This window comes from Lithobates pipiens, unplaced genomic scaffold (genome assembly GCF_037356315.1).
Source record: "Lithobates pipiens isolate NorthernLeopardFrog02 unplaced genomic scaffold, aLitPip1_a1.2 Scaffold_13, whole genome shotgun sequence".
Taxonomy (NCBI): domain Eukaryota; kingdom Metazoa; phylum Chordata; class Amphibia; order Anura; family Ranidae; genus Lithobates; species Lithobates pipiens.
The window spans coordinates 101779391-102067748 of NW_027507718.1; the positions used below are offsets into that span (position 1 = coordinate 101779391).

The 288358-nt window shown below is 44.4% G+C and overlaps 1 protein-coding gene across 1 annotated transcript; it reads left to right on the forward strand.

Annotated features, from left to right (window-relative positions):
* Positions 1 to 31738: 31738 nt before the first annotated feature.
* On the forward strand, positions 31739 to 188486 carry LOC143975859 (protein shortage in chiasmata 1 ortholog-like). Its single transcript, XM_077478416.1, has 15 exons — positions 31739 to 31816; positions 33166 to 33240; positions 44052 to 44181; positions 47074 to 47158; positions 78127 to 78275; positions 82997 to 83156; positions 85145 to 85223; positions 88337 to 88460; positions 112850 to 112945; positions 126668 to 126797; positions 146488 to 146567; positions 149430 to 149666; positions 184689 to 185144; positions 186736 to 186864; positions 188260 to 188486. Exons 1-15 carry the CDS (start codon positions 31739 to 31741, stop codon positions 188469 to 188471), a joined length of 2220 nt encoding a protein of 739 aa, XP_077334542.1. The 3' UTR covers positions 188472 to 188486.
* The last annotated feature ends 99872 nt before the right edge of the window (positions 188487 to 288358 follow it).

Below are 288358 nucleotides of genomic sequence, written 5' to 3' on the forward strand. Positions count from 1 at the left end.
TAGCAGCTAGACTCAAAATCGGTTTACTGTATCAGATCAGGCAGCGATTGCAATTCGTTGCCAGAGGTTACAGCATATCATTACGGCTCACTGATTAGTTGCTAGAGGTTACAGCACATGATTTCTGCTTGTTGATTGGTTGCTTGAGAATACTGTACAGTAATACCGTTTACTGATTGGTTGCTAGAGGTTACAGCACATCATCTCCTCACTGTCTGCACACCATGGACTGGAGAAGACCCATCAAAAGACAGAAAACTCCTAGGGATCCTAGAACTCCTGGGATCAGTGGCAGTGCTGGCGGAAGGGGGGGGGGGGGGGGTGTGATCAATGGCAATGCTGATTTTTTTTTACCGACTACTAATATAAAGAGTAGTTTCAACACTGGCCACCAATGTAATAAGGATTTACACTGACCACTAATGTAAGGGGAACATTCACACTGGCCACTACACCAAGCCCCAATGTAATAAGAAGATGTACACTGACCACCAATGTAACTGAGACATTTAACCTGCGTTCACATTTGTGTGTCGGGAACGCATGCAAAACCGCTTTCCTTACACCACAGAAATGTACTGTCCTTTAGCAGATACACAGCAGTGCCATCAAATGTTAATGACACCCTCAAACATCTGCTGATATGTGCTGTGGCACAGTGTGACTTTGAAAAAGGGTTAGGGACTTTCTTCCACATATCTAGTGCATAGAGCAGCCCGTTGAAATGAATGGGCTGCCCTACACGCTACCTACATCTTTATCCACCCTGTCAGTACACCTTTGCATCCTAAAACCCCTACTACCCTCTGCACCCTAAACCTCCCTCATCCTCTCCACTCCAACCCTCCACCCCTTTAACTCTACCTGCCTTTTCTGTTCATCTTTGCACCCACCTTCCTTACCTCCTATACACCCCCTCCTTGCTCACCTGCGCACCCCAAACTGTAATTCCTTCTCTGCCAATCTCTGCACACCCCACAATGTCCTGCCCCCCCCAAATTTTCTTACCTTTGCAGAACAGGCGGATGTTAGACTTAATGACCATATTTGCATGCAGGACTTTCAAGCATGCCTCTTTACCTCCCCAGTGGGCAGCATTCAATATAGGTGATGGTGGATATGACTTCAGGGGGGCAAGATATACATATGAATGTCGCCTTTATTTACATATGAATTCCGACGGATGCCGCTATTTACATATAAATTATGGTTATTTCCACATTATTAAACACAGGGCCTGCAGTCATTTGTACACAATAGGGCAGAGCTGGGCAGCAATTAATGTTCTTTAAAAAAAAGAACATACATTCCACGTTAATAATTATGCTACCAAAATTAGCGTGTGCTGTAAATTGCCTCCAGCATTGCTCCTGTTTCTGGGTCTAAGTTTCTGGGAGGTGGAGCAGCTCCAGGACTATTTACCTCCCGCTATGCAGTGTGAACAGGAGAGAGAGTATCATTGGTTGCTAGGACAGCAACCAATGAACGCAAAGGAGATCATCATGACGTCGGTGGCGGGAGGGGGGTGCTAGAAGCGCCAGGTAAGGAAAAATTGAAGGCAGAGAGAGGCGAAGCCGAAAGTAATCCTCACTGGGTTGAGGATAGCCCACTGAGTGGCACGCAGTACTGGAACTTGGTCCGGTGTTCTGCCGTATAGTGTCCGGCCATCAAATAGTGTCCGGACCGTACTGCGCATGCGCAGTACGGAGCAGACGAAGCTTTGGAAAATCTCCGAAGCTGAACGGCGCCTGCGCCGTGAGTGGAGGTGGTAGCCCCACCATCCAAGCGGACATAGGGTTGTGAATAATAGAGGGCCCCTCGCGGGCGAGCTTCGCTCGCCACGCTTCGGGCTCGGCCTCGCTGCGCTCGGCTCTTTTTTATTCCTACTCTATGTCCACTTGGATAGTGGGGATAGAACCTGGACTCACGGCGCAGGCACCGTTCATTCTCTGCAATTTTCGGAATCTGTGTTGCTGTGTACTGCGCATGCGCAGTACGCAGCGGACACTATCGGATGGAGGACGTTATTTGACAAGACACCGGCACTAGCTCCATCCCCAGGAGTCAGGACAGATTTACTGGATGGATGGATCCAATCTGGGACAAAACCGGGGACCGTGTCCTCAGTCCGGGGACTGTCCACGGAAACCAGGGATGTCTGGTCATCCTAGTGTATAGTCGTGATTTAAGCCTTCTAAGCCATGACGGAGCTAGCATATAAATATCTGTGATAAATAAATGATTGTGTTGCCCAAAGCAACATTCATATAATAGCTGTCATGGTAGATTATGGTTAGAAGTTGCTGTTGGAACCTTGCTGGCTTCCTCTGGCCTTATTTATAAAGATCTTTTCTTTTTAAAGTGGAACTTCACGCCTAGCCTGCGTCCTGTGTTGCTATCTTGGTTCTGTTCAACCAGCTGCTTCTTCTGGTTTCTTACAGACTAGCCCCCAATAATGTGATGTAGCTCCACCAGGGGCGGACTGACAACTCATGGGGCCCCCGGGCAATAGGAGATTATGGGGCCCCTGGGCAATAGTAGAAGATTATGGGGCCCCCAGGCAATAGAATATGGGGCCACACAGTATACACACATACAGTATATATACACACACATACACACACACACACACAGTATACACACACCGTATACACACAGAATACACAAACACACACTGAAAGGTACTGGAGAGGTGGTGCAGCTATAATCTTGGGATTTAAAAAAAAACACAGATTTTTACATACTGTCCCTGGTTTTATTGAGGCTGGCAACCCTGATGGGGCCCCTTAGAATGGTCAGTCCGCCCCTGAGCTCCAACCTTCAGTCACTTTTTGAATGGCCTTCGCAGCCTCCTGGGATATGTGATTGGATATCACAGCGGGCTGCGGGAGCAGGACACGCCATTCTCACAAATGATTGCATTCTTCCAGCGGTGCACTGTCCCTCAGTGTCCTCATGTCCAGTGCAGGGCTTTGGAACTTGCACTGGTCTTAAAGATATCAGGCCCTTAGACCAATGGACTCAAGGGAAAAAGACACTGTGGTGACCAGTCTAGCAGCTGGGAGGTAAGGTAAGTAAATCTGCTTTTCTGTCGCCCTTAAACCTAAATGAGCAATTAGCTTAGACTAATGTAAGTATGTACAGTGCATTTGTAAAGTATTCACAGTGCTTCACTTTTTCCATATTTTGTCATGTTACAGCCTTTTCTAAAATGGATTAAATTCATAATTTTCCTCAAAATTCTACAACTAATATCCCATAATAACAGCGTGAAAAAAATAGTTTGAAGTCTTTTCAAATTTACTAAAAATAAAAAACAAAAAATTCTCATGTACCTAAGTATTCACAGCCTTTGCCATGACACTCAAAATTGAGGTCAAGTGCATCCTGTTTCCACTGATCATCTTTGAGATATTTCTACAACTTGATTGGACTCCACCTGTGGTAAATTCAGTTAAATGGACATGATTTAGAAAGGCACACACCTGTCTATATAAGGTCCCACAGTTAAAGAGGGATTCTACCTGCAAAAAAAATATTAAAAGCCAGCAGCTATAAATACTACAGCTGCTGACTTTTAATAAATAGACACTCACCTGTCCCAGGGTCCAGCGATGTTGGCAGCCGAGACCGATCGATCGCTCGGTCTCGGCTGCTGCCCCCGCCATTCTAGGTGAGGGAATCAGGAAGTGAAGCTTTGCGGCTTCACTTCCCAGTTCCCTACTGCGCATGAGCGAGTCAGGCAGCGCACTAGGAGTGGTCCGCTCTGTCTCTGGGACCCGTGTGTATCCCAGCAGACAGCGCGGTGGGACAGGAAGAAGCATAGACTCCCACGGGAGTCTATGACCGGAAGTGGGTGCAAATACCTGTCTTAGACAGGTATCTGCACCCCCCTCCCCCCCCCCCGAAAGGTGCCAAATGTGACACCATAGGGGGGGGAGGGTTCCGATGAGCGGAAGTTACACCTTAGAGTTGAACCCCGCTTTAACAGTGCATATCAGAGCACAAACCTAGCCATGAAGTCCAAGGAATTGTCTGTAGACATCCGAGACAGTACTGTATCGAGGCACAGATCTGGGGAAGGGTACAGAAAAATATCCACAGCACTGAAGGTCTTCATGAGCACAGTGACCGCCATAATCTGTAAATGGAAGAAGTTTGGTACCACCAGGACTCTTCCAAAAGTGGGCCGTCCCCTCAAACAGCAACCGGGGAGAAGGGCCCTAGTCAGGGAGGTGGCTAAGAACCTGGTGGTCACTCTGACAGAGCTCCAGTGTTTCTCTGTGGAGAGAGAAGAACCTTCCAGAAGAACAACCATCTCTGCAGCACTCCACCAATCAGGCCTGTATAGTAGAGTGGCCAGACGGAAGCCACTCCTCAGTAAAAGGCACATGACAGCCTGCCTGGAGTTTGCCAAAAAGAACCTGGAGGACTCTCAGACCATGAGAAACTAAATTCTCTTGTCCTCCAGTCACTACCCTACAGTTAGAAACACCTCCCTAGGGAACACTTAACCCCTTGATCACCCCCTAGTGTTAACCCTTTCCCTGCCAGGGACATTTATACAGTAATCAGTAGCTATTTTTAGCTCTGATCGCTGTATAAATGTCACTGGTCCCAAAAAAATGTCCGATCTGTCCGCCGCAATGTTGCAGTCCTGCTAAAAATCGATGCTCACCGCAATTACCAGTAAAACTAAAAAAAAAATTATAATAAAAATGCCATAAATCTATCCCCTATTTTGTAGACACTATAACTTTTGTGCAAACCAATCCATATATGCTTATTGCGATTTTTTTTTTTAATTTTTACCAAAAATATGTAGAAGAATATATATCGGCCTAAACTGATGAAGAAATTAGTTTTTTTACATTTTTTGGGGGATATTTATTATAGCAAAAAGTAAAAAATATAGATTTTTTTTTCAAAATTGTCAGTCACAGAGGTGATCAAATACCACCAATTGAAAGCTCTATTTTTTGGGAAAAAAAGGACATACATTTTGTGTGGCTACGGCATTGCACAACCGCGCAATCGTCAGTTAAAGCGACCCAGTGCCGTATTGCAAAAAACTGCCCGGTCATTAAGGGGGCAAATCCTTCCGGTCCTTAAGTGGTTAATGTAACTATGCAAAACCATCTCTAGAAATCATCTCTAGAATTCAGCTTTAAGGCTCCATTCGCACTTGTGCGACTTCAAAAGCATACGTTTTCTATTGCAACTTTTATGCAATTTTGATGCAACTTTGGCTTTGACCATGTGATTTTGCGTGCTTTACAAAGTTGCACACAGGTCTCATGCATATCATTCAGGTGCAACTTTCGAGGGTTTACATTGAAGTCTATGGCCCTCGTGGAGCATGTTTGTCAGACCAAAGTAGTGCAGGAACTTCTTTAATTAAAGTCGACATTAAGTTGCTCAGATATGAATGGTATTTGCTGGAAAACATGGAGTGCGACTTGTCATGCGACTGTGGTCCAAAGTCGCTCTAATGTGTGAATGGGTCTATCCTGCTTCGTGTTTTTGTGGTTGTCTATCTTTTTCATATCTGTTCCAAAGTTTTTCAAACTGCACCAAAAGCAATTCATTTGATTAAAAACAACATGTATCGTATATACACGTTTTTGAAGCAAGTGAAACATTATGGATTCTATATGAAGTCCAAAGGAACACAGAGCTGTGAGTGACCAGCCAGCCACACCCACCACAGGGACTGGTGGTTACTCTTTATCAGACGTTACCTAATACAATGCATTCTGGGATGTGTAGTTTGAGTTTGCTGCTAAGCGCTGGTCATGAGGCAAAGACAGAACAACATTTCCCAGAATTCCTCAGTGTCTACCATTCCTTTACCTCACACTTCTTCTTGCGATCCCTCAGGTATCTATCCTGGCCTTTCAGTAAGTGACAAAATGTACAACATGTGTTATTCCTCATGTAGTAACAAGTAGTCACTGGGCTCCAGAATGATTTTTGCTGACTGTCTTGACTGAGAATATAAAAACTGGATTTGGTGTGAGTTTATATATAAGTGGTTAGTTTGTGACCACTCTGTGGAAATAAAGGTCACTGTCTAGATGTGTTATTATAGTTCTAGCAATGGTACCTGTTGGTTTCTACCAACAGGTAGCCGCTGACAGTGCCGGCCCCCCCAGCCCCCCTGTGTTACTTACCTGACCCCTCGAAAGTCCCGCGCTCGCCTCAGACATCCTCTTCGCTGGCACTGTCAGATGTTTTTTCACCTTAATGCATAGAATGCATTAAGGTGAAAAAATGCTTACCTTTACAACCCCTTTAATGTATTTGACCACTTCAGCCCCGGGAGGATTTACCCACTTCCTGACCAGGCCATTTTTTGCAATACAGGACTGCGTCTCTTTAACTGACAATTGTGCGGTAGTGCGACATTGTGCACAAACAAAATTTGTGTCCTTTTTTTTCCCCACAAATAGAGCTTTCTTTTGGGGTATTTGATCACCTCTCAGGTTTTTATTTTTAACACTATAAACAAAAAAATAGTGATAATTAAAAAAAAATATATATATTTTTTACTTTTTGCTATAATAAATATCCCAAAAAACAAAAAATTTCTTCATCAGTTTAGGTCAATATGTTTTCTTCTACATATCTTTGCTAAAAAAAAATCACAATAAGCGCATATATTGATTGGTTTACACAAAATGTATAGCTTCTACAAAATAGGGGATATATTTATGGCATTTTTATTATTATTTTTTTTTTTACTAGTAAGGACAGTGATCAGCTATTTTTAGCGGGACTGCGACATTCAGACAGATTGGACACTTTTGACACTTTTTTGGGACCAGTGACATTTATACAGCGATCAGAGCTAAAAATATCCACTGATTACTGTATGAATGTCACTGGCAGGGAAGGAGTTAACACTAGGGGGTGATTAAGGGGTTAAGTGTTCCCTAGGGAGGTGTTTCTACCTGTGGGGGGGAGTGGGCTGACTGGGAGCAGAGAGAGAAAACTGTTCCTGATCACTAGGAACAGCAGATCTCTCTACTTCTCTGACAGAACGAAGATCTGTCTGTTTACATTGTGAGATCCCTGTTATGACTCTATGATGATCGATTACGGGTCGCCGGTAGACGTTGCTGCCAGCGCATCGGCTCTGGCATTGCGCCGCCTATAGCTCTTAAAGCGCCCACCGTACACCTACGGCTATGCAGGCAGCTGTGCCAGCCTGCCGCCAGTAGAATGATGGTGGCTGTTCAGCAAGCAGTTAAAGTTTGGCTTTAAATTGTTAGTGTATTTAAATCTGCTAGTATATCTTATAATTCCCCTCCCCTTAGGTAACAATACTGCTGTCCAAAGGTGCCCTCTGTGCTCTTTCATCCAGAGTGGGGACACTCTAATACAGGAGGTGTGTTTCTGGCCAGACCACCAGGTGAAAACAGAGGGAGAAAAGATTAAAAAAAGAAAACTGATGTGGCCATCACATATAATGATGGGTAAGCTGCAATATAATAAATAGAGACCCACAAAGGGGGAAATTGGGGCTTTCCAATACCAGAGAGAATATATTGAGAATATGAAATCTAGCTGAAACCACAATATTTTATTAGAGCAACATTAAAGCGGAGTTCATGTACCACGTTTTGGCACAGAGCCAGGCGCATTTGGTGTTGTGATTTTTGTTGCTCGACAATCATGGCAAAGTCGCACCATATTTGGGATGCATTAAGAAATAATGACATCGCAAATGCGTCCCGTGTTTTGCCATGATTTTGGAATCTATTCCAGTACGCTCAGGTGTGAATGGAGCCTCAGTTTAAAAGGATCTCTGCAGCACATGTAAATGTCAGTAAAAAAAAAAAAATCACAAATTTGAAAAAAAATCACAGTATTATATTCACCTAGAGATATGATATCAGAATTGCAAAACATAACATTCCAATTATAGCAAGTACAAAAAGCCATAAATTCAAAATATGTTAGGATGTTGCCAAGGGGGGAGGCACGTGTTCTTCCAATTGTTCAAGAGAGGCACGGTGGATAAAAATATGCATGCATGTATATCATGTATAGCTTTTAACACGTGACAAGACATCCTAACATATTTTTAATTTATGGCTTTTTGTACTTGCTATAATTGGAATGTAAGTTTTGCCATTCTGATATCATATCTCTAGGTGAATATAATACTGTGTTTTTTTTTCAGATTTGTGGTCATGTATACTGACATTTATATGTGTTGCAGAGATTCTTTTAAATAACTAGCGGATGCTAAGTCCCTGAGGAAGACTTAAAAAGTTGAAACGTGTCGTGACTCCTCTCTTTGTGCATCTGTTATTATCATTGCTATTTGTACTTTTATTACAAGTTTGCACTATACACAATCTTAGCCACCATACGTTTTGTATCAAATTATTTTATGATGTATTACTATGTCCCCGTTGTTTCAGGGGCTTTTTTAACTGGTTGCTGACCGCCGGCAGTCAATTGAGGGCCAGGCAGCGCACCTATTGTGGCGGGAGGCTGTCATATGACGGCCTCCCGTTTAAACAGGGAATGCGCGCGATCGTGCGCGCGCATCCCTGTTTCTTCGGTGGTGGCGTGTCACGGAGACACCGCTCGCCACCGAAGGGGGTGAACAGCCATTGGTTATGGCTGTTTACCACGTGATCAGCCGTGATGAAGTCACGGCCGATCACAGATGGTCACACCCCGGCTGTGCACAGCGCATGTGCGCAATCGGGTGCACATCGGTGGCGGCGTGTTCCCCGGGAACACTGCTTGTCACTGACGCTGATAAACAGCCATTGGTCGGCTGTTTACCCACGTGATCGGCTGTGATCCTTTCACAGCCGATCACTAAAATGTAAACAAACCGCGGTAACGAGATACCGGGTTGTTCTCCTCCTCACACACTGGTCGTGTGTGAGGAGGAGATTGCGGTAACATCTCGTTACTGCCTAGTGTACACCAATCACACTGATTGCCCCCCCTCCCCAATAAAGAGGACCTGTCACCACCCCTCATAGTACCTGTCAATCACAGTCCATCAGAGTACCTGTCACAGTCCATCAGAGTATTTGAGTACCTGTCACAGCCAATCAGAGTACCCGAGTACCTGTCCCAGCCCATCAGAGTACCCGAGTACCTGTCCCAGCCCATCAGAGTACCCGAGTACCTGTCCCAGCCCATCAGAGTACCCGAGTACCTGTCACGGCCCATCAGAGTACCCGAGTACCTGTCACGGCCCATCAGAGTACCCGAGTACCTGTCACGGCCCATCAGAGTATCCGAGTGCCTGTCCCGGCACATCAGAGTACCCGAGTACCTGTCCCGGCACATCAGAGTACCCGAGTACCTCTCATGGCACATCAGAGTACCCGAGTACCTGTCCCGGCACATCAGAGTACCCGAGTACTTCTCACGGCACATCAGAGTACCCGAGTACCTGTCCCAGTCCATCTGAGTACCCGAGTACCTGTCACAGTTCATCTGAGTACCTGTCACAGTCCATCTGAGTACCCGAGTACATGTCACAGTTCATCTGAGTACCTGAGTACCTGTCACAGTTCATCTGAGTACCTGTCACTGTACATCTGAGTACCCGAGTACCTGTCACAGTCCATCTGAATACCCGAGTACCTGTCACAGTTCATCTGAGTACCTGTCACAGTTCATCTGAGTACCTGAGTACCTGTCACAGTTCATCTCAGTACCCGAGTACCTGTCACAGTCCATATGAGTACCTGTCACCGCCCTTCAGAGTACCCAAATACCAGTCACCAAGCCATCAGGGTACCTGTCACCAGGCCATCAGAGTACCTGAGTACCTGTCACAAGGCCATCAGAGTACCCGAGTACCTGTCACCAGGCCATCAGAGTACCCGAGTACCTGTCGCCAGGCCATCAGTGTACCCGTGTACCTGTCACCAGGCCATCAGAGTAACCGTGTACCTGTCATCAGGCCATCAGAGTACCCGAGTACCTGTCACCAGGCCATCAGAGTACCAGAGTACCTATCTCCAGCCCATCAGAGTACCCGAGTACCTATTTGCAGCCCATGTCTCATAGAATATACGTTGGGGTGTTTGCTTTCCAAAATGGGGTAATTTTGTGGGTAATTTCACTGTCCTGGTGGTCCAGGACCTTCAAAAGTGTGATAGGTAGGAATGAAATGAGATGTGTCATTTATGCTCCTAGAACGCCTGAACGTACTACTTCAATGTTCAGCCTCTCTATGTGACCAGGCTGTGTAAAAGTCCTACACATGTGGTATCGCCATACTCGGGAAGAGTAGCAGAATGTATTTTGGGGTATAATTTTTGCTAAAGTATTCGGCCCCCTTGAACTTTTCAACCTTTTGCCACATTTCAGGCTTCAAACATAAAGATATAAAATTTTAATTTTTTGTGAAGAATCACCAACAAGTGGGACACAATTGTGAAGTGGAACGAAATCTATTAGATATTTTAAACTTTTTTAGCAAATTAAAAACTGAAAAGTGGTGCGTGCAAAATTATTCGGCCCCTTTACTTTCAGTGCAGCAAACTCACTCCAGAAGTTCAGCGAGGATCTCTGAATGATCCAATGTTGTCCTAAATGACTGATGGTGATAAATAGAATCCACCTGTGTGTAATCAAGTCTCTGTATAAATGCACCTGCTCTGTGATAGTCTCAGGGTTCTGTTGAAAGCGCAGAGAGCATCATGAAGACCAAGGAACACGCCAGGCAGGTCCGTAATACTGTTGTGGAGAAGTTTAAAGCCGGATTTGGATACAAAAAGATTTCCCAAGCTTTAAACATCCCAAGGAGCACTGTGAAAGCGATCATTTTGAAATGGAAGGAGTATCAGACCACTGCAAATCTACCAAGACCTGGCCGTCCCTCTAAACTTTCAGCTCAGACAAGGAGAAGACTGATCAGAGATGCAGCCAAGAGGCCCATGATCACTCTGGATGAACTGCAGAGAACTACAGCTGAGGTGGGAGAGTCTGTCAATAGGACAACAATCAGTTGTACACTGCACAAATCTGGCCTTTATGGAAGAGTGGCAAGAAGAAAGCCATTTCTCAAAGATATCCATAAAAAGTCTTGTCTAAAGTTTGCCACAAGCCACCTGGGAGACACACCAAACATGTGGAAGAAGGTGCTCTGGTCAGATGAAACCAAAATCAAACTTTTTGCCCACAATGCAAAACGATATGTTTGGCGTAAAAGCAACACAGCTCATCACCCTCAACACACCATCCCCACTGTCAAACATGGCGGTGGCAGCATCATGGTTTGGACCTGCTTTTCTTCAGCAGGGACAGGGAAGATGGTTAAAATTGAGGGGAAGATGGATGCAGCCAAATTCAGGACCATTCTGGATGAAAACCTGTTGGAGTCTGCAAAAGACCTGAAACTGGGACAGAGATTTATCTTCCAACAAGACAATGATCCCAAACATACAGCAAAATCTACAAAGGAATGGTTGACAAATAAACGTATCCAGGTGTTAGAATGGCCAAGTCAAAGTGCAGACCTGAATCCAATCGAGAATCTGTGGAAAGAGCTGAAAACTGCTGTTCACAAACGCTCTCCATCCAACCTCACTGAGCTCGAGCTGTTTTGCAAGGAAGAATGGGCAAGAATTTCAGTCTCTCGATGTGCAAAACTGATAGAGACATACCCCAAGCGACTTGCAGCTGTAATCGCAGCAAAAGGTGGCTCTACAAAGTATTAACGCAAGGGGGCCGAATAATTTTGCACGCCCCACTTTTCATTTTTTTATTAGTTAAAAAAGTTTAAAAAATCCAATAGATTTCGTTCCACTTCACAATTGTGTCCCACTTATTGGTGATTCTTCACAAGAAATTAAAATTTTATATCTTTATGTTTGAAGCCTGAAATGTGGCAAAAGGTTGAAAAGTTCAAGGGGGCCGAATACTTTCGCAAGGCACTGTACATGCTATGTGTTAGAAATATCTTATAAATTGCCAATTTTGTGTAAAAAAAAATGCGTTTTAATTTTTTTCCCACATATTCCAAAAACTTCTGGAAAAAAATTAGCCATTCAAAAGACTCATTATGCCTCACAGATTATACGTTGGGGTGTTTGCTTTCCAAAAGGGGTCATTTTATGGGAAATTCCATTGTCCTGGTACTCCAGGGCCTTCAAAAATGTAATAGGTGGTTGAGAAATGAGATGCGCCATTTTTGCTCGTAGAACGTCTGAAGGTACTACATCAATGTTGGTCCTCTGTATGTGGCCAGGCTGTGTAAAAGTCTCACACATGTGGTATCGCCGTACTCGGGAAGAGTAACAGAATGTATTTTGGGGTGTAATTTGTTGTATGCATATGCTGTGTGTGAGAAATAACCTGATAATATGACAATTTTGTAAAAAAAAATCTTCATTTTGCATAGAATTGTGGGAAAAAATGACAACTTAAAAAAACTCTGCATGCTACTTACTTAATACCTTGGAATGTCTACTTTGTAAAAAGGGGTCATTTGGGGGGTATTTGTACTTTCCTGACTTGTTAGTGTCTCAAGAAATGAGGTACACCTGATGTACTGAAGGCCTGATCAGATGTGATCAATTTTCAGTGATTGGCACCATAGTTTGTAGACTCTATAACTTTCACAAAGACCAAATAATATACACTAATGTGGGTTATTTTTACCAAAGATATGTAGCAGTATACATTTTGGCCAAAATGTATGAAGAAAAATGACTAATTAGCAAAAATTTATGACAGAAACAAAGAAAAAGGCATTTTTTTCACAAAATTTACGTTTTATTTATAGCACAAAAAATAAAAAAACTCACTAGTGATTAAATACCACTAAAAGAAAGCTCTATTTGTGTGGAAAAAAGGACGCAAGTTTCATATGGGTACAGTGTAGGATGACTGAGTAATGCCGCGTACACACGGTCGAAATGTTTGACGTACTTAGTCCGTTGAAACACATTTCAGCGGATAATCCGCTCGTGTGTGGGCTTCAGCGGACTTTTTCAGCGTGCAGTCCGGAGTACTAAGATTTTCGGTTTTTCCAAAAATCTGTCCGTCGTACTTTGGTTTCAGCGGACAATACGGTCGTCAGTATGCTAGTCCGACGGACTAAGAATGGCGCATGCCCAGAAAGGATTTACAGGGCGGAAGCGCTCTGTCTTGTAAAACTAGTGTTCGTATTGAAGCTAGCATATTCGTCATGCTGCTAATTTTGTGTTTTTTTAATATAGCACATTCTTTTCTTCTTCATAATGCAAGAAAAGTGAAGTTGCTTTGCTGCTTATATTCACACCGAGTTATACCAAATGTTTTTATTCATCCTCATCCTATGATTAATATTCCAATTTGAGAATAATATATATATATATATATATATATATATATATATATATATATATATATATATATATATATATATATATATATATATATATATATAATTTTATAATTTATCTATTACTATATATTTTTGGAACGACTATTGTTAGTTTAAAATTATTTATTTATTTTGCTTTTTTTTTGGGGGGGGGGGGGTTAAACTAGATGGACTTGTGTTTTTTTTGTCCAAGCAGACTATGTAAGTAGAGATAGATAGATAGATAGATAGATAGATAGATAGATAGATAGATAGATAGATAGATACCCAAACCAGCATTTTAGCTTACACATGATTGAATGTTCAAAATCAGCAGAGCTTCCCCTCATTTCAAATGTTAGCCTCAAATTTACAGCGACTGCACTTCCAAGTGCACTTGCAGTGCTTTAAAAATTGCACTTGAAGTTAGCATATTTATATTTAGGCCCCTTTCACACATGCGGATGGTATGTCCGTATTTCATCCATCCGTTTGCGGATGAAATACGGACATCCATTCATCCCTATGGGATAGCGGGTGTCTGCGGATGAGCATCCGCAGACACCCGCTATTGTCCGCCTCCGCAAATGTCCGATTCTGCAGACGGAGGAAAATCCTATTTTTCTGTCCGTCTGCAGAGCGGATCGGATGAACACGGACACACGGTCCGTGCTCGTCCGATCCCCATAGAGGAGAGCGGAGAGCTGACAGGGCGGTCCCCGCACAGTGTGCGGAGACCGCCCTGTCCGCAGCCGGCTCAGCGGGGACAACGGAGCGATCCCCGCTGAGCGAGCGGATCATCACGGGGCGGATCATTACTGATCCGCCCCGTGTGAAAGAGGCCTAACATGAACGTGTGTTTTGTAAATAACCCCCATAGTCTTTTGACATGTACCTGCCTACTCACAAATAAACTCTGTTTTTTTAATCCAAAATAAAAAAAATTACAATATTTTTGGAAAAAATAAATCTTTATTTTTAGTCTGTACAAAACAAAATCAAGAGGGAGGCAACACTGGAGACACTTTTGAAGTTTGTGAAGCCTTTTGTCCCCCAGGCACACATCAAGTCAGTGGCCACCAAAATTCAGATCCTGTGTAAACATGAAAATAGGGAGCACAACATGGTCCTAGAATCCCACAGACCAGGAACAGCAGCAGATGACATATATGTCCCCAGACTGTGGTACTACAACAGCCTGCGTCTTCTGTCAGAGCAGACTGAAGCCAGGCAGTCACTTCCGACTTTTCCGTCTAGCCTTCCCTCCACGCTTCGCTGGAGGCTGTGCCTCTGGTGGTGGACTTGTGGTAGGAGGAGGAGGAGGAGGAGGAGCAGTAGGGTCTGTGTTGTAGAGTCTGGTGGTTGGTGTTAGCTCACCCTTCAGACCCCGCTGAATACTATCGAAGAAAATAGCCTCGCACAAGTTGCGCTGTCCCTTCTCCATTTCAAGCAACTTGCTGGCCAAATAAGTAGCGTAGGCCTCTTCAGGATTGGGGGGTCTACTAAGCAATTGGCTGGCTTGACGTATAAGCGCCAATGACTCCTCCTCTGTCTGTGTCATCCTCCTGGGCCTTTTGCTGGCTAGGCGGAGGGGAGGGACCTGACTTTCGGTCCGACTCCTGCTGGGCCCAGCTAGCTCCTGCGTGTGGCTGGTCCCGGCCTCCTCCTCCTCCATGCCACTGGTCCCGGCCTCCTCCTGGGTGAGCTCATCCTGTGTAAAAAATAAAGAAAGAAATAAATAAAATATGTATATATTTTGAAATCATCAATCACTGACAATTTTACAGTTCTCACTTGCAAATACATTTGTCTTGAAATACAAAAGGCTATCATTTTGACACCATCATTTTTCCATCAGTTCACCAAGATTTTAGCCACATTTGTGGAAACTACTGTATCCTTATATCTAATTTAATTTGTGATGAAATCCTAGATTTGGAAGCAATTCAAACATTGAACTTTACATCATTAATATTTGAGCAATCCTAACTTTATAAACTAAAATATACCTGGCTCCAGCTGGGCGCATCAACTTCGTCCAGGAAGGAAGGGTCTGGATCTTCCTGGGGTGGCTCACCTGAGGTGGAGGGAAGGGTGGAGGGAAGGGTAGACGGAAGAGTGGAAAGTGACTGCCTGGCTTCTGACGGGTGTTAGAAAAGTTTTAAATGTTTATTGTGTGACTATTAGAAAAACAATAGTCCTGAGACTGATTTGTTAAAAAGCTTACTTCTGAGCACATTATTGTATTAACTCATTGTATTGTTTTGTCCTAATTAACTCCATAGTAAGTAGGATGATTAGATTTAACTAAATATGATAGCCTAAGAATGTACGGAACATGGATAGCTAATAAAGGTACTAGTTCGTACCATGACAACGTTATTTATGTTCCCTCAGCCAATAGAAGCATAGAGATGTTATTCTTGTGGGGTATGTGAAGGCGGCACACCTTTTTTTTGTTGAGACTTTTTTCCTGCAGCTTGTCCTGTAAGCATGTCTCCCTGTTGTGGGCCACATCAGAAATAAATTGTTTGCTTCTCAAGAACACCTGGAGTTTTTACTGATCACAAGGGAAGTTCCTAACATTTTTGGTCTTTCGAGCCGGAAGCAACACGCTGGTTTTCAGATCAGACTGCCCCGACAAAACTTCGGTGAGTATTGGACTTTGAAGCTCACCGAACGCTTAAAAGTCCCCCCAATCAATGTTATTTGGTGAAAAAGGGGCGGGGTGCAAAAAGATCTGGATTCCACTGTCTGTTTCCGAACCTTGTGTGATCCAGTCCAGGTGTTTGAGAGGTAAGATAATTTAAATTATTCGTAATTCTTTCTAAGAGTCTTTTCATCTCTTTGCTTCTGGTTTAATGTGTTGTAATTGCCGACATTGGTATTGATCGTATAATATCTAGATGATCCAGTGCTCGTAGACAGAGACACTTGGGGACGTTGTCTAAGGTAAAAAATTACGCCGCCCGCTGTCCGGACAGATAACAAAAAGATTTGAGGTATACCGAATGTCAGAGGTTGAATGCCTGACTATTTAAGCGCTGTTTAGTTAAGTGATCTACAAAGATCGCAAGGCTAACTTTCTTCTGTGTGTGTTTACTTTATCTTTGTTCATGTTTAACCCTTTTGATTCTCTCGATAGTGTGGGGAGTGCTGATGTTTTTTCTCTTGTATTGCTTTGTTCGTTTACATGTTTTTTGTGCTGGTATTTCTCAGAAGATAAGAAGCCTAGGCACTGAACTCTCTCTCTCCCCCTCCCCCTCCCCTCATGTAAGGATTGCTCCTGCTCCTGCAAGAAGTTGTAAAAGTTAACCCTTGATTAGCTATGACAATACAGAAGGGTTATATTGTAAATATTGAAACTTAGCATAAAAGAAAAAGAAGGTAGATTGCACTTTGGAGTAAATAGAATGTGTAGAATTATTATCAGGTGGCTTGATGAATGTGAAAAGAAAAGAAAAAAAAAAAGGCTGAGAATGTTTTCATTGCTATGATGGTCAAGAAGCTGTTTCTCGGAAACAAGAAAATGCAGATTGCCTGACAGAGGTTAATTTGTGCATCTGTGAAAATATTAGGACTTTTGGTGGGAAAGAGTCTGAATAATAGTCTTAAAGTAAATATTTATATTGGATTGGAGTTGATGATGCAATGCTGTTTATATTTGGGTACATTTATAAAGTCAAAAGGCTAAGTTCAAAAAAGGTATGGGTTGGAAATGGCGGAGTATTGGCTTCAGCATGCTAGAATTAGGGTAGAAGGAAGAACAAAGGAAAAATTCCAAGCCCAATTGCCCCTAGTGGACAAAGAGGATGATCTCATCTGCTATACCCAGAGACCACCTCCCTATAATGGTCCTCCCCCTCAGGTGCAAGTAACTGCCCAGAGTAACACCTTCCCTGTGACATCCACCCCTGTCAAAGGAACCGCCTCTGAACAAAACCCCAACTCCACTTCCTTAATTTCTCCAGACAGTAGTTCAGTCCTGGAGATGAACAGATCGATCCTTGAAACATTAACTGACGCCATAACTCATGCACTAGGTGCCCCAGCAGGAGCCAAGAGACTAAGTAAACCTCCTATTAGGTATGGTGTGGAGGACGGTGAGGAACACCCCTGCGCCCCAGCAAATGCACATGGACGGGGGGATCCATTGCCTCCAGAAAGCCCAGACTTAGGAAACAGGTTGACTGCCCTACTGAACAGATGCCAGCTTAGATGGGTACAACGGACTGATTGGCAAAAAATAAATATGACAGTACAAGAAGACAAAGAAAGTGTCAGTGACTACCTAAATAAATTACGAGAGATTTTTAGAGTGTTCTCCGGGCTCCCCGAAGCTGAGGATGTGAATAGTGCATATCAGCAACCGCTAAAGATTGCTTTTTTTAAATGGATTGAAACAGGATCATAAGGATTACATTGTTAAAAACATGGTTACTTACCGAACTGCATCAGTTTTAGATGTTTTACAATATGCTAAGCATTCTGAGAAGTATTTGAAAGCAAAAGCAAAAAAGAATGTGAAAGTAAAGGTTTTTATGCAAAGGTGATGAAGGAGAGGAGGATGCAGAAGAGTACACTGCTGAGGCAGAACAAGAGGGGTCTCATAGAGGGAGAGGCACAGGTGGTTTTAGAGGAAGGATTACTTTACAGAAATAGACAGTGCAACGAGAGTACTTCCACCCTGTGTACAAGCACTGGTAGCATCAGCGGTGTAGTGGTTAGCACTCTCACCTAGCAGTGAAGGGGGTCACTGGTTCGAATCCCAATCATGACGCTGCCTGCCTGGAGTTTGCATGTACTTCCTGTGCCTGCGTGGATTTCCTCCGGGTGCTCTGGTTTCCTCCCGCACTCCGGGGACATGCAGGTGGGTTGATTGGCTTCTGTCCCGGTTTGGCCCTGGTATATGAATGGGGACGTTAGATCCTTGGGGGTGGAGAACGATGTGGGTGTACAGGGGTAGGGGCTAGACACTCACTCAGGCCGAACCGGATGGACTGGTGTCTTTATTCAACTTTACTAACTGAAAAGGTACCACATGCAGTGTTTGTTATCCTGTTACAGCAAAAGATATCACATTTGAGCCCAGCACGACACCTTTCCTGTATGACAATACTCTTGACACAACCTCACTTAACAATACAGAGGTGTACTACATTAAACCCATCCACGCTACTACCACTTCCTACTGACGGGTATAAACATGACTGCACTGTTGCCATCGCTGAAAAGGTACTGCCACGAAGTGATCTGAAAGATGTACCATTATCTAACCCTGACATGATACTTTTTGTTGATGGTTCTAGTAAGAAAAATCCAGATGGCACAAATGCAACAGGATATGCAGTAGTGACACAGGATGAGATTTCGGAAGCGGGGCCACTACCAAAACATTATTCAGCACAAGTTGCAGAACTTGTAGAACTGACAAGAGCATGTATACTGTCAGAAGGAAAATCTGTAACCATATACACTGACAGTCAATATGCCTTTTCAACAGTGCATGTTTTTGCACAACAATGGAAAAACAGGGGGATGGTCACCTCCAGTGGTAAACCAATTTCACATACGGACTTCATTTTAGAACTCCTAGATGCAATACAGTTACCAAAAAAGCTTGCAATCTGTAAATGTCAAGCACACACAAAATATACGGACCCCATCTCAAAGGGAAATAAAAGGGCAGATGAAGCTGCACATAAAATAATGACGAGAAATCATAGTGATAGATCATACAGTCCTTACTGATATGCAGCAAAATGCCCCCCTGGGAAAAACAATATTGGAAAACAAAGGGTTGCACAATAATTGATGACATTTACACATCACCTGAAGGGAAACCGGTATTACCAAAATCTTTATTTAGGTATGCAGCAGTATTGACACATGGAGTAACACATGTGTCAAACAGGGGGGTGACTGAGATGTTAAATAAAGTATGTACAGCCTATGGATTCACAAATTACTCAAAAACTTTTTGCTCTCAATGTCTTATATGTGCAAGACACAATGCTCAGGGAGGTATAATACCTCAGAAAGGGAAGTTCCCTACACCACAATATCCATTCCAACACATTTGCATGGATTTTATTGAATTAGACAAATGTGAAAGGAAGGAATATTGTTTGGTACCCAGGCACCCTGACCAAATGGGTGGAGATATTCCCGACAGGAAGTGCAGATGCACAGACTGTAGCCAAAGCATTACTAAGAGATATTATTCTTAGATTTGGAATCCCTGAAAGGATTTACAGTGATAATGGACCCCATTTTGTAATTAACAAATATACAACATTTGACAGAAGTGATGAGAATTAAAGGGAAATACCATTGTGCCTATCATCCCCAATCAGCTGGATTGGTAGAAAGACATAATGGCATTCTAAAAAGCAAACTGAGAAAAGCTATGGAAGAAATAGGTAAAAATAATTGGATGTATTGCCTACTAGTAGCTGTGACTAGTATGCATATTACACCCACAAAAGAAGGTTTGAGCCCATTTGAAATAATATATGGCTATAAGGATAGCAGAGAGGTCTACCTGGATTCACCAGTCCCATTGTAAGAAGGTTTTACAGGCAGAGTAGGGCCAGTTGGCTACAAGAGGTCCAGAAAATCCGGCTACAAAGGGAGGTCTCACACAAGGTGGGACTTGTCTCAAACCGGTGAAGTCTCCCTCCCCTTCCAACTCCCCTATCCTATCCGCTGGAACTCTGTAGCTGGTTAGGATGAAAGGGACAGTAATTATCCTTGGGTTACTGGTGACTCTAGGAGAGGCATCCATAAGAGGGGGTAGGCGCTATGGAAGAGTAGAGGAACCTTTGAATTAGGAAAGAACAGGAAAAGCATTAAATCTAAAACTTTATAGAGGGAATAACTAGCACTATACTGGTAGACTTCTGTCAGATTGCAGATTGTGGGGATACAACTGGGGCTAGAGGACTTCTATGGGCAGATAAATATATCTGCTGGCTCTGGAATAAGGCAGGATGTCAAGCATGGGATCAGGCCCTGTGGACTACAGTGCATCAAGATTGGGGGTATAATCAACCAGGGGCTAAAAAGAGTGGTATAAAGGAGAGACTCATAATCACAAAAGCGGCCAACTCCCCCTGCACAAATAGTAAGAACTGTAACCAACTATTAATAACATTAAAGGAGCCGAGGAAGGAAGATCAGCGGTTGTATTCCATGGGAGCATGGGTGTCAGGAACTGATCCCTCAGGAACATTTTTCCTTGAGGTATTACCACCTAATAAAATTAAACAACAGGAAAAAGTAGACTCAGAAGGGAAAGAAGAAGGCCATACTAAAATAGAAGTTCTGAGTATAACTATAAGATTCACTAACGTAACAATAGAAGATGCCATAGCTTTGGAGACGGGCTACCAAGAAAAAAATGAGTGGTTAGAATGGTTGAGGTACACGGTTAGAATTCTGAAAAAGGAAAACTGTTTAGTTTGTGCCGGAGCCAGACCACATTTAGCAACAGTTCCTTTTCCTCTAGATCACAATACAGATCCAGAAGGTTTAAAATGTATGTTGCAATTGTATAATAAGAGCTATAAACCTGAAACAAATTCTACTTGTCACACATTGAGTTTGTTGTTTCCCCCAGTACAGAGACCTCAGATACCTCCAGCGGTTACCGCTTATCCGGGCAACTTTACTTGTTTTGCACTCCCAGGGACCCGTAGCGCGGTGGATCTTGGGTCACTACCTGATGACTACTGTGTGGAGAGGATTAACATGGACAATGGTGACTGGGTTGAACATGACATTCAGAGAGCTGATGTCTGGTGGATGTGTGGGGATAAGAAACTGCGAGCTGGACTACCAGCCAATGCCCAAGGTCCAGCTGGCTATGCCCCTGAGAATCCTGTCAGAATCCCCGTGGACTAAGAGTCACCGACAGTATCGTAGGGACACCTCTCCCTTGGGGTCATTTGACTCTCAGATCTACATAGATGAGATTGGGGTTCCTCGCGGGGTGCCGGACGAGTTTAAAGCCAGGAATTAGGTGACAGCTGGGTTTGAGTCTCTTCTCTGGTGGGTGACTATAGATAAAAATGTTGACTGGATTAATTATATATATATATTATAACCAACAACGATTTGTAAACTATACTAGGGATGCTGTGAAGGGCCTAGCAGAACAGTTGGCCCCCACATCTCTAATGGCCTGGCAGAACCGAATGGCTTTAGATATGGTCTTAGCTGAAAGAGGAGGGGTATGCAAAATATTTGGTAGCATGTGTTGTACTTTTATCCCCAACAATACAGCTCCTGGAGGGAAAGGGACCAGAGCCTTGGAAGGACTGACTGCGCTATCGAATGAATTGGCGGAAAACTCAGGTATTAATGATCCATTCACAACTTGGCTTGAAGGATGGTTCGGTAAATGGACTGGATTTATCACATCATGTTTGATCTCAATCGCTGTGGCTTTGGCTGTTTTGGTCACTTGCGGATGCTGCTGCATTCCCTGTATTCGAGGACTTTCACAAAAACTCATTGAAACTGCAGTCTCAAGAACAATGTATCAAACCCTCTCTACCTCTGAGGATACCTATGTGGACATTGAAGCTCAACTTAATGACATACAGTCCGAAAGTGTATAACACAGGGACTTTCATCGAAATGTGTTGAGATAAAATAGTCACACAAAGAGGAGGGAATGTTAGAAAAGTTTTAAATGTTTATTGTGTGACTATTAGAAAAACAATAGTCCTGAGACTGAGTTGTTACAAAGCTTACTTCTGAGCACATTATTGTATTAACTCATTGTATTGTTTTGTCCTAATTAACTCCATAGTAAGTAGGATGATTAGATTTAACTAAATATGATAGCCTAAGAATGTACGGAACATGGATAGCTAATAAAGGTACTAGTTCGTACCATGACAACGTTATTTATGTTCCCTCAGCCAATAGAAGCATAGAGATGTTATTCTTGTGGGGTATGTGAAGGCGGGACACCTTTTTTTTGTTGAGACTTTTTTCCTGCAGCTTGTCCTGTAAGCATGTCTCCCTGTTGTGGGCCACATCAGAAATAAATTGTTTGCTTCTCAAGAACACCTGGAGTTTTTACTGATCACAAGGGAAGTTCCTAACAACGGGTCATCCAGAAAACGCAGCCTGTCGTAATACCACAGCCTAGGTACATATATCTCATCTGCTGCTGCTCCTGATGTTTGGGACTCTAGGATCTTGTTGCGCTCCCGCCTATACATGTTACGCAGGACCTGAATTTTGGAGCTCACAAACTTAAGGTCTGCCTGGGGGAGTCGGGTTTTCACAAACTTCAAAAGTGTCCCCAGTGTTTTCCTCTGGCCAGGACGGCTTGAATATAGTGGGTGCTTGGCATCCCACAGGTTCCTTTGCATCTCAAACATCTCTATGAATTTTGCCAGGAATGCCTCCTCCTTAAAGGGGTCCGGACTGTACTTTTGCATTTTTAGTTCTGAAAAAAAAATAAAAAAAAAATTACATAAATACTAATGTCAGACCAAACGCACAGTATTTATATTGTGACAATGTAGGCGAGACACACACTACACCCACACTACACCCACCCACACTACCCCCACATACACCCACCCCCCCATACACCCACCCCCACACACACACTACCCCCTCACACACCCACCCCCCCATACACCCACCCCCACACACACACTACCCCCCCACACACACACTACCACACACACTACCCCCCCCCCCACACACCCACCCCCACACACACCCACACAAAACACCAACCCCACTCAATCACCAACCCACATTAAAATCAACTAACCATCCACAAGGTAAAATCCCACTATATACATTCCTAACGCAGGCCTAAAACCCTAAAAAGAAAAAGATCACCATCTTACCGTCGCGTGTATCACTCGCTGCTTCCGTTTGGACAAACGTACGGCCTCGCGGTAACGCTTTATATACAGCGCATGCGTCAAGCTCCGCCTGCGTCGCCCACGTTGCCCGCCCCTGACGTTCCTTGTGACCGTATTTCCCCACCCCTTTTACCCTCGTTCCGCTGTGGGAGAGTAGCTAGATAAAGATGGCGGACGTATTTTCTGAGAGCAGCGCGGAGGAAAGCCCTGAACCCAATACTTCCAGAGCTAGGAAGAGGTTTAAGGCCACAAACATGTCTTTCGAAGAGATGGTGGAGATGGTGGACATCTTAAGAAAAGAAGATTATGATGGGAAAAATGGCCCCTATCCCAAACCCAATATCCGGAAGGACAGAATAATGAGTACAGTAGTGAGCACTTTGGAGAACACATTTGGTGTCCGAAGAGCTAAAGATCAACTCCGCAAACGCTGGTCGGATATAAAATCCAGGGAGCCAGATCAATACAGGAGAATAAAAAAGGCGCTCAAAAAAAGTGAGTACTTTTCGCTTATCTTGACGTTCGTACCTGCCCGTGGTAAATCTGGCGTATTAAACTGTCGTCTGCTTGATCGTTCGTATGACTGTACGTAAATGGCGCATATCAGTATATGGTATTGGTTTAGGTTTTTTAGTTCTTATTTCTTTTATTGTTGTTAATGATACCTTGAATTGTGACATTCAATTTAGGATCTCCTTGTGTACATATCTTTATAGCTACAACTGTTTCATCACTTTATTCAGTGTAATGTATTGTAATTAAGATATATAAGTTCCACATCTCAACTGGGGATAATTTCGTGTAGTTTGGGACATCATAGAACATTATTTGAGATCATCACACACAGGGACTCACGGGGATGATTCTGGTGTGTCCATCTATGAAACTTGGCTAAATGATGTAAAGTATCACAGTTTGTTTAAAGGCTAGGTTCACACTGCTGCTATGTATGAGATCGGATGTGGTTCGCACGCACTGTAGTGCAAATCACATGTGATCTCTGTGCGATGTGATTTCAGCCATACAGGTAGTATGGCAGAATTTGCATGGCATCCGGCACAAACTTGTACAGGACCCTTTTTTTAAGCCACAGCAGAATCGGATCGCATGGGTGTTCACACCATGCGATCCGATTCCTGTCTGAGTTTGCAGATCGCACTGCAATATGCGAACTGATCTGGGGGTGTCATTAAAGGTTTCGCTGACACTCCCAGCAGTTTGCATAGGGTCGTGTGAACTGCCTCCGGGAGGCATGCGATGTGGGAACCCACAGTAGATTTGCAGCTTTCACGCATCACAGCAGTGTGAACCCAGCCTAAAAGGGAATTTAAATGATGTATTCAACTAGGATTTTGTAACAACTAGCTAATAATTGTACACCACTTCGAACCAATGTTTAATATTCAGATTTCTTGATTCAAATATCACTGGGCTTAAAAGTCTACCTTTTTTGGTTTGTTTCATTCTCATAGGGGAACAAAGACTCAGACATGAGTTGGAGCAGCCCAGGACCCCTCGACCTCACCAGCCTGATTGGGCAGTTAGCCCAAGCCCAGTGCCAGAGGACCCCAGCCCAGTGCCAGAGGACCCCAGCCCAGTGCCAGAGGACCCCAGCCCAATGCCAGAGGTGGAGGTAGAAGAAGAGGTGGTGGAGGTACTCACCCCACAAAGTGAGTGTCTGACAACGCAGCTTAAGGTAAACCATTAATGCCTGCATATGTTAACACTATTTTTTTTTTTATAAACCTTTTTTAGGTGATGATCTGGTTGTAGAAGGACAAGCCGCAGAGCCATTCACAACTGACAGATCATGGTCTGGAATGGCGAGATCGATTGCATGCGGAACCAGATCCGCAACATGCACAGGCAGTTGGACACCATTCAGCAGCAAATGAAGAACATGATCGATGTTTTGGGGAGAATCTAAGCCCCTTTTCCCTAAAATGCAAGATCATGTTCTTCATTTGCTTGCAAAAATAATTTTATGTTTTTTGAAATTTTAATTATGTTTTTTAGAGTCCAAATTTAGAAGATGCACACAGTGTGTCAACATGTGCTATGTGCCATCAGAGGATCTTAATGTACGTATTTTGTGTTTGCAACCCCTTCCTCATTCTAGTATGTGAGAGGAAGGGATTGCACCCACAAAACGCATCCATTGATCACTCATAATGGGAGATAGCACATGTTGACATTACCAATTTTTGGTGCACATCTTCTAAATTTGGCTTTTACCCTTGTTTTATGTAAATAGTTCAACTTTTAACATCCAACAAATATGTATGTGTGTATATATCTAGATTTTTTATTCTTAAAAAAAAAAAAAAATAATTATATTTATATATATATATATATATATATATATATATATATATATATATATATATATATATATATATATATATATATATATATATATATATATATATATATATATATATATTGTTTACTACAAAAAATCTATATTGTTTACCAAAAAATTAGCAAAATAAGATATTGTTTACTACAAAAAATCTATATTGTTTACCAAAAAAACAAAACAAAAAAAAAAAGCACTTGTTTCAATGTGCACTATTACAACTTTTCTAAAAAGATATGTGTGTGTGTGTGTGTCTCCTCCTTTCAATACTCAATACCTTTTTGGGAAGTAATTTTGTGTTTTCTGTGACAAAGGACCTTATTTCCTATTGGGAAAAAAAAAAAAAAACACTTTGCAATACAAATGCACTATGACAGGAATATGCAATTAGTGGAAATCCAGCTGTTAAATAACTAAAAGTCCCATGAAGCATAGCAAGACTGACAGCTACAAGCATGAGACCCAGAGGCATGATGGACTTGTAGTTTTGCACCAGCTGCAGGTCTGCCAATTGCATATCCCTGAATTAGGAGAATGTAGGAGACAACCACCTTGAAAAGCAAACAAGAACCAAACTTAAAAATTTGATCAGACAATAGATATTTGAAGAAAAGGAAATCTTTATTGCTCAGCTGGCATTGGAATAGCCCCCCTACCATTAAAATAGGTGACATACTGGTCACGCACCTCACGTGCTTTTTGGGGGGCTAAGCCAGGATGGGCATGATCCAGCCCTGTGAGTTCTGGCCTTAGTCCGGCCTCAGGCCCAATTGGCTGCAGGTAATGGGTTCCAGAATGTTTTCTTAAAAAGTTGTGTAAAATGCAGCAGCAGAGAATGACATAGTTCAGTTTGTACTCTGCCAAGTTTATTGCTGTCAAAAACAGACGGAACCGGCTGGCCATAATACTAAAGGCATTCTCCACAACCCTTCTTGCTCTGGCCAGCCGGTAATTAAAAACCCTCCTCTCCGGGGTGAGGGTCCTTTGGGGGAAGGGCTTCATCAAATGGTCACTCAGACCGAACGCTTCATCAGCGATAAAAACAAAAGGTAGACCCTCCACATTATCAGCATCTGGTGGCAAGTCCAGGCCACCAGTGATGAGACGATGGCAGAACTCAGTCTGCCTAAACACTCCTCCGTCAGACATCCGGCCGTTCTTCCCCACATCCACATAGAGAAAGTCATATTGTGCTGACACCACCCCCATTAACACCACACTATGGAACCCCTTATAATTCCAGTAGTAGGACCCCGAATGGGGTGGGGGCACAATCCGCACATGTTTCCCGTCAATCGCCCCTCCACAGTTGGGAAAGTCCCAACGGGCAGCGAACTGGGAAGCCACAGTCTGCCATTCCTGTGGCGTGGAAGGAAACTGGGGAGTCAAACACAGGTAAAAAAAAAAAAATTTGTCATTAAATAAAAACAATTCATAACAAATAAAAAACTCAAAAACATTTTGGAACAGCAGTTAAACATAAATATTGAAAATGTTTTGCAGCAAAAAAAAAAAAAATAGACGGCCCAATTCCCAGATTACTCAGCCCTCTGATGGACCAGGGGACATAAGTTATGTGGGTGAGTGGGGTGGGGGCCTAATTAAAGCGGGAGTCCACCGGGACTCCGCGTTTTTTTTTTTTTAAAAGCCAGCAGCTACAAATACTGCAGCTGCTGACTTTTAAAATAGTGACACTTACCTGTCCAGCGCGCCCGCGATGTTGGCACCCGAAGCCGATCTCTAGGTCGTCTGTCGGGTCCTGCCGCCGCCATCTTGGGTATGGGAATCAGGAAATGGAGCCTTTCGGCTTCATTTCCCGGTTCCCTACTGCGCATGCGCGAATCGCGCTGCGCAATAAGGACACTCCCCGCTGCCTCTGGGATCTGTGTGTTTCCCAGCAGGCAGCGGGGCACTTGTGGGAAGGGGCGGGCACTTGCGGAAAGGGGCGTAAGTTACGCCCCTTTCCGCAGAGAGCTATCCCGGAAGTGGGTGCAGTTACCTGGATTATCCAGGTAACTGCACCCCCCTCCCCCCTGAAAGGTGCCGATTGTGGCACCGGAGGGGGGGAGGGTTCCGATGAGCGGAAGGTCCACTTTAGGGTGGACCTCCGCTTTAATGAGTATACAATCCCTGAAAACAATTTGAGTGGGGTGGGGGCCTAATTAATGAGTATACAATCCCTGAAACCAATTTGAGTGGGGTGGGGGCCTAATTAATGACTATACAATCCCTGAAACCAATTTGAGTGGGGTGGGGGCCTAATTAATGAGTATACAATCCCTGAAACCAATTTGAGTGGGGTGGGGGCCTAATTAATGAGTATACAATCCCTAAAACCAATTTGAGTGGGGTGGGGGCCTAATTAATGAGTATACAATCCCTGAAACCAATTTGAGTGGGGTGGGGGCCTAATTAATGAGTATACAATCCCTGAAACCAATTTGAGTGGGGTGGGGGCCTAATTAATGAGTATACAATCCCTGAAACCAATTTGAGTGGGGTGGGGGCCTAATTAATGAGTATACAATCCCTGAAACCAATTCCAAAAGGGTGGGGGGGCAGTAAAACAGTACAATGGAGCTGATAATATGAATTAGAGAAAAACAGTCTCGGCTGTGGGTGTATAGGGGCCTAGGATTGCATGCCGGGGACGTTATTGAAAGCAAATATGCACGTGGGACACAAAAAGGTAAAAGCTATAAAAAAAATGACACAAAAAAAAAAAAAATACATCAAAAAAACAATTGCATGTATTCATATAAAGGGGACATTCACAGCATATTCCTGTCATGGATATTAAAAGTCATGATGAAATTAATACAAACATACAATGCATATAATGCAATATTAAAAGAACAAACTTACCTTCATATATTCCTTCTGCAGGACCCGAATAATGGCAGAACAGGTCTCTGGAATAATGATCCCCAGAGCCTGGGGGGAGATGCCTGTAGAGAACTTGAGGTCCTGAAGGCTTCTCCCTGTCGCCAAGTAGCGCAACGTGGCGACGAGCCTCTGCTCCGGAGTGATGGCTTGCCGCATGCAGGTATCCTGCCTGCTGATATAAGGGGTCAGCAAAGCCAGCAGACGGTGAAAAACGGGGTCCGTCATCCTGAGATAATTCCTGAAATCATCAGGATTATTCTCACGGATCTCACGGAGTAAAGGCATATGCGAGAATTGGTCGCGCTGGCGCAACCAATTCTTTGTCCATGAACTCCTCCTCGCCCTGTTCACAGACTGGGCTCGGGTCAAAGTATTAACCCCAACATCAAGCCCCCATATAGCACGAACTCGCGAACGAGTACGTCCACTCTCCATGGCTTTGAAACGGTCGGCTGGACAAACAAGCTTAACTGAACGCACTGAAGAACAGCCAGACCTATGAAGAACGATCTGAAACCCAGAAACGAGCGGACCAGAAGCGCCTAACAACAGGTACCAACTGATCCACGCGTACCGAAAGACAGATACAAACCTCACAGGCAGACTGCGCCGCAGAAAACGGACAAATTAAGCTGAAGTCTGAAAAGCGCGAATCGTCTCTAACCAAACTTCTACTAACGCAAAGTCAGCAGAAGGAGCCCAAAGAGTGCTTTGCTGTGTCTTGGACTTCCTATTTCTAGTCCCGTCGTACGTGCTGTACGTCATCGCGCAAGCTTTCGTCGGACTGTTTGGGTATCCGTGTGTGGTCAAGTCCATTCAGTGGAAAGTACGCCGGATTGTCCGTCGGATTGTATGACGGACTAAGTACGTCAAACAGTTCGACCGTGTGTACGCGGCATAATTGTCACTCAAACTGTGAGAGCGCTGAAAGCTGAAAATTGGTCTGGTCAGGAAGGGGTGTAACTGCTCTGTATTGAGGTGGTTAATGTTGCTCTTCCCCTTTTCTTTCCCCTTTGCAGTTCCCATTAGTGGAATTTGATACTATTTCACATTTGGGTAGAGGAACATGTCAATTCTCTGCAATATAATACGTTTTTGGTTTTGGGTTTAATACCGCTTTAGGGTTTAAAACAGCAATGTGGCATTTCTCTGCCACATTGAAGTTAAATTACGTCCAATTTCAGCAGTAGACGCTGTTAGGTGTTCTCTGCAGGACTTCTCCCTACAGCCTAAGCCGCGTACACACGTAGCCGTCTGTCCGACGTACTTAGTCTGGCGGACGTCCACCAGACTGTCCATCGGAATTTCCGAACGGGCTACTTGCCCACATACGGCACTTTTTCAGCGGACTAATACGGCGTACTAAGTCCGCCGTACTAAGTCCGCCGTACTTTCGAAATGAACGGACTCGCCCACACACGCGGAGGAAAGTCCGCTCATTTCGAGCGGGTCTCCAGGTAGGCGGGGCCCGCGAAGGAGACATCGCTGGCCCCGCCGCCTGGTATGGACTTAAAGGGGAACCCCCAACGCCGAAAAAAATCAGCGTGGGGTCCCCCCCCAAGTCCACAACAGACCCTTGTCCGAGCACGCTACCCGGCCGGCCAGGAAAGGGGGGGCGAGCGAGCGCCCCCCCTCCTGAGCCGTACCAGGCCGCGTGCCCTCAACATGGGGGTTGCCTTGGGGAAGGGGGCCGCGCGGCCCCCCGCCACCGCGCCTTCTTATAGCTCTTTTACAGGCGGTGGCCCGGTCTTCTGTCGCCGCCGCCTTCCATTCTATGTAGTCCATATCCTGAGCTAGCATAGTAAACAGTATGCTCCCCACCCCACCGTATGACCACACTACTTAGAAGGAGCACTTGTTTCCAGGAGCAGGCAGGTGCCAAGATGAACGCTGTAATTTCTCATGCAAGGGAATGACAGGAGGAGGAGAACGAGGTTTGCAGGGGGAGAGGCAAGGGGATTAAATACAGATGAGGGGCAGGGAAGAAGGAGGAGAATGGGCTTGCCAGTGGGGGGTGGGGAATGACTTCAGGGGACTAAAGCCGGCCATAGACAGTTTTAATCTCGGACGGTTCAGCAGGGACCAGTCGAGATTCAAACAATGTATGGACAGGCTGAATGTACCCAGCTTGATCGATCAATCAACTTGGGTACAACCAGCCTGTCAGATTTTATATAAAATTATTTCTAGCTACTATTCTAGCTGCTATCAGTAATAACTGTGTTCTCCCAGTGAGGATGGACACAATAACTGCACTGTTGATGAGGAGATTAAGCAGTTTTCATCGATGAGGAGATTGCATGGGTTGCAGGAAAGAAAATCGATCCATGGGTGGCTTAAGAGATTTTATACAGGTGCAAGAAGAGGAGAGGAAGGGAGAAAGGAATGCGTGTGAGAGGGAATAGCTGAGAAGACCCCCCCCCCCCCCCCACAGGAACACGAATGTGAATCAATGAATGGGCAGGGGTGTTTTTTTTAAGCATGTGATTAGAGCCAGAGGCTTCAAAAAAGGGTAGACTCTGGGCACAGAGAGTGCACCCTGATCCCACCCAATTGTGTGACAATAGCAAATGAATTTTCACTATTTTTACACTACAGTGCCTCCCCGCCAATCAGGAGTCAGGTCAGTGAGACCTGTTTCCCGATTGGCCAAAGCGCCAGGTGATTCTATTGGATGCCCAGCGCTTTGGCGGAAGAGAAGACACAGAGCTGAGGAAGCATGAGGGGCAGACACGCCACCCCTGCTCAGGCATGTACTGGCCATCGGGACTACCGGGAGTTTCCCGGTGGGCCGATGGCTCAGTGGGCCGGTTTCAATGTCAGCCTGTCAAATTAATGGCTGCGCGAATCGCGCAGCTATTAATTTGAGCACCGCTGTATTGCCCACGGCTAGGTATTGAGCTTCTGAATCTAGCGCGGCGTACTTCGGCTCTTTCCGCCCCCGTTTGGCTCTTTCCGGACATGGCACACATCTTCGGCCACCTCCGGCCCATGCTCGTCCTTTTCCACCCCCGCTCGGCCACCTCCGGTCCACGCTCGTCCTTTTCCGCCCTGTTCGGCTCTTTACAGATACAGCATACATCTCCGGCCCGCGCTCGTCCTTTTCCGCCCCCGCTCGGCTCTTTCCGGACACGGCTTCCCCCGCCCCCCCCTCCTCTCTGACAGCTCTTCGGCTTCATCCAGCAAAACTCGGCTATCTCCGGCGGCCGCCGCGGTAACGGTCGCTGTGAATTGAAATGAGCCAGGGCCACCCGTGCGATGTCCGGAGAGCAGCAAACAGGCAGAGAGGCGGACGAGGGAGGCCGGAGGATGACGGTGCTGCAGGAACCTGTCCAGGTAAAAGTGTCAAAAAATATTGAAATGTGCCAAAAATAAGTGCATAAAAATATTTTCAGCATGCTTATAATTAACACCATTATATCCAAACTATGTCCATGGTATGAAAGTGCAAAAGAATGTGCAAATTGGTCTCTTCGAATGTGCAGAGCAAAAAAAAACTGAGCAAAAAATGCAATAAGAGGAAAGTGTCCCAGTGCAATAAAAAACTCTGGGTAGTGTGATAACACTTGTGCAAGGTGGAAGAAAGTGGGATCACACTGTTTTCTTGCACTGGGACACTTTACTCTTAGGCTACCTTCACACTGGGGTGGTGCGCCGTCGCTATTCGGGTGCTTTTTAACCCCCGCTAGCGACCAAAAAAGGGTTACAACCACCCGCAAAGTGGCGCTGCAGTGGCACTTTGCCGGCGTTTCCCTTTGATTATTGTCACATGACAAACTTACCTTTGAAGCAAAGCCCTCCAGCAGCATGCTGTCACTTTGCATGCTTTTGCTGTGTGGATAGCTGGGCCATGATGACGTCACTCTCATGCAAGTGCACAGCATATTGTTTTTGTGCGTGTTTGCAAAATTAGAGTGGGCCGGTCTGGATGAAGTCCAGGGCCAAATTTTTGTCCCAGTCCAGCCATGCCCCTGTTGCCCACACTGGAGGAGAGGATGGGCAGTGCTGTCAGTCCTATATACCCTATGTGTGATGCTGACCTATATACCCTGATCTGTGAGGCTGTGCTGTATACTCTGTCCTGTGATGCTGAGCTGTATACTCTGTCCTGTGATTATGGTGCTGTATACTTTGTCCTGTGATGCTGAACTGTATAATCCTGACACTATGGGTGAAAGCAAGTGGAATATAGGGGACAGAGTGGATTCTATAAGGGATGGGACTAAAAGTGGGAGGGGTCAAAACGGAATGGCGGGGTCTGACACCCCCCCATCCTAAAACGTCACCAGCCGCCACTGGTGGGACCACAGGGAATGAACGTAGCCACCCTTTAACAGGAAGTTGGATCACAGCAGGAATTTGGAAATTTTGAGGAGGCTAAAAGCTCTAGTGGGTACTTTTGAGTGAAGAATACATACTAGTTTTTTGTTTTGTTTTTAAACAGAGTTTAGTTCCACTTCATATCCTTGTTGGCAGCTAGTGAGTGTGAATCTGTTGCTGTTTTGAAACTGATGCTCCTTGCTGGCCTTATTTATTCTGACAATGCTTGAAAAAGCTAAACTGAGTTATTTTCATTATTTATGACTGATTTTACAATACAGTTATAAGACTAAAAATGCACATGAAAAAATAGCTGTTGCAGAAAGATACTATGTTTAGCTAATAAACCTCTTTGTAACTCCTAGGCAACAAAATCTTCAAAAATGAACAAAGCAATTTTCCCAGCGTTTAATTTTCTTTCTCTGGACTACGCTTTTGAGGTATGGTTACTTTGCTAGTTCCTACATTGGAGCTTATGTTTGGAATTGTACCGAAATGTGACTGAGCTCCATAATAAGGCCGGGTTCTCACTTACATACTACGTTCTGGCCACAGCGTGGGTGTATGCACAGTTTAGGTTTGTTTTACGCGTGTTTTAGCCACGGTCCCATTGACTTCTGTTAGGGTTATGCGCTTTTGGTAGGTTTTCTGAAAGTGGTGCGCTTTCAGAAAACTCTGTAAAAATTAGTGACCTTATAGATGTTAATGGGACCGTTTCTAAAAATGCATGTAAACGCACGAAAATCGCATGTAAACCTGTGCTGTGGCCAAAACGCAGCACACCAGTGTGAACCTAGCCTTATGCCATGTACACACGACTGGACTTTCCGGCAGACTAGGTCCAATGGTCTTCCCGACAGACTTCTCAGCACAGTTCCGACAGACTTTCCAAATGAACGGCCTTGGACACACACTATCACATGGATTGAAACATGATGACGTACGACTAGAATAAGGAAGTTCATAGCTAGTAGCCAATAGCTGCCCTAGCGTCGGTTGCCGTCTGTCGGGCTAGCATACAGACGAGCAGATTTTTTGACCAGACTCGAGTCCGTCAGAAAGATTTGAAACATGTTCTAAATCTAAAGTCCATCTGATTTTTCAACAGCAAAGGTCCGATGAAGCCCACACACGATCGAATTGTCCGGCGGATTCGTTCCCTCAGACCTTTGCTGTCGAAAAGTCTGCTCGTGTGTACATAGCATAATGCCGCGTACACACGATCAAGCTTTCTGGCAGACTTGGTTCAGTGGACCGGAATCCGTCGGACAATTAGATCGTGTGTGGACTCCAGCGGACTTTTTTTCCCCAAAAGTCCAAAGGACCTAGAAATAAAACATGTTTCAAATCTATCCGACAGATTCAAGTCCGATGAACTAAAAATCGGGAAACCATGCGTCTGCGTGCTAGTCCAACAGACCAAATGCGACGCAAGGGCAGCTATTGGCTACTGGCTATTGAACTTCCTTGTTTAGTCCCGTTTACCTCATCACGTTCAAAACGAACGGACTTTTGAAAGGACTTAGTCCGGTCGTGTGTGGCCAAGTCCGTTTCATCCAGAAAGTCCGTTGGACCTCCGCCGAACGTCCGTCAAGAAGACCGTCGGAACTAGTCCATCGAAAAGTCCGTTCGTGTGTATGCGGCATAAGACTTCAACGATCAACTTGTTTGGCCATCTTTTTGCTCATACATTGCTATATATCAACTGATGAGGCTGTATAACAGTTTAGTCACTGTTGGGTAAATTCCAGGAAATAATACATTTTCATTAAATTTTCATTATTCTTTATGAACCATATGTATCATGCATTATACTTAATGCAGCATTTTTCAAATACTGTACATCCTGGAATTGCTTTCAGTATGAACCTAATTCACCACTAAAATAAAATAAAAGGGGTCACATATGCAGTATATGGGTAATACATTTTTTTAAATCATAATGTTAAAATAACTTTGTCTTGGCCTACCTGCTTTTCTTACTTTTCAAGTTCCTCATGGTAACCAAAGGAAATGTAACGAACCCTTCTTATTCATACAGTACAGGACACAGGTTCTTATGTAGACCCTTGTTTATATGCAGCCACCTTCAGGTAACTGGGCACAAGGAAAGAGATTTGTAAAGGCAGCCCATATAACCTCTCCCACTCCAAGCAATCCCCAGTTTTATTCTAGTGTCCTTAAAGCTGTTACATATACGCTAGTGATTGGCTTTAATTGATACACATAAATTAAGCAAATCATCCTACATAAGTTGTACTTGTTTATCTGCAGTCTTCTCTTCTCTACATCCATTCGAAGTGCTAAATTGTAAAGCTTGTCTGAGAGTTCAGAAAAAAGGGGGCGGAAAGCTGAGGCTGTCAATCCTGCTGGAGCTCTCTCATCTGTCACCATTTTTCTCTTGGTGTCAGGAAAACTTGTTAGAAGAGATTCATGCTAATAACAGAGGAACAAAACAGCAGACAGAAGTGACCCTTATGCCACGTACACATGACCGGCAGAAAAGATCCAACAGTCTTCCCGACGGACTTTCGACAGAGTTACGACGGACTTCCGAATGAACAGACTTGCCCACACACGAACGGAATAAAGTCTGTTCGAAAGTCCGTTTGTTTTGAACGTGATGACGTAGGACTGGACTAGAAAAGGAAGTTCAAAAGCAAGTAGCCAATAGCTGCCCTTGCGTCGTATTTGGTCCATCTGACCAGCATACAGATGAACGATTTTCCCGATAGGAATTTAGTCGGTCGCACAGATTTGGAACATGTTCTATTTCTAGGTCCATCTGATTTTTTTAAAGAAAAACAATCGGACTATCCCACACACGATCGGACTATCCGACGGAATGATTCTGTCGACCCTGTCTGCTGGAAAGTCCAGTCGTGTGTACGTGGCATTAGTCTTAATTGAGACAAGTACACACTATAGAGAGATATGATTTGTTCATATTTCATGCCTGAGGTTTTCAACCACTTTAAGTGAAGGACAACCTCCCTCTGAGAGCAGGGTTATGGCTTGTGATTCTTATTTTTACTTGGAGAATTAAGATGATTTTTCGCTGAACTTTATAAAGAGACGTTCCTTGCTCACCCCAACTACACCTACAGCCACTGCAGCTACCTTCTGCAGCTTCCAGATCAGTTCCCCCACAGCAGTAGCTTTGGGGACTGTACTCAGACCCCACCATTAGGAAGATGCGGGGCCGCCCTGCAACACTGCCTTCAGTGCCAAACCACATGTTTGGCACTCACCCTTGGTATAGCAGTACAGAGCGGTGCAGTTAGTTGAAGGGTTTTTCTACAGTTACAGAGCGGTGGTGATCTTCACCAGTGTGCCCCAGACCTGAAGACCTTCCTAAAGCAGGGGGTTCCACCTGGTTAGTACTTCCCTTGGATGAGCCCATGAGGGGGAAGTCTGGGGATATGCTCCTTCCTACATGGGGCTCCCCAAAATGGCCCAACTATCCCATTCCATGAGGTAGTTCCTGGACTCTGGGCCCCTGCTTTCATAGCCCAGAAGGGTGGGTGTTTTGAGTCCTTAGGCTGAGAACAGTGTGTCACGGGGTGGCTGTGACACTGTAAATGATGTGTTGCCGCTATGTTGCTCCAAGTGGCACTTTCTTTTTCATACATCATGGGACACAGAGTTAGGCTAATATTCATTACCTACTGGGTTATACTTCATCTCCAGGTGAATGGACACTGGTAGACCAAAGGTCTTTAGACAGGAAGTGATACCCTATATAACCCCTTCCATACAGAAAGTACTTCCGTTTTTTAACAGTGTCTGCAAGGTGGATGGCACAGTTGTTTGAGTTCACTGAGCTCCAGGTCTCTAATCCCAATTAATGGTTCTTAAATAAATCAAGGGATTGACCGATCAGATCCATTTGACACAGGCTCTATATGCTTAGATAAATGGTACCCGAGCCTCGCAAAGAAGACTCAAGATCCTGCGAGGTTTTGCCTGTAATGTGGCCTCTGGGTGCTGGACCCTGCGTAGTGGAATCCTGAACACCACAGTGCTAAGGCATTCGTGCATGGGTGCTGTACAGGTCCAAGGGAGTGGACCCTAAACATGAAAGGGGCACCCAGTCCTTGAAGGACCTCAAGTGACAGGAACCCACCATGATGGGAGGTTGGGCTCTTAGTTTACTAAGCTGCCCTGCGCCTGGACAGGTAAGTGAAACCCGGTCAAGGTGCGGCAGCTTCCTGTTGCAGTAATGGCAGCAAGTGGCCAGGTGGGAACACTTCGGCCACCTTGCAGAACCACTTCAGGGGAGGCCATAATGTTGTGCTAGAATGGGAACCCAACACATATTGTTACTCGGGCCCCTATCACCCGGGGTCACCATTTCACAGTTGGGATGGTCTAAGGAGGGGCACTTCTCTTGTCTCTCTTCGATGAATAGAATGTGGATTCTACCAGGTGGAAAAACAAGCAACAGTGAGGTCAGTTTGGTCAGTTTTAAACTCAATGACGGTATGCTGATCATCAATGAATGTTGCACAGGGTGTGAGTCTGGGAGCAATAAAAGACACACGTAGGGTTTCTTGGTATTTCTTGGAAGGAGAGATCTTGTTGTTCCCTTGCAGATTGGAGAAGTCTCTCTTTAGTGCGGTAATAATGGAACTTAATGATGACATCTCGCGGGGGGGGGCCCTCTGATGACTTAGGGGCAAGAGATCTGTGGATGCGGTCAAATACCAGTTGTTCTAAAGATATCTTAGGTGCCAGTTCTTGAAAGAAAGCAGTTGCTGTATCTTGCAGATCCGTTATGGCTTCCGGTACTCTGCGAATGCAGAAATTATCCCTGGGGGCCCTATTTTCAGCACCTTTTAGCTTGTCTTCCACGGCCTCAAATTAAGCAGTCATTTTATCGACCTCTTCCTCATGGCCTTCAAGCACAGTGGTTGCTAAGTCCATTTGTTGTTCTAATTGATTTGTGCAGTGGCCTTTCTCTTTAAGAACTTTCACAAGGTCAGAGGAAAGTTTGCAGGAGGCCTGAGTGATCTTGTACCACACAATGGAACGAAATATGGTGCATCTAATTATATATTTAAGGGACTTACCAAGTCCATCAATCACTTCAGAATGGAATCAGTTAGCTCAGTAGTCGCTGCACTCCATCAAGGGGACTTCCTGGCGTCCTTAGACATCCAGGATCCGTACCTGCACATACCCATATGCCTCCGGCATCAAAAGTTTCTGCGGTTTGCAGTCGAGGAAACCCACTACTAGTTTGTCACTCTCCCTTTTGGTTTGGCATCAGCCCCCCCCCGAGTCTTTACCAAGGTATTGGCTCCAGTGTCGGCGTTGCTGCGGCAACGTGGGATCGCGTTCGTCGGATACCTAGACGATCTGCTCCTGAGAGCATCTTCCGCCTCCAGAGTTAGAGGAGGATATGGTGATCGCCATGCAGACCCTGCATGAGTTTGGGTGACTTTTAAACCTTAACAAGTCGGTGGTAGTACTAACCCAGCGTTTGGAGTACCTAGGCTTGCTGCTGGACTCCAGGGAAGCGAGAGTTTTTCTCCCTTCAGACAAGCTGCAGACTCTCAGAGCTGCGGTAAAGCTGCTGATGAACCGCAAGTAGTCGTCGCTTCTGCATGCGAGTCCTGGGTCTCATGGTGGCCTCCTTCGAGGCAGTACCGTATGCCCAGTTCCACACCAGAGTTCTGCAGAAGGAGATTTTGTCGAAATGGGACAAATCTCAGTTGACCCTGGATCGGCAGATCCAGGTGAGCCAGCTAGTCGGGGTTTCACTGATCTGGTGGCTGAGGTCCCCGGCGCTTCAGTCCGGGAAGTCGTTCCTTCCTCTAAAATGGACAGTGATCACAACGGATGCCAGCCTATCCGACTGGGCTGGAGTGATGGGGGTTCAGTCAGTTCAGGGCCTCTGGTCGACTGAGGAATTCAAACTGCTGATCAATCTGCTCGAGCTGAGAGCAATCAGGCTATGCCTCTCCACATGATCGATGAGACTACAAGGGTGTCTGATCAGGATCCAGTCAGACAACGCCACTGCGGTGGCGTATGTCAATCACCAAGGAGGGACAAGAAGCTCAGCCGCCGCACGGGAGGTCGCTCACATACTTCGGTGGGCAGAGCAACGTGTACCAGCCATGTTGGCCATTTACATCCCAGGAGTGGAGAACTGGCAGGCGGACTATCTGAGTCGCCAGATGCTGGACCCAGGAGAATGGGCATTGCATCTTGAGGTGTTCAGGCTACTGTGTCTGCGGTGGGGCACACCAGACGTGGATCTTCTGGCCTCCTGTCTCAAATGGAAGTTGTCGAGATTCATGTCCAGGACAAGAGATCCTTGGGCAGACGTGTCAGATGCGCTAGTAGATCCGTGGGGTCAGTATCAGCTGATCTGTGCCTTTCCTCCGTTGAAGCTACTACCACATCTGCTCTGCAGAGTGGAAATCGAAGAAGAGGAGCTGTGTTGGTCTGAGAATTACAGAGAAAAGGATTTTATGGTGAGTACAAAAAAAATCCTATTTTTCTTTTGCCTTTCCCTGAGGCTGGAGAAGATTTGGACTGCTAGCAGTGTTTCTGGCAGTTCTTAGCCAAGCGGTACATAACCGCCAGATGCCGCGGGGGGTAGATGGTGGATACCGGAGTGTAGGCTGTGCTTTAGTAGCCGAGGTTTATCGTTCTGACGGCACAGAGCAGGGAAATCAGGCGGCCATCTCCCTTGCTCTGGCCAACCCGGATGTTTCTACCTTGGGAAAGGATATTGACCCTTCATGCTCATTTTCAGACCCTTCACGCTAAGAAGCTTCCATCTGTCTATTGTTCGCAGTGGCGGCTGGTGAAGTTTTAGGATGGGGGGTCGCAAGACCCCACCCCTCCATGGCTGGCCCCTCCCACTTCGAACAAGCCACGCACCTTATATAATCCACATCATATACCAGGCTGCACATTATACACAGGGCTCTGCACATCATATACCAGGCTGCACATTATACACAGGGCTCTGCACATCATATATCAGGCTGCACATTATACACAGGGCTCTGCACATCATATACCAGGCTGTACATTATACACAGGGCTCTGCACATCATATACCAGGCTGCACATTATACACGGGGTTCTGCACATAATATAGCAGGCTGCACATTATACACGGGGGTCTGCACAGCATATACCAGGCTGCACATTATACACTGGGCTCTGCACATCATATACCAGGCTGCACATTATACACTGGGCTCTGCACATTCTTTGTAGTAGTATGAGATCATACTACAATCATGGGCCAGAGGTATGACATCATACTGCAAGCATCAGTCACAGGTATGAGATTATACTGTGATCATTGGTCACAAGTATAAGATCATACCACAATCATCAGTCACCGGTATGAATTCTCTGAGATCATACTGCCATCCAACCACCCAAAAAATGAATGAATTTCATAAGTGGGGGGGGGGGGGGGGTTGGATGTTGTGCTGCTGTCCAACCTCCAAAAAAAAGTGAATACATTTCATAAGCGGGGGCAAGTGTGCTGCCGTCCAACCGACTTATGGGTAATACCAGTCTGCAAACATTTTTTACTTTCCTTTTTTTCACCTTTTGCAAAGTGTTACAAGGTACAGGTGTGAATGGGCAGCAGGTGGGGACAATTTGGTCCGTCTTCAGTCACGTTGATAAGGGATAAATAACATGCATAAAATGTGTTTAATAAACTAATTCATATGGGAAGACAGATATTGAAATGTATCTTCTGATGCCAGGTTATCTCTAGAGCTTGTTAACAGCCATCACTCCCAGGATCTGTGTTTAACATTCCCAGACTGGAGCTGATGGATGCTTTAAAACAGAACACCAGCACTTAGTTCATGCCCACCTACCTGCCTCTCCCCTCCCCCCACCACCCCAGCACCCCCATGACATTTTTATTAAAACACCATATATCTAGCCTTTATCTAGCAGACCTCTAGCATGACCAGTGACATTATGGCAGCTTTCCCTCCTGCAGGGGGGCACGCATTCTTCCAGGACTAGCCAGCAATTATGTAATGATGTGTGAGCACCACTCATGGAGTATTGTGAGCCCAGCCTGTGTGATGACACACCACCTAGGGGGCATGAAAAACAGCAGGCTGTACACGCCTATCAGTCTGCAGACGCGGACTGCCAATAATGGAGCGTGGAAAGGGTGAGTATATTTGGCAATGGGTTTTTTTTGTTTTTTTTTTGATTGGGTGAGCTGAAGTAAGAAAAAAAAAATATATAAGTTTGACTTAAAAGGTTTTAAGATCACTGATCAAAGCTTCCTAAATGCTTTGTAAATTCCTACTGAAAATAAGGCCTTTTAAACATTAGATTCTTAAAAGGTAAAATTAAACTATGCCCATGTGTTTAGGTCCTTAGAAATGTTGCCCAGAGTACCAGCTTTCTTTTGTAATATATCTAATCTATGTCCATTTATTTTATAGCTGCCCATTTTCTGCTAAATGTAACTGCTTAAGTTAGGAATTATGAATTATGGGGGGGGGGGGGGTGCTGCCATCCTGCTGCTGTCCTGCCACCACCCCACCCCCCCCTTGATAAACCGATGAACATAATGCATCTAGTTGCAGCAGGGGGGGGGGGTCCTGCCGTCTGCTCACCGAATGTTGAGCAGTTGCTGTATGAGCTTCCGCCACTGGACTGAGCGGATGAGTGCCAACCTCACTTCCGTGAGTGACGTCGGAAGCGCTGCTCATTGGATATGAGTCTATGTGCTGCACTCACCCACCCAGCCTGGAAGCTGTGGCGCGCTCCACAGAGCAAGTTTTTTTTGGCCAAATGAAGCGCGTCGTCTGCAATCTCGTGATTACATTGATGTGGCGCTTCCCATATTGCACTGCGCCCGGCGCTGGGACGCAGTGCACATAAGGACATTTAAAAAAAAAAATTATTTAAAGGGACATGTTTAAATACATTTTCTTTTCTTTTTAACATTTTTTTTTCCTTTTTACTGCCTGGGGGTTGGGCGGCGCCCGGGCACTGTTGTTGCATGAGGGCACAGGGCCTAATGGTGATATTTGTCCAGTTTATCCAAAGGTCTTTGCAGCTCAATTTGCTGACTCTGTGTCTCCCAAGGCTAGGATATGATTGGTGGCTTACCAGCCCTAAACTGGAATTGTGGAAGTCCTTTCTCCTTTTATCCTGGACAGTTCTCACAATGGATGCCAGCCTGTTGGGCGGGGAAGGAGTAGGAACGTACAGTAGATGGTCCAAGAGATTTGGTTGTCAAATGAGTCCAGACTTCTAATCAAAATTCTAGAACTAGGAGTTGTTTGCCTAGTCCCTTTTGGCAGTGGACCAATCAGCTTCAGGGATCACAGATGAGAGTTTACGGCAGTCGCTTTGATCAACCAACAGGGCAGCACCAGAAGCACATGGCCCTTTTGAGAAGCAGACTTAATTCTGGCTTGGGCCAAAAGACACATCCCTAACCTTGTCCACTGTTCACATTCTTGAAGTGAACATTTGGCAAGCAGATTTCCTCAGCCATCAGTGTCTGGATGCGGGGGAGTGGTCTCTTCATCTCAAAGTGTTTTGGCATATATATCACCATTGGAGGATGCCAGATGTGGATCTTATGGCATCTCACTTACAGTGGTTATAAAGGCTGAAGGTTTTTTACCTTCATGCATTCTATCCATCAAGGTAAAAAAAACTTCTGTGTGCTGCTCCCCCACAGCCTCCCCAAATACTCATCTGACGGCTCTCTCGGTCCAGCATTAGGTATGAGAGACTCTGTTGCTCTGTGGAATGTGTTCTGAGATTTCTGAAGAGTGGACTGCAACAGTATTTTGACTTTATTAGGGTCAGGTTTTGGCCTTGATTATTTTGTACCAGTGACCTCTAGCTGCTCACACTCTGGTTAAGATCTTTGTTGAAGGGGAGGCTCAGATAGTTGCCCCTGTTTGATCCCTGTTGTAATGGAATTTTTATGTTTCCTTCTTGGCTCTTCAGAAGCCTCCCTTTTTGAGTCCACCTAGGAAATTCTCTTGACCGACCTTACTCTTATGCCACGTACACAGGATCAGACAATCCGGCGGACAAGAGTCCGCCGGAAAAGCCTCCCGTGTGTGGGCTCCGGCTGACTTTTTCTTTCCAAAATTCTGACGGACTTAGAAAGAAGTTTTGACTCAAAATTGCCGAGTCTGGCAGACAATCTGCCTGCCTGTGTGCTAGTCCGCTGGACTTTTGAAATGAACGGACTTGTTCACACACGGAGAAAAGTCCGTTCATCTTGAGCGTGGCTTCAGGTAGATGGGACTAGCGAAGGAAGTCAATGTCACCGCCTCCATAGGCGAGATTGACACCTCGCTGACCCCATCACCTGGTATGGATTTAAAGGGGAACCCCTACGCCGAAAAAACGGCGTGGGGGTCCCCCCAAAGTACATAGCAGACCCTTATCTGAGAATGCAGCCCGGCCAGTCAGGAAAGGGGGTGGGGACGAGCGAGCACCCCCCCTCCTGAGCCGTACCAGGCCACATGTTCTCAACATGGGGGGGTGCTTTGGGGAAGGGGGGGCCCTGCGGCCCCCCCAACCCAAAGCACCTTGTCCCCATGTTGATGAGAACAAGGGCCTCTTCCTGACAACCCTGGCCATTGGTTGTCGGGGTCTGCGGGCGGGCGGCTTATCGGAATCTGGGAGCCCCCTTTTAATAAGTCCAGTCATAGAGACACACATATGCTAGGGTCAAAAAGGAAGCTAGCAAATCTGTTTTATTATCATAGATTTTCTTTGTACAAGGAAACGCATACAAACACAGAGAGATAATACAAGCTCCATGCATATCATTTGTTGGTGGAAATTAACAGGACCCCAGCCCTGCAAAGTAAGAATGCTAACCACTAATCCTCTGGACTGATTGTATCCCATACGTTTTCTTCCTGCTAAAGCTGGCCATAGATTGGTCAGTCCCTTCTTAACTGGCTGGATTTTGATCCATGTACAGCTGGCTTAAGCTATTACAGATTGGTGTACCACCACTAACTTTAGTGTTGGACCTGCCATCACTGCCATCAGATTGCTAGCTGTGTTGTAAGTTAAAACAAAAAGTTAGGAGCACACTGGATTTTTGGCAGATCAACAGATATGTTTTTGTACTTGAATCATTGTTAAAGGGATAACACATGGAGACACACAGTAAGTATGTATTGCAGAGATGTGCTGCATGTGTTTATTTTGTCCAGATATTAATATATACTGTGTGTGTGTGTATTTTATTTAGAATGTCATGAAACAAAAACTTGCCATCGCTTGGATGCTTATTCCATTTCCCAATGAGATTCTACAGGACGAAGACTATTGCCATAACAAAATCTTTGTAAACGACACATACAGAAGGCCATGGAAAAGATGTATGTTGTATTTTTTTCCCCCAGTTTTATATTTGTATACTATTTCAGAAATAATTCATACTTAGCTAAGTTAAGATTGTGAATCTTGTGCCTATTCAGCACAGAAAAATGCAATATATGTTTAACAAATGTCAGCATGTGTCACATTTACACAGAGATTGCAAATGCATTAAAAAATGAGGTTGTAGATCACTGACAAAAACCAAAGTGAAATTTTAGGCCCCACAAATGCTGTCTTTTTATTATTTAAAGGTAAGGAAAGGGGTTGATAATGTTTTAAACATATTTATTCTGAACTTTTTTGTCTAATCACCTTTTAATTTTGAAACACCAGTTACAATAACCACTTCAGAATATTTTAAACAGACAGTGTAGCACTATAAATAATGATTAAAAATTATTCAAATTATTGAAAAATAATAAAATAAATATAAATGTCCAAATAACATATATGTAGAGTGATCCGCGTGAGATTCTTCAGTGATGAACAATCAGACCATGCGTAAAGTGACTTAGTGCTGGATAGAACCTCCACCAATGGTAAGAATGGCTGCTCACCTCACAGCATGGACTCTTGAGTTACAGAGGGTCAAACACTCTTTGTTACCAAGGATGCTTATCAGCTGTTCAATCCGATAATCAGTTCTGGCACGAGAAAGAAGAAGAGAGGGTGGAGCAGAGAGAGTGGAGCCCAGAGAGAGTGAAGCCCAGAAGCAAAGAAGGACATGGGACATGTGATCATTGCCATATACTATCCATTGTGAGTGTGTTCCATGGACTTGCCAACCATTATACCCTGAATAGGAGGAGGTTTGGTCATTTGGATATATGCTGCGAGGAGGAAACCATTGATTGAACAGCTGATAAGCATCCTTGGTAACAAAGCGTGTTTGACTCTCTGTAACTCAAGGGTCCACGCTGAGAGGTGAGCAGCCATTCTTATCATTGGTGGAGGTTCTATCCAAGTCATAACAAGTCACTTTATGCATGGTCTGATTGTTCATCACTGAAGATTCTCACGTGGATCACTCTACATATTTGTTATTTGGACACTTATAGTTTTATTTTATTATTTTTCAATAATTTTTTTATCATTATTTATAGCGCTGCACTGTCTGTTTGATATATTCTTATTTTGGGATTTGGTTATTGACCCTTGGTGTTCAGCAGCTTTTTCTTTAAAAGGGGTGTATTCTACTGCGCTGATTTTGTCTGTTTTAATAACCACTTCAGCCCTGGAAGATTTTACCCCCTTCCTGACCAGAGCACTTTTTTTTTCTTGGTTTAGGCCGATATGTAGTCTTCTACATATTTTTGGTAATAAAAATCGCAATAAGCGTATATATATATATATATATATATATATATATATATATATATATATATATATTGGTTAGCAAAGTTATAGCGCCTAAAAATAGGGCATAGATTTATAGCATTCTTCTTATTATTATTATTATTTTTTTTACTAGTAATGGCGGCGATCTGCGATTTTTATCGTGACTGCAACATTATGGCGGACACATCGGACAGTTTTGACACATTTGTGAGACCCTTTGCATTAATACAGCCATCAATGCTATAAAAATGCAATGATTACTGTAAAAATGTCACTGGCCGTGAAGGGGTTAACACTAGGGGTGATCAAGGGGTTAATTGTGTTCCCTGGTGTGTGTTCTAACTGAAGGGGGGAAGAGACTGACTAGGGGAGATGACAGATCGTCTGTTCATACTTTGTATGAACAGACGATCTGTGACTTCTCCCCTCAGTGTGTTTACAATGTGTTTACACCCAGATCCTGGTTCTTGCCATGTTACGAGCAATCGCGGGTGCCAAGCGCACTCGCTTTGGCTTCGGGGGCGAGCTGTGGGCACCTTAAGAAACGACGTAACATGACGGCAATTCGCCTGCCTGTGCTATTCTGCCGTGCCATTCAACTGCGGCGGCTGGTCGGGAACAGGTTAATATCACAGCAACGGGGATCTTACTTGATTTGTTACAGTAGATCTGAATTCAATAAGGCAGGATTTGCTATGCTATAGGGAACATTTAGAAATTCTAATTGTGCGTTAGGAGTACCCTGAACATTTCATCTTTTGTCTTAAATTACACCTGAAAAGTAACAGCGCAATTCCTGGTATGTGAGCGTGCCTAGGCATTCCTGTCTGGGGGAAAAAAAACACTGATCACTAACATTTAAGGGGGCAGACACCATTAAACACCAACAATAAAAGAGGTATTCAAAACCAATAAATGCCATAATAGGGCAGTATCTCTTCACCACTAAAATCTGCAAGTTGTTCTTTGCATTACAGTCCTGACCCCTGCACTTTGACTGCTGCACTGTAATTGCTATGTCTTAAATCATACTAAACAATTTGGGGGATTGCTCTGGTTTCTATTTATACAATAAAAAAAAATTAATTATTTTTGCACCCGTTTGTCCTAAAGATTTCATAGAAAAAATGTTTTTGCAAATTGATATTGGCTAAAGAAAACCTAGAACCCTCCTCCCAAAAATGTATCATTTTAATTATTTTAAGTATTAAGAAAGTTGTCACTAAATAAACAGGCTTATAGTGGAAATGTTAAAATTACCATTAAGGGTATACGGGTACAGGTGGAGGTAGTACCTGAGGTAGTTGAGATTGGGGGTATATGCATTATAGCAGCAGCAATAAGGAAATGATGAGTTTAATTGATAAGCCTACCCCCTTCCTGGAAACTCTTTAGAAACGAGGTTGGCCATATCATTTTGGCATTCTCTAATGCCACATTACAATGAACAGCATATAATGGAATAGACTATGAAATATTACTTTATATACTGTAATTTTTAATGGATTAAAAACCCTTTGATTTTGTGATCTGTAATTTGAATTTCCCCTCAGCTATTCCAACCTGCAAGGTACACGAAGAGGATACAATAATACATACATGGAAAACATACACCTCCTTTGATGACTTTCTGGAAAGGTATGCAATGAAATCCTCTGTATATCAATTTTTTCTTTATTAACATGCTATTAAATAGCCCATTTCATGTACATACAGGGAACATTTTGTGAGCCAACATGTATATTATAAGTGTAGCTTAATTTATATTCTTTGAAACTAATATTAAACTGGGATGTATTGCTTCATACCGCTGCTTAACACTATTGTGACCATTGTTTCTTATACCTTTTTGATAAGACCATTTACCACATATTTGCTTAAATCTTGATCTTTTTAAGAAATTGCACCCACTAAGTGAGTTTTAAAATGCTTCTGTAACTATTTGTATATAGTTTGTGCAGCCTTAAAGTAAACCTGTGGTATTGTATATTATTAAAAAGAACCTGTCACCAACTCAAAAAAAATTGCAGGTAAAAGCACAATCAAATGCTTACTTGCAGCATTTTCCCTTCCATAAGTTATTTTTTATTGGCTTGCAATGTGCTTCTGACCTTACTACTTCAGGAGTCCTTTCCCCGCTTGCAAATCATAGCGCTCTACTCTTCTGGGAGTGTCTGATTTCTCCTTGTGCTAGCCCAGCATCTCAACTTCTGTAACTATTTGTATATAGTTTATGCATCCTTAAAGTGAACCTGTTGTATTATATACTAATAAAGAAACCCTGTCACTAACTTAAAAAATTACAGAAAAGAGCACTATAAAATTATTACCGTACTTGCAGCATTTTCCTTCTTCATAAATTATTTTTATTGACTTGCAATGTGCCTCTGACCTTGCCACTCTGAAGTTCATTCCCTTCTTGCTCATCATAGCACTCTCCTCTGAGGGTGCCTAATTAGTCTATGTGCTAACTCAGCATCTCTATCCCTTCCCTCATCTCCCCAGGGGTATACTATACTTTTTTTTTTTTTTTAAAGATATGTTTTATTGAGTTTCATTTAAAGATGTACATGGAAAAACCTATACACAGAAAGGAAGGAAAATAAAAACAAACACGTGATGTCTCATGTCTCAAGAACTTTCAGGAGCCACAGAGAAATTACAAATGCAATGGGTTTCATAATGCGAGGATAGAAACAAGTCCACAGTGTGAAAAATTCTAATATCCTGCATCTACAGAGGTTAGCGTAAGTGGGCTGGAAATCCATTTATCCCATAGTTTATCGAATAGGTTCATTTTTTCTGAGGTTAAAGGTAAGCTTATATAGGGTAAGGCTAGCATTAATCAGTTTGAGCTAGGTGTTTAGCATTGGGGAAGTTGTCCCTTTCCAGGATAGTAGAATGTTGTTTTTTTAGCAAAGAAGTACAAAATAAAATATTCATAGAATAATATTCAGTTTAGTTGTTTCAGGCTTTTGTAGTAGTTTTTCAATGAGGGTAATTAAAAGAAGGTCAGTTAACCACCTGCATTGCCCCTGGATGGCATGATGGAGTTGATATTCGTAAAATAGAAACGTGGGGTTCTTCTTGTCAAGCCCCATACACATGATCGGAAATTCTGCCAGCAAAAGTCGGATGTGAGCTTTTGGTCAGAAATTCCGACCGTGTGTATGCTCCATCAGACTTTTGCTGGCAGAGTTCCAGCCAGCAAAAGATTGAGAGCAGGATCTCTATCTTTCGGTCGGAAAAAGTTCCGATCGGAAATTCTGATCGTCTGTCCAAATTCCGACGTGCAAAATTCCTACGCGTGCTCGGAAACAATTTGATGCATGCTCGGAAGCATTGAACCTAATTTTATCGGCTCATCATAGTGTTGTATGTCACTGCGTGATTGATGGCTGAAAGTTCAAAGAACTTTTGTGTGACCGTGTGTATGCAAGCCAAGCTTGAGCGGAATTCCGTCAGAAAAACCATCCAGCTTTTTTTCCGACAGAAAATCCGCTCATGTGTAAGGGGCATTATTGTGTAAAGGATTTAAAACTTTGTGCATTGTATAGCTGGCATAGGCATTTCATTACCGAGATGACCATCTCTGTGGGTCAGGAATGTTAAGTATTAGTAATTTATGTAGGGATAAGTTGGACCACAAGGAGTTGTTAGACAATGTAGACCAGGAGGTCATGGAGATGCATGCCAGTATTGTAAGGAAGAGGGAGGTTTTCAGCATAGTAGTACCTTTGCAGGAGGGTACATGGCATCTACAAAATAATGACATAAAGAGTTTCAAAAGACAAGGCTATGGCAACCTCAGTGGTAGTGCAGACTTTAGCTGAAGAAGGGTGGAGCCAATTGTGAATGGTAACCAGTTGGGACGCCAAATAGTAAAGGAAAACATTAGGGAAAGGCAGCCCCAAGACTTACAATGATATTTTGAGGGTCTGACGTTGCCATAGAAATGCCATACAGATAGTTTCAATCTGTCTGAAAATTGGTATCAGTATCTTACAAGGAGAGCTAGCCAGGACATACATCAACCTCAATAGATAAATCATTTTGAACATGTATATTCTACCCATGAGATCTAGCTTGGAGATTCATGCATTGCTTGATCTGCTGTTGCAATTTGGAGGCCAGAAGACACACATTATCCATTATATAGGAACATAGAGGCAATTGCATAGTAACCCCAAAATATTTAAAGGGGTGAGCTAGATGAAGCTTTGAATTCCAGTGAATTGCCTGTACAGCTACCTGGTCTAAAGGGAAGACACTGGACTTTTCCCAGTTGATTCAAAAGCCTGAATAGTCACCAAATTATACTATTTCCTGCAGCAGATGGTATAAGGATTCGTTAGGGTTAGCTAAATATAATACCATTTTATCTGTGTATAAGGAGATACGTTCTTCTATAGTGCCAATCATAAGGCTTCATATTTTTGGGGAGTTACTAATACCAATAGCCAGGGGCTAAATGGCCAAGGCAAATAAGAATGCAGATAACCCGCCACCCCTGGGTGTGCTGCAGTAAATCGGGAAGGTATCAGGGTGTTAACTCTTATTCTGGTAACTGGGTTTGTGTATAGAAGGTGGATCTAAGCCAGGGATATGCAATTAGCGGACCTCCAGCTGTTGCAGAACTACAAGTCCCATGATGTATAGCAAGACTCTGACAGCCACAAGCATGACAACCAGAGGCATGATGGGACTTGTAGTTTTGCAACATCTGGAGGTCCACTAATTGCATAACTGTAGAACTGTAATAAACTAAACAGATATGGCCACTCTACACTATCAAAGGCTTTACATGTGTCCAAGGATGATTACATGTGTGTGGGAGTGAAAATGGGGTATTGCAAATTTTGACAGTCTCCACATGTTCACTAAAAGTGAAACTACCCAATTTAAACAAAGGGGGGGGGGGAGGGGGGTAGTATCTCCCCCTTCAGAGTCACAGTGAAGGTCCTAAGGAGATCTGGATTTAGTACATGTTTAAATTTGTCTACCATTCAGCAAGAAAGCCGTCCAGGCCAGGCGTCTTGTGAAAAGGCAATTTTGAAATAGCTAAATCGATCTCATCAGTAGAGGTAGAAGCCTCCAGTTCCCTGCTCCATTGAGGGGATAAGGAAGGGAAGGAAGCATGCTCCAAAAAGGTAGACAATCGTTCATCAGTCTACTGTATAGTGGAGGTATACAAAATAGAGTGGAAGGACATGCAGTCATCCAGAACCTCATGAGAAGAGGTGGAAATTAATGGTTTGAATATGTGGAATGGAAATAGAGGTATACTCCAGTCTGGCCAAATATGCCAAGAGGCAACCAGCCTTGTTACTGTTCTAGGACATTTTTGTCAGTGTATAGCATCTTTTTTTGGTAAGGGCTAAAAGCCAAAGCTTGTATTCTCTGTGTTTGTGAAGCCAATCAGCATGATTAGCTGGGGAAGGGTCATTGACATGACAACTTTCAGCTTTTTTACATAGCTTACCTGTGACTGCCTTAAAATTTCCACGGATGGTGGCCGTTAAGGGAGAGGTGGTGTAAACATTTAGACACCATAAATTGGCTATGTCTTTAGTACATTCTCCCTGTACTACCTGATCTACCAGCCAGTGTTTAGCTGCCATGTGCCTGAGGCTTCGGGGGCTACGGGGGGAAGGAGGTGGAGATCTAGTGTAAGAGGCATGTGAACAGAGATGCCCCTGGGTAGGGACTAGGATGTGGTAATAAACTGGAGGGTCTTAGGTGTGGCAAAAGCTAGTTCTATGCTGGATACGGTTTGTAGGAGATCTTGTTAAAATGGGACAAATCTCAGCACGAGACAGCCTTCCCACTGCACGTCGGGCTCATCCGGCAGGTATGTAACACTATGTCTCCACACATGGTCAATGAGAATTCAAGGGCATCTGATCAGAATACAGTCAGACAACACCACGGCTGTGGCGTACGTAAATCACCAAGGAGGAACAAGAAGCTCAGCTGCTGCACGGGAGATCGCTCACATACTTCGGTGGGCAGAGCAACACGTACCCGCCCTGTCGGCCATTTACATCCCGGGAGTGGAGAACTGGCAGGCGGACTATCAGATGCTGGACCCAGTAGAATGGGCATTGCATCCGGAGATGTTCAGGCTGCTGTGCCTGAAGTGGGACCCACCAGATGTGGATCTACTGGCCTCCCATCTCAATCGGAAGGTGCCAAGATTCGTGTCCAGGACAAGAGATCCATGGGCAGACACATCAGACGTGCTGGTGGCTCCGTGGGATCAGTACCAGCTGATCTACACCTTTCCTCCACTGAAACTGTTGCCATGTCTGTTTCACAGAGTGGAAGCCGAGGGGATCCCGGTAATAATGGTTGCCCCAGATTGGCCTCAGCGTCCTTGGTACGCAGGCCTGGTGCGTCTGGTGGCAGACGCTCCCTGCCGACTGCCATTGCGAGAGGACCTCCTATCTCAAGGTCCAATTCTGAGGGGGCGTGGCCAAGATCGGCATGTGAGCGAACGTATCTCACAGAGCTCCCTGTAGATATCCTGTCAACGATCCTTCTCCCGACCGACCCGGGGCTTATACCGGGCACCGGAACACACTGACGCCTCCGGGAACCCAGCAGGTACCTTCCGGACCCTCCGCCCGCTACAGACTCGCCATGCTGGCCCGTAAGCAGCAGAAGGGAGAAGAGAGCCTCTCACAAGATAACCAAAATGGCACCGCGTTGCCCCAGCGTGCACGAGGGGACAGGAAAGATCAGGGTAAGAAGCTTCCTAAAACACCCAAAGGCCAGGGGAAGGATATGGTGTATTATGCACAAAAACTGAATGGCGTGGAGGGACCCTGGGCGGATGAAGTGCTGGATGCTACTCCTGCTATCTTTAACACACAGCAGACGGGAGAATCCTCTAGTCAGGCACAGCAATCGGTGGCAGAGCAACCTACCCCAGAGACAGATGTGGTGGAGGAAGGGGATGACGCTGAGCAACCCACTCTTGCTGACATACTAAGAGCTGTGCAAAATGTACCACCTCAGTGCAGACACTGCAGGAGCACTTTGGTGGCTTAAAGGAGGAGGTGGGACTGATCAGACATGACATGCAGAAAATCAGGGAGCGCACGACGGCGGTGGAGGGTCGGATCAGTGAGGTGGAGGATAGGATGGTGCTCATGGTCAGAGAACTGCAGATCACTGCCAGAACTGCAAACGCCAATGAACTTAAACATGAGGACATCGAGAATCACCTGAGAAGGAGCAACATCCGCATTGTAGGATTGCCAGAAAAGACGGAAGGCAGAGACCCTACTGAATTTGTGGAAAACTGGCTGTTGGAGGTGTTCGGCCGTGAGGCATTTACTCGTTTTTACTCAATTGAGAGGGCACACCGGGTCCCTCTCAGGCCCTTACCACCGGGCCATCCACCGCGCACCATGCTGGCTAAACTACTCAATTATAAGGACAAGGAAATCATACTGCGCTTGGCCAGGGAGAAGCGAAATATTCAGTATAATGGTGCGGGAGTCTCCTTCTACCCCGATTTCGCGGCGGAAGTTCAGAGGCGCAGAGCGAAATTTGGGGATGTGAAAAGAAGGCTGCAATGTCTGAGAGCCAACTACGCTATGCTATACCCTGCCAAACTCCGCGTGATAGTGGGGGGCTGGGCACAATTCTTTGAATCCTCTGCAGAAGCTTCTGCGTGGATGGAGGCGCATGAACATCTCCTTCGCCAAGAAGGAAGACATGAGGAGGAAGCAGACTGATCCTACGAAGCATTTGACTGTGACCCCTAAAGGAACCCTGTGGATTACAAATTTCCTACTTAAGGGCTCTCAGGACTATTGGCTGCTTTCAGGCCATAAGCATGTTCGGTCGGGAGACATATTTACCGTATTGGCAGAATATGATCACACACCAATTTTTCAATGCGATTAGCCCTACGGGTGGAGCACAACCTATGTGGTGAGACATTGGTCACTGTATGCCTGTTGCATCAGAGGCCGGTATGGGTTTTTGTTTACACCCAAAGGTTCAGTTACTGAAGATTCTTTTTTTCTCCTATACTGAAATTTTCGCTCCTGCAGGGAGCAAGGAGCAACCAAAACAGCATTATGGACAGATTACAAAGATGAGTGCAACGGGTCAAGCCTGGCAGAGGGAATACCACACAGTATTTGCGGGGGGAGGGCTCGGGTCCAGAGGTTATTTACAGTCAAGGGTACTCTCTGCTCTTTCAGACATTCCGGGACTGCACTTCATGGTATCCCCGAAAAGGGGACAGGAGGGGGTCCTGGGTGTGTAAGAACTGGGTATATCGAGCAATTTATAATATGTTTCTAAGGGATAGTGATCTATTCTGTAATACTTTTTCTGTTGATATGACATGATGGCGTGTACTCCCATAATCTCATGGAACGTGAGGGGCCTCAGGGATCCCCTCAAGCGCACTATGGTTTCCACAGCCATTAGAAAACATATTCCGGGTATTTGTGTGCTGCAGGAGACCCACCTAACGCCAGACACAGTGTCGGGTTTGGGGTTTGCGTGGGCAGGGTGAACGTACCATTCCACTCACACCTCATATTCTAGGGGGGTGAGTGTGTTGGTGCATCGTACCCTCAACTTTCAGATGATCGATTTTGTGGTTGATCAGGAGGGGAGATATGTATTTCTGTTGTGTAGAGTTTCACAGTTACAATTTATTCTGGCAGCAGTGTATATACCCCCTCCATTCAGTCCCTTGGTTTTACGTGCCCTGTTAACATTCCAATTGGAAAACCCAGGGACTCCCTTGGTGGTGGTGGGTGATTTTAATGGTATCATAGACCCTAGTTTGGATAAACACCCTCCCCCTCCAGGGGGCCGCAATAAGAACATGACGGACATGGCGAGGTTTATGGGGGAGGTGGGATGGACAGACTCGTGGAGACATAGGAACCCAACCGAAAGACAATTTTCATGCTTCTCTAAGACACATTTTTCTTTATCTAGAATTTACCTGTGCCTGTGCTCGGCCTCAACGTCTCAGTATGTAGAAAAGGTACAATACCTAACTAGAAGTATCTGATGACCCTTTGTTGGTTCATATAATGGTTAAACCAGCCTCCACTTTGCAGAGAGACACAAGGAAACTTAATGCCTTCTGGTTGAACCTTCTCCCTCCCACCAACACAATCGAAACAGACATTGTGGCTTACTGGCAGAGGCATGCAGAGTATCCTGATTCGAATGCTGCCTGGGACGCTTTTAAAGCTTTCCTGCGGGGGCTTTTCATAACTGAGGTCAATGCCATTAAGCACAATACGTCTGCCCTGAGGGAACAAGCTGACCGGTTAGTAAGACATCTGGAGGCGGAGTACATTGCTAACTCAGATGGGACCACCCGGGAAGCATGGATAGCGGCACAAGATGCCATTAATAGAATGGACGCCTCCAAAGCGAATCAAAAAAGGTTTTTTAACAAATTGGCTTTTTATGAGGAGGGTGAACAAGCTTTTGGCCACGATAGTGCACTCTCAATGGTCTTCCCCATCTATTGGGGCTTTCCACAAGTCAGGTAGGTTGGTTAATACCCCTGATCATGTGGTGCAGGAGTTGGTGGACTTCTACTCTGAGCTCTATGAATCCAAGTTGACATGTACTATAGAGGAGGTTCTGGATTTTCTACAGGGGATAGAGCTACCGTGCTTAACGGAGTCCCAGGTGGAATTTCTTGAAGCGCCCGTTACGGTAGAGGAGATGTTGATAGCTACTAACTCGTTCCCCAATTCCAAAGCCCCGGGGGATTACGGCATTCCGATCGAGGTGTATAAACAGTTTGGAGATGTCATACTGCCTCAATTACTCCGCACACTAAATTTAGCGAGGGAGTTGCATTGCCTCCCGGATTCTATGAGAAGAGCCAGCATTATATTGCTTCTCAAACCGGGGAAAGACCCGCTAGACCCCGGTTCGTACAGGCCGATATCGCTCTTACAGAACAATATCAAAATACTTGCCAAAGTGCTGGCCCGGAGACTTAATACTGTGATATCCTCTATCATCCATCCGGATCAATCGGGTTTTATACCCAAAAGGTCTACGGCAATTAACCTCCACCGGTTATTTCTTTTTTTTTTTTCAATTGTATTTTTATTGAAAATTTCAGAGAGAATATACAAAGGGAAGTATAACAACAAAACAATTGTCAGTGTCAACAATGTTACAGACCATAGGCCAAAAAGTAAGAAAAGAATAGTAAGCATAAAATAAACACAAGAGAAAAAGTAATATAATGGTCAGGCAATATCAAGTCACAGGCACAATTAAAGCAGTAATGCATCCATTAGCGGGGGGGGGCGGGGGAGGTGTAGGAAAGAGTCCAATGGGTGGGTAGGCCAGGTAGCCATGTGTCTGCAAGGAAAGCATAGCCAACCACTGGATCTGAGGTATGCTCATTTCCGGGAGGAGCCTATACCAGATTGAGGCATCCTCTGGGAAAGACATATACTGGCAGGGGGGTGGGGAAAAGCATCAGGTAATCCTTAAGGGGGGGCTATAGGGAATCCCGGGTTGAGCGGGGAATGGTCCCATAAGTCCCAGACTCGGGAAAACCTATGCAGAGTATCATGAATAACAGCGGTAAGGTACTCCATCCTACGGATCTGTTCCAGAGTTTGCAATATCTGCGGGAGCGTTGGCGGGGACTGCGACAGCCATCTAACTGGAATGGCCCGTCTTGCTGCCAGTAGAATATAGCCTAAAAGTTTCTGGACATTAGCAGGCAGGTCAGGAAAGGGTAAGCCTAACAAAAAGTGGATCGGGGTTAAAGGAAGGACAGTGTTGGAAAGGTTTTGCAAATATACATGGACCGAGGACCAAAAAGGTTGGATGACCGAACATTCCCAGAAGATGTGAAAAAGAGATCCAATAGCCTTCCGGCATCTCCAGCAGAGTGGGGAAGCCCGTGGATCGTATTTATGTAGGAGCTGCGGGGTCCTGTACCAGAACATTAGGATTTTGTAGATTGTCTCTTTCTGTTCTACGCATCGAGACGATTTAGAGGCAGTCTCCCAAATTTTCAGCCATTGGGGGGTGGTAATGGTCTGGCCAAGAAGCCGAGACCATTTGTGCATATAGAGATGACCTGGGCCAGAAAGAGAGGGAGAGGCCTGTAAGTACTTGTAAATCTCAGAGATAAGTTTGGATTGGTATGGACCTTGGAAGCAGAGAAGTTCAAAGGGGGTAGGGTTAGTCAAAGTAAGGGTGGGGCTTTTGGAGCTAAAGTAATGTCTGATTTGAAGATAGGAGTAAAACAAACCCTTGGGGACCTGAAATTTATGTTGAATATCAGCGAAGGACAGAAGCGAATGTGTAAGTGGATGCACCAGATTACGAAGTTGGAAAACGCCCGCACGTGTCCAAGGGAGCATGCGCGAGTAAGACAGGCTGTCCGGGATGTCAGGGTTGAACAACACGTTTAATAATGGCGAGCACGGAGAGGTCAGGGAGAAACGCTGGGCGCATTTCTTCCATATAGAAAGAGTAAAGAGCATGGGGCGCAGAGAAAGGTTCCTAAGTTGATGTACGGAGGTTTCCAACTCTGCCCAGATCATCGAGCAGGGGTGGACCGGAGTAGTAATGCTCATTTCAATGTCAGACCACACACTGGATGACATTCTATGTGACCATACTATGACCGGTTTCAAGTGTGTAGCATAATAATATTTAAGGAGGTCCGGGGCCCCCAGTCCACCCCTAGCTCTGGGAGTGAGCACTACAGAACTAGCTATCCTGTGGGCCTTATAGCGCCATATAAAATTAAGGAAGGACCTCTGAGTCGCTTTGAGTTGGGACATGGGAACGGGGATCGGTAATGTTTCAAACAGGTATAAAAGTCGTGGCATGATAGACATCTTCAGGACATTGATGCGACCCAAGAGGGAAATGGGATATGAGTCCCATTGTCGCAAGAGTCAGTCGATGTCCCGAAAGAGTGGTGGGAAATTAACATGGTATAGGCCAGAGTAGGAAGAGGTAAGGTTAACCCCTAGATACTTAAGGGAGTCTGTACACCAACGATAAGCGTAATTGCGCTGCAAAGGGGCAAGCTCTATGGGGGGAATGAGAACAGGTAGAGCTTCTGTCTTGTTAGTGTTGATTTTATATCCAGAGATCGAGCTAAATTGATGCAGGAGAGCATGTAGAGAGGGAAGGGAAGTGTGGGGTCTGGTTAAAGTCAGTAGGATATCGTCAGCATATAGAGACAATTTATACTCTGTTTGGCGTAGTCGTACTCCTCGAATGTCAGGGTGGTTACGGATAGCCGCAGCCAAGGGTTCCAAACAGAGAATAAATAGCAAAGGGGATAATGGACAGCCCTGCCTAGTGCCATTACTGAGGGAGAAGGATGGCGATAAGTAGCAGGATAGTTGAACTTGCGAAGAGGGTTTGGAATACAGTGCCCTCAGGGCGGCGACAAAGGGACCTGCAATGCCAAAGTGAGAAAGCGTGGCAAACATAAATGGCCAGCTGAGTCTATCGAACGCCTTTTGAGCGTCAAGGCTCAGTGTAAGGGCTGGGCGGTTCGTTTTGTTTAGTAAGTCAATCAAATCTACAGTTCGTCTAGTATTGTCTCCTGCATGCCTAGCCAGTACAAAACCAACTTGGTCCTTGTGGATGAGTTGCGGTAGTAAACGGGACAGCCTATTAGCCAATATCTTAGTGAAAATTTTGTAATCGGAATTTAGCAGCGTGATGGGCCTGTAGTTGTCTGGGAGGGAGGGGTCTTTATCTGGTTTCGGAATCACAGATACATGAGCATGGAGAAACTGGGGATCAGGAGTGGTGCCCTTCAATAAGGAAGAGAATAGGGAAAGGAGGTGTGGACTCAGCAACGGAAGGAAAATTTTGTAGTAGGAGTAAGGTAGGCCATCAGGGCCAGGAGCTTTTTGAGTGGGAAGATTCTCCACTACTGCAGCCAATTCCTCAGGGGAGATGGCGGAGTTTAAAGACGAGAGAGGGTCAGGGGAAAGCTGGGGGAGGGACAGTGATTCCACGAAGGAGTTGAATTTCTCCTGAGTGAAAGTGTATTGATTGTCAGTGAGTAAACAGTTATACAGCTTGGTAAAAGTTACCAAATGTTTTAGACATTGTGCGAGGGCAATAAGTGGGGGAACCGTCGGGTTGTTTAAGGGAGTCAGGATAGGCTTGGAAAGGTCGAGGTTTAAGTTTGTTTACTAGTATCCGGTGGGGTTTGTTAGAGTACTCGTAAAACTTCTGTTTGGACCATAGGGGGGATTTGTCTATCTTCTGCATATCAAGTGATCTAAGGAGGTTACGTAGGTAGACAACAGTCCTGAGCCCTGACACCGTGGGAGAAGAGAACAAACGGTCTTCGGCCTTACGAAGTCTGAGGAGAGCCGAGGCTCTTTGGTGTGCGGCATCTTTCTTAAGTCGGGAGCTGATTGCAATACAATGCCCCTGAATACAGGTTTATGTGCCTCCCACAGTGTCGAGGGCTCAGAGACGGAGCCGACGTTAAGCTCAAAATATTCAGTAAGGCATGTGGTCAGTTGGGCGTTAGTCTCAGGGTTACGTAGAAGAGTCTCATTGAGCCGCCAGTGACAGGAGCGGGGGAAGGCCGAGGATAGGGAGAGTTCTAAATGGACAGAGGAATGATCCGACCATGGGACAGGATTAATTTCCGAGGATACTGCAGCTGTCAATAGGGGTGTGGAGATGAAAAAATGGTCTAATCTAGAGAAGAGTTTGTGGGGGTGGGAGTAAAAAGTATAGTGTTTCTGAGTAGGATGTTTAATTCTCCATATGTCTAATAAACGTCGGGCTCTGATAAGTCTGCGGAACGACTTGGAGAGGGAGTCTACATTGGAGGGGGTCTTAGGGGAGAACAAAACATGTTTGTCTTTACCAGGGGACATGACCATATTGAAATCTCCACCAATCACTGTGAAGGGGTGCGCATATTTATCTAACACGTCAAAAACAGCACTAAGGAAGCGAACCTGACCAGAATTGGGAGCATATACATTTAGGATCGTGACAGGTTGAGACTGAAACATGCAATCCAGAATAATAAATCTGCCCTGGGGGTCCAGATAAGTAGATTGGATTCGTAACGGGCAGGAGCGGCTAATCAGAATTGCCACGCCCGCCTTGCCAGACGGATCCGAAGCCAGAAAGGAGGTCGGAAATGTTTTGCGGGCAAATTTGAGGGAACCCCCAGGACGGAAGTGCGTCTCCTGGACCAGTATCACATCCGCCTTAGAAGCTTTAAACTCTTTCAGAGCCAACCACCTCTTCCGAACAGAGTTTAAACCTTTCACATTACAGGTAAAAAATGTCAACGACATATCAAAGGAGACTGGTGAGAGAGCATAAAAAAAGGCAGAAAACAGTCAGTGGAGGTTGAGTCCCAAGCAGTAGGGAGGTAGAGGCGAGAGGAGAGGAAGAAACAAAGGGAGAGAAAAAGAGAGAGCCTGACATTTGGGTAAATAGTGGTGCGACAATAACATTGACAATGACATACATCTATAAAAATGTGGTTGTCGGTCACCAAGGAAAACAAAGGAGACCGGGGCCTGACTAAAAAGAACTTCCCTAGAAAAACTCGTGTGAAGGTGAGCGGTGTCACAAGGATATGTGAATCACCAAAAAAAGACTGTAGGCAGAAACCAAAAGCGTCAAAAAGAACAAAAAAAAAACAGCCTATGGGGAGACTGCATGGGCCGCAGCCAGAAAAAAGAACAAAAACAAAAAAAAAAAAAAAATAAAAATAAAAATGACATCCGAAGAGAAACCTGGAGGAGAATACCGTATATACTCGAGTATAAGCCGAGATTTTCAGCCTCTTTTTTGAGGCTGAAAGTGCCCCCTCGGCTTATACTCGAGTCACCGCTGTCTGACTGCTCGATCAGCGTATCGAGCAGACAGACGGCGGACATTAAAATTCAAAAGCCGCGCCTCCTTCTCCGCCTCCGCCTGTGATAGGCGGAACACTGAATTTCCCAGCAGTCAGTGTTCCGCCTATCACGGACATCCGTTCATTCTCATACTACGGACGAGTATGAGAGGATGTCCGTGATAGGCGGAACACAGGCTGCTGGGAAATTGAGTGTTCCGCCTATCACAGGCGGAGGACGGAGGCGCGGCTTTTGAATTGTAGAATGGCCGCCGAGAAGAGCGGCGATCCTGGAGCGGCGATCCATCGGCACGACACGGGACGGAGGAGGCACGGGACGGAGGAGGCACGGGACAGAGGAGGCACGGGACAGAGGAGGCACGGGACAGAGGAGGCACGGGACAGAGGAGGCTCGGGACGACGGCGGCTCGGGACGGAGGCTTGGGACACAGGTAGGCTGGACACACACACAAGGCTGCACGGACACACACACACACACACACACACACACACACACACACACACACACACACACACACACACAGGGATGGATGGATGGATGGATGGATACACACACACACACACACACACACAGGGATGGATGGATGGATGAATACACACACACACACACACACACACACACACAGGGATGGATGGATGGATGGATACACACACAGGGATGGATGGACGGACACACACACAGGGATGGATGGATGGATGGATGGATGGATGGATGGACACACACACAGGGATGGATGGACGGACACACACACAGGGATGGACGGACACACAGGGATGGACAGCCATGTCTCACCCTCGGCTTATACACGAGTCAATAAGTTTTCCAGTTTTTTGGGGGTAAATTGGGGGCCTCGGCTTATATTCGGGTCGGCCTATACTCGAGTATATACGGTAACCTCCAGGAAGCCCAGGTCCGAGCCCGGGACCAAAACAGGGGTCGCAAGGACCACCTAATGTGGGGGGGGGGAAGGAGCCCATAGGCCACCCCCCGCCTACCATAACTGGAAAAACGAATTCAGCCAATTTTCAAAAAGTGAACATAGCAACAGAATGAATGATAATATAACAGTCAAAAGGCAATATATTAAAGTTGCAAACATTGGAAAAAAGAGCAATGAACAATAAACAGTGCACCCCGTGGGTGTCGGGGGATAAGTGTGGGGGATCCACCATGGAGTAAGAACAGAAAACTGCATCATGGAAAATCCAGCAAGGCCCCATCTAGGGGGGTAAATAGGCTCAGTCTCGTCCCGATGCAGCGTCCCTCAGGTCGGGGGTCTGGAGGAAGGTCTCCGTTGAGGGGTGAGGTTGGATCTGGAAGGCTTTGGTCGAACTGGGGTCCAGATCCGGGCAGGAAGTGCAGACGGCCGAGGTGTAGAGGGAAGCGGAGCAGGTTCTTCATCTGGAAGAGGAGGGAGGCCAAGACTACGCAGGAAGGCGTCGCTTTCATGTAGATCACGAAGAGAGAATTGAGTGCCTTCTCGGGTCACCGAGAGGCGGAAAGGAAAGCCCCATCTGTATGGGACCTTGTGGGATTGGAGATGAAGCGTCAAGGGACGAAGGTTCCGTCGTCTTGTCAAGGTAATGGGCGAGAGATCATTAAATATTTGAATCTTGGCACCTTTAAAGTCCAGCTTGGATTGATTGCGAGTAGCGAGTGTAAGTGCTTCTTTACTGTCAAAGTAGTGGAACCGAACCACCACGTCCCTTGGGTTTGCACCTGCAGGGGGTTTAGGCGCCAGTGATCTATGGGCCCTGTCTAAACGCCAATCAATATCTGGAACTTGGGGGGCCACCACGTTAAACAAGCTTAGAAGATAGGAGCGGAGATCCCTGTCCTCCACTACTTCGGGGATGCCTCTGATCCGCAGGTTTTGCCTACGTTCACGATTCTCAAGGTCTTCTTGTTGCGTTTGAAGTTGAGAAACGGAGTGTTTAACAGCGGCGTTATCTTCCTCTAACACTTGAACATATTGGACCAGTTCATCAAATTTAGTCTCTAGGGTGTCTGTTCAGCCGCCTAGTTGGTCGATCTCACCCCTCAGCTCCTTGGCAAGTTTCCCAATTTCCTGAGTTATGGAGTGAGTGATAGCTTTGAGCAGGGATTGGAGCTTAGCGTCCAGGACATCTGCCGTCAGCAAAGTGGGGGATCCCTGGTCTAGGGTGGGTGAAGGAGCGTCCGGGTAGTTGAAATCTGGTTCACGGCGAATTTGAGGGTCTGATGCGGGGTCTCCCTCTGGTTGGGAGGAGGGGATGGCTTTTTGTAGATAACGGTCCATGGTGGATGAAGTATGGGGGAGAAGTACAGAAGCGTAGGACTTTCTTTGGTCTCCTATCTTCCCCATGGGGTGCACGGTTGGGCTGAGTGGGTGAGGATGTGACTCCCAGAGGTAGCAAAGCTGCAAAACGCTGTGAAGGAGCCTCAGGAAGGCGGGGGTGGTGACATGGCCCCAAAATCACATGGCAGTCATGGTAGAGGGGTCCTCACATGGTCTGGCGGTCAATAGGCCCGGACACGTGGGCACAGGAGTTGAAGAGGGGAGCAGGAGAGATACAGGGAAATCCGGGGGGGGGGGGTGGGGGCAAAACAATCAGCCCAGGTGGACATGGGGAGAAACAGGGGCACAGAGGGGGATGAAGGGGGGGTAATTGCAGAAAGGTACCTGTGGAGGTAGCAGGAACACTGCGCTGTGTATCGATGAGTCCAGATGGAGGTCACTCACAGTGGAGGAGGAGAGCAGTCCGGTGTCTACCAGGGACCTCCGGCAGATGAAGGGTGAGGATGGTTGCCGACCTCCACAGCAGCAGTTGCCAGCATCTCCGCTGGGTGGGTGAGTTGCGTAGGCCCGAGGCCTAAAGATGGCGGCCGGCCTCGCGTGGAAGGGGCTCTGCAGCAGGCCTCAGCGCGGATGGATCCTCCGGAGGCGTCTCAGGCCACCTCCGCTAGTGGGCTCTACCTCCGATGGCTGTGAGGGGAGGTCAACAGCGCCGTAGAAGGCCTCGAATGGTGCGGATGCCCGGGGATGTAGTAGGCCCCAAGATGGCCGCGGCGGTCCGGCGGGCAGGAGTAGGCCGCGAGCCTGGATGGGGCTCGAGCGGCCGGCAAAAACACAAAAAAAACCCCCCGGGATGGTGCGGGTTCCGGCATCCAGCGGGGAGAGTCTAGGGCTCTCTCCCCGCTCGGATCGTCTCGATGTCGGTGGATGAAGCGGCGGCTGTGTCGGAGCTCTGGCACAGCACGTCCGCTCCCGTCGGCTTCCGGTCATGCCAATCCGGTTATTTCTTAATATGCAGTCCCGCGCAGACAATGTGGGAGACAGGGCGCTGCTTACGCTAGATGCTCATAAGGCTTTTGATAGCATCGAATGGCGGTACCTATGGGTGACTCTTGAAAAATTTGGGTTTGGACCTGGCTTTTTATCAAGGGTACAACTGTTATATAACTCCCCCTCTGCAGTAATAAGGGAAGCTGGCAGGGTGTCCGCCCCTTTTCCTTTATATAGAGGGACTAGACAGGGTTGCCCCCTGTCCCCTCTACTTTTTGCCATTGCCATTGAGCCCATGGCAGCTCTGGTGAGATGCAACTCCTTAATAACGAGATTTTAAATATGGGCAGCTGCACGAAAAATTTATGTTATATGCTGACGATGCGATACTACTATTGGGGGATACGTCGGGGTCCCTGGATGAGGCCATGAAGGTGGTTCAGAACTTTGGGTCATTCTCAGGTCTAGTGATTAATTGGACCAAATCAAATATCATGTTATTAGACTCTACCTCTCCGCAAGACCCCACACTGCACGGCATCCCGGTAGCTAAAAAATTTAAGTACCTTGGGATATGGGTCACCCCACAGCCATGCGAATACATACCACTGAATCTCTCCCCGTTATTGAGTAGGATCAGAGATAAAACGAAAGTGTGGGCTAAATTAAAAATGTCGCTGATAGGCAGTAGTAAACCTTATCAAAATGATTTTTATGCCACAATTATTGTATATCTTACATAACACTCCAATGGTAATTCCACTTAAAATGTTTAGAATCATTAACTCCTTATTTAGAGCATTCATTTGGCTTAACAAACCTCCCAGAATAAGATTGGAACAGCTTCAGAAACCCAAGGAGGCGGGAGGGCTGGCCCTTCCCAACCTGTGGCTTTACTATTTAGCTGCACAGCTTCAACATATTGCCCATGCCACAGCAAACGGACGGGTGACTGGGGGAGGGGATGGAGAGCCCGCCACTGCTCTCCTGAAACACACCACGGGCTCAGGAGGGGTAGTGGCAGGCCTAGAAACATTATTGTTCGCCAAGTCTAACAGGCAGTTCCCAACGTATGCCCTGATTCAGAAAATTTGAAATAAAACACGTCAATTACAAAATGTGGAGGGCTTCACGGAGTACAGTCCAATATGGAATAATCGGTATTATGGGGAGCTGCTTGGTCTGACCTGTGCTGAACGTTGGAGACGGTACGGGGTGACTCTCCTGACTCACATTTTCACTGGGGGTAAATTGCTCTCTTTTGCAGAGTTGAGAGAAAGATATGGTGTCCCCCAGGGTATGTATTTTTATTATTTGCAACTGCGACATGCAGTTAAGGCGCAGGCAGGCAATAATCCCTGGATACAATCTCCCACCCCAATCTTTCGCTATGTGATAGAAGTCACCAGTTACAAGGGTTTTATATCCAGTTCATATATGTTACTTAATGCATTTGTACCTGGTTTCCCCGCAAGGGTAATTGCCTCATGGGAGAGAGATGTAGGAACATTTGAGGAGGACCAATGGGCTGAGGCCCTACAGGCAATACAGGGTTGCTCGCTGAATATGGCACAGAGATTGTCACAACTGTACATTGTAATGAGGGTGCACCGCACGCCGGCCAGACTGTATAAGATGGGGGATTGGGGGGGGGATCAATGCACCAGGTGCGCCAGGTACCGGGGAGACCTCATTCATTTACTATGGCGCTGCCCCAAATTGCATATATATTGGACGGGAGTCATTGATACTCTCAATGGGGCCTTCAGGGTGAAGGTGCCACTAGATCCAAAGGTGTGTCTCCTAGGTATACTGGACGACCTCCCATTGGAGGTGTTCCCAAAGGAGGCCATAGGTAGAGCCCTCTTTCAGGCACGTAAACTTATCCTTTAACACTGGAGACAGAGCGCCCCCCCGAGGTTGAAGGAATGGATATCTCAGATGGGAAACATGTTAAGCATGGAAAAGTACATTTATCAACACAGAGGTCGGGCGGGACAATTTGAACGGCTATGGGGTCCTTGGCTTGATGCCCCCGGGTTGTCCCCCCTGGAGCTGGTTATGGATAGACTGTTTATTTAGGAAGTGTAAGGAGAAATATACCGGGGAATATAGAGTTATAGAGAAATAACAACTGACGTGGTAAGGGCAGGCCCGGTTGCAAAGGGGCTGAGGCCCGAATGGACCATACTTTTTCTTTACATTGGTATGCTGTTTATATAGAAGATTATTTATACCATAGTGGTACATGACATTGACAAGTGAGAAGTACTTTTCTTTGTATGCTGCTTGAACATGTATGTTATGCTGATTCTGTGATTGTCATTTGTATTTTTGTATCAATAAAATCCGTTTTGAGTTAAAAAAAGGTCCAATTCTCGATCCTGCTTTAACATTGCTGGCTTTAACGGCATGGCTATTGAGAGCCAGGTCTTGAGGAACCGGGGTCTGTCGGACTCGGTGATTCCAAATATGTTGAGGGCACGGAAATCTTCTCCTCGGAAGATATACCATCGTACCTGGAAGGCCTACATCTGCATGTGTGAGGAGAAAGGATGGCATCCGCGCTCCTTTGCCATATACAGGATCCTGCTGTTTCTCCAGCAAGGAGTTGACCAGAGATTGGCATTAAGCCCCATCAAAGGACAAATTTCAGCCTTAGCTGTCTTTTTTCAACGACCCCTGGAATCGCACTCCTTAGTGAGTACCTTTGTCCAGGGGGTATGACATGTAGTCCCCCTGGGATTTGAACCTGGTGTTAGCGCTTCAAAGACCGCAGTTGACTCTTTCCCAGAAAGTGGTCTTCCTAGTGGCCATCACATCGGCCAGGAGGGTTTCGGAACTGTCGCCCTATCTGGTTATCCACAGGGATAAGGTGGTGTTGCATCCACAACCGTCATTTCTACCGAAATTGGTCTCGACTTTTCATATGAATGAGTACATTGTATTACCTTCTCTGTGTCCTAAGCCAAAGCACCCTAAGGAGATGGCCCTTCACACTCTAGATGTGGTTAGGGCTCTGAAGGTGTACTTGTCTGCCATGGCTCCCTTTCGGAAGTCAGACTCACTGTTTGTTTCGGTGGCTGGTCCAAACAAATGCATGGCGGTCTCGTCGGCCACCATTTCCAGGTGGATCAGACAGATTGTAGTATAAGCCTACGCCTTGAAGGGGCAGGTGCCCCCCTTTCCGGTCACGGCCCACTCCACAAGGGCAATAGGAATGTCTTGGGCTTTCCGACACCAAGCGTCTGTCGCTCAGGTGTGTAAAACAGCGACCTGGTCATCTGTCCATACATTTACCAAGTTCTACAAGGTAGACGTCAGTGCATCGGCTGATGCCTGTTTTGGGCGCAAAGATTTGCAGGCGGCCGTGTAGTTGCAATTGACTATGCGACCATGCTGTTTTACGTTAATGCACTGTTGGCATTACTTCCGCATTCGCTGCTGTCTTAGGGATCACTCCTTTTGAGGGTACCCTGTTGTGCTTGATGTTTTTTTTTACGCATTGCTGTTTTTTTTGTGTGAGTATAGTTTCACTAGTTCCCACTTGCCATGGTGGATGACGTTTTTATGCTGTTCTTTGCCACCCCTCGTTTGGCACTGCTTGGGGATGTCCCATTTTGTTACAGAGACGAGCTGTGTCGGTCGGTGAATATAAGAGAAAATAGGATTTTTTGTACTCACCGTAAATTCCTTTTCTCTGTAATTCACCGACAGACACAGCACCCGCCCCTCCTTTTTCTCTTTACGTTATACTGCTTGTTGACGTACTGAGGCTGCTAGTGCAGAGTGTGGGGGATTGTAGCCTGAGGGACCTCCCCCCCTGGGCGGAACTAAGAGTTATGAAGTGTTGTATTACAACTTTGCCTAGTATCTCTTAGTGATAGGGCTAACAACCCATTTTGTTACAGAGAGGAGCTGTGTCGGTCGGTGAATTACAGAGAAAAGGATTTTACGGTGAGTACAAAAAATCCTATTTTTCCACAAATGTGAGTAGGCGAGTGGGAAAATTTGAGGTAAGACTATAGATTTGTATACAATCAAGGAAAGTCCATGGTAGGAGCCGGTACTGCGTTGAACTCCCCAATATAAATCAGAGGGCCGCTCGGTAGATCCAGGATAGGGGGAGAGCCTATGTAGTAAATCAGGGGAGAAGGGGGTAGGATATAAATATTAACTACAGCCAAAGTATTATGGGCTATTTGCAAAGCTACATAACTCCCTATTAGGAAAAACTCTTTCACCCCCTGTTCGATCGCTTGGTTCTCAGGGTAGAGGCGGCGGGGGACAGATACAGCATCAACCCATGCTGCATCCACCTAGTTAAGTATAAGTTTAGAAAAAAAGTCCAAACCCATACTTCTCTTTTAACTGAACAAGCTGAAGTTAAAGTTGATTGGCTACTATGCACAGCTGTGCCAGATTTTGCACTCTCCAGCTTTAGTAAATCAACCAAGGATCACATTGCCAAATTTACTTGGTTAATACCGGAATTTCAAACTATATCCAATTTCAAACATGTCTTTCGAATGCCACCTTTATGTGACCACATAGGATTCTTTTTGATGCTACAATCTACTATTGCACAATATATTTGGAAGGGACATTGCACTAGAATATCTCGAGACACCTTACACTGCCCCAAAAAATTGGGAGGACTGTCCATAACAAATTTTTTATTTATATTACCAAATGATCGTATTGACACGTATGGTAGATTGGAAATATGCTAGAAAGAGTAAAGTTTGGGTTGAACTTGAAATGGCATTGGGAGACACCGACCTATCAGTAGTTCCATGTATACCACGATCACTGAGAAGGTTAGCACCCACAATATCTCCATGGACTAGATCTACCTTGGCACTATGGGACTCTTTACACAATCGATACGGCTGGGATTATATTACCCCAATAATGCCCATGCTGAGACATGAATATTTTATGCCGGGGGTTTTAGATAAAGATTTTGAATCATGGTTTCAATACCACTATTACATCAAGTGATAAAAGACTAAACCATTAAGGTTCATGCGCAGAGTAGTTCAACCAACATTTATGGATCAGTGACAATAGGTACAGCTGTCTCACTTTATTCAGAGTCTCCCTCAACCTATTCGTTCTCTCAAAGAACTGAACCCTATTGAAGCAATTTTGCATTATAAGGACTCATCACAGCATTGTATCTCACTTTTGTATAAAGCACTACTGACGTTGCAAAATCCAGACTATCCAGATTATATTGGCCGTTGGGAAGCAGACTTACAAATTCGATTTATAGATAAACAAAAAGATAAGATTATACAAGTTTCTTGTATGTTCGCCACTTCTTGCAGAATGGTGGAGGTACATTTTAAACTCCTCGATGGCATTATACACCATTAAATTTGCACGCAATGTTCTCGTCAAGTTCACCTCTGTATTGGAGGGACTACAGAGACTGAGTTACACACAGGCATATATGGTGGTTCTGCCCTAAGATACTCCCGTTTTGGGAGGAAGTGGCAAAGTTGATCTCTTTAATACAGGGGGGAGTAATTAGACCTGAACAACAGACATTTCTACTTCACTGTACAAATGAAACAATAAGTCAATATATAGGATGACAATGATTCCACACCTATTAAATGCCGGTAAATCTCTAATTTCATTTTACTGGTGAAAGCGATCTGTACCTACTATCCCGCAGTGGCTGCAAAGGGTCGATGAGCTCCATGAACTGGAAGAACTAACAGGTAGGAACAAATGGCTAACCAGAAAATATCTTAGATTCAATAGATTTTTATTAAATTTTAAGAGCACAGAGAAAGAAAAAAAAAAAAAAACAAGAACAGAATAACAATAACCACAGTTACAGTATGCAATGGTAGAGTATTACATAAACGGGAGAAGTTGTAGGGTTGAGAGCATACATCCTATTCACCTTGCGGACATTGTAGTCATATCAACAGAGCAGACAAAGAGTATGATGGAGGGATATCTCCCCTCCAGACACCCCAAACGGGATAACCAGAAAATATCTTAAAGGACGTAGGCAAAATGGTTCAAATTTAAGTCTACTATTAGGGATGTACCAAAATTTCGGCTGCCGAAACATATAGGCCGAAAATTGTGTATTTGGGATATTGTCCAAAGAAAAAAATTGCAGATAATGGTGCCGAAAATTGTGCATGCGCAGTAGTGGTGGGCTGACGTCACTTGCTGTGTGAACGGTGTGCACGATCCATGTGGTTAAGATGCTGGATTTGTGAGCACGTTCCGTGCAGTTGAGACGCTGGAGTTGGGAGCACTTTCCCCGCAGACGTTCCTCGTGGTTAAGGTGCAGTTGGGACTCGGGAGATGGAGGCATACAGGGCTCCATTGGAGAGTGGGCACTGTCCCTCCTGGATGGCTACTATTGTTACTATTCACTGGTGAGCATTGCCGCTTCCCTCTTATGCCTTGTACACACAGTCGGAAATTCCAACCGAAAAGGTCCGATCGGATTATATTGTCGGAAAATCCGATCGTGTGTGGGCTCTATCGGACTTTTTCCATCAGAAATTCAGGCTGAAAAAATTTGAGAGCAGGATCTCACATTTTTTCGACAAAAAAATCTGATCTGACTTTTTCTGATTGTTTGTAGAGAATTCCTATCGGACAAAGTGCCACGCATGCTCAGATCAAATTATGATACCAAAGCTATTGGCTACTAGCCTCAATGTAGTCCCGTCCTAACAACATCACGTTCTGAACGTTCGTATTTTCCAACAACTTTGTCCGACCGTGTGTATGTAACACCAGTTTAGGAATCAGGATTTTGTGGTTGGAATGTCCGACCGTGTGTACAGGACATAAAACCAACTGACAATCCAACTATTACAATAAACTAGTACTATAAATACAAAACTTTGATTGCATGCTATTTAGAAAGAGATTTTCAGTTGTATGTAGTATTTAGTTAGTTACACTGACAAGCGCATGAATTTTTTAAACATGACAGTATGCAATATACTACTGAATATCTCAAACAAATAGCATGCAATCAATCAATATATTCCTTGGTACAAGATGTACTGCAGTGCAGACATAACTATCTTGCATGGCAAGAGAGCTGCACTGTTAGAAAAAAGATTGGTTAGGTTTAGTTTTTTTAAATTTTATAACTGCCTGTGGTTTCGTTTTCTGATTGATTTTAGTCCTTTTTTTCCCTCCTCAGATTTCACTCCCACTACTATAAATTCTCATTCTATGCTATTCCCCAAATTTGCAATCTGCAGTCTTTGCTCTTTTCAAGAGGGGGTACAGTGCTAAGGCATTTTTCAACAACAGGTTTGATATACCACCTGAAAACACTTCATCCAGTTCAGCATAAAGAATGCAAGAAAACAGTACCGCTTCCAAAAAGTGCCTCAGGCTCAACACCATCTGTAGCCACAGTCTTCAAAAAGGTTAAAACATTTACAAGTGACAGTCCCAAAGCCCGTGGCATTACAGATAAAATTATGAAATGTATTGCTTTAGACGACCAGCCATTCTCTGTTGTGGAGGACTGGATTGGATTCCGTAGGCTCATGCAACATATTGAGCCGTGTTACACACAACCAAGCAGATGCTACTTTGCAAATATTTGTCTACCTGAATTATTTTGCAGGGGTAAGCCCCATATACACTATCAGATTTTCTGCTGATTTTTTCCTTCAAATTTACCAAAACCATATAATATGAGGTCAAACCTTAGGCGTTTCAATGTGTATGCAATCAGTCAGGCCCTTGCACGACATGGTTTTAGTAAATCTGAAGGCAAAAATCAGCAGAAAATCTCATAGTGTGTATGGGGCTTTAGAAAACACGTTCTTCAGCTCATGACTACTGACATCGTAGCAATCAGTTTTACTACCAACATTTGGAGTTCAGACATCAGTCCAACGAGAATCCTTAGCCTGACAGCGCAGTAGATAGATGCCAAATGTCAATTGCAAAACATCCTACTTAACACATGTACATTTGGTGGATCACATACTGCAGCAGCAATATCTGACGCTTTAAAAATCATTCTTGACACTTGGCACATTGAGAAGTCTGAAGTGCATTTTATTGCCCAAGATAATGCGCAGAACATGGCAAAGGCAATGGAGGACAGTGAACTTAAAAGCATATCGTGTATGGCACACATGGTACAATTGGCTATGAATGAGGGATTGCTGTCAGCGCACAATATCTGATATTGTGTTAAAAGGAAGAAAAATTGTGGGTCACTTTAAGCATTCTCCGCTTGCTTATTCCAGATTACAAGCTTTGCAGTTCCAGTTTGGAATGCCACTGAAATGACTGCAGCAAGATTTAGCTACTTGTTGGAATAGCGCCTACTATATGCTGCAAAGTCTTTTTGTACAAAAGCGTGTTTTAGCTGCGTACATTGCAGATTACGAGCTGCTGGCAACACTAAGGCCCCTTTCACACTGGGGTGGTGGGGGCGTCGGTGGTAAAGCGCCACTTTTACCCCCCTCTAGCGGCCGCAAAAGGGTTAAAACCACACGCAAAGTGCTGCCAGCGGTATAGCCACGCTGCCCATTGATTTCAATGGGCAGGAGCGGTGGAGGAGCGTTATACTCACTGCTCCAAAGATGCTACTAGCAGGACTTTTTTTAGCATCCTGCCAGCGCACTGCTCCAGTGTGAAAGTCCTCAGGGCTTTCACATTGGAGACACAGGAGAGGCTCTTTCAGGGCACTTTACAGGCGCTATTTTTAGCGTTTACGCGCCTGTGTGAAAGGGGTCTAAGCGCACATCAGTGGATGTTAGTTAAAAATAGTTTGTCTCTTCTATCTCCATTTGAACAGTTAACAAAAGAAATAAGCTCAGCTAATGATTCCATTGCTGAAGTTATTCCTCTGCTAGGAAAAGAGGTAGAAACAGACCATGGCATAAAATGACTAAAACCACTCTACTTCAGGCCATTAACTGATTTCAAGACACCGAGTTCAACCCTCTGTACTGCATTGCAACAGTTCTAGATTCTCGATTTAAAGAGTATTATTTTAATGTGGAGAAAAAGCAGTATGCACGTGAAATGATACAGGCACAAATGGAGGTGATGGAAGCATCTGGTCAAGGAGTTTTGAGTTGTAGCACAGAGGAAAGTATATCAGAGAAACGGTCATATACAAGTGAAGAGGAACACACTCCCTCGATGTTTGAAGAAAATTTACATGAATGCACTCCAGTTCATAGCAGTGCCACAACAACTGCAGCTATCCAACAGCCAGAAGCGACAATCCCCTTGAGTACTGGCACATCAACAAACAATGTTTTCCTTTGCTTGCACAGATTGCACACAGATATTTATCTGCCCCAAGCACCAGTACAGAGAGTGCGAGACTATTCAGTCTAGCATCTCATATTCTTGATGAGAAGAGGAACCGTCTCTCCTGTGAGAAAGATGAACAACATTTGTTTTTAAAGCGAAATCTGCCACGTTTTATTGAAATAGATCAGAAATCAGTAGCACAGTCCAATTAATTTGCTATGTTCCCATTGTGCCACTTTTGCACTAATCACCTACCAATTACAGTGGACAGTAAAGTTGAGACTTCAAAACTTCAAATAAGTTTAGTAGTTTTATAGTTTACTTCTTACATAACAGAATAGAAAGGGTAGGGCAGGCCCTTTGCTATTTTGTTGGTTGTTCATTGTAGTTCTTCTACAGTTTTTTTTTTTTTTTGCACTTTTTCAATTTAAAAGAGAACTCCAGCTTTTGAACTACATAGTTTGTTGTTGGGCCAAACTATGTCTCTCCCTAAGCTGTCAGCCCGCTGCATGTGTGAAACTGTTGGCTACATACATAAAGTATACCGCACTGTGTTCCGTGTATGGGTGGAGACTTCCAGGAACATAGACTAGTCTAGAGTCTGGTCTACAGCAGTGGCGCTCAGTCAATCACAGCAAGCAATGTATTCTTCTAATGAAATTGCTTGCTGTGATTGGCTGAGCGCTGTTGCTGTAGACTGTAGACTGTGCTACCAGACTGTGGACTGTGCTACCAGACTGTAGCCTAGTCTGTGTTCTGGGAAGTCTCTCCCCATACCCAGAACACAGTGTGATATACTGTTTGACTATGTATGTAACTGCAGCTACATACATACAGTTTTATCGCACATGCAGTGCGCTGACACCTTAGGGAGAGAACTTAGGGAAATTAGTTCTCATTTAAGTTGAAAATAAAATAATAAATAATAAAATAAAGCTTTGAACGAGCCGAAGAACTTCATAGATCATTGGCTAATATACTCAGCTGCGCTAAATTTTTCAGTCTTTCCAATTTTAGTAAATCAACTCCACAATCTCTGGTGCTTGGGAGTGGGCCTACATTTTTCCCTGCTGGCTTCACTGGACATGCCTCACCTTGATGCCCTCTTATGACTAGGGAAGTCAGTATATACACTGTCCTGAAATAAAACAAGACAGAGGGCAGACCGGCCTAGTGCATTATCTTAAGAAAGGCCTCTCTTTGTTAATATGGTAAGTAATATACAACAAACCAACAAGTGTACTCTATAAACCTTGTCATCAAAGTAAGCTTCCAGTCCACAATACATCATATCATATAACCTATAGGACAACTGGAAAACCCAACAGGCTAATGTGTTTTGAGGACTTGCCTCTCCTCAGAGATCTGGCTCTAAGGAAGAGGCAAGTCCTTGAAACACGTTAGCCTGTTGTTGGGTTTTGCATTTGTCCCACTCTCATTATGTGATGTGAATGATGATGTATCATGGACTGAAAGCTGATGTTTTACTTTGACAAAAAGCTTTGATACAACTGACCTGACGGCTTAGTAGTATTATGTGTATAATAGCCTGTGTGCCCTCTGTCTTGTTTTATGGTTATTCTATTTTTGAACAATAAACGGTGCAAAAACAGTATATCTACTCAAACATAATGGCTTTTAGTCTTTGGCATTTTATATTATGCCTTTTTTGTCTTTATTTTATTATTATTATTGTGCAGCATGTACTGTTACTGTAAGTTTATTTATTTTTGTATTTATTTTATTTTATGTGTGCAATTTATGTGGGTTACTGTTTATTAAATTGCTTATTTTACATTACTGGATTGTATTTTTTATTCATTAAATTCATGATAATTAAAAAGTTGAATAACGAATATAACACAATTTTATATATCAAAAGTTTATTATTTTAAAAACCTGTCATGTTCGGGTTTCGGTGTTTGGCCTAGTGTAGCCTTCATTTTTGGTTTCGGCACCAAAATTTCCATTCTGTGCACCCCTATCTACTGTGTTATACTATGAAATAATTTCAGACTCCAGTAAATAGTGTGTCAGAGTGCGACATATCAGTTAACCACTTGCCGACTGGCTCACGCAGAATGGCACGGCTGTGCAAAACGATGTACCCGTGCGAAGCTCATGCCCCCACGAAGGGGGCGCCCCTGCCGTGCCTCATAGCGATCAGATTCGTTGCATAACCGAACAGTCTTCAGGTCCAGGTCAATGATTTCTGGCCTGGACCTGCTGATCGGTTCTGACTGATGAAATGCCTCCTATGCCTGTGAAATGTAAACGCAGGCAGAGGAAGCGATGTCACCTCCCCTCGTGGAATCCTGTTCGGTTCCAGAGAGAGGAGAGAGGACATCTAAAAGTGAGTTGCACCAACACTACACTGACACAGTACATGTAGGCACAGATTTCACCCCCCCAGTTAACCCTTTCACTCACTGTGTCACCAACTGCATTGTTGTCACTTGTGACACTAATCAGCATTAGGGCAGCTAGTAGTAGGCCCAGGTAGCTTTAGGGTACCCTCCATTAACCCCCTAATAAACCCCTTGATCACCCCCAAGTTAACCCTTTCACCCCCTGTCACCAGTGTCACTAGTAGATCTATTTTATGATCGCCATATTAGTGTCACGGGGGACGCTAGTTAGCCAGTTAGTTGGTAAGTTTCACTGTCTGGTCTTTATAGCATTGGGGTACTCCCATATATTACCAAATAATGGGTTTAACCCCCTGATTGCCCCCGTTAACCCTTTTACCCCCTGTAACCAGTGATCGCCGCATTAGTTTCACGAGTGACGCTGGTTAGTTTGTTTTTATAGTGTCAGGGTACCTGCCGTACATTACCTAATAAAAGTTTAACCCCCTGATCCCCCAGCAGGTTACATCAGTTAGGTTTTAGCGTCAGTTAGGTTCAGCATCAGTCCCAGGTAGCGTCACATTAGTGCCAATAGTGCTAACACTAACGCACACACCATACACCTCCCTTACTAGTATAGTGTCTCAATGGATCAATATCTTTGATCTGATCAGATCTATACTTGCCTCCCCAGTAGTTTGGGGTTCCCAAAAACGCAGCGCTGGCGGGATCAGCCCAGATACCTGCTAGAACTTGCATTTAGCCCCTCCGCCCAGCCCAGCCCACCCAAGTGCAGTATCAATCGATCACTGTCACTTACAAAAAACAACACACATAACTGCATCGTTCGCAGAGTCAGGCCTGATCCCTGTGAATACTAACAGTTTTTAGAGGCCAAAATGTTCAGACAGAGGTACACTAGTGAAGAGTCCTAAGGGGAAGCCGCCTCACTAGCAGATTCAGGCTCAGTATATGAACCAGTAGAAAGCAGCGGCACCCTGACAGATAGATCTAAGGAGCTCTGAGGACAGAGTATTGCTAAGGTCAGACATACCCAACCCCATTCTTCTGTTGTTGAGGTGCAAGAAGCGCAGGGCTTTTGTATGGAGCAGAGAGCCAGTACTAGTGCCGCTCATCCTTCTGGTGAACTGGCATATAAGTGCAGTTCAAGCAGGTGCAGTGGCTAGCACAAGTAGTGTCCCGCAGCCACCAAGAAGACAGGCCCATCGAGCCCATAGTGCCCTCCCCTCAAAATATTCCAATCCTAATTGGGAGCCCACCACTTCTGCAGCACCCATTCACTGGCCAACCCAGAATTCATGGAAACTTGATTTTGATTTATGATTTGATTTTAAGTCACTTGATTTTTATTCTCTGTTTTTCATGGAAGATCTCTATTGATCTTTTGTGGACCAAAGCAATTTCTATGCTAGTTAATTAATCGCCGCTAATCCCCAGTTGACCCTTGCCAGAGATTGGAAACCTATTACGGTTTCCGAATTTAAGACCTTTCTGGGCCTATTCCTCCTCATGGGCATAACTAAAAAAAGTGAGTTGTCATATTGGTCCACGCATAGATTGCATTAAGATAAAAAAAACATCTGCCTTAACAACCACTTTAACCTTCTCTTAGACCTAATAATCTCCTTAATCATGTAGACCAGTGGTCATCAACCCTGTCCTCAGGGTCCACTGACAGGCCAGGTTTGCAAGATAACTGAAATACATCACAGGTGATATAATTTGCTGCTCTGTGATTGCAGTATTCTAGTCTGCATCTCCCCAAGGTAATACATAAAACCTGGTCTGTTGGTGGGCCCAGAGGACAGGGTTGATGACCACTGATGTAGACTCTTCATCCATATGTTTTTCTCAAAGTTTTATTGTGATAAATTTCCATTGATTTCAAATGAAAATGCATCTGGACTAATATGACATGGGTGGTTCTAGCCTAAATCACACTCTCCCTAACCCTTGTATCTGCAGACACTGTGGAGCAATGAATTCTCACAATTCACAGCAGAAGCACTGAGGTTGCTCAAGTTATTTACTCAGCAGCTCAGCCTCAGCCTCCTTTCCCAGATGTGATTTACAGTCACACAATACCTGCAGTACTCCAACATCCTGATTTGTAACGTAAAAACCGAACAGGAGCAGATAAGTGCAGTCCTATTTCAGTATTTATTGGCACTATAAAGGCTGTAATGCCGCATACACACAAGAGGAATGTCCAACAAAAAAAGTTGGACGGGAGATTTTCATCATATATCCCGATCGTGTGTATGACCCATCTGACTTTTTATGTAAAAAATTCTGATGGACCTAGAAATAGAACATGTTCTAAATATTCCTATCAGGAAAATCGCTCGTCTATATGCTGTTCCGACTTACCAAAAATGACGCATGCTCTGAAGCAAGTACGAGACGGAAGCTATTGGCTACTGGCTATTGAACTTCCCTTTTCTAGTCCCGTCGTACGTGTTGTACGTCACCACTTTCTTGACAGTGGGACTTTGGTGTGATCACGTGTACGCAAGACAGTTTCTGCGGAATTCCGTCGGAACAAGAGTTTATTCCAACTGGAAAACTGATCGTGTGTACAGGGCATAAGAACGATTGGAAAGTTGCAGTAATAGAACTCTGCAACATTGGGCATCTTTTAAAACTTGACTACAGCCTTCCAGAAGGTTCCTGTCTTTCTCTTGTTGATCTCTGTTATAGTCACAACTGAAGTGACCATTAATAAAAAGCTTAAAAAAAACAGGGTACAAAGAAAGGGTTGCAAATAAATGTCCACTTTTACAGGAAAGAAGAGGCGGTGGCTATAGTTCCCAGTTCAAACCCTTGTTCTCAGATAGACCTAGAGGATGTGTGCGATGTCAGTGAGAGTTGTGCCACTGAAGCATCATGTGCTGATGAATGCTGGAAAATCATCCCATTCACCTTTACCGAATGTAAGTTTGTCCACTGCATCTCAGCTAGCATATTTATATTTTCTGTTTTGTGTTTTGTCAAAAAATTAAGTCTTCTAGACAAAAATCCTAAAAAGAAAATGTTAACCTAATATAAATGTAGGTTTCTTGGTGAGGTTCTTGTACTGTGCACCTCGCAGCAGTAGAATGATATCATTATCATCCATGCCTGCAGCTTTACTTTTGTATTTTGCGTGTATTTTTCAAGGCTGTGCCAGAAAAAGTAGCTGGTGTGCATTTGTGTTCAGACACCATCTCCTAATTGATTAGTCTTCCATAATTTTGTCATATATGCAATCTACTTTGAATATGTCCCCATTTATTAAAAGATGGGAAAATATAATAGCAGCCCATTCAAATTGAATGAGTGGCTTCAACCCATCACATGTTAATGGATACTTGACAACACACTGGAGAGGTGTGGAGGGTCTTAATAATTGCACCCTGAATGCCCATATTTATTTTGTACGGCACGCAGTTTTCCTCATTGAGATTAAACTAAATAAGTACCTGAAATAAATTTAGGAATAAAACCCTCTACGCGTCTATTCGTTTTCCAGTTAGGGTAGCATTATTTTTTAAAGCCGAACTTCATTGTGACCTTGTGACGCCTCTGATAAAGGCGTTCTAATTCTGTTCAGCCAGTTCTGTAATTCACATACTTCTATCAGTGAGAAGATCTATGACATAGGAAGCTGTAAAGTTTAACCAAGAAATAGTTGTGGGATTTACTCACCTTTGCCACACTTTATAGGGAAGACGATCACTCTACTTTTTCTTAGGCTTTACAGCTTCCTATGCTCCATACTTCTCATTCAGCAAAGGCGATGATGCTGATCTATTGTTTTAAAATTATACTAAAAGTAAAGATTTAAAAAAATAAATAAAAATAAACATGTTATACTTACCTGCTCTGTGCAACGGTTTTGCACAGGGCAGCCAGATCCTCATTCTTGAATTCCCCGGCGCTCCTGCTACTCCCTTCTGCCGAGTGCCCCCATAGAAAGCTGCAGTGCTTACAACAGGGGCACTTGTGTGTGCTCTGCTCCTGAGCCCTGTTCTATGTGTCCATAACACACACAGAACAGGGCTCGGCCCCACCACCCACTCCATCTTCACTGACTGTGATTGACAGCAGCGGGAGCAGGACCGGCCCTACCATGGGTCCTGGTGGGTCCATGGGACCCAATCGGCATCTGAAGCAGGACCTCTATATGTCCCGACTTCCGCAGCTGCTGAAAATACACTGTGTTTGTGCACAATGCAGTGGCATCGCTGGACACCATCCTGAGTGTGGCGGAGTATCCTGGAGGCAGGGCTCTTCAGCCAGAACATGCCAGCGCCACGCTAGCCCTGCGTGAGACTCTCTCACTGTGGATGCGGCTGCCTTCTTCCACTAAACACAAGCTTGGCGTCCGGAGAGTGACAGTCTGAGCAAGCAACTCCACCGGGCGGCTGCACACTGAATCCTCCTCTGCCCACCACCCAGGTGCATGAGAGGAGGGAGGGGTCTGTGCTGATGGAGGCGGGTATCCTGAGGGGGGTCTGTACTGATGGAGGGGGGGGATTTATCCTAGGGGGTCTGTATTGATTGGGGGGATTTATCCTGGGGGGGTCTGTACTGATTGTGGGGGGATATCCTGAGGGGGGGTCTGTACTGATGGCGGAGGGGGGAATTTATAAGAGAGATATACACCACCGCTCAAAGGCAGGTCCTGGGAACTTAGAGATAATTGCTCCAGGTGAAGGGTGCGAGCCACAGCATGCAGATAATGTGGATAATGACAGAACTCTGGACGGCCACACTCCAATGCTAAAACAATGTCATTTGCTGTGTCCTAAATATTATTTGAATAAAGCATCGTTTTAGCATTGGAGTGCGACCGTCCAGAGTTCTGTCATTATCCACAGAGGGGAATTTATCCTGAAGGGGGTCTGTACTGATTGGGGGGGTATCCTGAGGGGGTCTGTACTGATGAGGGGGGACATTTTCCTGGGGGGTATTCATCCTGAAGAGGGATCTGTACTGATTAGGGGGGGGATTTATCCTGGTGGGGTCTGTTCTGATTGGGGGGTTATCCTGAGGGGGGTATGTACTGAAGGAGGGGGGATTTATCCTGAGGGGGGTCTGTACTGATTGGGGGGATTACCCTGAGGGGAGTCCGTACTGATTGGGGGGGTTATACTGAGGGGGGTCTGTACTGATGGAAGGGGGTTTATCCTGAGGGGGGTCTGTACTGATGGAGGGGGATTTATCCTGACGGGGGTCTGTACTGATGGAGGGGGATTTATGCTGAGGGGGGTCTGTTCTGATTGGGGGGTTATTCTGAGGGGGGCCTGTACTGATGGAGGAGGGGGTGGTTTGTCTTGAGGGGGGATCGGAACTGTTGGAGGAGGGGGGGTGGTTTGTCCTGAGGGGGGATTTGTACTGATGGAGGGGGGTGGGTGGTTTGTCCTGGGGAGGGTCTGTACTAATGGAGGAGAGGGTGGTTTTCCTGAGGGGGGTCTGTACTAATGGAGGAGGTGGTGGTTTGTCTTGAGGGGGGGTCTGTACTAATGAAGGAGGGGTGGTTTGTCCTGAGGGGGCTCTGTACTGATGGAGGGGGATCTATAATTAGCAAAGGAGGGTCTCTACTGCGGGGTTGGGAGTCTGTACTGAGGGGAGACTATAGTTTGTGGAGGGGGGGTGACACCATGTTTTACCACACCGGGTGACACCAACCCTAGTGACTCCACTGTGTTTGTGCAAGAAGAAGAGAAGTACCACTTACTGTGGTATTAGCTCTCAGCCTCAGTGTTGTGGCCGCCAGCCAGACGGGTACAACAAGCAGCCAGCATTAAAATACAACACCAGGACAGTACAGTCTCTGCCTCCAGTCTCCAGACCAGCATACAGTGTCTGTGTCAACTCCTCTCCTGCTGTGTACATTGCTCCTGGGAGCGGGACGTGCGGCATTAGTTTGGAGCGGCTTGGGGAGGGCATGGCTTGTGCGGCAAAGCTAGAGTGGGCACATGGGTTAGGGAGCGGAGCAGGTTTCCCAGCTGGAAGGCCCGAAGTACATCACATGACAGAAGAGCCCAGCACTAGTACCCGCTCATCACCGACTCCACCAGTGCTGCAAGACGGAATAAGAGGCTTAGGTACCACTTTGCCAGCTGGTGAGTTCTATGTTCATAGTAAATCTAATGCAGTGTATAATGTGAGTGGCAGGCTGGCTTAATTGGTAGCTCAATGTATGTTTACTCAGCTCAGGGAAAGTCCCTCCCACTTGCCGACCGTGCTATAGCCGATTGATGGCTACAGTGCGGCCGGCTAGTTTTGGGAGTCCTCCCAGTCTCGCACTTCTCTGAAGTATCCATGATGGCTGGGTAAAGGACCAGTGACAGCGGCCTATTTAACACTTGTTCACTCTGTCCAATGATGGAGCGATCACTTGTCATCCAACCAGCATCATTGCCAGTTCAGCTCACGCTGCTGCGGTGTGAGGAGAGGAGAGAGAAACACTGCAGCAACGTGAGCTGGCACGAGCCTGTGTGCCAGCAGTGCTCCATCAGTGCAATCACAGTGCCCCATCATATAGACAAGGCGCTGTTGCATGTAAATATGACTTCCTGATACATTTAATTTTAATTATTACAATTTAAAATAAAAGGTGTGGGGGCCTTTTGGAGGGCACAATTTTTTATATTTTTTTAGGGGGGCAGCATTTCATTCTTGGACCCAGGCAGCACAATGTCTTGGGCCAGACATTCAGCAGGCTATGGGCATTAGGTGATACTGGCTGCTGATGAGCTAATAAAGGAAACAGGTTTGATAGATGTGTGTGAATTACAGAATTGACTGAACAGAATTAGCAATCCTTTAACAACTAAAACTGTTAAAATCTGGTATCTATATCAATTACTTAGTGTCACTAAATCCACATAATAAAAACAATCAATAAATGCTGTATTCCATGCTGTTCATACTTACCCAGTCACTGTGGAAATAGTTTTTTTTTGTATTCTACAAAAAACCTTGTTGATCCTGCTGTTTTTGTCTGCCCCTTCTGTCTCCCCACTACAGTTGGGGATTTTGCAGAGCAGTGTTGGCAGCTAGTGTACATTCTCAGTTTTCAGTGAGTTTCTATGCTGAGCATTTCCTCCCATTTCCTCCCTATCACATCTGAGCAGCCCATGTGACTATAGAGTCACACATGTGGGCATATACAGAGTAGTAAATGACCGCCCACTCCCTCCCACCTCTTCCATGCCCACTAATCAGCTCAATGCAGTGAGGGAGGGATACTACATCTTGATTGATGGAGACTTCACCTGCCTCTCTTTTAAAAACACAGGCTGGAGGTGCGTGACACAATCTGCGACTGCCAGAAATCCTCCCACACCTATTGCCAAACAATACAGATTTGATTTCAAATATATATTTCTATGACAATTTAAAACAGTTTATTTGTAATTATTTATTTGTACTTTGCTCCCTAAAGACTGTTTGTTTTTGTTTTTGAACATGTGACCAGCAGCAGAGGACTAGAAGCTCCTCCTGCATTGTTTTTTTCTTTTTCAATTAAATATTTACAGTGCCATCAGCCACATAAAGAAAGAGAAGGGACAAAGTAAAGTGAACAGTCTGTGTTTAGTATCATTTTAAGCTAAAAGTTGTTTTTAAAATGTACATACATGCCATTTTACTAACTCTTTTTCAGATTTGTTGCCAGAAGAAGCTATGTTTGTAGCCTGTCTTTCGCAATTTAGGCAACATCTTCCTATCCTGTCTACTTTGCTTAACAGGCTCAAAACAATTCCTGTGCGGGACCCTCTACCAGACTGGAAAGAGACCCTTCCTACTAAGGAATTACTTTTCAGGTAGGTTTTCCATTACCCAAAATATTTCTGAGAGTATCTTCCAGATAGCACCTGCCACATAAGCGATTATTTTTTAATGTGCAAGTATGGAAACAGTTAGTCCATTCACATTTCTGTGGCGTAAAAATTGTGCAATTTTCTTTGTGACTTTACCCTGTGACTAGAAGCAACTTTGAGGCAACTTTGGATGAGTTCATCTTTATTACGACTTTGGCTTCGACCAATTTGATTGCTTTTCTTGTGCTCTAAAAAGCCGTTAGACGCGCAGAATGGAAAATGTGTTTAGTTTCATTGGTTTCTTTTTTTCAAACAAATTCCAAATTTTTAGAACAATTTGAATTTGAAACGGCCAAAGATTGATCGACCGATTTGGAATTCTGTGTGAAGAATAGCTGGTTGTTAAGGAGCCGCCATGTCCTTAACAACTGGTGACTTATCCACTGTCAGCTGACTTCCTTACTGACAGCTAAATGTAAACAAAAAATGTCAGTTAAAAATAAATGTAAAAAACAGTGTGGGGTCCCCCCAAAATTCACACCAGACCCTTATCTGAGTATGTAGCCTGGAAGGTCAGGAAGGGGGGGGACCAAACGAGTGCCCCCTCCTGTACCATACCAGCAGGGCACATGCCCTCAACATGGGGGGGGGGGTCCAAAGTCGTGAATGGACTCTTAGGCCCCTTTCACACTGGGTGGTGCGGGCATCAGTGGTAAAGCAGCGCTATTTTTAGTGCCGCTTTACCATCGTTTTACCGGCGGTATTTGGCCACTAGCGGGGTGGTTTTAACCCCCACTAACGGCCGAAAAAGGGTCAAAACCGCCTGCAAAGCGCCGCTGCAGCAGCGTTTTGCCAGCGGTATAGCCGTGCTGTCCCATTGATTTCAATGGGTAAGAGCGGTTTAGGAGCGGTGAATACACCGCTCCTTCACTGCTCCAACGATGCTGCAGGCAGTCCTGCCAGCGCACCGCTCCAGTGTGAAAGGCCTCCAGCTTTCACACTGGAGTGAAAGGAGACACTTTTTTCAGGCACTATACAGGCGCTATTATTAGCGCTGCAGTGCCTGAAAAACGCCTTAGTGTGAAAGGGGCCTTAGGGTTTCAGTAATTCATAACAGTTCATTACTTCAGTTATTCATCTGAAATTGTAAATTGTTTTGGGCAGAGTATAAAGAATTAATTTTACCTGGAATTGCTTACATTGCCCTGTATCATAGATAATTCATAGCAGTGCTAACCAGACAGAAGTAAAAAACTTTACTTCTGTCTGGTTAGGCAGGGGATTTAGGCAAGCCTATTGGACTATAAATGACTGTAGCACTGTCAAACAAGCATTTATTACTTACCACTACCCACACCTTGCTGAAGAATGTTTAGCATCCCCAACACTTCCAGATGTGATGAATTCCTAGTCCCCGTCTTTGCTCTGTTTTTTTTTTTTTTTGCAAGCCTCTTGATCACTACTGAATATTGCTGTGACATAGGGTCATCAGATGAAATCACAGAGCACACAGAGAGAAGCTGGCATTCAACACATTTGTAGTGATAAATCCCCAACATTTTTTAGCAAGCTTGGATTTTCAGTACAGTGGGACTAGTAAGTATTAAATGTTTACTTTGCAGGGGTGCTATTTTTTTTTAGTATATTATAGAAGAATCACTCCTCTTCCTCCTCTGTAACATCTTTGGTGATTGGTGCTCCCTATTGTGTAAATTACATAAGAAGCCTGAAGTAGAGATCAATCAAATGTAAGTGCAGAAATTTGCCACTGTGTATAATTCGACACTACTACATACTACTTGTGTAGCCTTCACCACAGTGGAGCTATTTGTTCAATCTTTTTTAGCAACAGATTGCTGCTCTTAGCCATTACTTGTCAGAGATTATAGTTACATGAATATTCATTGTTCGATTCTGCAACATAGGCCTTGTGTAGCTTACAAAAACAGTGGTCTTTACATATTGCCCCACTATTTCATGTCAATTTGTAGAATGGACAGAGCCTTAGAGAAAGACTTGGAGACCGATTTCTTGTTGGAAGAATTCCACTGTCTTCAGAACAGAGAAGAGGTACACTGCTGTGAAACCTTGCAAGTAAACATTACTGGAACTATGTTTATCCTTTAGCATTTTGGATATGACAGACTGTTATACAAACTTTCCCAGGTTAGGTAAACATCTGTACAGTTGCTTGTAAATCTGCACTGTCTCTGGTCTGTTGACAATTTTTTTCTCTCAATGGTTTTTATTGAGATTTTCAAGACAGACATTAAAGAAATTTAACAATGTTCCGTTCACACAGGGGCAACACGACTTTCAACACAACTTTTGGAGGCAACTTGGACACAACGATTTTAAGTCGCCCCAGGCCAGGCGACCTTTGCCGCGGCCAATCAGAAAATGAGCTCGCAAGGGGAAACTCCACGCCAAATGTATGAAAAAAAATTTGGCGTGGGTTCCCCCTCCGAGAGCATACCAGGCCCTTAGGTCTGGTATGGATTTTAAGGGGAACCCCCTACGCCAAAAAAACAGCGTGGGGGTCCCCCCCAGATCCATACCAGACCCTTATCCGAGCACGCTACCCGGCTGGCCAGAAAAGGGGGTGGGGACGAGTGAGCGCCCCCCCCCCTCCTGAGCCGTACCAGGCTGCGTGCCCTCAACATGGGGGGGTGCCTTATGGAAGAGGGGCCGCGTGGCCCCCCACCCCAAAGCACCTTGTCCCCATGTTGATGTAGTTTATTGCACAGCTCCGGGGGTCTTCCGTCTTCGGGGGTCTTCTCTCCGGACTCCTCCGCTACCTTCTGCTATCTTCTGCTAGCTCTTTTACTAGCGGAGGAGCCCGGCATTCTTCTTCTTCGACGCCACTCTCTTCTTCCGACTTCGGGGGTCTTGTCCCCCTCTTCGGTTCTTCTTGCCGGGCCACCGCGCCTTCTTCTAGCTCTTTTACAGGCGGTGGCCCGGTCTTCTGTCACCGCCGCCGCCTTCTTCTGTTCTTCTCTTCTGGAGAGAAGAACAGTGTTGTGTTTTTTTTGTACTTTTTTTTCACAGGTGAATGGATAGGGGTACATTGTACCCCATACTCATTCACATAGGGTGGGGGGCCGGTATCCGGGGGCCCCCTTATTAAAGGGGGCTCCCGGATTCCGATAAGCCCCCCGCCCGCAGACCCCGACAACCAACGGCCAGGGTTGTCGGGAAGAGGCCCTTGTCCTCATCAACATGCTTTGGGGTGGTGGGGGCCGCGTGGCACCCCCCCATGTTGAGGACGCGCGGCCTGGTACGGCTCAGGAGGGGGGGCCCGCTCGCTCGTCCCCACCCCCTTTCCTGGCCGGCCAGGTAGCGTGCTCGGATAAGGGTCTGGTATGGATCTGGGGGCGACCCCAGGCCGTTTTTTCCGCGTAGAGGGTTCCCCTTAAAATCCATACCAGAGCTAAGGGCCTGGTATGCTCTCGGAGGGGGAACCCACGCCAATTTTTTTTTCATAAATTTGCCGTGGAGTTCCCTCTTGAGAGCTGATAATTCTGTCAGAGTCGCCTCCGTATAGACGGAGATCCGACTTGGAGGCGACCTCCATTGAAATCAATGGGTACCGGTCGCCTACAAGTCGGATTGAAGTAGTACAGGAACCTTTTCTGAAGTCGGAGCGACTTCAGTAGCGTGCATTAAGACGGCTCTCATTCACTTACATTGGTTTGTAAATGTTGTCCGACCTGAGGCGACTAGGGGCGACCTGAAGTCGGATCTGAGTTGCCCCTGTGTGAACGGACCCTTAATCTGTATCGTGAGGTAAGAGCAAAATACAACCATAATCAGTGGTACTATAGAATATATCTGAGCTGAAAAAATGAACTTTAGTTATGAATCAGTGCGATATAAAGTAAGTCATCGCTCAAGTGCTGTTGGCTATTTTTAATGCCTGGTTATCACAAAATCGATTCTCTTTTTATACAGTTGTATGTCTTTTTACAAATAAACCATCTAACTGTTCCCTGAAATACCATGATTTAAAAAAAATCGGCACTAAATCATGTATATCTAAAGTATAATATATGGAGATAGAAGAGGCCAATAATTATGGAATACAAAAAGCTGATTGCTCTGAGCTTTTTACTTCATGCACTCTGAGGCTTTGTTATATTTGTGCTTTACATGCAGAGGAAACAAGTGTTAATTCGAAAATATGGTCCTTTTCACAGTAGGTTTTAATTGAAAATTTTCTTCTAAAGTAATTAACCAGGTATACTAGTTCTTAATAAGTGACTTTTGAAAATAATTATTATGTACTGTTACTGTATTTAATACACAGTGTGCCAGTGACACAGGATTTATGAAGCATTATGGCCTTTTCTCGTAACAGCACAGCAAAGTTGTTTCCTTTCCAACACATGGGTTGATTTGCAAAGAGAATTTTCACTTGGCTTACTAAATGAGATGGTGCAAAGTAAAATGCTTGGATGATTGGATGATTGAAGCCAGTACACCTGACTTCAGTCATCCAAGCTAAAAGAAAATTCACTTTGCAGTGTGGAAATTCAAAAACCAAAATGCTCTACTCCTTTAGTAAATCATTCTGTTCTTTAAATTAAACCATAGAAAGAGTGGAAGAGAGGGGAGTTTTTTGTGTTTTTTTTTCTGTATTTGGAATCCTAGCTCTGTAGAATAGTAAGCTGTTTCTGGAATTTTTTGTAGAAAGTGGCTGTTTGTAGGCCGTTTGTTACAATGCCATTAACTTATTTAGCATAACACCTGGTGATGTTGCTCAGTTATAGTTGTACTGCTAATGTAGTATGTGTCCCAATACACGTTTACCATTGGTTATGTTACAGTATTCTCAGTTTGCAAGAACTATAGTGGAAGTGTGACCCATTGCAATGCTTCATTTTTTTATATGAACTATAATAAGTGAAATCCCTCCAGCCTTTTTTACAAGAGGTCCCAAACTATCCATCCAGCATTATTTGCTGAAAATGACTGCTGATTCAATTGAGGTAAAAATTATTAAGAACTCCCTGAATTCCAAAGGAGTCAAAAGAGAATTGATGTGTCTCATAGAGTACTACCAACCCAGTAAGTCAGAGTTCACGTTTATTACATAATGTCAATGATGGTTTATGTGACCTTCATACATTATTATACTTTTTGATCTTTGCCTTATTAAATAATATATGTTTTCTTGTCTGCAGCATTTAAGTCTACCTTCTACAATAGAAGTGGATCATCATGCAACAGAATGGAGGTCATCTGTGTCAGATCTTATTGCAGTTCTGCAGCTTTCCCGTGAAGAAATGTTAGAGGCATACTCTGAAGGTGATTTATAGCTTATTCCTTATTTATTCTTATTATAATACAGGATGTATATAGCACCAACAGTTTCCAGAGTGCTTTAAAACATGAGGGCAGATGGTATAATTACAACACAATTCTATACAGGAGGAATCAAAGGACCCTGCTCGTTAGAGCTTATAATCTAAGAGGGAAAGTCTACTGATACAAAAGTTAATAGCTGTGGGGGATAAGCTGATAGAGAAAATAAAAGTACAGTTGTTAGGTGGATACAAGATAGGCTTCTCCGAAGAGAATGGTTTTCAGGGATCGTCTAAAAGCAGAGTAGGAGAACGTTGAATGAATTGGGATAGGGAGTTCCATAAGATGGGAGAGGCTAGGGAAAAGTCATGTAGCAAGCATGGGAGGAGGTGATCAGGGAATAGAGAGCAGGAGGTCTTGGGAGGATATGGTAGGATATTGGTATTTTTAGATTAGTTTAGTGATGTAGCTGGGGGGCCAAGTTGTGGGTGGCTTTGTAAGTTGTTGTAAGTATTTTGAATTGAATTCTTCAAGTGAGCAGAAGCCATTTGGGGAATTGGCAGAAAGGAGTATTATTTAAGAATGATAGCTGTGGAAATGTACATGCACAGTACATGATGTGATCTAAATCAGAGGGAATCAACATACAAACCATGTATGTCCTATAGCAAGCAGCAAACAACACTGCATATTACACCAATACCCAACATTCACACAATTAAGCAGAAATGCCATAACCTTGAGCTTCATGACTGCCCATTTACTAATTCTACCTACCATTACTGTGCACTTTAATTTTAATACTACTACTTCAAATATGTTAACATGTTAATGCATGCTTTTCAGTTAGGCTGTTTATGGCAAACTTGCCTTTCAAGGTACTTTGCACTGTGCAACTCCCAATTTGTGAACATCAACCTATGTCATTTTGATGTATTGTACATAAATCTTTTAATATCAACTTTTTAATACCCACTTTCCTGTGCATTAAACACAGGGAATGACTGAGAGAGCTGACTGGAGTGTTCTGGCGGGGGCAGGCCAGGCCACTGTCAGAACACAATAGAACAGCAGGGAAAATCACTGTAATGATATTGGATTGTTAGTACAGCTACTCTGACCTGAATTTTTGATCCATTTATGGGCAGGATAGCTTTACAGAGGTCGGTCTACCGGCAACACTGATCAGTGTATTCTGGCGATGGCAAGGCCTCCCCTCTGTCAGAATGCAAAAGCTCAGTGTGGAGGTTCCCTCCCCATCCACACATTTGATTAGGTTGGTTGAATGGGAAAAAAAACTCATCTATGGCCAGCCTAAGATGTAGCAGTAGAAGTCCTGGTTGGCAGAGATATGCAATATCAGGGTGCAGCGTGATACCCCGATGCTTGATTCTTCACAGCCCCTACTGATTGCCATATGGTATAGTGAAAGCTTCTGAACCTCATCATACATTGCAATAAGGTAAGTGCAAGGGGTTTAGTTACCGTGGAGAGGTGGGGTCATTAGGATTACGTTATTTGAAAGTGTACAGTTGTGCGCATAAGTTTACATACCCTGGCAGAATTTATGATTTCTTAGCCATTTTTCAGAGAATATGAATGCTAAAACTTTTCTTTCGCTTATGGTTAATGTTTGGCTGAAGCCATTTATTATCAATGAACTGTGTTTACTCTTTTTAAATCACAACATAATCACAACAGAATCTACTCAAATTACCCTGATCAAAGGTTTACATACCCTGGTGATTTTGGCCTGATAACATGCACACAAGTTGAGACAAAGGAATTTGAATGGTTATTAAAGGTAATCATCCTCACCTGTGATCTGTTTGCTTGTAATTAGTGTGTGTGTATAAAAGGTCAATGAGTTTCTGGACTCCTGACAGACCCTTGCATCTTTTATCCAGTGGTGCACTGACGTTTCTGGATTCTGAGTCATGAGGAAAGCAAAAGAATTGTCAAAGAATCTGCGGGAAAATGTAGTTGAACTGTATAAAACATGAAAGGTATATAAAAAGATATCCAAGGAATCGAGAATGCCAATCAGCTGTGTTCAAACTCTAATCAAGAAGTGGAAAATGAGGGGTTCTGTTGAAACCAAACCACGGTCAGGTAGACCATCTAAAATTTCAGCCACAACTGCCAGGAAAATAGTTTGGGATGCAAAGAAAAACCCACAAATAACTTGAGCTGAAATACAAGACTCTCTCAAAACGTGGTGTGGCTGTTTCAGGATGCACAATAAGGAGTCACTGCATGGTCCAGTCGCCAGAAGAAAGCCATTACTACGCAAATGCTACAAAGTATCCCGCTTACAATACGCCAGACAGCACAGAGACAAGCCTCAAACCTTCTGGCACAAAGTCATTTGGAGTGATGCAACCAAAATTGAGCTTTTTGGCCACAACCATAAACACTTCATTTGGAGAGGAGTCAAAAAGACCTATGATGAAAGGTACACCATTTCTACTGTGAAACACGGAGGTGGATCACTGATGTTTTGGGGATGTGTGAGCTACAAAGGCACAGGAAATTTGGTCAAAATTTATGGCAAGATGAATGCATTATGTCATCAAAAAATACTGGAGGAACATTTGCATTCATCAGCCAGGAAGCTGCACATGTGATTTACTTGGACATTCCAACATGACAATGATCCAAAACACAAGGCCAATTCGACCTGTCATTGGCTACAGCAGAATAAAGTGAAGGTTCTGGAGTGGCCATCTTAGTCTACTGACCTCAATATCATTGAGCCACTCTGGGGAGATCTCAAACGTGCAGTTCATGCAAGACAGCCCAAGAATTTACAGAAACTGGAGGCTTTTTGCCAGGAGGAATGGGCAGATTTACCATCTGAGAAGATAAAGAGCCTCATCCACAAATACCACAAAAGACTTCAAGCTGTCATTGATAAAGGGGGCAATACACAGTATTAAGAACTGGGGTTTGTAAACTTTTGATCAGGGTCATTTGGGTAGTTTCTGTTGTGGTTATGATTTACAAACACAGTTGATTGATAATAAATGGCTTCAGCCAAACACTAACCATGAGTGATAGAAAAGTTTTTGTGTTATCATTCATAAATTCTGCCAGGGTATGTAAATTTATGAGCACAACTGCAATTAGCCCTTAGGCCTTCTTCAGACTTATGTGTTGTGGTAATCTATGCTTTACTGCAGTGGTAACACAAGGTACTGCCATTCCTTTAGGGTAGGTAGGAGGGGGCTTCCCAGAATGGCAGGCAGTATATGTTTTTTAAGTGTTTTGCGAAGCTTCCACTTCAAGAAATATAAATATATGTTTGAGATCTTAACAAATATGTTTTAAAGCAGTGCAAAACTTGTACTGTTAAAATAGTCAAATAGAGAAAGGATTTGTTTTTGTGGAATGCAGTCAAATTCTCTTAATAAATGTGATATAGGGGTATCATCCCAGTAAAGTAGTTAACCACTTCAGCCCCGGACCATTTTGCTGGCCAAAGACCAGACCACTTTTTGCGATTCGGCACTGCGTCGCTTTAACTGACAATTGCGCGGTCATGCGACGTGGCTCCCAAACAAAATTGACATCCTTTTTTCCCACAAATAGAGCTTTCTTTTGGTGGTATTTGACCACCCCTGCGGTTTTTATTTTTTGCGCTATAAACAAAAATAGAGCGACAATTTAAAAAAAAAACGCATTATTTTTTACTTTTTGTTATAATAAATATCCCCCAAAAATATATAAAAAACATTTTTTCCCCTTAGTTTAGGCCGATACGTATTCATCTACATATTTTTGGTAAAAAAAATCGTAATAAGCGATTATTGATTGGTTTGCGCAAAAGTTATAGCGTTACAAAATAGGGGATAGTTTTATGGCATTTTTCTTAATAATTTTTTTTTTTACTAGTAATGGCGGTGATCAGCGATTTTTATTGCGACTGCGACATTATGGCGGACACATCAGACATTTTTGACACATTTTTGGGACCATTGTCATTTATACAGCAATCACTGCTATACAAATGCAGTGATTCCTGTGTAAATGACACTGGCAGTGAAGGGGTTAACCAGTGGGTGGCAGTGTAGGGGTTAAGTGTTCCTAGGGGTGTGTTACTAACTGTTGGGGGCTGGGCTTTCTTTTAGTGAACACGGATCTCTGCTCCTATCACATGGAGCAGAGATCAGCATCACTTGTTGCTAGGCAGAACAGGGAGATGCTGTTTACAACGGCATCTCCCAGTTCAGCCGCCCCGTGAGACGATCGCAGGTATGCCCACGACCGGACTCACAAGGGTCCCGACCAGCATGCGAGCACGCCGCTGCCGGCGGGCTCGCAATGGCAGGGTGACATTTAAGATTGGACGTACCTGCACTTGTAATATGCCTGCCCGTGCGATTCTGCCGACGTACATCAGCGTGCGCTGGTCGGGAAGTGGTTAAAGGGCAAGGGACATCTGGATTTTGTGACTTTAAGTATACCGCTATAATCACTTAACTTATAAGGGGACAGAAATAGAGAAGCTGTCTAAAAATAGCCTTATATTTTATACCATACACTATAAAAAACATGTGTTACTGTCTGGGTAGTACATTACAACAATAGGCGTATTAGATCTCTTTAACAATGTCAACGTGTTTCACGTGTTACTTACTTCTTCAGGACCAGCAAGATTTAATACATTGGAGAAGTCTAACCACAGGGTATTTGAAAGCAAGTGTACAAAAAGAAAACCGTATATTTTTTTTACACACATAATATATAAAGAGCATTATTACATATTAAATAGAGTATTGGTAAAGGTCACATTAACATAACATATCCGTTATGTAAGATACATTCCTCATGTGCAATATTATGAAAACAGGAAAAAAAAGGTAATTTACTTACTCTATTGAACAAGATAGAACATGCAGAATAATGTAGAGGGGGAGATCAGTGGGCCTAAAATAGAATGCTAAAAGGCACTTTTAAATGTGGCAAATGCAAATATTGCAGATTTATTAACAATGGTAAAGATATACTCTTCCCCAACTTAACCGCTTCCCGACCGCCTCACTCATATACTGCGGCAGAAGGGCACGTACAGGCAGTTTAACGTACCTGGCCCTTTAAGAGGAGGCTTGCGCTTGCGTGCATCTGCTGGGAGCTCCATGACCGTGATCACAGGTCCCGCGGACTCGATGTCCGTGGGGATACCCGCGATCGCCTCAAGGTGAGGAAAAATGAGGAGATGCTAATGTAAACAAGCATCTCCCCGTTCTGCCTAATGACACTGTCACTGATAACCGCTCCCTGTAATCAGGAGCGGTGATCAGTGACGTGTCACACACAGCCCCCCACAGTTAGGCTCATTACCTAGGACACACTTAACCCCTACAGCGCCACTAGTGGTTAACCCCTTCACTGCCAGTCACATTTACACAGTAATCAATGCATTTTTAATTGCACTGATAGCTGTACAAATGTGAATGGTCCCAAAATCATGCCAAAAGTGTCCGATGTGTGCGCCATAATTTTGCAGTCACAATAAAAATCTCTGATCGCTGCCATTACTAGTAAAAAAAAAAATTATCAATAAAAATGCCATAAAACTATACCCTATTTTGTAGACGCTATAACTTTTGCGCAAACCAATCAATAAACATTTATTGCGCTTTTTTTTTTTTTACCAAAAATATGTAGAAGAATACGTATCGGCCTAAACTGTGGAAAAAAAACATTTTATATATTTTTTGGGGATATTTATTATAGCAAAAAATAATGTGTTTTTTTTTTAAATTGTCGCTATTTTTTTGTTTATAGCGCAAAAAATAAAAACCGCAGGGGTGATCAAATACCACCAAAAGAAAGCTCTATTTGTGGGAAAAAAAGGACGTCAACTTTGTGTGGGAGCCACGTCGCATGACCACGCAATTGTCAGTTAAAGCGGTGCAGTGCCGAATTGCAAAAAGTGCTCTGGTCTTTGGCCAGCCAAATGCACTGGGGCTGAAGTGGTTAAAGAGGAACTACAGTGTGCTCACATAATTTGTAATAAAAACATCTTTGCTGATCTGAAGCTTTCCTCCAACCACTTTGCATATTATTTTATACATACTGTGATTCTGTACTTGCCAAATATGCTGCAGAAATCTCCCTCCACTGAGTCTGGCTGCAACTATTTTAACTGTGGGCAGCTGAAACTGCTGCCTGTTCACTTCCTGGATTTACACAGACACACAGAGGCACACCTCCAGCTCTGCAGCCCTGCAGTTCTCATTGGCCTTCTAATGACTCATTCCCTCTCCCTTCCTGATAAACTCTCACGAGTGGGAGAGAGAGCTGTGCATGATGTCACAAGACTGGGCTTTTTACCGGTCAAGAAACAGGAAGTGGGCTGTATAAGGTATTATACTGGCAGAAAAAAATGTTTTACTATCCAAAGTTAAAACAACAAGGGCAGAAGATTTAATACATGGAAATTCGAGAAAATGATGAAGGTCAGCTTTAACTGCTTTTATTCCAAGACATTTTGTAAATTGCAATACTATTGGTATTGTGTACCTCTTAGCCTGTAGTTACGGTTCTTTCTATGTTGGAAAGACAAAAGGAGAATTTTAGCAATGCATCAAAGATCATAATGATGCGATATTAGACATAGTGGAGAACCCCATAGCAAGGCATTTTGCTACCAAACATATACAGACCTGACAGCCTCAGATTTTTGGCCCTTGAACGTATCCATCCAGCCCCTAGAGGAGGTGATTTTGATCGTAAGATACTATGAATCAAAACAAGATGGATCTTTTCCTTTGAAGCTACAAAACCACTGGGCTTAAATGATTCCATTAGCTTTGCTCCTTTTTTTTAAAGCCCTGACAAGTTATCTATTTAGTTTCACCTTCACTAGTTTTTTTTTTTATCAGTGTGGATGTAGGAAGCATTGAACTCATTACCATGTGATAATACTATGTATTAATTGTTTTAATTAGAAAAAAGGAGGAAAAAGAGAAGAAAAAGAGAAAAGTAAGGAAAAGCAGATATGTCCACTAATAAAGGGTTAAGTCAAAAACTGCGTAGTGCCGTAACCCAATAACATATACAAACAAGAAAGACGCAGTTCGATTAGCACAAACTGCAAAAAGAGGTTACTTTTGACACCAAACAAAAATTCTTTACCTCCTACGAAAAGGTTAATTAGAAATATATAATTTATTTTAGATTTCAAATACCATATTTAACCATAATTTCATTAGTAAAAAACCCAAAGACCATTCATAAAAAATGTCCATTCCCAAAGTAAACCCAACATAAATCATATAAAACAAACTACAAACAAGACATAAATAACACACACCACAAACACAAGGAATGACTCTGGTCCGGACCAATTGCTACCGATTTTCAAAAAATAGTTGTTATAAACAAATTAAACCTGTAATAACACTTACAAAATCAGTCAATATGTTTATCTGGCAATCAGCAGCAAGCATGAAAAAGAGACTAGTTTTAAATTAAAACTATTGCTAACAGCCTAATTTCGTGAAGTAATTCTTCCCGGACCGAACAATTCGTTGTTTCACAGAGAAACAAACAATGGTATTATATGAGACATAACTTATGGCTTCTTGGAATTATCTGTTGACATATTGAGAAGTTGCAGCATTCACTGATCAAAAGGAAATGAACAGTTTTTAGCCATCAAGTAAACTAGTTGCCTCGTTTTATATTAGTTTTTTTGTGGCTTTTGTGAATAAACAGCTGTTTTCGAAAGAAAAAAACTCTGTACTATCGAATCGATTCGACAAATATAAACTGATAACATTCGAAATTGGTAATATTGAACATTGTCATTAATGAATGGACTATATATTTATAACCATCGAATGGACACTCAGTTACAAGGAATTTTGGTGAAATTAGGCTGTTAGCAATAGTTTTAATTTAAAACTAGTCTCTTTTTCATGCTTGCTGCTCATTGCCAGATAAACATATTGACTGATTTTGTAAGTGTTCTTACAGGTTTAATTTGTTTATAATAACTATTTTTTGGCAATCGGTAGCAATTGGTCCGGACCAGCGTCATTCCTTGTGTTTGTGGTGTGTGTTATTTATGTCTTGTTTGTGGTTTGTTTTATATGATTTATGTTGGGTTTACTTTGGGAATGGACATTTTTTACGAATGGTCTTTGGGTTTTTTACTAATGAAATTATGGTTAAATATGGTATTTGAGGCGCATGCGCGGCGCGAACCTGGACGGTCGCACTTGAGCGGAGCTCCGTCACAGCGGGGACACTAACTCACTCCCCGGGGCCGTTTAACACGCCGATCGAGCACCTAACGGGGAAAGATCGGTGCATGCCGTCCGCCAAGTCCTGCCGCGGGAAACCAGCACAGCGGTCCCTTACGAATTATCTCCTCAGAGCCCGGGAGATGGCGGGGAATTTCCAAGATGGCGCTGACCCGGGACGCACGCCGGAGCTCAGAGGCAGCCCTGCAGCCTCCCCTGCACATTCGATCAGGGATGGTGAGTACCCCTTACAACTCACTAAAGCGGACTTGGATGACAGCCTCACAGCCATGTATACAAAGCTGGCGGAGAAGTTTCAAACCAAACTCCATAAGTCCACCAGCACTTTACAACAGGAGCTCGCTGCATTAGGGGGCAGAACTGATTTATTGGAAACTAAGCATGATGAGCTGCAGCTTGCATACTCTGACCTCCGCAGAGATCATGAAACCCTCTCTGAGTCTGTCTCCCAGCTCCAGGGCCACTTGGAGGACCTTGACAATAGAAACAGACGTAAACAACCTGAGGCTCAGGGGGGTCCCGGAGGCCATTACTGACCTAGCACCTGCCGTGCTGAAGCTGTTTCAATCTCTACTGCCTGCTTCCCCTGTCACTGCATTTACATGTGACAGGCTGCATAGAGCTTTGAGGCCCAAGCCCCCGGAAGACAAACCTCCAAGAGACATTATTTTGTGCCTCAAAGATTATTTGGTGAAGGAGGAGATCCTGAGGGCTTCTCGAGCCACCCCTAACATTACCCTAGAGGGGGTGAAGATCCAAATCTACCCTGACATTTCCCCGGCGACCCTAAACAAGAGGCGTAAGTTTAAGGAAATCACAACTCCCCTGCAAGAAGCCTGAATACGGTACAGATGGGGATTTCCATTCAAACTTCAGGTTATACAGAACGGCACCACGTACACGGTCACCACCATTCAGGAGGGAAAGGAGCTCCTGGTCAAGCTGGGACTCATGGCGAAGGAAGACCTCCCCAGGATGCCTTCTACACCTCGCCCTTCGGCCATCTGGGCCACCCCTTCCCCGCACAGAGCGCATGTGGCAAAGGCAAAACCTCAGAGCCCACCTCATGTGAGGACTTGTTTTTACATTTTTCTAATAACCCGTAGGCCTTGCCCTTTACCCTGGACTGGGATTTGATTGGACTGGTGGATTGGTGTATCGGCTAGATGGGGGATTTTTTACCTTGACTACAGTGCCTTTACCACCCTTTCCCCCTCTGGCTTATTGCGCAACTCTTGATGCACCTTTAGCTCTACCTAGTCCCCGCTGTGTTGGGATACTGGTCCCGCGCTTGTCTGTCCCCCCGCTCTTACGTCCCCGCGGGAGAGTGGAGAGTTGGGGTGAGCGGAGGCGAGTTGGTCGCTGCTCCTCCCGCTCTCTATCTCCTCTTAGGAGGACGAGAGTGTTGGACCCTGAGGTCCTACTGTTCAGGAAGGTCACTCACCTGACAGATTATGGTCTATCTTTATGTCGGGATGGTCTATCCCCTCCCGACCCCAATGGTTTATTTGTTCACTATGTTCCTTATGGTTGTTTTTATTTTCAGGTACGGGACGCTTTTTTGTTATATTGCTCAGCTGACTAATGATATGATCCTCTTGAGACACTGTTTTGTATGCTTTTACTTGCCTTCTTCTGCAGTGTGGCCTATTAGTCTGGCCAATGTGTACATGTTTATTTTTCACCCCCCCCCCCTCGGGATCGGAGCTATAATCTTTTATAGGGTAATACTTGCCCCTCTATATAATCGATGGGGATTAAGATAGTCTCACATAATGTTAAGGGGTTTAACTCCCCTCAGAAACGAAAGAAAGCATTCAGAGCCTATAAGCAGTTAAATGCGGATGTGTTGCTTCTGCAGGAGACGCATTTCTCTACGGGCAACCACCCCTCATTTTTCGATAAGGCCTATTCTCGTGGAACCTCTGGCCCGGGCGATTAATCTCAACCCTAACATTAGGGGCTATGTTAAGGGGGATCAGGAGTTTAAGCTGAGTATGTATGCAGACGATGTGCTCCTGTTTCTGACGGACCCCATTGTCTCCATACCTAACCTAGTTTCCATCCTGCATGATTTCCGGGGCCTGTCTGGTCTGGGTGTCAACCTCTCGAAATGTTCGGCCCTACCGATTAATTTTCCCCAACAGACTGCAGCACAGATTCAAGCGAATTTCGGCTTTCCTATGGATGGTCAGCCCTTCTCCTATCTGGGGATTAAACTAGCCACTTCTAGCCATAAAATATACCTTGCTAATTACCCTGCTATGTTTTCCCGTGTTAGACAACCGTTACACACCTGGGACTCTTACCATATTTCATTTTTGGGCAGGGTTCAGGCAGTCAAGATGTCGATCCTCCCTAAACTTCTATTTCTATTCAGATCCCTACCCAACTATATTTCCCGCTTGACCCTGGAATCCTTGCAAAGTGATATTAATAAGTTTGTCTGGCACAACAAAAAGCCCCGTTTAGGCAAGCATATGGTATACAGGAGTAGAGACCGGGGGGGTCTGGGTCTGCCGAACATCTGGTTATATTACCTTTCAGCCAGATTCCTCCAACTAGCCCAATGGCACTATTCCCAGAGGACAATACCCTGGCTGCGCTTCGAGCGCTCCTCGGTGGCCCCCTATTACCTCCCCGGCCTTCTATGGAATAAATGCTTACATATAAAAGAGATCTCGGCCCTGAACTCAGTTGTGAGTCAGTCACTTCGCCTGTGGTCTCTGTACGGTGGGAAATTCTCACTAGGGCGTGGCCTATCGAATACACACTTCCAATACAGACGGCGTGGAAGACGAACGGAACGCTCCCAGCAGCTTCCATACCTTTCACATTGCACTTTTATACTGCATCTATTTAAGCCATTATTTCTACCAAAAGTGTGAGTAGTTTTAAGTATCTTCTTAATAAATTGATTTATACAGTATCACACTATGTATGGTCCTCTCTTTCAATATATATACACTGGGACATACTCCACCCGGAAATAACGAGGGATCCTCAGCAGCCTATTTGAAGCAAGCCAGAGAGCGACACGGTAGCTCATACTGTGAAGGCTGATCCACCCCGGACGGGGTTATTTTTTCTGGTGAGAGTACAACCTAGAAGTGTCCACAATGCATGAAGAATAGTTGTTTGGATCCATCACATCCCCTCCTTTACCCACGGGAAATCCCCCACTAATTGCACTGCACCAGAGACTGCTTGTTCTTTTTTCTCCTTTTTATACTTTTTTTACATTTTTTTACCGTTCATCTTCTCTTTGTATACATTTTTATATTTTTATATTTTCTGGGACAAATATCGAATATTGTCAATTTTATTTTTTCTGGGAATTTTTAATTCATCCTTATTTTTATTTTTATTTTTATTTTATTTTTATTTTTATTCTTATTTATATTTACTTTTATTTTTATTTATTTTTTCACTCTCAACATTTGGCATGTTTCACGTGAAGTATTGATATTCATCACAGATTTATTGTACATTTTAGCATTGCACGTATAGACTTTATTTGTCACATTTGTGCACTTTAAACCCAACAACTGTGTTAATTTTGTGGTTTATATTTTACATGTATAATTTTTACCTAATTCATCACCAATATATCAAGTAGTTCACATGTTTAAGGTATTTATATGATCTAGAGATTATAAGGTGACCACTTATTTAGGTTTTTATTGCACTTGAGTCAAATTTTACTTTTTAACCAGCACGCTGGCAATTATTTACTATGTGACAAACATTTTATATACACATATTTTTTGCTTATAGTTTATATTTTATTTCAACACTAATATATTTCACATTGGCACTCATACACCGGATTGATGTAACACTTGTAATTTTAGTTTTTGATATATAGGTATAGCGCCAGATCTATTCATAGCACTCTCTTATCTAAAATTCTCACTTCGCCCCCCCCAACCCGAGGATGGCCTCATTTATCGGGAATCCTGAGTTCCCGGCTGCCCTTCATGATCACAATGGTTTTGTATTATGGACTCGGGGGGATCTGGTCACCTATGGTTCCCTGCATGTCAGGGGGACTTTTCGGTCTTTCGGATCTCTCCGGACCTCCCACGCCCTTCCTAATTCAGAATTTTTCCGCTACCTGCAAATTAGACATTTTTATAATACCTACTTCCCAAAGGCCACCTGGGGGGCAGACACCTTTTTTGAGAGACTCTGTGGCCCGGAATCTAGGGATAGGGGTGGTATCTCCATTATATACTCATCCCTTGCAGGCGTGGGCCTCTTGGAGAAATCTGCGGCCATACTTAAGTGGGAGCTGGAGACGGGACAGGGGGTCTCCCCGGAAGAATGGACTCGCAGGATTTCTAATATGCATAAGTGCACCAGGTCTGAGGCGGTGAAGGAAACGGTGATGAAGTTACATACCAGGTGGTATTACACCCCTGCGAAAATACATACCTTCTTCCCCACCGTTTCTGGATCTTGTTTTCGGGGTTGCCCTGACTCGGGTACTCACCTCCATATATTTTGGAGCTGCCCGGCTCTCAGGACCCTCTGGCAAAAAGTACAGGATAGGGTATCGGGGATCATCGGCACCCCTATCACACTTACCTTTCAAATGTGCCTTTTCTTTGCTGATATCCCGGGTTCTACCCCCCCTGAACAAAAACTTTCCCATACCCTCTTTAGTGCAGTACACTGGTCGATTGCCTTATTCTGGCGATCACCTACGGTTGCATGGGATCAGGTGCTTAAGAGGATGGCTGCAATACAGTTAATGGAGAGGATTTCCCATACAATCTTGGACACCATGCAGATATACGATCTTAAGTGGAAGTCTTGGACCCCCTGAGGCCGTGGACCTGTGGGCTGGGACAGTCTGGGAGTCTGCTCGCACCTTAACGGGGTACCGACTTGGTTCAAGGATCTTTTAGTCCCGTACCTTCTGGAGCACTTATTTTGTTCTTACAGTTTAGTTTATGTTTTGTGCTATTTTTCTTGTCTTTCTTAGGTTTTCAATGGCATATCCATACTCGGATACTTATTTAGCATTACAGTTGCTACTGTAGTACTTGGTATAGTGGGGGATGCTCTGACCCTGATTGTTTCCTTGCTTTCCATACCCCCACAAGCAATGACTAATAGGTTGGGTTGCAGGTACTTTTCTGACAATCTTCTGTTATGCACTAGGAAGCCTGTAACTCCATTAATGCAATCAATGTACTGTTGTCGCTCTGTTAACTGTGATATGATGCTCATGTTCTGGAGCAATCAGTCACTTAATGTATGTGCCTATTCTTTCTTTTTGTCTCAATAAAAGTTCGTATTAAAAAAAAAAAAATATGGTATTTGAAATCTAAAATAAATGATATATTTCTAATTAACCTTTTCGTAGGAGGTAAATAATTTTTGTTTGGTGTCAAAAGTAACCTCTTTTTGCAGGTTGTGCTAATCGAACTGCGTCTTTCTTGTTTGTATATGTATTAATTGTGCACATTCCTCATGTCTCCATTTTATATATTGCATCTGGCCTTTATGATTTCTTTTTTTTTTTTGGCAATATTCATTTTTTGCTCATATTTAAGTTTTTAATATATGCTCAATGTGGCTGTGGCTCTAATATGCCTATTGTTGTAATTTACTACCCAGGCAGTAATACATATTTTTATATTGTATGAAATTAAAATATAAAGCTTTTTTTAGGCATTTTCTCTTTGTCTGTTCCCTTATAAGTTAAGTGATTATAGAGGCACTGTTAAAATAGTCATCACTCGATATACTGAAAAACATAAATATTTGCCTTGTATTTTATAATTTTTTTAAAAAGTGACACTCGACTTTTAAAATTGGTATGCATTCTTAACTCAGAAATCCCCAGATTAATCTTATTTATTTTTCATGCTGCTGTCAAGAGTGGCTACAATTATTCTCTAAGTTCCCACTGTACATTCTCACTCCAGACTATGAACTGTGGGGTTTAGAGTTGGCATAGAACAGTACACATCAGCACAACTAACATGCACTGCTCATTCCAAACAATTGGAATCGCTTATGAATATTTTGTGTCACTTTAACTTAAAGCGTGAGGAAACAAACCCTCTTGTTTGTCTGTTGTATACTGTTGTATACTGGCAATGTTCTGGCAATGAGTCCACCAGCGTTCTACCAGAATTTTTACTTGCGGCCAGTGCATCTTCTATTTACTGCTGCCTGTGTGTAACATGCAGGCTGTCATTGAGACATGCAGGACATCCATAAATTATAATGTAAGAGTATTAGTTATGCAATTTTTCCTTTTGGCCAGAAGATGGAGATATGTGGATGCTGACCTTTCCTTCCTGAACATTTAGACACAGAGCACACTGGGAAGTAATGTTTGTCAGCAGAATCAGGACATTGTATTTCCTAGAGTTGGACTGCATTTCCCAGAGGTCTTGGAGCACAGACAGAGTTACAGGGGACAGAGGGAGAAGAGGAGGGGGCTGGAGGTGGCCATCAGAGAGAGACAATTTTGTGGCTAACAGTCAGACCCCAGGGTTGGTGGGACACCTGGGTTATCATTAAGGAGGTGAACTGGATCTATTCCCTGCATGGGAAGAAGCTGTACATGAATACCCAGAACTGAAGTTTGAATTTCCCTCTCCTTGTTCTCCTGATGAAGCTGGATATGTGAAACGTGTTGAGAAAGGAGACATCTGTGAAAAAGTATTAAATGGAACCCCTGGACTAATTGACACATGTTGTATACAAATTTCTGCATGTAAGGAATCTGGAGAGACAGGAAGCCTCTGGAAAAAAATTCAGAAATTCGAAAAGAAAATTCTAATTTCGTAAATTCGAAAATTCAAAATTCTAGAAATTAGTAAATTCGAAAATAAGAATGAAAATCTTAAAATTCAAAAGAACGAAAATCCAAAAATTCGAAAACCCGAATATCTGAAATAATAACTAGTAATAACGCAACTATTACTAACTATTAAATGATAGGTATTGGAATTTCCTTTCAAATTTGTCTGTTAGTGAATGTAACGAATACGAATTTATCTGAAATAACAAATGCCATATCTAAACGCATGGAACGTAACATATATATATATATGTATATATATATATATATATATATATATATATATATATATATATATATATTCTTTCCTTCCATTACTTGTGTATAGTTTTCACCTTGTTTAGCAGACTCTGCACAAACTTTCCTGCTGTGTGTCCAATCCATGTCAGGTCACCTTGAGGCGAGGTGACAGATACACACCGTAGAGATCAGGAGTGCACCGCAAGGTTGTGGACCCTATGGCTGACTGCTGCGGAGGGGAGACAGGTCCCACCGAGGTTAGAGCGCAAGATTCCCTGGGGCGCGGAGTCTAAGAGCCAGCAGGTGTTCACCAGAGCCTCGAGTGGTGAGGATGGACTTGGCTACAACTGGCTCCAGGTCGCGATCCCCAGGGTCCCCCAGCTCACACCCACAGTAGGCAACAGGAGGATAGGGATGGTGAGGGACAAAGCCAAGGTCGGGGGCCACAAGCAGACAGGAATAGTCAGGGACACGCCAAAAGGTCAGGATCACAGGTAAACAGGGATAGTCAAAGACACACCAAAGTCGGTAACGGAACAACAGAAGAGCACACGGCAGGTAACAGGAAGCTAAAGACACAAAGGAATACACAATGGTTGATCAGCACTGTTGGCTTGCACTGCACAGGTTAATATCAGGTTCCCTGATAGGGCCTGGGGTGGAGCCATGCTTAGAGGAGAGGTTATAAAAACCACCAGGTGGAAGTGGCTGGCCTCTTAGTCTGAACACATGAGGGGAGGTAAGCAAACAGGAAGATCACTGCATAACCATGACAATCCAGTTCCAATTGCCATGTAAAGAGTCTGGTGGTTGACAGGAGGGACACAAAGTATACTGGGGCATGTAAGCACTGTATAGGTGTGGATACAGGCATTTAAAGGCAAGCCTGCTGGGCATTAGGCTGAGCAGTGATGGCGGCATTTATTTATTGCTGGACTACAGCTCAGCAGTGGATGCATACTGTGAGTACCTCTGCATTTTGTGCTTAGAACTATGTTTTCCCAAAAGAAAGGTGGGGGGAATACTGCAGGGAGGAGCGCAAGGGCGCTGCTATTGGGATTAGAGGATCCTAGTCACGCTTCCACAGTACTATCCTCCCCTGAAAGGCCAGAGGAGACTGGCCAGTCTGAGCCATTGAGACTATCAGGTATAAAGGCTACATCCAACATTTCAGCCTCTGCATATGTCACTAAGGACGATTTGGCTTCAGCATTAGCTGGGTTGGAGGGAAAAATAGCCAACACGATCGCGTCTGTCTCCCAGTCTGTGAAAAAACGTGAAAGGTCCCCTTCTCCCCCTCCTGACCTTCCAGTATTGGAACAGGAATGAGCAGATGACATTGTGGCACCATTGGGTGACCAGGAAGAAGGGCAGGCAGATGACTCCTTGTCTGAGGATTCAGTCTCAGAGGAAGCCTTCTCAGCTTCGCAATCCCGAAAACTACTAGTCCAATTCCTTACGGAATTGGTTTGTTCTGCATATAAGTTGCCCCCAGCGGAGGTGTCTGAGGCCCCTTTTTCTTCTTTGGGTTCTTTGAGGCCTTCACAGGGTCCACATGCTTTCCCTTTATACCCACTGCTGGAGCAACTAATATATGCAGACTGGGATCACCCAGATAGGTATGTTGTTCCTCCTGGGAGAATTTCTCTTCTTTATCCCATGGAGGAAAAGTTCACTAAAACAGTGGAGTTTGCCAGCAGTGGATGCTGCTATTTCTTCTCTCAGTCTAACTTGTCCAGTAGACAATGTCCAGGTTTTCAAAGATCCAGCCAACAAGAAGCTGGAATCTTTACTCAAAGCCCCCTTTCTATAGCTGGTTCAGCAGTACAGCCTGCAGTAGCAGCGATAGGGGTTTGTCAATCCTTAAAAGACCAGCTCAAGGAAGTCAATAAAGGTGTCACTGCTCAAAGGGAAGTGGCCTGTGAGTTAACGGAGCTACCAAGGGCCTTATGCTTTGCGGTGGACGCTTTTAAAGATTCTATTTAACAGGTGTCACACTTTTCCCTCTTATCTGTGCACATGCACAGAATTTTCTGGTTGAAGCATTGGTCAGTTGAATTGCTGTGCAAAAAGCTATTGGCAAGTTATACTTTTCATAGGGAATGTTTGTTCGGAGACGACTTGGATAAGTATATCCAAAAAATTTCAGGTGGTAAGAGTGCCCTTTTACCGGTTAAAAGAAGGAGTAGGCTTCCTTCATTTTAGCGTTCTTCACCCACACCAAGTGCTGCAGCCTCCAGGAAGTTTTGACGGCCTCCGCCATCGGGTTTAAGAGGTAAGCCTCAAGGCCAAGCACAAGGCCAGAAGAAGCCCTGGGTGCAGAAGTGTACAAAACAGAGTCCAAAGGCCTCCTGATGAAGGGGTGCCCCATTCGGTCAAGTGAGGAGAATGCTTTTGCAGTTTTCAGGAGCCTGCCGGGAAGAGATCCAAGACGGATGGGTCATCTTCACAGTATCTATAGGCTACAAGCTAGAGTTTCAGGCGTTTCCACCATTTCGTTTTCTAAGATCAAATGTTCCCAGAGACCCGTTAAAAGGTCTTTATTCCAAGCACTGGTCCGGTTGATGTCACAGGGTGTGATTACAGAAATTCCAACAGAGGAGCAGGGCATGGGTTTTTATTTGAATCTCTTCACGGTGCCAAAACCGAATGGAGATGTCAGACCCATTCTAAATCTCAAAGATCTAAATCAATTCCTAACCATTCGATCCTTTCGCATAGTCAATCTGGTCAGTCGTGTCCTTGCTGAGGGGAGGAGAATTTCTAGCATCAATAGACATCAAAGATGCATATCTGCATGTGCCAATCTGCCCAGCGCACCAGAAATTTCTGCGATTCGAAGTGGAACAGCACAATTTTTGTGGCCTTGCCCTTCGGGTTAGCCACCGCCCCCCGGGTGTTCACAAAAATTCTGGCCAAAGTATTAGCAGGATTAAGAGTCCAGGGTATATCAGTAACGGCATACCTAAACGACCTGCTGCTTATAGATCATTTGGTTACATGGCTAGACTTCAGTGTGTCCAGCATGGTCAAGTATTTGGAACGCCTGGATTGGATTCTCAACCTAGAGAAGTCCGCCTAAGAAAGTTAGAGTACTTGGGTCTGGTTATAGACACAGTCCAAGAAAGGGTCTTTTTGCCTCAGACAAAGGTCAGGGCTATAAGAGACCTGGTCCGTGTGGTCAAGGGAAAGAAGGATCCCTCCATTCGCCTTTGCATGTGGTTGCTAGGGAAAATGGTGGCTTCCTTTGGAAGCTATTCCCTATTCCCAATTTCATTCAAGACTGTTGCAAAAAAGTATTCTGTCTGCTTGTAACAAGAGGATCCAAGCCTTGGACTACCCAATGTATCTGTCCCCCAAAGTGCGCCAGAGTCTCAATTGGTAGTTGATGACCAGAAATTCGTAGAAGGGGAAATCCTTCATGTCAGTAGCCTGGAAGGTAGTAACGGTGGATGCCAGCCTCTTGGGCTGGGGTGCGATTATGGAGAAGGCCACTGTCCAGGGCAAAAAGCCTTTCCCATAAACATTTTAGAGATTCAGGCAGCGCGTCTGGCTATAATATCCTGGACTTTCAGGTTCCAGGGGTGTCCTGTCAGGATATAATCCGACAATGCCACAGCTGTGGATTACATCAACCACCAAGGGGGTACCAGGAGTCAGGCAGCCCAAAGGAAGGTGGACCGTATTCGGACATGGGCATAGAAGCATGTGACTTTTCTGTCAGCAGTCTTTATTCCGAGAGTGGAGAATTGTCAGGCGGACTTCTTGAGCTGCCAACAATTGAACCCGGGGGAATGGTATCTGCATCCCGAGATTTTTTTCAGCCATATGCCAAAAGTGGGGTGCCCGGACATAGATCTGTTGGCATCCAGGTTCAACAAGACGTTGAACAGCTTTGTGTCAAGGACAAGGGAATCGCTCGCATTCGGGACAGATGACCATTTGGGATCAGTTTTCACAGATTTATGCGTTCCCCCCAGTTCAGCTGCTACCGCGGCTTCTACGCGCGATCATGGAGGAAGGGAAGGCGGTGATACTGGTAGCCCCGGCGTGGCTCAGAAGATCCTGGTATGCAGAGATCATAAGGTTGGCAGTAGGGAAACCTACCATCCAGACCGGTGTTCCACCTTGCCTTACAATCGCTAAGTTTAGCGGTTTGGCTATTGAAGCCCAAATTTTAAAGGATCAGAGGCTTTCGGGCTCAGTGGTGACTACCCTGATTAATGCAAGGAAGCCAGCTTCTAGGACCATTTATTATAGGATCTGGAGGTCCTATATTTCCTGGTGTGAAGCCAAAAGATGGCATCCTCAAAAATATGTTATAGGAAGAATTCTTGCCTTCCTACTATTGGGGGTAGAAATGAAACTAGCCCCCCCACCCAGCAGTCAAAAAAAAGAAATAAATACATTTTTAAAAAGGCCTCTTTCAAAAAAAAAAAATTTTTTTTTCTTTAAGTGCACTGTGTTCAGGCGCACTATGGGAAGCGCCATGTCAATGCAATCATGAGATTGCAGACGAGGTGCTTAATTTTTAGGGTTTTGTAGGGTTTTGACCTGCTTTGTAGTACATTCCAAAGTGCCAGACAACTTCCACCCATAGTATTACTACGGACGAGTGCTTTGTTCTTCTAGTTAACTGGTTACTTCCGGTGTCTGTATGCTAGTGGTGAACCGGCAGCTCCGTGGAACACATGGCCTGAGCTGAGCTGCCTGTAAGGTAAGTATGAGACTCAGTCAGCAGTGTATTGTTCTACTCTAATCTATATACAAGTCAGCTGTTACATCATATATGCTGCTGCTGGATAAGGTCAGTGGGTTATTGCTGATGTGCTGCATCAGTGGGGAGTGAGGGAAGTTATAATGGGCACAGCAGGTGTACATGCCTGGCTGGAAACTCAGCACAGGAATGATGGTGGGAAGTGAACCCCTCATAATGGGTACAGTGAGGCTGCAATTTATGTCACAGTGGCTGCATTTAATGCTACAGTGACTGCATTTGATGGGCACAGTAGCTGCAATTGAAGGGTACAGTGGCTGCAATTGATGGGCACAGTGGTTGCAATTGATGGGGACAGTGGCTGCATTTGATGGGCACAGTAGCTGCATATGATGGCCACAGTGGCTTCATTTGATGGGCACAGTGGCTGTATTTGATGGCACAGTGGCTGCATATGATATGATGGGCACACTGGCTGCATATGATATGATGGCCACACTGGCTGCATATGATTGGCACAGTGGCTACATATGTTGAGCACAGTGGCTGCATATGATGAGCATAGTGGCTGCAATTGAAGGCCACAGTGGCTGCAATTGAAGGGCACAGTGGCTGCATATGATGAGCACAGTGGCTGCAATTGAAGGCCACAGTGGCTGCAATTGAAGGGCACAGTGGCTGCATTTGATGGGCACAGTGGCTGCAATTGATGGGCACAGTGGCTGCAATTGATGGCACAGTAGCTGCATTTGATGGCACAGTGGCTGCATATGATGAGCACAGTAACTGCAATTGAAGGGCACAGTGGCTGCAATTGAAGGACACAGTAGCTGCATTTGAGGGCACAGTGGCTGCATTTAATGGCACAATTGGCTGCATTTGATGGTACAGTGGCTGCATTTTATGGCACAGTGGCTGCATTTGATGTTTTTTTTGTATTTTTCAGAATTTCTCTGTTTATGCCCCCCCCCCAAAAAAATTTTGAGCACCAGCTGCCACTGAAGCTAGCCTTGAGTACCATCAAGGGTCAGATCTCGGCCTTGTCAGTATTTTTTCAAGGACCGCTTGCTTCACATTCATTGATCTGTGCCTTTATACAAGGGGTAACTGGTATAACTCTGCAAGTCGGACCACCATTGTGCCCATGGGATTTGAATCTAGTTTTAACTACCGGGGGAGTGAGTGCATCATGGGCAGTGCGTTACCAGGCCTCTATGGCTCAGATTTGCAAGGCCGTGACTTGGTCATCAGTACATACATTTACAAAATTTTACCAGATGGATGTAAGGCGGCAGGAGGATTCTGCTTTTGAGCACAGTTTACTGCAGGCAGCAGTATAGATCCTCACATCTGATGGTGGCCTACTTTGATATGTGTCTCCCTCCCCTCAGGGACATTGCTTTGGGACATTCCCACATAGTAATTAACTATAACTATGCTGCTCTGTGTCCCAAGATGTACGATAAAGAAAATAGGATTTTTACTACAGCTTACCTGTAAAATCCTTTTCTTGTAGTACATCACGGGACACAGTGGTCTCTCCCCTCTTGCTTGGATATACATTGCTTTGCTGTAAAACTGAGGTACTTCCTGTATGGGAGGGGTTATATAGAGGGGGACTTCCTGTCTTTGGGTGTGCCAGTGTCCATTCACCTATAGGTGGTGTATAACCCACATAGTAATTACTATGTCCCGTGATGTACTCCAAGAAATGGATCTTACAGGTAAGCTGTATTAAAAAGCCTATTATTTGTGGCTCTGTTTATTAGATCATGTGAACTGTAGGGGCCACTAATTAGGTATTAGTAACAGGATATGTCCTGTGCTGAGAGCTTTGGTTTTTATGCTGATCTCTACCACTCTCCATCCTGACACCTGCCGTAGAAGTCATTGGCACTGAGGAGGGACAGGTAAGCTGGGATACAAGGTAGGGAGGGGTCAGATGAGGTACCGCATTTATTCACATGTAGAAGTGATAACTACTATACAGCTGTAATAGTATGTCAACTGCAGGTAAATGGTTACATGACGATGCTGCCATACCTGCAATATTCTTACCATCCTATGACTATTGAATGTGTCGGTTGCTAGCACCATGTTTGGTTATCCCAAAGACTCTACACTACCCCCAAGTGGACCTGGTGTTTAGTGGCAGTACTGATAATCTCCCCTAACCTGCAGCATTCTTTGCAAATAGCTGCAGTCAGCCCCCAGCACAGGAAGTCTTCCATCACAAATAACTTATTTGTTGCTCCTGATCAACTGAAGGGAGATGCATATAACGTTATTAGTGATAGGGGGGTTCCAGTGCAGGGAGCTGATTGCTGGAAGTTAGAGGAAATTGGCAGCAGAACTCTTTGGATGCCATAATACACACTATGCTTGGAGGTCATATGGCACTGCACATCACCCCAAAAAAAACTCATACCAACAGTGAAGTTTGGAGGTGGGAACATCATGGCGTGGGGCTTTTTTCAGCATTTGGTACTGGCAATCTTCATGGGCATGGAAGGAAGGATGAACAGAAAAATGTACCAAGGCATTCTTAATAAAAATCTGCTTCCATCTACCAGGATGATGAATATTTTGCACCCTTTCTTATTACATAGGACTGCTTACTAAACCTCTTGCACTTACCCTGTATCAGTGGGCAATCCAGACCTGGAGCCTGTCCCATATTGGTAGACAGTTTTTGCATGTTTGGCTTATGAAGTCACTCTGCAACCAGATATTGCATCTCCCTGGCAACCATCACCTGTACTATTGCACACCTGACACTGAATCTACCTGCCTTCCAGCACCCTTGACACCGAATGTCAAAACCTTTGACACTGCACCTTTATGCCAGCTAGCAAATCTGACCCTGCATACTCCACTGCTCCCAATTGTCAGGCCGCGTACACACGCGCGGACTGTTCGCCCAACTTTGTCCGTCCAACAGTTTCGGCAAACAGTCCGCTCAAACTTAGCATGGACGGACATGGCCACACACGACGGACGAACAGTTTGCTGAAACCGTGCGCGATGACGTGAACGGCACGTACGACGGGACGAAAAATACGACGTCCTATACACTGCATTATAGCTTTCGGCGTGAAAATCCTTTCTGAGCATGCGCGCAACTTTGTTTGACGAACAAGCCTACACACGGGCGGACTGTTCGCTCAAACAAGGTTTCAGCGGACAGTTTTTCGGAATTTCCGAAAAACCTTGTCCGTCCAACTGTCCGCTGAAACTGTCCGCTGAAAGCCCACACACGAGCGGACTGTCCGCCCAAACACTGTTCAGCGGACAAAGTTGGGCGAACAGTCCGCCCGTGTGTACGCGGCCTTATCCTTGCAGAGACATTCACAGATGAGTAGAGGCTGAGCCTGAAGTTCCTAGGCTCTCCACTTCTTCTTCACTTTGATGTTATCACATCCTCTCAAGTGTAGCCTGTGGAGATCAGTCAGTCCTCCAGCCTCTGCGAGTGCTGTGCACCTTTGTGTGTTTCTAGGGGAATGGTGAGGATGTGCACACTTTCAGGCTAAAGGGTGGAGGGAAGACAAACACTAAACTCAGCCACAATCCCCATCACTATGAAACACTACAATATGGCAGCCATTTTTAAACATTCAGATTTATTTTTTATTTGAAAGTGAATGTTTGTATGTTTTTTTAACTACAACATCGCTACTTATCACTCCACCTTCCTAAAGTATTGAACCTTCTATATTATTCTTTGAACTCCATATGAGCCTGAAAATGAAGGAGAAAATTAACATTTTATTTTACTCTCTGCATTCTACTTTTACATAAGCAGAGAATAGGATTACTTCTCACTAAAGTTTACTTTTTTATTGTATGTTTGTTATGCCATTAAATACTTTAAGTATGTATTTATTGCATACAGCATTTCATGTTTGTTCTTCTTGCACAGAACTGCAGTCATATTATAAAACTGTTACGCTAGGCAATGTGTTTTCTGGCTGTTTCATGGTCTTCACTGTCATTGTTTATCATGTCTCCTAAATTTATTGTCTAAACAGTGTCCATATGCATTTGTCAATGTGCAATACAATGCACCTGCTTAAGTGAGACCTTCACATCTGTTATCTCACTCTTACAGAAGAAATGTGTTACCATTCAGGATGTCTGTGGATCTTGATTTTGATGGAGAGAGATGTCTGTAAATGTCCTTTCAAATCAATGTGAATTTGAAAGGAGAACAACAAACATGGATTTTATAGGTTACTTTGAAAAACAATAGCCAACCCGTTAAAATTTGTTCTTTTTTTAACCTGATTTAAGCCTTTTTTATATTTAATTGCTGGAATATATTATTTGTTTGCAGGTTTGCTAGCACAGAAAGAAAAACTTGAATTTATTGAGCAAAATTCAATTAGCAAAAACTTTGATCTAACTAAATGTGAAGACATTGTGAACAAAGGTAAAGTTTATTATTGTTTATTTATTATTGTCAATTATGTTCAAATAATCTATACTTAATATGGAATTAAGATAAGCAACTTGGGCATCTTTCAGCACAAAAGTATGTAGGAAAAGGACACAACCCCTGCCATGTCCCTAGTTAAATACAGTAGATCATAAACCATTCAAAAATGTTTGTTTTAAACTACAAGTGCCTTTTTTCAGCACTTTTTCCTTTTGGGGTTCATTCACAGCAGTGAACTAAATGTGCGTCCACTGGTGTGTTTGAAGTAAACACAGATAAACCTACACGTTACTTAACACTTTACTAAATCAGGCCCACATTCAGTTCACTTGACCATACTGCAGACTTTCATAAATCGGGTTCATTACATGTCAGGAAAACAGGCCTCCTGTGTCTCCAAAAACATACAAGAGAGTCGTCAGGTGCCTATTCTCTTCACTAGCGGTAGGTATGTGTTTTTTGCATGATACTTGAGGTTGCAGCTTTTAGATTAATCCAGTCAGGATCACAAACTTGCAGAGAGAAGAGTGAGTAGGCACTAAGTAGTCCACAAAACTAGTAGTAATGAGTTTAAGTAGTACTAGTAGAGGTTGGGCTTGCCCACAAATAGGTACTAGCACTAGGTAATCAGGACTGGCAGCAGAAAAAAATGTGGAATCCAGAAAAGTGGTTCAGATTAAAATATACAGTCATAGCCAAAAATATTGGCACCCCTGCCACTTTCTGTCAGATAATGCACCACTTTTCCCAAAAAATGGTTGCAACTACAAATGTTTAGGCATGTTATGTTTATTTCTTTTCTTTGTATGGGTATGGCACAAAAAAGTAGAGAAACAAAAAGCCAGATCTGAAACATTCCACACAAAACCGGGCTGGACAAAATTATTGGCACCTTCCCAAATATGTAAGAAATAATTGCATTCCAAGTTTTTGATGTTCCTGTAATTTGTAATTAAACTCACTTGTGTCAATTAGCAGGTGCTAACAATATAGAAATCACTCCGGCAACCAGTTAAAATGGTGACAAATTACGCAAACTTTCTGTTATGTGTCTCTATATGTCACATGGAGCATGGAGAGGAGAAAGAGCAGCAAAGAATTGTCTGAGTATTTGAGAACAAAAATTATGGAAAAGCGTGGACAATCTCAAGGTTACAAGTCCATTTCCAGAGGTCTTAATGTGTCCACTGTGCGCAACTTGTTAAGAAGTTTACAACCCATGGCCCTGTAGTTAATCTCCCTTGAAGTGGAAAAAGACAAAAATTGATCAAAGATTGGAACTAAGGATTGTATGAATAGTGGAAAGAACCTTGATCAACTTCCAGACAAATTCAGGCTGACCTTCAGGCACGGGGTACAACTGTGTCAGCTCACACTACACGTTGCCATCTGAATGAAAAGAAACGATATGGTAGGAGACCCAGAAGGACCCAACTGCTGACACAGAAACATAAAAAAGTCAGATAGGAGTTTGCCAAAACTTACATGAGGAAGCCAAAATCCTTTTGGGAGAATGTGCTAGGGACAGACAAAAAAAATACAGCTTTTTGGTAAAGCCCATCATTCTGTTTTCAGAAAAAGAAATGAGGCCTTTGACTGCTTCCCGCCCGCATCATTGTATATTTTGCGGAAGGATAGGAACCCTATTGTTCTGGGAAGGCATCATATGACACCCTCTCGAGTGTGAGCTGCGCTTTGGCGTGATCTGTCACCAGCTGCATTCACCGGACACAGCGGATGACTAATCAATATACCTGATCAATATACCTGATCACTATACCTGATCACCTGATCACTTTTTACTGAAATTCACTGCTACATAAGCAAATGTAGTCTGTAAAAAAAAAAAAAACCCGATCAACTCCCTAGAGTGGTACAGTTTTACTATGGTAACACTGTTATATCTCATTAATAAATTAATTAAATAAACTTATTTGAATAAGTTAAATTAATAAATGTATATAAATAGAGTGAGATGACTTATTAAACTAAATTAAAAAATTCATAATTCATATTCAATGTGCAAGAAAAAAAATAAGCAAAAAAAATATATTTTATAGTTCAAGCGAGTCCCAAAAGATGTAGCAGACCAAGGCTTATATAGAATCCAGTGTAGAGTGGAGAATATCGCCAACAGAAATGCATGTTTAAAGGGATCAAATGAAGCACCTCCACCAATAAGAAATTCTGGCCGCTTACCAGAGCGCAAGATCTCAGGTTTAAGTGAGATCAAAAATCGCATGTATGGATGGTCAAGGCAAACCGTCACAGGAAACCAAACAAGACCCCTCTCTTCGAGTACTCCAGATATTTAGACCGTAATGACCCAATCCATATGTAAAACAAGGGGACACTCGCATAGCCTAAAACCCTTTAACTTTTATTTATAAACAGATAGCAAGTAAACTCACATGTCCAACCAATGCAAAGAGCAGTTCAAATTTTTTAGCCGACTGGCCCTCGACTGCCGCCCGTAATTCCGGGTCTGGCGTAGAACGCGGTGACGTCAGCGCGCTCTTCCTCCCTACGCGTTTCGTCACTATACAGCCGTGATCACGGGACGGCGCCTTGACGCACCGCTTAAATAACAGAACATAAAACCCACCTCGGTCTGAGCTCCACCAGGCATGCAAATCCACCATATTGGTTATGGGAAAGCGAGGTGAATGCCAAACTCTCCCGACAAGCAATATAAGAACCTTTATTGGCAAAGGAATTTTATCTCTATATTGCAAATTCCATTACACCTCAATTACCATCGTGTTAACTGTGGAAAGGAATTAAACAAATCGCTATACTCAGAAATAGCAATATTAAAATAAATAGAAATAATTATAAAAAGTATAAAAAAATTAGATAACAATTTTAGACACATAAAAAACCCCCCAAAAAAACATAATTGTACTCCTATTAATCCCTTATAGGGGAAAGATAGGGAAAAACAGGGGGAGAAAAGAAGGGAAATAGAAGCCTCCCCTCACATTGCTAGTATTAACTCATTAGAAGATTATAAAACGGGAACATTAAAAAGGCTCATAATTTACTATTGGGTGGTCCTACCACAATGTTATATGGGGAGAACTCCAACCAAATAATTAAGATACCAAATTGGATTGGACCAGCCTGTGGAACCCAGATCAAGTTCACAACCGCTAACAAAAAATTAATACTTTAACTATATGGGGGAAATATATTCTTTTCTTATTGAGATTAGAAATTAAGCATTGTCGATAAAAGCATTCACATCCACCTCAATATTTAGGCCAAAAGGGGTAGAACACTTTAATTTATGTACCCAGAACATCTCTAATTTTGAAATGCTCCTAACAAGATGGGCACCCCTCCAATTGGGCTTGACTTTATCAATGCCCAAAAAAATCGTGTTGGAGAAGTCCCTATTGTGTGCCAGGAGATAATGTTTGGATATTGAGTGTTTAGTAAAACCCCTTTGGATATTCCCAATATGTTCACTGAGACGCACATGTAAAGGGCGTTTAGTCCGGCCCACATATTGGAGGCCGCAAGGGCACTCCAACAAGTACACCACCCCCTCTGTTGAGCAGGTAATAAACGGCTCTATATTGTAGACCTTTGATGTATTAGTGGACCTAAACATCATGCTCCTAGTTCTACATCCATTAATAATGCAAGCAGGGCATTTCCTACACTGGTAATAACCAGTGAGGTTTGAAAAGAAAGAAGGTCTAATCAAAGGGGGTTTTATAATATTGGGGGCCACTCTATCCTTTAAGGTTGGCACTCCTCTATATACTACTTGTGGCCTTTCAGGTAAAATGGTTTTGAGTACCGAATAGTTTTTCAATATATGCCAATGTTTATTGAGTATATGTTTTACTCTCGAGTATTGGCAAGAATAATTAGTAATAAATGGATAACGATGAAATTAGTTTCTATGACCTTCTCTCCTCTCCGTCAATAGGTCGGCTCTATTGAGACAACCTACCTGGTTTACCGTAAGGGCCAGGGATTCTGGTGAGTATCCCTTATCAATAAATCTTTGAGTCAGAACCTGAGCCTGCTTAAAAAACACCTCATGTTCCGTGCAATTACGCCTCAGTCTCAGGAACTGACTCTTAGGTACTGACCTCAACCAGGCCGGGTGATGGCAACTAGAAGTTGGAATAAAAGAATTCCTATAAGTGGCTTTGAAAAAAGTTGAGGTAACAAACCGTTCTCCACTGACAGATATCATAAGGTCTAGAAAATAAATTTTCTCAAGACTGGCTTCATATGTAAGATGTATGTCTCTGTTGTTACAGTTAAGCTCATCCATGAAGGTAGAGAGATCAGATTTGCTGCCATCCCACAGGAGGAGGATGTCGTCTATAGCGAGCCCACAAGGTCACCTGTGGACTATGTTGGGCATAGACGACATCCTCCTCCCATTTGGCCATAAAGAGGTTCGCTAAACTGGGGGCATATTTAGCCCCCATAGCTACACCTCTAGTTTGGCGGAAAAAACGACCGTCAAACCAGAAAAAGTTATGAGTAACTGCATACTCTAAAAGTCGCATAATGAAATCAATCTGTTCAAGGGGTAAGTTAGAAAAATGCTTCAATGAATCTAAAACAGCTTCCAAACCTAGATGGTGAGGTATGACTTTATAGAGTGAAGTGACATCTGCAGTCACAAGTAAAGTACCTTGTCTGGGTTGATGCCCTTCAAGGAGATTAATAACGTGCCTCGTATGTTTAATGTAGGATGGCATCCTGCGTACCAGTAGTTGCAAAAAGAAGTCTATGTGCCTGCCCACCCGGGAAGTGATGGAATCAATCCCACTAATAATGGGACGTCCCTGGGGGCACCTTAGCTAGGTAGTAAATTATGGGGATCCTGGGGGCTTTGGGGATCAGTAAGGCCCTCTCGTTTTTATTAAGAATGTGTGCATCAAAACCATCAGTAACTATGGTCTTGAGAATCCTTTTATATTTATCATTCAGATTGGAAGACAGAGAGGTATAAGTGGCATCCTCACTTAGAATACGGTTCATCTCTTGCATATAGTCATCCTTATCCAGGATAACTATACCACCGCCCTTATCTGCCAGACGGGTGACTATATTTTTATTATTGCATATAGCCTCAATCCCTGCATCTATCTCTTGTTTATTCCTTGCTTTTTTAATACGCAAGTCTTCCAAATCCTTGAGGGCTAGGTCCCTAAAGACCCTAAGGGATGGACAAAGATGTCCAGGTGGATTAAAGAGAGATGCGTTGGACAAACCTGAATGTTGGTAATCACCTGAGACTGTTCTGAGAAAATTTGTGGGATTAGAAGCCACATATCTCTGAATATTCAGCTTTCTTACATATTTGTGGATATCCATGTAAGTCTGGAATTTATTAATATTTTTCACTGGGGCAAACTTGAGGCCCTTATCAAGGACCCTAATTTTGCAATCATTAAGAGTCGTCGGGCTAAGATTAAAGATCCCTGTACCCACTAAGTTCTGGGTCTTTTTGGGCTGAGTAAGCCTCCTCCCTCGAGTTCCTCTCTTAGCTCGTTGACCCTTTTGATACCTTGGTTTGGTCTGGGAACGTCAGGGTGGCCCCCCTCCCAGGGATATGGTCAAGGCCAACAATCTCATTATATTCAGGGTACCCCACAAAACCACCACCATAAGGATAACAGTGTTGCCTTGGGAGTTGGGCAATTCCACAATGAAATCCATAGACAGGTGAGTCCAGGGCCTCTCTCCATTGGGTATGGGTTGTAGGAGGCCCACTGGAAGGTGTCGTGGAGTCTTACTCTGAGCACACACGGGACAGGCAGCTACGAAAGCAGTAACATCAGCCCATAGACTAGGCCACCAGAATTGTTGGGAGATGGCCCAAATGAGTTGATTCTTCCCAGGATGGCCAGCTGCCTTAGAAGAATGATAAGTCTGGAGTACTGCAATACGGAGACTCTCTGGGATAAAGCAGCGGTCACAATGTGTATCAGGAGGAGCATGGACCTGAGCAGCAAGAATCTTGTCACCCAAAAGAGAAGACTGGTGCGAATCGTAGCTAAGATACTATCAGGAGGAATCATAGGAACCGGTAAACGACTCCGACTTGGAAGTGGAGGAAAATTGTTGTGATAAGGCATCCGCCCTTACATTCTTAGTACCGGGTAAGAATGAGACAATGTAATTAAAGCTCGACAAGAAAAGAGCCCATCGCGCCCTTCTGGGAGAGAGTCGCTTAGCCTCAGACAAGAATGTAAGATTCTTATGGTCAGTAAGAATAAGAACGGGCACAGTGGTACCTTCGAGGAGATGTCTCCATTCTTTCAGGGCCAAAATGATCGCCAACAGCTCTCTGTCAACAATCTCATAATTGCACTCAGCAGGTGACAATTTCTTGGAAAAGTAGCCACACGGATGCAGAGCGCACTCAGAGTTAGGACGTTGAGACAGAAGGGCGCCAACTCCAGTCTCAGAAGCATCAACTTCTAGGATAAAAGGCAACGTAGGATCAGGATGTGCCAACACAGGAGCAGAAACAAAGGCAGCCTTGAGAGTCTCAAAGGCCTTAATGGACTCCAGAGACCAACTCTGTGGGTTACCGTTCTTTCTGGTCATATCAGTCAGAGGCTTGACCAGAGACAAGAGGTTACAAATAAACTTCCAATAGTAATTGGCAAAGTCCAGGAAACGCTGCAGAGGACGTAAACCCACGGGTCAAGGCCATTGTAGGACTGCTGAAAGTTTCTCTGGGTCCATTGAAAAACCAGCAGTGGAAATGACATAGCCCAGGAATGTAACCTGTTCACGATGGAACTCGCACTTCTCCAGTTTACAATAGAGATTGTTCTCTCTTAGTTTATGAAGTACACGACAGACATCTGTGTGGTGGCTCTCCAGGGACTTGGAAAATATGAGTATATCATTGAGATAGACCACCACACACAACTGCAACAAATCTCGGAGGACATTGTTAATAAATTCCTGGAAAACTGCCGGGGCGTTACAAAGGCCAAAAGGCATTACCAGGTATTCATAATAGCCTGTTCTGGTATTAAACGCAGTTTTCCACTCGTCGCCCTCCTTAATGTGCACGAGATTGTATGCCCCTCTCAGGTCAAGCTTCGTGAAAACCGTTGCTCCCTTGAGGCGGTCAAATAACTCAGTAATCAATGGAATCGGGTAGGCATTCTTAATCGTGACACGATTGAGACCCCTATAATCTATACAAGGTCTCAGTTCACCGCTCTTCTTTTTCACAAAGAAACCAGCACCAGCAGGAGATGAGGATTTGCGGATGAAACATCGAGAAAGTGCGTCAGCAACATACTCCTCCATGGCCTTATCCTCCAAGACCAACAAAGGGTAAACCCGGCCATGAGGAGGTATGGCACCAGGTTGAAGGTCAATTGCGCAATCATAAGGGCGGTGTGGAGGCAAACTACCGGCTTGACCTTTATCAAAGACATCGCCAAAATCACGGTACTCCTCCGGCAGGGAGGGGAGTGAAGCGGTGCACAGGACCTTGAAAACCTTCAGGAAGCATGCCTCACTGCATTGTGGTGACCAGGAGAGAACCTCAGCACGGAGCCAATCAAAAGAGGGGTTGTGCCTCTGTAACCAAGGATAACCAATAACCAGCAGAAATCTGGGTGAGGAAATAACTTGGAATTGGATTATCTCATGGTGAAGAGCCCCTACGGCCATGGACAACAGAACCGCCTCATGAGTCACATGGGCAGGCTGTAAAGGTCTCCCGTCAAGAGCCTCAATGGCAAGTGGAGTGTCACGCAACTGCAGCGGAATCGAGTGCTGCGAAACAAATGCAGCATCAATGAACAGGCCTGCAGCCCCAGAGTCATTTACCAGCCTGTCTCTCGATGGACGACTCAGCCCAAGAAAGAGTGACCAAAACCAGGGGCTTATCCTTCTGGATAACTGGGGACAAAACAATGCCACCTAAGGTCTGTCCATGACAGGACCCCAAGGTTCGGGCGTTCCCTGGACGTGTAGGACAAGACTTCAAAAAGTGACCTGCCTGGCCACAATAAAGGCACAATCTCTCTCTCCTTCTAAAGGCTCCCTTATCCGCAGAGAGACGCGTGAAGCCCAGGTGCATGGGTTCATCTTCACTGACCAACTCGATACCAGGAGGCATGGGAGGTGAGGGAGGCATGGGTGGGACTACAAAGCTCGGAGGCAAACGTACAGGAGGCTTCCGCAAGCGCTCCTTAAGAGAAAGTCTTTCTCTGAGTCTGGAGTCAATGAGGATGGCAAACGAGATCAAGCTCTCCAGCTCAGTGGGTATATCTCGGGCTGCTATCTCATCCTTGATGGAATCCGAGAGACCATGAGAAAAAGCAGCCACGAGGGCCTCATTGTTCCAAGCAACCTCTGCTGCTAGAGCACGGAATTCAATGGCGTAGTCGGCAACAGTTCTCGTACTCTGTTTGATGGACATGAGGCAGCAGAAGCGGAGCATGCGGGAACGTCAAAAACCCTTTTAAAAGAGGCCACAAACTGACGGTAACTCAAGACAACAGGTTTTTGCATCTCCCATAGAGGGTTAGCCCAGGCCAAGGCTCTCTCAGAAAGCAAAGATATCACGAAACCTACTTTGCTTCTGTCTGTGTTAAACGCCTGGGGCAGCATTTCAAAGTATATCTCAACCTGATTGAGAAACCCTCTGCATTGAACTGGATCGCCCCCAAATCGCTGGGGAAGCGGAGCAGAACCAGACATACCTCTTATAGAGGTAATACTTGAGGCGGGTGCCTGCACAGAGACTGGCGCAGCAGCAGGGACGGCCTGCGACTCAGGTTGTACCGGAGCAGCCACCGTGGGGGATTCCAGGTGAGCCGTGCGATTCAGGAGCGTTTGTAACACCAAGGCAAACTGATCCATGCAGTGATCTTGCTCATCCAATCTGGAAAAAATATTACCAACAAGTGGATTGACTGTATCTTCTGAATTCGTGGCCTTCACGCACTGGAGAAATGAGCTGGAAGACTTATATATAGGCAGGCCAGACGAGCATCTTCGGGAACAGCTGGTAACTGAAGAGAGAGAAGAGAGCTGGCAATTAGCCGACAGCTGAGTGGTCAGCCCAGAGGAGGAAGGGCTAAGCCAGCCCTGACAATAACATTGTGGTAGGACCACCCAATAGTAAATTTTGAGCCTTTTTAATGTTCCCATTTTATAATCTCCTAATGAGTTAATACTAGCGATGTGAGGGGAGGCTTCTATTCCCCTTCTTTTCTCCCCCTGTTTTTCCCTATCTTTCCCCTATAAGGGATTAATAGGAGTACAATTATGTTTTTTTTTTTTTTTATGTGTCTAAAATTGTTATCTAATTTTTTATACTTTTTATAATTATTTCTATTTATTTTAATATTGCTATTTCTGAGTATAGCGATTTGTTTAATTCCTTTCCACAGTTAACACGATGGTAATTGAGGTGTAATGGAATTTGCAATATAGAGATAAAATTCCTTTGCCAATAAAGGTTCTTATATTGCTTGTTGGGAGAGTTTGGCATTCACCTCGCTTTCCCATAACCAATATGGTGGATTTGCATGCCTGGTGGAGCTCAGACCGAGGCGCGGTTTTATGTTCTCTTATTTAAGCTGTGCGCCAAGGCGCCGCCCCGTATCCCCGTGATCACGTCCGTATAGTGACGAAATGCGTAGGGGGGAACAGCGTGCTGACGTCACCGCGTTCTACGCCAGACCCAGAATTACGGGCGGCAGTCGAGGGCCGGCTCAAATTTTTTAACTGCTCTTTGCATTGGTTGGACATGTGAGTTTACTTGTTATCTGTTTATAAATAGAAGTTACATTTTTTTATGCTGTGCGAGTGTCCCCTTGTTTTACATATGGATTGGGCCATTACGGTCTAAATATCTGGAGTACTCGGAGAGAGGGGTCCTGTTTGGTTTCCTGTGACGGTTTGCCTTGACCATCCATACATGCGATTTTTGATCTCACTTAAACCTGAGATCTTGTGCTCTGGTAAGCGGCCAGAATTTCTTATTGGTGGAGGTGCTTCATTTGATCCCTTTCAACACGCATCCCTGTGGGTGATATTCTCCACTCTACGCTGGATTCTATATAAGCCTTGGTCTGCTACATCTTTTGGGACTCGCTTGAACTTTAAAATATATTTTTTTTGCTTCTTTTTTTGCTTGCACATTGAATATGAATTATGAATTTTTTAATTTAGTTTAATAATTCATCTCACTCTATTTATATACATTTATGCATTTAACTTATTCAAATACGTTTATTTAATAAATTTATTAATGAGATATTATATATTTATTTATTGGTTTATTTATGTATTTACATCTTGAGTCTGTACACCTGAGGGTGTGATTTTATAATATTTGCCGTATGTGGCTTGGTTTATGAATTTTCTTTTTACACCCAAAAAAAAAAAGGTTTTGATTTAGTTCCTTTTTTTTGTTTTTGGGGCCACATTTATGTAACAATTTATTTATTTAATACATCCAGTCACTTATCTATTTTGTCTATATAATTAATTTGATATACACTTATTTATTGATTTATTTATTCACTAACACGTATTGGTAGCAGTATACAATATTTGTTATTTTTGGTTCGTCTTTTGAATTGATTGTCAAAATAATTTTCTCTGTATTTAGCGCTGCTCCCATTTTATATAGTTGAGTGTCGTAGTATAACGATTTGAGCTGCTGCTCACAGGGTGGTTTATTTGAGTAGCGCAGTTTCGCCTTATATTATGGTAACACTGTATTGCTTTGCTCTCACAGTATATATATAAAAAAAAAGAAAATAATGATTAAATATTTTTTTTAACATATTGTCACCAGTCAGTGTCCCTGATCAATGCCACACTGTTATATGATGACGCTGTACTGCACTGGTGACAGTATGTAAAAAATCTGAATTTTTTTTTTTTTCACTCATTTTCCAAAAAAGTGACAATTTTTTTTTAAAACACACCATGCCTCTTACTAAATACCTCAGACTGTCTACTTTCCAGAAGTCATTTGGGGGGGGGGGGGGTATTTGTACTGTCCCGTTTTTTTTTTTTGAGTCGTCAGTACATCAGGATTGATCAATTTTCAGATACAGTATATACCATTATATACCAATATGTAGACGCTATAACTTTCCTACAGACTTAATAGCATACACTAATTTGGGTTATTTTTCACCAAAGTAATGTTGCAGAATACAATTTGGCCTGAATATATGAAGAAAGATTATTTGTTTGTAAAATGTTATTACAGAAATGAAGAAAACCAAGTTTTTTGTTTTTCAATTTTTTTTGTTGAAACCTGAAAATTGGCCTGGGCAGGAAGTGGATAAAGGTGCCCTGTATTAAAGTGGTTAAAGAAAAGAATACATTGTTTACAATCAAACATGGTTGAGGTTCACTGATGTTTTAAGGTTGCTTTGCTGCTCCAGGCACTGGATGTCTTGACCGTGGGCATGGCATTATGAAATCTGAACACTTCCAAACATTCTGGGGTGCAGTGTAGGGCCCGATGTCAGAAAGTTGGGTCTACATCAGAGGTCATGTGTCTTACAGCAGGACAATGACCCAAAACACACATCAAAAAGCACCCAGAAATGGTTTATGACAAAGCGCTGGAGAGTACTGAACTGGCCGATCTAAATTCCATAGAGCACCTGTGGAGAGATCTCAAAACAGCAGTTGGGAAAGGGAACCCTTCCAATCTGGGAGACCTGGAGCAGCTGACGAAAGAAGAGTGGTCCAAAATTCCAGTAGAGAGGTGTAGGAAACAAAGTGATGATTACAGGAAAAGATTGATTTCAGTTATATTCTTTGCAAGGAGTGTGCTACCAAATATTATTTTTGAGGGTGCCAATTTTGTCCAGTCCATTTTTGGAGTTTTGCATGGAATTTGTCAGATTTGTCTTTTTGTTTCTCTGCATTTTTGTGTCATACCAATATAAACAAAATAAATAAACATGAGAATGCCTAAACATTTGTAATTGCAATAATTTTCTGGGTGAAGTGGTGCATTGTCTGACATATATGCAGGGGTGCCAGTATTTTTAGCCATGACTGTAGATCCGCAACAGAATGCCACAAAAATTGTTTTCCAAGTGTTCTCCCAGTGTCATAGCTGTTTTAGATACAGTTAAGACTAGATTTGTCTTTATCGCCATGGTGGAATATTTTCCATCACTTTCTGTTCCGGTGACAGGGATTCAGAAAGACAAGAAGTTGGGAAATCAGTCTGCTTGGAGTCTCAACAATGCCTTTGCTAGTCTGTGATCTTCATCCCCCTTCCCCACCTTCCTATTGCCTTTTTCCAACCCACTTAACCATCATTCATGCCTCATTTCCCACCTGCTCAACCATCAGTGATGCTGTGCTTTTCCATCCCACTACATCCTACCTAATCCTTATTACCTCCATTGACATCCTGATGCCCTAACCCTGACCGCTGATGCCATCCAAGGAGTGGAGCTAGCATGCTTACAGATTTCTCTAGGGCTGTTCTGCTGACATTCCCCATTCAAATTGTGAAGCATGCTCAGTGCATGCTCTCCTGTCTGCAGCAAGGCCCTAGAGAAGAAATCTGTGTGGACCCTGTCTTCTGGGTGACATCAGTGGTCTAGACCTCAGCTTTGCTGCTCTAGAGTTAGAGTGTCATACGCATGCACTGGAACTTGAATGAGTAATCCTTGATCCTGTGATGCTAGAGCTGAACATCCAGTGGCTGGCCTGTCCTGGCAATAAGGTGGGACACAGAGAAGTTTCCTGGAAGGCCTACAGATATGACACTTATAATAAACATAATTTTACCAAACAAAGTACTAATTTGTAAAATGCATATATTATATCTCCAGGAAAAACCTGCTTAGTGTCTGATAGAGAAGGGGACGTTTTTATTGTAGTATGTGTCCACATTAGGGAAATTCAGCTATTTTTATGTAATGGTGATTAATGTAACCAAGGAAGAAAGTGAGGGCAAAGCAAACATATTAAGGTTGTCCCAATACCTAGTGATTAGGGTAAATCGTATAATGGGGACACCTATTTAATGGCAAACTTTCTGAGAACTAAATTTCCATCACCTTAGGAGCCTTATGACCCCTACACATGACCGGAAATTCCGGCAGAAAAGATCCGATGGCCTTTCCAACGAACTTTCGACAGACTTCTAACGAATGGACTTGCCCACACACGAACGGACTAAAGTCCGTTCGTTTTGAACGTGATGACTTACGATGGGACTAGAAAAGGAAGTTAAATAGCCAGTAGCCAATAGCTGACCTTGCGTCGTATTTGGTCCGTCGGACCAGCATACAGACGAATGGTTTTCCCGATAGAAATTGATTCCGTCGGACAGATTTGAAACATGCTCTATTTCTAGGTCCGTCTGAATTTTTTAAGAAAAAAGTCTGATGAAGCCCACACACGATCGTAATATACGACGTAATGATTCAGTCTGACCTTTTCTGCCTGAAAGTTTGGTCGTGTGTATGCGGCATTAGTCTAACTTCCTGCTGCTTTTCTGGGACAGGGCAGGAATAGAAGAGAAAGTTCCTCAATGGCACACAAACAACAAACAAATACCCCAATCAGGGTTATATAATTTCCCTACTGAATTCAAAACTTATAAAAATGTTGTCTCCAGAGATACACTGATTATGTTATCTGTCTAACCTGTAATATAATATGTATCTTTATGCTGTTTGTTAATGTCTGTTTTGCTTTACTAAGTCTGTTTCAGTTCATACCATGACGCTGAGTTAGACGTCCCATTCTCTCCACAAAATAAGGCACTCAAAGATGCTCGAAAAGAACAATGCATTCATTTTGCTGAAGAAGTCCTGTCACCTATTAATTCTACGTATGTAACAAGTATTGCTGTATGTCACAGCTCCAGTTATCATCACTACTATTGTAGTTTCTTGGTGAACATAATGCATAACTGCAGATGACCTAGGATTTTTTCTAAATAAATAGTGAAAGTGTTTCATATTGCCCACAGTTCTATTTTGTACACAAGACCACTGTCACTGGGACCAAAAGTGGTTAATTAATTCAAAATTTTTAGTTGCCATCAAAAAAGGAATAGAGGGGAAATCTTCCAGTGGTGACACTTGTGAGCAACTCTCACAACTGGCAGTTGACAACTGGTTAAGAGTTGTCACTTTGGAGAGAATTCCTCTCACCTACCTATAAAATCTACAAGGCAGAAAGTGAAGGCAACTGACCCAATAGGGACAAGAATAGCAAAAAAAAAGGTTTTCATCCCTAAGGGTAAATTATTTGAACCCGCACCCGATTTATTAAAGTTGGAAGTGAGATGAAGTGAACCTGTACTAGCTTCAGCTATCCAATCATGTGAACCTTACAAATGGCTGAATGTAAGTATAGTTTCACTTCTCTTTACACCACAGAGATTTATGCCAAAATTACTGTACATGTCTTCACTCTGTATTAAAGTGGATGTCTAGCCAAAAGTTTTTTTCTTACTTTTGAATAGAGTGGAAAAGGTTTAGAACTCTTGTCATGATTTTACTGCTATCCAATGCTCCTTTACAGAGATTTACCCTTCTGGAGTAATCAGCTGGAGTTCTAATTCTTCCCCATGCTATTCAAATTGAATAAATTATTTAGCTTGCCATACCTTAAATCTAACAGGTGCAGTTTTTGCCTATTACACGAATTCACGTGTAGATTAATTTAAAAACTACTGTTTGGCACTCCTTCACCAATAGTAAGATCATTGGAGGAGTTATTCAATAATAGGTAACAAAAAAGACATTGGTATTGATTGGCTCAAGTAGACATGTGCAATACGTTGCGGTCCAAATGTAAATTCACAAAAATGTTTTGGTTATTCGGAGATTCAAATGTATCCAAATCTTGGAATGAAATAGTAATACATTTAGTTTTGTTCATTTGTTTTCTAATGAATTCCAAATATTCGGAGAGATTCGTGTAGGTTGAAAAAATTAACCAATCCGAATTCTGTATGTAGAATAGCTGGTTGTTCAAGAGTGGGACGGGAAGCCAGTTGCCGCATCATTAACAACCAATGACTCATCAGCTGTCAGCGGTCTTCCATGCTGTAAGCTGAAATGTAAACAAAGAAATGGCAGAAAAAGAACATTCATAAATCCAGTACCTTCGGGTCTGGTTTGGATTTTAAGATGAACCCAGTGTTTTAAGATGCCAGTGTGTGCACACAGGGTAGTTGGTGAGTGGTCGCTGCAGGAAAGATGGGCAAATTTCAGATGGCAGAAGAGTCATGCCAAAAATGTCTCTTGGAGGAGGAAGCATTGTGATAAATTGAAGCGTTGACCCATTGATCAGGGGGTCGTTATTTCTGGTGAGTCATTTAGTTGTTACTGGTGGAGGTGTCAATTGTGAAGTTTCACCTTGGAATGAATAGACACTGGGAATATTTTTTGATGTATGAAAATTCCATATCTGAGTTTAGTTGACACTGGACACATTTTGAAGCATGTATATTTATTGTGTCACTTTGTTGGAATATTTTTCTGCCCAATATTTGGATCAATTTATTATATGAGCTTTATTTGGCAGGTGTTATCTGCTATATTTTATTTCCTCATTCATTTATAGTAAGGAAGCACCGTTTGATACTTCTTTAACCAGTTGCCGACCGCCGCACGCCGATGTACGTCGGTACAATGGCACGGGCAGGCATAAGGACATACATGTACGTCCCTTGCCTCCCGCGGGTCGGGGGCCCGATCGGGCCCCCGCCCGGTGCCTGCGGCGGTCGGTATTCGTTCGGGAGCGATCCCGGACGAGGGGACGGCCATTCATTCATGGCCACCCCCTCGCGATCGCTCCCGACAAATAGAAATCCCCGGTGACATCACTTCCTCTCCTGTAATGTAAACACAGGAGAGGAAGTGATGTATTCTCTCCTCCGTGTCGGTATTTTTCGTTCCGACACGGAGGAGAGCGGATCAGTAAGTTGCACCAACACTCTACACACACAGTAGAACATGCCAGGCACACTCACACCCCCCCTTTACCCCCCTTTACCCCCCCAATTACCCCTGCCCTCCAGTCACAGTGACACCAATGTCATTTTTTTTTTTTGCATTGGTGTCATTTGTGACTGTAATAACTGTTAGGGCAGTTAGAGTTAGCCCCCTTTAGTTCTAATGTACCCCCCCTAACCCCCCCAATAAAGGTTTAACCCCGTGATCACCCCCCGTCGCCAGTGTCACTAAGGCTGGGTTCACATTGCAGCGGTTTATGAGAACGAATGTGATTCGCACCGCACTGCAGTGCAAATCACATCCGATCTCTGTGCGATTCGAGTTCAGCCATTCGCCGCACCCGCCACACCCGCCGCACCCGCCGCAAATTCGCACGGGACCCTTTTTTTGGCCCGCAGCAGAATCGGATCGCATGGGTGTTCACACCATGCGATCCGAGTTTGCAGATCGCACTGCGATATGCGAACTGATCTGGGGGTGTCAGTAACATTTCACTGACACTCCCAGCAGTTCGCATAGGGCAGTGTGAACTGCCGCCGGGAGGCATGCGATGCGGGAACCCGCCGCGGATTCGCGGCGTTTCCGCATCGCTCCAGTGTGAACCCAGCCTAATAAGCGATCATTTTTCTGATCGCCGTATTAGTGTCACAGGTGACGCTAGTTAGGCAGGTAGGTATTTAGGTTCGCCGCAGCTTTTTATAGCGCCAGGGACCCCCATATACTACCGCATAAAGCCCCCTGATTGCCCCCTAGTTAACCCTTTCACCAGTGATCACCATATAACTGTTACAGGTGACGCTGGTTGGTTAGTTATTTTTTAATAGTTTCAGGGCACCCGCCATTTATTACCTAATAAAGGTTTAACCCCCTGATCACCCGGCGGGTGTCATTTGTGACTAATAACTGTTAGGGCAGTTAGGGTTAGCCCCCTTTAGTTCTAAGGTACCCCCCTAACCCCCCCAATAAAGGTTTAACCCCGTGATCACCCCCCGTCGCCAGTGTCACTAAGGCTGGGTTCACATTGCAGCGGTTTATGAGAACGGATGTGATTCGCACCGCACTGCAGTGCAAATCACATCCGATCTCTGTGCGATTCGAGTTCAGCCATTCGCCGCACCCGCCGCAAATTCGCACGGGACCCTTTTTTTGGCCCGCAGCAGAATCGGATCGCATGGGTGTTCACACCATGCGATCCGAGTTTGCAGATCGCACTGCGATATGCGAACTGATCTGGGGGTGTCAGTAACATTTCACTGACACTCCCAGCAGTTCGCATAGGGCAGTGTGAACTGCCGCCGGGAGGCATGCGATGCGGGAACCCGCCGCGCATTCGTGGCGTTCCCGCATCGCTCCAGTGTGAACCCAGCCTAATAAGCGATCGTTTTTCTGATCGCTGTATTAGTGTCACAGGTGACGCTAGTTAGGCAGGTAGGTATTTAGGTTCGCTGCAGCTTTTTATAGCGCCAGGGACCCCCATATACTACCGCATAAAGCCCCCTAATTGCCCCCTAGTTAACCCTTTCACCAGTGATCACCATATAACTGTTACAGGTGACGCTGGTTGGTTAGTTATTTTTTTATAGTTTCAGGGCACCCGCCATTTATTACCTAGTCTCACTAGTGTACCCCTAAATTTAGGGGTGTCTACTTTCCAAAATGGGGTCATTTGGGGGGGGTTTGTGCCATCTTGGCATTTTATGGCCTTCAAAACTGTAACGCCCTTAGAAAGCCTGAAGGCGGTGCTTGGTTTTCGGGGCCCCGTACGCGGCTAGGCTCCCAAAAAGTCCCACATATGTGGTATCCCCATACTCAGGAGAAGCAGCAGAATTTATTTTGGGGTGTCATTTCACATATGCCCATGGCATGCGTGAGCAATATATCATTTAGTGACAACTTTGTGAAAAAAAAAAAAAAAAAAAAAAAGTTTGTAATTTTCCCGCAACTTGTGGCAAAATATAAAATATTCCATGGACTCAACATGCCTCTCAGCAAATAGCTTGGGGTGTCTACTTTCTAAAATGGGGTCATTTGTGGGGGTTTTGTGCCATCTTGGCATTTTATGGCCTTCAAAACTGTAATAGGTAGTGAGAAGTGAACTCAAAAATTTACGCCCTTAGAAAGCCTGAAGGCGGTGCTTGGTTTTCGGGGCCCCGTACGCGGCTAGGCTCCCAAAAAGTCCCACATATGTGGTATCCCCGTACTCAGGAGAAGCAGCAGAATTTATTTTGGGGTGTCATTTCACATATGCCCATGGCATGCATGAGCAATATATCATTTAGTGACAACTTTGTTAAAAAAAAAAAAAAAAAAAAAAAGTTTGTAATTTTCCCGCAACTTGTGGCAAAATATAAAATATTCCATGAACTCAACATGCCTCTCAGCAAATAGCTTGGGGTGTCTACTTTCTAAAATGGGGTCATTTGTGGGGGTTTTGTGCCATCTTGGCATTTTATGGCCTTCAAAACTGTAATAGGTAGTGAGAAGTGAACTCAAAAATTTACGCCCTTAGAAAGCCTGAAGGCGGTGCTTGGTTTTCGGGGCCCCGTACGCGGCTAGGCTCCCAAAAAGTCCCACATATGTGGTATCCCCATACTCAGGAGAAGCTGCAGAATTTATTTTGGGGTGTCATTTCACATACGCCCATAGCATGTGTGAGCAATATATCATTTAGTGACAACTTTGTGTAAAAAAAAAAAAAATTTTTTTTTTTTGTCATTATTCAATCGCTTGAGGCAAAAAAATAAAATCTTCAATGGGCTCAACATGCCTCTTATCAATTTCCTTAGGGGGTCTACTTTCCAAAATGGGGTCATTTGGGGGGGTTTTGTACTGCCCTGCCATTTTAGCACCTCAAGAAATGAGATAGGCAGTCGTAAACTAAAAGCTGCGTAAATTCCAGAAAACGTACCTTAGTTTGTAGATGTGACAACTTTTGCGCAAACCAATAAATATACAATTATTGACTTTTTTTTTACCAAAGACATGTGGCTGAATACATTTTGGCCTAAATGTATGACTAAAATTGAGTTTATTGGATTTTTCTAATAACAAAAAGTAGAAAATATCATTTTTTTTCAAAATTTGCGGTCTTTTTACGTTTATATCGCAAAAAATAAAAATCGCAGAGGCAATCAAATACCATCAAAAGAAAGCTCTATTTGTGGGAAGAAAAGGACGCAAATTTTGTTTGGGTACAACATTGCATGACCGCGCAATTACCAGTTAAAGCAGCGCAGTGCCAAAGTGTAAAAAGACCTCTGGTCATTTACCAGCAAAATGGTCCGGTCTGAAAGTGGTTAAACAGCAGCTGCTATCCTGCATAATTAAAAGGATCCATGGCACAGATAGATGCAAATATATTCATAATGTTGGCTCCATTTAAACTTTTAATTTCACTGTGGTGTACCACAATTACTGGATCTATTTCAGGGCACTCCACACACATTAGATATATTTTGGCATAGCACACCACGCACCTTTGCCCTAGGTGCTGGATGACTTTATTCTGACACTGCGAAGTAGGGTTACTTTCTTCAGACTTATAGTGTTTTTTATAGTGAACACATACTTACATTATAGTTCAGGATTTACTCCAAATCCTGCAGGTAATTTGCTAATTTGACATTTCCATTTTTTCTGCCACACTGAATATTACATTATGCACAGTGAGTAAGTATTTACAGATCATTAAAAAATATTGGAATAAAAAGCCACTCTTGGAAGACAATCTCCCAATACTTGATCTTGCAAACTCCTCAATCCATCACATTATGAATGCCAAGAATGATAACAACAGGGCGCTTGGGAAGTGCATAAGCTGAACTTCCTTTCATTAAGACTAAATGCCCCCTGTACATGGGCGTGAGATCTGCACACCAACTTTGCTTGTACTTTATCAATGATCAATGGCTACCAGCATCCTTCATTCATCTCTGTGATTAATACAGGAGCCCTCATGACCCACCGTATGTCACCACAAGTCCAAAAATCAGAAGACCAAAATGTGCGAAACTTCATTCTTCATCCAATAATTTTCAGTGTTTCTTAAGATAATCTATGTGCATCATAGAGATGATGCCCGTAGGCAGCTGCTATTGGCTGTTAAACTAAAAGACCATGTAAGGGCCAGAGTGGCACCTTTAGACACAAAGGGGTCAGCTTGTTCACTTAAGCTTTGGCAATAAAACCTGGAAGCTGATTGGTTTCTATGCAGAAGCGAGCCTGATTTTGCACTCTCCATACTTAGTAAATAAACCCCATAGCAATTGTAGCAGATCCCATAGTTCCATCATGATCGGTTTCTTTTAAATCACCCATTCATTGGTTGAAGTTTGAGAGTCCTAAGGAGAATGTGATGATAGCTTTAAAACTCAACACCAGCTTTAGAGCTTTACCATAAAATAAAGGAGCTACTCATCCTTCTTATGATCCAGTGCTGCCCTCCACCCCCTTCTCAGCCATTAGCCAATGACTCGCAGAGTTTTGGCAGAGTATTGAACAGTATTGGCAGAGTATTGCACAGTATTGGTACTGAGCAGTGCTGTGGGCACTACACATCCAGCCCACACCACTACTGCAATCTCTCCCCCTCTCCCCTTGCACTGTACAGAGAGGGGAGGGAGAAACCGGCATCATGACATGAAGCCATTTTTTTTTACAAGTGATTGCTCCGTCATTTGACGTAGCGTTCACGTGGTAAACGGCCGCTACCAGCAGCCGTTTACTGCAATCCATGATACGCCGGGTCTTCTGGACCCATCGGTCACGGATGTTTGCGGGAGCGAGCCCCAGAGGGGAGTGGGAGAGCAAGATTCTGGGAGAACGTCCATGGACGCCCTCCCAGAAAAACACGACCGCGCTGTGGCCGTCTTTCGGGTATGGCCCGGTCGGCAAGTGGTTAAAGTGCATTTTCATTTTTGCAGCTTACAAAATCTCATTCAGATACTAATGGTGTGCTGTATTAGATAGATAGTTCTGTACTGCCAGGTGAAGAGAGGGTTAACATGGGTTCTGCATTTTCCTGGGCTTTTTTGGGTTCTGCCCTCCACCATGTTCTGCATATATGAATTATTTATAGCTGCGCTAGGTAAATACAGTGATTATATACCAAACACTCAATAGTGAAAACTATTTGACACAACTGGTCTCTTAATGCATGTAAAAATGAATGTGAAGAAATTCTTCATAAAGTCTTTCTTATATTCTTTTGTGCAAATAAATACCCAAGTGCTGTCACCTTTGACACAGAACACTCACGAGATGACCATGACCCTATTCACAAAATTGTTTCTAAAATCATAATAATGCTCACTCAAATTCATATCACACATAGCAGTAACTCCGCTGTTCTAAAAATCAATCCACAGTGACACATGATATATCAAATTTTTTATAGAAGAGGAAGGCCACCACATAGAATTTACACAGCAGGAGAATTGGAAAAGTGTAGTTGCTACAAGTAACCATGAACTGGTGAGTAGGGATGGCCGAACGGTTCGCCCCGCGGTTGTTTCGCGGCGAATTTTGGCTGTTCGCCGCCCGCCCGATCGGCGCACTATTGCCGCCGCTCGCCCGGCGGACTTCCGTGTTTACTGTGTAAAAGAACTTTGACCTATGATGACACATCCATCATGGGGTACAGGACAGCCAATTGAGACATTACAGAACATGGACACTTGGACATTCCCCCTAACTTATAAATAGACCCGATTCGGCGGCCACTTTACATTCTTTCGTATGTCACTATAGGGAGAGGTTGCTGTGTGGAGCAGGGAGAGATTGCAGTGACCCAAATCGCTAGCTATTTGGTCCACAAAAGTTCTTTTCAGGATTGGTATAGGTGTTAGGTGTAGTTCAGGATATAGGTTTGAGGCACTGCTGTGCTAGTGATTGTTGCAGCAGCCTGTCTTTTGTCAGTGTAGAGAGAGGGACAGGACGCTGTGTGCAGCAGGGACAGTCAGTTTAATCATCAGTTGTAGTCAGAGTCTTCATACGGAAATACGATAACCCCAACTACCAAGGCCTGAGGTGTGCCTTGGCCTGGCTGGACAGTATGCCTAAAAGAGGGCATACCCTGAATGAATGCATGAAATGTAAATGAAATGATGAAAATATGGGGGAACGGGTGGGTGGGAACCCAGAAATGAGCCGACGAAGGCTCTGATGGAGGAGGAGGAGGGGGGATTTAAAGCCCTCAGACTCCTCCTACAAATTCAGGCTAACCTGCGGCTAGCCTTCCAACTTGTAGTCAGAGTCTTCATACGGAAATACGATAACCCCAACTACCAAGGCCTGAGGTGTGCCTTGGCCTGGCTGGACAGTATGCCTAAAAGAGGGCAAAAAGACACAAAGTAGGTGTGCTGTGAAAGCTGCAAAGAAGGCCCGCAACAAACGTTTTAGCCCGGAAAATGCGAATGCCCGGCTGACTACAGGAAAGGGGGGTAACTTATGTAGCTGCTAACATGGAGGATCTCCAGCGCCCCATGAACCTGATGTAAAGAAAGGACCCCCTGCGAGACCTACCAAAATTGCCCAGGAACCAGATGAATAACCAAAAGGGGGTTTAGGATTCAAGCCAGGTTTGGCAAGAAACCTGGGCGTGAGAACAACCGTAGGTAGTGAGAGGATGGAGAAAGCGCAGACCCACGGAATGATGCAGAGAAGGCCAACTAACTTGCCCGACACCAAGGCTAAGGTACCGAAATATGACCACAAACCCCTAGCCTACAACATCCCCTTCATCGGTATGGATGGGTAAGTGGTAAGAGAGAAACTGCCTAGAGCACTAACTGGGAACTGCCAAGGGAAGGAGACAGGAAGTCTAAAACATCACGAAAACCTGTCCGGTAACTAGTAGCCATGCCAAAGAGAAACATCCCCGACTCTCCTCCCTTGATGGTTAGAGAGGGTGAGCCGCAAAAATGGACAGCTTGACAGGAGTTTGTAGGTCCTGAAAACTGGTCACCTGCTAGAAACTTCATGGAATTGGCAGATGAGGCCAAATTGCTGATGCAATACCCAGCGAAAGCCATAAACATGAACCTATGAGACCAACCCGCCTTGTGAGAAGCCCACTGCAAACTCTGGATAAGAACCAATGGCCAGATTAATTATGCGAGACCACACTGCCCCCAGTTCTACAAGCCGCTGTGAGAAATTCCAACAACACCTGAAGGCGTACTGAGAAGAACAGGAGCCGCAGATGAGACCTCAGTGCAAGCCTAACGGGCTATGAACCCCACCATCCTGACTAACAAATAAGAGCGCATAGAGAAACTTCATGCACTAGGTTGAAGAATCCTGCACGAAACATGTGCTGCACTGGTGGATGTAAAAGTCTGAACAGAGTGGGGAATAACCCACTGAATACTGCCCCCCCCAGCTGAGGCCGGGAAAGGGGTACCCCGGTGATAACTGAGCTAAGAGAGTTTGGTCCCACCCCTAAAAAAGGGGTGCTACCAAGCACTGAACCCCCATGCGACAGTGGAGGGATGAATGAGCACCGGCCTCCACCGCAACCCCCCCCAAACCCTGAACCAAGAAACACACAACAAGCGAAAAGAGAACAGACAACCAACACACGAAACAATACCCCTACGTACCTAACAAGTATGAGGATGTAAGTGCAGAAATGACAAGACCAACAGCGCGTGAATATGAACCTAATGCTGACACAACCCTAGTGTATGTAGTGCGTGAGCCCGAGCAACCTGCAGCGCCAAGACAGGTAATTAAAAACGAACACTCAGGGCTAAGGTACCCACAGACCGTGGTGGGTAGTAGTAAAGGTATGGTGAACGTGCACGTATGACGTATGGTATACGGGCGAGAAGATTGTGGGACGACAATCAATTAAAAACGAAACCTCAGCCCGTATGGGTCCGTAGACGTGACGGACCCTGGATGTGAGCCCTAGCTAACAGACATACTACGAACATCAAGCTATTGACATGAAAGTTTACAAAACGAAATGCTATGACAGAACAACAGAGACAGATAGCAAACAAACCCTCCGGGCTGGTGTACCCACAGACCGTGGTGGGTAGACGTACAAAAATGAAGAAATAAGCGTGCAACGTATGACGTACAGTATACGGGCGAGAAGATTGTGGGACGACAATCAATTAATAACGAAACCTCAGCCCGTAAGAGAACATAGATGTGACAGACCCTGGATGTGAGCACCAGCTAACATACACTACGAATGACCATGATGCTACGAATGGAAAAGCTATAGCAGAGCAACAGAGACAGTTAGCAAACCACCCTCAGGGCTAGTGTACCCACAGACCGTGGTGGGTAGATGTACAAGTGAGATGAACAAGCATGCAGCGTATAACGAATGGTATGCAGGCGAGAAGATTGCATAACGGCAATCAATTCAAATGAAACCTCAGCCCGTATGGTCCGTAGGCGTGACAGACCAGGACATGAGCCCTGGCTAACTGAAAAGCTACGTACAAAACGCCATGACAGAAAGCAGACAGGTAACAACAACCCTCCGGCCTAGTATACCCACAAACCGTGGTGGGTAGACGTGCAAAGAAATGAGCGTGCACCGTATGATGTGTGTTATATGGGGAAGAAAATAAAGGGATGACAAACAAAATGAAACAAACCTCAGCCCGTACGAATCTTGACAGAAACGCTATGATGGAAATGCTACGACGGAAAGAAAACGATATGACGGAAATGCGGGGTGGAAATGCAGGACGGAAATGCGGGGTGGAAATGCAGGACGGAAATGCGGGGTGGAAATGCAGGACGGAAATGCGGGGTGGAAATGCAGGACGGAAATGCAGGGTGGAAATGCAAGACGGAAATGCAGGGTGGAAATGCAGGACAGAAATGCAGGGTGGAAATGCAGGACGGAAATGCGGGGTGGAAATGCAGGACGGAAATGCAGGACGGAAATGCAGGACAGGAACGCTACGACGGAAAGAAAAAACGCTATGACGGAAATGCAGGACAGAAACGTTATGACGGAAATGCAGGGCGGAAAACGCTATGACGGAAATGCAGGACGGAAAAAGCTATGACGGAAATGCAGGACGGAAAAAACGCCATGACAGAAATGCAGGACGGAAAACGCTATGACGGAAAAGCAGGACGGAAAAACCGCCATGACGGAAAGAAAATGTTATGACGGAAATGCAGGACAGAAACGATATGACGGAAATGCAGGACAGAACCGCTATGACGGAAATGCAGGACAGAACCGCTATGACGGAAATGCAGGACAGAACCGCTATGACGAAAATGCAGGACGGAAAAAACGCTATGACGGAAATGCAGGACAGAAACGCTATGACGGAAAAGCAGGGCAGAAACGCTATGACAGAAATGCAGGAAAGAAACGCTATGACGGAAATGCAGGACAGAAACGCTATGACGGAAATGCAGGACAGAAACGCTGTGACGGAAATGCAGGACAGAAACGCTGTGACGGAAATGCAGGACAGAAACGCTGTGACGGAAATGCAGGACAGAAACGCTGTGACGGAAATGCAGGACAGAAACGCTGTGACGGAAATGCAGGACAGAAACGCTGTGACGGAAATGCAGGACAGAAACGCTATGACGGAAATGCAGGACAGAAACGCTATGATGGAAATGCAGGAACAACCCCCCAGCCCCCCCCTGCAACCCCGTAACCCCCCCCCCGAGGCGTGGTCCTCCTGAGAGCTAAGTGGCAGCCCGAATGAGGGGCTAACCGTGGCCACATAGCTGAGGAAAGCCCGAACCCCATAGGAGAAACCTGTGCGCCCCAGTCCATGTGCATTAACCGACAGAACTGACCCCATCCCGTGCCAGCACCGATTGGACCCAGAGCAACAACCACGATGCCACCCCCCCCCCCCCTGGACAACCCATGACCTCCTAACCACACCAGAAAACCCTGAACCCCCCAAGGATAGGTACATGAACTCCGCTACTTACCCCCCTTCCCCCCCACCCCCTCCCACTTACCTTGACCAACAAACTGTATACCAACTGCTCCTCCTGTGAAGAACGGAAAACACCCTGTGCGTGGGGTGGAAACACCAATGAACCCCTGCAGCAGCATGACATGCATATACATGAAACCTGTGGAGAAAGACGGACCCCCCCCCCCCATGAGCTCCGGGAGAGAGGGGCGGCTGCACGCCGGCCAGGAATGGCTGAGCAGAGTGCCCCCAGCCCCTAAAATAATCAGCTGTTGGCATAAGCCCATGACCAGTCAGAATCAGTAACCTGCACGAGGAGGTGGAGGAATGGAGGAAGGAGTGATGGACGCCCCCCCCCCCCCGCAAGCCGGGAGAAGCATAAGGAGAAATGAAAGATGGCCCCCCGCTCCCCCCCAGCCCGAGCGCCGGGAGAAGCGGGCGGGCGGCACAGAGGAGCATAAGGAGGTGAAGGAAGAATATGAAAGACGCCCCCCCCCGCTCCCCTCCAGCACGAGCGCCGTGAGAAGCGGGCGGGCGGCACAGAGGAGCATGCGGAGGTGGACGGAGGGAAATGAAAGACGGCCCCCCCCTCCCCCCGGCACGAGCGCCGGGAGAAGCGGGCGGGCGGCTCAAAACTGCAGGAAGGAGTGATGGACGGCCCCCCGCTCCCCCCCCCCGATACGAGCGCCGGGAGAAGCGGGCGGGCCGCACAGAAGTGCATGAGGAGGTGGCAAGAAGGACGGCCCCCCACAACGACGCCGGGAGATGCGGCTGACTGCCCCCCCCCCCCCGGAAGAACCCCGGGGCTGACAGGGGGGACGAGCGAGTGGTCCCTCGATGGTGAATGGACATCACGCTGCGGCCGGAAGTGACGTGCATCACCCAGAAATGAGCCGATGAAGGCTCTGATGGAGGAGGAGGGGGGATTTAAAGCCCTCAGACTCCTCCTACAAATTCAGGCTAACCTGCGGCTAGCCTTCCAACCTGTTACTATTAGGTCCACAAAAGTCCTTTTCGGGACTGGTATGGTAACGTAATACATGATATAGTTTTGAGTGCTATTCAAGTTATTGTTCCAGCAGCCTGTGTTTTGTCAGTTTAAATAGGGACAGGCAGGAAGCTGTGTGTGGCAGTGAGGGACAGTCAGTTTAATCAGTAGCTGTTACTATTAGGTCCACAAAGGTTCTTTTCAGGACTGGTATGGTAATAGGCTTGTACATGTATAATATTCTTTCTTCCAAATATAGAAATAATATTATACTTGACTGCTGCCCTTCTGCTTCAGTAGTCCTTTATGAGTATAGGGACTGAGGTACAGTCTGCTAATCATTCACAACCTACTAGTTCCACAAAGGTCCTTATAAGGACTGGTAAGGTATAGGGTACTACAGTACATAGGGTTGAGTGAGGTACAGTCTGCTATTCCTTAAGGACTGGTATAGGTCCACAATATATAGGGTTGAGGTGCACTACTGCTGACTGCTGCCCTATACTGCAGCAGTCCATTATCAGTATAGGGACTGAGGTACAGTCTGCTAATCATTCACAACCTACTAGTTCCACAAAGGTCCTTATAAGGACTGGTAAGGTATAGGGTACTACAGTACATAGAGTTGAGTGAGGTACAGTCTGCTATTCCTTAAGGACTGGTATAGGTCAACAATATATAGGGTTGAGGTGCACTACTGCTGACTGCTGCCCTATACTGCAGCAGTCCTTTATCAGTATAGGGACTGAGGTACAGTCTGCTAATCATTCACAACCTACTAGTTCCACAAAGGTCCTTATAAGGACTGGTAAGGTATAGGGTACTACAGTACATAAGGTTGAGTGAGGTACAGTCTGCTATTCCTTAAGGACTGGTATAGGTCCACAATATATAGGGTTGAGGTGCACTACTGCTGACTGCTGCCCTATACTGCAGCAGTCCTTTATCAGTATAGGGACTGAGGTACAGTCTGCTAATCATTCACAACCTACTAGTTCCACCTTATAAGGACTGGTAAGGTATAGGGTACTACAGTACAGAGAGTTGAGTGAGGTACAGTCTGCTATTCCTTAAGGACTGGTATAGGTCAACAATATATAGGGTTGAGGTGCACTACTGCTGACTGCTGCCCTATACTGCAGCAGTCCTTTATCAGTATAGGGACTGAGGTACAGTCTGCTAATCATTCACAACCTACTAGTTCCACAAAGGCCCTTATAAGGACTGGTAAGGTATAGGGTACTACAGTACATAGGGTTGAGTGAGGTACAGTCTGCTATTCCTTAAGGACTGGCATAGGTCCACAATATATAGGGTTGAGGTGCACTACTGCTGACTGCTGCCCTTCTGCTGCAGCAGTCCTTTATCAGTATAGGGACTGAGGTACAGTCTGCTAATCCCTAGCTACTAGTTCCACAAAGGTCCTTAAGGACTGGTATAGGTGTACTATTTGGTGTGCAGTATATAGTTGTGTAATACACGTATAAAATACTTGCACATACTTGACTTCCTCCTGGGGCTGCTTATTATGAGGGGCTCCCACCATCCCTGTGCTGTGCTGACTTCCTCCTGGGGCTGTACCTCTGCTGTGCATATTATGAGGGGCTCCCACCATTCCTGTGCTATGCTCATTATGAGGGGGTCCCCACCATCCCTGTGCTATGCTGACTTCCTCCTGGGGCTGCTTATGGTGCAGGTGTCAGTGCTGTATATCACAGTGCTGGTGTCAGTGCTGTATATCACGGTGCTGGTGTGAGTGCTTTATGTCACGCTGTTGATGTCAGTGCTCTCTATCAAGGTGCTGTTGTCAGATCACTCTATCATGGTGCAGGTGTCATTGCTGTATGTCACGCTGCTGATGTCAGTGCTCTCTATCACAGTGCTGGTGTCAGATCACTATATCACCATGCTGGTGTCAGTGCTTTATGTCACGCTGCTGATGTCAGTGCTCTCTATCACCGTGCTGGTGTCAGTGCTGTATATCACAGTGCTGGTGTCAGTGCTTTATGTCACGCTGCTGAGGTCAGTGCTCTCTATCACGGTGCTGGTGTCAGATCACTCTATCACGGTGCTGGTGTCAGTGCTTTATGTCACGCTGCTGATGTCAGTGCTCTCTATCACGGTGCTGGTGTCAGATCACTCTATCACGGTGCAGGTGTCATTGCTGTATGTCACACTGCTGATGTCAGTGCTCTCTATCACAGTGCTGGTGTCAGTGCTGTATATCACGGTGCTGGTGTCAGTGCTTTATGTCATGCTGCTGATGTCAGTGCTCTCTATCACGGTGCTGGTGTCAGATCACTCTATCATGGTGCTGGTGTCAGTGCTTTATGTCACGCTGCTGATGTCAGTGCTCTCTATCACGGTGCTGGTGTCAGATCACTCTATCACGGTGCAGGTGTCATTGCTGTATGCCACGCTGCTGATGTCAGTGCTCTCTATCACGGTGCTGGTGTCAGTGCTGTATATCACAGTGTTGGTGTCAGTGCTGTATATCACGGTGCTGGTGTCAGTGCTTTATGTCACGCTGCTGATGTCAGTGCTCTCTATCACGGTGCTGGTGTCAGATCACTCTATCCCGGTGCAGGTGTCATTGCTGTATGTCACGCTGCTGATGTCAGTGCTCTCTATCACAGTGCTGGTGTCAGATCACTCTATCACCGTGCTGGTGTCAGTGCTTTATGTCACGCTGCTGATGTCAGTGCTCTCTATCACGGTGCTGGTGTCAGTGCTGTATATCACGGTGCTGGTGTCAGTGCTTTATGTCACGCTGCTGATGTCAGTGCTCTCTATCACGGTGCTGGTGTCAGTGCTGTATATCACGGTGCTGGTGTCAGTGCTTTATGTCACGCTGCTGATGTCAGTGCTCTCTATCACGGTGCTGGTGTCAGATCACTCTATCACGGTGCTGGTGTCATTGCTGTATGCCACGCTGCTGATGCCAGTGCTCTCTATCATGGTGCTGGTGTCAGATCACTCTATCACGGTGCAGGTGTCATTGCTGTATGTCTCGCTGCTGATGTCAGTGCTCTCTATCACAGTGCTGGTGTCAGTGCTCTCTATCACGGTGCTGGTGTCAGTGCTGTATATCACGGTGCTGGTGTCAGTGCTTTATGACACGCTGCTGATGTCAGTGCTCTCTATCACGGTGCTGGTGTCAGATCACTCTATCATGGTGCAGGTGTCATTGCTGTATGTCACGCTGCTGATGTCAGTGCTCTCTATCACAGTGCTGGTGTCAGATCACTCTATCACCGTGCTGGTGTCAGTGCTTTATGTCACGCTGCTGATGTCAGTGCTCTCTATCACCGTGCTGGTGTCAGTGCTGTATATCACAGTGCTGGTGTCAGTGCTTTATGTCACGGTGCTGGTGTCAGTGCTTTATGTCACGCTGCTGATGTCAGTGCTCTCTATCACGGTGCTGGTGTCAGATCACTCTATCACGGTGCAGGTGTCATTGCTGTATGTCTCAAATATAAAATAGGGAAAGCTAGTGCGCTCAACCTAAGATAACTTACAGAGAGGAAGTAATGTATCTAGGAAGCAGCCAGCATAAAAAAGTGTTCTCTGCACCAAAATTAGATAAATGAAAATGAAAATGCGGCGCTACCAAAAAAGTGCTAAATAAAAATGAGTGTATGGTAATCTCAAAATAAATGTGGATCAAAATGTTATTCACTAAATATAAATACAATGGAAAATAAATATATCAAAAATTCAAACAAATATGCGTGTATGCAAATATATGCAAAATTAGTGAATAAAAAATTGTGGAGAAATATTCAAACCCCTAAACAATCCACATAGACAATCCCAATCCAAACAAACATAATAAAATAACCATATGAAGAATAAAAAATAGTGAATATCGTGAAAAAATGAATATTTAGACATATGATGCAAACACGTGATAGTCCATAAATTTAAAGTGCATTAATGACTAATGCCATTGTAAAATTAATAAATAGAGTTCATGCAAAAGATGTGAAGAGGCGATTCCCACAAGTGATAGATCACTGCAAACTTCAGTGCTTAATGGGTGCACCACCTATTTCCCCCAGCCTCTCACCTCCAATATCTGGTATACAGGCACTGTGTACAAGGGGTAACTGCTGGCTTCTATTTCGTTCCCACTGCTTCACCGCTGATTAACTTTTCACTGTGAGGATAAATGTTACATGCCCTCCCAATAGCTCCAGGATATCCAGGCCATAAAGAGTGGAAAAACACAGAGGGCTCTCATGTGTAGTAACTTGGCTATTTTATTGAAAACAACAGTAAAATCCACACTTACATTTAAAATATCAGCAGAGTGTGCAGCAGACGCGGACTTCCGGTTTCGGCCGTAAACCGGAAGTGATGGGTCCGACACCGAATTCCTACCCTGACGCGTTGCGTTACAGAACGTAACTTTTTCAAAGGCTTTGAAAAAGTTACGTTCTGTAACGCAACGCGTCAGGGAAGGAATTCGGTGTCGGACCCATCACTTCCGGTTTACGGCCGAAACCGGAAGTCCGCGTCTGCTGCACACTCTGCTGATATTTTAAATGTAAGTGTGGATTTTACTGTTGTTTTCAATAAAATAGCCAAGTTACTACACATGAGAGCCCTCTGTGTTTTTCCACTCTTTATGGCCTGGATATCCTGGAGCTATTGGGAGGGCATGTAACATTTATCCTCACAGTGAAAAGTTAATCAGCGGTGAAGCAGTGGGAACGAAATAGAAGCCAGCAGTTACCCCTTGTACACAGTGCCTGTATACCAGATATTGGAGGTGAGAGGCTAGGGGAAATAGGTGGTGCACCCATTAAGCACTGAAGTTTGCAGTGATCTATCACTTGTGGGAATCGCCTCTTCACATCTTTTGCATGAACTCTATTTATTAATTTTACAATGGCATTAGTCATTAATGCACTTTAAATTTATGGACTATCACGTGTTTGCATCATATGTCTAAATCTTCATTTTTTCACGATATTCACTATTTTTTATTCTTCATATGGTTATTTTATTATGTTTGTTTGGATTGGGATTGTCTATGTGGATTGTTTAGGGGTTTGAATATTTCTCCACAATTTTTTATTCACTAATTTTGCATATATTTGCATACACGCATATTTGTTTGAATTTTTGATATATTGCTGTATGTCTCGCTGCTGATGTCAGTGCTTTCTATCACAGTGCTGGTGTCAGTGCTGTATATCACAGTGCTGGTGTCAGTGCTTTATGTTACGCTGCTGATGTCAGTGCTCTCTATCACGGTGCTGGTGTCAGATCACTCTATCACGGTGCAGGTGTCATTGCTGTATGTCACGCTGCTGATGTCAGTGCTCTCTATCACAGTGCTGGTGTCAGTGCTGTATATCACAGTGCTGGTGTCAGTGCTTTATGTTACGCTGCTGATGTCAGTGCTCTCTATCACGGTGCTGGTGTCAGATCACTCTATCACGGTGCTGGTGTCATTGCTGTATGTCACGCTGCTGATGTCAGTGCTTTCTATCACGGTGCTGGTGTCAGTGCTGTATATCACAGTGCTGGTGTCAGTGCTTTATGTTACGCTGCTGATGTCAGTGCTCTCTATCACGGTGCTGGTGTCAGTGCTGTATATCACGGTGCTGGTGTCAGTGCTTTATGTCACGCTGCTGATGTCAGTGCTCTCTATCACGGTGCTGGTGTCAGTGCTGTATATCACGGTGCTGGTGTCAGATCACTCTATCACGGTGCTGGTGTCATTGCTGTATGTCACGCTGCTGGTGATCATCTCCTGCACCCTCTTCTTTGCCTACCCTGACCTTCCCTCTCCTCCATTGCCTTCATGCGCTCCACAGTCCTGAATTGTCACAACAATTACACATATAAAAAAAGAATGCTTGTAGTTGTCGATCCCAGATTCACCTCATACATGTGTTATGTCATTGACCATGTGGTGGGACTATGTGTGCACAGCTAGTAATTATTTTGTGGCTGAAAAATTTGACCTTTAGGTTTGCAAAGTTCGCCTCCCATTGAAGTCAATGGGGCCTGCCGCGAACGTTACGGTTCGTGAACTATCGGCCGCGTTCGCGGTCTGCGTTCGCGAAACATCCCGTCGGAAGTTCGTCCATCACTACTGGTGAAAATAAATAGCAGCCAGACCGTGAGGAGTGGTACTAGGTACAGGTAACAGATCCTCTGGTAGCAAGGGGTGAGTATTTTGCCTCCCTCCCAAGAGGACAGTTTCCCCAAAAGTAACTGGGACTGAACCTGTGGTACGTAGACCTAATGTATCTATCCGCGTGGTACGAGAGAGAAGGAGTTAATTATGTGCATGCATGAGGTCCACCATGCTAGTGCATGAGCAGGATCCTATTCTGTCACTCGGAGCAAAATGACAGAGGTATACTGGACTGGTGGAATAGGGCACATGCTTAGTGGTGTCCCTCCAAAATGCTATATTCATAGAGCAAAGGTGTGTAGTGACATGGGACAGAACGTTTCACAGAGGAACACTATATGTAGGCTAGGATAGTAAACAACATTTTACAGTAAAATCATATTCTTTGTGTTCTGGGTTAACACACTGCTCAGAGAAAGCTGTTTAAATATGTGTACGGTGTTTAACTGCATTATATTTATTTTATGTTTGTATTTTTGTCTAAGCTTTCACATTATAGATCTACCCACAGACATTCTAGAAGATCCAGAAAGTTATGCTGGTATTCAGTTTTCCTTGTTAAAAGGTACTTAAACTCAATTTGTAATTGTACATTTATAATAACTAGATCTGTATTTCCAAAACGGATCCTTGGGGAAAAGTAAAAGATAATGCTTTGCTGTTTTCTTTTCAGGGTCACCTATGAGATAATTTAGTGAGATTCTTTTATAATATTACATTAAAACAGTTAAATAATAAAAAAAATAAAAAAGACTTCACTACAATTTTGGTTTATTGAAGTGTAGCAAAACATAACTAATCATGAAGATAGTTTTAACATGGTGCTGATGGGGATGGCTGCTAGTGCACGGTGTAGCCATCCATCTCTCTATTGCTCTTGATAGCACAAGGTCAAAGGGAGGCAGATTTTTATGACAAGCATTGCTTTTCAATTACCATTTCAATGTTAAGTGGCCTCTCTCACGTGAGAGCGATTAACAGCTGAAAGATGTTTATTTCTCAATGTTTTTACTGTGATCACAGCTGATAATATGTCTTGTATTTTCGTGTTATCTACCCTTGGTATTGGAGCTCCCATGTTTTTACCAAAATATTACACTACATTCATCAGTCACTCATTTTCTAATGCCACGTACACACGATCAAACTATTCGGCGGACTTAGTCCAGTGGACAACCCGCCGGACTTTGCAGCAGAGGTCCGACGGACTTTCCAAACGAGCGGACTTGCCCACACACGACCGGACTTTTCCGCCGGACTATGGCGTGGGTCCGCCGGACTTTTGAAATGGACAGACTTGCCCACACATGGAGTAAAGTCCGTTCATTTTGAACGTGGCTCCAGGTAGACGGAACTAGTGAAGGAAGTCAATGTCGCCTCCTCCATCACCGTTAGCCCCGTCACCTGGTATGGATTTAAAGGGTAACCCCCTACGCTGAAAAAACGCAGTGGGGGTCCCTCCAAAGTCCATAGCAGACCCTTATCCGAGCATGCAGCCCAGCCGGTCAGGAAAGGGGGTGGGGATGAGCGAGCCCCCCCCCCGAGCCGTACCAGGCCATGTGCCCTCAACATGGGGGGTGCTTTGGGAAAGGGGGGCCCTGCGGCCCCCCACCCCAAAGCACCTTGTCCCCATGTTGATGAGGACAAGGGCCTTTTCCCAACAACCCGGTGGGGTCACCATGTGACATCACCCAGTGACCCTGCCCCTTATCCCTATATAAGTCGCCGCACAACGCGTCCCTGCCATTACGGCCGGAGAGATCGTCGTGTCAACATTGGAAGGAAGAAGAAGAAGGCAGAAGAAGAAGAGCGACAGCGACAAGACTGGGCCAACGCTAGTAAAAGAGCTGCAAGAAGATAGCGGAGGCCCGGCAAGAAGAACCGAAGAGCGGGACAAGACCCCCGAAGTCAGAAGAAGACCCCCAATACAGAAGAAGATCCCCGGATGGCGGCAGTGACGAAGGAGAAAGACGGGCTCCTCTGCTAGTAAAAGAGCTAGCGGTAAAAGAGCAGGAGATAGCCGAGGATTTCAGTGAGAAGACCTCCAAAGATGGAAGAAGACCCCCACAGCTTTCTAATAAAGTATTTTAAAAACCTGTGTTGTGTTTTTTATTAACACTTTTTTTCCCCCAGGTGAATGGGTAGAGGTACATCGTACCCCATACTCATTCACATAGGGTGGGGGGCCGGGATCTGGGGGCCCCCTTATTAAGCCCCCCGCCCGCAGACCCCGACAACCAGCGGCCAGGGTTGTTGGGAAGAGGCCCTTGTCCTCATCAACATGGGGGCAAGGTGCTTTGGGGTGGCGGCCCCCCTTCCCCAAAGCACCCCCCTATGTTGAGGTCACGTGGCCTGGTACAGCTCAGGAGGGGGGCGCTCGCTCGTCCCCAACCCCTTTCCCGACCGGCCGGGCTGCGTGCTCAGATAAGGGTCTGCTATTGACTTTGGGGGGACCCTCACTCTGTTTTTTTGGTGTAGGGGTTACCCTTTAAATCCATACCAGGTGACGGGGCTAGCGAGGTGTCAATCTCGCCGATGGAGGCAGTGACATTGACTTCCTTCGCTAGTCCCATCTTCCTGGAGCCACGTTCAAAATGAACGGACTTTACTCCGTATGTGGGCAAGTCCGTTCATTTCAAAAGTCCGGTGGACTAGCACACAGACGGGCGGATTGTCCCCTGGGCTGCCGAGTCTGGTGGACAATTTTGAGTCAAGACTTCTTTCTAAGTCCGCCGGACTTTTGGGAACAAAAAGTCCGCCGGACCCCACACGGGCGGATTGTCTGGCAGACTCAAGTCCGCCAGATAGTCCGATTGTGTGTATGTGGCATAACTGAACCTTATGTGAACACTACAAAACATTAAAAAGTTACATTTACCCTTTTTCTGCTAGGCTGGCCATACATGAGTTCCCACATCCACACATTTGAGGTGGATTGGGAAGTCCTTCACACTGTGTCTTTGTAATCTGACAGTTGAAAGACTTACCCACCGTCAGAATACACCGATCCAGCACTGCAGCCTATTGCCTGCCATGCTGACTGAGCTGAAAAAATACAGACAGGATGGTTAAACAGAAGTGGATCAGTAGTCCCAACCACAACCACAGTGGCCTCACATTGATTGAACATCGGCCAGTCTCTGCTGAAGCAGCCAACTTCCAATCCATGTATTGCCAGCTTCAGCGTATTGGATGCTGTGACTGTCAACAATAAAAGCTACCTCTACTTTAGCTGCAAGATCTTGGAACCAAAGAACATCGCTTGGCCATTTTTACAGTAATACATGTCAATGTTTTATATCAAGTGTATTTCAAATGTTTAAACGTAGACTAAGATCACTCATACACTGGATATATCTAGTCGTGTACCATATGCTGTTTTGCTGGGGGGATTTGTTAGCTTACAGTTTTGTTTTTTGTTCTGCAGTTCCATTTATTCCAGCTGTATTAATACACCATTCAATAGAACAGCTAATGGAGCAAATGTGTATCGAGTATGAGAAATCGGTGAGATTTACCTTGGAAAGTAACTGGTGGAACAAATTTGGGCTGACTGTAAAGCATGATAAAATAATAGAAGCACTGGATTCGAATTCTACTACAGACAGCTTGGCTTCAATTAGAATGGAGTCCATAACAAAGATTACCCCCACGCAGCTGGAACGTAAGTTCTCACTGCTCAATTAGAAAACTTTCCAATCATTAACAGATTTTTGTTATGTAATGTTTATTTCAATGGTAGAAAAAAACATGACATTATATGATTAGTAATTAAAGCACAGAGGTTTCTGTCACATGCTACTCCATAGTCACTAGTGCATTGCACGAGATAATCGGATAATTATAGTGTTTTAATGCGTAAAGATTCAAAATCCTTGCAGCATACAGTCCATGCACTGTTTAAATACAGTATATGCAACACCTTTTTAATATATTTGAATGATCATTGCTGTTTTTCCCAAGTCAATGCCTCCTCTTTCTTATGATGATTTGAAACTAAAATGTGATCTCTAAATGTACAGGATTCAGAGCTGTCACCCTGGGCCTAGCTCCTTCCCCGCCGGTCAATTTACAAAGCGCAGCACACTTCGCACATGCACATTAAAGACCTGGCTGTGAAGCCGCAAGGACATACTGCACCATGTCATTTTTAACCACTTCAGCTTCAGAGGATTTTACCAGCTCAATGACCGGAGGACTTTTTACAATTTGGCACTGCTCTGCTTTAACTGGTAATTGCATGGTCATGCAATGTTGTACCCAAAAACAAAATTTGCGTCCTTTTTTTCTCACAAATAGAGCTTTCTTTTGATGGTATTTGCTTGTCTCTGCGATTTTTATTTTTTGCGATATAAACGGAAAAAAAATGAAAATGTAGGAAAAAAATTATATATACTATTTGTTATAAAACAAATATCCAATAAACTCAATTTTAGTCATAAATTTAGGCCAAAATGTATTCAGCCACATGTCTTTGGTAAAAAAAAATGTCAATACGCATACATTTATTGGTTTGCACAAAAGTTATCGCCCCAAGTAGACACCCCAAGGAAATTGCTGAGAGGCATGCTGATCCCATTGAATATTTAATTTTTTTGCCCAAGTGATTGAATAATGACAATAAAAAAAAATTTTTTTTTTACAAAAAGTTGTCACTAAATGATATATTGCTCACACATGCCATGGTTATATGTGGAATTGCGTACGGGGCCGAAAACCAAGCACCGCCTTTAGGATTTCTAAGGGTGTAAATTTTGGATTTCGCTCCTCACTGCCTATCAGTTTTGAAGGCCATAAAATGCCAAGATGGCACAAAACCCCACCAAATGACCCCATTTTGGAAAGTAGAAACCCCAAGCTATTTGCTGAGAGGCATGTTGAGTCCATGGAATATTTTATATTTTGCCACAAGTTGCAGGAATTTACAAACTTTTTTTTTTTTTGCGCAAAGTTGTCACTAAATGATATATTGCTCAAACATGCCATGGGCATATGTGGAATTACACCCCAAAATACATCCTGCTGCTTCCCCTGATTACGGAGATACCACATGTGTAGGACTTTGTAGGAGCCTAGCCACGCCTTCAGAATTTCTAAGGGCATACATTTTTGATTTCACTACCTATCACAGTTTTGAAGGCCATAAAATGCCAAGATGGCATAACCCCCCCCCCCCCCCCCCCAAATTACCCACTTTTTGCAGCAAAAAGCGAGATCTGCAAAATACTCACCATACATCTCAGCAAATAGCTTGGGGTGTCTACTTTCCAAAATGGGGTCATTGGGGGGGGGGGTGCCATCTGGACATTCCATGGCCTCCGAAACCGTGATAGGCACTGAGTAATGAAATCAAAAATTGACACCTTCGGAAAGCCAAGGGGGTGATTGGTTTTCAGGGTCCTGTATGTGGCTAGGCTCCCAAAAATTCTCACACATGTGGTATACCTGTACTTAGGAGAAGCAACAGAATGTATTTTGGGGTGCAATTCCACATAAGCCCATGGCATGTTTGAGCAATATATCATTTAGTGACAACTTTGTGCAACTTGTGCCAAAATATAAAATATTCCATGGTCTCAACATGCCTCTCAGCAAATAGCTTGGGGTGTCATCTGGGGGGGGGGGGGGGGTTGAACTGTCCTGGCATTTTATGCATGACATTGATGCCGTGTACACACGATCGGAATTCTCGACGGAAGAAGCTCTGATGGTTTTCCCAATGGAATTCCGATGGAATTCCACTCAAGCTGTCTTGCCTAAACACGGCCTCACCAAATTCCGATCGTTTAGAACGCAGTAACGTCCACCACGTACAATGGGACTAGAAAAGGGAAGTTCAGCACCACGTACGCCACCCTTTTGGGCTTTTTCTGCTAATCTCGTGTTTATCGCGTGTTTAGTAGAAGTTTGGTTAGAGACGATTCGCGCTTTTCAGACTTGTGCTTCAGATCGTTCCTGCTCTACAGTTTGTGCTTGTCGGTGCGTATCTGCCTATCCGTGCGTGTAGTCAGTTCACATTTGTTTGTCGTTGCGGCCTATATCTTGGTATAGTACGCTTTGATTTTCAGTGCTTATTGTCCGCTCGTTGCTGATTTGCATTTCGTTCTTTCAGACCTTGCTGTTTATCATTGCTTTCTGTTGTCCGTTCTGACCAGCTGACCATTTTGAAGCCATGTTGCGTGTTGAGCAGGGGCTTGGTGTTGGGGTTCTTACTTTGACACAAGCCCGGTCCATGAACAGAGTGGGGAGGAGTTCATGGACCAAGAATTGGTTGCTCCAGCGTGACCAGTTCTCGCACATGCCTTTGCTGTGTGAGATCCGTGAGAATAATCCTAATGATTTCAGGAATTATCTCAGGGTGACGGACCCTGTTTTTCACCGTCTGCTGGCTTTGCTGTCCCCTTATATCAGCAGGCAGGATACCTACAGGCGGCAAGCCATCATTCCGGAGCAGAGGCTAGTTGCCACGTTGCGGTACTTGGCGACAGGGAGAAGCCTTCAGGACCTCAAGTTCTCGACAGGCATCTCCCCCCAGGCTCTGGGAATCAGTATCCCAGAGACCTGTTCTGCCATCATACAGGTCCTGCAGAAGGAATATATGAGGGTAAGTTTTCTCCTTTAACATCACATTCTTTGTATTTAATGTTTGCTAATGTATTGTATTTATTTAATCATTCTATAATTAACATAATTGTAATAAGCTGGGAATTTCCTCTTTTTCCTCATGCATGTTGGATTTTTGTATGCTCCTTTTTTGTCCTTCATGCATATTTGCCTTCACTAACCTCCCCCCCCCAGCATGTTATCCGAGGCCCATATACTCCTAGTCTCATCAATTAACAATGTATTTTGTCAGCCCCATTGTAATGCTTTACCCTAAAGACCCCCTAAAATGTTTACAAATGTTATTGTTGTCCTTAAATTCATGCAGCGTGCCAGAGGCTTTTTTGGGGGGCCCAAAATCATTTGGAACCCCCCCTCCCCCAACCGCTAAGTCAGCTGATAGCAATCCTCTATCTGCTGACTTTGCCAAACCCAATACACAATATATCTACCTCTTTTGTGGTCAGTTTTATGGATGAATTTCTTCAAGCATGTAGTGCAAGGGCCTGCCTGAATACTTTCAAATGCTACTGTTTAAATTTTTCTTCTCATATTATTATCTTGATAGGTAATTGCAGAATCTACAAATGTGCTTCCATTTATTAATTTGTTTTGATGCCACTTCTTATTACCTGTCCAGTGGGCTGCCAATATTGTAATTAAGGAGGGGCTGGCCAAAATAACACACATTACTTTGTTATTACTCCATTACATAGTGGAGAGGGTGGTTACCTGTCCAAAACATACCCCTCCCCCCCCAAAATATTTTCAAGGGGCCATCAGAGGGGGTGAATCTGATAAGTGGACCTTATATTTTAGCCTTTAAATACTCTTTACAAGAAATGTTATACTGATGTTGCCCAACAATGTTTGTGTATAACCTGCTTGTAATGTTTCTGTGCAAAATTACTAATTCGATTTTTTTGTTTGACTCCACAGTTTCCTTCAACGCCACAGGAATGGCAGACTGTGGCCTCCCAGTTTGCCCAGCGGTGGGATTTTCCTAACTGTGGAGGGGCAATCGATGGGAAGCACGTCCACATCGTCCCACCACCCCATTCGGGGTCATACTATTTTAACTATAAGGGGTTTCATAGTATCGTGTTGATGGCGGTGGTGTCTGCGACATATGAGTTTCTATATGTGGACGTGGGGAGGAATGGCTGGATGGAGGAATATTTACCCAGACCGAGTTTTACCGACGTCTCAAGAGTGGTGGCTTGGGATTGCCACCCCCGGAGGAGAATGTCGAAGGACTGCCATTTGTCTTCGTAGCAGATGAGGCTTTCGGTCTGGTAAACCATGTCATGAGGCCATTCCCGCAGAGGACCCTCACCCCTGAGAAGAGGGATTTTAATTACCGGCTGGCCAGAGCCAGAAGAGTTGTGGAGAATGCGTTTGGGATTCTGGCCAGCCGGTTCTGCCTATTTCAAACGGCCATTAATATGGCAGAATACAAACTTAATATCATCATCTTATCTTGTTGCATCCTGCATAACTTTATGAAAAGAAACAACCCAAATTATGTGGTCACAGTTGGGCCTGACGCCAGACTTCAACAAACAATGACGTCCCTGGAAGCGGCCCATCCTGGCTTGCCCCCCCAAAGCGCCCGTGAAATGAAAAAAATGATGTGCAATATTTTTCGGGGAGGGGGGGGCCATTGCTTTGCCAGTACATGTTGAATAAATGTTACATTTAATCTGCAAAAATCTGGATTTTGAATTCCTGCTTGTGTTTCTTTTTTCTGTCTCCTAGTGCACTTTTAGTACCAAGTGGTTTGTACATTATTATGTAAACTCATTGACAGTGTAAACACCAATTTAAACACAAAAAATTATATTGATCATTGAAAGAAGAAGCCACACATTATTGAGTAAAAATCCTTTTACTCCGTACACATTCACATGTGCGTTGTAAAACATTTTTTTGTAAAAAAAATATAAAATTTTGAGTTATCTACATATATATTTTTTAAGGATACATAAACAGCCATGTTTCAAAACAGAACATACACAACTCTGGAACTTACAAAGTTCAACATTGAAAAACTTAAAAGGCAAGATCACACATTATATTGTTGAAAATGTGTGGATCTTGCCTTCAACAGCTGGAGTGAAGTCAACCCTGTAAAAGTCTAATTTTGAAGATGCACACAAATTGGGAGTCAAACTGGGTATTTACATTCTGATCCCATGCCTAATGTCAACATGTGCTATCTCCCATCATGGAGGACAAATGGACGTGTTTTGGGGGTGCAACCCCTTCCTCTCACCTACTTGAGTTTTGAGGAAGGAGTTGCAGGCACAAAACACGTACATTGATATCCCCTGATGGCAGATAGCACATGTTGACATACTGTGTGCATCTTCAAAATTAGGCTTTTTTAAAATGTAAAAATTTTGGAAAAAAACATAAAATAGTGCCAATTTTTTTTCAAAATGTAATTCTTCCAAGGACATCAATCATGTTCTTAAGTTTTACTTCAATATCCATAGTTTTCTGTTTGATAATGTGTAAATCCTGACTGCGCCACATGTCCTGGATTAGCCTTTGGGCACTGTCACTGGTGAAATGATCTGATTGTTCTTTCACAACCTGTGCATCACCTAAAAATAAAAATAAAACACCATGTATTAGAAATATGCAAGCATACATCTCTTATTACCTGAAGCTGGGGTGTCGGACACTCACCTGTTGTGATCTCAATCTCCACCACCTCTCCTTCCTCTAGTTGTGACCTCTGTTCTCCTTGTTCAGGAGGTGAGGGGTCCCTGGTGACCTCATATTTCCCGATACTTTGCTTCCCTATGAGAATGAAACAAAAGGTATACTTGGCACACAGTTATTTGAGGCAACAAATATGAATGTTAAACATTGCTTGCAAGTGGTGTACAATTGTCTGGGCAGAATTACAAGCTGAAGACATGATTTATGCCCTTACGAAAGCTGGAATGCTTACCTTTTTTGGGCCCCCAAGTATCCAATGGAGTACCTGTGTTTGGCACCCTAAAAAGTTTGTTCTTGTGTCCCACACTAGTGCACCTAGTCCAGTGTAAACAGCTGCTGACTGTCACCTCCATACAATACACTGAATCTAGTTTGCTATTCCTTCTAGGTTCTAACGCATCTAGACAACAATGTCCTAAACCTCTTTTATTAAAAGCAAAAATAACATGAACAAATGTATTTAATCAGGTATCTGTGAAAACATCGTATTCATTTAGGAAACGAACAATGTTTACTACGACCGCTTACTGTGTGTATGAACATGAAAGTAGCCATGAAAGTAGCCATTTTTAAATGTACAACATCATAAAGAAAAACACATGGCGCAGCATGCAATATTAATAATATTAGGAACACACAACAAATACTTTCTTTTTCTAAGAACTTTCTTGATCTTTCTATACTGATCCTGCTCCCTTAATTTGAGGTCCGACCAGCTTTTCCTCAATTGATCTTTGGATCGTCGTACCCCAAAATTCCTGTACAGACTCTTCACAACTTTAGTCATGATCTTGGCCTTTCTCAGATTTAGGTTTGGATATGGACCATAATTCCCGTCATAGTCGTTCCTCCTCAAGATGTCCACCATCTCCAACATCTCAGCAAAGGACATATTTGTGGCCTTAAATCTCCTCCGGGATCGGGACGTTCCTGGTTCCGGGCTTTCCTCCTCCTCATTACTGCTATTATGCACCTGGTGTGACTCCGCCATGTTCCTCTCCCACTGCGACAAAAGAGAGGGGGCGGGGAATATTCTAGAAAGAACGTCAGGAGCGGGCGATGCGGGCGGAGTTTCACGAATGTGCAGTGTATATAAAGCTTAAACACGTGTGTGTCATAACTACGTTCTGTGTGCAGAGGAAGGAGGAACGGAAGCGACAAACGTTATAACAAAGGTAAGATTTTAACTTTGGTGACATGAGCGGACTATACTGAATCTAGATTGATGCCTATATTGGCTTTTAAGATTATCCTGAGATGAGTGTTTTTGTCTTTTGTTTGGTCTTGCAGAGAAAATGTATCCATTTAAAGACCAAGAATTCCTGGGCGAATTCCTGCATAAATACCGTGATATGCGCAATTTATGGGAGGTGAAAAACCCGTTATATCACAATAAAGCAGCTAGGAAGGCAACGCTGGAGAAGCTGCTTGAATTTGTAAAGACCCGGGCCCCCAATGCAGACATGAGGTCTCTGGAAACGAAAATTGGTAGCTTGAGAAGCACCTATAGGAAAGAGTATCAGAAGGTCCAGCAATCCCTTAGGTCAGGAGCAGGATGCATTTTCTTGATGACCAGATTGAGGGCAGGGAATCGCTTTCAACTCTTCCGGCACCCCTTCCCTCCAGCCTTCCATCCAGCCTTCCCTCAACCCCAGCTGAGGCTTCCGTGGACCAACCTGGGCCTTCCATCCATGAGGAGATTGAGGAGCCCAGTTGGAGCCAGGTATAGGATTTTTATACATATTTTTTATGTGAAAATGATGGTTGTTAACTAGATGTTATTATTGATAAGAAATGAATGATTTAACAAAAAGTGTTTCACATATCAATAGAGAGTAGTGGCCAAAAATGATTGGGACAAGAATGAAAAATGCTGGGCTCAGAATGATAGTCCTTTCTATTTAGTAACATTAAATTTGCAAAAGTCATGAGCTGAAAATTGTGTGTGTGTTTGATGAAGAAAAAACTAAAACTATGTCCCTTTTTCATACACAGTAAGACCTCAGCCAGGACGAGGCTCTGGCAAGTGGCACACAGGAGGAGGAGGCGGGGGAAGGTGTCAGCCAGGAGGTGGCAGGGCCCAGTAACACCCAGTCTCTCATGCCTCCCCTCGTCCTTCCATACCAAAGGCCCAGGAAGGGGACTAAAACAGAGGAGGTAGCACTGGCCCTCATCAAGGAGGCTAATGACGCTCTGAAATCCCCCCTCGAGGCCTATGGCATCTACATAGCCTCCAATTTACAGCAAATGGAGGAGGGCCAATGGCGCAAATATGAGAAACTCATTTTTACAACCATCCACAAGGGCTTGAGTGGTGAACTAACTGACGACGACCACCTGTATGCGCTCCCCCATCCTCCTCCTCCTGCCACAGGTCCACCTCCAGAGCCACAGCCTCCAGGGAAGGCTGCAGGGAAGGCTGTACGGAAGACAAGAAAGTGATTGACTGCCTTCAGTCTGGTCTGCCAGAACACGCAGCCTGTTGTAGTACCACAGCCTGGGTACAAATGTCATCTGCTGCTGTTCCTGTTCTCTGGGATTCCTGGACCAGATTGACCTCCTTTCTATATGGACTTCTCAAGCTACCAAGTTTTTGAGCCACAAAGTTCATGTGTACATTGTTTTTATGATGTTAAATAAATTGTGATTTTTTTTTTTTTAAAGTAAATACTTGCCTATGTGTTTTTCTTCAAATAGCAAACATAACATTTTTTGGGTGAGTAGGTAGGTGCATTTCAAAAATACAATGTCAAAATTAACAAGGGACACCAACAACAAACAGGTTTACAAATACAACATAATAATGGTGTTGTGGAAATGTGACATAAAAAAAAAAAAGGAGAGCACTAGAAAATAATACAATAATCCAAAAATGTATATTAATTAAAAAACAGGACTTTACAAAAAAAACATATATTATGTAGATATGGCTTAACCACTTGCCTACTGGGCACTTAAACACCCTTCCTGCCCAGACCAATTTTCAGCTTTCGGTGCTCTCACACTTTGAATGACAATTACTCAGTCATGCAACACTGTACCCAAATTAATTTTTTGTCCTTTTTTTTCCCACAAATAGAGCTTTCCTTTGGTGGTATTTGATCACCTCTGGGGTTTTTATTTTTTTCGCTATAAATGAAAAAAGACCAAAAATTTTGAAAAAAAGCGCATATTTCTTTGTTTCTGTGACAAAATTATGCAAATTATTAATTTTTCGTCATACATTTTGGCCACAATTTATACTGCTACATATCTTTGGTAAAAAATAACCCAAATTAGTGGATATTATTTGGTCTTTGAGAAAGTTAGAGAGTCTACAAGCTGTGGTGCGAATCATACAAAATTGATCACATCTGATGTACTGGTGGACTATCTCACTTCTTGCGTCCCGAACAAGTCAGGAAAGTACAAATACCCCCCAAATGATCCCTTTTTGGAAAGTAGACATTCCCAGGTATTTAGTAAGAGGCATGGTGAGCTTTTTGATGTTGTCATTTTTTCCCACAATTCTTTGCAAAATTAAGATTTTTTTTATTTTTATTTTTTTCCACAAAATTGTCATTGTAATAGGTTGTTTCTCTCACGTGCAATGTGTATACCACAAATGACACCCCCAAAAAAATTCTGCTACTCCTCCTGAGTATTACAATACCACACGTGTGGGACTTTTTCACAGCCTGGCCACATAGAGAGGCCCAATATGCAGGGAGCGCCGTCACATGTTCTAGGAGCATAAATTACACATCTAACTTGTTGACTACCTATTACACTTTTGAAGGCCCTGGAGCACCAGGACAATGACACGTGGCACTGATGACAGATGGCACTTATACGTGGCACTGATGACAGATGGCACTTATACGTGGCACTGATGACAAGTGGCACTAATACGTGGCACTGATGACAGATGGCACTAATACGTGGCACTGATGACAGATGACACTTATACGTGGCACTGATGATAGATGGCACTAATATGTGGCACTGATGACAGATGGCACTTATACGTGGCACTGATGACAGATGCACTTATACGTGGCACTGATGACACGTGGCACTAATACATGGCACTGATGACAGATGGCACTAATACGTGGCACTGATGACAGATGGCACTAATACGTGGCACCGATGACAGATGGCACTAATACGTGGCACAGATGATGCGTAACACTGATGACAGATGGCACTGATAAGTGCCATTGATGACACGTGACCCTGACAACAGATGGCGCGTGACACTGACAGGTGGCACTGTAGACAAATGGCACTGATACATGGCACTGATGACAGATGGCACTAATATGTGGCACTGATGACAGATGGCACTATGTGGCACTGATGACACGTGGCACTGATGACAGATGGCACTTATACGTGGCACTGATGACAAATGGCACTGGGGACAAATGGCACTGACAACAGGTGGAACTGGAGACAGATAGCACTAACAGGTGGCACTGGAAACAGATAGCACTAACAGGTGGCACTGGGGGCAGGTGGCTCTGGGGAGGATGGCACTGGGGAGGATGGCACTGGGTGAGGATGGCACTGGGTGAGGATGGTACTGGGCGAGGATGGCACTGGGCGAGGATGGCACTGGGCTAGGATGGCACTGGGGCGGATGGCACTTTTTTTTCCTTTTTTTTTTTAACTTACGGCCGCTGCAGCCGTTGATCTCTCCCTTCTCACACGCTGTGTGTGTGAGGAGGGATAGCGGCGCTGAGAGATGATCTCATATGTTTACATATGAGATCATCTCCCATTGGACACGCCAATCATGCTGTAAATGGCCGCTGTGATTGTCCGTTTACAGCGATCTGTGACTGGCTGTGTCCGAGGGACACGGCCAGCACAGAACTTCCCCGATGCGCGCTCGCGGGAGCGCGCATTGCGAAAGTAAACAGGAGGCCGTTCCGGCAGTTAGCTTCCGCTCTGTAGCCGTCTTTCGGGTATAGGGTGGGCGCGAATCGGTTAAATTAAAACAAAGATTATTCAGGAGATAACTAGAAATAATAAAACAATAAGTTTGTGATAACTCTATGTGAATATGAGCAGCAAAACAACTTCATTCTTCTAGCATAAAGCATAAAGAAAAAAATGTGCGGCATTGAACAATTTAAAAATTTGCAGCGTGAAGAATCTGCTATCTCCATTACGAAACGCTGGTTTTACCAGACCGAGCAGTTCCGTCTCATACTGGATTCTGAGCATGCGTGATTTTTTGGCGTGTCGGAATTGCATACACACGATTGGAAATTACCGATAGAACGTTTTTCCGTCGGGAAAATTGAGAACATGCTATCAATTTTTGGCTGGCGGGAATTCGGACAGCTAAATTCTGATGGAGCATACACACGGTCACATTTTCCGATGAAAAGCTCTCATCGGTTTCTTTCTGGCCGGACTTCCGATCGTGTGTATGTGGCATTAGACGCTTATGTCACACATCACTCTTCTAACTCTTCTAAAAATATTTTTTTTTTGCAAAATTGCTTGGAACCCCCAAACATTATATATTTTTTTTAAAGCAAAGGCCCTACAGATTAAAATGGTGGGTGTTTCATTTTTTTTTCACGCAGTATGTGCGCAGCGATTTTTCAAACGCATTTTTTTGGGCCAAGTAAATGGATACCAAACACCACATGGTTTAAAATTGCGCACAAGCAGAGGAGGGCTACTGCTAAAACGACTGCCCTCGATCTGACCTTTGTGGTGCTACCTCACATGCATAGCGCAATTGCTGTTTACATATGGCGCCAGAACGATGCTTGCGTTCGCCTTTGTGGGAGAGCAGGAGGGGACAGGGGTGCTTTGTTTTTAATTATTATTTATTTTGCTTTTTTATTTTATTTTTAAACTGTTCCTTTCATTTTTTTTTTTTTATCATTTTTATTGTTATCTCTGGGAATGTAAATATCCCCTATAATAGCAATAGGTAGTAACAGGTACTCTTTTTTTTTTCAAATTGGGGTCTATTAGACCCTAGATCTCTCCTCTGCCTTCAAAGTATCTGACCACACCAAGATTGGTGTGATAAAATGCTTTCCCAATTTCCCAATGGCGCTGTTTACATCCAGCGAAATATAGGTCATGAAATGCTCGTAGCTTCCGGTTTCTTAGGCCATAGAGATGATTGGAGCCGTTCTGGTCTCTGATCAGCTCTATTGTCAGCTGGCAGGACCACCGACTGCATTCTCAGGTTCCCTCTTGGGACAGGATAGCCAGGGAAAAACATGAAAGACGGTGGGGGGTCATTCCCTCCCACTGCTTGTAAAATCAGTCTAGAGGCTAATTAGGCACTAGGATTGCTTTTACATGAAAGCCGACCACTGACTAACAAGAATGATACCAAGATGATACCTAAACCTGCAGGCATCATTCTAGTATAACCACTCAAAGTCCAGCAACATACCAGTATGTTGCTGGTCCTTGTTGGGCATATATTGTAATCTTTTTTTTCATGCAGCCTGTGGGCTGAACGAAAAAAAGAGATTGATCAGTGGGTATGCCCACCATTAGAATACCTCCCTTCATCCACCCACTTCTAATGATGAGCATGCATGCACCATTTATATATGCCAAAGCATGGGGGCATCTGCCCCAAAAGTTAGGAGCAAATCGCTCCTCCACCCCTGCTGCCCCCATGTTTCGACATATACATTTTTTTAACTGTGGTGGTGAAATCACCTCATCATCTGGAAACAGAAGGGCTCTGATGATCTCTTCCTGGAATTTAAGGAAGGATCTAGTCCGTCCTGAAGCTCTGTATAGCACATGAGCGTTCAGCAAAGCCAATTGAAATAAGTATACAGACATTTTTTTGTGCCAGCGTCTGGCCTTACGGGCAATTAGGTGCGGCACCAACAACTGGTCGTTGAGGTCCACCCCTCCCATGTTGTATTCGTGGACACAGAGGGGTTTCTCCACAACACCAGTTGCCGTAGGAATTTGGACTGCCGTGTCTGCGTGAAGCGAGGACAGAACAAAAACATTCCAAGAATCCCTCCACTTCACTGCTAACAAATTATTACACCTCAAGCAGGCTCTCTCCCCCCGACTGAGACGGGATTGGCCAGTGAATGGGGGAAGTATGGGTGCTGCAGAAGTGGTTGGTTCCCAATTAGGATTGGAGAATTCAGCAGGAAGGGCACTATGGGCACGACGTGCCTGTGTTTGTCTTCTTCATAGTGGCAGCGGGACACTACTCATGCTTGCCACCTCGCCAGCTTGAACTGCACTTATGGGACTTGCCATATCACCACGTGTTACTGCAGTGCTGGATGTACAACCAGGATGTACTAGGCCACTGGTGCTTGCCAGTTCACCAGAAGGAATAGTGGCACTAGTACTGCTCTGCTCTATATGAGGGACCTGCGGTTATTGCACCTCATCGACAGCAGAAGAAGATCGGGGTCTGGTACGCCTGACCTTGGGAAGGACTACAACTGCATCGTCAGAGCTATCTATCAGGGTGCTGCTGTCGTCTACAGGATCGTAATCTGAGCCTGAATCTGTCAGATGAGTGACTTCCCCTTCACTATCTGTCATGCTCAGAAACGTATAGGCCTCTTCACTACTGTACCTTTGATTTGACATTTTGGTCTCTAAATTTAGTGGTACACTAGTGAGACTTACAAATAAAAAGCTCCTGACTGTTAGCGACTGATTCAACGCTACCAAAAAAACTGTTGGTCAGGCCTGATCTCTGCGAATGCTGCAGTTATGTGTGTAGTGTTTTGTAAGTGACAGTGATCGATTGATACTGAACTTGGGTGGGCTGGACAGAGGGGCTAACACTGTGTTTTTGGGAACCCTAAACCGCTGGGGACGCTAGTATAGATATGATCCGATATTGATCCGTTCCGACACTATACTACTAAGGGAGGCGTATGTTGCGTGCGTGGGTGTTAGCAGTACTGGCACTAATTTGACACTGCCTGGGGTGACGCAGACCCTATCTGATGCTAAAACCTAACTTTGAACACCTGCTGGGTGATCAGGGGGTTAGACTTTTATTGGGTAAAATACGGCGGGTGCCCTGACGCTATAAAAATAAATCTAGCTAAACTGCATCACCCGTGATACTTATACTGTGATCACAGGTGACACAGGGTAATCAAGGGGTTAAACATTTATTGGGGGGTTAGGGGGGTCCCTAGACCTATCTGGGACTAAGACTAATTACCCTAACACTGATTTTTGTCACTAATGACACTAGTTTAGCGATCAAAAAAGAATCTGATTGCTGTACTGGGTGACAAAGTGATAGGTGGTGAATGGGTTAATTGGGGAGGGGGTGATCGGGGGGGGTGAATTGTGTGCCTACGTGACCTGGTGTCAGTGTAGTGTTGGTGCACTTACTTCCCGCCTCTCGGTCTGGAACGAAAAGACTGACACGAGGAGAGATGACATCACTTCCCCTGTCAGTTTTTATAGTTACACAGACAGGGGAAGGATATCATTCGTCAGGACCGATCACCAGATCCAGACCAGATATCATTGGCCTGGGCCTGGGAATTGATCAGTTCCTGATCGAATCCGAGCGTCGGGGGCGGCGGAGGGGGGGGGGCACGCGCACCCCAGCCAGCCGTGCGCATCACGTAATATAACTTGATTTTGCTCAGGCAGGCCAACCTGCCGCCGCAAAACTGCGGCGGCTGGTCCGGAACTGGTTAATTTTGCTTTTAGTTCCACTTTAACATCTTTAATCTTTAATTTTCTAACTCAGCCTTTCTTAAGCAGGATTCCACAAAACCCAGGTTTCCTTCAAAAGTTGTTTAAGGCCCCTTTCACACTTCTGCGACCTGAAAGTTGCACAACATTGATATGGCTTTGACGTGACTTGAAGCAATGCCTGTGTAATGGTCTGTGGACCTCAAGTCTCATCAAAGTTGGACCAAAGTAGTGCATGGACTACTTTGAAGTTGCTGTGACTTGAAGTCGCACAGATATGAACGGTACTGATTGAAAATCATGGGGAACGACTTGTCATGTGCCTTTGCAGTCCCAAGTCGCAGGACAAGTCCCAGAAGTGTGAAAGGGGCCTAAGGATTCCTAGAGTAGCATTGTATTGATCTCCAAGCTACATAGATCAGCAATGTAAGAGGACAATTTTCCGTGTTTTCATTTCATGACTATTCTTAGAATTCATTTAGTCAATATAATCTTTAGCAGGGGTCAATTGGGAGCTAGACATTATGTAATCGAATTCCTCAAAATATTGAGAAAGGCTACTGTAAAGCGATAGTAAACCCAAAAGCAAACATTTACTATATTGCAATTTACTGATTCATAGATGTGATGGCTGCATTCGTTTTCTTTTTTAAGCTTTCCTTCCTTTTTTTCATCTGGTGATCTGTTCAGAAAGTCTGTTGTTTTTCAAAGAACAAGCTGTCCTGCGGACGTACCAGTTAGAGGGTGGAGACAAACCATTTAACACTGACAGGGGTGCTGTAAAAATGTTATCCCAAAAAGAAAAAAAAAAGTTCACTGTAACTGCTTAAAAAGTGTTGGAATTTGGCTTCAATCAATTAATCAGTAGTCAGTCATCGCTTTAGTATCTGTATTCTGGCTTTCTAACTTGTACACATTAGAAAGTTCTGGAACTGCAGCCAATCAAAACTGTTACATGAAAGTATCAAAATCTCTTGATTGGCTGGAGTTCCAGAACATTTGAATGGTTACAAGTTAGAATGACAGCCAGCATCAGCAATTCAGCAGTTTTTGTCATTTCTTCTGCCCTGCACCGATGTGCAGAATAGGGATTCTGGGCATGGACGTGTTTTGGGACAGTACATGGATCTGTGGGACTATGGGATTTATATCAAAATCTGTGAGCAATCCCACAGAATAAGAGACTGTTGAAAGGGGTGAGTCTTCCGGCCCAAACTTCAGAGGTGGATGACTAATCTTTATTCCTGGAAGAAGTTACACAGAAGGTCACATATCAAAAAAACAACAAATGAAGATTCCTAGCTTACCTACCACCCAGGCTGAAACAAATCGATTTAACGCTGTCTATCTGTTTATGTTAAAAACAAGGGATTTAGTTTGCACATATTTGAAAATATGTGCGTACGTTGCAGCAACCCTGTCACGGCACCCCGGGGGTTCTGCAGTCCTAACTCTATAATTTTGAAAGTCTCCTGAATTGGACCACATATATAATAAAGGGCAGGTATGCCTGGAGGGAAACCATCCCTCCTTAAATGTATAGAGAACACTGGACACCCAGTAATCACGTAACGGCCGCAAAGGTATCCAGTGTGTCACCTCACCAATAGTACAAACAAAGAGCAACCACCCCAACCTAGAACTGGCTTTTGCAGCAAGGAGCACATGAAAGGGCAACGCATGTCAGAAAACAACAAACAAAAATTCCCAGCTCAGTAGTCGGCCTGCAACAAACCAATTTAACCCTGTCTAACTGTTCACGTTAAACACAAAGGGTTTAGGCCATACACTGCTCAAATATTTCCAAGTGCAAGGCTGACCGCAGGTCAGCCTGTATTTGTAGGAGGACTCAGGCTGCATAAAGCCTGCCCTCCTCTGCCTTCTCCTCTAGTGGACGTTGGCTCTCGTGCTGACGTCACTTCCGGCGGGTCAGAGGAGGACATTCTGCTGCTCTGGCGCTCGTGGACGGGGGTGCTTTTGGCCCCCGCCGACTCCGCTTGTGGGCATCTGTCTCAGCTTCCTACGGAGGAAGGGGGTTCACCCGCCGGCAGCTTCTGTCTGCACGGGGGAGCCTTCTCCCACCCGCCTCCTTCTCCGGCTGCCTCTGCTGGAGGGGAGGGAGGTTTCTGTCACAGGCTTCCCCCGTGTGGTTCTGCCGGGGGGGTTCGTCCACAGTGCTTGTCTCCACTGGGGAGCCTATCACCCGCCCGCCTCCTTCTCCCACTGTCGCTGCCGGAGGGGAGGGGGGATGGGTGCCAACCACAGGCTTCCCCCGTATGGTGCTGTCGAGGAGGGGGGGTTTGCTAGCAGCTCCTGTCTTCACGAGGGAGCCCTTCTCCCGCCCGCCTCCTTCTCCGGCTGCCTCTGCTGGAGGGGAGGGGGGTGGGAGGTTTCCGTCAGAGGCTTCCCCCGTATGATTCTGCCAGGGGAGGGGGGTTTTGCTGGCGGCCCCTGTCTCCACGAGGTAGCCCTTCTCCTGCCCGCCTCTTTCTCCGGCTGCCTCTTCTGGAGGGGAGGGGGGAGGGAGGTGGCAGCTGCGGGCTCTCCCGCCCGCTTCCTTCTCCTGGGGGTTCGGCCAGGGGAGGGGGGTTCGATCGCCTGCCGAGCGGAGGGGGGGCTGGTCCGCCCCTCTCTCCCCATGTTGTTTCGGCCGCCCCGCCTCCTGTCCCGGTATTCATGCTGGGGGGGTGTTTCGTCCCCCGCCAGCTCCACTCATTGACCCCCGGTTGTTCCACGGGGGGGGGGGGGGTGTTCGGCCACCTGATGACTCCTCCGTCTCCACGGGGGCCTGCTTCTCCTGCCCGCTGGCTTGCCATGGGAGGGGGGGTTGGGGGTTCAGGTGTTTCTGCCAGGGGGAGGGGGGTTCAGATTGCCTGTTTCTGCGAGGGGAAGGGAGGGGGGGATCGTCCGCCTGATGGCTCCAGGGAGCCGCTTCTCACGCCTGCCTCCTTCTCCTGGGGGTTTTGCTGGGGGGGGGGGGATTCGGTCGCCTGGTTCTGCCGGGGAGGGGGGGGTCCGTCTGCCTGGTGGGGGTCCTCATGCAATTTTTTAGGTTCTCACGCATGTTCGGTTTCTCATGCAATTTACGGTTTCTCATGCAATTTACGGTTTCTCATGCTATTTTATGGTCTCATGCAATTTACGGTTTCTCATGCTATTTTACGGTCTCATGCAATTCACGGTTTCTCATGCAATTTACGGTCTCAGGCAATTTATGGGTCATTACGCAATTTAAGTTTTTTGCAATTTACGGCTTTATGCGATTACGGTTTACGCAATTTACAGTTCTCATACAAATTTTGTGTGTTGACATTTCATGTGGTCATGGTTTTCTCGTACGATTTATGGTTTCATGCTATTTACATTTCATGCAATTTACAGTTTTCTGCAACTTACGGGTTTTTCTTGCAATTTGCGTTGCTCATGCGTTTTGCGTTTCTCAGGCGGTTGACGTTTTCACATTTTTTCGGTTCTTATAGGGTTTTTCAGGGTAGTCATGGTTCTCAGGTTTTACATTTTCCCATGCAATTTACGTGTCTGATGCAATTTACGTGTCTGTTGTATTTTACTTGTCTGATGCTATTTATGTGTCTCAGGCAACTTCTTATGTTTTCATAAGTTTTCCGTGTTTCTCATATTTTTTCCCATGTTTCTTACGTCTTTCCCATGTTCACGTTTTCCCATGTGGTTATGTTTTCCCATGTGTCGTATGTTTCATGTTGCCCTTCGTTTGCGGCATTTCCGTTAGCTGGTACTTACATCCAGGATCTGTCACGTCTACAGGTCCATACGGGCTGAGGTTTCGTTGTTAATTGATTGTCGTCCCACAATCTTCTTGCCTGTAGTCCACACATCATATGTATAAGTTCACCGTTACACCTTTTACTAATACTTACCACGGTGTGTGGGTACCTTAGCCCTGAGTGTTCGTTTTTTTTTTTTTTTTTTTTTTATTAAATCTTTTTATTTTATAAACATATAAAATGTACATACCGTTAAGAATAAAGAAACTACCAAGAGATAATCTTACACAATTCCATCAGTGTCACGATTAGTAGCTCCCTACATACATTATTCTTTCTATCACCCTTTAAACCCCTCCCATCCCCCCATCCTCCCCCCCCCCCCCCCCCCCATACCCTCCTAGTGCCTTATCTTTCAACCACCTTTTTACTGTGCCTTAATTTTTGTGAAATTAGTAAACAATAAATATATTACCATTATCCTACTTTCCCTCACATAGATTACTTTGTCACTCTTCTAATCTATTCTCCCTTCCTTATAAAATCCCCTCAGTGTTTAATTCTCTCTTACCGTGTGCCCATTGATACCCTTTATGATGGACAAACCCATTTTATCCAGCCATGGTGTCCACAACTTTAAAAAACCACCTTCTTCTAGTGTATACCACTTTTTCCCTCCATATAGTATCATCCATCACCTTTATCCATTCTTCACACGTGGGGGATCTTACCGATTGCCAGTTCTGGGCTATTAACTTTCGTGCCTGAAATAGGCCCCTTATCACAGCTATTTTAACTTTTTCCAATATCTTCCTGTCTTCTATTTTTCCCAATAAGCATATCTCCTCCCCCGGTTTAAGCATGGTCCCAAAAGTATTGTTAATAACTTCCACTATTCCTGTCCAGTACCTACATAATTTTGGGCACTTCCACATCATATATATCAAATCCCCAGTTTCTTGACACCTTGGACATTTAGCGTCCACTCTATAACCAAATCCAAAAAGTTTTTTCGGGGTATAATAAGCCCTATGTAAAAAAAATAGCTGGGACATTTTTTGTGCAGGGGATTCTGAAACCATGGCACTACCTTCTAATATCTTTCTCCACTGTGCTTCTGTTATGTTTACTCCAAGGTCCTCTTCCCACCTTTTTTTTTTTTTTTTTAAATCTTTATTTATGGATTGCAGGCAATACAGAAACATACTGATCAAAACATGTTACTCCTCTTTCCTTGGTACCGATTAATACACATATTACAGTAAACAGATCAATTGGAAAAATAGTATGCGATAGCATTATCACTGTGAGTAACCTACAGCTACGACACCGGCTCTCCCATCCAGCTGGCTACCCAGCAGTATATTAACGTCTGAGTCCTCCTCCGAGATAGGGCCCCGTCCGGCCGTCTCAGAGAGGTCCCTTGCGGCGCTGCACCTTGTCGCCATTGGGGAGAACCCTGGGCCGCATCATCTTTAAAAGTTGCCCTTCCTCGGTAGGGAAGATGAGGAAATATTGTGGCCACACCTGGACAATCACTAGTTTTTTACTTAAGTTGAGGGGAAGGTAAAGAGTGGGGGGAGGGGAAGGGGAAAAATGGGGAGGGGAGGGGAATGAATGGGGAAGAGCAGAGCAAGAGGAAAACAAACAGTGGGGAAGGGGTGGGGGAGTAAGGTGGGCCAGAGCGGTCTATGTGTGGCGGGATGGAGGGGAGACTCCAGTGGTTCCCGCTAGCCGGGTCTTCCCTTCACTTTCCACCACTGGACTCACTGATAAGTCTTATATTCAGCAGAAAACCTGAAAAGATTCCAAGGCAACCAGCGGGTGTCGTGATCCTCCTCCCTATCCCCCATGGCCGCCGTCATCCGCTCCATACGATAGATATCGCTAATCCTCGCGAACCAATGCGTTACCGCCGGTGAGGACTGTTGCTTCCACATGCTAGGTATGCATGCCCTGGCTGCACTCAGGAGGTGTTTCAAGAGGGATTTACGGTATCTTTTCCCAGACATAGGAGTCAGGTTAAGGAAAATCGCAGCTGGGTTATCCCGAAGGTCAACCGAGGTGAGGTCATAAGTGATTCTTAGGACTTGTCTCCAAAACTGAGCTAACTGCGGGCATTCCCAAAAGATATGAATCAACGTACCCGCTTGCGTACCACATCTCCAGCACATGGGGCTGTGTCCCGGAAACATGGCAGCTAGGACCGTGGGGGTCCTGTACCAGCGAGTCAAAATTTTGTAAGTGATTTCTTGATACTTGCTGCACAAGGAAGACTTGTGAGCAAAAAGGAGAGCACGGTTCTTTTGGTCCGTCGAAAATTTAACACCGAGGTCTCTCTCCCACTTTCCAATGAACGACGGGTCCCCCTGTGAGGAATGCTCCAAGAGGATGCCATACGATTGTGACAGTGAACCGCGTATCGGACCCTCTCCCACGCACATCTCCTCAAACTGGGTCAAGGCTCTACGGAAGCGGCCACTGGATGGCAATGATTTGAGGAAGTGTGAAAGTTGGGCCAACTTCCATCTGCCCAACGCAGTGTTCCCCAACGTCTCATAGAAGTCCGAGGGGTCCCTCCAGTCCCCTGATCCCAGAAACTGGGAGGCCCGAACTAGGTCCTTGTCTTGATGGATTCGGAAGGATTTGTCGAATGTGCCTGGCACAAAATGAGGATGTCCCACTATGGGGGTCAAGGGCGAGGGAAATCCAGGCACCCCTGCCAGTATGAAATATCTATCTAGTTCCCGCAGCGTGGGCTCAATAAGGGGGTGGGCACGAGTCCTCTCAGGCAGGCTAGTCCCACTCCAAGGCAAACCCTCAATGGGGCACGAGACCGATTCCCGCTCAAGTCGGACCCAAAGTTTACCCGCCCCGTGTCTGCACCAATCAACCGTCCTACTCATGTGAACCGCCATATAATATAAAGCTGGGTCCGGAAGCCCCACCCCCCCTGTGCTTCGAACGTTGGAGCAACGTCCGGCTTAGCCTCGACGGTCTATTCCGCCACACATATTTAGTAAACATGGATCGCAGCGCTCTAAAAAAGGATTGGGGGATCTTTATAGGTAGGGCTTGCAAAAGGTATAATAACCTTGGCATTACGTTCATTTTGAGTACGTTACACCTACCAAACCAGGAGGTTGCCAAATTAGACCACCTTTCCAGGTCCTTGGCGAACGTCTGCAAAAGGGGTTGAAAGTTCAACCGAAATATAAGGTTTGGGTCTGGGGGGATCTTGGTGCCTAAGTACTGGATAGCTTGGGTCGCCCAGCGGAAGGGGACATTTTTGCTCGTGTGGGCCTGGGTGGTGGAGGATAAGGAGACGTTAAGTGCCTCCGATTTTTGTAAATTAATCTTGAAATCTGAAAGCTTTCCGTAATGTCTTATCTCCGATAAGAGTACCGGTAGCGAGGTGTGAGGGTCGGAAATGTAAAACAATAGGTCGTCTGCAAAGGCAGCAACCTTGTGGTGGTATGATAGCGTTTCTAACCCCTTGATGTCGGCGTTAAGTCTAATGTATTGAAGGAGAGGTTCCAGGGAAAGAACAAACAGAAGGGGGGACAGCGGACACCCCTGCCTCGTACCATTACTAATTGTAAAGCGAGCTGAGGAGGCTCCGTTAACTCTAACCACCGCTGAGGGGGACGAGTAAAGGGCCGCTATCCAGGAAAGCATAGGAGGTGGCAGTCCTAGGTGTCTCAGGGTGGCCAGAAGAAAAGGCCAGCTCACCCTGTCAAACGCCTTTTCGGCATCCACTGATAAACACATAAGCGGTACTTTAAGGCGCTTGGCGCTGGCTATTACGTCAATAGTTCTCGTTGTGCTGTCTCTGGCCTCTCTCCCCCGGATGAAACCCACCTGATCCAGGGGTACCAGTCGCTGAAGGACAGGTGCAAGCCTCTCTGCTAGTATTTTCGTAAACAACTTGAGGTCACAATTCAATAGCGAGATGGGCCTGTAACTCGAGCAGAGCAGCGGGTCCTTCTCCGGTTTAGGTATGACCGAAATACTGGCCTGCAGGAGGTCCGGCGGGACACCCTGGCCTTCCAGTGCGGCATAGAAAGCAGCGATAAACGGCGTGGCTAGTAGGGAATGGAATGTTTTATAATAAGGGACGGTAAACCCATCCGGGCCAGGCGCCTTGCCCTTGGGTGAGCCTGCCAAGGCGGCTGAGAATTCCTCAGGGGAGATCGGTTGTGCAAGTGTCTCCACTTCGTCCTCTGACAGGGAGGGTAGGCTCGCTGACGCAAGGTAAGATTCAATGGCTGCATAGTGGTTTTGGGGGTGGTCTCCCGACGGTTGGGGGTGCAGATTGTACAGTCCCTCATAGAAGGAACGGAAGTGTTCTGCGATTCCCTTTGAGTCATAGATTTTGGATCCTGTGGCAGAAGAGATGGCCGGAATATAAGACGCATTACGCTGTGCCCGTAAGGCGTTGGCCAGAGACCCACTACACTTGTCTCCAAATTCATAATATGTCCTACGGGTCCACAAGAGTTTGGTCTTGGCTTGGAAAAGGGAATATTCCACCTTTTTTTATTTCTAGCCAATCCGTCCCTAGTAATAAATTTACTGCAGAGCTGTGCATATATCTCAGATATCAATCCCTTAGATGACTCCCTATTCACTACATTTTGAATAAGAGGGGTTTTACACCATACTACCATTTGATTTCTAAAATGTGTTTGTAGGGAATGTCTTATCTGAAGATATCGGAAAAACTAGTGGCTAGGAACACCATACTCCCTCCTCAACTCCTCAAAAGACTTCAACCTACTTCCCTCATATAGTTGGGCCAATCTTACCACACCGCACTTTTCCCATACACCTACTTTACCTATAGGTGTCAGGTCTGGAAAGTGCTTATTATCCCACAGTGGGGTATATTCTGTTGGTCCTACGTATCCCATTCCTTTTTTTACTGCCTGCCAGACCTTTGTAATTAATCTTAGTGTAGGGCATTCAGAAAGGAATGAGTCAGCTTCCAGAGCTTCCACCATTTTAACATGCTTAGTGTTCGTTTTTATTTTCCTGTCTTGGCGCTGCAGGTTGCTCGGGCTCACTTCTGCATTCATTAGGGTGGTGTCATCAGGTTCACATTCATGCGCTTTTGGCACCCACGTCCTTAAACTTTAGGTCCTACATCCTTTAATTGTCAGGTACCAGGGGGTTTGTTGTGTCACGGGCGGGTTGTTGTTAGGTTTCTGGTCGTCACACACAGTTGGGTTGTCCGTGTTCTTCCACCGCGGGTTACCCATCACGCCTATGGGTTTAACAGATTGAGGTGATCATTTTTAATTGGCTTGGTCGGTGGCAAGTCTTCTCATCTGTTCTTACACCACTCACATTTTGTTCTAACTCACGTTTCTCATGCAGTTAGCTTCTCATACGCTTTGTCCTCATGCAATTTACGTGTCTCATGCAGTTTACGTTTCTTAGGCAGATTACGGTTTCTCATGCAATGTTACGTTTCTCATGCAATGTTATGGTTTCCGGTCATGTTACGTTTTATGCAATGTTATGTTTCTCATGCAATGTTACGTTTTCTCATGCTATGTCACGTTTCTCTCGTTTTCCAGGTTCCTCTAATTTTCCAGGTTCCTCTCGTTTTCCAGGTTCCTCTCGTTTGCCAGGTTTCTCTCGTTTGCCAGGTTTCTCTTGCGTCCCCAGGGTTTTCTCTTGTACCCCCAGGGTTTTCTCTTGTACCCCCAGGGTTTTCTCTTATGGTTTCATCGATTTGCGTTTCTCATGCAACCTGCATTTCCTAGGCAGGTCATGTTTTTCTAGCAGCCTCGGTTCTTATGCTGCTCACGGTTATCAGATCACGCTACTCATGTTTCTCGTTCAGTCACGTTTCCTTCTCGCAGGTTACGTTCTTGTCACAGGTTTTCTTTGTCTGCTCACGGTTCTCTCGCTAGTTGTATTCCTGACCAGTTGGGTGTGATTCCAGCCAGGGGAGTGGTGCTTCTGGCCCAGGGTCTCACTTACTTCAGCCAATCTACTGATTGGCACCCCGGCCCTTTCTGTTACATCTGCATGCTCGCAAGACGCAGCATTTGGGGGCCGCACTGTTGTCAGGTTCTTGGAGCTCAGTAGTCGGCCTGCAACAAAATGATTTAACCCTGTCTAACTGTTCACGTTAAACACAAGGGGTTTAGGCCATACACTGCTCAAATATTTGCAAATATATGCGTAGGTTGCAACAGCCCTGTCACGGCTTCCCAGTGTACTGCAGTCCTAACTATCATTTTGAGAGTCTCCTGAGTTATAGCACATATATGATGATGGATAGATTAAGCAGGGGTAAGCAACCTCTTGAGAACAGTGTGCCAAAAAAATGTTTCAACGAAATTGAGCATTTTTATAACAAGAAAATGTCAACTTCACACTTATAAAGTAAATGCTATAAACTACTTAGTAGTGAGAAATTACCATACTGCACTCTCACGCCTCAGATCAGCCCAAATTCCTGGAACTCCACACTTCAGATCAGCCCCAGTTCATACACCTTCACACCTCAGATCACTGTCCCCCCAGAAAATCTGTTTCACAACTGTACCCCCCTGCACATCTGCCCCACCACTATAACCACCTGCACATCTGCCCCACCACTGTAACCCCCTTCACATCTGCCCCACCACTGTACCACCCTGCTCTTCTGTCCCACCACTGTAACCCCTGGCTCATCTGCCCCACCAATGTACCCCCTTTCTCATCTGCCCCACCACTATAACCCCTTGCACAGCTGCCCCACCACTGTACTACCCTACACATCTGCCACACCTCTGTACCCCTCTGCTAATCTGTTCCACCACTCTAACCCCCTGTACATCTGCCCGACCACTGTACCACCCAGCTCTTCTGTCCCACCACTGTAACTCCTTGCACATCTGTTAAACTGTCGTACCACCATGCTCTTCTATCTCACCGCTGATCTTCTGATCTGTCCTAACACTAAACATATCTGCTCATCTGTCCCACCACTGTAACCTCCTGCTTATCTGCCCCACCAATGTTCCCCCTTTCTCATTTGCCCCACCACTGTACCTCCTGCACATCTGTCCTACCTCTGTTCCCCCTTCTCTTCTGCCCCACCACTGTACCCCCTGCTCCTGTGTTCCACCAATGTACCATCTTTCTCCTCTGCACATCTGTGCCACCTCTGTACCCCCCTGCTCATCTGTCCCACCTATGTACCTCCTTTCTCCTTTGCCCCACCACTGTACCCCCTGTACATCTGCCCCATCTCTGTGCCCCCTGCTTTTCTGCACAACCACTATAACCCCCTGCTCAACTGTACCACCATTTCAGCTCTTTTCACATCTACCCCACCGCTGTACCCCCCCCCTCTCTTCTGTCCCACTGCTGAACCGCCTGCTCATCTGCCCCAACACTGAACCCCCCTGCTCATCATTCCACCACTGTAACCCCCTGCTCATCTGCCCTATCACTGAACCCCCCTGCTTTTCTGTCCCACCTCTGAACCCCCTTCTCATCCCTCCCACCGCTGTACCTACTGCACATCTGCCACACCACTGTACCCCCTTGCTCTTCTGTCCCACCACTGTAACCCCCCACTCATTTGCCACATCAATGTACCCCTTTTCTTATCTGCCCCACCACTGTACCTCCCTGCACATCTGCTCCGCCGCATCCCCATGTACTTCTGTCTCACTACTGAATCACCTTCTCATGTGTCCTAACACTGAACCCATCGGCTCATCTGCCCCACCACTGTAACCCGTTTTCTCATCTGCCCCACCAATGTACCTCCTGCACATCTGTCTCACCTCTGTATCCCCCTGCTCTTCTGCCCCACCTCTGTTCCCCCTGCTCTCCTACCTCATCACTTTAGCCCCCTGCTCACCTGTCCCACCAATATATCTCCTTTCACATCTGCCCCACTGCTCTACCACCCTGCTCTTCTGTCCAACTCGCGCATGCGCAGTAGGGAACCGGGAAGTGAAGCCGCAAGGCTTCATTTCCTGTTCCCTTACCGAAGATGGCGGTGGCAGCATCCGACGACCAAGGAATGGTTCAACCTCAGGGTGCTGACATCGCTGGACCCTGGGACAGATGAGTGTCCTTATTTTAAAAGTCAGCAGCTACAGTATTTGTAGCTGCTGAATTAAAAAAAAAAATTTGCAGGACTCCTGCTTTAACCACTTTAAGACCGGGCCTCTTTTTTAGCTGTGGTGTTTACAAGTTAAAAACATTTTTTTTGCTAGAAAAATTACTTAGAACCCCAAACATTTTACATTTTTTTTCTAACATCCTAGAGAATAAAATGGCGGTCGTTGCAATACTTTCTGTCACACCTTATTTGCGCAGCGGTCTTACAAGCGCACTTTTTTTTAAAAAATACACTTTTTTAAATTAAAAAATAAGACAACAGTAAAGTTATATTGTGAAAGATAATGTTACGCCTACTAAATTGATACTCAAAATGTCACGCTTCAAAATTGCGCCCGCTCGTGGAATGGCGACAAACTTTTACCCTTAAAAATCTCCATAGGCGACATTTAAAATTCGACAGATTACATGTTTTGCGTTACAGAGGAGGTCTAGGGCTAGAATTATTGCTCTCGCTCTAACCGATCACGGTGATACCTCACATGTGTGGTTTGAACACTGTTTTGCGGGCGCTACTCACGTATGCTTTCGCTTCTGCACGCAAGCTCGGCGGGACCTGGCGCATTTAAAAAAAAATATTTTTTCTTATTTATTTTACCTTTTACTTTTTATTTTTGCACTGTTTTAAATTTTTTTTTAAACATTCCTTGTAATAGAAACAAAGCATGACAGGATCTCTTAAATATGAGATCTGGGGTCAAAAAGACCTCAGATCTCATATTTACACTAATAAAACATAAAAATGTTGTCATTTAAAAAAATAAAAAGAATAAAATGGCCCTTTAAGAGCTCTGAGCGGAAGTGATGTTTTGTTGTTGCTTCCGCCCTGCAGTGTCATGGACACATGTGGAGGCCATCTTCCCCTCACTCGTCTTTATGTCAGCCCAGGAGACAGACGCGATTGCCTCCACCGCTGCCGATGGCTCCGGTAAGCGGCGGAGGGCACCAGATCGCGTCGGGAAGTGATTTTGCTGCGAATCCGCTGCAGAGACCACTTTTATTTTGTACCGGAGCACTGGCCGAACACAGGGATACTGGGGGTTATGGCAGCTAGCTATAACAATATCTGTCCCCAATTTAGGGACCTACATCAGCGTGCGGCGGTCCGCAAATGGTTAATGTTCTCATGTGATTGTGACTTATTTACTTAGTCATGACTAAAAGATTCATCAACATAGGTCCTTACAAATATATAATAGAGACACGGACTGAGTGACATCAGTTTTAAATGGCCACAGCAGCCAATTTTATTAATCAAAGAATAAAATAACATATCAATAAAACATACCAATAAGTGAAAATCCAACAATGTAATGCCCAACAACAAGGGGTCTTTGGGTGTCCTTAATGCACAATTTTAGCTGGTATCGATCATGTCCTCAACCGGCTCGAAGACGTTCCAACATCATATATACTTCCATATTCCTTTCACCCAGGGGACCTCGCTCCTGGGAAAACCACTGCTAACCAAGTGGAAGTGCCATACTTTAGATGGACCCCATGCTTTTGGAACCATGTAATTACTGACCTCCCAAAAATCCCTTGACCCCCCACATGAGCTTGAGTGAACACCTTATTCAAGCAAATCCCCCCACACCTGCAGCGCCCTCAGCAACCCTTCCTGGAGCTTGGCCACAAACTTGCCTACCTCCCTGTTCAACTTAATTCTCGCCTTGTTCAGACGACCAATGGAGCAAGCAAAACGCCACGATATCCGACCATACAAGGATGCACATCAAGCTCAAAACGTCAAATTTTACATCCCTCAACAGAACCCTGGCGGCCCGGACCCCCAAATCTTTATCCCCAGTCTGCAGCACTAAAACATTGGGGGGCCTGTCACTCTAGAATAGTAATGAAATTTAGAGAGGGCTTGGCCTCACATCATCCCCGGATCCCCAGCCATTTCAATATAGCTTCATGCTGTGGAATACCAAGTTGCCTCCCCTCAGGATGAGCATCAGCCCTCACAGCCCCCCAAAAAACATAGGAATCCCCCAAGAACAAGTCAAGAGGAAGATCTGAAAAAAAAAAAAAAAGAAAAACATACAGCCATGAAAACACACAATGTAAAGAACAGCTGACGACATCAGAGCAAATGAGTGCGAACATAAATCTTGAAATGATCTGACTCCCACCCCCCTATACATCTCACTACCTGTGGATCCAAAACCCATCTGGCCGCCTCCGTAGCTGCCCCCACACAAAAGGAATGAGAATTGAACTGGTAAACCTCTCTGCCCCCCCCCCCCCAGCCAAACAGCTGCAAAAAATAGCCAAATACTAAAAGCACGATAAGGACGATCCATCCTCGTGCAGCACAAAGGCACCAAGTGCCGACCCCCTCACCTCTACAAAACGCTGAACTGAAGAAACTGAGCCAACCGAGTCAGGCAGCACCCGAAACAAGAACAGAGTAACCCCCTTTCCCAACTGATCAGTTTTAGATTTCCCAACATAAATTCAGACGCAGTCGTAAGCCACTGTCACATCCGAGACTTGCAGCCCACCCACACCACACCTGTTCTTGCTTACCAGTTCCCCAATCCGGAATGCCCCAAAAAAGGCCAGCGCTAAAAACCACAGTGAACAGCCACACCTCATAAGCAGAGGTGCACACCCCAGGCAACTCCTTCACTAGTTCCTGAAGCAGATCAAATGAGACCGGGTGCCTGGTATCTGGCTTCACCCTCCCATGCTGAAAACCCTTCATGGCCTGTCTTACTATAAAGTCTTTGGTCACATCACTCAAGCTGTGCATCTGGAAGAAAAAAGCTAACGCAGCCAAGCCCTTGTTCATTTTTGAAACTGATGTGCCCAAGGTAAATTTCGTCCCAATGACATACAATAGCAAAGACAATCGATCCGGAGTGGAAAACGAACCACCGACTGAACTTACTAGAGCGGACCACTCACCCCAAACTGAGGGTACGTGGGCTGCATATTCATCACCCTCAGATTGACGTAACAGCTCCCCTGCTACTCCAACGCCAGTCTCCACAACCGCTCGGGACAAAGAACCCCCCCGCTCCTCTACTGGTGCCAGCCATTGGAACCTCTCCCACTGGAAACGAGACAATGAATCGGCAATGAAATTCAGAACACCTGGGACATGAACAGCTTGCACAAAACAATTCAAATTTAAACACTGCAAGACAAGGTGATGCAGTAAGCGCACCACCGGTGGTGACGAGGCAGACAGGCTGGACACAACTTCCACCACCCCCATGTTGTCGCAATGAAAACAAATTTGACAATCCCGAAAATTAGGGCCCCATATATCGACGGCTACCAAAATCGGAAATAGCTCCAATAATAGCAAGTTATGCAAGAACCCAGCCACTCGCCATTCCTCAGCCCATGCTGCAGCGCACCATGCCCCTTGGCAAAATGCCCCAAACCCGGGAACTGCCTGCAGCATCAGTGTAAAGGTCAAGGTCGAAAGCCACCACGACCAGAGCCATCCATAAAGACCTGCCATTATAGAAGGCCAGAAACTCATCCCAAACCCACAGATCGGCCTCGTGCTCACGCGAGAGCCTGATAAAGTGATGCAACAGTGTGGCTCCTGAAGTGGCGGTGCTGAGATGAAAATTAAGCTTACACAATAAGGACTGTAATTGTTTAAGCCTAACCTTCTTTGCTGCCTTTACCTCGTCAACCATCCGACACAGATCTGCTAATTTGTCAATCGGCAAGCAACATTCCATCATTCGCGGGTCAATGACAATACCCAAGAATTGTATGACTGTGGCAGGACCCTCCGTATTTTCAGGCACCAGAGGAATCCCAAACCGTGTTGCGAAATATTCCACAGTGTGTACCAAAACAGAACAAACTGAGGAATCTAGGGGACCAATGCAAAGGAAATCGTCAATATAGTGTATCTCCAATCTTACCTGTGTCTCCTGTCATACCACCCATTCCATAAAGGTGCTAAAAACCTCAAAATACGCACAGGAAATGGAACAGCTCAACGGGAGACAGCGGTCAAGAAAAACACTGCCCATCCCAAAAACAACCTAGCAAATGTTGGCTCTCTGGGTGAACCAGCAGCAGGCGAAAAAAACAGATTCGATATTTGTCTTCGCCAACAATGATCCCTGGCCATAACGTTGTACCCAACCAACCATGGCATTGAACGAGGTATACGACACTGAAGCCAAGTCTGCAGAAATGGCATTGTTCACTGAGGCACCCTTCAGATACAACAAATGGTGTATTAACCTACATTTGTTGGGTTCCTTTTTGGGGACCACCCCCAACGGAGACACATGCAAAAACGGAATGAGTGGAAGGTCGAATGATCCAGCCATTCTTCCAAGTTCCACCTCTTTTGCCAATTTGTCAGAAACAACCTGAGGAAAATGCCACAATGATTTCAAATTCCAAGGCCGTGAAGATGGAGCCACAGACATAGAACACGAAATGCAAAAGCCATAAGGAAAACCCTCAGCCAGGAAATGTGCAGCCTCCCTCCCTGGATACCTACCTAGGAATGGCTCCATCGTGGGAAGGCTTACAGGTGTCCTCCCTTTTTGAAGCAGACTCACCGGGTTGGGACTTCCCGCTCTTAAAACATTTGTTATAATCGTATGAGCCCCCGCAACTGGAGCGCTCATGGCGGAAAAAGGCCACGCCAAAACAGAATGACCCCTCGTTGAACTGCCAACAAACTCCTCTTTTAAGGTTGGCCGACTTTCCAGCAGCACCCGCACTGCTGCCCCCCCTACCCCCCTCGAGTAAGGGCTGCCCTCGCCTGAGCCATGAGCGTCATCCAAATGTCCTTATGATCCCAGCGAAAGCCAGGTCGCAAGGGCGTCAACATAGCAGAATCTTTCCCAATGGTGTCAAGATAGTAGAAAAATGGAGAACAATTCTCCGGTTCCTTTTTGCCAATGAAGCTGGCCAAGATGGCAAAAGCCCGAAGCCAATTCGAAAAAAGTGCAGGGGATAAGCCGCCATCGGCGCTTCGCCTCTTCCTCTTTCTTGCTTTAATCTGCCTTACCTTTCTCTATATTCAATTTCTCCAAAGGCAAGAGGGAGAATATTTCAACATATTCCCATTTCAGATTTTTTTCCCTGACATCCTGTTTAAGATGGACACAAAGCACACGTAAATCTCGCATTTGCCAACCTAACCCTATCCTCTGTGGACTCCTTCGCCTTGTGGGGCTCTGACCCCCCAGCCATCTCAGTCTGCGATGCAGACGCAACACTGGAAACAGAGGACGCGACTGCCTCAGTCCCACCGGCTGCCTGTCTGCTGCCCTGTGAATCAGGCTTCACCATTGCCTGCTGGGTCACAACGGGCCAATAACTCTCAAAAACCTGCAAAAAATGCAGCCAAAAACTGGCAGGAAGAAAGTCGCAAGTCTGGGGGCTCCTGAACCTCCCACTGACCTGACACCCCCGAAAGAACCCCCTTTGGAACCCATAAGCTAACTGTCCCACCCTGACAGTCAGAAACATAAGAAGAGAATGACTTACCAGGCTGCAACCGTGCGTGCTGAACCACGACCAGCCACTCACCCGGCTCCCAGCTGGCTCAGTAGGGCAGGGCGTCTCTCTGCAGACTGCCCGTCGTCATCTTCACTTGTGACCTCACCGGAGCTCCTGAGCTAACTGTCCCACCCTGACAGCCAGAGAATAACTTACCAGGCTGCAACTGCGCTGAACCACAACCAGCCGCTCGTCCAGGCTCCCAGCTGGCTCAGTAAGGCAGGGCACCCGTCGCCATCTACACTGGTGACCTCACCGGATTCGGCAGAAGATTCCCACTGTGTCAGCTTTCCATGTGCCCTGCGGTCTGGCGACTCTGGCTCAGGACTCCCGGAAGCATCCTCGTCTTCAGCCGCATCTTGCAAGGACCATAGAGATGACCGAGGACCGGAACGTCCCGATCATCATCACTTCCGGTTCTGGTCTAATGTAAACGGGCTGTTACCAGCCTGTGAAAGCATTGGATCCAACTAATCTTGATTTGATCTGATTATTTTAAGAGCAGAGGAGCAATCTGGGGTTTAATAGACTCCAGATCTGAGTAAAGAGTACCTGTCACTGCCCATGCTATCACAAGGGATGCTGTTCAACCCTTGTGATAGCAATAAAGTTGATGCATCGGTTCTGCACACATAAACAGCGATCGCACCACACGTGAGGTATCACCACGAAAGTTACAGTGAGGGCAATAATTCTAGCACCAGACCTCCTGTGTAAATCAAATGTGGTAACCTGTACTGGCTTTTAAAATATCACCTATGAATGATATAATGTACCATAGTTTGTCACAGTTTTATTAGACCAGTGTTTCTCAGCTCTATTTAGGTACTCCTTTATAAAAGTATGTCAATGTTTATCAAGAACCCCCTGCTGTAAATCTCCTTATCTCAGGTAATTTTTGTCATTAGTATAATTTTTACTTATATCCTTTATCGTGTATAAATGATTTTCAAGCACCTATTGATACTTATTTAAAATATTGATATCTATTTTATAGATCCTCATCACCTCACCTTGAATGCTATAACATAGAGCCACACACCACCCCTGCTGATGATTAATTGGGGAGTTTCACTTTCTACTACATAATCTACGATTTAGCCCCAGCAGGAGATGTTCAGCTGTTAACTGATCTGCTAGCTAGTATTTAAGCACATGGTAGAAAAAAGCAAAATCTGAGATGGCAAGAATGTAGCCCTGATGTCTATAAAGCAGCAAAGTAGCATTTAAACACATCCCAATGAGAATATCAAAGCAAGGTTTTAGTTGCCAAGAGCATAGCCCTGATGAAGTCATCAGAATTCAAACATAGCATGATACTTCTAAAACACTATGTTTTGCTGGATTGTGTAATAAACTTCAGGAATGTGCCTTTTACTCGCTTTGCTGTTCTAATTTGCCTGCATCCCTGGTCTGTAAATCCAATTATACAGTAGATCTGAGGGCAAAAGGAAGTCAGATAGGTATTTTTAGTTATGATGACCATTTTAAAATTACAATGTCTCCAGGCAGCTAGTTGTTTCTGCTCTATAAAAGTACACATCGAGGCTAGGTTCACACCAGTATGAATTGGATGCAGGTTTCCCCCCGCATCCAATTTGCATGTCAGGAGATTGTGACTGGCTCTCTAAGAAGTCGGTTCACACATCTCCATAGAGGCTCTGGTGTGAATTGCACAGGAGTCCTGTGCGTCTTCTGGTCCATTTCAGGTCCGAATTCAGACAAAAATTCAGACTGAAATCAGACCTGAAAGGGTGAACAGGGATGCACCGAACCCCTGCTGTGAGCCGCGCCATGCTTCAATGTGAACCCAGCCTTATATCAAAACTTTTACAATGTATCAGCTGGCTATGGCACAGCAGTGTGGTTCAGTAAGACTACACTTGTCTTTTAACCAGTTTGGCCAGTTCAGACCTCTCAGCTGTACTACTTTTAGCTGGATAGTGCAAATTGTTGGAGGATGAATCTGGCAGGGCTTAGTGGAGTGAGTGAAATTTAATGCCGCGTACACATGATCGGAATTTTGGCCAGCAAAAGACCGATGAGAGTTTTTCATCAGAAAATGCGACAATGTGTATGATCCATCGGAATTTAGCTGGCCGAATTCCCGCCAGCAAAAATTTGATCGCATGTTCTCAATTTTCCCGATTGTGTGTATGCAATTCTGATGGACAGAAACTCACACATGCTCATATTCAACTACGACATGGAAGCTATTGGCTACTATGTATTGAACTTCCTTTTTCTAGTCCCGTCGTACGTGTTGTACGCCACTGCGTTCTTGGAATTCCGACGGGAAAACCATCAGAGCTTTTTCTGACGAGAATTCCGATTGTGTGTACATGGCATTAGAATACACTTGTAACCTGGGCAGACAATAATGCTGTTTTATAGGCTTTTTTTGTTAAGCAGAAAATCTCTGTTTCCGCCAAAACAAGCCAGGGCACTTGCTACAGGCTTTCAGCATTATGCTAAAGCCTAGTACACACTGCTCATTTTTTTTTTCATTAAACCGAGGGGGCTGAATTTAAAAAAAAACTGACCACTCAGGTCAGAGCCTCTGTACCAACTATGCGATGTTAGTACATTGGTCTCCCCTGCTGTTCTATTGTGTTCTGATAGGGGGGGAGCTGCACCGCTAGAACACTTCGGTCAGTGCTCTCAGTCATTGGCTGGGGGCGCTGATCAGGAGTCGTCAGCATACCTTTTTCAGTCGTGCCCCTTCAACAGAAGCGGGCCAAAAGGCTGCAGTACACATAGGCTGAATGTTGGTCAGCTTACATTAAATCGGCCAATGTACGGGGCTTAAGAGAAATGTAATGCCTTAGGAAGCCCATTCACACCTGAACGCAGATTGTTGGTAATCTGCATTCTGTGCACATTTCCTGTATCGTGTTCAAAACACACTGCAGTGGGTGTCAGTGCAGTGCCAATGACATATGAATTGCAGTTCACAAATGCAACAAAGAAGTACTATGCGATCCGATTGCATGTTTGGTGCTGTGCTGAAAACACGCTGTATGCACATTCCTGTGCGATTCCTCGTGTGAACCGGCCCTTACTGTTAAAACAAAGTAATTTCACTGACGCCAGTATGTGCATGAGTCTTTTAGTTGGACCGAAAGATTGGAGCGCCACAACATAGAGTTGAAATCCAAAGGGGAGACTTTATTCAAAACATGTAATAAACCTACTATGCCTTCTTCACCAGGGCTTAAAGTGATTGTAAAGTCTCAAGGTTTTTCACCTTAATGCATTCTATGTGTCTTGTTTTTTTTCTAATGTTCATGTTTTAGGAATACTAGAAGAGAAGCAGACATATGTCAAGCAAAAATACCACTTTCAGAAAACTGGCACACAGTTTATTTCTCATGCTCATTCTTCATCTCAGATAAGTGTTTTACAAAGACAGATCAATGGTACTTTTCACATTGACTCAAAGGAGGCTGATAAAACCCTGGTAACACAGAAGGAAATTCAGCTTGATAAATTAACAACTGTTGTAAAAGGTCAAGATGTAAAAGAGAACACATCATCAGTTACTCAACTACTATCAGTTAGCGAAGTAAATATCAATCATACCAATTTCAGAGATAATTCAGAAGCACATAAGTGGCAAGATACTGGCATTAATAGACCTAATACACTGGAACAAGATGATGTTGACCCTCTATCCAGCTTTATTATCCTTAGGACTAAAAGACCATTAGATCAAGGTGGAGAGAAACGAGCACAAAATCACATAGTGCAAGGTAAATAAATTTTCATATTTTGCTTTATGGTTATTTCGATGTCTCTTGCTTTCAGATTGCCTTTTCTCACACTGTTTCTGACAATTTACTCACCAATATTTTTATGATGTTTCATGCTTACTAATAATGGAGTGAAGAGTTGAAAAGCTTTTTTTGGTTCAGGCTAATAGAGAAAAAATGAGCACCACACCATGTAATCTTGCTGGGGCCATTGCATTATGAACTAGTTTTTCGTACCATGGTTTTACTCATACTGAGCTTCAAGATGCCAGGCTGAAGTTGTTAGTGACACTGCAATGAAGTATTTTAATTAACTGTGATAGGCTGCTGATTATCTATTAAAGTGATAACAGTCTATTCTGTGAGGTATACCACTTTTATGACAACAAACACCACACAAGTAATTATGAGTAGTGCAGAAGTAGTCCTGCACACATTTATTGTGTTTTGGAAGCCACTGTATCATTGGCTTAAAAATGTATCCAGGTCAGTGATATATCTTGCAAGGAACTTTACCTCATATACATACTAGAACTTATCTTCTGTTAGTGTTAGGTGGGAAAATCGGCCTTTACTATAAATTACATGGTCAGTTCCAGTATTTCCATAAAGATACACTGCACACTAACCCCTCTTTAGTAATAGTAATCTTTGCTGCAATGCAGTAAGCCAAATGGATATTCTGAGGTTGCTGGGTTGCCTGTAAACTGAAGTCAAGATGTGTGCACTTCTGAGGACATAGGGGTGTTTAGATTTATTAAAACCGGAGAGAGCAAAATCTTCTGCTGCTCTGCATAGAAACCAATCAGCTTCCAGTTTTTTTTGTCAAAACTTAGTTGAAAAGGCTGAAGTTAGAAGCTGATTGGCTACCATGCAGAGATGCACCAGATGTTGCACTTTCCAGTTTTAGTAAATCAACCCCATAGTGTACCTATTACGCTTAAACCATTAAATTAAGTTATTGGAGGGTTAGTAGTCACTGCAAAAAAAATAAACCTATAATGCCCACTACTAAACCTAGTATAGACACTAGTACAGGTCAAAAGGCATTGCTATTAGTGAGTCAAGTGGCTCAAATTAAAAAAATGCATTATTCATTTTATTGATTCAGGTAATATACAAATTCAAAAATCAACCTACAAAAGTACCCAATACCATTCAATACTCATTTAAAATTGACAGCGTTGTTAAGGATAAAGGTACAGAAGTCCAGAGCGTCACTATGACTTCACAAGTGCACTAATAGTAATCCTACTTCTACCAAATGCCAGGCTAATTTATCAAATACCTAATTGCCATAGAGGCGCAATTCCTAATCTGAGTCAATAAAAAGCAGGATAGTGAGGACTGCAGTAATGATGTGCAAACTGTTGAATTTGCAGACATAAATAGAAGGGTAATATTTTTAATAACATTATATTAAAAGCATAGCATTTATGTATGGTATAAATTGCCCCCCCCCCCCCCCCCCCACACTGGAGTTTTTCTTTAATTTTGCTCTCCTGAATGTTGTTTTTATTGTCAGTTTGACAAGAGATAAATTATAAACAATACCTTGCCTTAATTGTGTAAATGTATTTCTTCTGTAAAGTCAATGATGCAGAAAACGGAAAACCAGAACACTGTGAAAGCCATGGTTTATCTTCTGACACTGTCAGTCCTCAAGAGCGCATAAAAGAACATAAATACCAGATGCTAACTGTTCATTTTACAGTTTCAGGTATTATTCTACATATATTATTAGACATTTTATAGTAAAGAAATTCTAAGGTTTCTAAATATATAGAATTATTAGAGCTGGTTTTATTATAAGCGTATAGTGTTTTTACTGTACTAAGTGAAAATGCACTCTGCAAAGAATACATGATCATATTGCAAGGAAAATAAAAAAAACAGACAATGCTCAAAACATTTTTTTTGTGTAATAGCTACCTGAACTTTTTTCGATAAAACCGTTTGTTTATAAACCCCTCCACTTATTTTTGTATGCGCTGATTGTTTGATTATTTTAAAATTGACATAGACAGCTTAAGAAGTTACTCCTCTACTTTCTATAGTTTCAAACATAGAGGGAGCCTGAAAGAAATCATCTTCTGTGGTGCTCTTGCTTTAAATTCCCATAATGCTCTGTAAAACCTGTGACGTCAGTGCACCCTGTGTTTAATCTTTATTTGAAAAACAAATATTTGATATAAATAATATAAAAACACACATGAAACCCCAATTTAAGAATGATTATATAAATAAAAAGCATAAAATTTACCTCAAAAATGTCTACCTATAGTTTCCCTAAAAGCAAGTGCAATGTTTACCGAGGCTGATTTAGTAATTTTCATCTCCAAGTCTCTTGTTGCATGCACTGTTTGGATTACAGTGGACTATAGATTGATTACTGTAGAAGCACCAGATGCCTATACCCAGGCTTACTGCCCAATCCAACCTACACATGTGTTAAAGCAAATTTGTTTTATGCATGTTGCGTAAGGCAGCCCATTTGCTTTTAATGGGCCAATAACGAGTCTGGAAACACAGAAATGTACTTGCACTGTTTGTGGGTAACACAGTATCCCAAGCCCACAGTGCATTAACATTTGTAGGATGTGGTTGACTGAAGGGCAGTTGCGTTCCTTTATTTTGTTTATGTGTACCATTCTGGGCAATGCATTGTACCACAGCGTACAATGCTATCACATCTGTAAGATGTGGTTGGCTGACCTTTATATTGTACATATGTGTTTGGGGTACCACTCAAAATGAATGACAATGCATATATACTGCACATTGTGGTGCATCATAACAGATGTGAAACAAATGTGCCTGCATTGGATATCATTAACAAAAGTAGATGGGCCACATATGCTATTGTTAGCCATTTATTTTAGGCAGAGAATCCATGAAAGTTTTTTCGCAGACCAGTTTATGAAAATGTTGTCATTTTAGGGCATGATGTAAACAAAAGCAACTGCCAAACAGGAAACAATGCTTTGAAGATTAATAAAATGATTGCAGCATAACTATGTAAATACCACATTGTTTTTTGTAATTGCTTTATAAAATGTCCTTCATTATTTTTTCTGCTTGACACTGAAATTTTTTTTGTTGTTTCTGTCAACAGAGAGCCAGTGTCACGCTTATCGAGTCCTTCAAGCAGCAGCAGTACCTGTTCTAAACAAACTCACATGCCACGGTGTGTCTGCCTGCGCCAACTGGAAGTTTGCTTCTGTCAGCTTCGACTCTACTCGATTCCTGTTATGCCAACAAGAAAAAACTGTCACCAACAGATGCAAAATAGGTCTGTTTTGTACAATTATTAGTGAAAGCAAATGAATAAAAGTTTATGCATAAGCGAAATCTCACACACAATACAGTCTTGCCCATATTTCATGCAGCAGTAGTGAATTATTGGATGGTGCCACAATACAATTATTGGAAAATAAGGTTTTTCACCAGTACACCTTGGTATAGTGATAGTTGTGTTAAGCATCACAACCCAACTTTCAGGACTTTGCAGGATCTCTTTTTCAAGCAAGAGCAAAAAAATCAATAAGGTTCTACCATTCTCCTACTCTATGTAAAAAAAATATATATTTGTGTTGCAGTTGGGATTTTCTCTAGGGCTGGCCATACATTATACAATTTTCTTGTTCAATTTTCCTTTAGATTTACCAAAACAAAAACAATGTAATATGAGGTCAAACCAAAACACTTTCAAATTGTATGCAAACAGACAGGCCCTTGCACTACACAGTTGAAGGTAAATCTAAAAGTCTAATGGAGGCCCTGATAACAGTAAAAACCTAAAACGGGCTTAACCACTTACGGACCACCCGCCGTCATTATACGGCAGCTGTTTGAAGAGGAATACCATTGTTATGGTGGCAGATAGCTGCCGTAATCCGGTATCCTCTTCAGCAGGCGGTCCGCTTTTAGATACAATTTCTAAAGTATTGAGACACCTGCCTTTACATGCACATGAACTTTAATGGCAACCCAGTCTTAGGCTCGATTCACATCTATGCATGTTACTTTTGAGCGTTTTTGCAGTGCTTTAGGCAGTGCTCGTCAAATTTTTGAACGCGATTTTACAGCGCTTTTGCCACGATTTGCATTTTGTGTTTTTTTTTTACACTGTATATAGCTTGTTGCTAAGGAGGGGACTGGGAAGCCGGTCACCGCGTCCTTAACAACTGATGGGTCATCAGCTGTCAGTGGGTTTCCCCGCTGAATGTAAAAAAAAAGAATTTCCGGCTAAAAATAATAATAATAGGAATAAAACAGTGTGGGGTCCCCCCCAGGTCCATACCAGGCCCTTGGGTCTAGTATGGACCGGGGGGGGGGGGGGGGGTTGCTCCACGCTGTTTTTTTTAACAATTTTTTTTTTAGCCGGCGATTCTTTTTTTTTTTTACATTCAGCGGGGAAGCACGCTGACAGCTGATGACTCATCAGTTGTTAAGGACGCAGCGGTCGGCTTCCCGGCCCCCTCCTTAGCAACCAGCTATATACAGTGTAAAAAAAATGAATAAAAAACGCAGAGACACAAAAATGCATTGATGTGGACATGTTTCATAGGAACCCATATTAAAAAATTTCCCTGCATTTCTGCAAAATGCATAAAAAAACACATTAGTGTGAATAGAGCCTTAGTCAATAGTAGGGATGAGCTTCGTGTTCGAGTCGAACGCATGTTCGACTCGAACATCGGTCGTTCGTGCGTTCGCCGAATTCCGAACGTTTGGGCCGTTCGCGGCAAAGTTCGTGTGGCCCACAATGCACTGCGATGGCACAATGCATTGCTGTCTCACGATTGGCCAAGCATGCACTGTGACCCCGCATGCTTGGCCAATCGCAGCGCCAGCAGCGAGGAGAGCCATGGTTGGCCACAGGCATCCTGCCTGTAGCCAATCATAGCTCAGGCTGTGTAGTGCACGCCCCACACTATATAAGGCCGCCATTAAGGCAGCCTCGTGCAGTGTGTTGGCGTCTGAAGCAGTGGGTGTTCTGTGTACCTTCAACACAGTTACACACCAATCGTTTTTGGCTGATTTACTATCTTGCTCTTGTGTAGTGGTTACTGTCTGTGCCCTGACCGCAGTATACACCACTATATTCACCTCACCTATATAGCTAGTGATCTAGCTTTAATAATAGAGCTTGCAGTCAGTAGTGTTAGTGTGTGCTGTCTGCGTGCTCTGTACCCAGTACATACCACTATATACACCTACATAGCTGTTCTCTATTTGAGCCCGATTGTCATCTGCAGGAGTTATTGGAAGTTGTGTGTGCTTCCAGCACAGCACAGTATACATCTGTATATACCCCTTTAACTCTGCTGTTTTCTGGTTATTGTCTGCGTGCCCTGACCGCAGTATACACCGTGATATTCACCTCACCTATATAGCTAGTGGTCCATCTTTAACAATAGAGCTTGCAGTCAGTAGTGTCACTCAGGAGATAGTGCGTGCTGTGTGCGTGCTCTGTACCCAGTACATACCGCTATAATCCACCTACATAGCTGTTCTCTATTTGGGCCCGATTGTCATCTGCAGGAGTTATAGGAAGTTGTGTGTGCTTCCAGCACAGCACAGTATACATCTGTATATACCCCTTTAACTCTGCTGTTTTCTGGTTATTGTCTGCATGCCCTGACCGCAGTATACACCGTGATATTCACCTCACCTATATAGCTAGTGGTCCATCTTTAACAATAGAGCTTGCAGTCAGTAGTGTCACTCAGGAGATAGTGTGTGCTGTGTGCGTGCTCTGTACCCAGTACATACCGCTATAATCCACCTACATAGCTGTTCCCTATTTGGGCCCGATTGTCATCTGCAGGAGTTATTGGAAGTTGTGTGTGCTTCCAGCACAGCACAGTATACATCTGTATATACCCCTTTAACTCTGCTGTTTTCTGGTTATTGTCTGCGTGCCCTGACCGCAGTATACACCGTGATATTCACCTCACCTATATAGCTAGTGGTCCATCTTTAACAATAGAGCTTGCAGTCAGTAGTGTCACTCAGGAGATAGTGCGTGCTGTGTGCGTGCTCTGTACCTAGTACATACCGCTATAATCCACCTACATAGCTGTTCTCTATTTGGGCCCGATTGTCATCTGCAGGAGTTATTGGAAGTTGTGTGTGCTTCCAGCACAGCACAGTATACATCTGTATATACCCCTTTAACTCTGCTGTTCTATAAAAAAGGCATCTGCAGGAGTTAGTGGGTGTTGTGTGCCTCCAGCACAATATAAACTACCCAACTACTGTTTTACCCAACTCCCTTCAGGCCATTACCATGTCTGGAAGGCCAGCAAGAAGAGGCAGACAGGCGCGAGCCGATAAAAGAGGGCAAGCAGGCTCTGTGTCTAGAGACAACAGTGCTGGTCGTGGACGCGGTGCATTGTCATCAGCACGTGGCCATGGGACATGCTTGTCCTTCTTTTCTGCAGCTGGACATGTTGAACCGCAACATGCCAACGACTTGGTAGAGTGGATGACCAAGCCCTCTTCATCCTCCTCATCCTCTCTCACCCAGTCTCAGGGTAGTAGAAAAGCAGCTGCCAACACATCGTCGTCCCTCCTCTCAATGTCATCATCAGTGACTCCTTCCCTAGACCCACCACGTCCTCCTGAGGAGTCTCCTGAACTCTTTGAGCACAGTGTTGGGTACATGCTCCAGGAGGATGCCCAGTGTTTGGTGGGCTCTGATGATGACACTCAGCTAGAGGAAGGCAGTAGCGTGAGTGCAGAGAGAGAGGATGCTCAAGAAGCACAGCAATCTGGCAGTCATGTTCCACAAGCTGCAGCATACTGCCAGGTTTGCTACAGCGATGAAGAGGGAGGGGATGATGAGGGCACTGACTCCACGTGGGTGCCTGGAAGGAGGGAGGAGGAGGAGGAGGAGGAGGCACATGTCCAACGAGGCAGGATGCCCTCCGGGGGCCAGCTTAGGGGCAGCACACCGACTGAATCACACCGCAGAGCTCCGCCTGCGCAGAGCGCTTCCTCTGCGCGTTATTCTAAAAGTTCTTTGGTGTGGGCCTTTTTTGAGACGAGTGCATCAGATCGCACCGCTGCTATTTGCAACATATGTCTCAAGCGTATCTCACGTGGCCAAAACATCAGCCGCTTGGGCACCACATGCTTGACCAGACATATGTTGACCTGCCATGCAGCTCGTTGGCAAGCATACCTCAAAGACCCACACCAAAGAACAAAGCGGACCTCTCCTTGCTTCTCATCAGCTGGCATCTCCAACCCCACTAGACCTTCAGTCCTCTCTGAAACCTGCTCTGAGAGGAATGAAGGTGTAGAATTAGGTGTGTCACAGCCAAGTGCTTCCGGGAACTCTGCTAGTGGTACATCCACGTCCGATTATAGCAGGCAAATGTCCCTGCCCCAGCTGCTGGACCGGCGGAAGAAATTTACTCCCAGCCATCCACATGCCCAGCGGTTGAATGCTAGCTTGGCTAAATTGCTAGCACTTCAACTGCTGCCTTTTCAGTTGGTAGACTCGGCCCCCTTCCGTGAGTTTGTACAATGTGCGGTTCCTCAGTGGCAGGTCCCCAAACGCCACTTTTTCTCACGGAAGGCGATTCCAGCTCTCTACCGGCATGTGGAAGGCAATGTCCTTGCCTCGCTGGACAGGGCGGTCAGCGGTAAGGTGCATATTACCGCTGACTCATGGTCCAGCAGACATGGACAGGGACGTTACCTGTCTTTCACGGCCCATTGGGTCACTCTTCTGGCTGCTGGGAAGGATGCAGGACAAGGTGCAGTAGTGTTGGAGGTTGTTCCGCCACCACGCCTCCAAAATGCTACTATTGGTTGTGACACACCTCTCTCCTCCACCCCCTCCTCTTCTTCTTCCTCCATGGCCTCTTCCAGTGCTCTGTCCTCAGAACCAGCGGTGCTCCGTAGGCGTTGCAGGGGCTACGCAAGTACGCAGGCAAAACAATGCCATGCCGTGCTTGCGCTGGTTTGTTTGGGGGACAGGAGCCACACTGGGGCGGATGTTTTGTCAGCGCTGCAGGGGCAGGCCGAGAGGTGGTTGACGCCACGCCAGCTTAAGCCAGGAATGGTGGTTTGCGACAATGGCACCAACCTCCTCTCCGCCCTCCGACAGGGACAACTGACCCATGTGCCCTGTGTAGCTCACGTCCTTAACCTGGTGGTGCAGCGGTTCTTGGGCAGGTACCCCGGCTTACAGGATGTCCTGAAACAGGCCAGGAGAGTCTGTGTGCATTTCCGCCGATCATTTAATGCCTGTGCTCGGCTGGCTGAGCTCCAAAAGGAGTTGAACCTGCCCAAGAACCGCCTTATATGTGACATGCCCACCAGATGGAACTCAACATTGGCCATGCTGCAGCGACTGCACACGCAGCAGAGGGCCATCAATGAGTACCTGTGCGACTACGGCACCAGGACAGGGTCAGGGGAGCTTGGTTTTTTCTCACCACGCCAGTGGGGCATGATCAGGGATGCATGCACTGTCCTGTCACCGTTTGAGGAGGCCACAAGGATGGTGAGCAGTGACAGTGCATGCATCAGTGACACTGTACCTCTTGTCCACCTCTTGGAGCATACGCTGCGTGGAATAATGGACAGGGCACTTGAGGCAGAACAGAGGCAGGAAGAGGAGGACTTCCTTGCCTCTCAAGGCCCCCTTTATCCAGACAGTGTTCCTGCTGTGCCACCCATCACACAGGAAGAGGGTGAGGAGGAGGAAGAGGAGGAGGAGGATGATTGTGTCAGCATGGAGGTGGAGGCTGGCACTCAGCATCAGCAGCAGCAGTCTTATAGGGATGATTTACAGTCCCAAGAAACACGTGGACTTGTACGTGGCTGGGAGGAGGTAGCTGCGGATCATGTTGTCCTTAGTGACCCAGAGGACTCTGGACCGAATGCCTCAGCTAACCTACGCTGCATGGCCTCCCTGATCCTGCAAAGCCTGCGGAAGGATCCTCGTATTCTTCGGATCAAGGAGAGGGACCATTACTGGCTGGCCACTCTCCTTGATCCACGGTACAAGGGTAAGGTTGCCGACCTTATCTTGCCATCGCAGAGGGAGCAGAGGATGAGACATCTCCGGGAGGCCTTGCAGAAAGCTCTGTGCAACGCGTTCCCAGAGACTGGGAGGTCACAAACTCCTGGTCCTGGACAACGTGTTGCTGAGGCATCAGTCAGAAGGAGCGGTGGAGAAGGTGGCCGTCTGACTGATGCTTTCAGACAATTTTTTAGTCCGCAGCCCCAAGGTATGATTGGTTCCAGCACCCATCGCCAGCGTCTAATTTACATGGTGCAGGAATACCTAGGGGCAAGGTCAGACTTGGACACCTTTCCCACTGAAAATCCTCTGGCTTACTGGGTCTTGAGGATGGATCACTGGCCAGAGCTTGCACAGTATGCAATTGAGCTACTGGCCTGTCCTGCATCCAGCGTTCTTTCGGAACGCACCTTCAGTGCTGCTGGTGGCTTCGTTACCGATCACAGGGTGCGCCTGTCCACCGAATCAGTTGATCGACTGACCTTCATCAAGATGAATCAGTCTTGGATCACCCACAGCTACCAAGCACCTGAAGCTGATGTAACCGAATAATTTTTTTTGAAATACCACATCCCTTCAAGACTGCCTATGCTGATGCTGAGTGACTGTCCTGTTATGTTGATTGTCTATCCTCTTCCTCCTCCGCTGATATGTTGGAAGAACATTTTTGGTTCTGGGTGATGCCAGCCGCCCAATTTTTCTGCCCCTGTTTAACAGGGGCGTTTAAGTACAATTTTTGATGCAATGCTTTGCAGCAGGGCTAATTCCTGCAATAAAACTAGAGTATATGGCAGAGGTTGCAGTGTGATGGCACCAGTGCCTAAGGCCCAATTTTTCTGCCCCTGTTTAACAGGGGCGTTTAAGTACAATTTTTGATGCAATGCTTTGCAGCAGGGCTAATTCCTGCAATAAAACTAGAGTATATGGCAGAGGTTGCAGTGTGATGGCACCAGTGCCTAAGGCCCAATTTTTCTGCCCCTGTTTAACAGGGGCGTTTAAGTACAATTTTTGATGCAATGCTTTGCAGCAGGGCTAATTCCTGCAATAAAACTAGAGTATATGGCAGAGGTTGCAGTGTGATGGCACCAGTGCCTAAGGCCCAATTTTTCTGCCCCTGTTTAACAGGGGCGTTTAAGTACAATTTTTGATGCAATGCTTTGCAGCAGGGCTAATTCCTGCAATAAAACTAGAGTATATGGCAGAGGTTGCAGTGTGATGGCACCAGTGCCTAAGGCCCAATTTTTCTGCCCCTGTTTAACAGGGACATGTAATTACAATTCTTGATATAATATTTCACAGGAGGGCCCCTTCCTGTGCCCACCCAGAGTAACGGTGAGGACTTATAGTGTTGTGGCACCAGCACCACAACCACCAAAGGTAAATTTTTCTACCACTGTTCAACAATGGCATGTAATTACAATTCTTGATATAATCGTTCACAGCAGGGCGCTCCAGCGCCCACCAAGAGTCACTTTGAGGGCTTACAATGTTGTGGCAAAACCAACACCTTGTTCTGCCATTTCTGCAGAGCATATAGGGCAGGCCCCTACTTTCAAACATCCAATTTACAAACATCTCCTACTTGCAAACGGAAGGAGACAACAGCAAGTGAGATGAAAAAAGATGGACGACAAAACAAATTATACAGGGGTGATAACCCTTCCCTATGTTTTCCAAAAAGCTTAAAAATAGTTTTTTTGACTGGAGCTACACTTTAAAAATGTACCAGTTGAAAATTACAAACAGATTCAACTTAACACAACAAACCTACACAGTCCCTGTCTTGTTTGCACCACCTGTATACTGCTGTTCTGAGTATATAGGGCCTGGGGGCCACACACATTTCCTTTTTTTAATATGGGTACGGGGTTCCCCTTAATATGCATACAAGACCCAAATAGGCTGGTAATGGGCAGGGAGGGCTACCCATGCCATTTTTCTCAATGATTTTCAACCATATTGCAGGAACCAGATATAACATTAAAACCGCAAGCAGTTTTAAATGGTGTTATTTCCGTTTAATGTCATTTTGTGCAGGGACTGTTCTAAACACGGGAAACACGTGGCACTTCACAGGCATACTACAGACACCCCCCAGGCACCATATTTAAAGGAATATTTCATTTTTTTTTTCACTTTAATCGTCATTAAAATCAGTGTTCCCGCCAAAACGGCCGCTTTTAAAACTTTTTATTGCATTGACCCATGTCCCCTGAGGCAGGAGTCAGGTCCCCAAACCCTTTTTAGGACAGTATCTTGCATATCAGCCGTTAAAATTAGCACTTTCCATTTCGAACGTTCGAGTCCCATAGACTTCAATGGGGTTCTAACGTTCGTTACGAACGCGGGGTCCGTTCGAAAGTTCTGGTGCGAACCGAACCGGGGGGTGTTCGGCTCATCCCTAGTCAATAGTGTTCAATATTGAGTTGGCCCACCCTTTGAAGCTACAAAAGCTTCACTGCTTCTGGGAAGGCTGTCCACAAGTTTAGCAGTGTATCTATGGGAATGTTTGACCATTCTTCAAGAAGTGCATTTGTGAGGTCAGGCACTGATGTGGATGAGAAGACTTGGCTCTCAGTCTCCAGTCTAATTCATCCCAAAGGTGTTCTGTCGGTTTGCGGTCAGGACTCTGTGCAGGCCAGTAAAGTTCCTCCACCCAAAATTTGCTCATCCATGTCTTTATGGACCTTGCTTTGTGCATTGGTCCAAATCATTTGGTGGATGGGGGATTATGGTGTGGGGTTGTTTTTTTCAGGGGTTGGGCATGGCTCCTTAGTTCCAGTGAAGAGAACTCTTAAGGGGTCAGCAAGACATTTTGGACAACTTCATGCTCCCAACTTTGTGGGAATAGTTTGGGGATGGCCCCTTCCTGTTACTACATGCCTGCGCACCAGTGCACAAAGCAAGGTCCGTAAAGACATGAGTTAGCGAGTTTGGGGTGGAGGAACTTGACTGGCCTACACAGAGTTCTGACCTCAACCCAATCGAACACCTTTGGGATGAATTATAGCGGAGACTGAGTGCCAGGCATTTTCTGCTTGTCTTTTGCTACACTAGGCTACACTATTACTTCATCTATCACACTATAATAACATTTATATGTTGTTATTATAATTAGCTTTTTTTTATTATCTTTTTGTTTTTGCTTTTAAGTTTTGTACACAAATTTGTTGGTGGGACTTTCATATGGTTGTATCTGGAGGAGAGCTATTTATAAACAAATCGGTCAAAAAAATGGAACAAAAGCAGATTGTTTTCTCAAGTGACCAGTCACATCCAGATAAAAGAATTAACCTGAAAATATGAAATCTTACTTTAGTTTCTCTTTCTCCAATATAACAGGGGATGGTTTACTAAAACTGGAGAGTGCAAAATCTGGTGCAGTTGTGCATGGGATCCAATCAGCTTTTAACTTCAGCTTGTTTAACCACTTGCTTACTGGGCACTTAAACCCCCCTCATGCCCAGACCAATTTTTAGCTTTCAGCGCTGATGCACTTTGAATGACAATTACGCGGGCATACAACACTGTACCCAAATGAAATTTTTATCATTTTTTTCCCACAAATAGAGCTTTCTCTTGGTGGTATTTAATTACAGCTGGGAGTTTTATTTTTTGCTAAACAAACAAAAAAAGATGCAAAAAAAAAATAAAAATCATGTTTAATAATAAAAGTTATAAAATTTTGCAAACAGGTAATTTTTCTCCTTCATTGAAGTGCGCTAATGAGGCGGCACTGATAGGCTGCACTGGTGGGCACTGATAGGCTGCATTGGTGGGCACTGATAGGCATAGTTAAGGCGGCACTAATAGGCACAGATAAGGCGGCACCGATGGGCACAGATAAGGCGGCACTGATGGGCAAAGATGGGCACAGATAAGATGGCACGGATGGGTGGCACGGATGGGTGGCACTAAGGGGCACTGATAGGTACCACTGATAGATGGGACTGATGGGCACTGATAGGTGGCACTGATAGGTGGCTCTTATAGGTGGCACTGCTGGGCACTGATGGGCGGCACTGATGGGCACTGATGGGCACTGGTAGATGACACTGATGGGCACGGATATGTGGCACTGGGGTGCAGCACCTTTGTTGAGGCAGATTGTGGGCACTGCTGGGTGGCACTGTGGGCACTGCTGGGTGGCACTGTGGGCACTGCTGGGTGGCACTATGGGCACTGCTGGGTGGCACTGACGGGGGCACTTATATTTTATTGAGGTGGCACTAGCAGGGGCAGGTGGGCACTGGCAGGGGGCAGGTGGGCACTGGCAGGGCTGGCCGTGATCAGGACTGATTTCCCGATCACGGCCGCCGGTGATCGGCTCTTTTTTTTTCTCCTCGCGCTGTCAGCGCAAGGAGGAATAATAGCCGGTTACCGGCTCTGTTGTATCACATGATCAGCTGTCATTGGCTGACAGCTGATCATGTGATAAGGGGTCGGGATCGACCCCTTGCTCGGATCGGTGATCAGGCGAGTCTCATAGACTCACCGATCACAGAGCACGCCGCGTGCGCCCCTCAGGGGGCGTGCAGGCCGCTCGTGCACGGGACGACGTCAATAGACGTAGTCCCGGCAAAGGAGGTCCGCGCTGTAGCCGTCATTCGGCTATAGCGCGGGTCTCAAGTGGTTAATTAGAGTGTTACTAAACCCACAACAGTTAAATCAGTCTGTATATGCAGTAAAGCATGCTTGTTATATTCACTGTGGAACCTAAGGCGTTAATTTTCTGCATTGTTTAAAAAAGGCTGTTTGATCCTGTCTTCCCTGATCCCCCTCCTTCTTCCATAGTCCCGAATCCATCTCTTGATAGAACAGAGGCTAGGGGACAAGCTGCACATGCTCAGTTTGTTGTGTATTGCTAGAGAGTTTTTTTTTTCTTTGGAGAGTGCATGTGATCAACACAGGGCCAATCGGCATTGTCCAGGCAGAGGGTCAGGGGCTATGCAGCCTTTTAGAACAGTCAGTGCAGAATGAAAACGCCTCCTGCAAGCTTTACCAGACACTGAGGAAGGCACAAGACTGCTCTAACTGCTGATGAAAAAAGGTATTTAGCAGTTCAAATTTACTAAAACTATTGCATTTCCATGTTCTGTGTACTATTGGAGACCAGATATAGCGAATGCAGTGTCCTGGGTTTAATAACACTGTGACAGACTCACTCGGGACAGAGGCTTTTGGAGGGGACTGAATGCTAGCCTCTTTCCTATTGACTATGGGCCCTGGCTTTTAAAGGAACACTACTCTTTGTGAGACATATGCCTGGGGACCCTTGGAGTAACGTTACTTTGGATTCAAATCTATGCCTCCCCAAGACACACAGACTCTGGGATCCACGTTAAAGGCCTATGGAGGTGAGCCTGACTTGCAGAGGGAGACCTCTCATATGGCTCTGGTTCCAGGTTCACTGAAGTGGGAACAGTTACCCTCGGAGCACAGCGGGGTAGGAAAGCTACGGATGCAGGAACGCTGAGAAGTAGCAGACAGGTGCGCACTGATGCAGGATTTATAGGCAGATGCGCACAGATGCAGGACTTGTAGGCAGATGCGCATGGATGCAGAACATGTAGGCAGATGCGCATGGATGCAGAACTTGTAAGTAGATGCGCTCAAATGTAGGCAGGTGCAGGGTCGGACAAGCCAGGTCACAACAGTGGATCAGTCAGACAGAAGCAGCATGCAGAGAATGGTCAAGTTCAGGCAGGATCGGCAACGGGAGATAAAACAAGCAGGAACACTGAACAGGTCAAAGGCAAGCCAATGGGTCAGGACTGGAGACAGCAGCGAGGTCAGGTAAAGCCGGGTAACACTGGAGCAGATGCAGGTTCAGGATCGGGTACAGGATGAGCTGCAGATAAAGACAGCAAGGATGCGTTCTGAAGAGGCCCCCTTTTAAAGATCACTGGGTGCCAAAGCTGCGTTACTGTGTGCGTGTCCGCGAACTGCGCATGTCCATTGGTGCACGTCTGTTCACTGCTAAATGCCTGTGTGCTGGAACATATCCCAATGGACCCGTGCGTCCGCGGCCAGTTGCAGAACCATGCACAGTACATCCATGACAGCCTATATGCCACATTTCCAGCAAAGACTGCTTCACACTGTGGGACTCATAGCAGATGCTGATGTCATCAGCAAGCTACCTGTCTGTGGTTGTCTGCTATAATGTGTTTATTGCAAGCAGATCTAGTGTGCCTCCTAATGCCGCATACACATGATCAGACTATCCGGCAGGACTGTGACATAAGGGGGCAGGGTCACCATCTGACATCACCCGGTGTCCCCACCCCTTGTCCCTATATAAGTCGCTGCACAACGCACCCCTGCCATTGCGGCCAGAGAGAGCTTCGAGTCAACATCTCAAGGAAGAAGAAGAGAAGAGAAAGCGGCAGCAACAGAAAACCGGGCTAAAAGAGCTGGCAGAAGAAATCGGAGGCCCAGCAGGAAGAACCGAAGAGGGGACAAGACCCTGAAGAGGGGGACAAGACCCCCAAAGTCAAAAGAAGAGAAGAAGGCGACAGAAGACCGGGCCACCGCTAGTAAAAGAGCTATAAGAAGATAGCGGAGGCCCAGCAAGAAGAACCGAAGAGGGGGACAAGACCCCCGAAATCGGAAGAAGACCCCCTTACGGCTGCGTGGAAGAAGAAAGCCGGGCTCCTCCGCTAGTAAAAGAGCTAGCAAAAGAGCAGAAGATAGCGGAGGAGTCTGGCGAGAAGACCCCCAAGAGCGAAGACCACCGGAGCTGTCCAATAAATTATTTTAAAAACATGTGTTGTGGTTTTTTCTTTACACTTTTTGTTCACCAGGTGAATGGGTACGGGTACATGGTACCCCAATACTCATTCAGATAGGGTGGGGGGCCGGTATCTGGGGGCCCCCCTTCCCCAAAGCACCCCCCTATGTTGAGGGCACGTGGCCTGGTACGGCTCACGAGGGGGGGGGGTGCTCACTCGTCCCCATCCCCTTTCCTGACTGGCCGGGCTGCGTGCTCAGATAAGGACTCCTGGCATAGTCCAGCGGTTTGTCCGCCGGACCTAGTCATGTGTGGGCAGGTCCGCTCGTTCGGAAAGTCCGGCGGTTTGTCCGCCGGATAGTCCGATCGTGTGTACGTGGCATAAGGGTCTTATTCCATCACATTGGTGGCAAGCAGTGGGATGCTTCCTGCAGTCTGGAATAAAGCGCTAGCCCATGAGCACCAACACCAGGAAAAAATTCTCTCCGCCTTCCAGGAAAGGTACTGGTCGCTGTATGAAGTGCGAATGGTGTTTTTGGGGAAACAACCGCACAAAGAATGGAAAGCTGAGTTATCCAGACTGGTCCAGGCAGAGATGTGGTTGGACGAGAGCTACACAGCCCTCTGCTAGTATGTAGCCCAAGTGTGCCCATGGACATCGGACGACACCCCAACAGAAGGCTTTTGGCTACTGCAGCCAGGCGCTGTTATTAGGGAGGCTGTCCGAGGACCCTGACTTTGGGAGCGATTTGAAATGGTGTTTGGAAGAAATCTTGGAATACAGAGAACAGATGCTGAATGTCTCGGAAGTTCCCTGGGTACTGGAAGATTTGGAGTTTCTAGCCAATCAGGAATGGGAGCTGGAGATCGCCTACAGGCGACTGCTAGATGCTGCTCAGCAGCAGGTCTGGGCTCCCTTTGCTTGGAACTATACAGAAGTTACCAGATGACAGACCTGAAATCCTGGCTGAGGAGTCTGCAATGTGACAGAGTAACAGTGTGTTTTACCCATCTCCGCCCGCAGCTATGGATGCGGAGGTCTTATGGTGGATGCAGCAGTACTGACGAACCTGTTTCTGCACAGGACAAGCTTGGATAGATAAATGCATCTGTCCAAGGGCCATATAAGCGTATGGGAGATGGAGCAGTTGGCTCATTGCCACAGATCACGGAGAGCATGGATTTAACTGACTTTTCAATAGAGGATGTTATGGATGATGAGTCACCTGCCAAAGTGTTGGCACTGGGCCCAAGGGTCACCAGCCCATGCCCTGGACTTACAGCAATTCCAGAGACTGGGGATTTAGTTTACTTTTCTGTAGAGGAGGAACCACCTAGCGAACCCCCAGCAGACCCCTGCTCCAACCCCTTGGCATTTTCGGAGGCCCGAGGTGAGAAGGTGGTGGTTCTTCTTCCCCAGTGGATTTCAGAGATGCAGGGAAGGGAAGCAGCCATTTCCCCTCCCCAAGAAGGGATGTGTGCACCTGGCAGAGAGTGACAGAGAAATGTCATCTCAGCAGCCAGATAAGGGAATGGAAGAGAAAGCAGCCGGCTCACCTCCCCAATGGCAGCTACACAGTTTTGGAGAGACGGAGGTCATCCTTCCTCCCCAGCAACAGATCCATAGTCTGGGAGTGGAGGAAGCCGGCCTCTCACCCCAGCGGTTAGCTGGAGTGGATGATGTGGAGTCCCCATCAGAAGTGCTGGCAACAGGGCAGAGTGCTACCAACCTCTGCCCAGCACCGGCAACAACTGTGAAGTTCCAGGGGGCCGGGGAAAGCTGGCCTCTCTCTCCTGCGACAAGCTGATGTAGTGAAGCTTCTACTCCCGACTAAATCGCTGGCAACAGGGCAGAGTGCCACTGGCCTCTGCCTAGCACCTACAGTGCCCCCACAGCTTCAGGGAGCTGGGGCTATTGGCCCCTCTCCCCAGCAGACCGAGCCCTGGACTGATGTAGTGATGCTTCTACTTCCAGCTGAATCGTTGGCAACAGGGCAGAGTGCTACCAACCTCTGCCCAGCATTGGCAACAGCTGTGGAGTTCCAGGGAGCCCTGGCAGTCGACCTCTCTCTCCAGCAACAAGCTTATGTAGTGAAGTTTCTACTAACAGCTGAATCATGGTCAACAGGGCAGAGTGTATCCACAGCTTCAGTAAGCTGGGGCATTCAGCCCCTCTGCCCAGCAGTAGACCGAGCCCCGGAATGTTACAAACCACCCAGCTGAAGCACTGCCAGCTGCAAAGAGAGTCAAGAGGCAAAGAGAGACCTCTGCCCCACACTTATTCTTCACAACTTTTCCTTACAGCCAAGAATGGAGATCATGCGGACTGACTATATGAGTTCACTCTGCCCGACTAACGCATGTCCAGGCCAGGTGGAGGTCTAGGACCTTGTAAGTCGACTTTTGATGGGGGAGAAATGTGACAGAGGCTTTTGGAGGTGACTGAATGGTAGCCTTACTGACTATGGGCCCTGTCTTTTAATGGAACACTACTCTTTGTGAGGCGTATGCCTGGGGACCCTTGGAGTAATGTTACTTTGGATTCAAATCCATGTCTTCCCAAGACACACAGACTCTGGGATACATGTTAAAGGCCTATATGCCACGTTTCCAGCAAGGACTGCTTCAAACTGTGGCACTCATAGCAGATGCTGATGTCATCAGCAAGCCACCTGTCTGGGGATGAATGCTATAATGTGTTTATTGCAAGTAGATCTAGTGTGCCTCCTAAGGGTCTTTCACCCATTGTTATTTGTGCTAATTAACTCAGCTATTGTCTGAAGGTGTTCTGTGTTTATACTTCTGATAATGTGTATTGTACCTTCTGAGCTTGCAGCCAGCAAGTCTGACCTGCAATGAGACCTCTGAATTATCCAGGGGGTTAATTAAAGTTCCTCTGTGATGGGATTAGCCATGAGTCAGCTGTACCTCGTTAGCTAAACCATTGTGTGATATTTTGGGTAAAAAATGTAGGTCATTGTACCCCCTTCCTGACCAGAGCACTTTTTGCGATTCAGCACTGCGTCGCTTTAACTGACAATTGCAGGGTCGCGTGACGTTGCACCCAAACAAAATTGATGTCCTTTTTTTCCCACAAACAGAGCTTTCTTTTGGTGGTATTTGATCACCTCTGCGGTTTTTATTTTTTGTACTATGAACAAAAAACATTTTTTTTCCTCAGTTTAGGCCGATATGTATTCTTCTACATATTTTTTGTAAAAAAAAAAAAGCGTATATTGATTGGTTTGCGCAAAAGTTATAGCGTCTACAAAATAGGGGATAGTTTTAAGACATTTTTATTTAATTATTTTTTTATTAGTAATGGCGGTGATCTGGAATTTTTATCGGGACTGCGACATTATGGCAGACACATCGGACACTTTTGACACTATTTTGGAACCATTGCCATTTATACAGCGATTAGTGCTATAAAAATCAGATGTTAGACCGCCAAACTGGAAAGCCAGAAACAATCATTAGAATGTGGTGGCTGCATCAGTTTTCTTTTCTTTGGCCATTCCCTCTGTTTTCACCTGGTAAACTGGTCAATAACCCACCTCCTGTATTAGTTACACACTAATGAACTCTTAAGTAACAAAGTCCATATCCACAGGGGGAGGATTGATGAGATCATTCATTCAGGCTCTGCATTTGTCGAGGTCTGGACACCAGACAGTATACTGGTGACTCAAATTATCTGATAGGTCTGCTAGTAGGCTATCAACAACAGCATACAGTACATCCTATTGTGGATATGGACTTTGTTACTTAAGAGTTCATTAGTGTGTCACTAATACAGGAGGTGGAGTACTGACCCAGATCACCAGGTGAAAACAGAGGGAAAAGCTAAAGAAAAGAAAACTGATGCAGCCACCACATCTAATGATTGTTTCTGGCTTTCCAGTTTGGCGGTCTAACATCTGAGTTCCAACTTTACCATCATCGGTATGATTTCCTGGTGCCATCCTTGGAGTTTACCTGGATTTCCTGGATCATTTTGGCCATCTGACGATTTGGCTATCCTTGCCTTGTTGGGTATCCTTGCCTTGTTGGCCAACTGTTCCAGTAAGAGTATATGGTTTAGCACTACATTTATACCATCCTTTGCTTTTGAATTTTTGTCATATTTCCATGTCACAGCTGTTTATCTTTCATCACTATATTGAGTTAGCGCAGTAACATCCCCCACTTTATATCATCATCATTGTTATGTATTGTGGGACTCAATATGCCAATCAAATATATTTTCTAATTATCACCCCCACAAATAAAAAGCCTCATTCAAAGTCCTACCTTCCTTTTTCTCATACCTGTACCAGGGATGGAGGCACACATCGTGTGCTTCATTTAAAGTCCCAAACTCCCCCCTATTATTCTTTTACAATGTGCTTTGGGGCATGTGGTCTGGTATATTTCAGGAGGGGGGGTGAGGGGACTCCCCCCTCCTTTTCTGGCTTGCCAAACTGCATGTTTGCATAAGGGTCTGGTATGGATTTTGGGGGGGCGCCATTTAAAGAAAAAAATTTGGCGTGATGCTGGTTTTTTTCTGCATTTTTCATTGCCGTCATTCTTTTGTTTACATTTTAGCTGTCAGCGGGGAAGCTCGCTCACAGCTGATGAGTCATCGGTTGAGGACGCGGTGGTTCTTTCTGGCCTGCTCCTTACAAACCAGCTATTCGTCATTTGAAGCAGTCGATCATTTTCCAACCGATCCAAATTGCAATAGTTCTTAAAATTTGCTATATTTCCAGCTACAAACTTTCATATCTGCACAGCGCAGATATGAAAGATTGTAACTGCAAAATTGTAGCTGCAAAATTGCAGGTATTTTTTGGTTTAGAAATAGCTTAATAAAAGGTTTTCAAATTACTAGTATCAGCAGTGTAGAGGTCCAAAGTATAACATGGCATCATTGGCCTAAAATGAAGCAGCAGTATCCACAACTTATTGTCTGTGCAGGGAGACCCTAAATCTGGATGCAAATTTTTGAAATGCTCAATATTGCTTCAAGCCATAGTTCGGACTTCTCCTGAGGTATACCAAAGTACTGTATAACATTTACATTAGCTGTCAGAAAGACTTCCACAATACACGGATATACTGGATAAGAAGGCAGGCCATATTTGGAATTCGTTAGAAAATTACTAAATGAAATTAAACAAACTAAACGGATTCCGAAACTAATCAACAAAATGAAGTTAGTAACATAACAAATCCTTCCGAAATTAACCACTTCTTGCCTGCGCTATAGCCGAAAGACGGCTACAGCGCAACGCTCAATTGCTGGGAGGGCATCCCTGGACTTCCTCCTGTTTACTTCCCCTCTGCGCGCCGTCGAGGGTGCACAGAGGGGAAATTCTGTGTTGGCTGTGTCCCTTGGACACAGCCAATCACAGATCGTGCTAAATGGCCAATCACATCGGCCATTTAGCACTCGATGTAAACGTATGAGATTATCTCTCATTGCCATCTCTCACTCCTCACACAGAGACCGCGTGTGAGGAGGGAGAGAAAATCACGCAACACAGTGCCCACAGTGCCATCTATCCCCAGTACCACCTATCAATGCCATCTGTCCCCAATGCCACCTGTCAGTACCATCTGTCCCCAGTTCCACCTGTCTGTGCCACCTGTCCCCAGTGCCACCTACCAGTGCCACCTGTCCCCAGTGCCACCTGTCTCCAGTGCCACCTGTCTCCAGTGCCACCAGCCCCCCAGTGCCATGTGCCATCTGTTATCAGTGTCACATGTCATCAGTGCCATGTATCAGTGCCATCTGTCATCAGTGCCACGTATTAGTGCCATCTGTGCCACATATTAGTGTAAGCTGTCATCAGTGCCACATATTAGTGCCATCTGACATCAGTGTCATGTGTCATTAGTGTTACATATTAGTGCCATCTGTCATCAGTGTCACGTGTCATCAGTGCCACGTATTAGTGGCATCTGTCATCAGTGCTACATCAGTGTCACGTATCAGTGCTATCTGTCACCAGTGTCACGTGTCATTTTCCTTTGTGCTCCAGGGCCTTCAAAAGTGTAATTAGGTAGTCAACAAGTTAGATGTGTAATTTATGCTCCTAGAACACCTGATGGTGCTCCCTGCATGTAGGGCCAGGCTGTGGAAAAGTCACACATATGTGGTATCGAAATACTCAGCAGGAGTAGCAGAATGTATTTTCATTTGTGGTATACACATGCCTTGTGAGAGAAATAACCTATTAAAATGACAATTTTGTGGGGAAAAAAAATCTTAATTTTGCAAAGAATTGTGGGAAAAAATGCAAAAACCTCACCATGCCTCTTACTAAATACCTTGGAATGTCTACTCTAAAAAAAGGGGTCATTTGGTGGGTATTTGTACTTTCCTGGCTTGTTCGGGTCACAAGAAATGAGATAAGCCACCAGTACATCAGATGTGATCATTTTTTTATGATTTGCACCACAGCTTGTAGACTCTCTAACTTTCACAAAGACCAAATAATATCCACTAATTTGGGTTATTTTTACCAAAGATATGTAGCAGTATAAATTGTGGCCAAAATATATGAAGACAAATTAATAATTTGCAAAATTTTATCACAGAAACGAAGAAAAATTAGTTTTTCTTCAAAATTTGCGGTCTTTTTTCATTTATAGAAATAAAGATAAAAAACCCAGAGGTGATCAAATACCACCAAAAGAAAGCTCCATTTGTATGAAAAAAAGGACAAAAAGCTAATGTGGGTACAGTATTACATGACTGAGTAATTGTTATTCAAAATGTGAGAGCACCGAAAGCTGAAAATTGGTCTGGTCACGAGGGGGCTTTAAGTGCCCAGTTGTCAAGTGGTTAAACACATTTTTCCCTTCTGCAAAAGTCTAGTAATGAATCCTGTACAAGTTTCTCCTATTTTTATGGTTTTGTGAAATCTGCCAGCTAAGGGATCCTAAAGGGCAGCCTCTCCATGGCACAGCCAGCAGAGAAAACCCAGCAGAGGTTGTAACCTTTTCCTACTCCAAAATTGAAAAAAACAACTTTTAGGCCTTAAATGCGTGTAATGATTGTTTCTTTTTCCTTTCTTTTATAATGAAATATAATAAAAATACCAATCACATTCAGCGATGACCCAGATTTCATGTTAAACCTGTTACATAAATGATGCTTTTACAAAGATTTTTTTTTTTTTACTGTAACCTCTAACTTATGACATCTGTAACTTTCTGTCTTCATAAAAAAAAACACATTAGGCAAGATTTTTTATATAACCACCAATATTTTTTTATGATTTTGTTTTTAAAATAGTATACATTAGTAAAATGGATCTTACATTTTAAATCAAATGTAAACTCCTGTTTAAGTCTCATTTGTAGTATCATGCTATCTTTATATATTTGTAGTGTACACAGCACAAAACTGTCACCCTCCAATGATATTCTTCTAGTTTGGTAGACAAAGTATCAAGTGCAATATAAGAGCATCCACTGGATCAGTTTTACATACATTTGGTGAAGTGGGTCCGAAACGGGTCACTTTTGGAATAAATGGGAAAAATAATATTCAATATTAAATGCATATTATAGGGTACGACTTTGAGTTCCTTATATTCTACTGACCTCTTGTGGAAAATTGTATATTTCAGTGTAACAGGCCATTGTTTATCTTTGACACAAAATCTGTATTTTTTGGTTTAGGTAGCTTAATAAAAAGTTTTCAAATCACTAGTATCTGCATTGTAGAGGTTCAAAGTACTGTATAACATGGCATCATTGGCCTAAAATAAAGCAGCAGTATTCACAACCTATTGTCTGTGCAGGGGGGCCCTAAACCTGGATGAAATGTATAAAATCCTCAATTTTGATTCAAGCCATAGTTGAAGACTTCCCACAGTACACTGGGATACTGGGTGAGAAGGCAGGCCACAGTAGCAAATTAGGGGTTACTTTACTAAATTTAAAAAAACTGTGCACATTACTAAGGAAAGCTAACATAGCTTAGTACATGAGGGGAAACTCTACTGACTACAGCATCCAATCATGCGCAAGCAAAACATTTTTTTATTTTGTGATTGGGTATTCTTTTCAAAGTGAAGCTTTTCCTCATTTACTAAGCTCTGGAGAAAATTCCCTTGCAGAGTGCACTTGCAAAGTGCACAGTCTATTTGCCTTTAGTAAATTAACCCCATAGAGTCACCTAAGCATTTGTCCTGGCTAAGGGGTTTCCAGAGACATGCACAAGACTTAGGGCATATTTAAAGGCATAAGCGGGAACTTACACTGTATTACCTTGATCTCTTGTGCAGTTGTGCATTAGGCTTATACAATAATAACCTTTAACTGAAAACCTTGCATAAGCATTCCACCCCATGAATTATCTGTATGGACCAATTTGTTTCTCATAATGATAGCACAGACATGTATATATCTAACTTCTTTTGGCACCACTAAATGTACAGTACAGACCAAAAGTTTGGACACACCTTCTCATTCAAAGAGTTTTCTTTATTTTCATGACTATGAAAATTGTAGATTCACACTGAAGGCATCAAAACTATGAATTAACACATGTGGAATTATATACTGAACAAAAAAGTGTGAAACAACTGAAAATATGTCTTATATTCTAGATTCTTCAAAGTAGCCACCTTTTTCTTTGATTACTGCTCCGCACACTCTTGGAATTCTGTTGATGAGCTTCAAGAGGTAGTCATCTGAAATGGCTTTCCAACCGTCTTGAAGGAGTTCCCAGAGATGCTTAGCACTTGTTGGCCCTTTTGCCTTCACTCTGTGGTCCAGCTCACCCCAAACCATCTCGATTGGGTTCAGGTCTGGTGACTGTGGACCCCATCACTCTCCTTCTTGGTCAAATAGCCCTTACACAGCTTGGAGGTGTGTTTGGGGTCATTGTCCTGTTGAAAAATAAATGATGGTCCAACTAAACGCAAACCGGATGGAATAGCATGCCGCTGCAAGATGCTGTGGTAGCCATGCTGGTTCAATATGCCTTAAATTTTGAATAAATCCCCAACAGTGTCACCAGCAAAGCACCCCCACACCATCACACCTCCTCCTCCATGCTTCGCTGTGGGAACCAGGCATGTAGAGTCCATCCGTTCACCTCTTCTGCGTTGCACAAAGACACGGTGGTTGGAACCAAAGATCTCAAACTTGGACTCATCAGACCAAAGCACAGATTTCCACTGGTCTAATGTCCATTCCTTGTGTTCTTTAGCCCAAACAAGTCTCTTCTGCTTGTTGCCTGTCCTCAGCAGTGGTTTTCTAGCAGCTATTTTACCATGAAGGCCTGATTCACCCAGTCTCCTCTTAACAGTTGTTCTAGAGATGTGTCTGCTGCTAGAACTCTGTGTGGCATTGACCTGTTCTCTAATCTGAGCTGCTGTTAACCTGCGATTTCTGAGGCTGGTGACTCGGACGAACTTATCGTCCGCAGCAGAGGTGACTCTTGGTCTTCCTTTCCTGGGGCGGTCCTCATATGAGCCAGTTTCTTTGTAGCGCTTGATGGTTTTTGCCACTGCACTTGGGGACACTTTCAAAGTTTTCCCAATTGTTCGGACTGACTGACCTTCATTTCTTAACCACTTGCCGACCGCCGCACGACGATGTACATCGACAGAATGGCACGGGCAGGCATATGGGCGTACCTGAACGTCCCTGCCTTCTCGCGGGTGGGGGGCCTGATCGGGCCCCCCCCGGTGCCTGCGGCGGTCGGTATCCATTCAGGAGCGATCCGGGATGAGGGGGCGGCCATTCATTCATGGCCACCCCCTCGCGATCGCTCCTGACGAATGGAAATGCTGTGTGACATCACTTACTCTCCTGTAATGTAAACACAGGCAGAGGAAGTGATGTAATCTCTCCTTGTGTCGGTCTTTTTCGTTCCGGCACCGAGGAGAGAGGATCAGTGAGTTGCACCTAACACTACACTAACAGTAGCACACGCCAGGCACACTTTTCACCCCCCGATCACCCCCCCAATCGCCCCTGCACCCCCAGTCACAGTGACACCAATTGCATTTTTTTTTATTTTTTTTTTATTTTTATTTTTTTTGCATTGGTGTCATTTGTGACTGTAATAACCGTTAGGGCAGTTAGGGTTAGCCCCCTTTAGCTCTAGGGTACCCCCCTAACCCCCCCAATAAAGGTTTAACCCCGTGATCACCCCCCGTCGCCAGTGTCACTAATAAGCGATCGTTTTTTCTGATCGCTGTATTAGTGTCACAGGTGACGCTAGTTAGGCAGGTAGGTATTTAGGTTCGCCACAGCTTTTTATAGCATCAGGGACCCCCATATACTACCGCATAAAGCCCCCTGATTGCCCCCTAGTTAACCCTTTCACCAGTGATCACCATATAACTGTTACAGGTGACGCTGGTTGGTTAGTTATTTTTTTTTTGTTTCAGGGCACCCGCCATTTATTACCTAATAAAGGTTTAACCCCCTGATCACCCGGCGGGTGATATAAGTTTGAGGGTCAGATAAGGTCTGCGTCGCCCCAGCGTTAGGTTAGTGCCAGTACCGCTAACACCCACGCGCAAAGCATACACCTCCCTTAGTAATATAGTATCTGATCAGATCTATATTAGCGTTGCCAGCATTTTAGGTTTCCCAAAACGCATTGTTAGCGGGATCAGCCCAGATACCTGTTAGCACCTGCGTTTAGCCCCTCCGCCAAGCCCAGCCCAGCCCACCCAAGTGCAGTATCGATCGATCACTGTCACTTACAAAACACAACACACATAACTGCAGCGTTCGCAGAGTCAGGCTTGATCCCTGCGATCGCTAACAGTTTTTTTTGTAGCGTTTTGAAACAGTCGCTGACAGGCTAGGTGCTTTTTTACCTGTGAGTCTCACTAGTGTACCCCTAAATTTAGAGCCCAAAATGGCAAAGCGAAGGTACACTAGTGAAGAGGCCTACACGTTTCTGAGCATGACAGATAGTGAAGAGGACGTCACTCATCTGTCAGATTCAGGCTCAGAATACGATCCTGTAGAGGACAGCGGCTCCATGACAGATAGCTCTGACGATGGAGATGAGGTCCCTGTTAAGGACAGGTGTGCCCGATCCCGAATGTATTCTGTTGTTCAGGTGCAGGAACCGCAGGTGTCAGGAAGGGCATGCCAGCACCCAAAATGGCTGCCGAAGAAGACGACCTGTTACCTCTTCATGTCAGGAAGGGCATTCCAGCACCCAAGATGGCTGCAGGAGAAGATGACCTATTACCTCTGCCCCTGTCAGGATGCCATTGGTGTGCATGCACCATGTGACAGCTTGGTCCGCCAAAACGGGCTATTTAAACCCAGCCAGTTTCCAGGCTCAGTGCTGTCTGCTCTACAGCGTTCCCTGTGTAACCTGCAATTAGCTACCTGACTTCTGTTCCTGTTGTGACCCGGCTTGCTTCCTGACGTTCCTGTTTCCTGCCTGCATCTGACCCCGGCTCGTCCCCCACTCCGCACCTGCCTGCTCCTTCTGCCACTCCGCTGCCAGCCTGTTGACGACCCGGCTTGTAATCTGATTCTGCTTCCGCTTCAGCCCCTGTTCCTGACGTGCCCGTTGTGTATGACCCGGCCTGCCTGTACTGGCCTTCTCTTCAGCCTTGAGGGTGCCACTATCCCTTCTGCTGCATCTGCACTCCTGCCTGGAGGGATCAGTTGTCTACTTGTTCCAGCTACCTGCCTACCACTTCTCTGGGATTTCTACAGACACCTCTACAGCCCGGCCGAGTGCTCCGATCCAGCTCCAGGTTCAGCGATCCTACCAGGCACTCGTGCGACTCTGCATCTCGGTGCTTCCTGTCGGCTCTATCAGGGACTCCGAGTCAGAGCTGTAAGAGAGGCCGTCCTCTGCATATCAGGCTCCATCACCAGGTACGTGACAGTAGCAGACAGCCATGTCCGAGCCTGTGCGAGGACCCTCTCCTATGGAGGAACTCTGCCAACACCTCGCCGGATTAACCCAAGCCGTAAAAGACTTACAACATGGTTATACCCAGCTGGAAGGCCAAATACAGACCTTGTCTGCCTCTGCTCCTGCTCAAGCACCTTCCACTTCTGGGATGCCAGCAACCCCCGCAGTTGTTATGCTACCACCTGAACCCAGAGTTCCAACTCCTGAAAAGTTCCAAGGAGAACGCAACAAGTTCAGAGCTTTTCGCAACGCATGCGAACTCTATTTTTCGCTACAACCACGCACCTTCTCCCTGGAAGCCACCAAAGTCGGGTTTGTCATTTCCTTGCTTCAGGGGGAACCGCAGGCCTGGGCCCACCGACTCCTTGAACAAAAGGCTACATCTCTGATGGACTTGGCCTCTTTCTTTGGAGCCATGGCTCAGTTATATGAAGACCCCCAGCAAGCCGCTACTGCGGAAGCTGCTCTTCACACGCTTCGGCAGGGTCGCAGGGCCGTGGAGGACTATGTTTCTGAATTTAGGCGATGGAGTTCCGATACCAGCTGGAACGATGCTGCCCTGCGTTACCGGTTTCGCATGGGCCTTTCTGATCAGCTCAAGGACGAGCTAGCACGAACAGGTGTTCCTTCCACCTTGGAGACACTTATAAATTTGTCAATCCAGATTGACCATCGCCTAAGGGAACGTAGGTCGGAACGAGCTACTGACCAGTCACGCCCAGTATGGATGCTTCCAAGAGTGCCTGGTTCTTTCAGTCCTGCTTCACCTGCTCCTGCCGCATCTGCTTCAGATGCATCTGAACCCATGCAGCTTGGTCTCCTCCGCCCTTCTTTGACTACGGAAGAACACCAGCGCAGACGCCAGCTAAATCTTTGCCTGTACTGTGGAGGATCAGGACATTATGTGAGGTCTTGCCCAGTCAAAATCCTTAAGTGCCTCTCAGTTACATCCGCTTCTCCTCCATCTCTACCCAATAACTCTGCTCATCTTGCTCTTTCCATTTTGTTGCAGCTCCCAGGAGGAGTTATCCAGACTCCCGCTATAATTGACTCTGGAGCTTGCAGCTGTTTCATAGATTTAGCTTTTGCTGCCAAACATCACATTCCTCTACTACCCAAGGCTCAGAGACTTTCTGTACATCTGGCAGACGGATCCACCATTAAATCTGGATTGGTTACTCATGAAACCATCCCGTTATCCACCACCATTGCCAAGAACCATCAAGAGCTTTTACGCCTAGATGCCATTGCCTCCCCTCTGTTCCCAATCATTCTGGGTATGCCTTGGTTAAAAGCTCATAACCCTCACATTAATTGGGTTACGGAAGAAATCAAGTTTCTTTCCCCCTATTGCCTTCAGCATTGCTGGCAAGAGAATCATCAGAACCAATCTCCCCTGCTGTGCATCGATGTGGAGTCCGAAGCTCGCCAAGTTGTTCCAGTGGCATACCATGACTTTTTGGACGTTTTCAGCCAAAAGGGGGCAGAAACGCTTCCTCCCCACAGGGCCTATGACTGTCCAATTGAGCTCCTCCCTGGGGTTGAAGTTCCTTTTGGCAGGATCTTTCCTCTATCTGAATCTGAACTTGCTGCTTTGAAAGACTACATTGATGAGAACCTTAAAAAGGGGTTCATTCGCCCTTCCACGTCTCCTGCTGGTGCGGGGATCTTCTTTGTAGAAAAAAAGGACCACTCATTACGCCCCTGTGTGGACTACCGTGAACTTAATAAGATCACTGTGAAAAACCGTTACCCTCTTCCACTTGTGCCTGAACTATTCCAGCGACTCGGTACGGCCACTATTTTCACAAAATTGGATCTTCGGGGTGCTTATAACCTGGTTCGCATACGAGAGGGGGATGAATGGAAGACGGCGTTCCGCACTCGGTTTGGGCATTTCGAATACCTCGTAATGCCCTTTGGACTTTGCAATGCTCCCGCTACTTTTCAGCACTTCATCAACGATGTCTTTCGAGATTTCCTGGATCTTTTTGTTGTCGTTTATCTTGATGATATACTAATCTTCTCTCCCTCTCTAGATCACCACCGTAGTCACGTCAAAAATGTATTGAGTCGCCTTCGACAACACAGACTTTATGCAAAACCAGAGAAATGCGTATTTGAACGCCAAAGCATCCAATTCCTGGGTTTAATCATTTCCACTGAAGGCATCCAGATGGATCCCCAGAAGGTTACAGCCATCCTGGATTGGCCTGCTCCCAGTGATAGGAAGGGTGTCCAACGTTTCGTGGGGTTTGCAAATTTTTATCGAAAATTCATCAGAAATTTTTCTGCAATCATATCCCCCATTACAAGTTTAACCAAGCAAGGTACAAGATTCTCTTGGTCTCCGGAAGCTCAGAAAGCTTTTGACACCCTAAAAAGACTTTTCACATCTGCATCTGTCCTGAAACACCCTGATCCAGCCCTACCCTATGTCTTGGAAGTGGATGCCTCAGAAACAGCGGTCGGAGCAATATTATCTCAGAGGCAGGGAGCTAAGGCTCTACTGCATCCAGTTGCTTTTTTTTCCCGCAAGCTGTCTAATGCTGAAAGGAACTATGACGTCGGGGACCGTGAACTTTTGGCCATCAAAGCCGCTCTGGAGGAATGGAGGTACCTGCTAGAAGGGGCTGCACACCCAATCTTGATCTATACAGATCATAAGAACCTCGAGTATTTAAGAACTGCAAAAAGATTGAAACCCCGACAAGCCAGGTGGGCACTATTCTTTTCTAGATTCACTTTCCACTTAACATTCAGGCCCGGATCGAAGAATACAAAACCCGATGCGCTATCACGCATGTTCAGCAAACCTGAAGAAATCTCATCTCCTGATACCATTCTATCCCCTGGGAACTTCATGTTGCTTCAAGGAGAGTTAATAAAACAAATTAAACAAACTCTAGTAAGGAACCCTTCACCAGCTGGGGTCTCTCTACTGGCAAAGGATGGGCTACTTTGGCATGAAGACAAGGTCTTTGTGCCAGATGACCTCCGAATGGCCATCCTGGGGCGATGCCATGATCATGTGCTGGCAGGTCACTTTGGCATTGGCAAGACAACTGAATTAGTACAACGGACATTTTGGTGGCCGGGGGTGGAGAAGGATTGTAGGAAATATGTAGAATCTTGTACCACTTGCATCCGCAATAAAACCAGCAGATCCAGAGCCTGGGGTCTTCTAAAACCCTTACCAGTTCCCAGTAGACCTTGGAAGATGATCTCAATAGATTTTATTGTAGAACTCCCCCCATCTGAGGGCCACAACACCATTTTTGTAGTTGTCGATAGGCTGTCTAAGATGGCACACTTCCTGCCCATGAAGGGCACACCATCTGCACGAGAAACAGCTCAAATTTTTGTCAAGGAGATCGTAAGGCTTCACGGGATTCCGGCCATTATTGTGTCCGACCGTGGGGTGCAGTTTACATCCAGATTCTGGAGAGCCTTATGTGATTTGCTCGGGATTGAACTTTCATTTTCTTCTGCATATCACCCACAAACAAATGGGCAAACAGAGAGGACTAATCAGACCCTCGAACAGTACCTACGATGTTTCTCCTCATTTTCTCAAGACGATTGGGCTTCTCTGCTTCCCCTGGCCAAGTTTTCTTATAACAATTCAGTACACTCTGCTACAAAGCAATCTCCATTTTTTGCAAACTACGGTTTCCACCCTTCTTTTTTGTCTAATACAATTCCAGATTCCCCTGTACCAGCTGTTTCCGAAACTATAAATTTCTTCAACGCCAATAACAGACTACTACAGGAAACAATGGCCAAGACACAGGCATACAATAAGGAAGTTTTTGACAGGAAAAGAAGAGGAGAATTGATCTTGAACCCTGGTGACCAAGTGTGGCTAGCAACTACTAATTTGAAACTGGCCTGTCCCTCGAAGAAACTGGGCCCTAAATTTATAGGACCCTTTCCGGTGAAGAGACGGATCAATGAGGTTGCGTATGAATTAGAGTTGCCTGAGTCATTTAGAATCCACCCTGTGTTCCACATAACCTTGTTGAAACCTGCCATTCCTGACCCCTTTCCAGGACGAAGTTCTGGCCCGCCTGAACCTGTAATTATTGACGGTGAGGAAGAGTTTGAGGTAGAAACAATCTTAGACTGCAGGAAGAAAAGAAATCAGATCCAGTTCCTGATAAAATGGAAAGGATATGGGCCAGAGGACAACTCCTGGGAACCCGAAGGTAATATCCATGCCCAAGATTTGGTTCAGGCTTTTAAGAACTCCCATCCTGACAAGTGGGCCAAGTTGGGCATCCGGAGGCTGCCCTTTGGGGAGGGGCAGTGTCAGGAAGGGCATGCCAGCACCCAAAATGGCTGCCGAAGAAGACGACCTGTTACCTCTTCATGTCAGGAAGGGCATTCCAGCACCCAAGATGGCTGCAGAAGAAGATGACCTATTACCTCTGCCCCTGTCAGGATGCCATTGGTGTGCATGCACCATGTGACAGCTTGGTCCGCCCAAACGGGCTATTTAAACCCAGCCAGTTTCCAGGCTCAGTGCTGTCTGCTCTACAGCGTTCCCTGTGTAACCTGCAATTAGCTACCTGACTTCTGTTCCTGTTGTGACCCGGCTTGCTTCCTGACGTTCCTGTTTCCTGCCTGCATCTGACCCCGTCCCCCACTCCGCACCTGCCTGCTCCTTCTGCCACTCCGCTGCCAGCCTGTTGACGACCCGGCTTGTAATCTGATTCTGCTTCCGCTTTAGCCCCTGTTCCTGACGTGCCCGTTGTGTATGACCCGGCCTGCCTGTACTTGCCTTCTCTTCAGCCTTGAGGGTGCCACTATCCCTTCTGCTGCATCTGCACTCCTGCCTGGAGGGATCAGTTGTCTACTTGTTCCAGCTACCTGCCTACCACTTCTCTGGGATTTCTACAGACACCTCTACAGCCCAGCCGAGTGCTCCGATCCAGCTCCAGGTTCAGCGATCCTACCAGGCACTCGTGCGACTCTGCATCTCGGTGCTTCCTGTCGGCTCTATCAGGGACTCCGAGTCAGAGCTGTAAGAGAGGCCGTCCTCTGCATATCAGGCTCCATCACCAGGTACGTGACAGTAGCAGACAGCCATGTCCGAGCCTGTGCGAGGACCCTCTCCTATGGAGGAACTCTGCCAACACCTCGCCGGATTTACCCAAGCCGTAAAAGACTTACAACATGGTTATACCCAGCTGGAAGGCCAAATACAGACCTTGTCTGCCTCTGCTCCTGCTCAAGCACCTTCCACTTCTGGGATGCCAGCAACCCCCGCAGTTGTTATGCTACCACCTGAACCCAGAGTTCCAACTCCTGAAAAGTTCCAAGGAGAACGCAACAAGTTCAGAGCTTTTCGCAACGCATGCGAACTCTATTTTTCGCTACAACCACGCACCTTCTCCCTGGAAGCCACCAAAGTCGGGTTTGTCATTTCCTTGCTTCAGGGGGAACCGCAGGCCTGGGCCCACCGACTCCTTGAACAAAAGGCTACATCTCTGATGGACTTGGCCTCTTTCTTCGGAGCCATGGCTCAGTTATATGAAGACCCCCAGCAAGCCGCTACTGCGGAAGCTGCTCTTCACACGCTTCGGGAGGGTCGCAGGGCCGTGGAGGACTATGTTTCTGAATTTAGGCGATGGAGTTCCGATACCAGCTGGAACGATGCTGCCCTGCGTTACCGGTTTCGCATGGGCCTTTCTGATCAGCTCAAGGACGAGCTAGCACGAACAGGTGTTCCTTACACCTTGGAGACACTTATAAATTTGTCAATCCAGATTGACCGTCGCCTAAGGGAACGTAGGTCGGAACGAGCTACTGACCAGTCACGCCCAGTATGGATGCTTCCAAGAGTGCCTGGTTCTTTCAGTCCTGCTTCACCTGCTCCTGCCGCATCTGCTTCAGATGCATCTGAACCCATGCAGCTTGGTCTCCTCCGCCCTTCTTTGACTACGGAAGAACACCAGCGCAGACGCCAGCTAAATCTTTGCCTGTACTGTGGAGGATCAGGACATTATGTGAGGTCTTGCCCAGTCAAAATCCGTAAGTGCCTCTCAGTTACATCCGCTTCTCCTCCATCTCTACCCAATAACTCTGCTCATCTTGCTCTTTCCATTTTGTTGCAGCTCCCAGGAGGAGTTATCCAGACTCCCGCTATAATTGACTCTGGAGCTTGCAGCTGTTTCATAGATTTAGCTTTTGCTGCCAAACATCACATTCCTCTACTACCCAAGGCTCAGAGACTTTCTGTACATCTGCAGACGGATCCACCAATAAATCTGGATTGGTTACTCATGAAACCATCCCGTTATCCACCACCATTGCCAAGAACCATCAAGAGCTTTTACGCCTAGATGCCATTGCCTCCCCTCTGTTCCCAATCATTCTGGGTATGCCTTGGTTAAAAGCTCATAACCCTCACATTAATTGGGTTACGGAAGAAATCAAGTTTCTTTCCCCCTATTGCCTTCAGCATTGCTGGCAAGAGAATCATCAGAACCAATCTCCCCTGCTGTGCATCGATGTGGAGTCCGAAGCTCGCCAAGTTGTTCCAGTGGCATACCATGACTTTTTGGACGTTTTCAGCCAAAAGGGGGCAGAAACGCTTCCTCCCCACAGGGCCTATGACTGTCCCATAGTGCCCTTCCTGCAGAATTCGCTAATCCTAATTGGGTGCCCACCACTTCTGCAGAACCCGTACTTCCCCCATTCACTGGCCAACCTGGCATTAACTTGGAAACAGTTGATTTTACGACACTTGACTTTTACTCACTGTTTTTCACCGAAGATCTCTATAGATCTATTGTGGACCAAACCAATTTGTACGCTGGTCAACACATCGCCACTATTCCCCAGTCCGCCCTTGCCAGACAATGGAAACCAGTTACGGTTTCCGAATTTAAAATCTTTCTGGGCCTCTCCCTCAACATGGGCATAACCAAAAAGAGTGAGTTGCGGTCATATTGGTCCACTGACCCAATTCACCATATGCGCGTGTTCTCTGCTTCCATGTCCAGGGCACGATACGAGCAGATTTTGCGGTTCATGCACTTCAGCGACAATGAACTCTGTCGTCCTCGCGGAGACCCTGAATACGATTGGCTCTACAAAATTCGGCCCCTCATAAACCACTTCAACCAACGTTTTGCAGACTTGTTTACTCCCCATCAAGTTGTCTGCGTTGATGAGTCCCTGATTAAGTTTTCTGGTCGCTTGTCATTCAAACAATACGTCCCCAACAAGCGTTCCAGATACGGGGTCAAGATGTATAAGCTCTGTGACAGGGCCACAGGCTATACACGTAGTTTTATGGTTTATGAGGGTAAAGATAGTCACGTAGAGCCGGAGAACTGCCCTGACTACATAGGAAGCGCTGGCAAGATAGTGTGGGACATGGTGTCACCCTTATTCGGAAAGGGGTACCACTTGTACGTGGACAATTATTACACAAGCGTGCCACTGTTTAGTCACTTGTTTGATCAGCAGATTGGAGCATGTGGCACCGTGCGACCTAATCGCCGGGGCTTTCCCCAGCGGCTTGTAGCGTCCCATCTTACGCTGGGGGAGAGAGCCTGCTTGCGCAGTAATAATTTGCTCGCTATGAAGTGGAGGGATAATAAGAATGTTTTCGTTCTTACCTCCCTTCATGCAGACACGACGGTCCAAATTCCTACGGCGACTGGTATTGTGGAGAAACCCCTCTGTGTCCACAAATATAACCTTAATATGAGAGGGGTGGACCTCAATGACCAGTTGTTGGCGCCGTATCTAGTTGCCCGTAAGGCCAGACGCTGGTACAAAAAAGTGTCTGTTTATTTATTCCAATTGGCTATACTGAATGCTTATGTACTACACAAAGCTTCAGGACGGACTGGATCCTTCCTTAAATTCTCCACCTCACGTTCCCCAACCAGATGCAGTAAGCCAGCTGCATGAGAGGCATTATCCTTATGTCATCCCGAGTACCCCTACCCAACGAGCCCCCCAAAGAAAATGTTGTGTCTGCAGAAAGCGCGGATATAGGCGTGACTCCCGTTATTGTTTTCCCCGCTGTCCTGACAATCCTGGTCTTTGCATTGGTGAATGTTTTGAACGCTACCATGAACTAGTTGAGTTTTAGAGTAGGGTACAGCATTGCACAGGCTAGGCACACGTTCACAGGGTCTCCCAAGATGCCATCGCATTTTGAGAGACCCAAACCGCTGGAACCGTTACAACAGAAGTGTTAAAGTTACATAAAAAAGTGTTTAAAAAAAAATATATAAAATAAAAAAACCAAAAATAGTTGTCGTTTTATTGTTCTCTCTCTCTCTATTCTCTCTCTATTGTTCTGCTCCTTTGTACTGTATTCTATTCTGCAATGTTTTATTGTTAACCATTTTTTGTTTTCAGGTACGCCATTCAGTTGCAGCGTGGATTTATTTATCTTGACAGCAACAGCGTTTGCTCCCACGATACATAAAGCCGCGACTCCAGCACTGTCGGGGGTGATTTCACCACCACAGTTAAAAAAGAGCATATATGCCGAAGCATGGGGGCATAAGGGGTGGAGGAGCGATCTGCTCCTTCCTTTTGCGGGAGGATGCCCCCATGCTTCGGCATATATAAATGGTGCATGTATGCCCACCATTAGAAGTGGGTGGATGAAGGGAGGTATCTAATGGTGGGCATACCCACCGATCAATATTTTTTTTTTCGTTCAGCCCACAGGCTGCATGAAAAAAAAATTACAATATATGCCCAACCAGTTCCAGCAACATACTGGTATGTTGCTGGACTTTGAGTGCTTATACCAGAATGATGCCTGCAGCTTTAGGTATCATCTTGATATCATTCTTTTCAGCCAGCGGTCGGCTTTTATGTAAAAGCAATCCTAGCGGCTAATTAGCCTCTAGACTACTTTTACAAGCAGTGGGAGGGAATGTCCCCCCCGCGCACCATCTTCCATGGTTTTCTCAGGCTCTCCTGTCCCAACAGGGAACCTGAGAATGCAGCCGGTGGTTCCGCCAGCTGACCATAGAGCTGATCAGAGACCAGAATGGCTCCAATCATCTCTATGGCCTAAGACACCGGAAGCTACGAGCATTTCATGACTTAAATTTTGCGGGATGTAAACAGCGCCATTGGGAAATTGGGAAAGCATTTTATCACACCGATCTTGGTGTGGTCAGATGCTTTGAGGACTGAGGAGAGATCTAGGGTCTGATAGACCCTAATTTTTTCAAAAAAAGAGTACCTGTCACTACCTATTGCAATCATAGGGGATATTTACATTCCCTGAGATAACAATAAAAATCATAAAAAAATATATATAAATGAAAGGAACAGTTTAAAAATAAAATAAAAAAGCAAAATAAATAATAAAAAAAAAGAAAAAAAAAAGAAAACACCCCTGTCCCCCCCTGCTAAGGCGCAACGTCGAACGCAAGCGTTGGTCTGGTGTCATATGTAAACAGCAATTGCACCATGCATGTGAGGTATCACCACGAAGGTCAGATCGAGGGTACTAATTTTAGCAGTAGACCTCTTCCGTAAATCTAAAGTGGTCACCTTTAAAGGCATTTAAATGCTTTTAAAAATGTACGTAGTTTGTCGCCGCTGCGCGTTTCTGCGCAATTTTAAAGCATGTCGTGTTTGGTATCCATGTACTCGGCCTAAGATCGTATTTTTTATTTCATCAAACATTTGGGCAATATAGTGATTTTTAGTGCATTAAAATAAAAAAAAGTGTGTTTTTTCCCCAAAAAATGCGTTTGAAAAATCGCTGCGCAAATACCGTGTGAAAAAAAAAAATGAAACACCCACCATTTTAATCGGTAGGGCTTTTTCTTTAAAAAAACACTTCATGTTTGGGGGTTCAAAGTAATTTTCTTGCAAAAAAAAATATTTTTTCATGTAAACAAAAAGTGTCAGAAAGGGCTTTTTCTTCAAGTGGTTAGAAGAGTGGGTGATGTGCGACATAAGCTTCTAAATGTTGTGTATAAAATGCCAGGACAGTTCAAAACCTCCCCAAATGACCCCATTTTAGAAAGTAGACACCCCAAGCTATTTGCTGAGAGGCATGTCGAGTCCATGGAATATTTTATATTTTGACAAAAGTTGTGGAAAAGGACATTATTATTATTAATTTATTTTTTTTGCACAAAGTTGTCATTAAATGATATATTGCTCAAACATGCCATGGTTATATGTAAAATTACACCCCAAAATACATTCTGTTGCTTCTCCCGAGTACGGGGATACCACAAGTGTGAGACCTTTTGGGAGCCTAACCGCGTACGGTACCCCAAAATCCAAGCACCACCTTCAGGATTTCTAAGGGTGTAAATTTTTGATTTCATTCCTCACTGCCTATCACAGTTTCGGAGGCCATGGAATGCCCAGATAGCACAAAATCCCCCCAAGTGACCCCATTTTGGAAAGGAGACACCCCAAGCTATTTGCCGAGAGGTATGGTGAGTATTTTGCAGACCTTCATTTTTGTTACAAAGTTTTGAAAATTGAAAAAAAGAAAAAAAATATACATTATTTTTTTTTTTCTTCATTTTCAAAAACAAATGAGAGCTGCAAAATACTCACCATGCCTCTCGGCAAATAGCTTGGGGTGTCTACTTTCCAAAATGGGGTCATTTTGGGGGGTTTTGTGCTATTTTGGCATTTTGTGGCCTTCAAAACTGTGATAGGTAGTGAGGTGTGAAATCAAAAATTTACACCCTTAGAAATCCTGAAGGCGGTTCTTGGTTTTCGGGGCCCCGTACGCGACTAGGCTCCCAAAAAATCCCACACATGTGGTATCCCCGTACTCAGGAGAAGCAGCAGAATTTATTTTGGGGTGTCATTTCACATATGCCCCTGGCATGTGTGAGCAATATATCATTTAGTGACAACTTTGTGAAAAAATAAATAAATAAATAAAAGTTTGTAATTTTCCCGCAACTTGTGGCAAAATATAAAATATTCCATGGACTCAACATGCCTCTCAGCAAATAGCTTGGGGTGTCTACTTTCTAAAATGGGGTCATTTGTGGGGGTTTTGTGCCATCTTGGCATTTTATGGCCTTCAAAACTGTAATAGGTAGTGAGGCGTGAAATCAAAAATGTACGCCCTTAGAAAGCCTGAAGGCGGTTCTTGGCTTTCGGGGCCCCGTACGCAGCTAGGCTCCCAAAAAATCCCACACATGTGGTATCCCCGTACTCAGGAGAAGCAGCAGAATTTATTTTGGGGTGTAATTTCACATATGCCCATGGCATGCGTGAGCAATATATCATTTAGTGACAACTTTGTGAAAAAAAAATAAAAAATAAAAAAGTTTGTAATTTTCCCGCAACTTGCGGCAAAATATAAAATATTCCATGGACTCAACATGCCTCTCATCAAATAGCTTGGGGTGTCTACTTTCTAAAATGGAGTCATTTGTGGGGGTTTTGTGCCATCTTGGCATTTTATGGCCTTCAAAATTGTAACAGGTAGTGAGGAGTGAACTCAAAAATGTACGCCCTTAGAAAGCCTGAAGGCGGTTCTTGGCTTTCGGGGCCCCGTACGCAGCTAGGCTCCCAAAAAATCCCACACATGTGGTATCTCCGTACTCAGGAGAAGCAGCAGAATTTATTTTGGGGTGTCATTTCACATATGCCCATGGCATGCGTGAGCAATATATCATTTAGTGACAACTTTGTGAAAAAAATAAATAAATAAATAAAAGTTTGTAATTTTACCGCAACTTGTGGCAAAATATAAAATATTCCATGGACTCAACATGCCTCTCAGCAAATAGCTTGGGGTGTCTACTTTCTAAAATGGGGTCATTTGGGGGGGTTTTGTGCCATCTTGGCATTTTATGGCCTTCAAAACTGTAATAGGTAGTGAGGAGTGAAATGAAAAATTTACGCCCTTAGAAAGCCTGAAGGCGGTGCTTGGTTTTCGGGGCCCCGTACGCGGCTAGGCTCCCAAAAAGTCCCACACATGTGGTATCCCCGTACTCAGGAGAAGCAGCAGAATTTATTTTGGGGTGTAATTTCACATATGCCCATAGCATGTGTGAGCAATATATCATTTAGTGACAACTTCGTGAAAAATTAATAAAGTTTGTAATTTTCCCGCAACTTGTGTCAAAATATAAAATATTCCATGGACTCAACATGCCTCTCAGCAAATAGCTTGGGGTGTCTACTTTCTAAAATGGGGTCATTTGTGGGGGTTTTGTGCCATCTTGGCATTTTATGGCCTTCAAAACTGTGATAGGTAGTGAGGAGTAAAATGACATATGTATGCCCTTAGAAATCCTGAAGGCGGTGCTTGGCTTTCGGGGCCCCGTACGCGGCTAGGCTTCCAAAAAGTCGACCACATGTAGTATCCCCGTACTCAGGAGAAGCAGCAGAATGTATTTTGGGGTACAATTCCACATATAACCATGGCATGTGTGAGCAATATATCATTTAGTGACAACTTTGTGTAAAAAAAATATATATATTTTTTTTTTTTGTCATTATTCAATCGCTTGCGGCAAAAAAATAAAATATTCAATGGGCTCAACATGCCTCTTATCAATTTCCTTAGGGTGTCTACTTTCCAAAATGGGGTCATTTGGGGGGGTTTTGTACTGCCCTGCCATTTTAGCACCTCAAGAAATTAGATAGGCAGTCATAAACTAAAAGCTGCGTAAATTCCAGAAAATGTACCTTAGTTTGTAGATGTGACAACTTTTGCACAAACCAATAAATATACAGTTATTGACTTTTTTTTACCAAAGACATGTGGCTGAATACATTTTGGCCTAAATGTATGACTAAAATTGAGTTTATTGGATTTTTCTAATAACAAAAAGTAGAAAATATCATTTTTTTTCAAAATTTGCGGCCTTTTTACGTTTATATCGCAAAAAATAAAAATCCCAGAGTCAGTCAAATACCTTTAAAAGAAAGCTCTATTTGTGGGAAAAAAAGGACGCAAATTTCGTTTGGGTACAACATTGCATGACCGCGCAATTACCAGTTAAAGCAGCGCAGTGCCAAATTGTAAAAAGACCTCTGGTCATTGACCAGCAAAATGGTCCGGTCTGAAAGTGGTTAAAGTAATGATGGCCACTCGTCTTTCTTTACTTAGCTGCTTTTTTATTGCCATAATACAAATTCTAACACTCTATTCAGTAGGACTATCAACTGTGTGCTGTATCCACCTTCTGCACAACACAACTGATGGTCCCAACCCCATTTATAAGGCTGGAAATCCCACTTACTAAACCTGACAGGGCACACCTCTGAAGTGAAAACCATTTCAGGTGACTACCTCTTGAAGCTCATCAACAGAATGCCAAGAGTGTGCGGAGCAGTAATCAAAGCAAAAGGTGGCTACTTTGAAGACCCTAGAATATAAGACATATTTTCAGTTGTTTCACACTTTTTTGTTCAGTATATAATTCCACATGTGTTAATTCATAGTTTTGATGCCTTCAGTGTGAATCTACAATTTTCATAGTCATGAAAATAAAGAAAACTCTTTGAATGAGAAGGTGTGTCCAAACTTTTGGTCTGTACTGTACATTTAGTGGTGCCAAAAGAAGTTAGATATATACATGTCTGTGCTATCATTATGAGAAACAAATTGGTCCATACAGATAATTCATGGGGTGGAATGCTTATGCAAGGTTTTCAGTTAAAGGTTATTATTGTATAAGCCTAATACAAGTTTGTAATTTTCCCACAACTTGTGGCAAAATATAAAATATTCCATGGACTCAACATGCCTCTCAGCAAATAGCTTGGGGTGTCTACTTTCTAAAATGGGGTCATTTGGGGGGGTTTTGTGCCATCTTGGCATTTTATGGCCTTCAAAACTGTAATAGGTAGTGAGGAGTGAAATGAAAAATGTACGCCCTTAGAAATCCTGAAGGTGGTGCTTGGCTTTCGGGGCCCCGTACGCGGCTAGGCTTCCAAAAAGTCGACCACATGTAGTATCCCCGTACTCAGGAGAAGCAGCAGAATGTATTTTGGGGTACAATTCCACATATAACCATGGCATGTGTGAGCAATATATCATTTAGTGACAACTTTGTGTAAAAAAAAAAAAAATATTTTTTTTTTGTCATTATTCAATCGCTTGAGGCAAAAAAATAAAATATTCAATGGGCTCAACATGCCTCTTATCAATTTCCTTAGGGTGTCTACTTTCCAAAATGGGGTCATTTGGGGGGGTTTTGTACTGCCCTGCCATTTTAGCACCTCAAGAAATTAGATAGGCAGTCATAAACTAAAAGCTGTGTAAATTCCAGAAAATGTACCTTAGTTTGTAGATGTGACAACTTTTGCACAAACCAATAAATATACAGTTATTGACTTTTTTTTTTACCAAAGACATGTGGCTGAATACATTTTGGCCTAAATGTATGACTAAAATTGAGTTTATTGGATTTTTCTAATAACAAAAAGTAGAAAATATCATTTTTTTTCAAAATTTGCGGTCTTTTTATGTTTATATCGCAAAAAATAAAAATCCCAGAGTCAGTCAAATACCTTTAAAAGAAAGTTCTATTTGTGGGAAAAAAAGGACGCAAATTTCGTTTGGGTACAACATTGCATGACCGCGCAATTACCAGTTAAAGCAGCGCAGTGCCAAATTGTAAAAAGACCTCTGGTCATTGACCAGCAAAATGGTCCGGTCTGAAAGTGGTTAAAGTAATGATGGCCACTCGTCTTTCTTTACTTAGCTGCTTTTTTATTGCCATAATACAAATTCTAACACTCTATTCAGTAGGACTATCAACTGTGTGCTGTATCCACCTTCTGCACAACACAACTGATGGTCCCAACCCCATTTATAAGGCTGGAAATCCCACTTACTAAACCTGACAGGGCACACCTCTGAAGTGAAAACCATTTCAGGTGACTACCTCCTTGAAGCTCATCAACAGAATGCCAAGAGTGTGCGGAGCAGTAATCAAAGCAAAAGGTGGCTACTTTGAAGACCCTAGAATATAAGACATATTTTCAGTTGTTTCACACTTTTTTGTTCAGTATATAATTCCACATGTGTTAATTCATAGTTTTGATGCCTTCAGTGTGAATCTACAATTTTCATAGTCATGAAAATAAAGAAAACTCTTTGAATGAGAAGGTGTGTCCAAACTTTTGGTCTGTACTGTATATCATGAACTATATATATATTATTCCCCACACAATAAAACATTGTATAAATCACAGGGCCACTTTACATTATTTTGAAAATAAAATGTATCTTTATTTATGTAGTAGTTTAGTATAACTGAAAGTAAAATGTTTGTCTGACAGCATTCAATATATATCTACTTTCTAATTCAAAGATGAGATAAGCCCAGTGGCGGCCTGTCCATAGGGGGCACTGCTTCCCCAAAGCTAGTCATAAAAAAATAAATTTAAAAAAGGTGTCCTTTAACCACTTGCTCACTGGGCACTTAAACAGCCTTCTGCCCAGACCAATTTTCAGCTTTCGGTGCTCTCACACTTTGAATGACAATTACTCAGTCATGCAACACTGTACCCAAATTAATTTTTTGTCCTTTTTTCCCCACAAATAGAGCTTTCTTTTGGTGGTATTTGATCACCTCTGGGGTTTTTATTTTTTGCTCTATAAATGAAAAAAGACCGAAAATTTTGAAAAAAAACGCATATTTCTTTGTTTCTGTGACAGAATTATGCAAATTATTAATTTTTCTTCATAAATTTTGGCCACAATTTATACTGCTACATATTTTTGGTAAAAATAACCCAAATTAGTGGATATTATTTGGTCTTTGTGAAAGTTAGAGAGTCTACAAGCTGTGGTGCGAATCGCACAAAATTGATCACATCTGATGTACTGGTGGACTATCTCACTTCTTGTGACCCGAACAAGTCAGGAAAGTGCAAATACCCCCCAAATGACCCCTTTTTGGAAAGTAGACATTCCAAGGTATTTAGTAAGAGGCATAGTGAGCTTTTTGATGTTGTGAAATTTGTCCCACAATTCTTTGCAAAATTAAGATTTAAAATTTTTTTTTCTCCACAAAATTGTCATTGTAATAGGTTATTTCTCTCACATGGCATGTGTATACCACAAATGTCACCCCCAAAAAATTCTGCTACTCCTCCTGAGTATTACAATACCACATGTGTGGGACTTTTTTACAGCCTGACTACATAGAGAGGCCCAACATGCAGGTAGCGCCATCATGTGTTCTAGGAACATAAATTACACATCTAACTTGTTGACTATTTATTACACTTTTGAAGCACCAGGACAATGACACATGACACTGATGACAGATGGCACTGATACGTGGCAATGATGACACTTATACGTGGCACTGATGACACGTGGCAATGATGACAGATGGCACTAATATGTGGCACTGATGACAGATGGCACTAATATGTGGCACTGATGACACGTGGCACTTATACGTGGCACTGAAGACACGTGGCACGAATACGTGGCACTGAAGACACGTGGCACTAATACGTGGCACTGATGACAGATGGCACTAATACGTGCCACCGATGACAGATGGCACTAATACATGGCACCGATGACGCGTGACACTGATGACAGATGGCACTGATAAGTGGCATTGATGACACGTGACACTGACAACAGATGGCACGTGACACTGACAGGTGGCACTGATGACAAATGGCACTGATACGTGGCACTGATGACAGATGGCACTAATACGTGGCACTGATGACAGATGGCACTATGTGGCACTGATGACAGGTGGCACTGATGACACGTGGCACTGATGACAGATGGCACTGGGGACAAATGGCACTGACAACAGGTGGCACTGGGGGCAGGTGGCACTGGGGGCAGATAGCACTGGGGTGGATGGCACTGGGGGCAGGTAGCACTGGGGTGGATGGCACTGGGGGCAGGTAGCACTGGGGTGAATGGCACTGGGGGCAGGTAGCACTGGGGTGGATGGCACTGGGGTGGATGGCACTGGGGCGGATGGCACTGTGGCAGGATGGCACTGGGGCAGGATGGCACTGCTGGGGGAGGATGGATGGCACTGCTGGGGGAGGATGGCACTTTATTTTTTACTTTTTTTTTTTTATCTAGGCGAAGCAGAACGGCTGCCGCTGCAGCCGTTCATCTCTCCCCTCTCACACTCTGTGTGAGGAGGGAGAGCGGCGTTGAGAGATGATCTCATATGTTTACATATGAGATCATCTCCCATTGGACACGCCGATCACGCTGTAAACGGCCGCTGTGATTGGCCGTTTACAGCGATCTGTGTTTGCCCGTTCCACGGGGGACACGGCGAACACAGAAGTCCCGGACGAACGCGCCTGCTCTACGGCCGTCATTCGGCTATAGGGCGGGCGCGAGGTGGTTAAGTGTTAGCTGTCTATGGGAAGCGTGAGGTTTTTGCAATCACGTGATTGCGGCTGAGAAGCTTCCTTTGGAGTCTTCTTGGGACGCAGAGTGATGCGCCCGAACACTCCCACTCTAGAATTTTTCTGCCTGTGGGGTTTGTGATTGCTATGGTAGAACATAGGCGATGCTTTTTGCGGAACCGTGGCATCACTTCCGGTTTTCCACTGGCACTGTGGATGGAAGGCAGGGCCTGAACAGCCCTTTCTGAGTCTCAGCCAGTGTCAGGATCAGCAGCTAGGGAGACCAGACACGTAGCTACACAAGTGAACTGAGACCAAACAAAGGATATATATATATATATATATATATATATATATATATATATATATATATATATATATATATATATATATATATATATATATATAAATGTGATATTTATTTATAGTGAAACACAGAAAACCATTAACACAGCACACAGTAAATGTGAACATAAACAAACCCCAAAAGACAAATAACAAAAGAACCTAACTACTAACTATATACAAAACCCTCTAAAGGACAAGGATAAGGGAATGCCAGGAGGGGGGGAAGGGGGATCTCAACTAGAAACAAGGCAGCGTGGTACAGACTGGATCAAGCTAGGCACAGCTGGCAAGGAAGGGACCAGAATCGTGACACACCGGAGAAAGGAAGGAAAAGCCTTAAGTAGCCCCCAGGCAACTGAACATTAATTAGCCTGATTACACCAGTCTGCTGGCTCCTGTGTTACACCTGCTGGTGGACACTAGAACTGCAGCAAACAGCCCAGAGCAGGATAGTGCCACCAGCAGGCAAACTTAATCCTAACAGCCAGACTGGTAAGCACTGTGAATCACTCCGCTATTATTACGTTGCCACTGCACCTGTGATATGGGAAGATATGGTGGGTTAGCTAGTGCGGTGGACTTCAAACTAGTCAGTCACTGCTGTCTTGATGTAATATTACTGGCTGCTGCTGGATATCTGTGCAGGGAAGGGAAGAGTGGTTGGGGTTATTTCATGATCATGTGTCAGCTGGTGGTAGACTTCAGACTGGGCACACCTCGCAGGTGTCATAATGGGCACAGTGAGGTTGCATTTTAAGGGCAGAGTGAGGCTGCAATTGATGTGCACAGTGAGGCTGCAAATAATGACCACAGTGAGGCTGCAATTGATGTGCACAGTGAGGCTGCAATTGATGAGCACAGTGAGGCTGCAATGGATGGGCACAATGAGGCTGCAATGGATGTACACAGTGAGGCTGCATCTGATGGGCACAGTGATACTGCAATTGATGGGCCCAGTGAGGCTGCATATGATGGGCCCAGTGAAGCTGCATATGATGGGCCCAGTGAGGCTGCATATGATGGGCACAGTGAGACTGCATATGATTCGCACAGTGAGGCTGAAATTGATTGGCACAGAGAGGCTACAATTGATGGGTACAATAAGGCTGCATATGATGTGCATAGTGAAGCTGCAATTGGTGGGCACAGTGAGGCTGTATTTGATGGGCACAGTGAGGCTGAAATTGATGGGCACAGTGAGGCTGCATATGATGGGCACAGTGAAGCTGCATATGATGGCCACACTGAGGCTGAAATTGATTGGCACAGTGAGGCTGAAATTGATTGGCACAGTGAGGCTAAAATTTATGGACACCGTGAGGTGGCATTTGATGGGCACAGTGAGTCTGCATTTGATAGGCACAGTGAGGCTTCATTTGATGGGCACAATGAGGCTACATTTGATAGGCACAGTGAGGCTGAATTTTATGGGCACAGTGAGGCCACATATTATGGGCACAGTGAGGCTGCAATTGATTGGCACAGTGAGGCCACATATGATGGGCACAGTCAGACTGCACAGTTTTATCTAGCAGTAATGATACATAATCACATGATTGATGGCTATTTACAGTCCTGCATTACTAACCGTTTAATTTTTCAGTTTGTTTGTGCCCCCAAAAAAATTCTTAGCATCAGCCACCACTGGGTAAACCTATTAAAATCTGGATGATAGCATTTTAATCTTAAGTTTCATAACAAAGAAACTCGAACATATGTAATTTCCTTAATAGTGGTGTCCCATGATCTGATAATACAACAAAAAATCCTTCAAAGATTCCAGCAATAAAAAGATAGCGGTGCATTAAGCCTGTGACCCCAATGGTGATGTATAGTACACTTTTGATTAAACGGTCTAGAGTGATGTGCTACATTTGTGGAAAAAGCCCTGTGTCTGGTTTTTTACTTGCATTTTGCAAAGCAAATCACTAGAATTGGATTCTTTGACAAACACTTCCAAAACACACTTCAAGTTAATGCATGATTTCTGGTGGAAATAAACCGTGCAGTTTTGAAGGTTTTCAGTAACCTTTCATTATTTAGTAATATAAGTTGCTATATTTGACATTTTTTTTTTTTTTTTTATTATTATTTTTAGTACACAAGTACAAAACATTAAAAAAAAACATCATTAACAGTTAGCACTACAATGCATCAGCACCAGTAAGCAATGCAGCTCCTATTAACACACATGAACAAATTGCTCCAAGGTATACAGTGAGGGAAAAAAAGTATTTGATCCCCTGCTGATTTTGTACGTTTGCCCACAGACAAAAAAAACTTCAGTCTATAATTTTAATTGTAGGTTTATTTTGACCGTGAGAGACAGAATAACAACAAAAAAATCCACGCACCTTAAAAAAGTTATTAATTGGTTTGCATTTTAATGAGTAAAAAAAGTACTTGACCCCTTTGCAAAACATGACTTAGTACAGTACTCGGTGGCAAACCATTATTGGCAATCACAGAGGTCAGACTTTTTTTTGTAGTTGACCACCAGATTTGCACACATCTCAGGAGGGATTTTTTTTTTTTTTTATCGATAATTTTTTTATTTTATCAAAAGAGAGCATAACAATTAAGATTGTTGCAAATTGTACATATCATTGTAATGAAAAAACATTGTAGGCTTCGTTCAAATCTTGACTCAGGAGGGATTTTGTCCCACTCCTCTTTGCAGATCCTCTCCAAGTCATTAAGGTTTTGAGGCTGACGTTTGTTAACTCAAACATTCAGCTCCCTCCACATATTTTCTGTGGGATTAACGCCTGGAGACTGGCTAGGCTACTGACCTTAATGTTCTTCTTCTTGAGCCACTCTTTTGTTGTCTTGGCCATGTGTTTTGGGTCATTGTCATGCTGGAATACCCATCCACGACCCAGTTTCAGGGAAGAATGTTCTCACCGAAGATTTTATGGTACATGGCCCAGTCCCTTAGGGTCCCTTTGATGCGGTGAAGTTGTCCTTCCCCTTAGCAGAAAAACATCCCCAAAGCATAATGTTTCCACCTCCATGTTTGATGGTGGGGAAGGTGTTCTTGGGGTCATAGGCAGCATTCCTCCTCCTCCTCCAAACACGGCGAGTTAAGTTGATGCCAAAGAGCTTGATTTTGGTCTCCCCTGACTACAACACTTTCACCCAGTTCTCCTCTGAATCATTCAGATGTTCATTAGCAAACGTCAGATAAGCCTCTGCATGTGCTTTCTTGAGCAGGGGGACCTTGCGGCCACTGCAAGATTTCAGTCCTTCATGGCTTAGTGTTTTACCAATTGTTTTCTTGGTGACTATGGTCCCAGCTGCCTTGAGATCGTTGACAAGATTCTCCTTTGTAGTTCTGGACTGATTCCTTTGCATGGAGCCCCAGACCGAGGGAGATTGACAGTTATTTTGTTTTTCTTCCATTTGCGAATAATCACACCAACTGTTGTCAGTCTCTCGCCAAACTGCTTGGCAATGGTCTTGCAGCCCATTCCAGCCTTGTATAGGTCTACAATCTTGTCCCTGACATCCTTTGGCATCTCTTTGGTCTTGGCCATGGTGGAGAGATTGGAATCCGATTAATTGACTGCTTCTGTGGACAGGGGTCTTTTTATACAGATGACAAGCTGAGATTAGGAGCACTCCCTTTGAGAGAGTGCTCCTCATTTCAGCTTGTTGCCTGTATAGAAGACATCCTGAAGCCAGAAATCTTGCTGATTGATAGGGGATCAATTCCTTATTTCACTCATTAAAATGCAAATAGATTTATAACTTTTTTGAAATGTGTTTATCTGGATATTTTTGTTGTTATTCTGTTTCTCACTGTTAAAATAAACCTACCATTAAAATTATAGACTGATCATTTCTTTTTTCAGTGGGCAAATGTACAAAATCAGCAGGGGATCAAATACTTTTTTCCCTCACCGTAACAGCGGAATATGATATAGGCATTTATAAACTCCAGTTCACAATCCACCATCAAGGGCAGAGAACAGATATAAAATATTACCATATGTTCCCATAAAGCTAATGCATACCCGCCTCTAAAACAATCAATGCTCTATGAAGACACTCAGATACAGTGGATTTATCATCTATCCAGCCTCCCCACACATTGTCAAACTTGGCTGGTACCTTTCTATTGGCATATGCAGCTTTATACAGGGATAATGCTTTGTTTATTAATGCCTTCCAGGCCATTACAGAGGGGGCAACAGTTTTTTTTCCATGAAAGAATAATTATTTTCCTGGCATAATAAAAAAGCAAAGTAGTGTACGAATCACCTTTGTAGGTGCCAGCGAGTCTACATTTCACATAATAAAACAGGATTTTTAATTTGATTGTGTATTTCTATATTTTACAGGAAACAAAAGCACCAAAGGCATGATACTATTCAAGAATTCATCTTTTCTACACATACTGGTGACACTCCGAGACCTTATACTGATGTGTACTTTAGATGCAGCACTAGGTATCTGAAATCTAATTTGACATTCTATATTTTATTGGATTTATATGAAAAAAAAAAACACTACCCAAACATGAATCACTATTAGTGGCAAATGCAAATAAAGTAAGCAAAATTACGAGTACTTTCACAGCCCGACCTGTATTTTTTCAATGCTATATATGTCTGCCCAGGTTTCCATTACTTTAACCTCACAAAGTTGCCAGTTGAAGTCATGGGTTGTGACATTTAGCATTAAGCAGGTAAGTAGAGACAGTGAAAAGCATATTGAAGGGAATTTTATAGAGGGAAATGGTGATGACTTTCCTGTACAGAACTACTACAAAGCTACAGTAGAGCACTGATAAATAATGTGCAATTTTTGGTGACCAGTCCAGCCAGTAAAAGATGACTTTTGACTGTGTGCTACTGTATTGCGCAGTCCTCTCAATGCCCATATATTGTATGTGTGTTAGATACCTAAGTATTCTTGCAAATATACATTTTATTCATACTTCAGCTTCCTGACCAGAGCACTTTTTACAATTTGCCACTGCGCTGCTTTAACTAGTAATTGCAAGGTCATGCAATCCTGTATCCAAACAAAATTTGCATCCTTTTTTTCCCACAAATAGAGATTTCTTTTGATTTTGATTAACTATGCGATTTTTATTTTTTGCAATATAAACGGAAAAAAAAATGAAAATGTAGGAAAAAAATTATATGTACTTTTTGTTATAAAAAAAATATCCAATAAACTCAAATTTAGGCCAAAATGTATTCAGCCACATGTCTTTGGTAAAAAAAAATGTCAATACGCATATATTTGTTGGTTTGCACAAAAGTTATAGCGTCTACAAACTACATTTTCTAAATTTTCTGGAATTTATGCAGCTTTTAATTTATGACTGCCTATCTCATTTCCTGAGGTGCTAAAATGGCAGGGCAGTACAAACCTCCCCCCTAAATGACCCCATTTTGGAAAGTAGACACCCGAAGGAAATTGCTGAGAGGCATGTATGAGCCCATTGAATATTTTATTTTTTTGCCACAAGTTGCGGAAAATTTTTATTTATTTATTTTTTTGCAAAAAGTTGCCACTTAATTATATATTGCTCAAACATGTCATGGGAATATGTGAAATTACACCCCAAAATACGTTATGCTGCTTCTCCTGAGTACGGGGATATCACATGTGTGATACTTTTTGGGAGCCTAGCTGTGTACAGGACTCCAAAAACCAATCACCGCCTTCAGGTTTTCCAAGGGGGGTAAAATGGTGATTTCCCTCCCTCACTACCTATCACAGTTTTGGAGGCCATAAAAAGGCCAAGATAGCACAACCCCCCCCCCAATGACCCCATTTTGGAAAGAAGACATTTCAAGGCATGTTTTGGGAAATTACAATTTATTTATTAAATTTTTTTTACACAAAGTTGTCACTAAATTATATATTGTTTAACCACTTCCCGGCCGGCACACGACCATCTACGTCGGCAGAATGGCATGGACAGGCATATGGGTGTACAGGTACGTCCCTTTAAGAATGCCGCCGTGCCATTGCGTGCACACCGCCGGCGGAGCGCTCCCACGCCGGTTGAAACCCCCATGAGTCCGGTCGCGGGTCCCGCGGACTCGATCGCTGCGGGGATACCCAGTGACACTGATCTCTGCTCCCTGTGATTGGAGCACAGATCAGTGTTCACTAACACACAGCCACACCCCCCACAGTTAGTAACACGCCACTAGGACACACTTAACCCCTACACTGCCACCCCCTGGTTAACCCCTTCACTGCCAGTGTCATTTACACAGGAATCAGTGCATTTGTATAACACTGATTGCTGTATAAATGATAATGGTCCCAAAAATATGTCAAAAATGTCCGATGTGTCTGCCATAATGTCGCAGTCACAATAAAAATCGCTGATCGCCGTCATTACTAGTAAAAAATAAATTATTAATAAAAATGTCATAAAACTATCCCCTATTTTGTAAACGCTCTAAATTTTGCGCAAGCCAATCAATAATTGCTTATTGTGATTTTTTTTTTACCAAGAATATGTAGAAGAATACGTATCGGCCTAAACTGAGGGGAAAAAATGTTTTTTTTTATATATTTTTGGGGGATATGTATGATAGCAAAATGTAACAAATTATGTCAAGAATTATTGGGAAACAAAACCCAAAAAGAGGAAATGGGACATTAAGGGTGCAATATTTAAATTATCAAAGAAAAAAGAGTATATGTATAAAAGATTTTTAAATTTTATTATAACAACAATTCAATAAAAACAAAAAGCAGCCTTATAATTATACAAGGGTGTTATATATAACTTGCGGTCCAGATAGTGGTTCAGTTGGGGTACTTGTAATTTGCTTATCCCGACATGTTTCGCTATCGCTTCATCAGAGGATATACAAACTAGCAGAATAATAATAACAAGATAACATAAAAATCAGGTTTAAATGCAAAAAATACATTCCAAAGTAATTTATATACGTTTATATATATATATATACATACAACTAAAGGGATATGAACAGGGCTTTAGATAGAAAGGTGTGCTTACCCCCACTTCACCAACCTATCTCCTGCAGGAAAAATCATCCAGGTATTATAAAGGGTGCAAGGGCAGCGAACCCAACAGCCAAGTAATGCAGCAGGGGGAGCACAGACGATGGCTAGTCTGGACAAATAGAAAGGAGGGTTTATTTTTAGAGGAAGGGCACTTTCATTTCTTAGTTACAAACTTCTTTGCAAGCCAGTAAATTCTGTACTAACCTAATCTAATTCCACTTTTAAAGCCTATATTATATCTGTAGAAATATAGGTATATATATATAGTGGAAATAAAGAAGAAGGATCCACCAAAATATTTATTATAATACTAATTCATGGTTAACCAAAACTTTTTATTTTAAATTAAATGGCGGGCATATTAACGCTACTTATGGACTTATATAGCAGAGTTATATCTTATTTATGTTAATATTTGATTATAATTTTATAAAAAGGAGAATACACTATGCTTACTTACATGCTTACAAAGAAAGTAGAGGTTCTTTCCTGTAGTCCTATGTTACTGATAAGCCAATAAGAGTATCATGTAGCCCATTAGAGATGAATTGGACTGCAAGGGATACGCACCCACAAGCTATCCAGCTTGTTTCCAGGGTGTCTATGATATGTGAGAAAAAGAAAAGGTTAACAGGTGCAAAATATGAATCCTGACAAAGAGATCAATATAAAGGTTTTTGTCTGAGAATAGTCTTACTGGCAGTAAAAATGAATGCTTTCCTAGCGCGGCTCCTCCGTGACTGAGCCGGGTCTGGTTGTGTCCGACTATGACTCCGTCTGACGTCACCGGCTCGATGCGGACACATAAGACAGTACCGCGCATGTGCGAGAGGAGGAAACAGGGAGGGAAAACTACATTTCCCATAATGCTCCGGTGATCTCACCGGCATTAAGTGTCACGCTGAGGAACGATCAGTGTGTACAGGGGAGATGTAGGGCTAGAGTGTTAAGAGCCCATCCGCTCATAGATGGAAAGCTCCCCAAGCAATCAGGCGACAAATACTGTCTAGAACTGGGCACCCGTTCGAAAAGAGGGAACCACCAATCGAACGAAAGTGCCCTTGGGCATCCGTATGCTCCTCCATAGTGCCACAATCACATAGCCAGTGGGTTGGCGCCCGTACATCCAGGGTAGAAATTTCAAAATTCGCAGGGGGGGGGGGGGGGCAAAGGAAGAAGAGAATAAACGGGGGAAGCACACACATATGTCAACGAGTCCAATAGCGGTCCTGGACCGAACTGACCGCAAATCAAGGACACGAGACTTTAAAGCCCCCGTCATACCAAGACAAAACAAAAGAGAACAGCATAATGATGCAAAAAGTAAAAAAAATACAAAAATTATAATATAAATGTTTTTCTTTCTGAAGAACATATCAATAGTTCATATATATATCAAAATAAAATAAAGTAATGAAAGAAAGAGAAAAAAAAAACACAGTAGTTTCACCCTCCCTCCAATCACCCCAGTACCCCCCGACCACCATGTAGGTAATCTAGGGGAGGTTTTATGGGTGCCTAAAGAACCCAACAAAATTCAGAGAAATGATCGATAACTTAGATTTTCATTAAAACCAGGGAACTTGGTTGCCTTTAAATTAAAGATCCACCTCGCCTCAATCTGCAGCAAAGTTTTGTCGACACTGCCCCCTCTCGAGGTAAGTGGAATATGATCAAGTGCTTGAAATCTAATGTAATCAGGGTCAAAGGCGTGGTATATGCCAATGTGTCTGCTAACCGCAGTGCCCATTTTTTTGTTAAGAATAGGTTTAATATGGTCGCGCATGCGTACCGAAAAAGCTCTTTTTGTCTTTCCCACATAAAATCCTCCACATTGACACTGTACTAGATAGACAATGCCTAACGTGGAACATGTTACGTGAGATTTGGGTTTATACCATTTTCCGTTTTGCACAATTGGCCATATACCGGCACATGTCACAATGTCCACAGGGGTATGTACCAGGTTTCTCAATTTCAGTAACTCCATCAGGGTCAGTGAAATAGCTATGTACCAAGCGATCCCTCAGAGAGGGAGCTCGCTTATAGGTTATCTCAGGGTATTTATTAACATACTTATTCACCACAGGATCAGCCACCAACAAAGGCCAAAATGTTTGTAAAATATCCCTCAACCTTTTATTTTGATCTGAATGTCTAGTAATTAATCTTACTGTGTTTGTATCTTTACGAGGTTTATTAGAGAAAATAAGTGTATTCCTATTCTTCAGCGTAACTTGATTGTATGCTTTCTTTAAACTATTGTGGCTATATCCACGTTGTTTAAGCCTAGCGTAGAGTGCTTTTGCTGTTTGTTTGAAATCTGTTTCCTGACTGCAGTTGCGCTTAAGTCTAAGGTATTGGCTATATGGTATACTCTGTATTAATGATGATGGGTGGAAACTTTCTGCGTGTAGAATGGTATTTCCGGCTGTTGGCTTCCTAAAAAGTGAGGAAGCCAAAGAGCCATCGGATTCAATGCTAATCTTCAAGTCAAGGAACTCTACTTCCTTTCTACTATATTTTAAAGTGAAACGAAGATTATAATCATTATTTGAAATTAATTGAAAAAAATGATTTAAATTCAAGTTCCGTTCCTGACCAGAAAATTAGAATATCATCCAGATATCTATACCAGGCAAGGACATTTTCAATAAGGGAGGCCACATCATCCCGTGAAAACATATCTTTTTCCCATCCCCCCTGGTACAGGTTGGCATACGATGGGGCACATTTAGTCCCCATCGCAACCCCCTGCACCTCGAGGTAATGGGTTTGGCCAAATTGAAAAATATTATGTCGCAATACATAATTCAAAAGTTCAAGCACGAAACCACTGTATTTAGCATTGGATGGATCTCTCTCGTTTAAGAAGGCCTGCCCAACCTCCACCCCACTCGCATGAGGGATGGCGTTGTACAGACATTCTACATCGATCGTAACGAGCCAGACATTGGGGGGTAAAGAGATTCCCTCAATAGTTTTAAGAAGATCGATAGTATCTTTAATATAGGAGAATAGGGATGTAACATGTGGACGTAGGTAGTTGTCTATTAAGGAACTTGCATTTTGTGTAAGGCTTTGACAACTGGATATAATAGGTCTGCCTGGTGGTTCCGTTAGAGACTTGTGCACCTTAGGAAGTGCATAAAAGGTGGGTACCTTTGGTTCTTTTGTATTCAAGAATTCCCAAGTGTTCTTATCAATAATTCCTGATCTGTAAGCTTTGAATATTATTTGACGATATTGTGCGTCATAATTTGAGATTATTGTAGTCGAGATAGGACGATACCAATCTCTATTTTTTAGTATATTATTACACATATGGGTGTATTGTGCCTTGTTCATAATGACCAAGTTACCGCCTTTGTCCTCTGGTTTAATCATTAAGTCAGAATTAGATTGTAAAGAGTGCAAAGCCTGTTGTTGTTGCTTAGTAAGATTTGAAATTCGAGTTGATGTAAAAGAACTTTTTTCAATCATTTGGCAGACTTGTTGAGTAAAAGCCCAAATATTCGGGTTAGAATTTAACAAAGGGAAGGCATTAGATTTAAGTTTAAAAGATTGTGGGGGGGGGGGAAGGACATACCATCAATGGATAAACCCGTAGATTCTAATATTCCCGGGTCATCCACCGTGTCATGTCCCTCCTCCCATAAATCCATTAGATCATGTATCACCTGATGTTCAATTATATTATCTTTAGTGTAACTTCGGATGAATTTTGAAAAGGTTCAGCCCTATTTTTGTCAAAAATGGTTTTAAATAGGAGTCTGCGGGCGAATAAATGCACGTCCTTTATCAGATCAAACTTATCAATGTTATTGTAAGGACAGAAAGTAAGACCAAATTTCAAAACCTCTTCCTCATGATCCGTTAGTGAATAAGAGGATAAATTAATGATAGAAAATTCAGAGCAGGTTACTTTATCATGGTTATCTAAAGAATTGTCTATTTCATTACAATTGGAGGAGATTCCTTCCCCAAAAAAACTGGTGCCACACGGAGATCAGCCAGGAGGGGTGTGCCCAAGGGAGAGATAATAATGTTCTGATTAGGATTACTCACCGTGGAGGAGATGATAGTAGAGGTACTATTGGTGGAAATAGAAGTGACCATAGGAATAGCAGAAGCAGATGATCTACGAGGAGAAGGTGCAGATAGTGGTTGGAACATAGTAAGTGGACGTGAAGATACTTGCTTAGAGGAAGTGGAATGTGCTGGAAGTGGTAAAGGGGTACCCATATGGGAGTGCAGAAGTTCAGAAGAGGCTGTATCCGTGTTTCCCTTTTCTCCTCTTGGGGAGTCGATCTCCAGTAAGATCTCTGTAAATAGTTGACTGGCTAGATGAAACAGAAGGAGAAGGAGAAGATAAGTTAGACATATTTTCATCAGGTCTGTTGTTTCTGGTTCTATACGACTGTGGGTTTTTATAGCCTTTATTACGTTCATTAGTAGGCCATTTGTAGGCATAACCACTATTGTATGCATTATAATCACGTAAGTATTTATTTTCCTTAGAACGAATAATGTCTAGCGTATATGATTCAATATGTTTTTGTATCTCCAATTCCTTTTTCTTGAACCTAGGCGTAGAGGTAGCTGATGTGTAGTCCTCGCACCACTGAGCAATAGCTTTGTCCAGTAGTGCGAGGTCATGTTCAAATTGTATATTCAATAATGTCATCATTTGAAATGAGCAATTTTGCAAATTTTCTTCCCATTTGGTTTTAATTAAATCATCTATTTTATTTAAATTCGGGAAGATTTGGACCCTGAGTCCCCAAGGTGCTATGTGATTCTCTATATATTTCAAAAAAAATTTTTATGCCAAAAAACTCGTACTTTACGTTCCAACAACCGTTGTAAAAGAGAAAAAGCATGCTCCAAATTAGTCCTTCCCATGCTTCTCCACTAAAAGCCGCCATGACTAAAAGGCACAAGAGGGATGGGGAGAAAGAGAAAAACAAAAACACAAAAAAAAAAAAGGCAACCAAGTTCCCTGGTTTTAATGAAAATCTAAGTTATCGATCATTTCTCTGAATTTTGTTGGGTTCTTTAGGCACCCATAAAACCTCCCCTAGATTACCTACATGGCGGTCGGGGGGTACTGGGGTGATTGGAGGGAGGGTGAAACTACTGTGTTTTATTTTTTTTCTCTTTCTTTCATTACTTTATTTTATTTTGATATATATATGAACTATTGATATGTTCTTCAGAAAGAAAAACATTTATATTATTATTTTTTTTTATTTTTTTACTTTTTGCATCATTATGCTGTTCTCTTTTGTTTTGTCTTGGTATGACTGGGGCTTTAAAGTCTCGTGTCCTTGATTTGCGGTCAGTTCGGTCTTCAGTGCTTCCCCCGTTTATTCTCTTCTTCCTTTGCCCCCCCCCCCCCCCCCCCTGCGAATTTTGAAATTTCTACCCTGGATGTATGGGCGCCAACCCACTGGCTATGTGATTGTGGCACTATGGAGGAGCATACGGACGCCCAAGGGCACTTTCGTTCGATTGGTGGTTCCCTCTTTTCGAACGGGGTGCCCAGTTCTAGACAGTATTTGTCGCCTGATTGCTTGGGGAGCTTTCCATCTATGGGCGGATGGGCTCTTAACACTCTAGCCCTACATCTCCCCTGTACACGCTGATCGTTCCTCAGCGTGACACTTAATGCCGGTGAGATCACCGGAGCATTATGGGAAATGTAGTTTCCCCTCCCTGTTTCCTCCTCTCGCACATGCGCGGTACTGTCTTATGTGTCCGCATCGAGCCGGTGACGTCAAACACCTGCTCGATGGACGGTGGCCATATAGTCGGACACAACCAGACCCGGCTCAGTCACGGAGGAGCCATGCTAGGAAAGCATTCATTTTTACTGCCAGTAAGACTATTCTCAGACAAAAACCTTTGTCAGGATTCATATTTTGCACCTGTTAACCTTTTCTTTTTCTCACATATCATAGACACCCTGGAAACAAACTGGATAGCTTGTGGGTGCGTATCCCTTGCAGTCCAATTCATCTCTAATGGGCTACATGATACTCTTATTGGCTTAGCAGTAACATAGGACTACAGGAAAGAACCTCTACTTTCTTAGTAAGCATGTAAGTAAGCATAGTGTATTCTCCTTTTTATAAAATTATAATCAAATAATAACATAAATAAGATATAACTCTGCTATATAAGTCCATAAGTAGCGTTAATATGCCCGCCATTTAATTTAAAATAAAAAGTTTTGGTTAACCATGAATTAGTATTATAATAAATATTTTTACTTTATTTCCACTATATATACCTATATTTCTACAGATATAATATAGGCTTTAAAAGTGGAATTAGATTAGGTTAGTACAGAATTTACTGGCTTGCAAAGAAGTTTGTAACTAAGAAATGAAAGTGCCCTTGCTCTAAAAATAAACCCTCCTTTCTATCTGTCCAGACTAGCCATCGTCTGTGCTCCCCCTGCTGCATTACTTGGCTGTTGGGTTCGCTGCCCTTGCACCCTTTATAATACCTGGATGATTTTTCCTGCAGGAGATAGGTTTGTGAAGTGGGGGTAAGCACACCTTTCTATCTAAAGCCCTGTTCATATCCCTTTAGTTGTATGTATATATATAAACTTATATAAATTACTTTGGAATGTATTTTTTGTATTTAAACCTGATTTTTATGTTATCTTGTTATTATTATTCTGCTAGTTTGTATATCCTCTGATGAAGCGATAGCGAAACATGTCGGGATAAGCAAATTACAAGTACCCCAACTGAACCACTATCTGGACCGCAAGTTATATATAACACCCTTGTATAATTATAAGGCTGCTTTTTGTTTTTATTGAATTGTTGTTATAATAAAATTAAAAAATCTTTTATACATATACTCTTTTTTTCTTTGATAATTTATATATTGCACCCTTAATGTCCCATTTCCTCTTTTTGGGTTTTGTTTCCCAATAATTCTTGATATTGTTAACAGGGATGAGGTGCCATGTAATCTGGGTGTTGATGGAAGTCTGAATCATGCTTTTCTAAAAAAGTAACAAATTATGTGTTTTTTTCAAAATTGTTGCTCTTTTTTTGTTTATAGTACAAAAAATAAAAACCGCAGGGGGGATCAAATACCACCAAAAGAAAGCTCTATTTGTGGGAAAAAAGGACGTAAATTTTGTTTGGGAGCCATGTCGCAAGACCACGCAATAGTCAGTTAAATCGACGCAGTGCCGAATCGCAAAAAGTGGTCTGGTCTTAAGCCAGCAAAATGGTCCGGTCTAAAAGTGGTTAAACATGGCATGGTTATATGTGGAATTACACTCTAAAATACATTCTGCTGCTTCTCCTGAGTATGGGGATGCCACATGTGTGGGACTTTTTGGCAGTCTAACCTTCAGGCTTTCTAAGGGCGAAAATTTTTGATTTCATTCTTCACTGCCTATCACAGTTTCGGAGGCCATGAAATGCCCCGATAGCACAAAATACCCTAAATTACCCCAGTTTGGAAAGTAGACACCCCAAGCTATTTGCTGAGTGGCAAGTTGAGTATTTTGCAGATCTCGCTTTTTGTCATAAAGTTTTGAAATTTGAAAAAAAAAATAAAAATTCTTTTCTTTCTTCATTTTCAAAAACAAATGAGAGCTGCAAAATACTCACCATGCCTCTTAGCAAATAATTTGGGGTGTCTACTTTCCAAAATGGGGTCATGGGGGGGGGGGGGGGTTGTGTTATCTGAACATTTCAGGGCCTCTGTAACTGTGATAGGTACTGAGGAGTAAAATCACAATTTTACGGCTTTAGAAAGCCTGAAGGCGGTGCTTGGCTTTCGGGGTCCTGTACGTGGCTAGGCTCTAAAAAAGTCTCACATATGTTGTATCCCCATACTCAGAAGAAGCAGCAGAATGTATTTTGGGTGTAATTCCACATATAACCATGCCATGCTTGAACAATACTGTATATCATTTAGTGACAACTTTGTGTAAAAAGTTTAATGTTCCCCAAACTTGTGGCAAAATATAAAATATTCCATGGACACAACATGCCTCTCAGCAAATAGCTTGGGGTGTCTACTTTTCAAAATGGGGTCAGTTGGGGGGTTTTGTGCTATGTGGACATTTTATGGCCTCCGAAACTGTGATAGGTAGCGAGGAAGTGAAATCACCATTTTATGCCCTTAGAAAGCCTGAAGGCGGTGATTGGTTTTCAGGGGCCTGTACACGGATAGGCTCCCAAAAAGTCTCACGCATGTGGTATCCCCATACTCAGAAGAAGCAGAAGAATGTATTTTGGGGTGAAATTCACATATGCCTATGGCATGTTTGAGCAATATATAATTTAGTGACAACTGTGCAAAACAAAACCCCGAACAAACAAAAAGAAAGTTGTAACTTTCCTGAAACTTGTGGCAAAATATAAGATATTCCATGGACTCAACATGCCTATCAGCAAATAGTTTTGGGTGTCTACTTTCCAAAAAGGGGTCATTTGGGGGGGGGGGGGATTTTTCTTGAACTGTCCTGGCATTTTATGCACAAATTGTCGCTCTTCTTTTGTTTATAGCGAAAAAAATAAAGATTGCAGAGGTAATCAAATACCACCAAAAGAAAGCTCTATTTGTGGGGGAAAAAAATGTTTTGTTTTGTTTGGGTGCAGCGTCGCTCCACTGTGCAATTGTGAGTTAAAGCGACGCAGTGGCGTAATCTAAAAAAAAATGGCCTGGTCATTGAGCAGCCAAATCTTCCAGGGCTGAAGTGGTTAAAAACATTTTTTTCCCATTTTTATTTTTTACTTTCATGGTTGGTCTGTTGAAAGTGTAACTTGTGCTTGGCACATGACATTCTTCTCTCTTTCACGGGGGACAGGGCTGGATTTGGGGCGCTGCTTTGAACGTTTTTTTTTATATATACCTTAAAATGATTGTAAAGTCTCTCTTTTTTTTCAATAAAAATAACAAACATTTTACACTTACCTGCCCTTGTGCAGTGGATTTGCACAGAGCAGCCCACATCCTCCTCTTCTCAGGTCCCTCTTCGGCTCTCCTGGCCTCTCCCTCCTGTCGAATGCCCCCACAGCAAGCAGTTTTTATTTTTTATTTTTTGCGCTATAAACAAAAAAAGAGTGACAATTTTGAAAAAAACGCATTCTTTTTTTACATTTTGCTATAATAAATATCCCCCAAAAATATATGAAAAAAAACTATTTTTTTCCTCAGTTTAGGCCGATACTTATTCTTCTACATATTCTTGGTAAAAAAAAAATCGCAATAAGCATTTATTGATTGGTTTGTGCAAAAGTTATAATGTTTATAAAATAGGGGATAGTTTTATGCCATTTTTATTATTATTTTTTTTTACTAGTAATGGCGGCGATCAGTGGTTTTTATCATGATTGGACATTATGACACATCGGACATTTTTGGCATATTTTTGGGACCATTGTCATTTATACAGAAATCAGTGCTATACAAATGCACTGATTCCTGTGTAAATGACACTGGCAGTGAAGGGGTTAACCAGGGGGTGGCAGTCTTGGGGTTAAGTGTGTCCTAGGGGCGTGTTTCTAACTGTGGGGGCGTGGCTGTGTGCATCTCCCCATTCTTCATTTCCGTGAGATGATCGCAGGTATCCCCGCAGCGATCGAGTCCGCGGGACCCGCAATCAGACTCATGAAGGTCCCGACTGGCATGCACGCGATGGCATGGCGGCGAATTTAAAGGGACTTACCTGTACGCCCAATTGCCTGTCCGTGCCATTCTGCCGACGTACTGTGTGCGCCGGTTCAAGAAGTGGTTAATAAAGACTAGCAATGGTAAACAGTGTATTGTTTTTCAGGTGCCTTCAACTAATATTATTTAAAGTTATGGTTACTTACAGCTAGGAAAGTGATATTTATATCCAGATAGTAGATTTGGCTGACAGTGCAGTCAAAACACAGTGGAAATGTAGTGAGAAGCATTAAGAGATGCAAGCCATAGAAACAAGGAAAACTATGATAAATTAACATGAGAATGCATGTCGCACAAACCGTACAGCATAGGAAATCCCTGCATGCACAGTGCAATGATAAAAGATACTGGGTTTGTTTTTGGGTCTATTCAGCTTGCATACAATGTGGCAATGTGCACTAGATTGCACACACTACCACGCTTCACCACAACGCATTCATTTTGAAGTCCACCCAACACATTGAACAGTAGAGAACAACACACCGCTATGTTTTTTTTAAAGGGTCATGTAGGTTTTTTCACTGTAGTGCATGAAAGTCTATTTGCAATGATTGGGCTGCCTTATTGCAATGCATAAAACACACAAAAACATATGCATTATTGCAACAGAATACTTCTGTGAATGGGTCCTTTTTATTTTTTTGCAGAGAGATGGCATTGGCATTATGAATGGCACAATTTAGCAGCATTTTCGCAGACTATTCTTACGTTTTTGAACAGTTGGATTTCTTTTGAGAATGGTTATTATTTAGATGTAGCGCTATGAACAAAGTAGTATCAGCTAATCCTTTTGGCATGTGTGTTAGATAGTTAGAAGTGGGTCTGCATTTAAATATTTGGACCACTAGATGGCAGCATGTGTACGTTAAGTATAATTTATTACATAATAGTGCTGGTACTTTCAGAAAAGGGAACAACCACAGGAATGACAAGCAGTTTATGCCGGAAAAAAAAAAAGTTAAGTAAAATAAAAGTAGAAACTTGTACTTGTTCTATGGTGAGCGTAGCAGCATGAAGGAAAAATAACATAATCAGCAGGATTATGGGCATTATTAGGAAGGGAGTAGAAAGCAATAAAAATGTATGGAGATCTAAAGTAAATCTATGCAATTTACAGGTTAGGTTGACACAGTGTAAATAACGCGGAATACCATGTTATGATTGTGCTTATTATTATTATTCCAATCTGGTACCAGTTAAACTAATACCGTAGTTAAACCACAAAAACATGTACTGAGTTTAATATAATACATTAGACCATTGAGGAGGGACAGCTATGCTATTTTGTGAACTATGCAGAAGAGTCTGGTCTTCTACACCTCCTAGGCACTCTCCTGCCAGATAATTATAAAACAAAATAATAACCAATGCTCTAATGATCTAACCCATGGTGGAGGAAACCACTTCCCGGAGTCCAGAAGGTGAAAGCGCTAGAGACAAATTTGTTCTCTGCTCAGAAAACAGATTTTATTATGACTGCGACATTATGACAGACACATTGGACAATTTTGACACATTTTTGGAACCACTTTCATTTTTACAGCTATCAGTGCTATAAAATTGCATTGATTACTGTAAAAATGACACAGTGGTAGTGAAGGGGTTAGCCACTAGGGGGCTAGGGAGGGGTTAAGTGTGTCCTGGGGAGTGATTCTAACTGTTAGGGGGCATGGCTACAAATGACACTTCACGGATCATAGTTGCCGATCACAGGGAGCTATGATGAGTGACAGTGTCACTAGGCAGAACGGAGAGATGCTTGTTTACATTAGTATCTCCCCGTTCTTCAGCTACGTGAGACAATCGCAGGTATCCCCGGAGCAATCAAGTCCATGGGACACGCAATCCTACTCATGAAGCTCCCGGCAGGGTCACGTGCGAGCCACCGGCGCGCACATGACCACACAGCGGCAAATTCAAAGGGACGTACCTGTACGCCCATTTGCCCTGCCGTGACATTCTGCCGACGTATATGTACATGCAGCGATCGGCAAGGGGTTAAGCTTAAGTTCTCAGTTTTACACTCAAAGGGGTTGATTTAATAAAAGAAAATGGACTGCATACTTTAGCTTAGTGAATGTTGTGAAAGTTTACTTTGCAAGAATACCCAGTCACAAGCAAGGGAAAAAAAACAGCATTTTCTTCTTGATGGATGATTGAATGATGGAAGTCAGCAGTTTCACTTCTTTTACTTTGCCTTTAAATTGATTAACCCCATAATCTCATACATTGTTTGTGAGATAAGAAGTGGGCCTGGAGGCTGTAATATTTGTGTGCCTAGGGCAGCCTAATATGACCTTGGCCCTTGTAGACAAAGTTCCCTTTCTAAATTGAGGGTTCTGTTGTGAACTTTTTTCCCTAAGGCCCCTTTCACACTGGTTCACTTCAAAACTGCAAGTAAAACCCTGACTGCTTTTGAGGCGTTTACTGTGCGTCTTTTAAAGGACACATCACTCAAAAACAGCACCAAAAATGCTGTAGGGCTTTTTGAGGCACTTACCACTTATTTCAATGGGGGAGGAGCATTTTTGGTGCGCTTTTTTTAGCTCCCCAAACATGCTGCAATCAGGATTTTTTTCACCACCCCCCAAAGTGCACCTCCCCAGTGTAAAAGCATTCATTGATTTTAAAGGGAAGCATTTTTCTTAAAATTTTTCATGTGCTTTTTATAACACAAAAGTGCTTGAAAAAATCCTCAGTATGAAAGGGGCCTAAGGAATATTTTGTATTTGCAGTCTAAAGCCTCATAGACACGTTAGGATTTCCTGACAGGAAATGTGTGACAGGATGTTGGCGGAAAATCCGACCGTGTGTATGCTCCATCGGACAATTGTTCTTGGATTTTCCACAGACAAATGTTGAATAGCAGGTGTTAAAATTGTCCATGGACAAATGTCTGTTGTCGGATTTTCCGAGCGTGTGTACACAAGTCCATTGGACAAAAGTCCAAAGTACAAACATGCATGCTCCGAAGCAAGGACGAACCAGAAGCGGTTGGTCTTGTAAACTAGCATTCGTAATGGAGAATTAACATGCGTGATGTGGCAAATTATGAAATCTCGAAATGCAGCACATATTCTTTTCTTCTTTAACCACTTAAGGACCGCGGTATTGCCATTGTACGTCATCACAATGGCACAGGCAGGCACAAGCACGTACATGTACGTGCCTGCCTTCCAGCGGGTGGGGGTTCCGATCGGACCCCCTCCCGCTGGATACGGAGGTCCGGTTCGTTCCAGGAGCGATCCGTGATGAGGGGATGGCCGTTGGTTTCTGGCCATCCCCTCTGGATCGCTCCTGGCCAATGACGAGCTTCCTCCCACTGTGTATTGTATACACAGGAAGGAGGAAGTGATGTCATTCTCCTCGGGGTGGTCTTTTTGACTGGACTACGAGGAGAAGACAAAAAGTAAGTGCACCAAAACACTACACTAACACATAGGTACACATAGGTACACAAACCCCCCCCCCGTTCCCCCCCGATCGCCCCCCGCCCCCCCCAGTCACAGTGTCACTGATTGCATTGATCATTTCTTTACTGATCACTGCATTCAGTGTCACTTGTAACAGTTAAAACTGTCAGGGCAGTTAGTGTTAGGTCCAGGGTAGCCCCCTATCACCCCCCAATAAAGATTTAACCCCCTGATTGCCCCTAGAGTTAACCCTTTCATCCCCTTTTGCCAGTGTCACTAAGCGATCATTTTTCTGATCGCTGCATTAGTGTCACTAGTGCCGCTAGGTAGCTAGTTATTTTTTTAGGTTCACCGCCAGGTTTTTATATCGCTAGGTACCCGATATACTACCCAATAATGGTTTTAACCCCCTGATTGCCCCTAGTTAACCCTTTCACCCCCTTTTGCCAGTGTCACTAAGCGATCATTTTTCTGATCGCTGCATTAGTGTCGCTACTGTCGCTAGGTAGCTAGTTATTTTTTTAGGTTCACCGCCTGGTTTTTATAGCGCTAGGTACCCCGATATACTACCCAATAATGGTTTTAACCCCCTGATTGCCCCTAGTTAACCCCTTCACCCCCTTTTGCCAGTGTTACTAAGCGATCATTTTTCTGATCGCTGCATTAGTGTCGCTACTGTCGCTAGGTAGCTAGTTATTTTTTTAGGTTCCCCGCCAGGTTTTTATATCGCTAGGTACCCCGATATACTACCCAATAATGGTTTTAACCCCCTGATTGCCCCTAGTTAACCCTTTCACCCCCTTTTGCCAGTGTCACTAAGCGATCATTTTTCTGATCGCTGCATTAGTGTCGCTAGGTAGCTAGTTATTTTTTTAGGTTCACCGCCTGGTTTTTATAGCGCTAGGTACCCCGATATACTACCCAATAATAGTTTTAACCCCCTGATTGCCCCTAGTTAACCCTTTCACCCCCCTTTTGCCAGTGTCACTAAGCGATCATTTTTCTGATCGCTGCATTAGTGTCGCTACTGTCGCTAGGTAGCTAGTTATTTTTTTAGGTTCACCGCCTGGTTTTTATAGCGCTAGGTACCCCGATATACTACCCAATAATGGTTTTAACCCCCTGATTGCCCCTAGTTAACCCTTTCACCCCCCTTTTGCCAGTGTTACTAAGCGATCATTTTTCTGATCGCTGCATTAGTGTCGCTAGGTAGCTAGTTTTTTTTTTAGGTTCACCGCCAGGTTTTTATAGTGCTAAGTACCCCGATATACTACCCAATAATGGTTTTAACCCCCTGATTGCCCCTAGTTAACCCTTTCACCCCCTTTTGCCAGTGTCACTAAGCGATCGTTTTTCTGCTCGCTGCATTAGTGTCACTAGTGCCGCTAGGTAGCTAGTTATTTTTTTAGGTTCACCGCCAGATTTTTATAGCGCTAGGTACCCCGATATACTACCCAATAATGGTTTTAACCCCCTGATTGCCCCTAGTTAACCCTTTCACCCCCTTTTGCCAGTGTCACTAAGCGATCGTTTTTCTGATCGATGCATTAGTGTCACTAGTGTCGTTAGGTAGCTAGTTATTTTTTTAGGTTCACCGCCTGGTTTTTATAGCGTTAGGTACCCCCATATACTACCCAATAATGGTTTTAACCCCCTAGTTAACCCTTTCACCAGCGATCACAGTATAAGTGTCACTGGTGACGCTGGTTAGCCAGTTAGTTATTTAGGTTCCCCGTCAGGTTTTTATATAGCGCCAGGGACCCCCATATACTACCTAATAAAAATTTGAACCCCCTGATTGCCCTAGTTAACCCTTTCACCACTGATCACCGTATAAGTGTTACGGGTGACTCTGGTTAGTTTGCTTTTTATAGCATCAGGGCACCCACCATTTATTACCTAATAAAGGTTTAACCCCCTGATCACCCGGCGGGTGATATCAATTAGGTTTTAGGGTCAGGGTCTGCGTCGCCCCAGGCAGCGCTAGGTTAGTGCCAGTACCGCTAACACCCACACGCAAAGCATAAACCTCCCGTAGTGGTATAGAATCTGAACAGATCAATATGTGATCTGATCAGATCTATACTAGCGTCCCCAGCAGTTCAGGGTTCCAAAAAAAACGGATTGTTAGCGGGATCAGCCCAGATACCTGCTAGCACCTGTGTTTTGCCCCTCTGCCCAGCCCACCCAAGTGCAGTATCGATCGATCACTGTCACTTACAAAACACTAAACACATAACTGCAGCGATCGCAGAGTCAGGCCTGATCCCTGCGATCGCTAACAGTTTTTTTGGTAGCATTTTATATTTAAATCCGGAAGGCAGTGCTTGGTTTTCGGGGTCCCGTACGTGGCTAGGCTCCCAAAAAGTCCCCCACATGTGGTATCTCCGTACTCGGGAGAAGCAGCAAAATTTATTTTGGGGTGTAATTTGACTTATGCCCATAGCATGTGTGAGCAATATATCATTTAGTGACAACTTTGTGCAAAAAAAAAAAGTTTGTAATATTCCCGCAACTTGTGGCAAAATATAAAATATTCCATGGACTCAACATGCCTCTCAGTAAATAGCTTGGGGTGTCTACTTTCCAAAATGGGGTCATTTTGGGGGGTTTTGTGCTATTTTGGCATTTTATGGCCTTCGAAACTGTGATAGGTAGTGAGGAGTGAAATCCAAAATTTGCACCCTTAGAAATCCTGAAGGTGGTGATTGGTTTTCGGGGTGCCGTGCGTGACTAGACTCCCAAAAAGTCCCACACATGTGGTATCCCCATACTCGGGAGAAGTAGCGGAATATATTTTGGGGTGCAATTCCACATATAACCATGGCATGTGTGAGCAATATATAATTTAGTGACAACTTTTTGTAAAAAAAAATTTTTTTTTATTTTTTGTCATTATTCAATCCCTTGGGACAAAAAAAAAATATTCAATGGTCTCAACATGGCCCTCAGCAAATAGCTTGGGGTGTCTACTTTTCAAAATGGGGTCATTTGGGGGGGTTTTGTGCCATCTTGGCATTTTATGGCCTTCAAAACTGTGATAGGTAGTGATAGGTAGTGAGGAGTAAAATAAAAAGCGTATGCCCTTAAAAATCCTGAAGGCGGTGCTTGGATTTCCGGGTCCCGTACGCGGCTAGGCTCCCAAAAAGTCCCACACATGTGGTATCCCTGTACTCAGGAGAAGCAGCAGAATGTATTTTGGGGTGTCATTTCACATATGCCTATAGCATGTGTGAGCAATATATCATTTAGTGACAACTTTGTGCAAAAAAAAAAAGTTTGTAATATTCCCGCAACTTGTGTCAAAATATAAAATATTCCATGGACTCAACATGCCTCTCAGTAAATAGATTGGGGTGTCTACTTTCCAAAATGGGGTCATTTTGGGGGGTTTTGTGCTATTTTGGCATTTTATGGCCTTCGAAACTGTGATAGGTAGTGAGGAGTGAAATCAAAAATTTGCACCCTTAGAAACCTGAAGGTGGTGATTGGTTTTCGGGGTGCCGTGCGCGACTAGACTCCCATAAAGTCCCACACATGGGGTATCCCCATACTCGGGAGAAGTAGCAGAATATATTTTGGGGTGCAATTCCACATATAACCATGGAATGTGTGAGCAATATATCATTTAGTGACAACTTTTTGTACATTTTATTTTATTTTTTTGTCATTATTCAATCCCTTAGGACAAAAAAAATAAATATTTAATGGGCTCAACATACCCATCAGCAATTTCCTTGGGGTGTCTACTTTCCAAAATGGGGTCATTTGGGGGGGGGGTTTGTACTGCCCTGCCATTTTAGCACCTCAAGAAATGAGATAGGCAGTCATAAATTAAAAGCTGTGTAATTTCCTGAAAATGTACTCTAGTTTGTAGACGCTATAACTTTTGCGCAAACCAAAAAATATACGCTTATTGACATTTTTTTTACTAAAGACATGTGGCTGAATAAATTTTGCCCTCAATGTATGACTAAAATTTAGTTTATTCGATTTTTTTTTATAACAAAAAGAAGAAAATATCTTTTTTTTTCAAAATTTTCGCTCTTTTTCCATTTATATCGCAAAAAATAAAAATCGCAGAGGCAATCAAATACCATCAAAAGAAAGCTCTATTTGTGGGAAGAAAAGGACGCAAATTTCGTTTGTGGTGGTGGCCCGTCCATACGTCTCCAGGGAGTCTCAGAACATACTTCCTGTTCGGCTGGGAGGAGAAGCAACAGCCCCGGAGCAAGAACCCTGTCTTCAGAGGCCTCTGTCCATCTCCCGCGCACGGGGGGGGGGGGTTGTTCGTCGCCTCCACGTCTGGGGGGGGCTTTCAGGGGTGCGAGGATCGCCGTCTTTTCGTCCATCTCCCAGCGGGGAGAGGGGGAGGTGTTGTGCTATTGGTTTTTCCGATCACAGCAATCACAAATCCCTGCCGATGCATTCTTTAGGGTAAAGTGTGATCATGGGACGCCCTCCCGGAAATGTGCGACTGCTCTGTAGCTGTCATTCATCTATAGCAAGTTTGTGAAGAGGTTAAAAAGAAATTTTAACAGGTTTGGGTCAGTTTTATTTTAGTTATCTTTCTAAATGTTAAAAGTGTTGTATTCCATGATTTGATTATATGATATTATATGTATACAACCTTTGTTTTACAAATAACAATTTAATTGTAAAGGTCCCATTTTTTTTTAACCGCTTCCCAACCAACTGCCACAGTTATACTTCGGCAGATTGGCTCCCCTGCACGAAACGTCGTAGCTATACATCGGCTCGCGGGGTCGGGATAGCAGGCACGCGCGCCTGCTGCACAGCGGGGGTGCCAGTGCTCATATACCGATGGTCACGATGATCGCTGGCCACGAGCGATTGTGAGCAGGAGAGACAGAACAGGAACGAGTGTATGTAAACACACACTTCCCTGTTCTGTTCTGACAGGAGTGATAGATCGCGTGTTCCTATTAGCTAGGAACCACGATCCGTCACTTCCTCCAATCAGTCCCCTCCCCCTTCAGTTAGAATCACCTCCCAGGGAACACAGTTAACCCCTCGAGCACCCCTAGTGTTAACCCCTTCACTGCCAGTGACATTTTTACAGTAATTAATGCAATTTTATAGCATCGATCGCTGTATTAATGCCAATGGTCCCAAAAATGTGTAAAAATTGGCCGATGTATCCGCCATAATGTCGCAGTCATGATAAAAATCGCAGATCGCCACCATTGCTAGTAAAAAAAAATAAAAAATACTACAAATGCTGTAAATCTATCCCCTATTTTGTAGACACTATAACTTTTGCGCAAACCAATCGATATACGCTTATTGCAATTTTTTTACCAAAAATATGTAGAAGAATACACATCGGCCTAAACTGAGGAATTTTTTTTTCTTTCTCGTACATCACGGGACACAGAGACTCCGTAATTACTTATGGGTTATAGGGTATCACTAGGTGATTGGACACTGGCACACCCTAGACAGGAAGTTCAATCCCCCATATAACCCCTCCCCTACTGGAGGTACCTCAGTTTTTTTGCCATTGTCTTGTGGTGTTGGTCACAAGTAAAGATGTGCTGTGCTGAGCTCCACTGGAATATCTTTACTGGGGCCAGCTATGCCACCGGATCCATTCAAAGTGTCTTTTCCAGATCGAATTTGATGGTACCCGGGCCTTGTGTCTGAAGAAACAAGGTTTTACCTGTAACGCGTCTCTTTTTAAGAGAGCTGAACCCTGGGACCCAGTATTTGTTTTTTTCAGCCATATTCCTGGCAGGGTGCTTTACAGGCCCAGAAGTGAGGATCCCCCAATTTAAGGGGGCCCCATTCTCTGAAGGTTTTTTACCTAACGGAGCCCACCGTGAGAGGTGAAGATTGGGTATTGTGACGGAACCGATCCCACACTCCGATTGAGTGCTTCCGTCTATATACCGCTTCCTAAGTCCTGGAACACAAGTCCAATGGATCTGGCTATAGGAACCCCCAAGCACTAGACGTTGCCAGTCTTGGAGGACATCAGGAATCACCTTTATTTGAGATCTCACACAAAATATATACAGCGGGGTGACTAAAACCGAACCTAATTAGCATGAGCTAATTATTTAAATCAACACTCTAAATCAACACAGGCTAGTTGACTGGATAGGATAAGACTTTTCAGCTCCAGCTCACTAACAATTTACTTGCAGGTTAATTAGCACAAACAACAGAACAACAATAGGTGAAATACTCTTTAGAATCTGTGTCAAGCCAGACTAGACTCATTTACATTATACAAGACAGTCAGGATGGCTGGAGGTGATGATATTAGCATCTAAGTGTTTGTGTCCCAATAGTGTGATTTAGTCTATTGCTAACATGGCATTTACATATCCAGAGTCTGTGTGTCTAGGGGGGGCATGGACCTGAATCCAAGTAACACCACCTCAGGGGTCCCCAGGCATACAGCTCACAAAGAGCACCATTCCCCCAAATGCGAGGGCCCATAATCGCAAGGCAAGAGGCTCACATTCAGTCCCCTCCAATAGCCTTGGTCTCAGCTAGGTCTGTCACATTTCTCCCCTTTCGGCAGGAGACTAACCCAGGAGGAGACCCCAGATGGGTTCACTCCGAAGTTAGTCAGGGGTTCCAGTCCTCTAATGCTGGTATCCACACAGTACCCCAAATAAAGTGTCCCAAACAGAGTATTCCTCTCCCAGCCAACCTCTGCCTCTCTCAGAGAACATGCCTGATGCTGGGGAGAGGTGTGGACCGCCCCTTCCCCCTGGAGTCCCTTTAGCCGCAGGAGAGAAGACAGGGTGGTTGGACTCAGTCCGTCATACTGTTGGGCATCTGGGCCTACTGTCCAGAATCCCTGGGGTATACAGGTGGAGACTGAAGTCTCATCCACCTTTACAGGAAATCTGTCCACTGTTTGTTGTGGACAGAGGCCAGCAGCGCTTTCTTCCATTGCCAGCAGTTCAGCTGGGCGTAGGAGTTTCCCTACATCATCTGCTCCAGCTAACTGTTGGGGAGAGAGCCTGACTGCCCCAGCTCCCTGGAACTCTGCAGTTGTTGCCGGTGCTGGGCAGAGGTTGGTAGCTCTCTGCCCGGCTGCCAGCACTTCTGCTGGTGTTCTGTTAGTGGAGACCACAGGCCCATCCACCGACACCAGATCAAGCTGCAGTTGTGAGGTGACGACTGCATCCTCTCCTTGGATCCTGATCTGCAGCTCGTGATAGAATGCCACCTCCTCACCCTGGGTCTCCCGAATTGCGGCAGGTGTGAGGCAGAGGTCTTGGACCCTCTATCCGGTTGGCAGCACTTCTGCTGGGGGTTTGCAAGGTGGTTCCTCCTCTACAGAAACTTCTATTAAATCCCCAGTATCTGGAATTGCTAAAAGTGTGGGACAGAGGTCTTGGACCCTCTGTTCAGTTACCAGATCTTCAGCTGGAGACATTTGTTGTAACTCCATAGATGCTGCTGGCAGAAAATCACATGTCCCTGTCAGTGTTGTGGGAGATAGGCCGGCTACCTCTTCTCTCAAGAAGGCCGAAGCCATTGTTGGTGCTGGGCAGAAGTTAGCAGAACTCTGCCCTGTTGTCAGAACTTCAGGTTTGGGGGCGACAATCTCCGGAGTTTCCACTGCCGATTCTCTGGCATGCTGCTGAACGTGTTCTAGCAGTTTCCTGTATGCCCTTTCCAGATGCTGTTTCTTCCTTAACAAATGGTCCAGATCAGGTTTAAGCTCTGAGACCCCTGCAAGACCGAGCATAGCCTCTCTATATTCTCGCAGGTTCTCAAGGGTAGGTTCCCCTTCATCGCCAAACACAAAACGATCTGTAAGGCTCTCCCACAGCAATCCAGGGCCTCCAAAGTCATATCCCTCTGGAAAGCATTCTGTTGTCTCCCCTAAATATCCCTGCTCTGCGTGCCATTGCAGAGCCCGATAATGATTGTCCAGCTCTATCTCCTGCTGGACCAGCTTGTCCAACTCAGTCACCCATTGCTCCTGAGGCCGCTCTCCCAGGAATGTCATCTGCAATGCCCGTTGGTCACTGGCCCATTGCTCTTGGGTTGTAAAGCACTTGCCCTGTTTTATACCAGCGAGCTGGAGGGCTCCAATCCAGAGCTCCACCCGAATCCGCTGCCTGAGCTCCAGGTATTCATCCTCAGACACAGTCCTGGTGTATGCTGAAAGGTCGATCCGCAGCAGCCCCAGGAACTCTGATGCCAGGTCCATATCTCCACTGGGGTGACTTAAGTCTGCTATCATGATCTTGGATCTCAGTGGAGGTTTGGATGTCCCAGACTGCAGGAAGCAACCTACTGCTTGCCACCAATGTGACGGAACCGATCCCACACTCCGATTGAGTGCTTCCGTCTATATACCGCTTCCTAAGTCCTGGAACACAAGTCCAATGGATCTGGCTATAGGAACCCCCAAGCACTAGACGACACCAGTCTTGGAGGACATCAGGAATCACCTTTATTTGAGATCTCACACAAAATATATACAGCGGGTGACTAAAACCTAACCTAATTAGCATGAGCTAATTATTTAAATCAACACTCAGACTAGTTGACTAGATAGGATAAGACTTTTCGGCTCCAGCTCACTTACAATTCAATTGCAGGTTAATTAATTCTTTTTTTCCTTTTGGGACTCTCCCTCCATGGATTAGGGGACTCAGGCAGGCCTGGGCAGAAAGAGGTAACATAATGAACCCCCTGCCGCCGTTCGCCGCTGCCATTACAGCAGCTTCACATCCACCGGCCCTTCTCTCTCCTGTCAGCAGGGTTAGAGCCTCTGCTCGCACGGGAAATGCTTGTTTTTAAAAGAAAAAAAAGGAGCAGGGGGGTAGAAGTGGTCGGAGGGGGTCGGAGCACTAAGGCTACACAGGCTTTAAAGTGCACTCTTTCAAATGCACACAGCCTATGGAGGGACACAGAGCTGATAGGCGCATGTGAGTGGGGAGGACACAGGCATTCCCAGGCAGCATTTACTTGGTAGCAGCGGCAGTTGCTGAACTACAGTGCTCAGCAGTCAGTTCATTTTTTTGTGGTACCTCTACCTTTTGTTGCTTTGCACTATGGGTAGAAGAGGTACAAGTACCCTATCAGAGATTCTATCCTTTAGACCTCTCACCTTACGCTTGCGTTGGTACACATGCGTAGAATCTTATGGCTGAAAAATTGGTCAGCCGAATCACCATGTAAGAAACTCCTGGTGGGATTTCCCTTTTGTGGTGAGTGGTAACTGTTTGGAGAGGATTTGGACAATTATATACAAAGGATCTCTAGTGGGAAAAGCACCCTTTACCAGTCAAGAAAAGGAGTAAACGTCCCTCCTTTAAACGGGCACTTTCTCCAGTGCCAGGGTCATCAGCCTCCAGGCAGTCATGATGGCCTCCTCCGTCAGGCTCAAAGGTTAAATCTCAGAGTCAACCGCAGGGACAAAAGAAGTCCTGGGGGAGAAGGTCTTCAAGACAAAATGCTAAGACCTCCTTACAAAGGGTCACCCCCACTCACTCGAGTGGGGGGGAAGACTACTAAAGTTCCCAGGGCTCTGGCAGGAGGAATTTTGGGACAAATGGGCGGTCTCCACAATATCTCTAGGTTACAAACTAGAATTCTGAGAAATCCCTTCTCCTCGTTTCCTCAGATCAAATGTACCCAAAGAGCCAGAGAAAAAGAAGTCTCTCCTTCTAGCGTTGGAGCGACTATTGTCGCAAAAAGTTATCATGGTAGTTCCCATGCAAGAGCAGGGAATGGGATTTTATTCAAATCTTTTCACGGTACCAAAGCCAAACAGAGATGTCAGACCCATTCTAGATCTCAAAGATCTAAACCGATTTCTAAATATTTTGCATTGAATCGATCTGATCAGTAGTATCCATCCTGCAAAGAGGAGAACTTCTGGCATCAATAGACATCAAGTATGCGTACCTGCATGTACCTATTTTCACTGCTCATCAAAAATTCCTGCGTTTTCGAAGTAGAAAAAAAGCCACTTTCAGTTTGTAGCTCTGCCTTTCGGGCTAGCTACTGCACCTCGGATGTTTACAAAGATCTTGGCCCCTCCTCTGGCCAGATTAAGGGCCCAAGGTATAACAATAATAGCATACCTATCTTGATAGACCGTTCCGTAGCTGGCCTGGACCAAAATTAGGCCATCACAATCAACTACCTGGAATGCCTAAGTTGGGTCCTCAACTTAGAGAAGTCTTCTTTAAATCCAGTAAAGCCGCGTACACACGTAGCGGTATGTCCGACGTACTTAGTCTGGCGGACTTCCCGCCAGACTGTCCGTCGGACTTTCCGAACGGGCTACTTGCCCACACACTGTACTTTTTGAGCGGACTAATACGGCGTACTAAGTCCGCCGTACTATCCGCCCTACTTTTGAAATGAACGGACTCGCCCACACACGCAGAGGAAAGTCCGCTCATTTCGAGCGCGTCTCCAGGTAGGCGGGGCCCGCGAGGGAGACGTCGCTGGCCCCGCCGCCTGGTATGGACTTAAAGGGGAACCCCAATGCCGAAAAAAATCGGTGTGGGGGTCCCCCCCAAGTCCACAACAGACCCTTGTCCGAGCACGCTACCCGGCCGGCCAGGAAAGGGGGGGCGAGCACCCCCCCCTCCTGAGCCGTACCAGCCCTCAACATGGGGGGTGCCCTGGGGAAGGGGGGGCCGCGCGGCCCCCCCACCCCAAAGCACCTTGTGCCCATGTTGATGAGGACAAGGGCCTCTTTCCGACAACCCTGGCCGTTGGTTGTCGGGGTCTGCGGGCGGGGGGCTTATCGGAATCCGGGAGCCCCCTTTTATAAGGGGGCCCCCGGATACCGGCCCCCCACCCTATGTGAATGAGTATGGGGTACAATGTACCCCTACCCATTCACCTGTAAAATAAAAGTACAAAAAAAACACAACACACGAGATAAAATACTTTATTGCACAGCTCCGGTGGTCTTCCGTCTTCGGGGGTCTTCTCGCCGGACTCCTCTGCTATCTTCTTGTAGCTCTTTTGCTAGCGGAGGAGTCCGGCTTTCTTCCTCGCCGTCCGGCCTCTTCTTCCGACTTCGGGGGTCTTGTCCCCCTCTTCGGTTCTTCTGCCGGGCCACCGCGCCTTCTTATAGCTCTTTTACAGGCGGTGGCCCGGTCTTCTGTCGCCGCCGCCGCTTTCCGTTCTTCTTCTTCTTCTCCAGGAGATGTTGACTCGACGATCTCTCCGGCCGCAATGCCAGGGATGCGCTGCGCTGCCACTTATATAGGGACAAGGGGCGGTGTCACATGGGTTTATGTCACATGGGTTGGTGTCACATGGTGACCCCGCCCCCTTACGATGTCACAGTCCCGGAGGATGCTGGGACTGTCGCCATGTGACATCAACCCATGTGACCAACCCATGTGACATAAACCCATGTGACACTGCCCCTTGTCCCTATATAAGTGGCAGCGCAAGACCCCCGAAGTCGGAAGAAGAGGCCGGCGGCGAGGAAGAAAGCCGGACTCCTCCGCTAGCAAAAGAGCTACAAGAAGATAGCGGAGGAGTCCGGCGAGAAGACCCCCGAAGACGGAAGACCCACGGAGCTGTGCAATAAAGTATTTTATCTCGTGTGTTGTGTTTTTTTTGTACTTTTATTTGACAGGTGAATGGGTAGGGGTACATTGTACCCCATACTCATTCACATAGGGTGGGGGGCCGGTATCCGGGGACCCCCTTATTAAAGGGGGCTCCCGGATTCCGATAAGCCCCCCGCCCGCAGACCCCGACAACCAACGGCCAGGGTTGTCGGGAGGAGGCCCTTGTCCTCATTAACATGGGGACAAGGTGCTTTGGGGTGGGGGGGGCGCGCGGCCCCCCCTTCCCCAAGGCACCCCCCATGTTGAGGGCACGCGGCCTGGTACGGCTCAGGAGGGGGGGCACTCGCCCCTCTTTCCTGGCCGGCCGGGTAGCGTGCTCGGACAAGGGTCTGTTGTGGACTTGGGGGGACCCCCACGCTGATTTTTTTCAGCGTTGGGGTTCCCCTTTAAGTCCATACCAGGCGGCGGGGCCAGCGACGTCTCCTTTGCGGGCTCCGCCTACCTGGAGACCCGCTCAAAATGAGCGGACTTTTCTCCGGGCGGGAAAAGTCCGCTCATTTCAAAAGTACGGCGGATTGGCATACACACGGGCGGATTGTCCGCCGAAATGCGAGTCCGACGGGAAGATTGGAGTGCAACACGGCATTCTAAGTCCGCTGTACTTTCGGGTCAAAAAAGTATGCCGGAGGCTACACACGGGGGGATTGTTTGGCGGACTTAAGTTTCCTGGACTTTTCCACCGGATTGTTTGATAGTGTGTACGCGGCATAAGAAGACTAGAGTATTTGGGTCTGGTCATAGATACAGCCCAGCAGAGGGTATTCCTACCCCAAGCAAAGATCAGTGCTATAAGAGAACTGATTCAGGTAGTCAGGGCAAAGAAGGGTCCTTCTATTCGTCTTTGTATGAGGTTGTTGGGGAAGATGGCGGCTTCATTCAAAGCAGTTCCCTACGCTCAGGCCGCGTACACACGGGCGGACTGTTCGTCCAACTTTGTCCGCTGAACAGTGTTTGGGCGGACAGTCCGCTCGTGTGTGGGCTTTCAGCGGACAGTTTCAGCGGACAGTTGGACGGACAAGGTTTTTCGGAAATTCCGTAAAACTGTCCGCTGAAACCTTGTTTCAGCGAACAGTCCGCTCGTGTGTAGGCTTGTTCGTCAAACAAAGTTGCGCGCATGCTCAGAAAGGATTTTCACGCCGAAAGCTATAATGCAGTGTATAGGACGTCGTATTTTTCGTCCCGTCGTACGTGCCGTTCACGTCATCGCGCACGGTTTCAGCAAACTGTTCGTCCGTCGTGTGTGGCCATGTCCGTCCATGCTAAGTTTGAGCGGACTGTTTGCCGAAACTGTTGGACGGACAAAGTTGGGCGAACAGTCCGCGCGTGTGTACGCGGCCTCAGTTTCATTCAAGGCTTCTGCAAAACAGTATCCTATCAGCTTGGAACAAGAGGGTTCAGGCATTAGATTTTCCAATGCATCTGTCCCCTACAAGGCGTCGGAGCCTCAGCTGGTGGTTGATACCCGAAAATCTGCGGAAAGGGAATTCCTTTTTACCAGTTACCTGAACAGTGGTAACAACAGATGCCAGTCTTTCGGGTTGGGGGGCAGTCCTGGAACAGTCGACTGTCCAAGGGAGATGGTCCAAGACCGAGAGGGCCTTACCCATCAACATTCTGGAGATCCGTGCGGCGTATCTAGCCCTAAAAGCCTGGACACTCAGGTTGCAGGGTTGCCCTGTCAGGATCCAGTCTGACAATGCCACAGCAGTGGCTTGTATCAATCACCAAGGGGGCACCAAGAGTTGTGCAGCTCAGAGAGAGGTAAACTAGATCTTGATCTGGGCAGAAAGACATGTGCCATGCATATCGGCAGTCTTCATGCCGGGGGTAGAGAACTGACAGGTGGACTACTTTAGCCGCCAGCAGTTGGTCCCAGGGGAATGGTCTCTTCACCCCGACATCTTCTTGGCCATATGCCAGAGATGGGGGGTTCCGGATGTAGATCTCTTTGCGTCCAGGTTCAACAACAAGGTTGACAACTTTGTGTCAAGAACGAGGGATCCTCTTGCATGCGGGACAGATGCGTTGGTAACTCCGTGGCATCAGTTCTCTCTGATTTATTCATTCCCTCCTATTCTGCTACTGCCAAGACTTCTTTGCAGGATCAGGCAGAAAAGAAGTCAGTGCTTCTGGTGGCCCCAGCATGGCCCAGAAGAGCTTGGTATGCAGAAATAGTCAAGATGGCGGTAGGCTCTCCTTGGACCCTACCGTTCCTGTCCAGACCTGCTATCCCAGGAACCAGTATTCCATCCTACCTTACAAACGCTAAATTTAATGGTTTGGTTATTGAAACCCACATTCTGAAGAATCATAGGCCCTGTGATATCTACCTTGATTAATGCAAGAAAGCCAGCTTCCAGAATGATTTATCACAAAGTCTGGAAAGCATATGTCTCCTGGTGTGAATCCAGGGGTTGGCACCCAAGAAAATATGTCATAAGCAGAATCCTCGAATTTCTGCAACATGGGTTAGAGATGAAACTGGCCTTGAGTGTACTATCAAGGGCCAAGTCTCGGCCTTATCAGTTCTGTTTCAACGTCCACTTGCTTCGCATTCTTTGGTCCGATGCTTATACAAGGGGTAACACGCCTTAATCCTCTGAACCCCTGGGATTTGAATTTTCTTTACAAAAGCAGCCTTTTGAACCGATACATCAAATTCCCTTAGTTCTGTTGACAAGGAAATACATTTTTCTGGTGGCCATTTCTTCTGCCAGAAGAGTATCAGAATTTGCGGCCCTCTCTTGTGAAGAACTGTATCTGATAATGCACAAGGATAGAGTGGTGTTACGCCCTCATCCTAGTTTTCTACCGAAGGTGTTCTCAGGTTTTCATCTAAACCAAGATATTGTTCTGATATATGTTATGTACAGCCTTGAAATAAAGGACATCTACGAAGTAGCATTCATCTTAATGTATGTTTACTTCAGAATACATACTGTACAGAGGATCACACCTTCCAAGGGGATGTGATACAGAATACAATTTGGTACAGCTTTTTATAAGATAATGATAACATCGCAGTATATGGCATACACAGGCCCAAATCACAACATACGCAATACATTCCTGAATACTCTCCTCCACACCACATATGGTCACACTGACTCAACCACAATAACCAGTAAAAGGTCAGTTTGACAAAATAAAGATTAATTAAGTCAGGAGAGAAATTATATGATAAGCAGGGGCTTTACATTTTAACATTTCAGCATCATTTCTGGGAATATTATCTTTTATCGTTTCATTGGCAGGACATTTCATGTCATCCATAGAGCAAGAAGACACAATCAATATATGTGTTGCAATACTTAACAAATACCAAAAGAATTCAGAAACATTTTGCTAAGAAATACATTTCATATTGAAGGGGAACTCTGAGTAGTATACAGATATGTGCTTCATATATTTTCATAACTTTACAGTCCCTCCTATGTTTTAGAATTCTTTAAGTATTCTTCTTTAAACTTCCTCTGTATCTTTAAATTGATCTCCAGGTATGCGGGCTACCATTTCATAAGCAGTTTCGACTCGAGACCTTGAGGGCTCAAAAGAACCGGCATTAGTACAAGCCTTCCAAATAGCGTTACAAGAAGTTATCTTCAAACAACATTTGCATAACATAGGTGCACATTTGATTATAAGGATTATAAGTACTATAATACCAACAATATAGAGAATACCATGAAAAATACCAGCAAACCATCTTCCTATGCTTGAAAACCAGTTGATAGGATTAAGCCAAGAAAGACAGCTTTGTCAGTTACCTCCAACCCAAGCAGTTTCAGTGTGTTCTTTTTGAAAATTGAGCTTTAGCTGTTGCACCTGTTCCACATGTGAAATGATAGGGTCTTCTGCTTTAGTATCATTTACAATGTAGCTGCAACAGCCAGTCCCCACTATGGTGCATATTCCTCCCTGGCTAACTGTGTGATAGTCCAGCACCAACCGGGGCTGCAAAATCTCCTTTTTAACAATTTTTAACGCTGTGTCGAGAGCTACGAAGTTTCTATCATACAAGGCAGTAATGTTATTAATTAGATCTGCCAAATCAGTGATGAAACTGAAAGCCTTTTTAATACAACACCTATTCACCCAGGATATGGAGAATATTGGCTTAATTTCCTTATCATGGGATTCAACATTAGTGTAATTATCATCTGCTTCAGGGAAAAGTGGTGGTCTATCGAGATTAGTTTCACCCTCCTTGTTAATATCAGAGTCCCTATTCTCATCAGGAACATATTCCTCCCTCCCAGGGTCTGATTGAGAAGGTAGATCCCTTTTAAAAAGGTCTATGGGAATCTTACGGATTTGTGATTCCTTAAACTCATTGTCACTCATGTACCAGGGGGCAGGTGTGACTCTTCCAAAATAACAAACCCCCATGGAATTTAAAGGGATCCAAGTATAAGCCTTCTTTCCACATATGAAGTAATATCCTGGGGGAGCTGCACAAGCCTTATTAAATTATATCCCTGTAAACACATCAATAATTTCATATTATTTTGTCTAGAGTGCTGGCGATGTGTGTAATCATGTAGTTCCTGATATCGATCTGTGCTCCATGCTGTATCCTTACCATCAAACCAGTACTTGATCTCAGCATCATCCGTACATCTGGAATTTCCAACTGACCTGGTAGTACTCTGAAAACCCTGAGCAAGTAATTCAGGTGAATATACTCGAGTGAAGTTTATACAGACCGAAGGGGTTCTCATTGGAGCATTTGTGAACAATAGAAGTGAAACAACCCTGTCAACCATTGTCTTGCTTACATTACCGAAATGTGCACTGTTCTCTATTTCAGCCAGAGTGCTGGGTACGCCTAGCAATGGTATACGCTTATGAGAGATAGGTGCATGCATGCCTATCCAACAGTTAGTAATGTTCAACTTCTTTGCTGCTTGCAGGTGCATAGATACCAAGTAATTATGAAAGGGTTCTGCTAATTTTGCATGATACTCGTGTGTATCTCTTCTTGGCCTTTGATCAGGAGTTAAACTTGTTTCAAACTGTAGTTTTTCATTCATTACAGTAGCATTCAAAAGGTAAGTATCATATAGCTTACCCCTTTCCTTATGTTATGTCCATTCAATTGCCATGACCGTAATCCATACCACCGCTCCACCGCAGAGGATAAAACTCCAGAGCTTCACATCAGGTTTAGGCCCCAGGAGATTCATTCTGTAGTCTTCTTGCTTGGGCACAAGTGGTGGAGATGACCTGGAAAGTAAGGGCACAGAACAATACCTGCCAGCAGCAGAACGACCTATGTGTTCTTTTGGAGCTACAGTTCTTTTACAGTGTGAACCATGCACCCAATACTTGTAGTCTTTCAGCTTTACAGCAGTGGGAGATACAAGAATAATCTGAAATGGTCCTTTCCACTTAGGAGACAAAGTGGTCCGGGGTGTGGGATTCTTGATGTACACCCAATCTCCTGACTTTAATCCATGTGTTCCTTCATTTGTATCCACTGGTTGTCCTGCTTTGGCTCTGGAAAAAGTATCAGAAAATACATTTGCCAACTTGCGTACATAGTTTATCATGGCATCTTGACCATTTAACAAAGTCACTGTCTCCGGTGATACAAGGGTTGCAGGAAGTCTCTTAGGTGGTCACCCAAATAGTATATCAGAGGGTGATAGTCCATGCTTCTCCTTAGGGGTGGTCCTAATGGTAGCTAAAGCTATTGGCAGTGCTTCTACCCATGTGCTTTTCCCATTAGCAGTTATCTTAGCCAGATACCTTTTTAAAGTTTGATTGCTGCGTTCCACCATCCTGCTAGCTTGTGGCCTATATGGGGTGTGCAGCTGCTGTTTTATCCCCAGAATATTCACCACTTCTGCCATTAAATTGTTATCAAAGTGTGTACCTCTATCCGAGGAGAAAACAGCCCCTATACCAAACCGTGGGATTAACTCTCTAGTGAGACAGTTTACCACTGTTCGAGCATCATTTCTCACACTGGAATACGCTTCCACCCACCCCGAGAATTGACACACGCAAACTAAAAGATACTTGAACCGACCACAACGGGGCATATCTGAGAAGTCAATCTGCACAATTTGAAATTGCTCCTCAGTATGTGGAATATGCTTCATAGGGGTGGGTACTGGTTTTCCAATGTTATGCATTTGACATATTGCACATTCATTAATTTGTTTAGCAGCATATGTATGAAAGCCTGGAGCCCACCAGTGTTTGTTCACCATCCGACACATTCCTCCTGTTGAGACATGGCAAGGCCCATGCCTCAAAGCAAACAAATAAGGAAACAGAGTTGGAGGAGCAACCATTTTCCTCTTCATAGTCCACAGGCCATCCTCATCACAAACAGCCCCTTTGGAGCACCAGGATGGTCTGTGAGGTGAGTTTTCCTGTAAGGCAGACAAAATGTGTAAATCAACAGGTAAATCAGTCAGAAACAACATGGGCATGGCACTGGATGGCTATTCGTAGATTGCTCCTTTAGCATATTCATTGGCTTCTTAGCCCTTGTACACACGGTCGGAGAATCCGTCGGAATGTGTCCTATCGGACCGTGTTGTCGGATAATCCGACTGTGTGTGGTATGCATCGGACTGTTTCCGTCAGAATATCCACCGGACCAAATTTTCCAACTTGCTAGAAATATTTTGCGACAAACTGGTCCGATAGGACATACCCTGATCATGTGTACAGAATTCCGATCGGACAAAGTGCCACGCATGCTCAGATCAAATTCCTACATCAAAGCTATTGGCTACTAGCCTGAACGTAGTCCCATCGTAACGAAATTACATCATCACGTTCTGAAAGATCAGATTTTTCGACAACTTTGTCCGACCGTGTGTATGCAACAGTTTCGGACAAGATCCGACGGACAAAATTCGACGGATTTGGTTGTCGGAATCTCCGACCGTGTGTACAAGGGCTTACACAAAATAGGTAGTAAGGTTTACTATAGTCAGGTAGCCCAAGATTTGGGGCTGTAAGTAAAGCTTCTTTAATTTCTTTCTTCACTGCTGGGATTAACTTGTCCTCTGTAAATTTATAACTACCCTTTGTATGTCCCTTTAATAATTCTTGTAAAAGACCTATACTAGTGGAGGATTGAGTCTCCTTCATGCAGTAAAATTTTTATTTTTTATTTATTTATTTATCTATTCTTAATCACTGGGCAGCTTCCTCCGGTGACTTCTCCACTCAAGATACTGACAAATTCTTGGTAGTGGCAGGGCTAAATCCCTATGACTTTTCACCGTGGCCACTTTCGTATAGTCTGGTGAGAATTTCCAGTAATCCAGACTGCTGGATCAATAAGCCCCTTGTGGGCTTCTTGTAATCCCTCCTGTTTAGGGTTAATAAAGTTCTGGCATAAGGAGCAAATTTAATGTCTCCCTTTGCTTCAAGTATATTTTACTCCCATCCCTTCAGGCGTTAAAACTATAGTTACTCTTATATTTTCTCTGTCTAGCAGACTGTTAGGGGAGTATGGCAATACACCAACTCTTACCTATAGAGGTTCAGTGAATTTGGCAGTATTTACATCATTACTTACCTCAACCAAAAAATACCTGCTGATTCGAAGTGGGAAAATTGGCATCACATATATTTAACAAAGTGTTTTTTTGTCTTTCCCGTTTAATATGAAGAGCTACAACCTGCACTTCAATACTTTCCATATGCAGTGCTGCTTTCTTAGGTGTGGAAACTTAAACATTCACTATTTTTATCTCTATCCTTATTAATCTCTCAGATTCTTTAAGATACAATATTCACAAATTCTAACGCTGTCTTCTTTCTCCATTCTTTAACTTGCTATAACAATCCTCCCATGAAACTGTTAACCAGACCATGTCTTTACACTTTCTTTTAGTTCTCCTTAAATTCTTATTGCTGAGTCAGAAACCGTAGCAGCAGTCGTCTGCCTGCACTGTTCCTTTACTCACTGACACCGAGGCTGTTGACCCCTCCCTTTCAGAAAATCATAAGCACATCTGCAATTTGCTAGCTGTCCCGTGCATACCGATAGGGAGAGATTAACCCATTTGCTAACTCATCACTTACTTCTCTCTATAACATTTTATTGTTCACAAGCACCCTTATTCTTTGCAAATACGTTCCATACATCCACATACTTTTCAAGCACCAATCAAGATCCACATATCTATATCTATATATGTGGCTTGTTGAGTTCTCTCCATCCACATCATCCTTTTGTACCACTTTTTTGAACATTTCTCAATATTGGGCAGATCAGCAACGATTGCCCTAATCTCGTTGGGTTTCCAGGGAACATAAACTTTCCCCATCTGTGCTTTATATGCCTCATCCACCATGCCTCCTGGTAAGGCAACTTCCCTCAAAGGCATTTGCTCTAGTGGTGTTTCATTTAATAGGGACTTAAAGTATTCCCTCCTATCTCGCGCACTTTGCGGGGTATGCTGTGACCCTAAAGCTCTTTTGTGTTTTTGCTGCCTGTCGTCTTGTTAATATTGGTGAATACTTCTGACTTATGGGGGAATGTAATCGGTCTACCTTTGTGAATTTTGCTAAAGCATCTGGCCTTGATGGGGTATATTGCCAAGCTTGTCCATCTTGGTCATATGTTGTCATACCCTCACTATCTGATAATGATCCCAAGCTATACTGACGTTCGGACATACATTGGGTAATATCTAGGGCTTTGTTCCTTCACTCCTGAGCTATTTTATGAGTAGCTTGCTGGTGTCGAGGTGTAATCTGGGTGTCGGGAGTACTTTGTTCTCCTCCTGTGGCTCCCCTTTGTTCTGCCCTAGCGGCGGCTTCAGCCATAAGAGCAGATGCTCCTCCAGACGCTAGTGCTAATTCTCTTCTTATGAAATCATAAGGGGAAGCCCAAGCATTAGGTAATTCCTCTTCTTCATCTAAATTTAAGGCAGGTTTTTCTGTACACATTTTATAGGGGGGTGGCTTAGTATCCTTTCGAGATTCTTCTTCCCAAGCTGCTAAGCATTCAATCCCCCCACAATCAGACATTTTAAAAAGTAAATTAAATAATGCATCAATTGTTGGTGTTTAGAGGGGTCCTCTTTGTACTCCTTTTTTGTAATTTTACACCATTTTACATGATGGTTCAGAGCATCTGGGTCTCCACTCACCATCATTTTCATGATAGGAGCGCTCGTGTGTAATTTTGCTATACTTAGTCCTGTTTTCTTTGCTATTTTTAACAATTTCTTTGCTCTATCTTTTGTTAACCCAAAGGTATTCATTATAGGTAAAATATTTTTATCAGGCTAATTTCCCATGATTTCCGCAGTTTCTTGTTATTCCCTTCAGAAATTACAACAATTTAGAACTCCGAGACAGAGAGCTCTACTGTTTACCTTTTATGTCTTAGTACCAGCAGCCCAGTACATATATTGAGATATCTTACTTCGTTCTACTCTCCGAAGGATGTCTCCTTTCTGAATGGTAATAGGCTAGTCCCTATCTCGACTCCCTATTCCAGAGAACATACAGCAGGTCATTCACCCATTTGCGGCTATCCGCTGAAGGCAAACCTATCCGCCTTAGGACCACAAACGTTAAAGAAATCACACAAAAAAATTCAACATTCACCACCTTGTATTCACTCATAGAAATTGTGGTACCTGCATTTTACACATCCCTTAATAACACAACTATATACATTGTCATTTCTGGGAGTAAGAAGAAAGGCGAGTAAATATTTTTGCATGCTTAATATTTAGCTGGTACCTTTAACATTCTCAGTAAGCCTACACAGACAGAATGCAATAAAATCAAAAGGAACGTGTTTACCTTCTGTGTCCACATGCCCCACCCGGCTCCTCAAAACCGCACAGAAAAGACAGTACTTTTAATATGAGAAAATAATTTTTTTCTCACCTGAGGCCTCTTTGACGTTCCTCCTGTTGTGGGTTGAGAGCCGTTGGGGGAGCCGTAGACAAGAAGACCATTCTCGGGGTCACCAATATGTTACGTACAGCCTTGAAATAAAGGACATCTACGAAGTAGCATTCGTCTTAATGTATGTTTACTTCAGAATACACACTGTACAGAGGATCACACCTTCCAAGGGGATGTGATACAGAATACAATTTGGTACAGCTTTTTATAAGAAAATGATAACATCACAGTATATGGTGGGCACAGGCCCAAATCACAACATACGCAATACATTCCTGAATAATCTCCTCCACACCACATGTGGTCACACTGACCCAAGCACAATAACCAGTAAAATGTCAGTTTGACAAAATAAAGATTAATTAAGTCAGGAGAGAAATTATATTATAAGCAGGGGCTTTCCATTTTAACATTTCAGCATAATTTCTGGGACTATTATCTTTTATCATTTCATTGCCAGGACATTTCATGTCATCCGTAGAGCAAGAAGACACAATCAATATATGTGTTGCAATACTTAACAAATACCAAAAGAATTCAGAAATATTATGCTAAGAAATACATTTCATATTGAAGGGGAACTCTGAGTAGTATGCAGATATGTGCTTCATATATTTCATAACTTCACATTTCCTTTTTTCCAAATCCCTGCTCTATGGAAGAGAAGTCACTACATTCTTTGGATGTAGTGAGAGCAGTCAAAGCCTATCTGGAAGCGGCTGCTCAGGTTTGCAAAACGGATGTTTTGTTCGTATTTCCAGAGGGTCCTAAGAGAGGACAGGCAGCATCGAAATCTACCATTGCTAAATGGATTCAACAAGTAATTGTTTAAGCTTATGGTTTGAATCAAAAGATTCTGCCTTTTTAAATCAAGGTGCACTCCACTAGGGCTATTAGTGCTTCGTGGGCAGTGCATCACCAGGCCTCCATGCCCAAATCTGCAAGGCCGCAACCTGGTCATCAGTCCATACATTCACCAAATTTTATCAGGTGGATGTGAGAAGGCATGAGGATATCGACTTTGGGTATAGTTTACTGCAGGCAGTGGTACAGGGTCCTCAGGTCTGATTACACCCTATGTTGTGTGGTTCCCCTCCCCTCAGATAGCATTGCTCTGGGACATTCCATCAGTAATTACTGAGTCTCTGTGCCCCATGATGTATGAGAAAGAAAATAAGATTTTTATAACAGCTTACCTGTAAAATCCTTTTCTTTTGAGGTACATCACGGGACACAGAGCTCCCACCCCTCTTCTAATACACTTATATTGCTTTGCTACAAAACTGAGGTACCTCCAGTAGGGGGAGGGGTTAAATGGGGGATTGAACTTCCTGTCTAGGGTGTGCCAGTGTCATATCACCTAGTGATACCCTATAACCCATCAAAAATTACTGAGTCTCTGTGTCTTGTGATGTACCTCAAAAGAAAAGGATTTTACAGGTAAGCTGTTATAAAAATATAATTTTTTTAAATATATTTTTTATTATAGCAAAAAGTTAAAAATGATGTGTTTTTTTCAAAATTGTCGCTCTTTTTTTGTTTATAGCGCAAAAAATAAAAAAACGCAGAGGCGATCAAGTACTACCAAAAGAAAGCTCTATTTGTGGGGAAAAAAAGGATGTCAATTTTGTTTGGGTACAACGTCGCACGACCGCACAATTGTTAAAGCAACGCAGTCCCGAATCTTAAAAAGTGCTCTGGTCAGGAAGGGTTAAATTCTTATTCATACCTCCTCTGTGCAATGGGTTTTACACAGAGCAGCCCCGATCCTCCTTTTCTGGGGTCCCCCGCCAGCGCTCCTGGCTCCTCCCCTCTATCGAGTGCCCCCTTGGAGAGCCGCTCTCCCTGGGGGCACCCGTGCGGGAGCGCTCCTGAGTCCCACTTCTGCATCCATTGACACAGACAGCAGGACTTGGCCCTGCCCCCGTGTCACTCCTGCTGCTATCTGTCTAGTGAGGGCAGAGACAGCAGCTGAAGACGCTGGGCTTGTGCTCTGCGCTGGAATGGACCAGGCTCAGGTAAGTAAAAGGGGGGCTCAGGTAACTAAAAATGGGCCTCAGGGGGGTCGCTGCAGCAAAAAAAAAACCTTAATGCAGAGACTTTACAACCCCTTTAATGACTAAGGCTTCATGAGCACTATGGGACAGCTAAAGAGAGCACAGCAGTAAATTTGATGACTTGACAAATGTTGTTCATAAAGTAATTCAACATTTCTCTTATATTCACCGACTGACACAGCTCCTCTCTTAGCCATTGGGTTGTTACGCCACCTTTAGGAGAAGACTAGGCATTACACGTTATGGAAAACACAGAACTTTTAGTTTCGCCCAAGGGGTGATCCCAAAGTTAACAACTCCTCAGCCTACCATGCAGCTATCAGTTTTATTTTGCCTAGTAAAGGAGAAGGACCTGGGAACCCTGACGGGCTCATCGGTCCGTGTTTTTTCTGCAGAAGCTTTGCTTTTTGCACAAGATGAAAGATCCTGTGACCTGCTATCAACAGCCGCCTGGGTGACAGGCTGGATACTCTTATCCTTGTAGTCTCCCCAGCCCAGCCATCGAGCACGTGCAGGTCACAGCTACGCGCTAAGCCAGCTCCAGAGGTGGTCAGTGAGCTTTTATGCTCCAGGGCGCACATATGACCGGGCTACTGATGTCTGCGTCACAGTGTGCCATGGCCAGCAGCCACCCCGTACTGATCGGAGAGTGGGTCTGTGATGGAATGTCTCCCAGCTCTTCAGGACTGGTAAGTACAGCTCTCCCTGCCTCGGTGGGGCTGAGCAACTGGGCATTCCCTGGGAGGTCGATTCGGGGGTCCCTCACCTCCCTCTCTTCTCTCCCTGTCCCTATCCCCCCTCCCTGTGGGGGATGCCACATGTGGCTGCTTTGCGGTGTGTGTGTCATGTGCAGGGGCTCTCACCTGTAGGGGGGCTGCGCTGGCTAGCTGTGTCCTGAGTTGTGTTTTTATCTCCCTGCAGGTGCCTGTGAGGCTGTGCCTGTGATCTCATGCAGCGCTGATCACCGCCATTTTCTAGCTCTGTCCCTTATGGTTTTTCAGTGTCAGAGACCATCTTAGGTATGGGCAAGGCAAAGCATGCTCTCCTGTGTCTCGGCGGCCATTTTCCCAGTGGTTTGTCCTTTATACTGGACGCCGGCGGCCATTTTCTTGAAGCCTGAGCACCTTTTACAGCATTCTCTAGAGACAGCATGTGGCCCTGTATTCCGGCAGCCATTTTCCCAGTGCTTTATGTCCTTATACTGGATGCTTGGCGGCCATTTTCTTTGAGCCTGAGCACATTGCAGAGCGGTTTCAGCGCAATTAGCAGCAGATTTGAATGACACAGAGCGGATTCCTCTGCACCTGGGACAGAGAACATAGGCACTACTTGCTGGACAGCGCAGAACCTGTCAGGGTGGTGAGTCCTGCGGGAAAGAGCCCTTCAACTAGCAGCAGTAAGGAGGATGGGACCATCACTGGCAGACAGGGTAGGGTCAACATGGCTTCAGAAACTAGTGTTTCTTCCCCTGAAATCCAGGCAATTGCAACCGGTTCGCCTGCGGAATGCGCAATGTCTTTGGATGAAATCCGTGGGTAGACGCGTCAGACGCGCTGGTGGCTCAGTGGGATCAGTACCAGCTGATCTACTCCTTTTCCTCCACTGAAACTGTTACCACGTCTGCTTCACAGAGTGGAGGCCGAGGGGATCCCAGTAATTCTGATTGCCCCAGATTGGCCTCAGCATCCTTGGTACGCAGACCTAGTGCGCCTGGTTGCATACGCTAACTGGCGACTGCCGTTGCGAGAGGACCTTCTGTCTCAAGGTCCGATTCTCCATCCTGCTTTACCATCGCTGGATTTAACGGCATGGCTATTGAGAGCCAGGTGTTGAGGAACTGGGGTCTGTCGGACTCGGTGATCCCAACTATGTTGAGAGCAGGAAATCTTCTTCTCAGAAGATATATCATCGTAACTGGAAGGCCTATATCTCCATGTGTGAGGAGAGAGGATGGCATCCACGCTCTTTTTCTATATCCAGGATCCTGCTGTTTCTTCAGCAAGGAGTGGACCAGAAACTGGCGTTAAGCACCATTTAAAGGACAAATATCAGCTTTGGCTGTCTTTTTTCAGCGACCCCTGGCGTCTCACTCTCTAGTGAGCACTTTTGTTCAAGGGGTGCGACATGTAGTCCCTCCAGTGCGTCCACCGTTACCCCTGTGGGATCTGAACCTGGTGTTATCGGCGATTCAAAAACCGCCATTTGCAAATATCAGAGGGATTCCCCTGTTGACTCTTTCCCCGAAAGTAATCTTTGTAGTGGCCATCACATCGGCCAGGAGGGTTTCGAAACTGGCGGCCTTGTCTTGCAGGGCCCCCTATCTGGTTATCCATAAGGATAAGGTGGTGTTGTGTCCGCAACCGTCTTTTCTGCCGAAGGTGGTCTCGGCATTTCACATCAATCAGGACATTGTGTTACCATCTCTGTATCCTAAGCCGACACATCCTAAGGAGGTGGCCCTTCATGCTCTGGACGTGGTTTGGGCTCTGAAGGTGTATTTGTCTGCCATGGCTCCCTTCCAGAAGTCAGACTCACTGTTTATTTCGGTGGCTGGTCCAAAGAAAGGCATGGCGGTCTCGTCGACCTCCATTTCTAGGTGGATCAGGCAGATTGTAGTACAAGCCTATGCCTTGAAGGGGCTGGTGTCCCCCTTTCCAGTCACGGCCCACTCCACAAGGGCAATCGGAACGTCTTGGGCCTTCCGACATCAAGCGTCTGTCGCTCAAGTGTGTAAGGTGGCGACTTGGTCATTTGTCCACATGTTTACAAAATTCTACAAGGTAGATGTCAGTGCATCGGCTGATGCCTGTTTTGACCGCAAAATTTTGCAGGCGACTGTATAGTTACAATTGTGAAGACAATTTTCCCTTTTTTCTTGTTTTTTTGGTAAAAAATGCAGTACCTTTAAGTTAATGCACTGTTGCATTTGTTACCGGAGCTTTTGGTGCGGTTTTGAAGGTAGGGGCTCTCTGTTGAGGAGCATCATTTTTTTTTGTGGTGGTTTTTCCACAAGTTGTCATTTTTGTGGGTAAAGTTATACTATTTCCCACTTGCCATGGTGGATGAAGTTTTTATGCTGTTTTCCCACCCCTCGTTTTGGCACTGTTTGGGGACGTCCCAATGGCTAAGAGAGTAGCTGTGTCAGTCTGTGAATATAGGAGAAAATATGATTTTTTGTACTCACCGTAAAATCCTTTTCTCTGTAATTCACCGACTGACACAGCACCCACCCCTCCTAATTTTCTTTACGTTGTACTGCTTGTTGACATACTGATGGCTGCATGGCAAGCTGAGGGGTTGTTACCTAAGGGACCGCCCCTTGGACGGAACTAAAAGTTCTGTGTTTTCCATAACATGTAATGCCTAGTCTTCTCCTAAAGGTGGCGTAACAACCCAATGGTTAAGAGAGGAGCTGTGTCAGTTGGTGAATTACAGAGAAAAGGATTTTACAGTGAGTACAAAAAATCTTATTTTTTTGCATTCAGTTCTGTAACAAATATAATTTCCTGAACAAAATCCACATACAATGTTAGAAATTCATTTGTATGACAAAAAATGTCCATTGTGCGCCTTTTTTAATTTTCTCATTATTATGGTTGAAAACAAATGTCATTTTGAACCCCCATAACAATTACAACGTTGAACAAATGTTCTTAAAATTTTCAAACAAATTTATACTATTGTATATTCTTTTTTTTTTTTCATCAAAAAAGTTTTTTTATTGAACAAAAGCAAAAAAAAAGAAAAGGCGTACATGACAAGTCATTGACATAATGAGCATTATAAAACTTAAACTGTTCATATTGACGTTTCTACGATATGTATACCTAATCACACGACATTGTGGTTGATAACTGATACAAACAATTATTTATCTGGGTGAGTGCTGTACTATTATCATTTAAAACATCATGTTACATAAATCTCTAATCATATAATGGTCTCAGATGCATGAAGCCATCTGTCCCATATTTTCTCATATTTGGAGGGACAAGCTCTATGGGAGTATACCAGTTTCTTATGCGATAATGTATTGTTCACTTCCACTATCCAGTGCGAGAGTTCTGGTGGGTTGGATCTCATCCATACTCTGGCTATGACCTTCCTTGCAGAAAATAAGGTTTCATGTAAAATATCTTGGTAAACTTATTTAGTTCTGCTTCTGGAAATATTCCCAGTAAATAGGATTTAGGTTGTTCTGTTACAGGGGACCCCATGGTGTCGTGTAAGAACCGTACCACTTGTGTCCAGAATGCCTGTATTTTAGAAAATTGCCAGAGGAGGTGGTAGAATGTCCCTGTGGCTTGACTACACATTGGATAATGAGTGAGCTGGCTGGGCCTATACTTGGCTATTTTGAGTGGTGAAAGATATGATCTATGCAATATGAAAATCTGAGTAAGGCGTCATATAGCTTGGGGGAGACCAATTTACAGGTATCCAGGACTTCACTCCATTCCTCATCCTCCATGGGTCCTATCTCTCCCTCCCACCTAGTCTTTGTATGCTGCCACTGTTGCCTGTGGGAGTGTTAGCATGCTATAAAACTGGAAATCAGTTTCTTGGGTTCTGGGAATTTTATTGCCACCATTAAGGGATTGTTTGCTACGGGAATATATATACAGTTCCTATTAGCGCTACAAACTATTAGTCATGTGCATTGGCATGTACAACCTGAAAAATATATAGTAAACTAAGTTCCAATGCGGCTACCAACCACTGGAAAAATGTATATCAGGATCCAGAAAACAAAAAGCAGCACACGATGGAAATTGCATGAAAACGTATTTGTCTTTAGATAAGTAACATGATGATGACGATGTTCCACTGCTAATTACTGATGAGTTCCCATTATGTTAAACATACCTAAAAACGAAGCCCTCCAGTGCCGAGCTGTCACCACTGCAGGTGCTTGCATCTTCACCCGGTCTTCTTTTCAGGTCCAAAAACTCCAGCTGTGTGACAGGGCGGAGCCACAATGGCATCACTCCCACACATGCATGCGGGAACTGCTGTTTACTGCACAAGACTCTGAAGGGGAGGCACGGTTACGATTCAGAGCGCGTGCGCCAGTGAAGTCACCAGCTGCATGTACAGTAAATATCGCCTAAACGGTACACGTTTAGGAGATATATACAGTACCTATAGGTAAGCCTTATTATAGGCTTACCTATAGGTAAACATCAGACATGGGAGTTTACTTCCACTTTAAATGGCTAAGTGGCGGGGCCAACCAATGACATCACCTGGTGGCACCCTGTGACGTCAGCAGCCTAGCATGCATTGGTCAATGGGGGTGGTGCCACCAGGTGATGTCGCCAGGTGGCCCTGCCCCTTAGCTATTTAAGAACTGTCAGACGGCAGAGGGGAGCTTCTTTTTTTTGGTGCAGCTGACGTCTTGATTAAGGATGGATCTACAACGGGAGACAATGTTTTTTATTTTTAATAAAGAACATGTAAAAAACTCAAGTTGTGTCTTTACTTACTTTTTGCACATGGGGGGATCTGGGGGCTTCCTTGTTAAAGGTTGCTTGTGGATTCCGAATAAGCCCCCCCCCTTGACCGTAGACCCCCGCAGCCACTGGCCAGGGTTGTGGGGAAGGGTCCCTTGTCCCCCCCAGCTGATAACTCCACGGTTGTCAAGGATACAGCGGCCGGCTTCTTACAGTGTATTATAGAGAAAAAAAACTTGCAAAACGCATGTAAAAACACATCAAATTCTCAACACTTGCGGGTCAATTGCAGTCTTTTATACGCAAAATGCAATCTACTGCGAAAAAAAAAGTCTCTGACCCTTTTCAAAAGCACTCCAGCTGAAAAACGCATAGATGTGAACGTGTACCAGAGGAAACCATGTTAAATGGACTGTAGTGTGTTTCTGCAAAACACACTAAATGCATAGGTGTAAACCTAGGGTTAAAGTGACAATAAACAATATAGTAATTCTTAAAAATAATCCATACACATCCATTACTTAATGACCCTGTAACCTATTTTTTATGAAATATTTTCTTACGGTGTTATTGTGTTATTTTGACTCCTTATAACATCTACCATTAGCTCCCAACCCTCTGCTTTCCCCCCTTAGCTTATACAGTTACAAAGTTAACAATTCATTTTACAAATCTGCTTCTTCATAGAATACTTGTCTAATGTGAAAAAAATGTACGAAAATGTACTGGAATCTTGTTTAAATGATGTTTGGAGAAAGCTGAAGATCATTCAGTTTGTACAGAATAAAACTAAGGAAGCAAACCCTAAAATCACAGCCCTCTTAGAGTGGATGGAGGAGACACATGCAGATCTGAAGCAACTTAAAGTAGGTTATCTGTAAAATATTTAATTGAAAAAGAGGCATGATATTTTCTTACTGGCTTATTGCCCCTCTTCTAGAGTTGTCATGTAGTTGACAGAGGTAACCTGAGCAGGACTGATAAGACTCTATGGGATATCAGTGCAGAAGAGGCACTGTGTTATCAGCTCAGTACAGAAAGTTACAAGTTTCAGGGATTTCTGGAAGAATCAATACTTTTGACGGCATTATTAAAGATGAATTCTACCTATGATATTTGTACGTAGTTAAATCTGTCCAGCTTGGACCAATGTAACTATGCAAACACCATACTTGTGGAATCCCTCTAGATTAGAAGCTGGAAATCATTGCAGTAGACATCACCACTACAGTGATCTCCATTAGCTTCTGCATCCCTTTCCAAGTGGCTGGCCTGGTTCATTGTGACTCCTTGAGGTGTCCTATAGTTCACAGATAATAAAAAACTTTCAATTGCATAATTAAAGAATAATTCCAATTATGGATTTTTTTACATAGTTACATTGGTCCAGTTTGGACCAATGTAACTACATATATCATACTTGTGGGATCCCTATAGCTACCTACTATACTGACCTCCACAAGCTTCTATGTCCTGTGCCAAGTGGTTGCCCTAGTTTATTGTGAACACAGGTGGTCAGCTGCATGGCGCAGGCTCTGGTCAGAGAATCTTTTGCATTTTTTTCAGTGAATGCAAAGCTTTCTTTGGATGGATCAGGTGGAAAGGAAAAGCGATGATGTTACCTCCAATCAGAAAATGATTTGCATTTGTTAAAAAAAAATGCTAGGCATTAGAGCCTGTACCTCCTGTGATCAGAATGCAGCAGGGCAGCTGCTTGGCACGGGACCTGGAAGCTAGTGGAGATCATTGTAGTAGCAGTGTCAACTGTAGAGAGACCATAGGCTGGTGACTAGTCCTTTGCCTTCTGCCCAATTTATAAGAAAGGGTAGGAAACAGCATACCCTCTAGCTTGTATTATACATGTTATATTTCACCTTATGTGTATACACATGCATGTATATCTGTTATGAAAAAAACAATATGTGGGCTGCCCTCCATCTAGAAATGCTAGTTGCCTGGCTGTCTTTTTTGGTACTGCTGAGCCACAGATCTGACCAGAAATGCATTGAGAAATAGACCAAAGGCACCATGCTCATTATCTCAATCTTTAGATATTTTTTTCTGGCTTAGTGAAATAGAAAGCACTGAAGCCAAAACATCAGATTTGCAGTCAGACAATTACGGTAGCATTTTCAGAAGGAGAGGTTAGCACTTAGCAGGCACATTTTACATATTTTTTTTTGTCCATGACAGGTTTAAGTGCCAATCTTAGTAGTTTCTGTTCTTCTTCAGATACTCATTCTAAGTAGAATGGATTCAGAAGCCATAAAAGAAACCCTGAATAATTCCATTGGGACAACCAAAGGTAAGGCTTTCAAAATTAAAGTGGAGTTCCACCCCAAAAAACAAAAATGTATTACTGTGCTTAAAAAAAAAAAAATTGGAGAAAAACATTTTTTTTTTTTTACTCACCTCTGTTGCTAGGGGGTCCCTCGTAGTCTGACTCCTTTGGTGCCTAGACTCCTGACATCACTTCCCTCGGCGCAGGAAGGGAGATCACCTTTCCCCCCTACCTCTTGTCAATCATCTGAGACACGTGACCAGTCCCAGATGGTTGCACGGCCAGCGACGGCGCGAGGCTCGTGCATGTGTAGTGGGTGCCCGGCTGTGAAGCCACAGCCGGGCGCCCACAGTTAAAATGCCAGCGCCACAGAGCAGAGGGAGGCACAAGTGGGGCTTCGATCCCCCGCATCGCTGGACTCCAGGAGAGACAATCATTTTATGTTTTTTAAGTGGGAACCCCTCTTTAAGCATGCAGCTTTTTTATCCCTCACTGATCCTATTTTTTCAATTGTGTAAAATGTCTATGAAATTTACTTAAACTGCAAATTATTTTACATACACAGTCTCTGTGTTACTAGTAATTCTCCCAAATTGAATTTCTTAGAATTATTGAAATTATGTAAACTTTGTCATTAATTTGCACTACCATCAGTTTGTACTAATTTTAGAATTCCACACTGAAACAAGAAAATTTTGCAAATGTCCTATGTAATTCTCTTTTTCAATGTTGGCTGCATTTTGACAGGTCTAAAAGCAATAACCTTGTGTCCTGTAAGTGGAAATGCATTTTTGGATCCAAAAATTGTGCTAGACAGGTCAGTATATGCTTGGGAGTCTTATGATAGTCGAGTCCAACATCTCTGGTAAGCGTATATGAACTTTGATGTTTATTTTGGAGATGCCTACAGTTTGATGACTCTCGGGGCTGTGTGACATCCTGTGTATTCACCTACGTGTCTAGATGGACATTTGGTGTTTTATTTACCTCTATGTGGACTTTTTCTCACTTAATTTTTGTCTAATTAATCTCACTCACAAGTTTGCACTGTTTATATGTTTAGCGCTAAATATTCACCACTGTTCCTCCACTATAAAAATGTTGAAAAAGACTGGTTTACATGCTTGGGTACATCCCATGGTCTATGATAACAAGTCCTATGTCTTGTACTGTACGATTATGGTAATGGGAATTTTGACTTACCTGTAAATTTGTAAGAGAAGTTTGGCTAACAGACGCACACCTGCACACAAGCACGGGCACCCCAGTGTGTGTAAAAAGGACTTGTATTGGCACAGGCATGCGCCAATTCGCGCCAATGCATGCACACAGATGCACACCAATGTGCATACGCGTACGTTTGGGCGCCAAGTAGGTTATTTAAACTGAACATTGACACATGAGCCTTGCTGAGTGGTCTTTCAGCTAGTACCTGTTACCTGTATCAGATCTGTTCCAGTGTTCCTGTGTTTGACCCGGCTTGTACCTGAACCTTCCCTTGGACTTCTGCCTGCCTTCGTGTGACCCCGGCTTGTGTTTTGACCCTGTTTCCTGCTTCATGCTCCTTTACTGCGCTGCCCGACTTTGTACCGAACCCGGCCTGTATCCTGTCTTTGATTCAGTCTCATGTTCGGGTACCTGCTCTGCTCGGCTGTTGATGACCTCCTGGCTTATGTTCCGACCACAACTCTGCCTGCTGATCCAGCAACATGCAGCTATCTGGTTGCTGCCAAGACCCATCCTGAGTCATCTGCTACACCGGTCCTCGTGCCACTCTGTGTCTTTCACTCTCTTATTATAATTCCTTATTTTAGAGCCTTGGAGCACAGTACATGACACAAACCTCTCCCCTCTGTATTTTGATTACTCCTTATTGCTTGCTAAAAAATGTAAAGCTCACAGAGGGTATGTGAGCAGCACTAGCAATTTTCTTTTTTTTTTTGCTAGTGTTCAATCACCCTTAGGTACCTGCATATAACCCATGGTGTATAAATAACAAGTCCTGTACTGTACTCTAAGATCAGGATTTTTACAGGTAAGTCAAAATTCCTGTTTTCTTGAGCTTGGAGTTCAGCATTAACGCAGATCCAAGCTAAAAATGTACAATGCCTTGAAAAAGTATTCATACACCTTGAAATTTTCCACATTTTGTCATGTTACAACTAAAAACGTAAATGTATTTTATTGTGATTATATGTGATAGACCAATACAAAGTGGCACCACATAATTGTGAAGGGTAAGGAAAATGATAAATGGTTTTCAATTTTTTTTACAAATAAATATATGAAAAGTGTGGCATGCATTTGTATTCAGCCCCCTTTACTCTGATACCCCTAACTAAAATCTAGTGGAATAATTTGCCTTTAGAAGTCACCTAATTAGTAAATAGAGTGAGTCCACCTGTGTGTAATTTATTCTCAGTATAAATATAACTGTTCCGTGAAGCCCTCAGAGGTTTGTTAGAGAACCTTAGTGAACAAACAGCTTCATGGAGGCCAAGGAACACACCAGACACGTCAGGGATAAATTTGTGGAGAAGATTAAAGCAGGGATATCCCAAAAAAAAAAATATCCCAAACTTTGAACATCTCAGGGAGCCCTGTTCAATCCATCTTACAAAAATAGAACGAGTATGGCACAACTGAAAACCTACCAAGACATGGCCGTCCACCTAAACTGAGAGGCCAGACAAGGAGAGCATTCATCAGAGAAGCAGCCAGCTCAGCAGCAGCTCAGGTGGGAGAATATGTCACAGGCCGATTATTAGTCGTGCACTCCACAAATCTGGCCTTTATGGAAGAGCGGCAAGAAGAAAGCCATTGTTGAAAGAAAGCTATAAGAAGTCCTGTTTGCAGTTTGCAAGAAGCCATGTGGGGGAAACATGTGGAATAAGTTACTCTGGTCAGATGAGACAAAAAATGTTCTTTTTGGCCTAAAAGCAAAACGCTATGTGTGGTGATTACACCATTCCCACCGTATAAAATGGTGGTGGCAGCATCATGTTGTGGTGATGCTTTTCTTCAGCAGAGACCAGGAAGCTAGTCAGAGTTGATGGGAAGATGGATGGAGCGAAATACAGGGCAATCTTAGACAAAAACCTGTTATGCCGTGTGCACACGAGTGGAATTTCTGACAGAAAAAGTCAGACGGGAGCTTTTTTCACCGTATATTCCGATCGTGTGTATGCCCCATCGGACTTTTACGTCGAAAATTCTGACGGACCTAGAAAGAGAACATGTTCTAAATTTTTCAGACGGAACCAATTCCTATTGGGAAAATCGCTCGTCTGTATGCTGTTTCGACGTACCAAAAACGATGCATGCTCTGAAGCAAGTATGAGACAGAAGATATTGGCTACTGGCTATTGAATTTCCTTTTTCTAGTCCTGTTGTACGTGTTGTACGTCACCGCGTTCTTGACGGTTGGACTTTGGTGTGACCGTGTGCATGCAAAACAGCTTGAGCAAAATTTCATTGGAATTCCGTCTGAGAAACCTTCAGAGTGCATTCCGACGGAAAAAACGCTTGTGTGTACATGGCATTAGAGTCTGCAAAAGACTTCAGACTTGACAACAACCCTAAACATACAATCAGAGCTAAAATGGAATGATTTAGATCAAAGCCTATTCATGTGCTAGAATGGCCCAGTCAAAGTCCAGACCTAAATCCAATTGAGAATCTGTGTCAAGACTTGAAACTTGCTGTTCAGAGACACTCTCCATACAATCTGATAGAGCTTGAGCCATTTTGCAAAGAAGAATGGGCAAAATTTTCACTTTCTAGATGTGCAATGCTGGTAGAGACATCCCCAAAAAGACTTGCAGCTGTAATTGCAACAAAAGGTTGTTCTGCAAAGTTTTGACTCTGGGGGGCTGAATACAAATGCATGGCACACTTTTCACATATTTATGTGTAAAAAAATGTTGAAAACCATTTATCATTTTCTTTCCACAATTTGTGCCATTTGTGGAAAATTGCAAGGTGTGTGAATACTTTTTAAAGGCACTGTACATTTGTTTTGTAATTTGCTTATTTGTTTTTCCTGCATTTAGATGTATATTTAAATGAAAGTGTATAAGAGCATGCAAAATAAAAAAGTTAAAATATGTTGTATTCTTATTTTCAGTTTAAGAAAATATTCATATGCCATAGTGAATAACCAGTACATAGGAAATGACTTTCCTTGGGCTCACTTTTCCCTTGTTGTTGAATATGACTGCACTGATGTCTGGTTAAAGCTGTGTCAGGACCTGAATGTTCCACACATAACCTTAAAATGCCAACTGCCAGATCCTTCTGTTATGGGTAAGTAATAGAACACCTACGCAGATAAGATAAGAAAACAAAAAAGAAGTCACCATTACTTTCAGTAGTATTACATGGAATTATCAGAAAATAGAACTTTGCTAGAGCAAGACATATTTGTCCTTAGGTAGCCTTATTCCGGCACCAACTGTGTAACATGCAATAGTTAGGGCTGGTTCACACCAAAATGCGGTGCGGGAATAGTGTTCCCCATGCGAGATTCCCACACCACAGGTATATGCGCTGCCCTTATGATGTGCATGCAGGTGCGTTGTTGAGTTGTTAATTGCACCCCAAAAGCAGATCACAAACGCAGTGGATATGCAGACACCAAATCACATGTTACAGCAGTACCATAGGGTTTGGTTCAGTGTCTTTCAAAAAGGTAGTGCTTGCATTACTTTTTCCACTTTTTCCACTTCTTCTACTTTTCCAGTGTTTTACAGCCCATTCAGATAAATGGGCTGTTAAAACTGACTGCATCGTAAAGCAGCCCTTACACAAAAAGAAGAATGAGCACCAAAGCAGTGCCAGATGAGTGACTGTGAATGTGTTTATAAAAATAATTATATAAACAAAATTGGATGCAAATGTTTACATTATATTGCTGTTACTGGTATTCATTATGCCGCGTACACACGAGCGGACTTTTCAACATCCAAAGTCCGACGGAATGATTCCGTCAGACTATTCGATCGTGTGTGGGCTGCAACGGACTTTTGATTCGCAAAAGTCTGACGGACTTTAGAAAATGGAACATGCTTCAAATTTTTCCGACGGAACTCCGCCGGACCCGGTCCCTCCGAAAAATTTGCTCGTGTGTATGCTATTCCGACGGACTAAAACCGACGCTAGGGCAGCTATTGGCTACTGGCTATGAACTTCCTTATTCGAGTCCAGTCGTACGTCATCACGTTCGAATCCGTCGGAGTTTGGTGTGATTGTGTGTGGCCAAGTCCGCTCAGTCGAAAAGTCCGTCAGAACTCTGTCGGAACTCCGGCAGAACTCCTTCGGAAATCTGTCGGACATAAGTCCTCTCGTGTGTACGGGGCTTTAGTGTTTCTAATATTATATTTAGCAGTGTAAAAAGAGGGAGACAGTTGACCAACACTGACATTAGAAGCTAAAAAAATATCTATTGCCTTAAAGCTGTGCCATAAAATAAAGTTTTGATAAGAGGGAGCTTATGGGAAATTCCATCACTAATGTGAATTAAGTGCTATAAGCAAGTACTTCTTTACAGAAAACCTCTCAAATTACCCACTTTAAGTTATTTTCAGGAGCTCCTTAGCCACAAGAATGATCACTATATAATGTGTTAAATTCAGTCAAAAATGTTTTAACATGCCACGTGAAACAGACTTTTTTTCACAATCTCTTGGCTAAGAATTGGCTAATGCTGCGTACACACGATCTGAAATGCCAAAACAAAAACTCAGTTGAGAGCTTTTTGCCAGAAAATGCAACCGTGTGTATGCTCCATCTGTCTTTTGCTGGAGGAATTCCAGCCAGTAAAAGATTGAGAGCAGGTTCTCTATTTTTCAGTCCGGGAAAAATTCCTATCCAAAAATACAATCGTCTGTATGCAATTCGGATGCGCAAAAAATCATGCATGCTCGGAAACAATTCGGAAGCATTGAACTTAATTTTCTCAGTTCGTCCTAGTGTTGTACGTCACCGCATTCTTGACAGTCGAAAGTTCAGAGAACTTTTGTGTGACCGTGCGTATGCAGGACAAGCTTGAGCGGAATTCCATCGGAAAAACCATCCAGGATTTTTTATAAGGCAGTCTTTTTCCTATAGCCATAATTAGATTGACACTAGTGCTACAAGACTACTTTGGATATGTCTTACAAGAATATAGAATGTTTTATTTATAATTTTTTCATAATACTAACTTATTGTTGTGCTAATTTTTTATTTATTTTTTTGGAAGAGACATCAACCTACTGTGATGACGAACTTCTGTTACAAATTCAAATTCCTTATGTTTTTCTGTCATCAGAAGGAATTACAAATAACCCAGAGATACTGCATCTGCTTGAGTCAAGGTATAAATATGATATTGCACATATGCATAGTAAGCTACAGTATATGTAAAT

Excerpts from the sequence above, each read along its gene's own strand:
- LOC143975859 (XM_077478416.1), top strand. The coding sequence starts at position 31,739 with ATGTCCGGAGAGCAGCAAACAGGCAGAGAGGCGGACGAGGGAGGCCGG. Across the intron at positions 112,946-126,667 it reads TGAAGACATTGTGAACAAAG|TCTGTTTCAGTTCATACCAT; the intron begins GTAAAGTTTATT and ends TGCTTTACTAAG. Across the intron at positions 185,145-186,735 it reads ACAAAATCACATAGTGCAAG|TCAATGATGCAGAAAACGGA; the intron begins GTAAATAAATTT and ends TCTTCTGTAAAG.